At 44.6% G+C, this 288,197-nt stretch overlaps 1 protein-coding gene across 1 annotated transcript; it reads right to left on the minus strand.

Moving 5' to 3' along the window:
* Nucleotides 1-33,396: 33,396 nt before the first annotated feature.
* SLCO3A1 (solute carrier organic anion transporter family member 3A1) lies at nt 33,397-165,885 on the minus strand. Its single transcript, XM_030228372.2, has 10 exons — nt 165,551-165,885; nt 142,864-143,329; nt 64,662-64,760; nt 60,810-61,073; nt 50,983-51,147; nt 48,912-49,110; nt 47,921-48,059; nt 43,444-43,619; nt 40,559-40,623; nt 33,397-36,156 (listed from the first exon to the last, which is right to left on the minus strand). The coding sequence occupies exons 1-10, from the start codon at nt 165,722-165,724 to the stop codon at nt 35,777-35,779; spliced, it is 2,127 nt and encodes a 708-aa protein (XP_030084232.2). The 5' UTR covers nt 165,725-165,885; the 3' UTR covers nt 33,397-35,776.
* Nucleotides 165,886-288,197: the final 122,312 nt, after the last annotated feature.

Here is a 288,197-nt window from a genome sequence, read left to right on the forward strand (position 1 = left end):
CCATGTCCTTCTCCAACATCCTCTCTGATGTGCCAGCCTCACATGCCATGCCTTGCCCAGTGGTACCTCGTCATTCCCAATGCCTTCCCATGCCCATAATTAGAAGAAACAAAAAGCTCTCTTGTCTTTGTTTCTTCTGAGGAATAAGCTCAGCTGGCATAAAATGAAACCATTTGTCTAATGGTCTTGTATTTGGAAAAAATCCCTTCAAAGGGACTGTACTGGAACTGGCTATTCCTCCAAATACATGAAATGATTTAATTAAAGGTGACAAGTTAAACAGAAATTCTAGTGCATAGTGACCTCATTGTAAGTCTGGATTTTGCCTTTACAAAAAGTTAGCATCAGGTGAGGCTGCCCTGCCAAATCAAATGTCATAACCAAGGTCCCAACACAAAAACTGTTCCCTGAACTCTGAGGCTGGGGAAACTCCCTTTAGTTGCATATTTCAAGGAAAAAAAACCAAACCTACAAACAAGAATGAGAAATTGAAAGCAATCAGCTCACTTCAGGTGGAGAATTTGGATGCTGCCTCTTGCATCCATGCATAATCCTCAGCACAGCATTCATTAAGCCCTGATGATTCATGACTGGCTTCTCCAGCTGAGACACAGGATGGGTTCAGCCCTGAACTGCCCTCACTGTCTGAAGGCATTTAACTCCAGGGGTGACAACACAAACTGCTGTGAGTATTTTGAGGCTGGCTCTGCTCTGTGGCAAAGTAAGAGTTGACTTCAGCTGTGTTTCTGACAATACCAAAGCAGGCAAGCAGAAGTTCAATCCTGCACTATGTCTTACATGTGATTGTTTGGGGCAAAAAAACCTACCAGGGTCTTTGATTCTTCTTGGTATTGTACAGGAAGGAAATGTGGTGTCAACAATAGGCTGTGTGCTTGCAGAGTCCTACCAGGATGGATTCATTTTTAGAGTAAGCTGGAGGTTAGCTCAGAGCTGTCAGGGACTTGTGAAAATTAGGGGTTTTCAGAGCATCCAATTCCCATCTTGAGATGCTGTTTGCAGTCAATATCCAGCCCAAGTCCTCAAATATCAGCTGGGCCTTCAGCACAGCTTTAGTCACACTAATAGACATTCACAGCCCAGCCACCCCACTGAAAGGGTGACTCCTTGAACTGGAATGCTGTCCCACCTCAGATAGGCTGTAATCCAGGGAGGCACATCTGTGCCAGGTTCAGTGCACCCAGCACACCCAGCAATAGTGGAGGTGCCGTGGAACAGACAGCTGTGTAAGCTGCACAAGCTCACAGTCATTGACCCATGGCACCATCCACATCCCTCCCCTGTCACAGCCCACTGGGACCTGCACTAGGTACATGAAGCACTGCTAAATCAACCTGCTCACGTGACAGCACAGCTACACCAAAAAATCTGGGGAGAACTGGAGCTACAGCAAAGTGTGCCAGAGGGAAGGTGGGTAGGAAACAATTATTTGCTGTTCTTGCAGCAGAAGAACAAGGGATCATTATGTGAAACTCTGAAATTGCAGAGTCAAGCAAATGAGCATTTTGCACACATAGTTAAACTGAAATATACTGCCACAGGATAATGTGGGGGCTGAAAGTATTCATGGCCAGGAAAACCTGTCAAGAGTCATTAAAAAGAAGGACTTAAACATTGCCTGAAGAAGTGCATACAGTACTGCAGCCTGAAGGTGAAAGGACACAGAGAGATGTTTCCTCTCTTCCGCTACAAAAAGCTTCTGCTGCTGTTCACTGTTAGACAGAAACCAGAGCAAAGCTGATGTCTGCTTCAGATGAGTACAGCCATTTTTATATCCTTATAAAAAAATAAAAAGTTCTGTTCATGGATTTGTCCTTTCCAGGGAAGGTCAAGATCTGCAGATATCTTTTCTGACAAATTTTGGAAACTAATCAGATAATCAAATATGCCTTTGACTGATGCTGGACAAGGAGCATCTTCTTGGCTGATAGCAATTAATCCCAAGAGTCCCTCCAGAGCCTAATGGATTGCCAGGACTCCTAGAGGTCACCTCCTACCAGCAGAGCTCTCCCAGGATAGATGAGCCCCACGTTAGCAATGCCATCCATGTCCTGACAGGGCCAGGGTAGCAGTGCCTGCTTCTCCCCACCCTCAGGCTCCTGCTCCTGTCCCTGGCTGGAGCCAGCAGACTGAGAGGAGCCTGTCTGAGCCTCACAGCTGCCCAGGTCCTTGACATTTTACTGCTGTCACCGTGGCTGTGTCCAGGCACCATAATTCAGCAGAGCTGTGTCAGCCAGCTCCAGCCAGGCAGCATCTGCACTGTTGGCATCTGAGCTGCGGGCACGTGCAGCTCCCTGGCACTTCCCAACATTATTTCTACCCACAGGGCCACTTTGGTGTCTCTTGCACCTTTGCTTGATTTTAGTCTCACGGTGATGAGGCCTAACTTCCCCTTTCTCATCTCCAAAACTCACTAAGTGTCTCTTCTTACCAAGATTGAGACCACCTGGTGCCATTTAGCTTGGGACACCCAGTAGCACTTTTCTTAGGAAAGAGACTGGGAAGAGTTGAATATCTCGTCTCCACAACTTTTACTTAAAACATGGCTTTGCATCAGAACCTTTCTAGGGTTGGGCACTTTCATCTGGCAATAAAATTCTCTCAAAGCATTTAAAATAAAAACATCACAGAGTTACAAAACACCGAGGTTTTGATCTGAAATCATTACATTCCCACGTGCTTAGTAACGTACTCATATTTTTCTCGCTTGCTTCTTCCAGCTAATAGTATCTCCAGAGGGGTTCTTCCAACATCACCTACTTCTTGGCTTGCAAAGAAATGAAAAATCCTGATTGATGATCTGCAGGCAGACGTGATGAAAGCATTCCAATCAGAGGCACAGCACTGGTGCCTGAGCAATGGGTTTCCCACGCCCACGGGAGGCACAGCACGCACCAAGTGATGAGGTTGCTCTTCTAGCAGGCAAAATCCTGCACCATCACATCTACATAAACAGCCACAAGTTCACGTCACTGAGCTAAAGAAAGCAAATAGACAAACTCAAACCACCTCCCTGCACTTGTCTTTCCCCTTGTTAACATCCAGGCGTGAGCAGTAGCCTGTTGCAGGTCGTTTGTTTTAAGATTGTATTTGGCTTGACAGGGAGTCTAGACAGAAGAGTACTCAGTTAATCTGTCAAATTCCCATTGCTCTCCCATGCACTGAGCAAATCTTGGATGAGCTGGTGCCTCAAAGGTGAAGCAGGGAGGTGAGGCAGAGGCTTTGCTGCAGAGCAGCCCAGAGGAAAGGTCCTGGCAGACAACGCCAGACTCCTCTGGAAGCAGGGGAGGAAAGGGCTCATTTTCCTATGGAGCAGAGCTCCAGGGTGCCATAACCACAAAACCTTTCTCCAAACCATAAGTGGAAGGACTGGTGAAGTTAAAGCTGCTCAGGCTGGTGTGAATGGATAGGTTGCTTTTTAGGGCAGCAAGACCTTGCTTTACAAAAGTTATAAAGGATATGTCTGTGTAAGGCACTGGGTCACAGCCCAGTGGGACCCAAGCTGGGTCCCTTTAGTGCTTGCAAAAATCAGCAGTAGGAGAAAACAGCTGCAGTTTTATTGTAGTGCTCTCCATGATGCCATAATTCTCACTCCCAGGCTGATCTTTGCCACCCTCCTAGTGTGACGTTTTTTGGCACTTGTAGGTAACCTCTGCCATGAAGTGCTCACCACATGGCTGCTCTCTTTTAGAAACATCCATTGCCACAGTCCCAGACAGCTCTGACCAGCCAACACAAACCCTTTTGGGGGTCACCAGGGAATCTGGATGCCCATCCTGAATGCATGGATAAGAAACAGGCAGCCCACCAGGCAGAGTGGTTCCACTTTTATGTCAGGCTCCTAACACTGAATCTGTAGCTCTCAGAGCAGCAATAATCAGCCACAGAGCCTTGGAAAGACAGGCAGGCCAGGTTCATTTTAGATAAGGGAACTGTGAAAAATGACAGCGTGACAGACAACTGCACGAGGGAGAGCTCTTCACACAGCTGAGGCTTTACTGACAAAATGCTGCAACTTCCCAGCAAGAGCTGCTCAGTCACCCCCAGAGCTTCATCTGCTGGTGTTCCTCAGTTCACACCTTCCAGGTGGGATTCTTCTCCAAGCAAAAGGATACAGGGAGTGGAAGCCACGAGAGATGTGGCTATTTTGGGGTAGAGCTCTGGAGGTGCTGGAAGTAAGGATGAGCATGCCCATGGCACTGTGAAATCTGGTTAGGGGTTGTATTTTCTTTTGTTGGAAGATGCCAAGTGCACCTTCAGCGAGGTCAGGAACAGGGTGTTCATCTACAACCACCCATCCTCTGTATCCCCACTCCATTTCTCCCCACCATGCACAAAATTTTCTAAAAATTTTCGAAACCTGCTTCTGAGGGGCTATATGAAGTCCAAACCCCTGGAGGCTGGACAGGGCAGGGTGCAGCAATTTTTTCCTTTAGCTGCTCCAGCTAAAGGGCAGCCTGCAAAAACTGCTGAGCACTGGGTCAAGCCATGATGCTGGCTGAGAAGGCCACACCTCTGTCCTGCATGATCCTGGCCATCCCTTCTCTGTGTGGGATCCAGTGCTGCAGCACCCCTGAGGGAATGGGAGCAAAGGAGACCATGGAGGCAGCTCCAGTCAAAGATTTTTGGCTGCATCTCTGAACACTCCTCTGCCAATGAAATATTTATGATGACATGTTGCCTAGCAATGACCAGATTGCCCTGAACAGGCAGGAGATGAAATATACTATGGGATGTGGGAACTATGGGAGAGACTGTGAAAGGAGGGGGTGGGGAGGAAAGAATCAAAATAAAACCAGCTCCAAATGGGCACTGATTTTGCTGGGCTTAGAACCTTTTACTAGTAAGAGATGAAAAATAGGTATTGTTCAGTAAAGAATTGGATTGGCCAGACTGATTTCACCAGCTAGGTAGAAGCTTAGAAGGATAAAAGCAGGCAGTCAGGAAGCACTTAGCTGTTATGTAGCAAAATGGTTTATTTTTGTCACTGCTTGGCGATGTGTGTCCAGACAGCACTGTCCTGTGGTGTTTTCTTTCCTCCCCTTGTCAATGTGCCAAAGCTAATTAAAGTGAGCTGGGTCTATCTGTGAAGTGGGATTTACTGAAACAAACTAATCAGGGAGGCAAAAATAGCATGTATTTTTGTCATTTGGAGGGAATTGGTTGGCTGGGAAGGAGGATGGATGGGAGAGCCGAGAGCTACCGCATGTCGTCTGTTCTGCCATCTGATTCTCCTCATTCATCCCGGTGCATATGCACAGCACTCTCAGGTTGTTTTTCTCTCTTTTCACCTCCTAGATTTAACCCCATCTCCAGCAAGCTGGAGAGCCAACAGGTGAGCCAATGGTGTTTCTGAAAAACAACCACTTAAAAAAAGCTGGTGGTGCGTTTGCTATTTGGTGGTTCTCGATGTAAAGAGGGGGAAAAGGGAAAGACACGAGTTCTTTTCCTGTGAAAAGAGATCATCTTGCAACAACATTTGTTTGCTGGAGCCCTTGCAGAGGCCAGCTGTTAATAGATGGGCTGCATGAGCCTTCTCATTCGATTTATCACCAGTCTTGCACAGGAAGATTCTGCTGCTTTCACGAGGGCAGTCAATCCAACCATCTCCCATACCTACAGCAGCCCTGATTGCTTTACCATCCATTGCCTGGCAGCCTTTATTCTTCCCAGATCCCCGTGGGGAAGGGATGGTTGCTCGCTCCATTTTGCAGATTTGCAGAGGAGCAGTGCTTAAAGCCAGGCAGGAACTTTGCATCACCCAGCCCAACACAGACTGGGACATTTCACAATTCTCTGTGCATGACTGATATTGTCCTTTCTCATAGCACCCCATCCCACCACCAAGCTGTGGAGACTCTCTGGAGAGCTTCATGCTTTTGGTTAAACCTCCTGGAAAACTTTAATTTCAAATCAATGCATATCTGATTGAAAAAGTACAAAATAGAAAGGGCAAAGATGGAAGTTTCAGGTAGGTGCTTGGCAGTGTGGGCCCACTGGCAGAATAAACCTCTCAGCAGGGAAGTTGTGGTGTGCTGAGGAATGGTCTCCAGAGGGGTCAGAAGAGCCAACATGTGACCCTCACTGTAATAATCACTCTGGAAACACACCAGACAAATCCCCAAATAGGAGGGACTTCCCTGGCCAGATCAGCAAAGTGCTGTGGGTGGGACCAGTGTTTTCCTCCCCCAGGTTTTGGTGTGCTCATGGGCTCTGCTTCCAGCAGGCTCCTTCAAGCATTTGTCAACAGCTTGAATTTCTGCACTGTTCTGGCTTCGTGGAAGCTTTCTCAGCTTTGTCCTTTTGACATTTCTCCTTTGCTGGGTTTGCCAGGCAGAGATGACACAACAAGCTCTAGTCGAGCTCCCAGCCCTGTCTCTGCACAGAGCAGCCCCCAGGCACTCACCTGGGCTGCAGCACTGCCAAACTTGCAGGTTTTTCCCTCAGCTTTTATCCAAAGCAGATGTTTGCTGGGCCTTTGGGGGTGTTCACTCCACTGCTTGCACTTTGGGAAAAAATTCCCTTCCTCCAAGGTGGGTGATCACTGTGGAGCTGCACAAAGGCACTGGGGGCTTTGTGCCATCCTCCCACAGCAGTTTTGGGGACAGGGTTACCTCACTCCCTCTGTGGAGCTGTACAAAGGCACTGGGGGGTTTGTGCCATCCTCCCACAGCAGTTTTGGGGACAGGGTTACCTCACTCCCTCCCAGCTCTCACTAAGAGTCAGCGTGGGGGAACTAACTGCTGCCACTTCTAGTGGATAAACCAAGGGCTGTTAAACCTTTGGTGGCAGCAGATCTGGGAAATAAATGGAACAATATGAAGCACAACAAATTATATGGTCAAAAAGGAGCAGAATGTGATGGCAGCTCTGTTGAGCTGCTGAAATGGAAGGTGAGGGGCTGAACGTGACCCTCTCTCCTCCATCCAGATAAAAGAACAGGAGTTCAGGGGTGGGGCCATCCCAGATGGCACATCCATGTCAGGAACCAGGCTCATCAGCTGCCACTGATGGGCTGTCAGTGGTGAGATATTCCCCTGGACACAGAATCAGATAATGATGAGTCAAACCACAGCCTTCAGGAGACTTCCAAGGCCTCCACTCCTGCCCGATGTCAGGAGCAGCTGGAAGTGTGAGATGCAGTGAGAAAGCAGCAGCTCCCCTGGGTTCAGTGGCTGGCTTGGCCAGTGATTGCTGGATTGCCTTGGAAAAGCCAATTAAGTTTTGCTGCCTTGGATTTCTCAGTTGTGCAATCCAGAGCTGTACTCGAGCATAATTAACTCATGATCTGACCGCAGTTTCGGGCATGTGGTTTGTAAGAGGGAGGCATGGTGGTTAAAAAAAAAAATCAGGAATTGCAAGTATTAATAGATTTTTAGGGCCTGAAGCAATGACTCTGCTAATTTATTTAAACAGCATTTGTTAACCAGACCACAGAACCTCTTCCAGCAGTATCTACACTGCAGGCATGCCTGTGAGTCCCACGTGTGCATCCAAAGAGATGCTGAGTCTTGACTTAGACATCTCAAGTGACAGAGGCTTCATCACACCTGCTGAAAGGTTTATTTGCCTGCCTCTCTAACACACACCACATTGCCAGTCTGAGCATACCCAGGATGGGCTCCCACTGTGATGGGATTAAAGAGCTGTAAATGTGAGCAATCTCTACCCCAAGTGGAAGGCTGCAGCCAGCTCTTTGCATTCTGGTGGATAAACTGAATAGATTAGGGTTTAAGCCACTCACAATAAAGAAGGTTTTCAAGGTCTTAAATCATTCTGGGAACTCTCTCCAATTTTCCCAGCACCTTTCTTTCAGTTTTAGATGCCCAAACTGAAGAAAGAGCCAAACTCATCTCACTGACATTTCATTTAGATGTAACATCTCTGCACTATTTTTAATCTCCTTCTTTATTCATTCATGGCTCATATTTGTCCCTTTAGCTACAGCTTTGTGCTGAGGGTTTGTGTTTGAATGGTTCTTTACTGTGATGCCCTATTTCTATTCCAACAGAGTTTTTGAGCACTCTCAGAATACCTGTTTTACAACCTGAGCAATGTTTAGACATAAGGATAAGATGAATAACTTGGTATTTTGATCTAAAGTAATGTAGCAAGTGCCCCAAAGTCAGTCTGAGTTGGAGAGAGGGAGTCAAATTCACAGCTGGAGTTGTTCAACCCAGACTTGAAAGGATACCCTGGATGAAGACTGGAATTAAATTTCAAGGTGGGGTTTGCTGTTGGAGCACATCAAATCTGGCATTAATCTTATGAAATGTGCTTCTTTCTTTTTCCTTCACCGTGGCTTTGAGCAAGAGCCAGCTCAGGGAATTACAGGGGAAATGCTGCAGACATTTATTCTAAACTTTTATTGCTGAAATGGAAATGCAAGGAGGATCCCTGACCTGAGAGAGTAAACCAAACCATAGCCAGAGGCAGAGGAGTCTGGGATTCCCAGAGAGCAGAGAAGATGGGCAGGGAGAACTGAGCTTCACTGGTGTACATGCCCCATCTGGTCCTTGCTGGCACATTATTTAAATAAAAAGCCTTTGCAAGTTGCTGTGGGACCACAAGTGACCTCCTGTACCTCCAATAAGGACCCATCTCAAGTGCAAGGCTGTGGGGCCACAACATAAGAAATTACCAAAAGACCTCTGAGTCACCAGGCTTTAAAAGTAAGTTAGAAATAAAGTGTGCCCATTAAAAATTAATTTAAAAAGCCCAGCTGCTTCAACATGATAAAGAAGTTATGGCTCCAAGGAGCATCCATCAACAAAACTGTTGTCCATGGAGGAAGACAGAAATCTGGAGAAGGAATGAAAGAAAGATGCAGGACAGTGGAAGAACAGATGGAGGAATGGTATTTGGGAGAAAATTCTGTGCTAAGTGAAGGGTATTGGCAGGTAGAAAAAGGGGGTTTCACAAAATAGGATCTAAATGATAAAAACTAAAATGCCAGGACTTGTTCTACTTTAAAAAATGAAAGGCATGACAGAGTGGTAGAGATGCTTGCAGAGAAATCTGGAGCTGAAAACTGCTTGCTTACATGAATGGGTAATTCCAATTAATAAATGCAAGTTCAGATTCCATTTTCTTGTCAAATGGATCTATCAGGCTAAGTAGGATGGACAGTGAGGAAAGAGAGTGGGCAGAAAATAAAAGAAAGAAGACAGCATTCACTGAGTGTGAGGTGTCAGGTGGATAGACTAGGGGCTACACCACAAAAACAACACATTTGAGTGTTTGCTTTTGAAGGGAATAAATGGGAAACCGGGAAAATGGAGATGAGAATTGTCCAAACAAAATGATGGCTGGAACAAAATCAGGAACTGAAAGCAGTAGAAAGGGAAGCTGAGGGGAATAGGGACAAAATCCTATTTAACAAACAGGGAAAGAAAGAAAGAGTGCTGGCAGAGGTGGAAGGGAGAACTGCTGGCAGGGTGAAAAGGAAGTTCCTCTGCAAAGTTTTGTACTCAAAAATCATAATCAAAGATCTAATGAAATGTTTCAACCTCTTGGAAAGTCCCCGGGGAGCTTCGTACAGAGTTTCAGCTGCTGTGTTCAGATAAACAAACATCTCCTGGGAGGTTTGGTACTGTATATTTGTGTCAGCTGGGATGGAGCAGGACACAGGGCCATGATTTACTGTGTCATACATTAATAGTATCAAATTATGGCTCTGTGGTTATTAGGGTATACGGTGGAGTGTGTTTTACTCCTGGCAATAAATGTAGTGTTTGCCTTGGGATGTCAATCAATAAACTATCTGCCTTAATTGGTATCGATTCATTCATTCATTCATTGTAACACTGTACAATGAAAACCAGCACTCCTGGACTGCCACAGCCCCTGCAGCAACAGAGCACTTGCCAAATCCATTTTGCACAGCAAAACTCAGGGTCTCAGACGGGGACAAACCTCTGTGAAACTCCCAGTGACTCCAGCTCTCCCCTGGGACACCGAGGGGCTGCCCTCCATCACTTCTGATGGCCACGGACAGGGGACTCCTGTTCAGTTTTGCCTCTTCCATGACCTGCTGCTGAATGGGAAGAGAAAACCTCTCTCCTTTCTTCCTGCTTCAAATGAGCAGTGGAGAACAGAGCTTTCCCTAAGTGCAGGTGTAAACGTGGATACCCCATGGGTTCCCGGGTGCCTTTGATGCTCAGCAGCGCAGTGATTTCCTTAATAATGGTGACAAAAGCTGCTCATCCTGCCAAAGCAGCTCTAAAACCTGCCCTGCACACAGGGCAGGGTGGCAGGGGCACTGCTGGGGGGCTCAGGGTCTCTCCCAAAAGGACACCTGGAGGCTGCTGTGCTGTCTGCACAAGGCCAGCTGGTTTTAATGCTACTTTTGGCTCAGTGGCATGCTGCCACTGTAACAATATCCCCTCTCTTTTACCTGGGAGGAGGCAAAACACTCGAGTCAAAGGATTAACTCTGACAGGGCTCAGATGCTGCTCCAGAAGGGAAGAAGGGATGCAGCAGTGCATCCAGCCTGGAGAGCACAGGCTCAGGATGGGGTGAGGGCTGGTTGCTCCACTGATGGCTCGCTTTCTTTCAAGTTAAAAAATGATGACTGAAAAGCAGGAGCTGTAGAAATCAGTGGAAAGGTAACAGGGACAATACCCAGTATGAAAACAGTGAAGTAAAAGATGGCAGTGGGGGGAGGGAGAATGGTTTCCATAGGGTTTAGTTATAATGAATAAATAAATTAATCTGTTTTTTGCTAATTTCATACTTTAAACAGTGCTCATGATACCAGGCAGTCCCTGAACTGATGATACAGAAAGAGGAACCTCTTTTCCTGCCTCACTGGTACCCTCAGTCATGGCTTTGTGCTTTGTTCTGGAGATGCCTCTCCCAGACAGAAATTAGAGTTAGCACAGACAATTACACTTCTGGGGTTTCTGTCTCACCTCACCTCATCTGAGCAAGTCAATTAATCTCCCTGCATCTCAGCTTCCCTGCCTGTAAAACAGATAATCATCTGGGCACCACCCAGCATGGCTTAATCGAAGTGCTGGCATCCCCCCCTGGCCACAGAGGTGCCGTGGATCCTTTCTCTGAAGCCAGGTAAAACGCTGCTGTCTGACTGGCCATTACAGCTGCCAAACCCCAGCAGCCTCTGCCCACCCCTGGGATTTGCTGGGTCACCTCCCAGGACCTCCTGCCTGCTGTGGCTCTGAGCCACAGTGGGAGACCCTGCTGAAAATAGCAGTGCTGGCACTTCTGCTCTGGATGCTGCAGTTCATCTGTATTTCTTTTTTAAAGAGCTGATTTTACTGACATTTCTCTTAGGGGGAGAGAAGGAAACTGTTCAATTAGGGCTGAAAATAATGGCTCCATTAGGTGGTCACTGCTGGACCAGGCAGGAGGGAGGAGAACTGCAAAGTCCCCGTGTTGGGAGGGAGGGTGTGTGGGGTGTGAGGGGATCCCTTCCCAAAAGTGCCAGGGTGATGTGAGAGGAGCAAGGCCACAAAGGGAAACAGCCCAGAGAGATGATGGGGCTTGCCCAGGGTGTGCACCACAGGTAGGAGCAGTGTGCATCTCTGCTGGGAGGACACACCACCCCAGATCACAAAACCTCTCCAGTGTCTCCCCCACCCACAGTATCCTCACAGCACTACAGGGCATTCCTCTGACCCTCTCACACAGAGAGAAGAGACCCAGTTATGTCCCAGGATGAAAATTTACCAATGAAACAACTTTTCTGCAGAGGAAATTGTTGCAGATATGCCATATCTCTTCAGGAGGAGATGTCCCTTAGTGCTAAATGCTGGTGGCCCTGGCAATGGAGACACTGATCTGTTTGGAGTGGGGTGGACAAACTTCACCTGATTTCACTTTTACTACCAAACAAATAGTGGCTGTTAATTATTTTATCCACTAATTCTCTGTATCACAGTATAACCCACGACCCAGAGGGGACATGATTTCTACCCCATTACCATATCTCTTGCATCAACTAATGACACCAAAGATAAACATGTTTAAATTAATAGTAATTTGTATTTGTGCTTTGTGACAACTCTCTTTCCAGCATACAGTCCTTACACTCTCCCTATTTTTATGCAGAAAAGGTATTGTCCTAAAGCTTGGAGAGCTTTTTATTGGGTATTTTTGGTATGCAATGAGTGCTTTTCTGGCATTAGCCCATCTCATGCCCACCAGGATTTTAAGGAGAGACTAAGTGGCTCTGACATGAGTAGAGGAGGATGAGCAAATGGAAGAAAGCATAATTGGAGTAGATGAACTTTTGGAAAATCCTCACATTTCCCAACGACACTAAACAGCAAGAAAAATGCTTGGTCTGCAGCTAGTGATGGGTACACAAGCAGCACATGGCAGCTGTGTCAGGCTGAAGCCTTTCTCTGGAAAATCCTTTGTGTTCTCAGTAAACATCTCCTTCCACACAATACATCAGCCATCCTCCAAAATTTCCAGTTTTCATTGGAAAGCCACAATTTTGCTTATGGAAATGAATTTTTTCTCATAATTTGTGGTTTAGGTGTGGGGAAAGGTTGATTTACTCTAAAGAAATCATAAAAACCACCCAAATTCTACCTCTTCTCATTTTTTCATCCAGTTCCTGTTAGTCTGTGCTCATCCATATTAAAGCACAATAGGAAGGGTTATGTTGGGTGGGGTTTGGCTTTTTACAATGCACCCCTAAAACAGCAGTTGGAAATCAGGCACCGAGGGTCTGAATGGGTGTGCTGAGCCTTCAGAACAATTTCTGTAACAGGCAGACAGGTGAAAGGGAGAAATCACAAGAGGATTCACACGTCTCATAAAAGGGAAGAACCAACCTGAGAGCTCACATGGTGCTGAAACAGATGGCTTTCTGAGAGGTAATCTGTTTTCTCAATTTGGTGCTGTGGAAGGCACATAAACATTTCCTAAGGAGAAGATGACTCCTTGTCTTTTGATAAAAGGCACCTGCCCTCCATGCAGCCACTACCTGAACAAGGACAAAGAGAGAGAAAACTGGGAAAAAAAAATAAAAAATCATGTTGTGTTTTTCAAGTCTTTGTTGGGAAAAGGATGTAGAGAGGGTGAATATTCCTAATTATTATCTGAGCAGCATTCACAGACAGGAGCTTTGGGGAAGCCTGTGGCAGGTTAAGAGAGCACATCAGCCAGCGCACACAAATGAGGAGGGACCTGCTCAAAGGAAAACAATGCATAAAACATCCTGCTTATGCAAATGTATGATGATGACATTACCAGGTGCTGATTAGAAAATAAATCTGATTTGCTTAGGGCTCTTTTTATCAACAATCCACTGCTTTTTAAAAGGTGTCTGGTGGCTGTAACCTTGGCTCATTCCTCCGTGTTTGGCTGTCCCCCGAGGTGAGGTCCAGCCATTTGGAAATTAGCAGAGGGAGGAAGGCTCCTGCTCTCAGGGTGTCCTGCAAGTGAGGCTCCAGGTATGGCTGATGAACAGGCCAGGGTGGTTTTTGTGCTTGCCACAGGGGAAATGGCTCTTTATGCATCCTGTAATCTGTGTTCCTGCTCCTGAGGATGCTCACACATACATCAATTCCTCTCCAGCCTCCCCTCCGTGCACCTAGTCATGCAGCAGAGGGATAAATACTGAAACAGCTTATAGAGTAGGTTGGTTAAAAGTTCACTTCTTGCTGTGTTTACAAAGGTTAAAACTTTCCTGTTTTCACTGCAGGGGCTGAGGCATCAGGACATGGCAGGAACACTCCATCTGTATGGGCTGCTGTGCTCCCGGACACCAAAGAGCAGCACTGTCTCCTTTGATGGCAGTCATTGCTAGCAAGATTTTTCTGATAAACACTGGCCATTAGCACATCCTGCAAGTGCCTTTTCTAAGCCCATCTCTTCTTGGCATCCATCACCTGCAGAGACTGGTTCCTAGCTCCACAAATTGGCACAGGATCACATTAACAGATGGCCTCGAGCACACGCGTGCCAGGACTCATTATGCACCTCTTTTTTTTTCTTATTTTTTAAGAGCTGTGTATGGACTCAGTCCAAGTATGTGGCAACATCTCTCACATCTGGGGTCATGGTGATAGCTCCTTTCTTGTATAACAAAGGTGTGTCTTGTGTGTGATGTGCTCCACAGTCCTCACTCACACTCGAAGGGAGAGGAGCATCTGTCTGGTTGGAGTAAACAGCTGTGCATTCTTTTTGGGTAGCCTGGAGTGAGCTGCTGGCAGCCAACACAAAATGCAGCTGCTGGGATCCTTCCAGGCCTCAGTACACTCCCAGCCTCAGTAGATCTTCCCAGCCAAAGAAAACCTCAAATGCTCCCTCAGCTGATATTCCTGTGGCACAGGGAAAACAGGGCACGGGGTAGGAATTTCCTGGCAAACAGCAGAGGTGGCCAGCAAAGCCCAAGGAAAGGGCAAATGGAGCCTGGAGTCTCCTTCCTTGGTGACACTCAAAAGCTGTGTGGACACAACCCTGAGTGAAGTGCTCTTGGGGATCCTGCTTGAGCAGAGAGGTTGGACCAGGTGACCTCCAAGTCCCTTCCAGCCTTACCCATCCTGTGAATTTGTGATTTTACTGCTCGGGGCTCATTTCTGGGGCTGCCTCCATGGCAGAGCTGGTCAGGGAACTTCTTAGAGGTGACAGCTAAAGGACAGAGATACCACAGCCACATCCTGATCCAACAAACTCTGGTTTTGAAGCTTTTATCTTAATTTGCATAACTTCAGGTCTGTGTTATTTACCTGATGGAGAAAGACTCATCCCTTTGTCTTCCTGAAGATCACCACGACTCTGCTGACTCCCCTTTGTGTCAACCTCTTTTATTTTTTTTCCTTGGGAAAAATATGTTGTGCACTGATCTGTCAGTCACTTCTTCTTCAGGGATATGAAATCTATAAAAAAGAAAAGCCTGGTTTTAAATGACATGTCACACTAAACTGCCTCATTACATCCAAAGCGAGATGAAATGCATTCTCCCTATGTATTATCTTTCCCCCTACTTCTCAGTATTATTCTTCATTCATGGGAATGGTGTTTAGCCAGGAAGATTATAGACTGGTCATAACCAAAGAAAAGGAGAGAAAGATTTACTCCAGTCATGTCAAAGGGACCTCAGTGAGCATTACCTGATAAAGCATGCACAGGTCTCAGCGCCCCCTCACAGCCCGCCTGTGAATTTATCCACCTTGATAAATGGGAGCAGTTTACAGAGCAGGCAGGAATTGATACAGGAGAGGTTTCTATCTGGAATGTTCTGTATAAATTACTGGATGCTTATCTGTGAGTAATTCCCTTGCATATGCTAACTGTCCAGACACTTAGGGCCCATGGCAAAGACATTAGATAACCTTCGATTCACAATTGCTGGGGGCAATCTTCAAGCTAAATAAATAGTTCATCTCCTTCAGACCCAAATGATATATCTGTTTCCTAGCACCACAATTACTGGTCTAGAAATGGATACTTCAGCTACAATTTTTGAGCTGTCCTTCCTTTTTATTTTTGTGCCTGCAATTTGTGTCTGCACTTTATGTAATTTAGCAGCCTGCTACTCCTGCCTTGCCTATTTTATCCATCAGGTCTCTAATGCCCCCATCCAGGTGACTGTCAGGTAGATGGACAGTTAAAAATGTGATTTTTAATCTTTCTCTTTTTTGCCATATATGCTCTATTAAGGCCACAAACCACCCCAAACACCTTCCTTTATTTGCCTGTTTGGCAATTTTGCCCACAGCTCTTCCTTGCTACAGAGTTATGTGCTGAGCTGAAAAGGAAATATTTTTCTACTGAGCTTTGCAGTCTTAAGATCAGAATTCATCTGAGCAAAAAGTGAGGCCAGGATGCAAGCAGGGTGAAAATCAAGCAGTCAGTACACAAAGACAAGAGCATTTTCAGCACTCAGACAGGTGAGTGACAAATATCATCCCTTTCTGACAGAACTCCCCCACCCCACCTTAATACAGACATTGCATAGTGTTTGTTTGGCATCAGCCAAATTTATAGCTCTATTTTCTAGAAATAAAATCACTATCTCTGCCTGAAAGTCAGAGCAGATTTTTTTTTCCCCTAAAGGAATTGCACTGGCACTCTCAGCCCATCGTGCAGCCCAGTGCCAACCAAGTGCAAATGAACCAGGGGGAGGAAGTTCACGGCCCAGAGAGGAAACTTCAGGCTGCTGAGAGGCTGCAGGCAGTGTACAGCAGCAGATCTAAGCCAGATGGGTGAAAGCTGCTCTTCTCCATCAAGAGCAAAGCCAGGGATTCCCATCCTGTTGTGAGCCATGGAAACTTTCTGCCACGCTGTGAGGGTGAGCTGGAGCTGTGACCAGCATGTGGCAAACACCTCAGTGTGCTGGGAGATGAGAGACATGGAACTGCTGTCCCTGCCTGGAGAGACACAGCCCTCCAGGGAGGACAAGGACAAGGCTCAGGGGTTCCAGCTGCTGCCTTTGGTTTGAATCTGCTGCTACACTTCAGCCAAAACCTGCACCTTCAAGTTAAACAAGATGGTCTGCACAAGCCTCCTCACCACAGCCATGAAACCAACTGGAAACTATTAAAACCTTGAGGACACTCTTCACCCAGCAGTATTCCTTGCTCTAAGGTTTGCTGCCTATCAAGCTGTGCTGGGCAGTGCAGTTTCCCTTGGCATTTATCAGTGAAGCTGGCTCTGTCTGTGTGCTGGGTTTGTATTTCTCTGCTCTGGAAGAGGTGCTGGTCCCATGCCTCATTCTTGGCATTGCCAGGGTCCCTTGCAGAAAGCTGTGCACAGATCCTTCCACAGGGGAACACTTCATTAATCTAGGGCTGACAGTCCTTCTCACTGGTTTATTTTTCCCCCACATCATTTTTGCTCCTGAAAGACATTGCCTGCAATCCTGCAGGGCACAACAGCATCACACGGGCCCCAGCAGGGGCAGAGGGTCTGGAGCTCAGTCTGTACCTCTGGGGAGGGGAGCAGTGCTCCCTAACACCCAGCAGGGATCTCATACAGATGCAGAGCTTGTCTTTTGACAAGCTTCTTCCACCCTGTGTGTTTAACAGCTAGTGACAGCCCATGGCTGCTGGTCAGAGCCCCTGAGTGCTGTGAGCTGTGTCACCACCTCAGGCTTGGCTGTCCTCTCTCTCACACCCAAAGTTAACCCATCCTTTTCTCAGTTTTCCATGTGGAAGCAGAACTCAGCAGCTGTCCAGATCTGCAAGGCACAGCTAAAAACCTGGAGTCCACACCCCCAGCCAGGGGCATCCCACCCCCAGAATGGGGATATCCCAAGATTTTACATGGAGGCAAAACAACTCTCTCCTTTTCCATGGAATCCCTGGTATTTCACAAGCTTTTTTTTGGCTGCCACTGGCCACTGAGCAAATGATATTGGAGAAGTGTCAGAACTGAATCCAGCCATGCCCAGTCCAAGCTCAGCACGTGCAGAGATGGCTCAGATTGTTTCTCCCCACATTCCTTATGGCCAGTTACACTGCTGCTCACATTTACCTGTTCACACAGGTTTCTGAAATCCTTCAGAGGCTCCCTGCTGTTGTGATGGCATTGGACTGCCCAGAAGCCCTGAGCTCTTCCCCCTCACTCCAGCTGTGTTGGGAGCAAAGGCACAGCTGGAGGGATGCCCAGCTGGGATGGGCACTGGGGGAGCTCAGCCCTCTTGCCCACCACTTCTTGCTTCTAAGAACCTGAAGGCAGATTTTACACCACAATTGCTTTTTTCTTTTTCATAAAATGCTGACATCATCGATTATTAAAGGTCAGTGAGAGGAAGAAATATCTTTGCTGAAATCTGGGAGCTGCTGCCCATCTGCCAGGCTAGTGCTGGAGATAAGCCCAAACTCCAAACTCAGCAGCAAGCTGCAACTCCTCTAGATCTGGCCAGAGCAAATAACAGCTCCTGCCACTGCTACATGCCCCTGATTTGGGTCAAATAAACCTTTTGCTGCATGCTTGCAACAATTTGCACAAATCTCTTTAGATCCAGGTTCCAACAAGTGCTCTGTGCAGAAGGGAACTGGACACAAGTTTCTTTCTCTGCCTCAGCAGAAACACATTTCCATCTCACAGGAGAGAAACTAGATGCTATTTTTTCCTCCTCACGGCTTGTTGCAACAAGGACTCTCCCTACTACCTTTCCCAGAGGGGAGAAGAGTTGCCTTCATTTCTAAATTTAGATTTAATGAGTGCAAAATGAATAAGGCAGCAGGGGAACCTAATCTGGTTAGAAGAGCAGCAGCAGAAAGCACAAGATGCCTGAGTACAGGGTTGGGCTGTCATTTCCTGTGCTGAATCCACAGGAGCATTGCTTTTGTGGATAAACAGTTGGGTATGGATTCAGCAGGCAGTCCTTGCTGCTGGTGATGAGAGCAGAGCTGATTTTGGCCCTGGGCAAACACACCTTCCTGCTGATCTTGCTGCTTGGATGCTGTGGATGAAGGGAGGAATGGCACAGGCTGGAATAGATAAAGTTCTGTGTCAAGTCACCCCCTTGGCACAGCTTGCAGAGGTACTTGGCTCCTAACAGGCCCCTTCTGGCTGTCCCTGCCCTCCTCCTCTCTCAGGTCTGGGAGGGCCTGGGCTGCCTCTCTCCTCCACTCCTGGAGCTCTGGTCATTCCCTAATTCTAAGCAAAATTATTAGCTGCCTTCATTCAACTCCAAGATCCCCAAAAAAGCTCTATCAACACATCTTAGTTTTGCTCCAAACCTGACTCCCCAAGTCCCTGCTGATGCCCTTCTCTCCTGACTTGGATTATCCATTTTATCCTCCCCATCCCTCTGAGCCCAGAAGGAAAGTGCTGCTGAGCTCAGCTCCCCTGATCTGCAAAATATCTAAGAGGATAAGATGCCCTGATTCTTGCAGCTGAGATTCTCAGAAAATGTTTCCTCCAAAAACCCAAACATTACAATCCCAGATTTCTTCTTGAGGGTCATTCTTAGGGAGTGGTTCCATGGGGGAAAAGAAAAAAGAAATTGCCACCAATGTAACCAAAGTAGCTTCACTGCTCAAAAGTACAAAGAAGAACATGTACACAGAGATAAAATATTCAGATTTCACTGCAGGGCATTTTAAGGCAAAATTAGCACCTGGCATTTGTCAGAAATGGCAGAGGATGGCTCATGATGTTAAATGATCAAAGCACTTGCTTTGGTCTCATGTGAAAGCTGAAACTATCTTCAGAAACCATAAATTCTGCTAATCCTGTGCTGATGCTGCCACTTTCTGTGGTGTCCTGGGGCTTCCTTGGAGGTCTGTGGACCAGAGACACATAAAGGATGCACAGACTGAATTTCAAAAGCATCTCTGCTCCCACAATTTCTACTGAAGTCGTCTGAGGAGACTGCAGTGCTCCAGTCCTTTCCTAATTAGATCAGCAGTCTCATCACCCCCTGAGAGGCCTTGGTGAATCCTCTGGCTTTTAAAGGAATTCTGTATCAAAAGCAGAGATCCAACAAATTGGAGCCTCCTCAAACACAGAAAGAAATGTAAAGAAAATAAAGATCTTCCTCCATCACAATTTTGAATAATGACAGCTGGAGAAATAACACTTGTTTGTAAATAACCCATGACCCTTTTCATCCAAAGGGATCTTGGTAGCAAATTAATCAATGCTTTTCTCAAGACATAGAGGGCATTAATAACATGCTTGGCCAGTTTTCTCACTTGAATTTTAACTTTTTCAAGGCTGTGACCACACATTCCCAGAAGAAGAAACAGATAATGTTATCTTTAATTTATCACTAATTTACAATGGGCTTATTTTCAGGGGATGGAGCAGATAGAATTTATTTTTATTTCACTTTATTTCAGGGGATGAATGCAAACAGAGAGCACCATCAATTACTCAATCAAGCATGGAGGCAGCAAATCAGCTGGGTAGGAGCAACCAGGGTCAATTATGCCCCTGTAGAAGATATTTCTGCAGTGTATAAATTAATACAAAAGGCTGGATTTGTCTTTCAGTGCTCTCACATTGCCTGGTGTCACACAGATATTTAATGTTTATTTGTCATTGTTGGGACAAGGGTTCATTTGTAGAAATGGGTGCAAAGATGACCCTGGATCTGTGTCTTGTAGGACAAGGGATATTGGAAGAAAGGAATTGTTATTTCCCCATTTTATGGGTGAAGAGTGAAGGTGTGAGGAAGCAAGGCTCAGTGGAAGTGTGTAAAGGATTGAGAGGTGACTCCTGTGCTCCAGCCATAGTGTGTGTCTTCCCAGGAAGAACCACAGAAATTCTTCCCAGGAATATCTACACCTCAGAAATTCAGGGAGCAGCTGGGAAACTGCAGCTGTGTCCACCCCACCTCCCACAAAACAAAGGGGATTAGAGATGCTCAGAGATAACAGAGGTCACCAGGGAGCCCAACCCTCAAATCTCTGAACCCCATGGGGGAGATCTGCACAAGCCAAAATGAGCAAACAGTGAAGTATTTTTGAGGATTTATATAAATGGTGCTCGAGTGTTTTCCTTGGGGATATTCCTGCCCTTTGCCACCAATCTTCATACAAATGATACTTTTGTGTGCAGGACCAGTTGTACAAAGGAAAATGTTCAGAAATATGCATTTGAGTTTCACTACAAAGAAATCTTTGTGGTGTATAAAAGTTTCAGTCCCTCAAAGAGTGAATTGAAGAAATACCATCTAGGTAATACATTTTGCAAACCAGAAAATAGCAACAAAAGGCTGGCAAACAGCCAGGTGCCATAGAAATGAACTCGAGGACTGAGATACATTACAGACCATGTTTGAATAAGCAACATTGCCATAAAAAACAAGCCTGTTCAGTCATGAATAATACAGGACCCAGGGACGGGTCTGAATTTGTCATGTAAATTATTTACTGTAACTATGAAATGTCCACCTGTCTGGACTTGTTGCAGCATTTGAAACACAGCCCATTAAATAAAAATAGGAAAAGAAAGTTGATTAAGCTGAAGAGGAACTTTTTTGGTGCTGCAGAGTGAGATGGAGACCAGTCTGCCAAAGGCAGTCTGACCCAAAGCTGATGAGACAGATCTTAAAAACTCAGCTCCTTCACACCCAGCATTAGCAGTTGTTAAAGATGGAATAAAATCTGCACTGTAACAAGTCTAAAAGATATTTATTTGGGTTCTGGCTACAGCCTTCCACACCTGCCCCAGCCTGTTCCCACCACCTCACCTGAGGCAGCTCCTCCATGGTGACAGGCAGCTCTGTGCATCCTGAGCTCAGCTGCTCAGGATTCCAGTGAGGTCTTTTGTTTCTTGGTTTCATTATTTTTTCTTTTTTTTTTTTTTTTTTTTTTTTAACCTGTTGCTCTATAAAGTGCATCCAAAAAAATCCCAGCAGATCAATAATGAACAAGAGTTACTTCAGCAAGGCACTCGGCATTCTTGTTTAAATAACCTCTCTTACTCCTCAATTGCCTTGTTTTTCTCAGGGTTGTCATAGAGAGGAAGATATTGATGAGATGGTGGTGTGTGAGGCAGCATGGATGAGAGCAAAGTCATTTACTCTGCTCTCTAAAGCATTTATTTTTGACCTATTTATGTAGTGTGTGTAGCTACAAGTGTCCCTCTGCTCCCTGGTGTCAGTTTGGTCATTGGGAAGAGCATCCTGCAGCAGAGGCAGAGCACAGACATGGTTAATGCTGCACTGCCTGGCACTAGAGGAGTGCCTGTCATGTTTAATACATCCTGAGAAAGCAGACACCTTGCAGCAGGCAAGTCAATAGGTTGTTTAGTTATACAGAGCTTCCAGAAGGCAAAATCCTCATTTTCACCTCTCTAAAGAAGGAAAGGTCTCGGGTGTCTGTGCATCAGATCTTAAGAATGTCCCATCAAAACACAGGCTGCTGCAAAGGTTGTTACCTTTTAAGAGAAATGTCTTACAGAAATCAGCAAGGTCTCTGCTCTCTCCTATGAGAAAGGAGATGGATGAAAGCAGGCAGTAGGTTCTAAGACTTTTCCCCAGAAATAACCCAAAACTTTTCTTCCTGGTGCATTGCACTTGTTTGCACTTAACTAAAAAGCTGGAGAAGAACTAAAAGGTGCAGGATGGCAGGCCAGGCTGTCTCTGAGTTTTAACCATCAAAAGGCTCCTTCAGCAGCAGTAGCATTATGAAAAGTCCAAGACAGAATGTATGATGTGGATCAAGAGCTACTCACAAACTTCTGGAAGCTACATTCTTTGTTGAAGACTTTCCTCAGGGTATTTTTTCCTGCCCTTGCTGAAACACAGAGTTCTGTTTCCAGCCCCCCCAACACACTTGTCCTCTTCAGGTCCCACAGTTCCTCTGCTCACACTGGAAGGCAGCACTGCCAGCAGAACAGTTCTGACTGCAGCAGTTTATCAACCAAACATCCCAATTAACTGATTCACCCTTTTATTGTCTCACAACTCTGCTATCCCTGGGCCTGCTGTGCTCTAACCATGCTTTAGTAAATCTAACTTGTTTTTTGTCCCCTGGCTTTTAAACACCCTGGCATTCCCATCTGCAGCTTTGTATGGAGATATACATGCAAAAACAAAAAAACAAACAAACCAACCTGCTTCTTATGGACTCTTCACCTTCTCCTGCATGCAGCCCCCCCAGATGTGGCTGCCCTGGATGTTCCTAAAGCTTTAACCTAAGCTATGACCACATAAACACAGCTCCAGTGATAGCAGGTAGCAAACACCAGCAGTGGCAGCAAGAGAGCAGGGAAAGGAGGGAACCAGCTCCAATAATACTTTTTGAAAGACGTTCCCAAATGTCATTAACCTGATTCTCCTCTGCCACCAAAATGACACCAAGGGATCTCCGGTTCAGTGAGATTCAGACCAACAAAATCTTTTCCCTTAACAAGCCCATAAACTAATGGCACTTGAAAAACTCAGCACAGCAGGCTTTATGACCCGCAGTGAAACAGATTAGAAGTAATACAAAGGCAAAGAGAGCCCCCTAAAACCTTATCTTTAGCTACAAGGAGTGTTCTTGTGCTGAGCAGGTTCTGGTTTGCAGCTCAGCACCCTCTTCTGCATCTCCAGAGGTATTTATGGTCCAGCAGCATGTTTCCACAACACTGGGAAAAAAGTAAATAAAATCAGTCAAGCAGCTCTGTGCCATTTCAACAAAGGCTGGGTTATGTTCTGGCTTCACACAGGAATCTAGATGTTTCTCAAGCTGCTCTGCTCCTTTCCAGACACATTTGGAAGTTGTGTGGGTGTTGGCCCTGGATGAGTGCTGATTTCAGTGGGGAATTTGTAAATGTCCTGAATGGAGAAGATGCTTTGGACACAGGCAAGGCTTGCAGGAAAAGGTCTCCAGGATTTCAGGTGAAAGCATTCCTAATTAATCTAAGGGGAAGGGTAGCTCCAGCATGCTCTAAGAGTTGCCACAAAAACATCATCATATCAATCATTCATATTATTGGCTCAGCAGTCCCTTTCCTCCTGCACATGAAGGGAGGGTTGGAGAGGTAAGTTTAATTCCAGAAACCACCTGTAAGACAGAAAATCAGGAGGAGGGTTCACTCCATCCCAAGCATTTCTTAGACTCCTGGATTTCTGCACTCCTCTGCTGGCAGCAGCCCAAGGACTCCTGTTCACTTTGCCCTGCAGCCTTTGGGGCAGTTCACTCCACTGCCATCCTGAGAATAAGATAAAAATCTCCCTCCCCTTTGCTCTCCTGCCTCTCAGCAGAAATTTTCCTAACCTGCTGTATAATGAGACCATTTTTATTCTTTCTGGCCATCTCCTAAAGGTGAAAATGGGCCCTCTGCTGAGCATCACCTTCCCAGGCTCAAGACTTTTAATGAAAGCCTCAAATTCCTTTATTTAAGGCCAGTGAGGTGACTAATGGACTAAACAGCCTGAGAAGTGGAGGAAAGGCTCTGCAGAAGAGCAGAGGCAGCCACAAGGTCCTTGTGCTGAGCTAATGCTGCTGAGAGCCAGCCAGCCCCATGGACCTCAGGCAGGGAGCAAACTCCCCTGAGCTGCACTTTGTTCTCCTCAAGCAGCTCCTTCACACCTAACAAGGCCAGTAAAAACACCCTTCTGCCACAGCTGCCCTTCAGCTTTATGGATTTTCACTCCCACAAGAAGGAGTCTCCTACTGGGAACTCTGCATTTCAAAAAACACAGGCTGGGGCTCTGCAGGCTCAGCCCCTGAACGTGGAACTCCCAGGCTGAAGATGAACCCTGCCCAAGCACCTTCTCCTGCCAGGGAGGGAAGATGCAAATTTGCAAAAAGGCAGACAAAAAGCCAATTTTAAAATCAAGGCTGGCCTCAAGCTAACAGGAAAAAAAAAAAAAAAAAAAAAAAAAAAGCACCATTAGCTTTGATTTTTAAATAGTTATTCTCTCAAAGGCTGGATCAATGGAAAAAGGAAGCTGAGCCATGGAAAAACCTTTAATTGCTTAGGAGGAGGATTCATCCTCACACTGCCTGGCCAGAGCATGGTGGCTGTGTGCTCCTGCATTCCCTCACAGCAGCTGTGCCTGCTCCCATGTCCCAAACCACCACCAGGCACTCCAAGTATTTTTCTGGTGGGGTCTGGGTTGGCAAAAGGCATCTGTGAAAAGTTCCAGAAGGTTTATGTGCACTTGTGTCTCAAAATAGAACAAAACACTGAATTTCAGACTTTTCACAGAAGTGTAATGTTAAGCAGAAAATATTGCTTGAAGGCAATCAAAACATTTCATTTTGATAAAAGCCCAAATACTCCAATTTATTTTGTATGCTGAAAAAAACTCAAAGCTACAGTTTCCCAAAGAAAACTCTAAATGCTCCAATTTCAACAAGATACTGCGAGCTCATCAGCTTTTGTTTGAATGAAATAGCACTGAAACAGAGATATTCCCACAAAAAGTCATAATTTGGAGGAAATTACATTTTTTCCCCCCTCACAGGGAATATTCTGACTGGCTGTATGTAGCAGTTTGGTCTTGATTTTTGCCTGCAGAGCCAAAGGCATTTGTGTGGAAGGACACCTATTTGTCACAGGAGTGACAGGAAAACAGAAATGAGATAAACTCCTAAATTTGCCCTGCCATGAACATGGGATCTATCCCTCTTCTGTGGCTGGCTGAGAAAGGCTCTTCAAAGAAGGTTTGTGGCAGAGTCACAGTTCTAATGCTGTGTTTTATCCTTCATTTCAGAGCAGCAGACTGCTCTCTGCAGTCACACACACAGCCTGGGCTGCTGCCAGCACAGGGAGCAACACAAAACCAAGCCAGGTTCTCCCAAGCCCTCCAGAACACTCAGCCAGCTCAGCAGCACACAGATCACCTAAGGGATGCTTCAGGAGCTGAGCAAAGCTGGTGCAGACTGGAACACCACGACCTTCTCCCCTGGGAGCTCCCCAGACTTCACCACCCAGCTCAGGGTGCCTTAGGAAGGGTTCCAGCATCCCTGGGCTGGGCACCATAACATCAAGAGTTACCCAAGGAGGAGCAGGATCAGAGAAGGCTGAAAGGGGCAGGCAAACTGATGCTGTTGATGTGACCCAACCCTGAGTCCCTTCTAATTAAAGCAGGGCTCACAGCACAGCCACACACGGGCCCTGCTGCTAATTAAGGGAGGGCTGAGCACTGAGGGACACATTAACCTCCCAGTCTCAAAACATTAACTCCACCAGGTGTCATCTCTTCTGGGTGACATAAAGGTTAATAGTCTGCACCCACAACAGAATTCAGCTCGGTAAATACCCAATTAGCCAGATTCTGTCAGAGGCAGCAGCAAAAGGAAAGGTCTGGGCTGGCTAAAGGGAGGCCCTGGAATGCTGGGTGGGATGGGTGCTGGTGTGCCCACCCACTGTGGGGGACAGGGGACCTGCCAGGAATGGCCAGAGGAGCAAGCAGGAATGATGCCTTCAGAGGGAGCTTGCACAAACCCCAACACTACCAGGAGCTGGGCTGAGGAAAAGAAATTAGGTGAAATAAATAAAAAGATTCTTCACTGTCAACATTTAACAAAACATTTTTTCTCCCAGACTTCCTCCCTCATTCCTCCTGAACTATTCTCCAAAGCTTCTGTTGTTGGAAAGTGAATTCAAAGCAACTGTGGTTGGATTCAACTCCCGTGCAACAAAATTGGGGTTTTTTGTTTGTTTTCTGACTTTTAATCTTTGTTTTGCTCACTGCCTTTCAGAAGAGGGAACTGGAACAGGGGAAGATAAAAAATGGAACAAACAAGGAATAAGTGAATATTCAACTCAGTTGGAATGCAATTGCCTCATTTAGCATAATTTTGTAGAAGCTTCAGGAGAAAACTTTGATACACCAGATTTGAAGCATTTGAAAATAAAGGGTCAAAGAAGTGATTACTTTTTTTCTGACCAGTGCAGCAGCTGGAACAAGAGGAAGTGTGTGTCACTGAATCCTCAGGAACGTGTCACCCTCTGGGCCTGATCCCATCAATGGAGATGGAGAAGCTTCTGCAGCTGCAGGGGCTCAGGGTGCATGGCAGGGCTCAGCCACTTCACTCAGCTGTTGCTATTTCAGCTAAAAGCTCTTTTTTTTTTCCCTCCACAGCTGAACTGACACAAAGAGTGTGAGACATATTCATCACCACCAACATATCCAGCATTTTCCTGCTCAAATCGTGTTTCTTCTGAGCTCCTCCTCATTTTGGTGTCTTCCAGGTGTTCAAGTTCCTCTGTTATGCAAGAATTTAGGATGTCCTTGTTCTCTCTTTCCTTTCTCCATTCATTAAGCTTCATTTTGCCCTTCCTCAAAACCTGCTTTACCCTCTCTGCCACAACCACTGCTTCACTGGACCTCCCCTCTGAAGGCACTGCACATGCAGAGAACACATTCATTCCCCACTGTCACTTCTAGCAAACCTCCAACCTGAACTCTCAACCCTGCTTTTGCTGAGACTGAGAACCTTCTGGAACAGTCAGAGCACCAGCCCAGCCAGCCAACCTGGGAGAACCAAAGAGATCATCCAGTGAGACAGGACAAGAATGAAAATAGTGTTTTTAATATCATTTACAGCAAACTTACAGTATGTATTTCACATCACATATTTCTAAACTGCTCATCTGGAAAATATAAGCTGCAAAAATACAGAACACAGTACTCAAAATATATCGAGCATGTGGCTTCTCTTTTTTTTTTAAGTCAATTGTACAGTGAAACATTTCCTTTTCCAAACCAGGTTTTGGTTTATTTTGGAAGTGCTGCTAAACATCTGAAAAATTACCAGCTGTCAAATTACCAGCACAGTTCAGAGACCTTTCTGAGGACCACTTTCCCTTGGGCACTGCAGGAAAACAGTGATTCCCAGCCCGAGAAGGGGCAGTGGCACCTGGGCTCATCCAGGTGCCACAGTGCTGCAGACCATTTGTGGGGATGTTCTGTGCAGGAAGGACCTCCTCCAGAACCCACAAATGCTGCTCTGCCCGTGGCACCTGGGCTCATCCAGGTCCCACAGACCATTTGTGGGGATGTTCTGTGCAGGAAGGACCTCCTCCAGAACCCACAAATGCTGCTCTGCCCGTGGCACCTGGGCTCATCCAGGTCCTGCAGACCATTTGTGGGGATGTTCTGTGCAGGAAGGACAGACCTCCTCTTCTCCACCACCCACAAATGCTGCTCTGCCCAGGTGACTGTGAAGGACAGCAGTGGTTAGAGGGACAAACACCATGGGCCAGTCTGGTACAGAGGCAGGTAGATACTGCTCCAGTGCTGTGCACCCTGCACAGAGCTCTGCAGGTGAGTTTCAAGCACAGGTGTGACAAACTTCACGGGGTGGTCTTGTTCTCCAACAAGACAATCAGTGTGGAAGCACCCTCCATGCACTGATGGGAGATTGCACCCACACACCAGCTGCAAACACTTGTCAGAGAAGTCCTGAGCTTGTGAAGCCCAGAGAAACTCCCACCAACAACCCAATGAACAGATCATCAGGGTTTGGAGGGCACATGGCAGGCCTGCCTTGTGAAAATTTATTATTTCCTTTATTTACACTATGGAGAAAGAGAAGGATGGATAAGGGAGTTAGTTAAGGAACAAAGTAGGTTCCTAATACTCTTACTAGCCAAAACCCCAGGCCCCTCAATCTCTGTCAGAGACACAGAGGAGCCAACTGGTCAAGAACTTCTGTCCCAATATGCTCTGAATTTTCCGCTCTTGAGTTTGCTCATGTGTAGCTGCCACTAAGGGCTGTCAGGGGTGGGGAATCACCTGGTTACACAGGCAGGGCATGGGCTGCTGGTCAACCTCTGCAGCAGGAAAACAAGGAAAGAGAGATCAGCCACTGAAACCTGGCTGCTTCTCCACCATGAATGAGGCAAGAGCAAGGACTGGCTGGGCAGTCTCTTCTGCTCATGAACCACCTCAAGAGGTGCTCTCCTCCTGCCTGTGTAAGCTGCCCCCACTCCCTCCCCTCTGATTTCAGATGGTGCTCGTGTCTCACCTGCACGGGGCAAAAGGAATTTCAGAACAGCCCTACTGCAAACATGCCCCATCTAGTGCCATTTATGCATTGTTAGCTCCCATGACTCCAAATGTCCCCGTGCCTGGAATGTGATATAAGTACATACAGCAGGGAAAAAAAACCATTTCTGCAGACTGCATTTGACTTGTATCAAAATCCTAACGAACACCACATTTATTGTACTTTATTTACATGGTAGTCACGTGTAATATAATACAATACAGCGTTCCATTTGCAGTGGTAGGCACTATGGGTTTTAAAATGTCACAGCTCTTCCTCTGCTCCATCCCACCCCTCCTCCCTATGGATGTGAGCTCCCCGTTGTGCGGTCCCAGCGCTGCTCCAGTTTCCCCCTGAACCTGCTCTGGGATGGCTCTCCCCCAAAACCAGGTCAGGGAAGCTGCTTTCATGTGCTAACGTGGAGGCTCCAAAACTTTGGTGGTCACAGACCACTGGCAGCCTTGTCGGGGCACTCATGTGCAGCCTCCTCACCATGCTTTGCACCAGAGCACCGTGAAGGCAACGTGGGGCTGCAGCTGAGCTACAGACCCCGAGCACAGGGAATAGGCCACCCATGGTGATCACACAGCACCAGTTGGTCCTGCTGCAGTAAGACTTGAGGAAAACAGCTGTGAGCCTCCAAGAGGGATCCTCCTCCTCCTCCTCTGGTCACAGGTGAAGAGCAGGGGGCATTTCTTCCTTTCAAGTTCACAGTTAGAGTTGTGAGGCACCAAAAGCACAGCACTGCCTGCACTGAGGGGTAAATGCACTGCTGTTTGTGCGAGAGAAAACGGGTTTGGGGGCTCAGATATCCGTGGCAGAGAAAGATGAATTTGCTGTCCCACCCATGGGCGATTCACTTGGGAAGAACTAAGATATGTTAGGCCATATGCAACTCCCTTGATGCCCCAGAGGTTTCTGCTTCTGATCCAGGAGCTGTGAAAACATTGCAAATAAAATTTACACCACCTGCTTCACCTCAATACCAACTGGCTTTTGTCTTGGTTCATACCCTTCTGGTGTTTGCTCTCAGCAATCACTCAAATGAGTGCTTTAACCAGCAGGGATACTGGGAGAGGCTGAGAATTTCAAGCATCTGTGAGAGAATATTCCTGGGAAGTGGACTGTGAGCTGGAAGCTTTGGCTGTCCTGGAGCACGGTGTGTCCAGCGGTGCTCAGCCCACTGACACTGAGTAAGGATCCTCTTACTTAATCCCTAATCACAAACTTTTGAACTAAATATTCTTACTGATGAGAAAATTCCAGCTTAGGGAAAACTCAGGGAGCAGAAATATCCCCTGTGGGTTTTATGTCCATCCAGAACAAATCCCTGTGTATCAATTACAAGAAAGCTTTTCCAACTTCTCCAGACCACAGATGATATGCAGAAACGACCTTCCAAATACACTGGAGGCATTTTCTTGGTTTTTTCAGCAATTTGCAACGAAGAAATAAAAGGGAAAATTCATGTATGAAGTTGCTATAAATTATTTGCCAAGTTGCAGCTGACAAGTTTCTTATTGCTTCTTGCCATTTGCAGATACCAACTTTGTGCAGAGCAAGTCCAGCACTACAAACTGTTTCCTTTTTAGGGTTGGACACCCTGCTCTGCCACACTTAATCTGAATAAATGGGGGAAAGATCACAAACTCATCCCATCCCAAAGACCCCATCCCTGGGGTCACTCCATTCATCAAACAAACAGAGATTGGAGCAAAGCTTTGACAAGCAAAACAACATAAACACTACAAACATCCTGAAATCCTCCTCTGGCAGCCATATAAATGGATTGCTCTGTCCACAAGGCTTCTCCTGAATTCCCTGTGTCCTTTTGGGACCAAGAGATGCTCAGAGCCAAGCAGCCAAGGCAAGACTGAAGCTGAAAGAAAAGCAGCCCACGTTCACACTGCCCCAGGAAACACCAGTATTGCTGCTGGGCAGGCACAGCCTCCTTCTGCTCCCCTGAATTCAGGGAACAGACAATGGCCACAGATTTCACTTGGCATCACTAGTTAATAAAGAAGTACCTCATGTCTAAGAACTGCTGAAAGGCCATTTTTCAGCAAAGCAATTGTATTAAGACTCAGATTGGCTAGAAATGTCAATGGAATGATAGAGAACATCATTTGCAGCCTAGAGGTTACAGATTTAGGGGATATAAGCAGAAAAAACCTGTAACATTTTGAACATATGTAAAACTGAGTGAGACCTGCTGGTATGTCAGACAAATTTAAATGCCTCAGTAATATTTGCATGCCAGGCAAATTTAAATGCCTCTCTGGATACCTTGTATTGACTTGGTAGAGCCAAGCTGTGCTCTGACATCGGGGGAAGGAAGAACTGTGGCTAGAGAAAGGGAGCTGATGGTCAGTTTGGAAAACACCCCCAAACCATGGGTGAGGTGGAGGCAGGGCTATCCAGGAGCACAGAAAGGTGGATAATTCTTTCAGAGACACCGAGTGGCTCAGTTACTTTCCTCCTTGGATCAGTCTCAACCATCAGATAAGCACGGCTGAACCTGGCTCACACCAAAGGTTCCCATGTTAATAAACTGCTGCCTGTATCCCCACCAATTCTAAACTGGCTGCCAACAGAACAGGTGAGGCACAGCAGCAGTGTGGGGTGCTGGGAGAGGTGAACCCAGATTTAGTAAGAGAAGCCAGAAGCCCTATTGCAAACCAGAGCAGGTCAGTATTATTGCTTGTAATCAGGGGTGCTGTGCCCTATGCACAGGAGGCTTGTGAGCTTTGCACATATTAATCAGATCTAGAGAGAGAACAACAACAAACCTGCTGCTGTCTGCAAACACAGTTCACATGAAATTAGGGGGATAGATGAGCACAGCTGCATTTAAAGGCAGAGCAGGAGTAAGTCTGGAAACCCTTGTGAATGTAGAAACAAAGCTGTTATCACATCAGTCCAGTGAAGCATTTGCATGTGTCTTTAATACTGACAATTCCCCACATCACCTGCCAAGAATAAAGCAAACATCACACCAAGAATGCCAAAGTCTGAAGAAAATACCAAGCCAAGCACACCCAGCTGTGACAAACTCTCATATGGCAGCAACAGCTGTGGCTGGCTTGGGGGCTAAAGCTTCACAGTGCTGGTAGGCTTCAGGTTGTTGTGGGTTGGCTGAGGAGAGAAACTGCTGGTTTTGAGATGTAGTTGCCTTTCTGTGTCCCAAGACCTCATTTTCTGGGAAAAAATGTCAGTCTGTCTAAGACACAAAGGTGAACTTTAAGCACATTGCCTCCACTGCAATGTGATGAACATAAAACTCTGATGGGGATAGGAGGGGGCTCAAATCACATTCATTCCCTTAATTGTAATTTTTTTTTTTTTTTTGCAAGGCAAAAGAAGTAAATGCATCTCAGCCATCTGGAAATATTCCAATCACTTTCCAAATGTCTGCAGACCATCAGTTCAGTTTGGAAGCATTTTGAAGTGTAGCTAAGTCAGATGATGGAAGCTAATTCCTCTCTGCATCTTTCCCTTCTCACCTTCTGGGCAAGGTGAGACCCAACCACGATGAAGAGCAGAAGCACTGAGGAGTTCAGTGCACCTCAGAGGGCAATGGCAGAGGGAGGTCCCTGTAATTGAGCTGAATTGCCAAGAATGGAAGGTTTGTGATATTCAAGTGGTAATTCAAGTTCATGGACTTTTCAGTCCCACTCTACATCCAAGATGTGCTGGGTAAAGTCAGAAAAATGGACGATTTCCATTGGTATTAAAAGAAGATTCTGGAAATGCATCACCTTGTTAACAAGGATGCAATGAAAACAATTCCAGTGTCATCTGCACCAATTTTAGACTGGGGTCCCCTTTTGATTCCACTGGGGCTATTCCGAAGTGGGATCTGAGCAAGGGAAAGGAAACCCCAACCTGAAGTCATGCAAGGCAGCTGGTCAATCCCAGAGAGACTGCAGAATCTCAAGGAGTTTGTTTTTCCAAACATCCCATTCCTTAGCAGCCAGCCACATAGGGAACACAGTGCTTGGAAATGCCAAAAGAACATTTCTGCTGAGACTGAGGCCTCAACAAACCCCTGAATTTCAATGCCCTTGAACATGAAGAAACAATTTCCACCACTGGATCTGGACCACACAGCTCAGAGCATGCCCCTGTTCCTGTTCCTGGGTGTTTTTCTAACTCCATCCTTGTTTTTTGAGTTTCCTGCATGGTTAAGGCAGTTGCAGGATGGAGGTGAAGTGCTGACAGGTGAAGGCCCATAACACAGTTTGGGAAGAGGGGGGATGTCTGACACTCTTCCTTTGTTATTCTGTAACAAAAATTGGGTTGCAGGCAAAAATGGCTTGTGGTTCTGAAATCAGAAAAAACCCCAAAATGCCTGCTGGTATGGGTGAAGGGTTTGGTCTGTGTATTTTCTTTCAGCTAAAGATCTGTTCTTAAATCTGTACCAAAGCACTGACAAAGCCCTTCACAATGCAGGCATGAGACCTAACCCTGGGGGAAAAAAAAAAGAAAAGAAAAGAGTGGGATGGGGGAAAAGATTTTCAAGAGTTCCATTATCAAAAGGAATAAAAAACAATCATGCAGGCATTTCAAGTTACAGCTTAAAAATAACATAAGTAACCCCATTCAACTGCATCTCCCACACACACTAAGAGAAGAGATCAAATGAAAAAAGTAAAGAAAAACAAAAATGAAAATGTTATGTGCCCTGGAATCCTTTTTCTATAACTCGGGTCAAGGGAGACTTTTGACTGCAGCAACAAACCACAGCTCATGAACACTGGGAGTTTGTTTTACATCATATCAATCAGCATGCTATTCTCCTTCACCTTGGACTTTCAGAGGGGAAAATCATGAAATTGTGAAAGGGGTTATGAAATTTCAAGCAATCAGGCTTTTAGAAAGGTTCTATTGTGTGACATTTGTGTTGGAGTCTGAAAGTGTGTGTATAGTGTAAAATTATGAGCTAACATTTGGAAAGACAGCAGTCTAAGTAATAAATCTGCAGAATGAAGAGAACCGTACAGAATGATTTCAAAGGCTTATACTTGACAATTATATATATTTTATGAGACAGTTATGCACCCTGTGCCTTTTCTGAATTCATTGTTTTATGGATGCAGTATCTCTATTTTAGCAGATAGGATATACTAAACCAACATAATGGTCTAAAAAGCATCACTTACCACCCAACATAACAATGGCACTGCATAGCTTAATATTTTTTTTTCCTTAAACTCCTTCATCAATTGAGTGATTCTTAACATGGCTGAAACCCAAGAATTAAATATCTGCAATTACAATATTTGTTGAGTATTTGGCACAATGGAGTTTATTTGATACACCCTTTTTTCCTGCCCTTATTGTGGCTGAACATGTAATTCTGTGCATAAGCTGGAAGCACACATACAAATTCAATCACGTGGAAGCAGTTGGATACTCCACACCCATGTTGCAAAGCCTGGATAAGAGCAAAGTCTGCTAAAATGTGCTGAACATGAGTGACAAGTTATCAACCCTCTGTAATTGTGCCAGCTCTGGGGTGTCCACTGCAGCAATGGACAAGGACTTGGGGAAGATCAGCCCCTCTGCCCCCTGCATGGAAGTGACATCCAGCATTTCCCTCAACGTGCCAGGTTACTCCTCTAAACATCCTCAAGTTCACAACAGCTTCAAAATTCACACAGAAAAGGAACTTTTAATTATGATGCTAACCCTTAAAGCCCTTCTGACATTTAGTCCATCGGAAACAATTCTGGTTCCACGGAAAAAAACTCATCAAATGCCACCAAATTGCATTGCTTCCCAGCAGGAATGTTTTGGAAAACAAAAGTGTGCACACAAAATAAGCCTGACCCCCACGTTTCTTGTAATCAGATGAAAGTTTCCCCATGGTTTTTGCAGGTTTAGGTAAGACTGCACTGCAGGAGCCAAGCCAAATCTGGTCCTGCATGGATGCTTTGTGGGGAGCTGAATGGAAACTTGAGTTGCTCAATGCTGGCCAGCCTCTGCTCCCATAACCCAGCCTTCCAGAGGGACATTATTCCCACATGTACAAACAAAATGTGGCATCCAGGAGAGATTATTCCATCTTCCTCACACGGCTTCCACTGAAAGTCAGTGGAATCTCTCAGGTGAAAAATAAAACACCAGTTGTGAGGGCTGAAGGATTAAGGTCAGTATTCCTCTCATCTTGTACACACACACACAACCACACACACGCACACACACACTTTAAAGAAAACATCCACCACACAATTTCTAGATTGCAAATGATATATATATATATCTTTAAAAACTGGAGAGAACATCAACAGCCTCTCCACATATATATGTATTCACTGAGTCACATAGAATATGAAAAAACTATATTATGTAAATCATCATATTATCTATAATTCTCCAACAGACAATTGTTTTTATAGAGACACAGTGCATTCATTCTCTTCTTTAAAAACATATTATGTGTCTTCATTGGCTTGGTAGCATATTAGAATGAAGGCGTATGGATAAAAAATGCAGAGGATTAAACAAACCCCTTGAGTCACATTACGTTTGGGTGAATTAAACAGGATCCTGCCCCAAACTAGCATAAATAAATCATCCTCATGGAAAAGTGTCAGCGATTTAAGGGTTAACATATCCTTGAAAATAATTTCAAAAAAACCATCTTATTAGAGGACTACACAGATAAGTGTTTGGAACTCATCCCCGTTTAAAAACGACAGCACGTTTGGCAAGTGTGAGCAAACGTCTTGAACTCGACTGGGTTTGAGATCTGAGCGTGGTTATTCACAGACAGCCACTGAGCTGCAATCTGCGAATAAGCCTGGCCTGGAAGGACTTGGATACCCCTGACAGCATCACTGGCCACTGGGAAGGTTTCCAGCAGCTTTCAAGGAATTCATCCTGGGCTCGTGGCTGGTGACAGAGTGCGACTGGTGGAAGGACTCCAGCACCGCTCCCTCTTTGCCATCGCGGACGCAGCAGGTTGGAGCAGCACCCAGCCTGGCCAGCCCTGTAGGGCTCCACACACCCCATCTCAGCTGGGAAAGAACCTATTGCTGTTATCACCCTGCTGTTATCAGCTTGCTTTCTCTACACCTCGCACCAAACTCTCCGCTGAACCTCTGCAGGTGCCCTCCTTGGAAGCTCATACTGTCACCAAAGGGGCTGGTGCCCAGCCACAAGGGCTCCCTGCTTTCTCCATCACCCTGCAGGATGTCACAAGTGATCCCATTAAAAGACTCTGTTCTCAAGAATCCTGGCTGGGTCTGGCTTTGAGAAAAAGACAAAAGTTTCCTGTGTTGCCGTTGCTGTTTTGCAGTTGTTTCTTCTTTCATTCGTGCTCTCTCCTTGTTTTATTAAAAAGGACCCTTGTATTATTAATATAGTTCACTCCTCCACAGTCACTATAAAACAGACTCCATATTTTCACACCACTCATGATCTTCAAGGTTATAGATAAATTTTGTCCTATGTGGTTGATTTTGGGGCACCGAGTCCCGCCCCAGATTGTCTAGGGTGAGAGTAGAGGCAAAAAACTCACTAGTGCTGAGACCACCTTCGTGGTTCTTGATGTATCTTTTATAGTTTTTCCTCAAGCACTGCCAGGTGGTTGTGTATAGGATGAATGCAAAGGACTTGAGGGCGATGGCAATGCTGACATACAGGTATCTGTAGACCACGTTGTCATACAGGGCACAGGCTCCTTGCTCCCCACAGAACGTGCTCCAGAACAGACACGTGGAGTCAATGCCGGCCCCGAAAATCAGCGGAGGTGGGATAAAACCTGCCAAAATAAGAGAGGCAAATCATGCTTCTATGATCCCTGTGATAAAGAGAGAGGATTGCAGTGAGGGGAAAGAGAGTACTTTATCAAGGCTAATAGTCCCAGCTGCAGCCTGTGATTTTAATTTTAGAAGTTCTACATCAACCTGAATGAAGTTTGTGGATGAGCTTTTAGCTTGGACTTAATGTCTGTGGAAGGGATTCCTGCTGATACCAAAAGGCAGCAAGAATCTTATTCAAGTCTGAGTGGCTTTTGTTAAGCTTCTTGTTTGCCTAATGAGACTAAGTGGAGGGATAAACAAAAGAGGAGGACAGCCTTGCAGATCACCCTCTAGAAAGTGGCAATTCTGCACTTTAGAGTGTTGCCCTGAAGGATCTCATAGAATTCCAGTTCAGCGCCTAAAATCAGCCTCAGCACTGAGATGCTGTTTTGGACTGTACCCTGATATCAAAACATAGCAAAAGGTTTTCTCTGGATTGAAGGAAAAAAACCAATAGCCCCTAATAGATGTCAAAGATGCCATCAGAAAAGAAGGGAAAATTTCAGAGTGCCATTAAATGAAATATCACAGCAGGATTCTCCCACAGCCACTGCAGCTAACTACCGACGAGTGTTTCTCAATCATAGTTTGCAGAAGAGCTGCAATCTTCAAGCAAAGTAATCACTCCAATCTCATTTAACTAATAAAAGAAATGTTTTTCTTGTCTACTTTCCCTCATCCTGCAGGGACACTGCAGCAACCCCCCATTTCCCATTAGCCTGATGGTGATTAGGACATCCACGCTCCAGCTCTGCGCTCCCCGGCCACCATGTGCAGCACTGGGAAGAAAATGTGAACACTCCACATAATGTAACCATTTCTCTACCTTCTGCTGTATTTATGGGCAGAGGCTGGAAGCAGATAAACCCTGAAAAAAGCCCTGATGGATAAAGTCACTGCTGTGGGTTAAGGCAGTGAGCAAAGGAGAGCATTGCACCTACTGAAATCCAACAGCAGGCAGGCACAACACCCCCCTGACAGTATCAATGCATCCGTAGGTGCTGTGATGCCTGAGACTCTATAAATACCTGTGACAGCAGACACAAGGACTGCAGTTTTTAGACAGGAAAGTGTTTAATCTTGGATCCAGTTTCATCATTAACCTGGATTTCCAGGCTTAAAAAAGATACCTTCCTTCAGCTTGTCACGAGCAAAGTAGTGACATTCATGACATGTATCCTAAGACTACAAATAAATTGGTTGTCTTCCCTGTTCTCTGTGGTAACTGAGATCTATTTATCTTATTTTCTTGATCACTGGAGCTCTGCAGATTCTGTTTGATCTTCTTTATATGTTGGTAAATGCAGGAATTAAGAAAGGTTATATGGGCTTTTGGTACTCATTTGAACCAGTCATTAATAGCACAAATGTAGTAAGTAAAATCAGATGATAAAAACACAAGACAATATGTTTGTTAGAAATACTCATTCCAGTCATCATATCTAAAAACCCATCTATGTTCTGGAAAAAAAATATCAGCACCAGCTCTTTGTTCATCATTTCAATGACTGGAAAATCCAGGCTGGGCTGGTTCTGCTTCTAAGTTCAAAGACACTTTTTTAGTTGAAACCTGTGAACAACCACACACTCAACCTGGATTTTAAAAATTCAGTTGGGCTCCTGCCACAAAGAAGCAAGAGGCTGTGCTGCTGACTGCAGTTTGTGTGCCAGTGCTGCTGGATGGCACCTCAGGGGTAATATCCAGATCTGGCAGTGACTGAGGAGCCACATTCTTTCTGTAATAATAGAAAACCACATTTGGATCATAATTTTGAGGTCTGAGTCCTTGCTTGTTAGCATGCTGAGAGATGTTGACACAAAGCTTTGGAGATGTGCAGGCTGAACTTCAGGGAGAGCTGCCATCCCCACCTGCTGGCTTCAGCCTGGTGTCCACAACAATTTGGGCTGGACAATGCTCCTCATAAGTCTTGAGGAAGGACCTGTCTCCCTTGAACTCCAAAGCTACTCCCATGTGAATGCAGCCATGTGGAAAAACCTTTAGCAACCAGTGAATATTTCAGGTTGTTTTTAGCAGAGGAGAGGATGAGAGACTCACAGGAGCAAGTTGGTGCTCAGAACCCCTGAGAAAAGGGAGCTGAGCAGTTCCACTACACACCAGAAACTCCTCCTGAGAGTGGAACACTGTGGGGTTTTGTCATGTTAGAATAAGAGGCAAACAACATGAGCTTGGAGGAAAATAATCTAAGGTAGTGCCCTTGTAAGCAGAGGCTCTCCCAGGATGTATGGTGATCACCACCCAGAAAGGATGCATCCAGGATCTCAAAGGTCTGAAATTCTTTGCCATTCCAGACAAATCCATTCCAAACCTTTGGCTCCAATGGCAGTGCTTTACTCTCTTCTCTGGGAAACTGCAGTAATGCTTTTATATGAAGACACTGTTAGGCTGCCCTCTCACAGCAGAATTCCTATGAAATGAGACTATATATGCAGGAGGACACCAGGAGAATTCAGTCATGTTTCACGTTATTACAGTGAATATTAAAGAGAGTCAATCATGTCCTACCTCTTACTGCAAAGTGTTGCAAAAATTTCTGCTCTATATATATATATATTTTTCATAGCAGAAACTGTAGGGCTGCATAAAAAAAGGTGCTTCTGTCTTAGTGAAATCTATTAGCTACGATTGCACCTTCGGGTCTCATACCTCTTGCATTTAATTCTCTCCTTTGGTGTAAGAAGCAGCTATTATCTCTGTCTTCTTAAGTCAAAGCTTAAAGGTGAACTGAAAAGCTTTTAAAATAAATCAGTAAAGCTATTCTCAAACCTCAGGCTGACAGAGGCACAATTTGGATACCTTTGCTCATATAGAAAAATATCTTTCTCTTCATTTTCTGTGCGTTCCAGCTACATTGCTGATATGCTTCAGGATGTATTGTCTTATTTCATGGGAATCCCTTAGTGACAGAGCAACATAGAAAGATTTGAATTTAAATTCTCACTATGGCTTCTCTGCTGGAATGAAAAAAAGAAATCTGTTCAACTTAACCATACATGTCTGAGCCTGGTTTTAGAGGAATTCAGGATGCTGCCATCTCAGGAGGCTTCTCTCTTTTGAAAGGAAAAAAGGAAAGCTAAAAATCCCTCCCCTTAAGTATTTTTCCTTTGGAAACAACAGCCCACAGCCATCCTCCTTGCACACTTGCCTGCTGAGACTCCACAATCAGCCACTGACAGATGAAGTCAGGCCAAAACCCACGAGCAGCACCAGCAGCTAAAGAAAATGCTGTGTTTGCAAGGCTTGAACCAGAGCTGACCTGGGTCATGCCAGACACTTCCTTTTGAGTTATCTGAGCTCTGGGTAAGTTAACTTGAGGGAGCTTTTTGTGTGGCTGCAGTTACTTCACCAAAACCATTGGACATCTAATTGGCTTTGTTGTAAACGGGTCTGGGAGCACAATTTCCTGTTCAGCTTCAGGGGAACAAGGGGTTAAAAAAATAAGTTAAAAAATGAAGTCATGTATTCAAAATGATGTCTGGTACTGCTGGATTTTCAGTCCTCTACTTCCCAGTGTTTTGTTGTAGCCTAAAAAACGGCACTTTAGTCTCCAGCTCATTCCTTTGGGACCAAGGGAGCCATGGAGGGAAGGTGCTCTCTGTGACCTGCTAAAAAAATAATTTCCACTCCCACAACATGCAGAAACCCTGGGCATGAGATGGTCCCACACAACAATGGATCAGAGGATTTTGCCTTGAACCACTGAGACTAATGAGCTGAAATAGAAGAGCTTTAAAATAGGAGCTGCCTCTTCCAGAGGGGGAAAAAAACCAGAAACAAGCAGCAGCCTGGCATGTTCCCTTTAATTCGTACATGAGGAGAACATACTGGTCCAGAGGTGGAGCCAAAAGCAGTTTAATGGGATATTAAACCACAGGAGGAAACAAGGACTCAGCTTGTCTCATTTTCCTGGTTTCATTTCTGAGACACCCAAAGGAAGGGGCAAACTCACCTTGTAACGCAGGTCCTGTCCCTCAAAGGAGGGTGAAAATCCATATCCCTCCACTTCAGCAATGTGCAGTACAGCAGTAATTCTGCAAGCTGCTGACACGTTATTAACAGCTACAGAAGAGAAACTGGTTGTGTGGGACCATGGGAGAAACAGCCATTTCTCATGCAACACTGCATTTTCTTCCATTAGCACAACACAAATGGCAGGAAAAGTGCCTTCAGGAGCCTTGATGTGACATCCCTCACGGAGAGGGCTCGGACCCCAGTGTGTCAGACCCCTCTCAGGACAATGACAGCGCTACGGGGAGTAGAAATCAACTTCTGCATGTTAAAAATTGAGTGTTCCAAGAGGGAACAAAGGGTGGGAGAGAAGGAGACAGGACTTTTGTACCCACCTAGCAGCCGGAGCAGCAGGAAAAGCACCCCCAGAGCGTAAGACTTGAGTTCAGGGCTCACGGTCCTGCAGGGAGGAGGGAGAGGCAGAGAGAGAAATCAATTCCTGTTGTTGTGCTTTGATTAACACACCCTGTGGCCATTCCGTGCTGTCAGCCAGGATGCCACCAGCACCTCTTCAAAAAGTCATTAATGGGGCTTTTCTTCTGCCTTCTCCTGGACTGCCTACAGCCCCAAAAGTAATTGCATTGGCAATAGGTTCAGGAATTAGCCAAGTCATTAATAACAACAGCTAATGCTGACATTGGATGTTTATAAGCTCCCCATCAAGTTTTCAAGGCTCCAGATGTTGAGAACTGGAAGGAGAGAAAACTTTTGGTTCTGAAACTCCTCAGACTACTGGGTACAAGAGAGGGAGGGAGAATGGTGGACCAAAAGGTTCAGTCATGCTGGTGATTCAGTGAGGAAGTGCTCAACACTAGTTTTCATGCAGTTTGCAGTGCCTTCTGCTATGAACACAACCACTATTGCATTAAGAGTTATCCTTCAAAGGTGATTTAAAAAACACTCATGGCAGGGGTGGTTCTCTCTATAAATACACTGGAGGGGCATCAGCCAAAACTGAGAAAACAGAGACAGTTTTTAAGATAGCTTTTAAGTAAGGAGAAGATCCTTCTGATCACCTGCCTTCCTCTCACCCAGTCATGGGCCATGTAATACCATGACTTCTGCATGAAGCCTGTGACCTCAGGATCAATTTCAGCATTTTCCAGGCAGACCCCCACACTTTATATCTAAAGCCTTTATGCCGGGAATTATACGACCTTGGAAAAATGTTCCAATGGTTAATGGGTTGGCTCAAATAGGATTCTACAGTTGGGTGAGGAATGAAGGAAACAGAGCATTAAAAGTTTATTTTTATGAAAAAACAGATTATCACATGGAATATTCACAGTGGGCTTTTAACTGGTGGTGGTGTCCTTCCATCTACTTTTCTATATTTAAGACCAAAGTCAATCCCCATACCTTAGGCTGGAGTAAAAATTGCCACTTGGAGACATCTCCTTTTCTCACTGACTACAGCAGTGACCAAATGACTTGCTATGACAAGACATTTAATTTGTAGACACTGAGTCCATTTTTAAATAACCATGGGAGCTGCCAGTGTCACTTGTCACTGCTCTGGACACCAAGGACACATTCATATGCCACAACTTTCTTTAAGCAATGGAAGATGGCAGTTGCAAGACAGCACAAGGTGGTATCTGGCTCAGAGCTCTCTGCTGTACATTTGGTACATTTTGTCAGCTATCAGTGATTCTGAGTGAAGTTACAAATCTGGATGTGTGAATTGTTTATTTCCTACAGCTCTGAACTGAGTATGTTTAATCTTCCCTTTGCTTTTCTTATTCCCTGGTATTCTTCTTCCTGGCTTATCTCATTTGAAGGCAACACTAAGATGTCTCCATGCCGTATCCTAAAGGTGCTGGCAGCTTCCTTGAACAAAGAACTCTTCAAACTCCAAATTGCTTTTGTCACAATATTTATCATGAAGAAATTTGATTTCCCTTTAGCTACCGAAGATGCAAAGAGAGAAATGAACTAGAAGGTGGAATATCTCATTTTGTATCCTGCAGGGAGACATGCCCTCACAGAGCTGTTCTGTCCAAAATCCACTCAAGAGTGTGTTTCTAATACAGACCTTATTGATTGAATTTTATTGGAATTTTCCAGGCAGCAGAATGGATGTGCTATTTATGCCTCTGGTTATTAGTCTCAGTAAATGACAGCTTGGACAGCTAAGTAATTTTGGATAAATGTGGGCTTAGATATATATGTATATCATAAGGTGAAGCGTTCCATATGTCTGGAAATAACACAAAGGTCAGTTTTTTGAATAAGCTACTTTTGCCCACCTATTCACATTGGTTTAATTCAGACATGTCCTTCAGACTGCCAAGTTCCTTATGTTCTTGGACTTGGTCCAGGGTGAGAGAAGTTAAACTCCAGTCAGGGAGGTACTCACCAAAGCTAGCTTTAAATTTTTCTGTGGTTTCTGTGGTCTCCAGACTATCTCAAAAGGTGAACCTAAGCCTCTCTCTAAGTCATTACATGCTGAGAACATGGGCTGGTAATTCTGCCCCTCTCTCGATGCAGCTATAACCTCCTTATTAGCTGGATTGGAAACTGCATATCTGTATTTCCATGTTAATCCCAGAAGAACAACCCCTGCTACCATTCTCTGCAACATCCCTGCAGGAATCTTGTCTGTTTGGGGGCCCAGTTCCACCTCACTCCCTACACCAAAGGAGAGCTCGAGCAGTTCTTGTTTTCTCTCCAGCAGCTCCATACTGCAGGCTCTGAACTGGGGCCATGCCTGGCTAAACCAGGCACTAACAAGTGAAAAAAAGTGGCTTGGAGAGAAAATGGCTTAAATGAAGGTTCAGTTCAAAGTCATGGGTCTGGGGACAGTGAGCTTGGTGTAAAAGGCAGAGGCCAGGAGCTGTGTGGGACACACAGCTCTCCCCTGTACCCTAGGGCCCCTTCAGCCCTGATCCCATGCCAAGATCCCACCACCTGATGAGGATGGTGACTGATGGTCCTACTTGGTGAGAATGATGACTGATGGCCCACCTGATGAGGATGGTGACCGAAGCACAACCTGATGAGGACGGTGACCAAAGCCCCACCTGATGAGGATGATGACCGAAGCCCCACCTGATGAGGATGGTGACCAAAGCCCCACCTGATGAGGATGATGACCAAAGCCCCAACCTGATGAGGATGGTGACCAAAGCCCCATCTGATGAGGATGATGACCGAAGCCCCACCTGATGAGGACGGTGACCGAAGCCCCACCTGATGAGGATGATGACTGAAGCCCTACCTGATGAGGATGATGACGGACGGTGTCTGTGCCATGGCCCCGATCATGCTGCAGACACACATCACACACAGGAATGTCAGGAAGGCCTCTTCGCACCCAGGGCTGGGGCATTTGCCAGGAACGACGGTGGCGTTTTCGGCAGGGACCGAGGTGAGGCACGAGCAGCCACTGAGGTTCTGCAGAGGAGCACAAGGAGTCAGGAGAAGGGAGAGCTCTGATCCCCACCGCTGCCCTCTGCAACAGGGCTTGTCAGCAGCAACGCCTAATCCTCTAATGGTCAATTAAATAACTCCTAAGTGCTTGTTGGAGGGGGGTTTGGAAAGAGTTTCAGGAGCGTCAGAGCTGACACATGCTGCCAGCAAGGCAAAGCTGTCCCTTGGCTTGTTTCTTTTCTTCTGCTCCTTTCAAGTCTCTCCCATAAATGTCACGGTGACAAAATTATTACCGAGTTCTACCTCTTTGGAGGAGAATAAAGAAACAATCTGTGTCTCTGTGACAAGGAAGATTCCCCCCATTATGGTTCTAATTACTTTCTTATTTACCTCCGTCCTCTTGGCTGTTGCAATTAAACTGAAGTACATTAAATGCAGGTAAATTTGCAGCCCTGCTCTTGGCTGCAGGTTTGGGGCCTGTTTCCAGCACCTCAAACTCTGGGCAGGAGCCACCCAGGATGGGTGCTGCAGCTCACCCAGAGCTGAACCACACCACAGCCTGGCAGCACAGATGCTGCTGCACCTCAGTGCACTCCAGGGCTAATAAATGACATCTGGTTCAGAGGGATTTGTGTTGAGCTAAAAGCTCAAGTCAAGCAAGATAAACTTTATCAATATGTGATCAGAAGGAGGGTGGAATGACTGCATTTTGCTTTGATCTCTCCAGCAAGTGCAGGATGTGAAAAGAAGCTTTGTTTGCCAGTCACAGATTTAAGGATTTTTTTTTCCTTATTTTCCAACTCGCCCTCCTGATTTCTGAGTGGGGGATGTCAGTGCAATTAAGGCACACAATACTACCAAGAAATCCCTTAACGAATACAGAAAGAAACAGTCATTAATGATTCATGGCTTGTCTTCACAAGCCCGCTGGGTTTGCAGGTCACATGTTTGGATGAGGAGTAACGTCATAAAATATAACATATTGAAAAGCAGCTCAATCTCCTCCCCTTCTCCTCCACCATGTGCAAGCAGAAATTCCTTTGCTTTCCTGCCAAAGGGGTCCCCTTAGGACCATACAAAAGCACACTTTCTGGTTCACTGCCTCCACAGATAAGGATCAGCAGGGATACTATTCCAACCCTTCTGACACCAATCTCTTTCTTCTGCACAGGAGTCAAATCATTTTTTTCCAATTAAGTGCACAGAGGACAAGAGAGACTGTGGTGCAGAACTCTAGGAGAGCTGGAGCAGACATGCAGGTGCCTTTCTGCTGGCAAGCAGTAATTAAAATAACAAATTCCTGTGCTGTGAGTTAGAAGCTGACACCTGAAGGCTCCAGAATGGTGACAATTAGCACCACTGAGGTGGTATTTGCACAGAAAACAGGAATTTGTAGCTCCTGGCTCTTACTGCAGTGCATTGCTAGCCACCAGCCTGGACAAGGCCCTGTGGATCAAAACCCATGTAAGTCTGGAAAAGTTTACACCTGAACTGAATAACACTTGGACAAAATTCCCATCACAGCAAACACACAGAACTGGGTGTTTATTTCCCATGGGCTCTCATCAAGGGACAGAAAGAACCTGTTTTGGGCAGTGGTGAGGCAGGCTGTCCTCCCACTGGTGGGATTTTTTTACAAAGCACAAGGCAGATTCTACCTTCACTGCCGAAAAATTGTCCCTCAATCTGCTTTTCTGACCACTTTGCTTCAAGGTGCTGGCCCAAAGCAGTGTGAGTGGTTTGTACCAACCACCTCAGCTTGCTCAGCACTGCACCTCATCCTTACCTGGCAGATCTTTGATCTTTTATTACTGACACAGTAGGCAACTCACAGACATCAAACAAGGAAACATCAAAGATGGAGTTATAACTTTGTCCTGTGGAGAGGAAATTTTTTGCTACCTGTGCCAAACTTCTGTAGATCTCCTTGTCTGCAACCCCACTGCATTCAACCACTTGTTATCAAAACCTTCTGCTGCCCAGCAACCTGCACACCCAGATTTATGTGTGCCAGTGAAGCTACACAGATGCAGAGTTTACACCTTTAACAGCATCCTGACTTTGGTGTGATTATCCATGCAAATTACCCATGTTTTTAAGTACTCATTTTTTAAGCTCTGGCTTTGACAGGGAAGGGACAGGCTGGCATTTCAATGCAAAGCTGTGAGGTGCCAGCACAGTAACTCCAGGCTGGAATTCATGGGTTTCCAGACAAAATGCTGAGAGAGTCAGTGGCATCAAACAAACAAGATGCACAGTCCAACATGTGGCATGCAAGGGTCACTCCCAGGAATGGCTGGAAAGAAAAGTTCTTGGGAGTGCCAGAGCTCTGCCTACCAGCACTGATATTCCTATGGCTTTTTGGACAAGTGCACCTCTGGAATCAGCTCAGTAAGAGAGAAGGAATGAAAAAGAAAAAAATACCTGAGCTACACACTGCTTGTAGAAATTGTTCACAGAGGAAAAGTGAAGAGAAGCAGTCAGAAACGTAAAATGTAGTAAAGTTAAATAAAGCATTCAGAGAATTTTATGTCCCAGTAAAAAGCAACCCTTGCCTCATCACAAGCATATAACATTCACAAGACCCTCCAGACAGGTCATTACCTGGATTATGGGTTTAAAACTTGGTTTGGCAATTTGGCTTTGCCTCAAGGCCATTGCATGGCCAAACTGGTCCATAATTCTTGATAATGCCCTTCCCAGCAGATGCTATTGCTTCACCAATTTGTGTTCAAAATGTTACTGCAAAAAACCCCCACAAAACAAAGAGATGAGAAGAACCCCAAGGATGACAACAGAAAGGCAAAATGAGGAGTGAGTAAGAGAGAGCATGAGGGAAAGTGAGTTTTTTGCTGAGAGGTCTGCTCTTGCAGAGCAAAGGTCAGGCAGCTGCAGACTGAAGGGGCAGAGCTGAATTTTCATTACCATGCTCCTTCCAGAGGAGTCAGAGCTTTGCCCTGCACTGCACAGTTCTCTCCCAGCCACACACCACCACCAGCTGAACACTTGCTGAAGGCTTGGTGAACTGGTGAGACATGATTCTGTGTGCCTGAAACAAGCTGGTTTCCTCTTAAAATCATCCTGCTGCCATCTCAGGTGTTGACTTATTGAGAGGAGGAGGAGGAGGAAGAAGAGGGCAGGGACACCTTCACATGTCACACATTGATGTGGATCCCTGTAGAGCTGCTGAAAGCTCCAAACTGTGGTGTTTCAAAGGGATGCCTGCATCTCTGAGGCTGGAGAGGAATGGAGGAGACAAGCTGTTCAAGCAGGACAAGCTCACAGGTGATCTGGGGGGGGAGGCTGCACTGCCAGCAGTGTGCCTTGTCTCCAGGGCAGGAGGGGAGGTTTTGTATCTCCTCAGAGAGGAAGGATGAAGCCCTGGGGGGATAATTGCACGTGGTGAGCACTGATGTGTGGGCACAAACAGTGCCTGTGACCAGGCTGACCTCCCACAGACTCCACACAGCCTGGCACAGCCCCAGGCAGTGAGCAAGGATGTAGGAATCCCACCAGTCCCCACCCACAGGAGCAGCAGGCACTCATTTTCAGAATAACCCAGAAGACATTAACATTTCAGCAGCAAAAAATGAAAAAGCTGGCTTTTAAGATATTGTTAAAAATTCCCCACATCTTCTTTTTACGGAGATAGTTTGGTCTTTAAGAGTTTTCTAAGGGAAAAAAACTCTTAGAGGGAACTGAAAAACGCAGAATGTCTTTGGATGGAAACTCTGCTCCCCTGACAACTGCTCTTGCTGTTGCCTCAGAGCAAAGCAAGGAAAGAGAAATAAGCAAGTAGATTTAAAGGAAAGCTTAAACAAGGGTGAATAAAACCAGCAACTGCTCACAACTGTCTAGGAACCAGATTCAGGGAAAGAGCAAGAGGAAGGAGACTAAAAGGGTTGGGCAGGGCAAACATGGGCAGGTGGAGAAGAGGGGAGATGAGGAGCAACAGGATAAAAGAGGAGCAGGTTCCTCAGCTCTCCCTTTTGGGCTAGGGATCTCCTGCAGAGGATGTGTTCTGCCACTGGACACCTGTGCAGATCTCCCATCACATTCCTTGTTTCCCTGCTGAGGAGGAAGACCAGGGCAGGAGGTTGTGAGATCCCATCCTGCTCCATGGGTGACCCTGCACAGAGTGAGGTCATTTATGGAAAAGAGTGAAAAACAACAGGGGCTCAGGCCCACCAGAGCTGTCAGCTCAGCTTTTGGGGTGCAGCCACGGGCTGTGGGTGAGCTACCCTACCAGACATGCAGGAACCTCACTCACTTGAGCTGCCAGAAGTGCTCCTACAGGTGAGGGGTCCCCAGGAAAGGCCACTCACCGTGCTGCTGCAGCCAGCAAAGCAGGCAGATAAGTATGTGACCCCGTCTGCCCCACACACTGGAGTGAAGGAATCAGTTTGGCATTCACAGTTGTTATTGCACGGGGAATATGGGTCCAGAGATGAGGTTGGAGTTGAGCTGGAAGACAAAGAGAGAAAGAAATTAATGGACAGTGTGGTATCAGCCAGCTTCCCCAACTGCTGCCTCACAAAGATGCCTTTGAGGGGGACAGTTTAGGCAAACACATTAAAAAAGCAGAGGGCAGGCTGGCTGGGTTCCAGCTCTAAGAAATCCAGGCTACAGCCTCTCCTTGGAGACTGAAATGCCATGGCCACTATCTCCCTGCAAGAGAGAATCTAATGCAAGGCTTGGGCTTCCCTGTTACCTCAACAAGAAGCCTCAAGGAAACACAAAGAGAGGCTCTGGAGATGGCTCTGTGTTTTTCTGCAACACTGTAAGGAGCTGACAGGCTGATGTCATCTAAAGAGCTGCCACTGCATACAGGAGCAGTCAGGAAGAAAATGCCAGAAAACTCTCTCCAAGTCGTGTGAGCACAGGACATAACAGGGTTATGTGGGCCTCACTTCTCACATTAAAATGAGCCTGCAGCCAAAAACACTTTCTCTTCATCTAAAACCTGGTTCTACAGATTCCCTTCAGGCACTGAAATCAATGCACAGAGCAGTGCATGTCCCTTCCTGCCAGGACAAACCAGACCCAATGCTCCAGAGGTGCCTGTGGGTACAGACTCAGGTCTGGCACCTTTTGATTCAGTTTGATTGCATTTCAGATTTTAGTGAAACTCTGCTGTCATCTGCAGGTGCTCAGGTCTCTCAGTGGTGAGTGGCATGGAAACATCCCACACTGAGAGCCCACACAACACTGCCTTCTCTGCTTGCTCTGTGGCTGTCTGAAGGCCAGCGCTGCCTTTCAAGGACACCAACACGGATTGAGGCTGGTAGAGCTCCCTGAAACTCTCTGTGGACTCACTTGTTTCCATAGGGAACAGTCACCCCTGCCACAGGTCCTGTGTCACAGCCCAGGAACAGGAAGGACACGTAGCAAGCTGTGGACACCAGGTTCACCAGCATGGCCATCCTGATGGCTCCCAGAGCAGACAGGCTGAGCTTCTTCACCAGCAGACCACCCAGGAATATGCCCAGACATGCACACGGGATTGCTGTCATCCCTGCAAGAGGAAAAAGCAGTTAGCAAGGCCCAGTGAACTGCACTGGGACAGGGCTGAGCTCTCCAGCAGCCAGAGCTGTGCACTGGCACGAGGAAACCTTGCAATGCCCAACTGCTGGAGTAGCACCAAGCTGGGGTTGCCCAAAAAAAGGAACAGATGCAAACAGGCATGCTGCCTTGCATGGAGGAACCAGGATCTTCTGCCAGTTTTCATGCAGGCTGGAGGGAATGCCAGACTTGCTGAGCTTGGCCCAGCCTGACCTAAGCAGCAGCAAATAAAGTCAAGAATTTTCCAAGGTGTCTGGAGGCTTTGGATGAGCCCCAGTGGTGTGACTCTCAGGAGTCTGATCTTCAGAGACTAGGCAGGAGCAGCATTTGAAAACATGAAATCTCCCTAAAAGAATTTTCTTTAACTGTGAAATGCAAAATCACTGCCAGAAGAGACTCCCTTTCCAGCACAGACAGAAATTACCACACTATGCTTGTTTGGGATCACTTTTATCCCTTTGCTGCCAGTTACACTCCAGATCTCACTGCCTGAACTGTGCTTAGAAGAGAATCCCAGTCATTTCCAGACTCCCTTAAACACTATGTGAGAAATCTGATTCCAACTTTGTTTCAACAAGTTGCTGTGAGAAACAGGGAGGTATCCAAGTCTCCTTTGCCCCTGTCAGGTCAGAGGCAGGATGTGCTCCGGCTCATGGGTGATCCCCTCTTTGCTGGCCACCCAGCTGCACTCACATGCTGACTGTCCAGCCAGCTCCCACCAAACAGCTTTTTCCCTTCTCCCACTGGGTCAAGAGTGAAGTTACTTTCCTTTGCCAAGCCTTTGGTTTTCAGGAAAGATGGAATTGCCTAACAACTTTGAGGTCTCTGGCCCTCTGTCAAATTGTATTAAAATTCACTGGCAAATTCCTGGGTTGCTGGGGGAGGCAAGGCTGACTGCAGGGGATTGTTTCTTTTGGGAAACCAGGCCAAAAACAGACCATATCAATGAGTTTAACAGGGAAATAAACAACTGTCAGGAGAGCAGCTTGCAAACTCCTCGTTATGATATGAAGATCCACCCATGTCCTGATGTCCCAGTTTTTGACAGATCACTGCCAGCTGCCCATCTGGCAAGCTGTGGTCGCAGATCATCCAAGATCAACTTGCAGATATCTTAATTGGGTGCTGCTGAGAGAAGGGCTGTCATAAACAAATGGCTGGGCCTGCCTGGGATGAGAAGCAGCAGAAAATAAATGAATATTCTGCCGTCAGTGTCCTGACAGGGAACAAATGAACACTGAGAAATGTAGAACGTGAGATCACAGCAGCATGGAATGGTCAGAGAGAAGGGACATTTGAAAGACGACCAAGCTGCACTAACTCAGGTACTTGAAGTGCTAATTGCAATCTTGTCATTTCCAGACCAAGGGGAAAGAAAGCAGTGACTAACAGGAGACACTGGGCTTCCTAACCCAGACTGAGATGGGCTGAACCAGAACCAGGAGACAAGCAGTTCAATGGCCACACTATCACTTGGAGAGCAACTGCAGTCTCGGGCAACCAGATCCCATTTCCACTGCTTCCAAGGCTCTCACAGACTCTCCTATCCTGGCTGTCCCATACTGCTCCCTACACAATAGGCTGGGCCACAGGGGAAGGGATGGCAGCAGGATGCAGCGGAGAAGGGATGCTGGAGGTCTGCTCTGGGCCAGGCAGCCATGGCACAGCTGAAGGCCAACCCTCCCACTCACAGACACGTTCCCACATCTCAAACAAGTCACTTTTTGGGCAGCCTAACCAGCAGCAGTTACCAGCCATGCTGAACACTTCTAAATCCCTTTGGAGGCCAGAGGTTGGGAGGTTTGGTGTCCCCTTGGTAACTCACCCAGGAGCTGGTTGGCAGAGGAGGTGGTGAGGTTGAACTGCTGCTCCAGGTACTTGCCCAGGAAGGCGGCGAAGCCGGCCACCACCGCGATCTCCATGCAGGCTGCCAGGATGATGCAGGTGAACACGGGGTTGGAGAGCAGGTGCTTAGTCACTTTGGGGATCACTAGAAGAGAGGAAAAAGGGAGAGGTGTGTGGAATTTTTGGCGTGGTGTTCACAGGGGTCCCAGGACGAGGAAAGAGATGAGAATCTTGACTCCATGTTTCAGAAGGCTGATTTATTATTTTATGATATATATATTATATTAGAACTATACTAAAAAGAATAGAAGAAAGGATTTCATCAGGAGGCTAGCAAGGAATAGAAATGAAAATGGAATGATAACAAAAGCTCGTGACTCTCAGAGAGTCCGAGCCAGCTGACTGTGACTGGACATTAATCAGAAACAACCAACATGGACCAATCAAAGATGCACCTGTTGCATTCCACAGCAGCAGATAATTATTGTTTTTCTTTTCCTCTGAGGCTTCTCAGCTCCTCAGGAGAACAAATTCTAGCAAAAGGATTTTTCATAAAATATGTCCGTGACAGAGGTGTTTTTGTGTAGACTTGAGGTGCTGGTGGTGCCTTTCTCCTCTTCTGCAGGGTACATTCATTTCACATCAGGAGTAATTTCCTGTTCTGCACAGACAAGCTGCTTGAAATGTGGGAACGCCAGAACAAAGTGGAACTCCCAAACACTGCCACTTAAAGATTCAAGAACCAAGAGGTGCAAAAAGAAATCATCACTGATTATTTACTCTTATAGAAAACTGGAAGAATGAGAAAAATTTCCAACATTGCTTTTTGTTTCCCCCATAGGGAAGTCAATCAAAACCTGGTGCGCTCTTTCTTCCCCTTCTTCTTTGCATACCTGCTCCCCCTGAACAAAGCTGACAGGTGCCACCAGAGTCAGCATAAATCCTTGCAAGCTTTCAGACACAAACTAACCCAGCTCACATCTGGCTTTTCCTTCCCCTGCCATCCAGATTTGATTCACTTTCCTATTCCAAACTGGCTCACTCACTGATGGTCACCTTCTTGCAGCACATGTGGGTGTTTTCAGCAAGCTGAAACTCTCAGGCTTAGCCTGGCCCATGGATACCCATGGCACAAGGGTCCTCCTGCCTGGGACAGGCTTGTCAGTCTGTGTGTTCCCACAACCTAAAGCTTCTCCAGCCAACCAATGCATCCCATGTAGACCCTGCCATCCTTAAGAGGGTGGAAGAGGATGTGCTGAGCTGTTCACTGCGTAGGACACACACATGTAGCTCTGGTTTCATGATCCCCTGGTCAAATCATCAGTGTCTAGAGCCCTCTCTCTTCCAAGCCCATCTCAATTTCCTATAAGCAAACAAGAGTTACCCTACAAAGGGAAATCTGTCTAATGAATCAGATTGCACGTTTTCTACTCCAGCGAGCATTTTAATTATTGTAGAGATAACACAGCTTGAAGAGAGAGCATCCCAGTACAGAAGAGAGCCTTGCTTTGTCTCCACACCTGATGACTAATTTCTCCCTGAATTAAATGTGAAAATCATTAAGTTTGAAAATTACCTTGAAGTAGTGTAGTGAAGCCTCAATGGACCCCTATTTGCATTTTGAAAATCCATCCCCCAGATCCCCTGTGGAGTACCAGGGACTGGCAGATGATGTTTCTTTGGTGCTGGCTGATGTTTTCCCTTAGGGATTTTTTTGCACTGGCCTCAGCAGAGAATGCACATCTCTTTGTCAAGGCTCTGCTTGGGTGCCCTTGGCTCCTTCTTGGGGACAGTGGAAAAAAGGGTTATAATTAGGTTTGATCTAACCTTTTTGGAAGAGGTCACTTCATAGTTTCTGGTCTCTTTAAATCAGAAACATTTTTACGAGCTGTATAAAATTTCTGCTTCCTAAAGATTTACTGAACATAATTAAGGTGCAAGAGGCATAGCAATTTTTAGCAGAACGGGTGAAAAAAGAAAAGAAAAAAGGGGGAAAAATGCTGTGTGGGAGGAATGGGGATGGGGGAATTCAGACATGGATAAATTTCAGAAGCCACTTGCTGCTTCCTTCAGTTCTTTGGTGGCCACCTACAGAATTTCCCCTTCTTGCCAGGAAAAATATAGAAAATGAAAAGGTGGACTTGGCAGTACTGATCTTGAAAAGCCATATTTAAAGTATTAATGACTGTTGTGCCTCAGGAGTTCAGTTTGTTCAAGATTAATGGATTCCTTGAGATGTAGCTTTGTGCCAATTTAAATCCAAAGACACTAAGGTCTAGCTCTAACTTTATCCACCAAACAACAGTGATGACAGCCTGCCTTTTGCAGGAAGGAGCTAAAGATCACGGACATTTATTTCTGAAGTTGGCACCCAACCATCATGCGCACCAAGGTCAAAATCCATCTTCTGTGCTTGGGGTGGACAACAAAAAAATTGCAGAGTTATTGCAGCGTCTCTCACAGGAGAGGAACCCCTCACATGTGCCTTGTCTGGCAGTGCAGGGCTCCAAGTCACAGCACTTCATCACCTAAAGGGGCTACAGGAGAGCTGGAGGGGGACTTTTGACAGGGGTGTGTAGTGACAGAACAATGGGTAATGGCTTTACACTGAAAAAGGGAGGGATTACATTAGATATAAGAAAGATATTCTTTACAGAGAGGGTGTGAGACACTGGAAGAGGTTGCCCAGAGAAGCTGTGGATGCCATTGGAAGCATTCAAGGCCAGGCAGGATGGGGCTGTAAACAACCTGGTCTAGAGGAAGGTATCCCTGTTCATGGTGAGGTGTCTGGAACAAGATGATCTCTAAAGTCCTTTCCCACCCCAATCTTTCTGGGATTCCTTGATTCCACAATCATTGCTTCTCCTTCCTGTGAGTTTTCTGGGACACATCCTGTCCTCTGCTGAATGTCTGACCACTGTCTACTGCAACTCTGTACCATGAGGCGTGTGGGACACAAAACTCAGTGCAAAGAGTGCACAGACAACTCAAGCAGCCTCCACCATCTCCTCAGCCAGGGCCAACTCATTCTCTTTCATTTTCTAAGGGAAATAACATGGGGTTCCCTATTGAATTGAATATCCTTTCATCTTCCTACTGCCATTTGCTAAGATCAATCATTTGACATGGGCTGCTGCCTCATCTGTCTCAGTTCTTGGGGTGAAATACCTCAGGGAAAAAGGTAAAAAGTCAGCAGCAAAGTTTAAAAATCTCTCAATGGACTAGAGTGACATGGTTTCAGCTGCTTGGCATATGGTGCTGGGTATGGAGTAGGAATGGAAATGCCTGATGGGGGACAGTGAAGCCCTGGGGAACACAACTGCTATGGATGGCTTTTCTCCATTGGAGCCAACCCAAGAGGGTGTCATGGTGAAGGTTACCCTGCAGCTTTACCCAAAGGTTACCTGAACACTCTGGAGTGGCCCTTTGCAGCTACAAAGCTCAAATGAAGTCCTTTTACACAGTGAGAAAAGTCTTTAGGAGTCCAGAGAGTCTCAAAAATCTACCTGGAGAACCCACAAGGTGCAGCAGACACGGCATAGATAGACTCAGCCTCCCACTCCCAGAAGGATGAGCTCATTTCCCATCCTCATCCCGATGCACCCGCCACGCTCCAGAAACGGCGGCAGAAAAGCGATTCCCGCTGCCCTGGCAAGATGCACTGAGGAGAACACAACGCCTCTTCTCACTACTGAAAAGTAGTGAAAAGTGCTTTAATCCCAACTCCTCAGACCATCCAGGTGCAGTGCTGGTCACAGGATCATCCACAAGCTGGGAGGGATTTGGGTGGCTGTCCCAAAGCTCTCTAATATCCCCCACAATTCCCATGAATTCCCACCTTTTCACTCTCAAACAACACCGGTGCCAAGGCATCCAAACCCCCTGCCCGTCTCCCTCCGTGGGGCCTCTGTGGATGACAGGCCAGGGGCTTGACAAATGCACACACTTATGTACACCAAGTAGCTTTGATTTGTCACTGCACATCGGGGAGTAGCGGGGATAATTGGCAACCTCATTACACGAGGTTTAACTACTCTCCAGAAACGACAAACTATAATCATCACGTTGGTGCTTGAAATGAATTGTTTGGAACATTACAATCACCAAGGCCCCTGTTTCTGGTTGGAGCACCCTACAGAGACATGTTTTCAATTTGCAGTAAAGATGAAGAACACAGAAAGCAAAGTAATAAATTAGAGGGAGGTTTACAGCCCAGTCCACCCAGGACAGAGTGGTGAGGGAAAGGCAAAATGTAGTTGTGAGCCAAATATGACTTTCTACTACCCATGTCAGCAGCAAGCCTCAGGTCTGAAGAGAAAGCAAAAGGCAAAACCTCCACCTGGCTTGAGGAAAAATAGGATGAAGAAAACAGCACAGGCAGCAAGAATAAAACACGTTCTGGAAAGAGGTGGCTCCTGTAAAAGAGAATATGGAGTAAGGCAAGAGGCATTGAAGATATCTCAGGTGAGTTCAGTATGCTGAAGTTCCACGTGGCCTTGGCAAAATTATCACAATGGATATGAGGGAAAAGCATGACATATAAATAAAAAAAGCCTTCCAGACAAGATGCAAGCTTGAAGCAGCAGTTACATACTCAAGCATGGAAAGCAGGTCCTTCTAGTCTATCATCTTCCCTGCAGGAGCCACCTTTACTCAACTTGAGAGGAGGACACAAACCTCCCTCACCTGTGACACAGAAGTCATGGAAAAGCATTTTTTGGAGACAGGCTCTGCCTGCCTTCAGCTGCTGCTCAGCTTTGACCCTGAGGTGTGCAGGCTGAAAGCCTTTCTGAATTTTTTAAGGGTGCTGACAACAAGATGCTGGCTTGGAAACAGCCAAGAAAAACCTGACAACAGTATCTGCACCCTCATGATACCCAAGCCAAAGAAAACTCAAAGACTGACAGAACCTGATGACTTTTATGATCACCACCTTCTCACCTAAGACTTGGACTTCTCAGCAAGCCTTTAAAGTGTTTGCAGGGGACAAGACCCAAATCCAAAAAGGCATTGAAGTCTAAACCACCAGCCACAGCCTCACCTCTGCAGCTGAGAATGAAGGTATAGATGGAGCCCTCTCCAAAAGCTTGTCACTATCAGTCATGAGAAGTCAGGAGTTAAAACCTCCCCTTGTTAGCCTTTAATCCTGCCCAATCCCATGAACTCCCACTGAGGATTACAGGCTCCCCATGGTCCAGGTCCTCCCTGCACAGCTGGGAGTTTCTGGCCCAGCACTCTGCTCCCAGTGAGCACTTTCTGGGAGAGAAATCCCAGATTCAGAGCAGCTCCCTCTCTAGGAATTCAGCAGAATGGTACAGGGAGCAGGGCAGAACTAAACAGAAGACAAGGCAGCTGTCAGCTGTACGTCCCAGCTCTCCTACACTCTTGAAAATGAAGCTGGAAAGAAACCAAAATGTTTCCAAATCCAGGGAATTTGCAGTTCTGAAATACATTTAATTCCACAGTGAGTTTTCTTTTAATTCCTCATGAATGAGCTTCCCTTTCCAAACCTGGAGGATTCCGTATCAATTTCAATCCTTTTAGGGTTTTAATCTCTCTTGCTAGACAGAGCGGCAGAACATAACGAATTTCTGGTTTAAATCACTGCAAAACAGAATGCATTTAGGGCAGAATGCTTCAGAGGTGTTAAAGATCATGCAGAGGAAGCATTCTGAAATCAAATTTCATCAGAATTGGCCGCTCAATTCAATAGATGTGACATTTCTGCATGAAAAAAAGGGAAGGGTTTTAATGAACAATTCCCAAGCACATTCCAGAGCAGGTGGTGTGAGAGAGGCAGGGAGAGAGAGGGCAGATGTGGACAGACTCAAGCAGAAGGCATAGGTGCCCTGATAGAGCTGAGCATCTTCTCTGGCCTGAGGAGCAGAGAGGTCCCCAAGGCAGAGCAGAGGCAGGAAAGCAAAGCTGTGCCCCCCAGCAGAGCAGGGACTGCACACCCCATGCCTGAAGAGCTCTCACAGACCACATGGAGAGCACAGGGCTGGAACAACCCTGCCAGGAGGGAGCAAAGAGCAATGGCAGCATTTATTCAGACTTCCACTGCTGTTAATCCTTCACTTCTCTGCGCTCCCAAATGGATTTGCTTTGCTGAAATGAAATACTAATCAGGCAAAGCGGTGCAGCATCCATGTGCCAGTTTAGCCATGGGAAGCAGCTCCCAGGACTGTCCCAAAGCTTTCCTGCCTGAGCTGCCGTGCCCCTGTGCTGAGCCCCCTGCTGCCTCCACTGCCTTTGATTGCCTCTTCACCTCGTGCTCTTCAAAGGCACCACTTACATTTCAAGTTTAGAGCTCCTCTTAAGATTGCTTCTTTCCTGGCATGAAAATACCCCACAGGAAGAGATGCCAGGGCTTTCCAAAAGCTGGGCCCTCCCTCCTGCTTAGACTTTGACAGAGATGTAAAAGATCAATACTTTGAGCATGTTCCTTTTATATTAGTCCTGGCTTTTTTTTTTGCGTGCTAAGGCTGGAGAAAGCCAAGGAATCTCAGCCAGCCCTCCATCTCCCAGCAGATCTTGTGGTGTCTGGAGCATCCTCCCACTTGCCAGCCGTGCCACGTCTCTAGATGACAGCCATGACCCAGCTCAGAGTATGTCCCCAGCTGACACTGCCCTGCTCCCTCTCCTACCATGACCTTTCTCTTGTGACAGTCTTGTAAGGCTTGGAAAAAAAAATGTAAGAAAAAAAAAAAAAGCTCCTTCAGTAGCCAAAAAGGAGACGAAGTTCATCCTCTAAGGATGTGCCATTGATACAGAGGGTGTTTGCCTAATCAGTCCAGAGAAACAGCTCTTTCTCCCCACACTTGACAAGAGATGGACAATCCACACCTCCGTGCAGACATGGACACACAGCAGGAACAGCTCTGAACAGGACCAGCTGCAGAAAAATGCTTGCTAAAAATGAGTCAGAGTCGTGGCCATACAAACCCCAAGGAGCATCTCTGGTCCCAACCCTCTGTACAGGCAAATCCTCTGCTGTTCCCAGAGAAGCTGTGCTTGTCTCATCCCTGGAAGTGTTCAGGGCCAGAATGGATGGAGCTCTGAACAAGCTGGCCTAGTGAAAGGTGTCCCTGCCCATGGCAAGGGGGTTGGAACTAGATGACCTTTAAGGTTCCTTCCAACTCATGCCGTTTTATGATTCCATGGATTCTGTTCAGCACCACAAATTCATGCAAAATCCAAGGTCATACTAGGACAGAAGACACGACTGTGCATGCACATACATATTTTTAACCTCTGTATATAGCTAAGAGCCTTTTTTACCCCAGGAAAAAGCAGTCTTGACTTTCCCCAAGTGGTCTTAACTTTCTCCCTGAACAGTCTTAACTTTCTCCAAAGGAGAATCAACAAATAGATTAAGGAGACTTAAGATCTGCCACAAAAGAATGCCTGCAGATATTTCAGCTGCCACCAAAGCAATGTATACCCACAGAAAGATTAAACCATCACCTGAAACACTGCTCATCAGGAATGATGAGGTGTGTTTGCCTCACTTCAGCAACATGACTCCTGACCACATTCTGACCATGACAACAGTGGCAAGGGATTTGAAAGGAGATGTCAGCTGCCGTGTCATCTGTGATAGCCTCAAAGGAATAAACAAAAAGGTCATTCCTTGTCTTATTTGATGTCGTGTAAATTTTATTTCAAAGTCCATCTCAAAAGAGGCTCCTGGGATACTGAGTGATCCGAAATGGGGTTACCTGCAGTGAGAGGGCTAACGTGGAGGCCTGTGGTGCCTCCTGATGTAATCAATACTTGAAGCATCTGGATGTGGCAGTTTAATTTCTCTACTTCAATGAGCAACAGATGCTCAGTGAACCCCCCATGGCCTCCCTGTGTGCAAGATGCTCAGCACCATCCTCAGGCTGAACTGCTGCCCCTCCATGCAGCAGGGATACGTCATTTTCTTTTATTTATCTACATGAAAACCTGCAAACATTTCCAGTGCCCACTCCAAAAGCTCAGTGGCCAGAAGCAGGCACTATGATGTGTACACAACAAAAGCCACAGAACTATCCATATGGACATATCATGGGAAAAGCCCGTTCAAGAGAAAATCCTTGCAACAAGGATGAAAGGATGAAGAAATGAATTTTACTAACAGAGTTTCAAACAATTTATCCCTTTACCTTTCTTCTGCATTTCCTCATCAAGTCAAAATTTCACATCTTTGACCTTCCCTTAACGAACAACCACATCTAGTATTCAAGGCGGTTTTATATATTTGGACAACACTTTTTCCCCCAAAGTCTCTTTTTCCTTCCCACCCGCACTTCATTCAACTCCCAATTAAGGTGGCTGCACAGGGAGTAAGTGATTTTGTCCTCATTTATCCAAATGCATCAGGCAGTAATGAAACCTGCTCTGCCACGGCAACAGGGAGTGGGAAGCAGCCACCAGTGCTACAGAAACACCCTCTCAGATGAAGGATTTTCCAGTACAGCCTAGAGAAAGGATATGTGCCCACACTCTCCCACGAAATGCTGGGCCCTCAGCTGACTTTGATTAGAGTCACCTCCATTTCCATCACTGTAGGACATGATGTGAGGCTTTCTCTCTAATTTGCTACAAGTCATGCTCTGCCCTGCCATTTTGCTGCTATTCTAGGCTGGATCTCCCTCTTTCCATTTCAGTTTGAGCGCTGTGGTGATGCCCAGCACTCATTGCTTTGTATCTGGGATTGCACTAGGCTGAAGCTCAGGTGCTGGGAGCTCCCAATTTTTTTTTAAGTGCCCTTGCTGGCTCGCTCTCTGTTTTGGGAGGCAGAGGGGAGCAGGACAGTACACTGGAGAGAAATTCACAAACTGCTCTGGCAACTCTGCTCCCCTTCATAATTTTTTAGCAACCCTACAGGACTATCATGCATTTCTCACAGAATTCACAGAATCAAAGGGTTGGAAGACACCTTAAAGATCATGGAATCCAACCCAGGTCCTAACACATCAACTAAACTATGGCACCCAGTGCCACATCTAGTCTTTTTTAGAAGACCAGGGATCTGGTCTTTTAGTCACCAGGGATGCTGACTCTACAACAGCCCTGGGAAGGCCACTCCAGAACTTGATCACCCCTTCTGTAAAAAAACTTTTTCCTAATATATTAGGAAATATATTTTATATAAAAACTTATATTTTATATAAACATATAGCTGTAATATATAATAAAAATTATGTATTTAAATTATAAAAAATATAAATTTATATAAAGATAAAAGTATATATTTATAAAAATATTTTAGATAAAATATAGTTTAATATAAAATTATATCTTTTATTATATAAAATATATTAGAAATATATTTCTAACAATTGAATATAGATTTAATTATATATTTATATATATATTTATATTTTATTATATTATTATAGATATATTTTATTTTAGATATTTATATAATATATTAGAAATATATTTTTAATCAAAATATTTTTTTCCTAATATATTTCCAACCAATATTTCCCTTGACACAGCTTGAGACTGTGTCCTCTGGTTCTCTCAGCGCTGCCTGGAAAAAGAGACCAACCCCACCTGAATACAACCACATTTCAGGAAGCTGTAGAGAGTGATAAGGTCACCCTTGAGTCTCCTTTTCTCCAGGCTGAACAACTCCCAGCTTTGCAGTTTAAAAGAACCAAACCCACAGCCTTCAAGTGGAACGAAGCCTCTCTTTCAGACACAGACAGCGCCAGAGAGAATTAAAGAGAAGCTAAGGATGGAAACTTGGGCCAGGTGACTTCTTGGGTGGCTTTTGGCGGGACAGAGGAGCTGCTGCCGGGCTGGCCTCACCTCGCAGCTGCTGGAAGCAGGTGGTGCTGCTGTCCCCATCCAGAGGGTGCCGCAGGACGCCGTTGCTGGGCTTGTGGCGCTGGCAGTCCCTGTCGGGCAGCATGGCCTGCTCGCTGTCCCCGGCGCGCTCCGGCCGCGGCGGCAGCGCCTGCGGGAAGCCGAACATGGGCAGGGACGAGAAGAAGAGTAAGGCACCGCAGAGCAGGAAGCCTCCCCACCACGCTCCGATCCACCGAGGGTCGTCCGGGGTTATGTCCAGCTTGCCTGTGAGGGGAGCAAACACCGGTCAGGGGCTTGGCCGTGGGGAGCTGAGAGCAGCTCTGCCCGGTCACACAGAGCCACAGGTAACCTTCCCAGGCATTGTTCTGGGAAAAGTCTGCGAGAAGATCAGAGAAAAGAGTGAGAAACAATTCTTACCTCCACTTGCTACACCTGATGTTGTGGACATGTGAAACGCCTTACAGAGATTTGGTTACCAAAGGGTGTTTGAATGAAAAGACCAACCCAGATCAGAGAAAAGAATGAGAAACAATTCTTACCTGCACTTGCTACACCTGATGTTGTGGACATGCGGAATGTGTTACAGAGATTTGTTTAGCAAAGGGTGTTTTAATTAAAGACCAACCCAGATCAGAGAAATGAATGAGAAACAATTCTTACCTCCACTTGCTACACCTGATGTTGTGAACACGTGTTATGGAGATTTGTTTACCAAAGGGTGGTTTCCTAATAGCCAATGGTGATGGTGTTTTAATTAAAAGACCAATCAAGATCACAGAAAAGAATGAAAAAAAATTCTTACCTCCACTTGCTACACCTGGTACTGTGAACATGTGTTATGAAGATTTGTTTACCAAAGGGCTTCCTAATAGCCAATGGTGACAGTGTTTTAATTAAAAAACCAATCAAGTACACCTATACTGTAACTGTCTATAAAAGAGATTGGATGGATTTATTAATAAAGATTATTATTGATCAATAATTATTCTGTAATATATGGAGTCTGTGCTAATTATTACCAAGCCAGGAACCTGATAGCTGTGATAGGGAGGGGAAGACAATGGTGTGAAGGATCCTGTGGGCTGCAGGGTGGTTGCTGGGCCTTTGTTGGATGGTGAGGGTCACAAGGCACAAGGTGGGAGCCCACAGTGCACCCCACAGCTGTAGTGTGTGAGCCAGCAGTGCATGGTGTCCTCTGTATCCAAGAGATCCTTAGGACCAGCTCCCATCACCTCTTCTATCCAAATGGTACACCCAGCTTCTGTCATCACAGCCAAAAAAACACCTTGTGGTTTTGGCTCTGCCAGCTCTAGGAGGCTGCTGCACACCAGTGTCCCCTGGGCTGGCACTGAGGTTTTGGGCAGCTCTGTCCCAATGTGTCACACTCACCTGGCACCTACTGGCTCAGACCTGCACAGAGAAGGACACTGCACCTCCAACCCTGCTGTTTTCCCAGGAGCTCTATGCCCCCTCTGCTTTGAATTCTCTTTTCAGCCAAAGAGAGATGGGCAATTGGGCCTTAAGGGCATCTGTGACTGTGGAGGGTGAAACAGTCCTAAATATTGGAAAAGAAACCCACCCACAGCATCAAATGGACTCAGAAAAGTACAGAAATAATCAGAAAAGGAAGAAAAGCAAAATAAAAGGCTAGAGGATCAGGTAAGGCCCAAGAAAGGTCTGGAGTCAGTGTGAGGAAATACAAATAACCAGCAGGAGAGGAAAAACTGTTTTGGCCACCCCACAAGGGTGCCCAGTGCTGGAGCTGATTCCTGGGGGAGACCCAGGTCCACATGGCTGGAATAACAAGCTCCTCTGTTCATGGTGACTCTCTGGTTACTGCCACTCTGAAAAATCTGTCTCAAGTGAGGTAATCAAGTTGTCTCTCAAGCAGAGACAGAAGGAAACTCTTTTCTCCTTAGGGAAAATAACACGTACCTCTCAAATATAGATAAAGTTTGAAAAATAGTGTTGTGGAGGGACTGGATTCTTCTGCTGTCATTTCCTCCTGCCTGAAGTGCATTTTTTTCAGGTTCTTAGGAATACAGCAGCGAGAGGAGTCAGGCAAATCAGAGTTTTCTTCATATTCCCTTCCTAAAGAAGCTGCTGGGTGGTGGCAGTGCAGCAGCACGCCCTGGCATCCCACACCTGCCCAAAACAGGGGGCAGGACAAGGCTCAGCCCCCTGGAGCTGGTTCTCCTTGTGCCACCTCGAGCTCCAAGGTAGAGCCAGCTGCAAAGTGGAAATACAAAAACAAACAGAGGCCATGTGTGCCTCAGCTTTTGCACGACAGTGACTGACCGTGGCCAAAGCCAGTCAGTCAAACTCCAGGTTTGGAGTTTTAGAGCACTGCACCTCCCTGGAAAGTGGCTGAGCCACAGCCCTCCCAGGCTTCTCAGCACTCATGTTCTACAGCTCTTCTCTGTGGCTCAGTATTTGTCTGGGGCTTTTTGGGCTGCAAATACTGAGCAATGTCTTATGTTGAAAATGGCCAGAAGATACCAAATTAACTTTTCAGCTAGGTCAGCATCTTGTCTTTGATGGCAACCAACTGCTGCTGCCCAGAAAGCCTACAAAGAATAAAGTCAGCATATATTATTCTTGTGGCCTGGGGGCTTTCCAAGCTAGATTTGGTGTCATGTTCATTTTTTTCATATATATACACTTGTCCAATTGCTTTAAAATCCATTTGGAGATTTTTAGCACCTTATGGTGAGGAGTTCCACAGCTTCACCTACTGGGAGATAAAATATTTTCTTCTGTACATTCATATTTTAGTGTAAACTATACTAAATGGTAAAATATCTAACAGGTTTCAGACAGTTCCTCTGCCAAACAAGGCTTTGGTAAAGCCAAGGAATGAAAAAGGGCCATGTGGTGTTTGACCAAACTGCAGCCAAATGCCTCAGCCATCCCAAAAGATACTTCTTTCTCAGCTGATATTATTTACATTTCTTAGCTGCCATGTGCACGTGAGATCAAAAAAAGGCAGCAACAATTTTGCAGATTTGCACAATTCTGTTCTGAGTCCTGCAAGGTTCAACTCCATCCAAATGTGTTCTGTGACAATACATTTAAGGGACAAAACCCTTCATAAGGGTCTGTGGGATCCCATGGAGCTGAGAACTGTGGAAAAAGCACCTGAACAACTGAGGGAAAGGAATGAAGCATCAAGTTTGCCGTGGGTAGCAGAGGGCAGGGGAGCAGCAGAAAAAAGCCTGTTACATGTTGCCCTCTCATGGCGAAGAACACACAGTGCAGGCACCAAAAAAAGCAGAATTTGGTCAGATCGAACAAAAGGACAATTTGCAAAAGGACAATTTGCAAACAATCTGCTTTAACCCGAGTGAAGTCAAGATGAGCAATAATTATTTAATGTTTTGGAGAAAAAGCAACAACGCTGTGGGACTGATGCTGCCCATCCATCCCCTCCAGGGTCATGGGCAGAAGTGCTGGGCATGGATCCTCCTGGTGTGCCTCCATCAGAACCTGGCTGGCTCCCCCACACCCTGAGGGGGCAGCTCTCCAGATTTCACTGTGCTCTGGACACAGCTCCCCTGGCATGACAATGCCACAGTGCCATTTCAAGGTGTCCTTTAAGAGCTGGGATGAAACTCATCTCACAGAAAAAAAACACAGAAAGGAACAAAATTGAACCATTAAAATCTGTTATTTATCAGAACAGAGCTGAAACCTTTTGAATCCCAGTCTTAAATCCCTTCTAAATGTGACACTCATACATGCAAGAGGCACTGAAGATGGAATCACAGTTTCCTGCTTGTGAGAATCAACATTTTTGTCCTGATGATAAAACTTTAGTGTATTTGATTTGAAACCAAACCCAGTTCTCCTTACTTGTGTCAATGAAGACAGCATCCACATAGATTTTGGTACAGAAGGAGCCCAAGATAAATCCACAGGCTGGCCCAAATACCAGCATGGTAAACAGGATCCCTACAGGGAGAGAGAAAAGAGAAGATTAGCACCAGGCTCTGGTTATTCACTGCAAGTTGTTCTGCTTGTCTGCTGTAAGATGGTATTACCTCAGTGATGCCAAATAGACAGGAACAGACTCTGTGCTGAATGCTCCAAGCAAAAGAGCACCTTAAATGTGTTTTGCTTTTCCATATCTCTTCAGGAAAACGAACAGATGGAGGTGTGATAATGCTGAAGGATTTCTATTGAGCTGAGGAGACAGTGTGGACATATGCTGTGTTTTGGTCGGCTGGCTGCTCTCAAAGATGTCTTACTCAACAACACAAGGTAAAGCAGCCCTGCCTTCTCCTCATGGGCAGCTCTGTCTTTGCCACCTCCAGCTAAAATCCTGGTAGACAGAATTTTCAGACATTAGGGACAGCAAATCTGTGAAACTAGCGTTGTCACAGACTGCTGGATAAAGTCCCTTTGCAGAAGTAGGAGCACTTTTCCATGTCTGCGAAGCCCTTCTCCCCATCAGACACCCATGACAAATATTCATGCTGTGTGGATCTTCCAGCCCCTCACAACTGCTTGCTCCTTCTAAAAAACCTGCATGAAATTGCCAGTGTAACGCCAGGAGAAGAGCTATTATGAGTAAATTGCTTATTTGTTTCAATACAGTATTTAGAAGCATTTATTTTCACACCCATTTTGGCCCTGAAACAGGAATGCTACAGGCACAGAGCCAGCTCTCAATTATCCAGGGCAGAAAGGCAGGGGGACACAAGGATAATCCAGACAAAGAGGCAGCAAAGATAACACAAAACATTTGTAAATTAGACAATAAGAACATATTAGGTACTTTCATATTTGGGATAACAACAACATTTGGGAAAAGCAACAAAAAAAGTCCCCCAAGGACCCTTGTAAATGGTTTTCTGAAGGGAGCAGGGACAGACTGAGCTGTGTGGAGCAGAGCTGGTTCCCTCTGAGGGAAGGCATTGCTGATGGACCCTGTGCCTGGTGAGGGGGGCACCTCAGCAGGGACGTGCCAGCACCAGTCCTGGGGTCACTGCACTTCAGAGATGGCCCACAAAGGAGTTTATTTGCATCTGGGTGCTTTGCTCACTCTCCTGATCTCTCTGGGGGTGCTGCCTGGCGTCTCAGTGCATTTCTAATGCACTTCATCACAGCTATCTCAACCCTCAAGTTCCTTATCTGGAAACTTTTTAACTCCCAAGCTCCCTCTCTGTGCATTTCTCAGGAGCTGGAGAAATTATCAGAGCTGCAAAAAAAATCTCAGAGACCCCCATCCCCAGGCAAGGCAAACCACACCTGGCAACAACAGCTTAGCCAAGCAGAATAAACTGGTATGGTCAGAGGCAATTTCACCTTCATTTTTAAAATGCAGGGTGCAAACTAATTCCTCCAGGCTGCTGGCACTGGGACCTGGCTGGATTCATAACCAGGGACACAGCAGAGGTGCCCCCAGCCAGCTGCTCACACAGAAACCCAGGGCATTAAAGCCTTCAAGGCTCTCACCTAGAGCAGCACGAGGGCAAAGGAAGGTGGTGGGAGGAGAAGTGCCAGGCTGTGTGAGCTGCAGTGAGGGGTCACTGCTGTCAGGGCAGCAGCAGGAGCTGCCAGCCCCTGCCCAGTCTCTGCCAAGCTCAAAGCTGCAGGAATGACCACTCAGTCTGTGCTGCCAGCTTAAATTAATCCCCAGGGTCTCTGCCCGTGCTGTCCCATGTCACAGGAGGGACACAGCCACCTCCCCTCCTGCAGTCACCTTGTCCTGGGGTGCTGGGTTTGTGCTCCATGCTCCAGCAGTGCACTGGGAATTTGTGCTCCTCGAGCCACAGAGCTGCCCAGCAAGTCTGTGCCTTGCTCCTGTAAAGCCTCACAGGGGAGATCCCTGCTCAGCTGCAGGAGCATTCCATGGGATGTGAAATGAGGGAAGAGCCAGGCTGGGAGAGCAGAAAAAAAGGGATTTCTTTCCCCAGCACTCCTCAGCCCCATCTCCCCACCTTCCCAGCCCCACCTGTGGCTTCCACCAGGCGTTTATAAAATCTCCATGTCACATTTTGTGTGGTCACTAGATGGCATCAGTGTTTGTCATTCAGCCCACAAGTGCCACCTGGGTGACGGCGCTGCTCAGCCTTGCTCCCAGGACACGATGGTGTTCCTGGGCTCCTGCAGCCCATGGAGGGTGGCACTGGCACAGGGCACTGTCAGCACCCACACACCTGCCAGACACACACTCAGGCTGTGCCCCTTCCCTGTCTGCATGCTGAAAATCACAGCTTTCAGGACAAACTGCTCTAGAACTTCAGTTTTCAGGCACAGAGTTAGCATGAAGCAGAGATTTCCATGGCTGTGATGAATCAGACAGCATTCAAATACCTCTGAAAACTGAACATTAATTACTAATTTCTATGTAAATATGGTCAAGCACATAAGGACACGCTGGGCCCCATATCAGCTGGAGCAATGACAAATGGAGCTACTCAGGCAGAAGGACAAGGACCAGTTCTACCTTCTAGGCAGCACCTCTGGATGCATCAGTGCTGGGTTGAGGAGGGATGGAAGCTTGTCCTGTGATGATCTCCAAACCACAGAGCTGTCTGACCATGTGTGTACAGGGAAAACCACAGAACTGGTGTTTGCTTCAAGGAGCAAAGCCCAAGACAAAGAACACGGGAAAAGATCCTTCACCAAAAGCAAAAAGGAAATATTTTCCCCTTTTCCAAAAGCAGGGAGCTGTGCTTGGTGATCCAGCAGCAGCAGGGAGATGCTTGGAGAGAGAATTATCTCACAAAAAGGCAAACATTGAGGAAGCTGCAGCCAGTGCAGGCACAGGTGACAGATGAACACTGCCCCTCCTCACACTGCTGCATCTCAAAACCACTATGTCAGAAGCCAGCCCTGTCCTCAGTTATTCAAATACCTCATTTCATGTCCTGGTGGCTGCAGGAAGGCAGGGTTTGCTCTGCCATGTCCTCACTAGAGGGCAATGTGGGATAGAGCATCCACTGAAACACCTATCTAACATCTTAGCTATTAAATTATTATTCACCTCTAGGCCAGCTTTAAAAAACCATGTTAATTGTGTTTTCTCTTTTTCTCTAGTTTGTTCTAAAATCAAGAAGAAAACAACTGGTCCACCCCATGGCCTTTCTTATCTTTTTCTGAGACTCCAACAAAATCCTAGGGTTGCAATAATTGTATTTTACACTTTAATTCACAAATCAAGCAGATTGTGGAAAAACCCAAGGCATGGACTGTCACAATGGATAGTGCAGAGTCTGCTCAAGGATCAATGGAACATGCTGCTGGGCACAAAAACCAGGCTAGACCTGTGGTTGAACATCTATGCAGAATTGAGGACACAAGGGGAAATTAGGCAAGTTTGAATTAGCTGAAGACATCCTTCCTCTTTTGAGAAGTCCTGCACAAGTGCCACCACCCCTGCTATCAGGAGAACATTTCCACATCACCCACCCCACCACACAACCACAAAGCTGCTGCTCAGTAGAGAAGGAGGTCTTGCAAAAGCCTTTTCCCAGTGCTGGGGCTGCTGCTAAGAATTAAAATGTGCTAAATTTGTGGCTAGCTTTAATACCATTTGCTTGCTCTTTTCCTATGTTTTCCTCTAACTTTTAGATCAGTCTGATTTGATGGAGCCAGAGGACACTGATCAAACAGATCAAAGGTCCTATCCTGGCTGCACCAGGCTCCTGGGAAACTCCCACTGATGTCAATAAAACCAGAGATCAGTACAGGTACTGAAATTTGATGGTATTTTAATTTTTAATCTCTGAGTTATTTTTTTTAATTCTTACTAAATTATGGCACTTCTTAGAAATACTTCAGATGAGAGAATTTTAAAAAAAGGCAACTCTGTCTTGGGATAACTCAAACAATTTGTTTGGTAACTCTCAAACACTTCCTTCCACTTTGTGTCCTTTCAGAGCACAATTAGATCTTAACTTGCAAACAGCTAATAATTTTCAGTTTACCTGCTCTATTCCTTTCATCAGTCTTCCTGCCTCCCAAAAAGGCAGGAAAAAAAAAAAAAAGGCAGCAAAGCAGGCTACACTGAGAAATCAGAAATGTTTTCCTCCTCATTTTTTCAATAGGAGCAATTTGCCAAATCCTACTTTGTCCTGTCAAATAACATTTTCCCAGAGCTGAGGAAAGGACTGGGACGGAGCCCAGTATTAGATCTGACATTTTGTGATGAGACTTTATCACCAGTAAGGCCCAAGACTGACAATGCAGTTTTCCATTAGAGCCAAGGGAAGGAGCAGCAGCAGGTCCCACATCTGTGGAGGGACAGAGATGCTCTGAGTCACAGCAAGTGCACAGAAACCAAACTGCAAGGACAGGGATAAAGGCTGTCAGTATTTCAGCAATAAAGAGCTGACCCTTGGTGTTTCAAGCTGCTTTCCAGTAGCAACAGGATCCTGAAACACGAGCAAACCTGGGTGAAACAGGTGAAGCATGGACTCAATCCCTGTAATGAATTAACTGGGGACAGGAATTCCCAGGAGAAGCTTTCCTGGCTGGAAATAAGGCCTGGAGGGGACACTGCAAGGCTTGCCAGCCTCACCAAGGTGCAGCCAGAGGCACCTCAGGTACAGTTCAGTGAGCAATAAGAGCGGGTTCAGCACAGTCAAGGACTGAGGAAAAAGAACACGTGGGCAGCTAAAGAACACCAAGTCATTTCACTTCAAAGCCTCGGCCTCACCAGGGGCTGAAGACATGAGGAGATTTATTCTGGAGAGCTGCCAACATACTCCAGGCAAAGGTGAGCTGGGCAGGTGAGACAGGAGGAGGAAAAGCAGCATCTCCCACAGCAGGGCTGGCTATCAGAGCAGGAACCATCAGCAGTGACTCACACAGCACTTCCCAACCATGGGCAAACCCCTGGTGTAGCAGAGGATGCTGCTTTATTTAGCTATGGAGTTGTCACTGCTATCTGCTGGGTCCCCTGGAGCCAGGTTGCTCCTGCCTTGGCACTTCCATGAAATTAAAGAAGATCCACTGTGCTCCTAAGGAGCAGCACACCTTCAGCAAAGCACACGGCCAGAGAAACACCTCCTCCTTCTTGCTCCATCCCAAGAGACAGCTTTGGTGGGCAGAAAGCTGATCAGTTTGCAAGGTGTGGGAAATTGCTGCAGAACATTGTCCTTGCACCAAATAACCACATCCCTGAGGAGGAAGGGATCAAGGAGCTAAATGTGATCTCTGGGTGGTTCAGTGACCATCACAAACCAGAGGTTTTGGGGTGTGTGGGGTAGGGCACAGCACAGACCCCACCTGCCATGGTCCTGGGAGTGCTCTGTGGTCATGGGACAGCATCTGGCCAGGAACATCACCCTCAGCCCCCTGCCTGTGCAGGAGCAGGCTCTTTCTAAAAGCACAAAGGGAACTGGCTTTGCAAAGCACGAGATTATCTCAAAACCCTGCTTGTCCCACATTTCCTGCTGTGTGGAGGGCTGGGCAGGCCAGTGTAAAGGGATTACTGGAATATTGTAATTCAGGGGCTCTGTGACCTGCCTTTAAAGAGACACCAGCCCAGCACAGCCTGTGGGAACCAGAGGCATCCTGGTACAGATTGGGGATGCTGTATCCTCCTGCACACCAGGGAGTGGCTCTCAAGGGGATAAAGGGATAAAGGTTCCAGGCTCACACCCGGTGGGCAAAGCTCTTCACTTCAGTGGGTTTTCTCTGACTTCCAGCAGTTGATGTAACCTCAAAAACCCACAGTGAGGGCAGAAGGAGGCAGTTTTCAACCCAGATGGCTTCTTTGTACAGCAAAACCTGCTGGAGTCACCCAGCTCTGCCCATGCTCTCCAGGAGACAGCGTGTCTAAGAGCTGCCTGTGCCCACAGGAGCTGAGGGATGCCTGCATCCCTGCTCAGCCCTTGGTCTCTCATTCCCAGCTTTGCTCATTTACCATGGAAAGACACAATTTTCCCTGCCACTCAGCTCCCTGTCCATACAGCCAGCTGCCCTGCTCCTGCTCACTACACCAGCTGTAGGAAAGGTAAAGAAGTGGTGCTGGCCCCACGGCGTGTTTTGATTTGTTCTGCCTCCTCAGTGCACCCACCAAAGCAAAAGGAATGTTCAAACAGGCTGGACAGATGTTTCCAAGTGCCTGCAGCTGTTGATTAATGAGGAACAACTTTGGGACAATTCACTTTAATGTTTAGACTTTGTTCTGATGGGGATCAAAGCAGCTCCAGCCCTGTATTGGCATGAGGTGGGGAGGAGTGAAGAGGCTGGGGGTTCATCCCACTGTACAGTAGCACACACATTATTTATTACTTCTGCCTTCAGGAGCTCAACACCAGCAGACCCCTCAGACACCTCTTTAGGGTTGCTCAAGTGAGCCAAAGACAGGCACAGGTGTCCTGGCAGTCCCAAGGCAGTGAGAGGCTGAAACCCCTGCTCAGCCATGTCCTTCCCATGGACCACTCACTGCATCTCATTGCCTTCCCACCTTTTAACAGAAGCCAGTCCCTCCCTGTGATGTATTGCAAGATGCACAAATGCTATGCAGTGCTTTAGTAATCAGGAACACCAAATGTGTTAGAACAAACTGAGTTTTAGTTCTGAGCTCTTCTCATTGACTCCACTGTTACAGCTCACTGCCTGCCTCTGTGTGTGCAACACAACCCTTGGAGAAAGATCTGACAGCCCTGTCCCAAGACATCCTACCTCTCACTGACAGACTTGCAGCTGCTTTTGGGCCAGCAGAGCAGCTCCAGAAAGCCTGCAAAGCAAAGCATGGGATTGAATCCGACTTCTCCCATTTCCATGCAACCACTTGTGATGGGAAAGCCATATGGGGTTTAGTTCTTTCAGCCAGTGAAAGATCTTATTAGAGTTTGAAATCAGGCAGCCCTTGGACATCTACCATCCTCCCCTCTTCTCTGATCAAGCCTTTTATCAATATACCAAATCAGTTTCAGTAGCCTGTAAAATTTGCTTTTGCTTAATGAATATTTGTTTTTTTTTTTTATTTGGGTGAGCAATCTACTCACCACTGTATGCAAATGCTGCAGATTAACTTTTTTACCCCTGAGTTTAATAAGACTTAATAACTGTAGCTAAAGGTAGTTGGGGAGTTTCATTTACTTACTTAGAAGAGGCAATAAAAACATGCACCTATGCTACAGATGTAACAAACTTCCAATATGATTCTTCCAAGGCTGGAGAGAGCCCATGGCAGTGGCCTTCCCCCTGCCTGCTGGAAAAGACTATTTCACTACCCCAGTACAGTTTTTGTTCTAGCCTGTATTTAACATTCAGATGTTAATCCCTAAAGAGGTTGCTTGGACTTGAAAGTATCTTACATGGAGGCTTCTTCCCAGACTATCAGGGTTCCTTTAAACATTTATTTCCATCAGAATTCGGGATTTCCCTAAAGAAATGTCTGCTGACTTAGAGATGAAATCTATTTTCTATAAGCAGGCATTTTGCCTGGTGAACCACCCTGCATTTTCAATTATTACCAAGCCTTAGGTTTGTTTTATCAGCAAATCCCTGTCCTCAGCACTATCAAGGCTACATGTGAAAGGATCAATGTTATATCAACAATTGACAGTCCCAGGGGATCCTGATGCACACTCAGAATGTTTGTGGAGTGGCACAGGAGGGGATTTTTGCTTTAGGAGCACAAGCTCAGCATCCAGACCCAAATTTTCCATAATGACTAGGTGCACTTGCAGCAGCTCAAAACACATTCATTAACTGGTTTGTGCCCTCATTCTGATGAGCACAGAAAGAAGGAAAACCCAAGCCAAACAAAACCAATACCCGCCCCCCCCAAAAAAAAAAAAAAAAAAACAAACCCAAAATTTAACCCCAAATCAACCAAAAACCCAACCTAGAGTTGGGTTCTATGCATATTGGTTTTTAGGCTCCTCCTTTATCCAGCTGCTGAAGCAGGATCACCAAAAAGATGGCACAGAAACAAATCACACCATGGGAAAAGCTCCACAACCCTCAAAACTGTGTTTGCAAGCAGAACAAAAATTAAAGCAGCTGATGTATGAGCTCTGCAAGGTAAACTATGGGGATGTGCTTACTACAGAAGTCTTGGGATTTATTTGGTCACACCAGTTAACACTGGGAACAAACTGTTCCCACTCCAGTTTTCCTCCCTACCATCCCAGTCCCCTCCCAGGCAGTGAGGGACCTCTTGCTGCATTTCTCTCCTCACTGATGTGAAGCTGGAGAAGGAATTTGCTTATGCTAATCAATCCCTGGCACCAGCCACACGAGAGCTAATCCACTGGCAATCTCCATCAGTCTCTGCATATTTAACCAAAGCAGGGAACACTCACAGAGGATTATGAACGCAGTGGCATTGTTGTAGCAGTGTTTTCCTACTTGAGCTGCAATCACTCTGCTGCCCTGTCTCTTAATATTTACACACACTCTATGCACAAACAGCCTGCAGAAGCACATCTCTGCATGCAAGCAAGGTGCCTACACAAACACACATACCACACAGGGATTTAATACATCTCCCTGCACCTAGTGCTGTCTCCACCCTCCTCCAAAATGCTCATCTTCATGCTGGCTATGTCTATAAACCAGCACCTCTTAAGATAGGCAGATTGCTTAATCCTCACAAAGATTTGTCTCCTTCTGCAAAGGTTTTACAGGTAGCTGGATATGCATTGCAAGAGATTAGAGACTCAGGCTGAGTTAAAAGTCCATAAAAAGAAGCTCATAGTCAATTTTTCTGCCACTTTCTGCAGAAAGAAAACAAAGAAACAAAGTATGAACCCATGTCCTGTACAGTCAGGTGCATCACAAAAAGCCGATGCTGAGCGATCCCTGAAAAATAAGGACAAGCCACTTGTTGCACCTACCCTGCTGGCTGCCATTCCTGTCCCTGAAACTTGCTTGTTATCACTTCAGAAGGAGTCAGCTCAGTTTAAGAAGTGGGTACAAGCACGTTCCTAACTATAGTGTGCAAATCCAGGGCAGGCTATTTCCACCCTGACGCACGAGCCCACGAGCCACGGATTCCACACCTCCAACACAGGCTGCAAACACACCAGCCGTAGCCGTGGGCTCCAACCAGCAATTTCCACCTTGTAAGCAATTTTTCCCTTGTGCTAATTACCTTGGGAGGCAGCCACCAAAGAGGCTCTGGAAGAAAAGAAGCCACATGCTCCGACGCCAAGTAGGGTTTTTTTGAAGGGCTGAAGCCTTGCTCGTCTCCCCCCAGCCCTTAAACACAAACACCTGTTTCAGCAAACCCACCATGCCTCTGCAGCTACAGATGGGCAGATTTCCTTCTGCTGTTTCCCAGGAACTGTGCCAACTGTAGGTTTGTATGGAAATATACTTCCAGGGCACTTTTCTCTCTCTCTACAGGACTGCAACTTTGCTCTGAGTTTGCTGGCTGGTGTCCCCTTTAATATTGGGTGGCTTTGATCCTAAAGAGGAGTGTAGGGATACATTAAAGATCTGCACAAAATTCTTCCCAGTCCTCTCTCCCCTGCTTGGACGAGCTGTCCACCCCACCTGTGAGCACAGCCTGTTTTTGCTCAATAGAGAGACCCTTTTGAGGCTCTTGCACATTTTAACTTCCATCACTTGAATTCTGTGTAAGTCAAGCACGTCCTTATACTCTAAAATTCACTGGAAGAAAAGCCCCCAACAGCTCATGGAACCCAGAATACAATGAGCTATTCCCACATGGTTCTCACAGCCTGTAAAATGTGAGATTTGGCATTTGGAGTTTGCTGCAACATCACCTTCCCTTTTTTATTTATTTCTTTTCAGCTGTGTACCGAGTTCAAAACAGACACCACATTTTCTTTTGAGGAAAGTGCTGCCAGAACTCCCTCTCTCTCTAACCTCAGTCTTGGGGGTATCCCTTCCCAACCCACATGCCTTAAATGAGAACACGTTCAATTTCTAGCTGAGGTTTTATGTCAATACAGGCAGCTTGCTGCTTTTCTAAGCAGTGATTAGTCAAGAGGAAAAGTTCAGCTCTTTTCTCCCTACTGGACCTCTGACATGTCTGCCTCATCATTTGAAAAACTCTTCCCTGCAAAATTCCCCTCTGCTCCTTCCTGCTTCTCACCTGACTGCAGCAGAGGGCCACTGCTACATTTCCAGTCTTTTTCATGCCTCTAAAAGCATTTGCCATTTCTTTATTGAGCTGACAGCACCTGGGATTTCAAGACCTTTCCTCTAAGCATCATCCAGAGCAAGGATTTTCCAGGGCTGGATGACACTGACTCATCCAGTCAGGTCAGGCGTGGTGCTGGATACCCCAACAGCCCACAGCTCCCCAAATCCTGCTTCCCCCCCAGCTGATCAAGCTGTTACACACACACACATGAGTAATCCTCCATCCCAAACACAGCACCTGCTGCAGAATGTGACGTTCTGAACAATGGGTGAAAAGTTCATATTCCTGCTGTTCAGGCATTTCCGTGCTAAGGAAACCCTCCCACTGCCCCACATCACCCCTGCTCCAGTGCTTCCAGCTCAGCTGATGGCTCCCTGGGAACATAAGCAATTCTAATTTATTTTTCCCCTTTTGTTTTGGGTTTTCTCAAAAGGTCTTGGAGGAAAACCTCAGAACAATTAAAGACGCACTATATGGTTTGGTCATCTGTGAAGGAAAGCAGGAAGAAAAGAGCATCCAAAAAGCAACAATTCCCTCAGAACTGCCAGGGCAGCTCCTGCCCTCCCAAAAGCCATCAGCAAAACTCTCGCTTTTAGCAAGAGCAGTTTTCACACATTTTGAGATGTCTGCTCAAATCTCCTTTGCTTGGCTGCTGTGCAGTACAGACTGCTGCATGGTGGAGGATGACTCACAGGCAGCTGGCACTGGGTAAGCCCATCCTAAATTTCTGAGGCAAGGAGAGGCCTGGGAATCACCAGTGACGTCAGGCAAGCTGCTGGGAAGCCAGTGCTGATAACAGTTATCTGTAACCACCATTTAAGAAAGTGCCGTGCTTTCCTCTGCACAATAGATTAAATCTACTCTGGCAATGGCTGAGCTGTCAGGAAGGAAAGGAAATTGAAAACAAAACTTGTGTTGTTCTGCTTCCTCATATTGCAAACACCATCAGAAAAAGGCATTTGCTCTTGACAATAGTCATTCTGTGCCCTGACCCAAATCTCACTGAGGTTTAGGGGAACTCCTGCACTGATCTTAACAGGCTTTGGATCAAATCCACCGTTTGCTTCTTAGAGCAGATAAATATTTGTTCTTACAGACATTTAGGGTGCTGGCCTTGGCTGGACACAGGTATCTCACACCTCCTTGCCACCCATCTCCTCCCTTTGAGGCACCCCACTGCAGAGGCTGCCCAGCCCTTGGCATGCACAGCTTGCAGCTCCAGCTGCTTCCTCTGGACAGTGGCAGGAGTGTCTACCAAGGTGTCCCAAAGCATCTGTGGGGGTCACTGTAAGGTTGTGGGTCTACCTGTGCTTTGTTTCATGGCAATGCTACTTCTCAACAAGCTCTATGTAAACCTCTCAGTGAGAAAAAATTCCAAAGTCCAAATACATTTTGTTTATGGGTGGGACAAAAAGCCTTCCACAAAACCTTCCAGGCAGGCAAAAGGGGTGATCCAGTCTGACAACCCCCTCCAAATATCTCCCCCAATTACCCCATGTGGGGGAGTCTGAGGGATGCCAGATGCCAGTCTGTCCTGGGGGATGGGGAGACTGGCTGGATGCAGGATAATCCCCCAGTCTAAGATTACTTCCAACATAATTGTGCAGCACAAACCCTGCAGGTTGGATGCAGAGTTCTGTGCTCCTGAGAGAGTGTTATTCAGCATTTCATCCCTGGGGCACAGCCCTCCCTCCTCTTGCCAAAACTACGGGCCACATGGGTGTTCTCTTGAGGTTTCTTACAAAGTCTGTGGGGAGCTGCCAGCCTCTTCAGTGCTGCTATCACAAGAATATTTTCTTTTGTGCCAAGGAGGACCCTGTCCCTGAAGAGTCTCTTTCTGCCCAGGGGAGAGAACAGCTGCTGCTATCATTATGGGCTTGTCTCCCTCAATTAAACATCCACAGCCACAGCTGAAAGATGAAATAAAGTCTTTTTCCAGCCCTCCAGGAAAGGGGTTGGATGGAAGCTCTGGGAGAAGACAGCAATTCCCCCACAGTAGACCTGGAATTGTGTTTTAAGTTGAGAAGTGAGTTAAAAGCTGCTGAATATCCCATCTAAAATCAATCACATCAGAATGGCCTGGTTAAGGGTGTTTAGTGGGATGCTGCCCTTGCCTTAGGGAAGCAACCCTAGTTGGCCAATTGGGATGAACATAGCAAGGTCCATGATGGCCTCTTATTACTGAAACTGATTATTCAAAATTCTTTGTATTACTCCTCCTCAATGACCTTTCAGGAGCTAGTGACTCTGCATGGTCACTCTTCAGGGAATAATGGTTTTAATGATAAATACCTGATTTCCAATTTGTTCAGAGAGGTCCACCTCGGAATTTGCTACTTTTTGATGGGCTTTATGTTTTCAAAAGGGTGAAGGTGTGGATTTGTTCTGCCTTTTTTTATTTGTTGGCTTGTTAAAAAAAAAAAAAATACAAGCCTTTTAATGTCCAAATTTATGGCTTCTCTTTGCAAGCATCCCTTCATCCTGATTAGACAAAAATGGCGTTTCAACCAACCAAGTAACTGCAAATATCTCCAAATAGTATTTCTAAGAGTGTTTTTGGTGCTGTCACTCCTGCTCATCTCCAGTGAGGCTCTATTAATGAATTCATGTCGACTCTCTCATTTCTTTGTTTATTACCCCTCTTCCAGCATTCACCTCCTGGAAGAATATAAGACATAATTTCAGACAACCATGCTATTCTGGCTGGATCTGAGCTGGACTCAGAGGTTTATAGAACTTGTTAGCACCCACATGCTGCACATCCTGCCAGCTGTACTACCAGTGCTGCCATTTCCAAGCCCAATCCTGTGAAGCAATCCAAGTTAAGATACTCATAGTTTTAAAATAATCCAGCTAAAAAAACTGCAGCAAGGAATCCTAGAGAGTCTGTGACAGGAAGCTGGAGCCAGCAATTTCCAAACCAGCAAATAGAGCTGCCTCTTTTATCATCATTTCACAAGGTTTATCTCTGCTGCAAAGTCCTGGTACGTGAAATTGGTCAAAAAGCTTTTGATAGACCAGTGCACCATTGGAAAAATGCAGGGGAAGAAGTCAGCTTTATGAGACTGTGGCTGCTTATCCTTACTTCATTTTTTGTGATGGGAAAAAAAATAAGAAGAGGACAGGGCGTTGAAAATTCCCCCCATAAATTCAAAACAGATCACGCTATTTACTTCGGGGTCGAAAAACCAGTTACTTCTCCGAGTGCGTGATACAGAGCCAAATAAAAAAAAATAAATAAATAAAAAACCCAAAGAGTTAACAAAAACCACAGCTCTCTCAGACACTTTGTTCCCAAAATGCTCGGTGTGGGGAGTTCCAAAGCTTGCCCCTTTCCCTGCAGGCAGAGCAGGCAGAGCCGTTCTGGCGGAGCCGCCGCTGCCAAGCCCCGCGGGACGCGCTTGGCCGGCCCCCACAAACTGCCACATGTTTCAGCTGGTGTGGCTTTGGACCGTGATCTACTTTCATTATTTTTGGCAGAGTTCGTCGCATTCTTTTGGACAGTAATTACATTTTCCAGGGCAGGCTTCCTGCCAGAGCTCAGAATGATGACCAACAGGCCCTTTTTAACCACCTGCTACGCTTCCAGCCTTGATTGGTTATTAATGTGCTGTGGAAACCCATTGCAAGAACCACCCTTTCTGGGTAAGTTACCAGGCTGGCTTCAGGGAGAGGGAGGCTTGAAAGGGGAACAGGGAAATACCTTAAGCAACAAAGACAGAAATTTGGAAGGTTGTAGAGAAATCACAGAAATTTTTAGAGTGGTACATGAGTGGAACCAGTTTTTAAGTGGGGACTTGCTTTGTCCCCACTGTTCCCACATCAGCATTGGGATTGAGCAGCCCAATGCTAATGATACCTAAAAATAGAAACAAAATTTCTTGTAAAAATCAGGGGTCTTTTTCACCCAATAAATGTCTGGCTCCCATTTTCTTCTTGTATTTTAGCTGACTCTGGGGAATGGGGGGCTGGAAAGCATTGGGTTTCTGCAGGTGTTGGGCACCTTCTGACTGCCTCCACCCAACAAACATCAGCTTCATGAGATCATTCTTGCTTGACTGAGAGCAGGGGTCTTAAATACACTAAATTCTTATGATTGGCATGAATATGTTGTCCTGGAATAGGTCTGTGCAAGCTCCCAAGTAGCAACAGCCTGGCCACAAATGTTGTCTATATTTACAGATATTGAAGATGCTTATTATAGGGTATCACAGAGAGATCTCAAAGCACAGAAGTTCATCTGTGGGTTGGTAGGATATAGCAAGTTCACCCTGGCAGGAAAACCGGTCTTTCAGTCTAAAGAAAACCTCTAATTTCCTCCACCTTTTAATTTCTACAGTCTCATTTTTACCATCTCATTGTTTCCAAAAAAAAGAAATGATGGTTCAGTGGCACATGGGGATCAAGCCTTGCATGAGAACAAGTCACACTGTCCCTTGTTGAGGGGAAATAAGAGGCTCTTGTCACTGCATATCACACACCTCAGGTTTTCTTCATTAAACCACAGAGGACAGAGGAACCAAGAGGCTAATGCATATGACCAAGGATATTCCCAGGCTTCAGGGAATGAGGATCCTAATTATCCATCTCTTTTCCCCTGAGCTAATATTCAGAAATGCCCAGATTCCACATTAGATACTTTAAAATCTGCTGTGATGGATCCCTTGTCACAGTTTGTGCTGTCACCCATTGAAGTCTATGTCCTTCTCCTTTTAATAATCAAGTCTTAATTTTATTTTCACTGATTGAGCACAGAAACAAGTCAAGGGTTTGGCACACATCACAGGCACAAAGGACACAGGTGCCTGGCACCTTTTCAAAGCAGCAGCCCCAAAGTGAGTAATCACAATTACACTCAACAGGAATTTCTATTCTTTACAGGTACCGCATTTTAAAGGAAACGTGACCAACAACATTGCTGATGTCCTGCACAACATCTAAAACTCAAGAAAAATCCCCATTAATCCTGATTTAGGCCCACTTAAATAGCAGACTTCTTTGCAGACTTGGTCATGAGTATGTATTGTCCAGGGTGTATCAAGCTCTTTGACAACTCTCTCACTCCTTCAGAGCCATCAGGATTTCTCCAGCCAGGTTTTCCATGGCACCCCTCCCAGCCTCTCAGGCTGCAGATGCAGCCTGCCAGGGCTGGTTTGCAGCTTCCCTCTGAGCAGATCTCAATAAAGCTACCCACAGGATCCTGATAAAAATTAATGTGAAACTCTGCTGTATGCCACCAGATCTGCATCCTGCAGGGGCTACAGGAAAACTACTAACTTGGCTTTGTAATAAAGCCTCCCCAATGGAATGACCATCTCAGGGGAACATTGCACCTTCACTCTCTATTCTTTTATCATCTCCAGGAGGTTTTTAGCAACGAAGCCAGCACTATAAGGATACAGAGCAGACACACAGAAGGCACTTTGCATTTATTGTGATGATTTCTGCTGTGCAAAGCAGCCATATGTCAGAAAGCTCCCTGCTCTGCCCCTGCCACTGTAACCTGAACCGTGGGGAGGAGAAGGGGACTTAATTTTTCACATTATCCAGGTTTTGCTCCTTTTCTCAACTTTAAAAGCATTTAAAGTTAATTCTTCTCTCCAAATTTTTTTCCTTTACCTGGTGAAATCAATGATTTAATAAGGAGATGAACATCTACAGACACCTTGGAGGTTCATCAGTGCACGTGGAGTTGCCAAGAGAAGGAAAGCACACCACCCCTCCTCACAGATTTAGGGGCTTAGTTTCTTCTGTGGAAGGTTTGGCAAAGCAACACAGTAAAAATAAAAGATTTTTCCATCTCTGTGAAAATAATTCCTTTAGTCCAATGTCGAGACAAATCATCAGCCCTTGTGATTTATTTTGCCAAAAGAAACATTCCCAAGACACTTCACTGAAATTATTGAAACATTATGCGTCGATACAGGGGAAAAGTAACTACCAAGAGTTTGTTTCATCTCATTACTACATTATATAAAGAGATCTTTTGTCTCCACTCAAATACATTATGTTTACAATCTTCTGTTGAATACTTGGATAAATTTGATGCAAAACACTTTAATTTGAACGGATTTACCTTACAGAACACTTCCCACAGTGAGAAGTGTCCAGCAGACACAACCCAGCAATCCCCCTGCAAGGTTCCCTCTGCAAACCTGACGTGCCTTCTTTTCCCAGCAGTTAGGTGCAAGGATCACAAGGGGTTCTGATCTGGATGTGACCTTTACCAATGTCCTTAAATAGGGAGGTTGCAGCAGAAAGTTCTAATCACTGCATCTCGGCAAGACTATGCACAAGACTGTAGCAGGGCATTTCTTTAAAGGAAATTACCTGGGCACTGAAGTCATGGAGTGTTTTCATCTCCAGTGACTAACTGAAGCCTTCAGGCAAATTATTACACCTCCCCACTTAGGAAAGATAAAAGTTTTCTTTGACACTAAATGACCATTAAGCATGTAACACTAATAGGGGACAGTAGCCATTCAGAATGGTAATTGAAGTGTGTGCCACGAAGGACAGTTAGGAAACACGCAATTTTCACAGTCTAAATAGGTTAGAATCCATCTAGTTCATGACTTCAGTCAGTGTATCACTGCTCTGCAGTATTATGGCCAAGCTGTTGGGTCACATCTACTCTATCACCACAAGAGCAGTCAGTGTAGGACTGCTCTTCCTGGCTTTTGCAAGGGGATTATTTTCAGGTGTCCAGATGTACAATTTTGCATTTATGCTCATTGTTAATACTGGACTAGTGAACAAGGGGAGAAAATGAAGATAGGGAAAAAATGTTGCATGTGAAAACCACTATTCCTTTCAGCAGCAGCTGTAACACACAAAGAGGTGCTGGCTGACACAGTCTGAAATTCAAAAACCCTTCTGGGACACAGAGATCTGTGATGCTGTTTATAAAGGACCCTTCATCCATCCTGAAGTGACAACACTACACAGGCACTGCTGCAAACAGCGTGTTTAATCCTGCCTTTTGAGTGCTCTCTAGCACTGATCCTGCTTTCCACACACTGCTGGCTGAGAAATGTGCTGCAGCCTCCCCATCTGGCCATGGCAGGCAGGGAACAGAGCCCTGTCCCCCCAAACCACCACTGTGGGCCACTGCTCCTGCTCCACAGCTCTCAGAGGAAAGTGCTTTGTGGTCCTGTCACAGCCAGAAAAGATAATGTGGAGGAAACCAGGTCACCTCCTGGTACACAGAGGAGACAAGCCATTCAACAAACCTTTACAGCCCTTTAATACTGGCATTTGAAGTAACTCTGGGCTTGCTGGGCTGGAGCTGGAGAGAGGTTTTAATGTGTTTGAAAGGAGGAAAAGGAGCTTGATGAGAGGCATGCTGCACATCCCAGATACAGCACCTACAGATCTCCTCACTGCCCCTGAGATGGGCACAGAAAGTCCACCCCTTTGCATGGAGGAGCTTGCTTTTGTTTCACTGCTCTCACAGCTTTTGTCATGGGTGATTATGAGACCTGAAAAACTCTCCAGACTGAGCAACTCTACTTCCAAACCTCCTGGGTGCTGCTCACTCAGCACTTCCAGAAAAAACTGCCAGTGAGGACTACATTTTTATAACCTGCCAAAGAATGAAGAGGCGACTTTACCATTATTAGCCCAGGTATTAGAGTATTTCTCCCACATCTGCCTCCAGGAGACCACATCTCAATTGTTTCCCTTGCCAGGGAAGTACCTGCACCACTCTCTGTCTGATCCCAGATTTTATATTCCTGAATTGGAGCCAAGATAAAGGTTTCTCCCTAACTCATATGCTGGCTTAGGGTCTGAATTTTATTGCTCAGAAAGCAAACCAAGGTGGGGGAAAAAAAAAAGTGGCAGAAAAAAAAAAACAGTGAGAAAAATCACATTTGTTAGACACTAGAAATCCACCCTTTCACTAATGAGGGCTTCTCTCTCCACAGAGGTTCTCAGACACATCTACATAAGAGGCTTGACTGAGCTTAGCTCTCTGGAATATGTGTCGCACCAGACCCAAATCACAGTGCTGTGATGTCACGGCCAGCAGCAGCTCAATTCCCAAGACTTGCCTTTTTTGCACCAAAATAGCAGTTAAGCCTGAACAGGAAGTTCTGAAATATTCATAACGATGGAATTAGAGGTAACACTTAATCCTCATTACTCACTATTGGTATTTAGGCAGCATACTGTCTGCCTCGTGAATAATCCAGAGGCAGAAGGCAAAAGAAGTTATGTATGTGAACAGGGCACTGTCATTTCTGAAAAGTGACTCTGTGCTGCCTTTTGGCTCCGTGTAATCTTTGTGGGCAGAGGCAATGCAAATTCCTCTCCCTTTACCTGTCATTGTAAGAGAAATTAGAGCTGGCATGAATAAAGAAGGGAGCAGGCAGTTCCATCACATTCTGCTTGCAGCTGCCTGGGGCTGCATTTACAGTGGAGGAATTGCATCCCAACTGCCCGGGCTATTTAAGAACAGTTTGGTGGGGGGGTTCTCCATTCCTACACCCTCAGGTCTGCCCAACAGCAGCAACAAATGTTGCTCTAAGAGTTAAGCCACGGATAGATATTCCATCTCAAGTGCAGCCATGCTCTCTTTTTTACTTCTCATTATGTTTTTTGCTAGCAGTCAGGGCAGCTGGCCGGGACATCAGTGCAAAGGCATCCTACCTCCTTCCAGTCAAGAGGAGCCCCATTAGCAAAGACCTGCTCATATGCCCAGTCACCTGGCTCATTTTGGTTTAGGGATGGATCAGAGGAGCAACTCTGCCTGCTGGGATCAAGGGTCAGCATCTCTTAAATACCAGCTAGAGAAATAAACTGCAGCTGACACAGGAGAGGCTAGAAAGGTCACATCTCTCTGGCCTTGGTTTAGTAACAAGACTCATTTCAGGGACTGCACATTCCACGGTCCTTGATCTCAGATTATTTTGGGGAAAAAAAAAAGGTCAAAATATTTCCTTTCTCCCCTCTGAAGAGAGAACAAACTGAGAGCAAAATACCTGCACTGCTTTCCACTGCCGGCCAACAGCAGAGGAGACAACACAAGCCAAGATTTTTGGGGTCTTCCCAGCACTCCATCACCAAACATCTCACACACTTTGTGCTGGGTACCATCCTATGTCACGTTTATCCTCCTGTGGGGAAGCTGCTGTGCTTTATCTTCCCTCTACTTCTACAAGGACCTGAGAGCAGCAGCCAAGCTGAGGGTCCATCTGCCCCCATCACACAGATTCCTTACCCTTCAGCCATGCTTTTCTCTCTTTCTCTCCTGGATGAAAGCTCCTGTTTCATTCCACTACCAGGACCAAGGCATCTCACTTCCACTCAACTCATTAAAGCCCTTCAAGAATGGAGACTGCTGCATTCTCTGATAAAGCCAGCAAGAACCAGGGTTTTGAGCAGAAGCTTTGAGTTCACCATCTAAGGCATCAGCAGGGAGAGAGGGGCATGCACAGAGGCTCTGTACCAATATAAAAAGGCCTAAAAATGGACTGTCAGCTAGTAAAGCCCTTCAAAGAACTGCCAGGAAAGCACTTTTCCTTCTTATCCTCAGGAGTATAAAGATCCATGTTTCAGTGCTGCCACTGTAAATGAGGACACATTGGGTACCACCACATACTTCACAGGTTCTGCAAGTCATCTCAGTGAAGGGGTGACACAGGCACAAGTTCAGGATTGCCACCACAGACAGGGCTGTGACAAAGTTTTGACTAGAGCACAGTCACTCCAGCTGGCTTCCAGCCTGCCAGCACTCGTATCCCTGCACCTGCAGCCTGCCAAGGGTCAGAGAACTGATCTCCAAAGCAACCTAAGTGATGAAAGTAAAACCTGATTCTCAGCTTGTGAGTCCTGACTTGCATCAGGAAAGTTTAAAGGCAGTCCAGCTACCTGTCACATGGCAGAGCAGCCTCTGTCCTGAAATGACAGGTGACGTGGGTCAGTGCTCAGGTATCTCCATCTGGTTGTGAAATGCTCTACAGATGTGGGAGAGCAGGCAGTGTGACAGCCCTCTGGTTTGTGCAGAGGATGCTGCAAGGTAGCAGAGAAGAAAAGGAAAGGAGATTCACTCATCAGCATGCAAGAGTGTCAGACAGTCAGAGCCTGTCCTTCCCACCCCTGGATTCTGCCCTGTGGAGCCAGAGTTCTGTGAGTACAGAACAAAGCAGGAGTTTCACCTCTGACATTACAAAAAGAAAAAGAGCAAAAAGCCTGCTGCTTGCTCCCAGCTCTCTGGGCCATCCCTGGTGTGTGGGCAGCAAAAGCTGATTGCAGACTGCTAACAGTAGTCGCCACTGCCATCTCCAAAATTGCCATTTGCAAGGGATTAATTAATGCTGCCTGGGTACAGACTGCATTGGTAATTAAGCTAAGGGGGACTTTTCAAAAGCAATACTGGTGAGTGCTACACTGTGCTGGAAGGGCTGAACATGATTGTCCTTCCCTCCCAGAAACAGGGAAAACAAACAAACAAGTAAAGTATAGACCTGGACAAAACGGGTCCTAGTACATTTTTAAACAGATCACATTTGGTTAATTTCAAATAAATGCTCTGCAATTTAATTTCCAAGGCTAGAGACAAGAATAATACAGCCCTGCTGTGTTGTCTTCATCTGTCTTCTAATAAACTGATTAGAGCCCAACACGTTAAAAGCCCTGTGCACCATTATCTATTATTCAGGTCCCTAAAAGATGTTAATTAACCCTCATGTTCTGAGGAGCTCCATTGTAACACACACAATAGGGAGCCACATGGCACAGTCAAAGCACGTGTTGCTTACTCATTTCAACTTAATTACATGGGCACAATGCCAGGGTGGTACTGGAAGAAAAAATACAGTATGGCAGAGACAATGTCCAGACAAACACATCAGCTTACAATTCATTCTTTTACCAGAGAAATAGCCAAGTAAATTCACCTTTCTCTGTTCTTAGCAACAACAAAAAATAAAACCCCATGTAGCTTAGTCAGAACTAGGTTATGTTAGGAAAACCTGATGTTAAACAAGACAAGTTTGGGTTCAAAAGTCAGCACTCAAAAGAGTTGATCCTACCACAAAGAAGACCTGAAAGAAGAGTTCTTTTTAGGTCAAAATGCAAACCAGAAACTGGGAATTAAAGGAACTGTAGAAGGAGATGAGTGGGGTTTTGACTCAGCTCCTGGTCCCTAAGCCACTGAGAAAGGAGTGGAAGGACTGAGAACAAGAAATTTCTGCATTAGCTCCCTCAGCCATGGCATGTGCATGCCCATCACAGATGAAGCTTCTGGAGAAGATGCATTACTCACACCCCCACCAAGCATACAAAATATAGAATCTTTCAGAGGTTCATCAAGAAATAGTCTTTCAGACCATAAAGTTCAGCATACTTAAGTGATTCAATACTGCTCTTCTAAGGTGACCAAACTCTCTCTCTCCCCAGACTGCAAGGCTTGGGAGTACATGATAACTGAAAGAATTATATTTCTATTTGAACATGGTAAAATAACAATGTGTTCAACCAAAACCACTAAGCCACAGCTGTTTGCACTGAAAATTGAATTTCTTCCTAAAAATCTCACCCTGAGGTGGACACTCTGCATGGGAAACCTCGGGTCAAGCTCTGCAAGCTGGAAAAGCTGTAAGCACTAAAACCAACACAGTGCACAGGGACACAATCAGCTGTAATGCTGCTTGATCCACCTCCAGCACTGCAGAGCCAACATTTAACAGGACATCAGGTAGACACCCAACCTCCTGCAAAGCCTGAGGTACCTGAATGGTGTTTTTTTAAGCCCAGTCCTCAAACACAGAGATGATCAATGCCCATGGGGAAGGTGTCTGAACTGCTGGGGACTGGTTTCCCAGCGTGGATTCTTTGGTTTATGTGGTGGGCACTTGGTGCTGCACTGGTGAGACAAGCACTGTGCTGAACATCCATGCACTGCATGGTTAAAATACCCAGCCTGTGGAACTGAGGTGATGGGTATCCACACAAACCACTAACAGGTGTAAACTGCTGATGTGGGGCCAGCCCAACAACCAAGAGATAAAACTAACATCAGCCCTCACAACAGATCAGAGGGGAAGAAAGCCAGCACTGTGGGCATTAAGCTAACTCACCTCTGTCTTGCAAACCTCTCCCTTTGTCTTGTTTTACAGCACTTTCAAAAGAAAGTAAAAGGGAAAGAAAAAAGACTCAAAAAAACCACAGACTTTTTCTATAAGGCTTCAAGGGTCATGGGCAGGTGAGGCTGTGAGAGAAGCACTGCAACCCCTGGCAGGAATGGATCCTCCTGCTGGGATGCACCCCAGGTAACTCAGGTACCTCAGCAGGGACTGGGCAGCAGCACACCAAGCTCCTGTTGGAAGGGGTCACAAACAGCAGCTGGCCCCACATGAGCTCTCTGCAGCCCAGCACCTGGCTCAGGGCTTGCTGATAAGGGCAGGACTTTGCTCAGGGGCAGGAGCTGATGCTGTCCTCCAGGGCTTCCATGCTCTGTTTCCCTGCCATAAATCTCAGCCAGCTCCATAAATCTGCTAACATAAACTGCTGGTGGGAGCTGTGCAAACACAACACATGCAGTGGGGAGTTTAGAGGGAGCCTACCTTTTGTTCATCTCCTAGTGCTGCTGGTATGTTTTTTTAAAGCTGTTTCAGAGCTGCTCTATCTGCCAAGCACTTGTGATTTCAGCCAGCATAGCCACCCAGCCACTGGGAGCATATTACTTTGTGCCATACAAGACCTTTGTGATGGGAGTTTCAGATGTCTGTAGTGTTGGGATTTTGTCCTTAACTGCAGAAGTACAGTTTGTTCCTTGTTCTCAGGAAGATGGAACTTGAAGACATGACAAAATTGGTATTAGAATTTAATGTTAAATGAAAAATCTGCAAAGGATACTTAACTCACACTGTCCTCAAACCCTTGTGTGTTCTAGGGAACTAAGTATCAGGGTCAAGTTATCCCATGTGTATTTACCAAAGATCTCATTGCTTCCTGATATACATAAAAACCTGGAGAGGAACAGGCAATTTGAGGTTCTCTTTCTGCTGAATCAAAGATTTCTCTTTACCTGTTCAGCTCCTGCTTTCCCTAATACAAATGTCTCCCTGTGCTTTCTCTGAAGTCTGAGCAGTGGAGCCTTTAGAGATGGACCACTGGACTGATGATAGGTTTTACTCCTCCTTTTAAAAAACAAAAATTAAAAAAAAACCCCAAACAAACAGAACAACTCAGTATTTGCTAAAGCAGCTACTCAGCAACTCAGAAAGTTCCCATCCAAGGTTTATTCTGCTGGCAGAACTGTGCACATGCAGCAGGTCCCCTGGCAGGCAGGGAATGCACCAGCATCACCAGGATTTTGTTCTATCTTATGTTGATCCTTCTCCACATCCACCCAGCAATTCCTACTGCTGACAATGGCAGTATTTTTATGGTCACCCCCTATCAATGCAGATGCCATTAATATGTCTATCAGTGTAAGTAATAGCCCAGTGTTAATTGAATAGCTGAGTGCTCATTTCATCACGCATTAACACTGCTAAAAGTTATATAATTCAGTTCCCAGGGAACGTTTTACCATACACTATAAACCACCTCAAGAAAAAAGAAGGCCAAGACAAAGCAAACCAGCTCCTAACAGCTTTTCCCCTCTTGGAGGGCTGTTATTTAATCAGCTTTTATTTCCATTATTTATCATGTGGAAGCAACGGTGCCGTTTCAGTGGCTGTATCTTAAAATGTAATAAAATATGGTTGTGACACAACAATACCTGGATCCTTCAGCCAAACCCTGCATTTCAGTGTCAGGATGTACAAAATATTAATCATCTGATGCAGCTGCTGCTGTCTCTGTGAACAGAGCATATATTTCACTGCACCCTGGCACGTCTCTTCTCCTGAGGGCTTTTATTAAAAAGAGCCTGTGAGTTACTGAACCATTAAGGTTTCCAAGCCAGAAATCTGACCCAATATCCAGGTTTATAATGCTCTTGGAAAATATTTAAATCAACGAGCAGACCCAGACCCTTAAATCACAGCAAAAGAACACCTGACACACCATTACACAACAAATCTTTTTTAAGAAGAGGCGGCTGATAAAGCTTAGCTCCTGGCATCATTATTTGCAATGTTTTATAACCAAGGAGGCCAGGTTCCTACTTAGGGATTAGGTCACCAGACAGAGTCAGAAAACATTAGGGCTGACAAACTCCTTCTTAGACTTCATCTTTGAGTAGTCATGAGTTTCACAACGCTTTAATTAAGGAGAATGTTAGCACAAGGCAAGTGGGCAGTAGGAACAATGCTTTGCCTGGAGGGGAGCACTGAAGGGCCATCTCTGATGAGGATGATGATGATGATGATGATGATGATGATGATGATGACAATGACCATGCACTTGGGCTGCCAAGGCTGGGTCAAGGCTCTGCTCTTGCCTTGGCCAGGCACAGCAGCAGCAGCCCAAGAGAAGTGGCTCCAGCTCCTTGGAGCACTGCAGCTTTTGGACAACATTCACCTGTCTGTTCAGCACAGACTTTTAGAGAAAGGAATACAGAAACACAAAGGAGGATCAGAACATTTCTTTTGGTGTCAGTGTCACTCCTGATGAGAACTGGGTCATTGAAGAAGAGCTATTTCAGCTATTATACCCAATTACAAAAAGGAATCAGCATCTAAAAATAAAGCTCTGTGTGCCTGAACTATATTAAAGGCAGATAATTCACAATCAAATAGAAGAGGCCACCTTCCCCAACAAGTTGAGTCTGCATCTCTGCCGAGGTGTCACTGAAATGTATCCCTAATGTGGGAATTGCATGCAAAGGACAACAGCCACAGCTCCTGAGGGGTGACACCACTACACAGGAACCTCAGTCTTGGAGACTTTGGAAACAAAGAACTCCACAGCACTTCTGTAATTACTGCTGCTGAACAGAACTCATCTGCTCTGAATTCACTGGTATAACTAACCCAAGAATTGGTCAAATATCTGCTATCTCTCTCCAGCATCCCCTCTGTTTAGCCATGTAAACGATATATCCTTAGAAACTCCATCCTCCAAGGACCAAGAAATGTGCTCAGAGACAAATCAGTCCACCTGACACACAAACCACCCTCTGGCAATGCCTGAGTCGTCCCACAGGCTCCACACTCAGCCTTCCAGCTCTGAAAAAAGTGCCACTGTCCCTCCAGAGAAGGATGTCTCAAGGCCACCCTATACACCAATGTAAGTGGACACTGCCAAGCCAAACTTCCTGGTGGAAGTCAGGAGCAAAATACATTTGGAACAAGAAGGTGGGAAACTGGGTGCAAGACTGCACAGCCAGCAATGGGCAGAGCCTCAAAGCTGGTTTGATATATGCAAACATGCCAGAGATCAGATGTAGATTTGAAGCACTTGGAATTGCAAAGCTGGATTGAAGTCTCACAAAAATAATCTTCTTCATGGTACATCTTGTTCTTCCTATTTCTGAGTGTGATGGAAACACTGCAAGAACAGCTCTGCCATCACAGAGCAGCATATTGTATTCCCAGGCCGTGCCACAACGGAAAAGCAGAAGTGAATGGAGCAGAAAAAAGCATAACACTTTGGCATTATCACCCTCAGAAACACTCTTTTTTCTTTCCCTAGTATGCCATTTGAAAGTTTTTTATACCCATTTTATCCTCAGAGAACTTCTCTTGAGGACAATTTCACGGAGAGGACCTAAAAGTGAAACCAGATTTGAGAAATTCATCCATGTGGGGGTGGATAGCCCATCTCTCCTCCAGGAAAGCATGGAAGCGATTTATCTGTGCAAACCCAAGAGAAAGGGCAGGGAGGACAAGAGGGAGAGATCCAGTCCAGCTGAAGGACGGGCATCAAACACATTAGGAAGAGCAGAACAGCATCAACACTGATGGGGCACCATGGACTAATGGGGCAGTTCTTGCACATCTGAAGGAGTGCAAAATTAAAAGCTGCCTTTTCAGTATCATTATCTTACATCCCATCCCTCTCTTGCTTTTAGAGAAACTCTTCCTTCTCCACCTCCTTCTGACACACAGCTCTCACACACCCTGTTCTCCCACCCCTCCATCACACCCTGCTCTGGGCTCATCCCAACTCTTCAGATCCCCACACTACAAAGATGCTCATTACATCACACTTGCAGTGTTAGCCAGACTTTCAAGAGCTTACAAGTGGGATTCAATAGCACCCAGCAGATAGGGAGTTGTGGGAAATCAGTGAGTTCTTCACACAGGCCCAATTCAGGGTAATTACTGATCACACATTCATTACAGATGCAACCTTTTTTCTGACCCAGTTCTCAACAGGCAACATCTGTCTGCCTGCAAAAATGTGCAAAAAATTGTGCTATGAATCTTGTATGTGTAAAAAAGGAGTTATTATGAACAAAAAGCTCCCCTTTTGGTGAGAAATCCTTCTACAGCTTGGATGGGTTTTGCCAGTCTCTGCTTTCTCTCCTTTGCCAACAGCCAAGAACTCTCATCACTTGTCACTGCAACTCTTCATGCCCATGGGCTGTCCTGTCCCACGCCTCATTGCTCACCAAAACCCTGCCCTTATAATCTGTGGGATGCTCCTTCCTGGGCCTAAAAAGCAGAAGTGTCAGAGCTGCTTCTGAGGCTGAAAACTCTTGAAGGTGGGGAAGAAGCAGGGGAGGGCTGTGTGGGATCTCCTCCTTCCTACTCCTCTGCAAACATCTCACAGCTCCTGCCAGGCTGCTCTGTGCTAACTACCTGCTAATCCCAATTTGCTCACTGCTCACAGGTTGGCCACCTCCTCCAAGATCAGTACTAAGGGATATTAAAAGGAAGATGAAAGTAATAGCCAGTGTAGCCATTTTGTCAGTGGTTAACACAGAGCAATTACCACAAGGCTCGTGTTCCATAACAGGCAACAAGCTCTTAACAAAGTGATGCTGAGCAGAAGGCTCCTGCAGATCACAGCTGGGAGCAGGGCTGAGAGCTCAGAAACACTCCTGGTTAAAAATAGGACAGTGCATGCAAGAGGTAGGATTTTTAACTTCTAAAAATAGTCTTCCCTAAAAGGATGCTCTTTACCTTGCTCACACATCTCATGTGTATCAGACCTCGCAGCAAGTACCAGCTGTTCTATCAGGATTTTTGCCTGGTCCTAACTTATTACTTCAGAAACATGAAATTCTAACTCACAAATTAAAAAAAAAAAATGAAATATTTGCCATAATGACTCATTCTGAGAACTGCATTCACAAATGCTCCCTTCCCCCTAGCAGGAGACACATTCCAGGACCATGTGAGCAAGGAAACACAGTGGCAGTCTCCAAACAACACAGCCTCTGCTTATTTAACAATTCTGGCGAGGCTCTGTTTCCTGATTCAGTGCTTCAGATTTGCAACAACAGAAGTGAGAGATTACAGAGCAGGTTTGTGTGGAGGCTGGGATAAATGTAGGTCGACCAAACTGAATTTGCTACGAGGTGCAGGAGAGCAGTGCTGTCACACCATAATGGTCTCCAGCTGTTATGCCACCAAAATACACAGCTAACATTTAAAATACACACATATAGTGCTTAAAAGCATGTACAAAGCTGGCTCATCTGACAGCAGGTCTGCAGGGCAGAGCCACTAACACAGGACTGGGTATTTATGGAAAGCACAGATCACTGGGTGACACTGCTTACATGGGGCTGATTCTGCTGTGGAGTACCTCAGCTAAATCAGACTGGGATGAGCAGGATTAAAAGAAAATGATTCTCCCAATTCCTGCCTTTTTCTATTGCTCTGCCAGCATCCCTGCTAAAGTTGATGTTAATGCATAGCATCAGAGCTGTTATTCCACAGGAGCAAGGGAAGCCCAGGGAGAAGCTGGGCAGGGAGAAAGGGAAGGGAATGTGACCCAGCAGATACAGCATGGAATTAGCAATGGAGCTGCTGCTCCCAGCCCTGCCACCTGCCCATCCCTGTGCAAGGAAACCTGCCTTTTTGTGCCCTAATTTCCCAATCTCCAAAGCCAGGCTTCTCTGTTAAGATCTTTCAGATCCATGCATGATCAAGAGCTAGAGTGGTTTCTAAAATGAGGGCAGCAAAGCCTCAGGGCCAATAAAAATGCTGGGACCACCCAAGCAAAATGCATGAGTCAGTGGAATTCCTCCAGTTGTTCATTTGTCCACAGTACCCAACGAGCCATGATGCTGGCAGGCTGCCACAGGACTCTAACAGCATCCACTAAAAATTATGGGTTTGGTTTTTCCTTGGTTTGGGCATAATGAAATAAGAGCACTGAATGTATTGATCTATTTTAAAACCAGTGCAGTAACCAGCAACATCTGACAAAAGTGCTGGGCAGCACAGATTTCCAGAAGGAAAAGCTGCCTCAGTCTGGACTGCCCAAAGAAAATTGGCTTTCTCTCAATGGGTTCCACAGCCCTGACTACAAAACAGGTGGAACTCCAGAAAACACAGGGCATGAAGGATACCAGAATTAGTGTCTTTCAAAACACAGCTCTAAAGACTCTTTTTATAGGTGCTCTGACTTAGCCTTTGGCAGAACAGGAAGGAAAGACAAATATAAGCATTGCTTTCTCTCCTACCTACTGGGCTGGCTATATTTATACTGCCACGCAGCTTGCTGACAGGTTGGTTCAAATGTCTTCATAGGAATAACCTGAAAAAGCCTCAATTTTCTCAACAGCCGCCTTCAAGCGACAAATGAAGATAAATTCCACACAGTGACACAGCTGCTGTGTAACCAGGGCTCCAGGTTTGCACTCAGGGCACACAAGAGGTGCACTCCACTATTTGTTCCTCCCACATGAGCTCTAGGAGGTAGCTCAGCAAAAGTTCACCTGGTAGAAGTTGCCTCAAGGGTTTTCTTTTCAGCTTTAGCATTTTGCAGGGTGGAACAGCCTGGGAGCATCTTCAAACACAAGTCTGCCTACATGTTAAATGACAGAGCACTGAAAGGAAAAGCACTGGCAAAGCTGATGTATGATGAGCAGATTCCTTCTAGGCAATGTCCTGGCTCCCCAGTGACCAGTCTGGCAATGCACTTGCTAGCACTTCATCTTGCAATTTTCTCCAAGAGCTGAAAGATTGTTCAGGAGCAACAAACAATGGGGGTCTGAGGAAGACACCTGCAATTGAGCTTGCTTATTGTATTATGTTGGAAAAAAACCCCAGAGCTATCAGCTCCATGTGGGAGCAGACATTTAGCAATTCCTTTGTCCTGTATAATGAGCTGAAAGAATCAGAGGGAATTTTCATTGCCCAAAACAAGTAATTGCTTGTTCCTGGGATAGGGGTGTAACTGAGGGTTCATGTTTGTATTTTGAGACTGAAAAACAGGTGTACTGTACCTGTGGGCACAAACACCTACTGCACCTCATCAGATCCACCTCTGAGACACAGGTGACCATAAGGCACCCACACCCAGCAGAGTGCAAAAAGCAGCAAGAAGATTTCTGAATTTTATTTGCCTTAGTTACAGCAACAGGCAAGTGTCTGGGCAAGCAGCTCTGGTGCTGTGCAAATCTGTGGCCTCCCCATAAGTCCAAAGAAACTGAAAGAAAGGAATTCATTAAAGGATACAGTGACATGCCTTTGATGCCTCCAAAGCTACTCTGTCTGCCTCTGAACAACTGAGTCATAACCACAAAGGAAACTCTTCTGAAGTTTATTTCTCCTCTAATTTGCATCTTGTTTTCTTGTGCCTCTTTTGTAAGCTGTGCTTTGAAAGCACATTTCCCTGCCAGCAGCAGAGCAGAGCAGAGCTGAGAAAGCTCCCTCCCACCCCTGCAAGGATTCCTTGCTGGCTGCCCACGTGTCTCCCATCGCTGGGCTGACCCTGCCCATGGGTGGGCAGGGGGAGCTCCCTCTCAGAGCTCACCCACCACCCACCTGCCAGGGCTCTGCAGAGAGCTCCACTCCCTGTGCTGAGACACCACGTTTGGAGATGATTTGTGCTTCATCAGAAGGACAGAAGTACAGATGCTTGCTGCTGAGTGACACACGCCCCATGGCTGTGCTCCTGGGCTCTCCTTAGCCTGGTTCCCAGGATATTGGCTGGCCTAAAGCAAGCTCTGCAGCTGGCTGAGACTGCTACTCTGAGCTCACCTGTCTGACCATCACAGCATCACATCCTTGGGCCACAGTCCCTGCATTTGGTTGGAAAAAAACAGTAAGGGCAGTAATGGTCTGTGATAAAATGTTCCATTTATCTACGTCCTTTATAGAGTGTAATGTGCTTCCATCACAAATTCCAACATCTCTCTAAGCCACAAGTTTCACTTTTGCCCTTTCCAAGGGGCCATGCTGTAGCCCTGAGGGTCATAGGGTGGTCCCTCTCCACACCTCAACCCTTGGACTTGTGACTGTGGCCTGATAGGATGTGGTTCAAAACACATTTACTGTTTTCTGAAGGGATTTTAAATGCAACAGCATCTCATGCTGATGTATTCCAGGGTAAAAAAATGCAATGGACAGGTATCATTTTTAAATATCTCTACTACTGCAGGCCTCTGCTGGAACCTAGAACTCATTTTTATAGGAAGTCTATTAAAACAACCAGAAGACCATGACAGAAGGATATTTCTGTCCTACTGTCTGCTGAGCCAGTTATGCCCTGCAGGAATGACTACTCTGATCTTCAAACTCCTCTTTCAAGGGGCTGGACAGAGCTGTGCCCACCTCTCCAAGTTCAGGGGGACCCTAGAGCTCAGTAAAACTGACAGCTCCAAAATTATGTCAAGTTTTTTCCTGGGAAAGACAGCTTTATCCAGTTCCTCAACTCCCATTAATGGCTCCTTGACTACAGTCTATATATCTAACTCTAAATGCAGGAAGAAAAGAAAAGAAAAAGGAAAAAAAAGACTTAAAGAAAAAAAAAGATTTTAAGGTCAAAATGTTATGTTTAATTTTTCCATGAATAATGCAATGGCAGCAATATTACATTGTGCCTTCTGCCCCCATCATGGTTTCTCAATCATCAGAATTCTAAGGGTGTCCTTTCCATCTCTCTCCAACGTTCATAGGTAGATACTTGACAATTCAGTAAACTAAACTGAAATGAAGGCTCAGCAGAGCACAAAATTTGAGGCTAGTTGGAGCCTTTAAACCAGACCATTATGATATTTTGGGTCAGTGAGTAGGAAAACAAGTTGGGATAGTGAAATGTCAAAGAGTAAAACTGTCAGAAAAAAAAAGATGTCAGAAACAATATACTCTCATTCCTCCCTGAAGATGACTCTGTCTGTGATACAATACCAAAATTATTTTACACACCAGAGATCCATGAAGTCCTTTCAGCTGGAATGGCAGCAAGTGATATCTTGCTCTGGAGTGTGCACACTGAGCTTCGTCAGGCCTGATCTCGTATTTCATGAGCTGACTTTGACCATGAAATTTTATTGGTAGCACAAAAAAATTCTTCAATAAAACTAAGCTGATGGTTTTGCACTGCTGAGAAAAGGAGATGTGTTTATTTTGATCATTTTATCTCTGCAGAGAGAAAACTAAGACTTTAGAAAAAGATGCAAACATCAAATCACAGATCTTCTGTGTGCATAAAATGAAAGAGTATTTTCTTAGCTAGGAAAGACAGAAGTGCAACGAATTTGATGAGCACTCAAGACTTGCAACAGTCTATTTTATTTTTTTGAACCAAAATCCAATACAGAACCTACAGTGTCATTGCTAGAAATATTCTTCTAAAAAGGTAGCAAAGATACTTGTTAAACCCGTTAGGATAAATTGGCACTCACTCATGTGTTTGAATCAATGACAAGAGATAGAAACATCTGAAGTGATGCATGAGCACTGTGAAGTAAATTGGCTGAAGTTTCTCCAATTAGACAGTGCTGGGATTCAACAATTAACTTCAGCCATTGATTGTGTGAAGTGTCTGATGTAACCTCACTGTAAAAGAGCAAATAATCTGCAACTGGAGCAGGAATGTGTCCCTTGACAAACAATTATGAGTACGTAAAATATGAGGGGAAAAGACAGCTTGGAGACTCTTAGAGCCTCAGAAAATCACAGAAGATGGAGAGTTTTACATTTCAGAACCTGATCATAAATAAACACCAGGGATCATGATCATCCTAAGGCTATTCATGGATTTATGTAAAAATGCCTATGAAGGGCTTCTGCCGCAGCCCTGTGTGCCAATCCCACCATGGCTTAACTGGAGTCTTTGCTGAAAGCTTGGTGCCAATGCCAGAATAAATGTGAAGAAATGCAAAGTTTGAGTTTGCCCTGGGATGCCCACTGAAGGAGCACAGAGAGAAACACCAGCAGCTGCACGATGGAGAAGGACACTCTCCAGGTCAGACAACCTGGCACCCATGAGCATTAAACTAATTTCAAATAGTTTAAAATGACAGCTGTAAGTTAGCATCCATTTTCCTCTTCATTGACTACTAAAATGAGTAATCCCCTTCTTCAGCTCCCAGGAGAAAGCCAGGACAAATACACTTTGTCAATCACAATATATCATTCTGCAGCCCCAGCTTCCCTAGAGAACCTCAGCACTCGAGTCATTTACTGGACTGGATGGGCCCTGAGAATACATACTATTGAAAATCATCTTGCTTTCAACCCTGAGAGAATGGTTGTAATAAATATTTCCCAACTCTCATTCCTGTGGTTCCATTCCATGTACTTCTGTAAAGAAGATAAAAGGTAAGAGAACAAGTGGAGTTAAAATACCCACTTGCAGGCAATGCCTACATTATCCATCCAGGTCAAGGATCCTGGAACATAAATACAATGCAACAGAGGCTAGAGAATAATGGAATTGATTGTTTTCAAGTGTGTCTTTCTCTCCTAGGAGAGCTGCCTTTACATAAGGCCTGGAAATGCAGTGCCCTCAATTAGCAGAAGCAGCCTTTGAGTGAATCCCTTGAATTTAATCTCGGATCTACAAGTCTGCGCTTTTCTCATGCTTGTTCCCTCATCAGAGAAGTTATTCAGAAGGAAAGACCAGCAAAGACAATTGTCAAATGCTTTCATCTGCTGAAGTGATGCTTTGGAGATGACCTCCACCCCACCCATGATCACACAGCCTGCCACCCCCTCACGGTGCCAACCAAAGCGATGCCTTCCCAAGAACAGAAACACCAGGTATGTACCTGGCAATGTAATACAGGCCACTTAACAAAGAGGAAAACCAAAAACCAAGTAATCAAGCAGGGATGAGTCAGCTGCTGCTTGCAGATAGCTCAAAGGGAACAGTTCAACCAATCCTAATATTTATTGTATATATAATACTACTATATATTTCCAAAGAGCTTAAACAAGTGGAAGAAACTACCTTTTTGCCCCAATTAATTTTGAAGTTGGGGAACTCACTGTCAAGTAGTGAGTGCCAAAAGCTTAGATGGATTAAGAAGGCAATTGGACAAAATAAGAAATCTCTCTTCCTGCCAAGTAACACAGCAGACAGGAGAGAGCAGGGTTTCACTTCCCCCACTATCAGATGGGGCAAAAGGCAATCCAAGGAGGAGTTAACATCACATCAAACCACCAGCATTCAGAATCCCAGGCCTGGTCAGCACAGGAATTTGAAGAGACAAACACTCAGTTTATACAACCCAAGTGTACTCTGTTCCTTTATATTTGCTCAGCAGTTGGCCCATGGATTTTCCATCATGGAGAAGCCCTTGTGCAGCCACAGAAATGTGACAGCACACACAAGGTGTGCTTCTCTTGGTGACCAAGTTTGTATCGATGGCATTGAATCACAGGTTTGCTGACATTGATTCTGACAGGCACTAGAGAACCCCAGCAAGCTCCCAGACAGCTTTTGGGAATAAAGAAGCACTAGTAATTGTGCACAAACATATACAGGGTGAGCTACATGGTCACACACAAAGCAGCAGCACAACAACAACAACCTGGATCCCAGTCCAAGGATGCTCAACCCAGTAATTTAGACATATCAGCATGAAAGCCCTTGAAGTGGATTCTGGCTGCAGCCACTGTGCTTAGAAGCTCTTTTCTCTGTCATCCCCCTCTAATCAAATGTTTTACTTTGCAGAGACAAATTACATTCCTAGCTTTTATTTACTCAGGAACTGCTGTGACCAAGCAATCAACACTCTCCTGTCAGGTTTAAAATGCTGATGGTCAAATAACACAAGGGGTGATTCATCTTTCAGATACATCAAGCTCTTGCAATTGCCTGACTGCTTTCCACACACCAAGGAGTGGCTGGCTTAAGGGTCTGTTATTCACAACAAACAGGATTCCTCCAAGTGACTTTCCCATATGGTCCCAGTTGTCCCACACTGTTATATATAGGCTCTTCTTGACTTTCATTGCACAGGGGAAGGTATGGAAGTCATACATCAACTGGCAGCATGTCCATAAAGCAGTGGGCAGGTTCCAGGGACAGCTAGATCCAGACGCCTCTCCTGTCACCACCTGCACAAGATGCTGGAGCAGCCTCTTCTTGCTCCCAGCCACAGCCTCAGACACCACAACTGACAACAAAGTGGGTGACAAACCAGGCTACAAGTCGGCCAAAACTTTTCCATATTTTATTTTATTTAAAAGAAGTTTTCCTATAAAAGGGTAAAGAATAATTTCAACACTTTTTTTTTTCCTAATAAAAACTTTTTAAGAGACAAAAAGCAATTATCAGGAAATTCGAGAGGGGAAGGGGGACTGTCAAAAAGCTGTTTAAGTGGCAGAAAGAAAACTCAGATTATCCCCTTCCTACTGCCATTGTGGGAGCATAATGCAATTCCCTGGGAGGCCTCAGTCCCACAGGCTGGCTGCTCATAACCACTATTAAGAATGCCCAAGCTCAAGGTTCCTCTTTCTGTCCCAAGTGCTCCTTCCACCACAGAGGATAAAACTGATGCACAAAGATCTGGATAGATGTCTTTGTTCCAGCTGTGCAATGGACAAAGAAATCAGGGCAAGTAATTAATGCTGGCAGCTGGCACAAATGAAACCTTTCTTTTGAGATGTGGACTATATGAGACAGCTTGAATCTCCATCCCAAATTCAAACCACTGCAAAGGAGGCACATCAAAGGAGCTGTGGCTCAGCATATCATCTTAAAATTCTGCATGTGGAGAAAAATAAGAAAGAGAGTTCAGCACTAATTCTTTTCTTTATTAGAAGTCAGTGCAGACCATATGTGATCCAACTTTCTGGACTCAAGACAGCCACCTGGCACCAAAGCACGGCACTCAATTAGTGTGATGGATTGATTTCTCCAAGAGGCCAAATTAATGCAAAGCATTAGTGTTATCCAGCTTGTATCAGCATCTCACAGTTCACAGAGCAGGTGACACCAGCCTGGCAGCACTGTGAAGGCACAGGGGAAATGGGCATCCCTAATGCTGGCCAGCTGGGCAAGCCCACAGCCAGGATTTGAGGAAACCTCGTGAGGCTGTCACAGGACCTGTGCTCAGGCAGGAAACTTCACTCAGCTCTTGGGGTCATCAACCCTGACTGCAGCCTGCCAGCAAGCCTCTTCATTACCCTCTTTCTCTTTGCCCCATGCCTCACCTCACACTCCATCATCTTGACAAAAAGGACTTTTCTCCTCCTGCCATTTATGCACAGACAACACATTTCTCTGCTCTCATCCTTATTTTATGGAGCCTTGGGGTCCCATGTTTGGTTCACACAAGAAGTGCTTTCTGCAGACAAGGAAACTGGCTGAATTCATCTGCCAAACCTCCACAAGAGCAGGAGCATGGATCACACTCAGAGAGTCCCCTGGCAGGTCACAAAGTCCTTTCAAACTAGAAGCAGACAAAGAGCACTTCAGGAACTCTCACTCTAAGCAAAAATAGCTCTGGAGACCCAACTGGTGTAAGAGACTCAACAGCTACAGCTTCCAAAATTCGGCAGAATTTTACTTTTCCACAAACCTAAAAGAACATTTATTTTTTTTTCTTTGTGAAGTCAAAGGTGGGAGCAAACCAGACAAGAAGGAGTCAAGGCAGTGGAGTGGAGCTCTCAGCTCTGCTCAGGTTTGTAGGCATTGCTGCAGTAGACTCCACTGTATAACTACTGTGGAATTTTGGCTGCCACAGCCCCAGCTGGAGTGCAAACATGTACTGAAAGCCAAAGAAACAAAGAATAATGAAAATAAATAATTATTATTTAAAAGCTGAAAAAAAAAATCAATTTGAATATGGCATTTGTGTTTATTTTAATTTAAAGCTATGACAACTGCACCAGCAAACTTATTACAACCTCTTCACAAATGGACTTGGTTCAGAGCAACACCAAATGTTAAATTATGACCACAAACCTGCAAAACTGCAGCTGCTGAACACACACTCAGTGAGTCCAGTTCATGTTTAAGAGCAAAGCCCTCTGACATAGCTATAATTCAAAGGAATAATACAGATTTCCAAAGAACATTAATAAAAATATACTTGTTCTGGTTTTGATGGGTACACTTTGGGCCCAGTCAGCAGGTACAGGAACACTGAGTCTTTTACAATAACTGATGCTGCAAACTATGTAGCACAGAGACATTTTGCTCCCACTTCTGAGCTCCAGGCTCCCCAAAGTGGCTGCTCTGGGGTGATTTTGTAGTAGCACAGCATCAGAACACAGAGTGCAGGAACCAGCTTGGTCCTTTTGGAGGAAATTACTCAGTATCTTATTACAAGAATCAGTTCAGGGATAAATTAATATTTGTATCAAAAGCTGACAAATTGGTATTTTTTCCCATATTATCTTAAATGGCACAAGAAAAAGGAAGAAAAATAGGAACTAAATAAAATAGGATTTCACAAGTGGAATAATTTATTCAGATATTCAGAGACACCCCATGAACAGAATGGCTTAGCAAGACCAGCCAAGCAGTGACCACCAAGTCAAGCAGAACAACCCCTAACATGCACTGCATTGTCTGAGGAGATATGGCAGGGGAGGGGAATAACCACCACTTAGAAATGGAAGGGGGAAATGTATTGATGGTTTTGTAACTCAGAAAACCACAAGGAATGAAATATCTACAAATTTACACTTGGGTAAAGATCACCAAGGCTTCTAACTGCCAGGTTTCCTCCTTCCTTCTCCTCTCCCCTGAGATTCTTGCCAAAAAGGAATTTACAACCTCCTTGCAGGGCTTTGTTACAAAGTGGGTCCTTGGTCTCCTGTTTTTGGGTTCCCTCTGACAGCCTTGGCCTAGGGCACATTGGAGCAGTCCCTCACTGAGAGCTGCTGCTCTGGGTCCTTCTCAAGCTTGCCAAGAGACATTAACTGTATTAGCAAATGCAGATGGGAAGGGGTAACCCACAGCTATAACCTCCCTGGCATCCCTTTTAGAGGTAAAGATAATAAAATCAGCCTAGGTGCAGAGGTCCAGTCCCTGCCTTTTAATGTTCTGGTAACACCTGGCCACTTCTGCTAATCCTTTGTTCTCTGGCAAAACTGAAAACAGAAGCTTATCTACAGGGATCATAAACTAGAGGGCTTTCATCTCCTGGAAACTGTGCACACCAAGAACTGTCATGATGGAAAAATCACCAATGACTGCTTGCAGAGCACTGACAGGAAAAGCTCAGCCTTCCCCACAGCACCATCTGCAGAATCCCCTCTCTCAGATGCCAGCCCCTCACCTCTCAGCTTGACATCACCAATATCCCACCTCTGCTTTGCCCTAACAAGATGCCCACATTTTCCAAGCAGGGAATTCTTCACAGAGGAGCTGCCTGAGTCCCACCATCCCTGCCCAGAGCAGATGCCACCTTCAGAAACAGCCTGAGGGCACGGCAGTGACTGCCACCCTCAGATGGAAAGACTTTATAAAACTGGGCTTTGGAGGCAGCCCCTGAGCTAAGCTCTCAAAGCAGCTGGTGCCTGTCCATGGCACTGGGAGCATGCTGCTCAACAGCCAGCATCAGGAGCAGGACAAAGAGCAGCAACCACAAGCACTGAAGTGAAGACAGACGGACAGAAAGGCTGTGGAGAGCATCAGTGGGGACTGATGGGAGTGCCAGATGGTTACACAGCCAAGTTTTGCTTTCTGCTGTGGATAACAGCATTGCCCCCTGAGCAGCTCCAGTGTCAGTGCAAAATCCACTCTTGTTCAGGGTTTTGTTGATGAATATTTGCACCCTGGTCCTCCCACGCTGGGGCCAGGTAATGATGCACAAGCCCAGCTGCTGCAGTGGCCACAGGGAGGGGAGGCTCTCAGCCACCCACAAATAAAGTGTTTGCCTTGCAGTTTAGATCTAAATAAGCCATTTGGAAACTTTCCCTGGTGATTCTGGTACTCTATAGATCTGCCAAACGCCTCAGTGAGAAGCCAGGTGCCTGGTTCCTATGGATGGGGAAGGTTTCCCTCCATACATCTGTGAATACAAGCATGGCATGATCCAGGCAGCCTAAAATAACTGCCTTAAGCACTGGCAGTCAGAGGCAGATGTGTCTGATGACCTTCATACTGAATTTTCTGGAGGTCACAGTAAAACACCTGTTTGAGTCTTAAGTCACTGTGATCTGAGGAATAACTGCAGCAATGGTCCAGTCAGACCAAACTCACACAGCTGTACATCCAGGGTCACAACAACTCCCCCCACACAACAGGATCTGTGACACAAAAATACCATTACTTTCTCCTGCCCTATCACTCCCAAGGCCAAACTCTCAGCCTCTCGTACTGAGGACAGCAGAACAAGGGCTCTTGCCTTGATGCACACAAATTTGGGCTGCCATGAAAGTAAAAATCCCAGATTCAACCCACTGCACAACTTGTGTATCACTAAAAAATACTGCTGACTCAAAAAGCAAGTTCAGTATGTGAAGAAAAATGTTTGCAGCGAGTCAGTGGGGAATACATCACTGCTTCTCATGCACAGAGAAAATGTTATTCCCACCTTGCAATTCTCCAGCACAAGAATTCCCAAAGCTTCACCCCCTTCACTGGGCAGAAGTGAACAGCACATTAAAACGGGCTCCTGCTCACAAAAACCTCAGGCAGATCTTGCAGCTTTGTGTCCCCACTGATGCACTAGTGACACCAGAGTCCCTGGGATGTATAAAGTGACAGCTCTAAGATAACAGCACCAGTGATGATATAAATAGGTGCTGATGCTCAGATGACGACAAAGATGAAGGGTCAGGGATTTATGGTCTGCCAGGTGTTGCAGCAGCAGATGGTGGCCAAGAGCAGCAAAGAAGCCCACAAGCCATGCCAGACAGCTTTGATCCATTCATATCTCAAGCTCCACATCTGCTGTAAGAGTTTCCACTTCCTGAGCAGCTTCCCAGAATTGGCAGGGTGGTATTTCCTGTCCACACTATCCAGAGATGAAGCTGCTGCCTGAGCTCAGACACAACAGAAGGGACAGAAGGGATGTGTCCAGACCCCAGGACACGCTCTAAAGGCCAGTGCTGTGCATGACCTACATCAACCAGCCTAGCCACACAGGCAGGCTGCTGCTTACAGCTAAATGAAAGGCCTAAAACTTGAAGATTTGGAGGATTACAAGGGAGATGAGGCTGAGTCAGGTCCTAATCCTAAGTATTTGCCTGATTTTGTGTGCTAAAATGAGATCTTTGCGACACTATGTACTGCAAGTTTTCTAGTTTGAATTTGTTCCCAACCTTGTAGCATTTGCCACCTCAGCCTCTTCTCTTACCATAAATTTCAGCACTGGAAGATGACACATCACTGGAAGACTAAGCAGTATGAGTAGGACACCCTTTGGATTCAGTATTATCTTGAGATAAGAGACCCAAACACACAAATCCTCCCTTTCCCTACTGCTCTGACAACAGTGCTCCTTCATGCCAAAAGTCAAAGCAACAAAAATCCCCAGCTGCTGAGAAAGATATGAAAAAAAGTTGCTTCTTCACAACATCTTCTCCACTAGGAACATGTAGAAACATCTTCATGAGTTAAACAGGATCTTGAGCTGTATTCCAGAGGTGCTGGCAGAATACTGACTGCTCAAAGCATGTAGAAATGGATGGAGCACCACATGGTGTGATCAGTCCTGCCTGACACCAGGCAGTGATCAAACAGTCCTCAGACTAAGAAAATTTATTTAAACATCTTAATTAGGCACTCTGTCCCTCTGTTTAGTCCCACATATATAACAGGACATGCAAATACAAGTCAGCAGCATGGAAAGAGGAGGAGGAAGCTCAGGGGAGGAAGGAAGAGTACACTCAGCCATAAGCTGCCCAACTAAGGACAAGAAATTTAGAAGTGTGAACTTCAGTTTAAGCATCCTATTTCCATCACATTTTCATGGGAAAAGAAATATCCATGCTCTAAAGTTCAATTACTGTCAGGAGAGCATGAATGTGGAAAAAAACCCCTTCAGATTTCCAGAAAAGTCAGGAAACCTTAACTATGGTTTAAAAACTAATCCGCCTTGTTAAGACCCTGGTGAAACCTGTACAGGGCTTTAAGGCTTTCAAGGGAAATTTTAGACAGAGCACGAGCATTTCATGGCTCAGACAATCCAATTTAAGGGTTTGCCTGTGCTAGAAGTTCACTGCTCTCACTTGCCTGCGGTGGTTGGAGTGGCATCCTGCTCAGCCAGGCACATGCCTCAATATGGGAGCAGTTGTGCATGGAACAGTAATTGCATTTGTAGGGCTTATTTGCTTTTTTAGGCAAAATAAACCATTCTAAATAAGACAGTGTTCCCCTCAGCCCAGCACTGGGAAAACCACGGGTACAAAAATAAAATCCCATCTCTGACAACACGGTTTTTGATCGGTCTGTGTGTTCTAGCAGGCCAGTATCTGAAGACTTGCAAAGACAGGAGGTGAGCAGAGAACCAGAGAGAAGATAAAATACCTCTTTTCCAATTTGCATGGATTACTAGTGCCCCAGCAGTGATGCTTCATGGCATATTTCCCCCCAGGAAAGGAGGAAATGGGCTGTCATCCCACTATCTTTCCCACCCTGCGCTGTATCACCTCCAAATTAGCTCTAAATGGAAATAAACTCTCTCCTAAAGTGAATAAAACTTTTCCTCATAGCACAGTAAGTTTTCTTCTAGCTCAAGAGTCTGTAATTTTAACTACAAACTTGTTCCCATTACACCAATTTCTTAACATTGATGTTGTGACCCACAGGCACAAAAGAGGATTCCCAATAACACCAACTCTTCATGTAGCTTTGAACCTTGGTCAGGATGTCACATTAGCAGCAAATGATTTCTTTGAGCCATTTTCACATGAGAAAACTTGGTTTCTCATAGTGCAAACTGAAAGGGATGGTTTCAAGTCCTTTCTCTTTCCAAACATAGTTTGGAAATATTTTTTTAATTGCTCCTGTATTTTCTCCAAGATGCCTTCAAAACAAGCAATATCATCTTTTCCAGTCTGAAGCAATGTTCTGCTCAGAAATTTCAAACATAAAAAAAAATTAGAAAGCAAATAAACATTCAAAAATATAATCTTTGGTTTAGTATTAGGAACTTGTTTTTTTCATCTCATCTCCCACCAAGTCACAGATTCATTTCGGAGGATGAAAGCAAAGCAAGCCAGAAACACCATCCTCCTGCTGACTCTCTCCTTTATCCACTTGGCTGCAATATCTTCTGCAGCTTCAGTTTTTGTGGGATTGGTGTGTGTTTGAGTCCAGGCACCACCCAGCCTCCTTGCCCCTGTTCCCACTGCAGCACGAGGGTGCCAGTGCTCAAGGAGCAGGCAGAAATGCTGGATGGCACTGCCTAGCCAAATGCCTATCTAAAAAATATTTTATTAGCCAACATGGTTTCTGTGCTGGAGCTGTTTAGTTGATTATTCTTACAGTGCCCTTCTCTCTCCAAACACATCCACACTACTTCTTTTGCCTGCTCTGGCTTCTTGGATCCATGCAAACCACTCTCTCTTTTCCCCATGAAAACCCAGCCAGCAGGCAACACATGACCTAGGCAGTACCATCCTGCTTTGCTTTCTTTGTGGTTGAACTGCTCTGTGTGTTTGTGGGATCCAGAACACCCTGCTCATTAAATACATAATTAGCTGTTTGGATCTGCAGCACTATCATTAGTCTGCAGTGCAACAATGCAGATCAGGAACAGCCAGCGTTGGATGTGGGGACTCGGATCGTGGCTCAGCCTCAGGGCAAGCTCAAGAACTGCAAAAAGCATTCAAGTTTCCAGAGCACCCAAGTCTTGCCTGTGCCACAGAGCTGGACTCACACACTGCTGGCCAGGTAGAATTGCCATGTGGACCAACATGGGCTGGGACAAAGGAGAGCCCAGACCCCACAGCAGACCCTGGCACAGCTCAGACAATGGGCTAATTCAAAGTTTTCACAACTAGAGCTCTGTTCAAGCCTAAACTTCCTTTTGTGGCTTCTCCTTTCACCCCATCTGCTTTTGGGTAAGTGCAATTCTTCTTATCTAGACACCCATTTCTACATGGGGTTCCACCAGGCTGGTGGATGAGGTTTCCTCTTCCTCTGCAACTTGCTGGAGTGGGGAACAGAAGTGGCACATGAGTAACAGACACTCAGGAGAGGGGAAAAAACATCAGAAAACCAAGCCAAGGCTCACTTAGCCTGCTGGGGTTTTCTTTGTATTATTGAAGTAGGTTTTCATTAGCTGATAAACACTCTGACAGTGAGATTACTCCAAGAGAAATCATCATGCAGAACAAATCAGTACATCCACAAGGCTGTCTCCATTCTCCAGCCTCCACAGGGACCACTTCCCCCATCGACAAATGTAGAGGCAAAGGAGATGTTAATTCTTCCTGGTAGTACTTTGCCTTTCATCTGAGATTTTCAAAGCACTCAACATTGAGCATTTGTTTTGTTAATGTTTAGAGGACCCAGGAGAGTGGAGGCCTCATTAGGAAATTGATACAGACAAAGCAGCATCATCCCTGTGCTGAAGACTGTGGTCTGACCAGGCTGGACAGACCAGAGGCATCAGAGGAAATGAAGGCAAAGGAACCTGTATACAATTATCCACTGAGATGATTAGGAAGCCAATTCTGCTGCCCTGAGCCTCAGTCTTACTCACTGGATCAGACTGAACATCACAGCCAAGCTCCCCACACCAGAGGCAGAATATCCCCATAAAACACAGAGGAGAGGCAAAGGAACTCTGGTTTCCAGGAAGCATAGGAAGTCAAAGAACAGACATTTATTTCCCTGGCTCCTAAGGAAAGTGCCCAGGTATCTCCTGGATAAGCCAAGGCTCAGATACATGCACAGAGACAGCTCCACCATAAATGCCAGGAAGAAATGTGTGGAAAAGCATATATGTGAATAACAGCCACTTCTCTTTTCCATTTCAGTGTTTCCTCTCGAAGGAGAATGTCATGTATATTACTTGCATCTATAAATAATTTATATGTCTGAAAGAAAGAAGGCAAGGTCTTACAAATTTGGGTACCATATGCCTTCACACACATATTTATGTATAGAAATATATCTGCACGCACAACACTCTGCTATCCTGGCACTCGGATTTCCACAGACAGCTCATTTCTCTCCCCGCTCCTCTCCTCCTCTGCAGGATCACAGTAATGAAGTTAGGTCTGGCAACATTAGTGAAGCACTTATTTAATCCACCCTTTCAAATTCAACTGGTATCTGCCCAGATAATATCAAGAGAGCAGCTGAGGCCCCTTTGTCAGCGGCCTTGAAGGAGTCATAAGCAAGAAGATAATAAGAAATCTTATTACCAGCTTGGAGAGAAAGAGAAAATAGGGATTTGGAAGAGACATATAAGCCAAAATTGACCCTAGGCAAATGCATGTGAGTAAGGCTTTCAAAAGCAGTACGTCAGGAGAGCTGTAAAACAGGGTTTTAAATGTGTACAATGCACCCAACCAATTAAAATCAGATGCTGGGCAGCTCTGTCCCTATCAGGACACAGAAGCAAATTTTTATCCTCAGCTATAAAAAATAATTTACCTTTTTGTTTTACCTCCAGGACATGAATTTTCTTTTGTTCTCTCCCCTTCTTCAGTATGAATGAACATTCTTGGTTTATATATCTCCTCAGAAACACAGAAACTCCTCGCATATATCTGGAGATGCCACCTAAATCTTAAAATTCATCCCAGAAGTTGATTTCAGTTACAAGACGTTTTTGAAATATGCAATCTTGAAGAGCAGTAGCACTACATACTTGCCTGCAAAGTAACCAAAGTTACTTTATTTCTAGGAATTTCTTAAGAACCAGAGACATGGCATATTTTTATGAATTATTTATCTAGTATTTCTCACAGAATAGTGTTTTTTGACCAATTTTTATACTTGAAGCTGGATATCACTTTGAAAAATGCAAAAGCTTTGTCGCCCTGCAAAGAAGAGACAGCCACGTTAAGGAATCACTAACTGGTCACTGGATCTGATCAGCAGAATGACCTGCACAAACCCTTCTGGTGACTATTACACCTGAATTAGGGATTGCTCCACCTCTGTTGTCTTCCCTAAAAACAGGGCTGGCCCTCCAGGACCCATCTCCCCCCAGAGCTCCTGCACACCATGGTTTCACACATCCCAGAGGGGAGAGGAACCTCGGCTGGTGAAGGCACAGGGACTCCTCACCTCTGCATCCTCACAGCCAAGGCTCAGCTTTGAGGAAAACCTTTCACTGAGGTGAGCCTGAAGAGCCAAAGGAAGAAGCTGACGGGCTGTTATTAACAACAGATGGCTCTCAGTAGTGGATCTTCAGGGGAAATTGTATCATTTCCCAGTTTGGGGGCTTGGAAACCTGAGAAACCACGGAGGTGAGGTGGTTTGCCAAGGGGCACTCGCAGTGACTCTGCTCTTTCTGATTTATTAATAACTTCATCTACACTGACTCAGCTGGAAAATATGATGGCCTCTAAAGGCAGATGAAAGCTGGTTTATGGCCCAGAAAGGTAATGTCAGTTGAGCATATTTCCAAGCCTGTTTCTAACACTGAAGTTATATTTAAGCACTCATATGTTACAGCTGATCTCGACCCAGAAGATAAAATCTATTGTGCTTTGCAGGGTGTCCCACCAGAGGCAGAAACAATTGCTTCAGTTTGGTTTTTAAGCTCAAAAGGAGAATAAGCAGCATTTTAAGTTGACCCAAATACTTGGCTTCACATGACCTATTTCTGACTACGGTAACTGCGCAGACGTCGTTTACAGGTCACTGAAGTGTGATGTGCAGGGAGGAGCACAGCAGCTGCACAGCAGCCCAGAACCCAGCCAGAAGTATCCTCCCCTTGTGCCTGACCACTGACAATCTGAAGCCTCCTCATCACCACTGATTTTGGTGCAGAATGGACATTTCCAGCTGTGTCACTATTTGCAGATCAAACATACAGTTAGGACACGGATCCATCTGACCCACTGGCTTGGATCTGACAATTCTCCTTAAGCTTGGGACATACTCACTTGTAGAATTTCAGCCTAGCCTTATCAATTCTCCTTTTGGTTGAATCCAAGACAATATAAGATTAAGCAAAGTGGCTTCTTTTGCTGCTCTGACAAAGACCAGCTAGAAGCAGTAATGGCTGCAAGGAGCACAGCTCACTCCTGCACTTCCATCTGCCCATCCAGGGGAAGGAGAGGACTGCTGAAGGTGACGATGGATCTTCTCTGCATCAGGTTTGGCATTTAAACAACAAAGGGTCAAATCTGCAGAAGTATGGACTGAGACTGCAGACCTGCTAAGCACTGCAAACACAGCAGAGGCTCTTGCAATAGGGCCCTTATAGGGACTTGCTGTTCCAGCCCCTGCACCAGCTCTAGCCCTGTGGTCACATCTCTGCCCAAATACACTTGGGAGCTGTGCTGACAGTTCAGCTCTGTGCCTAATCAAAATTGAAAGCCTCTTAGAACCACTGCAGCCTGCCAAGACTTCAAAGGAAAGGTTAGTTAAATTGCAGGACTACCTGCAGACCCAGAGGAACGAGATTTTCTTTTACTGTCATAACTGAAAGTCAGTGCCTGCATGTCATGGCAGGAATATGTGCTAAGAGCTCTTTTACCTCCCCATGTTCTGCCCAGCACTGAAGATTTATCCCTCCCTCCAGATATACATCCCTAGCAGTTCTCTCCCACAGCTGCTGTGACAGCAAGGCACTTTTACAGCCCTGAGGATCTGCTTCTCCTCCTCAGCCTCTACAGCTCAGAAGCACCACTTCAACTGCTGGCAGTACTGGTGGATGTCTCCTCTCTCCACACACCCATCCCCAGCCCATGCCTCACCAGTCCCCAGTAAGGATCTCACAAGGTGCTCCCTGGGATCAGGAGGAATTGCAGAGCTGTGCAGCACTTCTCCAGCAGTCACATCTGTGTCCTGCAAGTGGATGTTTCTGAATAGTGTTTGAGAAGTTACTGCATTCACTGACACGTTCTGACATTCTTCTTTTGACATCTAAAGATGTAAATAGATGTAGCCTGGCTTTCATGGACATCCTGCCCAAAGGGAGGTGACATTTCAGCACAATTCAGTGCAGACAGCAGGTGCCACAAGCCTCCCTTATTCTTCTGGAAGCTTCATACCCTCCTGACTTTGCACATCCCTGCCTTCCACAGAAATTCACCACATGCCCATCCTAACTGCAGCCTTCCTGACCAACTCCAAATTAAACCTAATAACCAGCTCATGCCTAAATGTGATTATTGTCCGTGAGTTGCAGGAAACAGGGAACATTCTATAAAACTGAGATCAGGGCCAGGCTTGATAAAATTTATCTCTAGAAGAAAGTGTAGTGAAAACAGAGGCTCCATCACAGGGTAAAATAGCCTTTCCAGAGCTCAAAGCCTCTGTCCTACATTTGTCCAGCTGGTAAAAAGCCCTATGTACTACACTAGGAGTAGGACAACAGGTAGCAGCTTTTTCCAAAAAGCTGTAGATGGATGATAGAGCCAATGCAGGAGATAAAGACAGGAAAAAGAGACAAAGCATAGGGAAAAGTAACAGATTAGCCACCACATCCAAGGGGCAACCCAGCCATGCTTTTGAGACTAAGGATCCTCTGTCATGCACAGTGTTTCCAAAGTCATGGATTGCAAACCCATGCTGGTGCCACTGGAGCATCCAGGGCAGCCCAGTGAATATCTGATACCAAGGAAGACACTGAGCAGTTGCACATTTTGTCCCTGTCAATGGGAACAACATTTGGGAATTCCTGTCATGAAATTAGAAGTCACCACCTTCAATCTACACAGAAGGCACTCAGCCTTACTCTCACGCCTTCCAGAGCTTTACAGAGTTGTCCAGAGAAGAATGCAGTTGAAAAAAGGAAAATAAACATCAGCTTTTCTGTTCTGGAGTGTGGTTGCTTGCATAGTTGAAGTACTTTTGGCCATATATATAAAATTCAGCTAAGATGTTCCTCAAGTTTAGTTTTGACAATTAGAGAACTTACTTTTATATCCTGACTGACCATGTATTTTCAGGGAGGGTTATGTTAGTTTTGGCTATAAAATACTGGTTATCAGCTGTTTATTGCACAAGTGTGGACAACTATCCTAATTTATTCCCTAATTTATCACTAGATCCCTGGGAAAAGCAAGCTTTTACAGCAGGAAAGGAGACACACAGTTACACTCCAGTCCTGTCATGACACCAAGGAAACGTGGTCAGTTAAGCTGGCAGTCTCTCCAAAAGCTTGAGTACAGCAGAGGTGCTGGAAATGAAGCAAGGAGGGGCTGGTTTTTTCTGTGCAACAGCTGGGAAAATGCTACAAGCCTCTTTTCAAGGCCAGCCTTCATTTAACTGAAAATATTAGAACAAAATAAAATAGTAAGCCACTCTCAAACTGACAGAGCTGGAGGACAGCACATGCAAGCAAGCAGCCTGCATACAAAAATAAGACAGCTGAAGAAGCAACGGCCGTATTTTCCCCCTAGAAATCAGCCTGGGGAGTTAGACACAGCTTGGCTCTGCAGAACTTTGCAGAATATCATCTCCCACTTAATCAGCATCCTTTCCCACACCCTTCCACAGCAGACTTAAAGAGCAGCTTTCAGAGGATCACTGTGACACTACAGGGAGGCAGCTCCACAGGAAGGCTCCAGCCTGGATGGCAGAATCCCCCCCAGATCCCACCCCACAGCCCAGCTGGACCTCCTACGTGTGAAACCAAACTGGCTGGCAGCTCTGGGTAGAGTTGTAGGAAGCCAAGGAGAGAAAAAAGCCATTTATAAAACAGCCTGTTTGGGGAGAGCTACAGCATAGTATGCTGCTCCAATCTCATCCTCTGTGCCAGTGCTACAAAGACAGAATTAAAAGCAGTAAATTTGACTGCTCTGCCTCTTTGGCATGAAGGATGCCCAGTTGGAGGACTGTGCTACTAACTCATTAGGCACCAGGGAAGGTGACTCTTGGGCAGGGGACAGCAGGGAAGGAAGGCACTGACTGCTCCCTCCTCCTCAGGGCAGGGTTACAGCTGTAGGACCATGGACAGCCCAGCAGAAAGCAGAGCATCTCTCTTCTGCTTCCTCCATCAAATGAGCTGAAGAATCAGGTTTAAAACATGGACCTCAATAAGAACTTTTGGTACTCTCTCCCACTTTTGCAAGTCTTCCAAATCACATCAAGTGGCACACATATCTGGTTCCAAGGAAGTGCCACATGTTGAAGCACTTCAGCTTTTTTGCATTGATTGCAAAGTAGAAACCACATGGATAAAATGAATACCAGACATTGCCCATTAAAGCATCTGACAGTATCCTAAATGGGAGCATTTCACCACCACAAATAAAACCTTCACTGAACACAAGAGATGTCCAGCATAGCCCATGACAAACAATCAGTAGCTGTGGTTTGACAGACATTTCCATCCTAGTACCAACTCCTGCTTTTACCTCCTTGAAATATTACTCAAAACCTGGGACACCCTGTAAAGTTTCATAAAGAGGGGAAACCTAATTGAAATAATTCAGCCAGGGCTTTGGAGGAGCAGTGCATCAACTGGACTACAATCCAAGCAACTCTTCTCTAACCCTTCTCCCCAATCATGAGCTCATACTTGGTTGGTGAGGGTTCAATAACAATTAATTTTTGCACCACAAAAACCTAGCTGTCTTTGCTGACAGAGCTCCCATTCTGTACACTATATTATTGTGGTAGGAATGCAAAGGAAAATATCCAGTGAAAAATTAAACAGATTCTACCAAATGCCTTCAGCTCCGTACAAAGAGCAGATGTTAAAACCTTCAAGTGGTGTCAAAATATCTCTCTCAAAAGTGGCAGGTTTTGAATGGCTTGGTAATTAAAGACTCTGAAGATTGCTGGCTTTAGTTCAGCACACTTCACATTCACAGAAAGCCTTATTTCTTCCCTCCACAGTGCCAGATACCGATGCACCGAGATATTTAAAAAGCCAGTCAGCCACCAACTTCCATGAGAAAACAGCAAAACCCCAGCAGTGCTAAAATCCCCACATCTGCAAGTCTGTTCACAGATCATCAGCCTGCCTGGGTAATAAAGAGACAGAAATTGGAGAAATCACATAAACCCACAAGCAGCATTCACACCCTGCAGGCAAGGGGAGGGTTTCTCCCTGGGGCCACCAAAGCAAGAGCAGAGGGAGCCCAAGCAAGACATGGAAACAACCAAACCCCATCAGCTCAGGAGCCAGGTTGGGAACATACTGAATGGGAGCTGTCACACTTTGGCCAAACTCCATCACTATTTCAAGAGGAGATCTGTGTATATTCCTTGCAGGATATACAGAGCACACTGAAACATGCAAACTCCTCCATAAATATGCTATAGATCAAGGACAAAACCGAGTCCTTTTTCAACACCAAAAATGTTTTCCACACAAAAGCCATGTTATTAATTACAATTTTTTCCTTAAGTGGCTCACATGAAGGGTTAGTCATATACCTCCCATTGACTCTAATGAGAGCCTTATGGTTAGAACAGCAACAGCTTTTTCCAGAACATGGTGGGTGGAAGCAACTTCTATTTTAATAGGCCAAGAGTAGCGAGAAAGACAGAAAACCAGAAAAAAATTTTCCCCATGCATGTTTGGAAGGGGAAGAGATATGGCATATGTGTTCTCTGCCTCATTTCAGGGACCTGAAGTGCATCTTCAAATTAGTTCCTGAAGCATTGCAACAAGGCAATAAAGTAATTTTCAGAAGAGATGTTGACCTGCTCCTTCCTTTAGGATGAACAAATTCCACACTGAAAGGACCACACCAAGATAAAAGCATGGAAGCTGAAAACACATCTTAGGTTTGAGAAATATCTTACAGAAAATTACATACACTGCCAGTGGTTCAAGGCTGGCATATCTAGATTACCAGAGCTAGAGAGAAAAAACCAGAAAGGCTTCTCCAAAGAGCCACCACATTTGAAGCTAACTTGAATTCTGAAATGGAAACTCACCCCCTCGAACCTATACTTAGAAAGAAAATCCCTAAAAAGTACAGTCTGAGATTTCATTTAGGAAAACTGGAAACAATCTTGTAACTGAGGATTCTCAAAACACTTCTGAAGCTCCTTAAAATGCCTAAAGCTGAGCTGTTTGCAAGCTGACAAGCTGGGCAACAGACATGAGAACTGGGTTGTGAAGGGTTTTTTAAAGCACAGGAGCCTCTCATGGTGCACACCTTTGAACAGGAACATGGGAGCCCTACAAATCCCACCTCCAGAGCAGCACACACAGTGAGAACCTGGAAACCCAGACTGCTGGAAAGCATGAAGACAGCTCAACTTCAAACTCCTTTTCTTTTTTTTTTTTTTTTTTTTGACAGTTCTGTTATTCCACGTGGCCTATTAAGAGTAACCTTAATATTTGAATAAGGTTTCAAAACTCTGTCTGAACATCAGCTAATCCTCTTAGCAAATTTGTGAGGTAAGCAAATGAGTATTATCATTTCCATTTCATGGATGACAAAGCTAAAACAAGTAAAGGAAGTTAAAGCCACTATTTCCAAATGAGCAGGTGAACAGAATGAATGAATGAGTAAGTGAGTGAGTGAGTGAGTGAGTGAGTGAGTGAACAAGCATCCTGAAAGTACAAAAGGGATCCCTTCCTGCAAACAATCATATCACTTGCAAGTGTGGTTACCTATTTGTGTCCTTGAAGGAGCAGGGCATGCACACCTGCATGCAGAGGGTGGTACCTGACACTCATCTTCATGTGGGAGGTAAATTCTGCTTGGATTTGATGGCGTGAAGCAAGAAGCTGCTTGGTGAGTACAGCAAGAGGTGGGTCTTGCTTCCAGGAAATATTAAAAATTATTCCAACAAGCACCACCTCAAATCTCCTTGGGGAGGGTTCACCCCTCAAAACCCAAAGCTCCTCTCTGTTGATACACCAGTTTTGATTGGGCTGGAATGTGTGAATCTCACCCAGCAGAGCTCTTCAGGACAGACTCCAGTGGTTCCTTCTCCCTGAAGGCAGGGGTGCTCAACTGCCTGTTGCTGTACACAGTGGAGGTGGTCACCAGTCTTGTTTTCCTGTCTGGGTTGTTTTGAATATATCTGAAGTAATTGAGCTGGGCATTTTACTGTCTTGCTCTTATAAATCTAAATAAACACCACACCCCCTAGAAATTGGTTTCGTTATTAAAAAATACAAACAGGAGCAAACAAGAACTTACTTTTTTTTTTTTTTTTAAGACCTCAAAACATGTCCAAAAGTCCTTAATGCCTGAAAGGATAAAACCCCAAAATAAACAGTACCCCAGAGGCAGCACAGGCTAATTTCTATGAGCCAAAACCCTTTTGTGCAGAGTATACAGAGCTGTGAAACAGGTTTGATCATGGGCCAAATTGTGTTTCCTGGGCTGGTGTGTGATTATCCAGCATGACTTTGCATTACAGCACAAGGGCAAGGGTGTGAGCTACCAGAGGGTGCTGCAGAAAATCACAGGTGAAGGGCCAAAAGTTAAATATCTTCAACAGAGAAAAGAAACTGCATTTCAAGCACACAAAGCTTTGAGTTAGGCCAGAGCTTTATACCGTGGTGACAGGGAGGAGAAGAATAAATTAAATGTGGTTGATTTTTACTAAGCAAGAACCCAGCACCTTACATGCTTTTCCTGGTGAAATAGAGACAGATTAGATATATTAAATTGATGACAATGACATTTATCTTGAGAGTCAAGACACAAAGTAGCAAACACTGATTTGCTGTCAGAAGCACACAGAGCAAGACCTAGATTTTCATAAATCTCAGCTGTTGCTCAGGCAACAGCCACTTTTAAACAGCTACCACGCAGAGAGCATTTCCACAAACCCAGCCTGGGGCATCTCTGACTCAGTTTACTTGCTGCAAGCAGGGATGGGAACCTCAGGGTGAGAGAAAGCAGCAAGTGCTTCATAGTCCCTGTGCGAGGAAAGCCTCCCTGGGGCCACTGTAAAAGCTGATGGATGCCAGGGAAAAGGCTTTGGTGTTCAGTCTGTGAGCAAGAAAGACCTGGATGAGGTCTGCTCCCCTGCCCAGATGGAGGGATGATGTGGCAGGGCTGCAGGGGGCACCTGCCCTGTGGCTCCACACTTTCCTGCAGTTGTAAAAGCACCACAGACCAGCCCTGCCAGCTACAACACCTGACAGACAAGAGAAAGTTCTTCCTGAGCCCTGAGGCTACAGAGGCCCTAGAAAACAGCTACCAGGCAGGAGGAGAGCCTGCATTCCCAATTCCCTGCCTCTCCCTTTACTGGAGCGCAGCCTTTCTGTCCTCCAAACACATCAGCTTGGCTATTTAAATTTCCTCTCTCCAAATCTCACTGCCCATGGAGAAGCAGCTCCTTCCCTGGCAGCCTGTTCCCACTCACCTGATCCTTTTGTTTCAGCTCATTATGGCTGTCTGCGTGGGAAGCAGAGCTCAGTAAATGAGCACCAAGTGTGTTATTCTCAGGTTTTTCTTTACCTTTTGCAGCCAGGTGGCACATGTAGATCAGAACGTTTTCACTTTTCTTGCTGAGCAGTTTGGACAGAGCCTCAGAGCCCTTTGGGATGGAAAGCTGGCAGCAAAGCTCTGCTTCAGCCTGTTCTGCTCCCAGAGCATAAAGCTGAATTTCTTCCCATTTAAGTATTGTACCTGAAAAAAGGTATTTCTTGCAATAACCCTTAATGCTCCGTGTATACAGTGGCCTGCTTTGCTCTACTTACTGTAACAACAAAACCCTCCCATCTTTATTTCTTTCCTCTAATTAAATAGCAATGGAGGTTTCCAGACTTGGACATCACTAAAATCTGTATTCTCTACCAGTCAGTAAAAAATGCATTAAGAACTGAAAGGGCTAATAGGGCATAAATGATTTTTAGGTGGCAAGTCCCACTGGTGTGCACAAAACACAGACAAGATTGGAAACTGTGTGACCTTATGTAAGGGCTGTAATTTCAAAAACTGGAGCAAGATCTCTAAATAACATTTCCAGAAGAAAAAGGAATCATAATTAAAAAAGGACTTAGTGTCCCTCTTGCCACAGGTGAGACTGCAATAGGCTCACAAAGCAGCCTGAGGCTGAGGCCAGGAGACAGAAGGAGAAAGGGATTCAAAAGTGGAGCCAAAGCAAAAATACCCAACAAATGTTGCTTTGATTTGCCTGTGCAGCAACACTGCAGTTACCTGGAGTGACCCTACAGAAGGAGCCCAGCAGCAATGAAGGTTATGGGGAAATGCTGTGGCCAGATTGTCACAGAAATGCAGGGTATTTTAGCAGGTTAAAAAATGCTAAAGGCAGCACACAGCAAAGCAGCAGCCACCCTGCTGACCCCACAGAGGTAAAAAAGCAGAAAAGCACGAGGGTTTAGCTGAAATTAAATAGACAGTGGATTAGTATGGGATTTTTATCCTTGACCTGGCTTTCTCTTTTGCAGACAGCTTACACCCAAACACATGGGCTAAAGAGATAGCGGCAGACAAGTGATACATTTTTGCTCTGGCACAATCAGAGGAAGGAAGGAAGTTATCCATGCTTTACTGTACACAAGGTACACATTAGTTTCCTGCAGTTACAGAAAAGCCTTCATTCTTTCCCAGAAATGCCTAGCAGTACTCAGTGCAGCAATACCAAGTCTTGTACAAGTTTTCTTCCACTTCCTCAGGAATAAAGAGGAAACTAAAATTTCTCTTTTTTTCCTTTTGAAATTCACATCGTCCACAAATCCAAGATTTCAAATGCAAGCTCTACACTTGAAAACAAAGAGCTGCAGAGAGTGCCATGAAGAAGGATTCTCTTCTTCTCAGCCACTTCAGAAACACGCACATGAATCAGAAACGAACCCTAGGAAGTTTGCTGCCATCCTTTCATTCACAACAGGAGGCTTTCCCTTCCCCAGCCCCTTTTCAGAGACAGAAGCTGCATCAATACCCACTCCATCCTCCACTCCAGGATGAGACACTGTGGGCAGGAGCTGCCTTTCACTTAAAGCCCTGTCCAGAGCATTTATCCCGGCAGCAGAGCCTGCAGCCCACCCTGTGCTGGCAGCCTGCACCAGCAGAGCTTGCCCAAAATAGCTGTGGATCTTCTCAACTACAAACCAGTTTTGCTTCAAGTGCCTCAGAGACAGCAGCTACTTCAAAACTTCTTCAGAGTAGGTTAAACTTGCAAGGTCAAGTGATAACTTTGGGGTTTTTTTTTTAAGGCTGTGACATACAAGAAAGGCTCAGGCACCACTCCTTTTCCTTTCCCCATCCCAATCCCAGGCTGGCTCTGCATCCCAGCAGGGTAAGATTGGAGCAGTCCCAGTGCTGCTGTGCTCTGCAGTAAGTCACCTCAGCACCTGTTTGGAACCCCAGGCCCCAGGGAGACTTTGAGGTGCCCATCTCACCAAGCTCGTGCAGTCAGAGTAAGAGGCACTAGGGCAGCTTTGGAGGCAAAGCTCCCCAACTCCAGCACCACAGGGCTGGGAGATGGTGACATTTCTGCAGAGTCAAGGATGGTGCAGGTGAGAGGAACAGCAGGAGCAAGGCAGCCCCTCCATCCCTTGACTAAAGATACACCTCATTAACTGGTGTGCAGTGAATTGAGATTGTCCCTTTTCTTAGTATCTTTAATATTGAAACACACCCCAGAAAAACCCTTGCTGCTGCCTTGGAATGTTCCAAGCAAACAAAACTTTGACATACTTCCTTTTAAAGCTTTCTTCCTTCCCTTCTTTTTATAAACCCTTGAAATACTGGCTTTCTGCTCAGTAAGAATGCTTGATCTGGCACACATCCCCATCTACAGCCCTTCCTTATCCCCAGCCACTGTGCCCCCAATCAGTTTGAAACTCCACCAGTGTTTCTGGGATGTCCAAAGGAACAGTGTAAAACCAAGGTGTGACCTGAACCTCAGGACAGGGTGCTCTCTGAGCAAGCTACACCTGCTTCTCCTGAGAATATGAAAATAAGGATGACTTTGCTACTCTATCACAAATCCCTAGCCAGTATTTCATTTTAGTGGACTTAAACCGCTCTGGCACACAATGCAGCTGAAGGAAAAACGCTCCCCTGAGCAGCTGCAGTTGCTTGTTTAAAAGCAGAATAATCCTGTGTAGCTCCTCAGGATGGATCACTGGGAACTGTGATTCTGTGATGTTAATAACCCATCCCAAGATGACAGATGTAATCCTCTGGCTCTAAAACAAAAGGAAACTGAAGCACAAAGGGGACATCCTCCTTCAGGTTCCGCCAGCCCCTGCACACGCAGTCCAGGAAATGTTTCACTCACTTCTGCACTGCAAACACCTCTAAGAAATGAAGCAGCAGAGTAAAACCCCATCCTAGCGTGACTCTGAGGACAAAACACAGCTCTAACATTTCTGACAGGGGGGTAGCAGAGGAGGAGAACTGCACAAGTGCCCATCTCCAGGGCTGTCCCCGAAGCAATGGCTCAAGATGAGCTGACGCAAACTGCTGGAGCAGCTGAGCTTTCTGGGGTCAGGGAAGGAAATTTCAGTCCTTGAGCAGTTTTGCTTCTGTGAGTCAGATGCTCTTGAAGCAATCTGTGTACACATGTGCATTTTCACACGCAGCCCCTTGCTCACATATTGATTAGCAGCAGCATGTTCTGTCCTTCCTCCAGTTCCTTAATGCCAACACTGACTGCAATTCAGCCCTGGAAAACAGAGGAAGCTCTTACAAAGCAGGGGGGAATCAATACGTGACAACCATAATTCTCTGCTCAATAATTACACAGAATTTACGCTGCTGAGTAGGCTCCCTCCATTGATTTTTACAAAAAATATTTACTGCAGAAGGAATACAGGTGTAAGGCTAAGTTTTGAGGCTCTATCTCTTCAGTGCATTGATTTCAAAATAATAACCAATTTCATACTGTACAATGCTTTAATACCTTCATTCAGAGACACACCTCCACACAGACCAGCCCTCTGCCTACAGCATTCTTCTCCCTCTCCATTTCTCTTCCTTTCTCAGAAATCCCAGTTTAGCAACTCTGAAGTACTTATCACAGTCTCAGTAAGAAATGAGTCATGCTGTAGAAGGCCTTGGGTCCTAGAAGAAAGGACAACATCCCTGGAATCCTGTCAACCAACCCCACCCAATGACACAACTGAGGGGCTGTGAAGATGTGCCAGAATGTCTCAGCGCTAGACAATGCTCAGGCTGTTAATTACACTCTCACAGGAAAGAAATAAACAAACAAATCCATCCTGATACCAAAAAATTTCTCAGCATGTGTTCTGCAAAACTTGAGGGAGGAGGAGGGAAATTAAGAAGGGAAGAAGTCATCGTGATGTCACCGTCCCACTCCAGAGCAAACCTGTATCATATCAAATGTGAACATCTGGCCATCCAGCTTTAGAAGCAATAGAAAAGAACTAGAAAAGACAGACAATACAAGACAAGGGAATTAGAAATATGGAATGGAAATATGGAAGGAGAGGACTATTGCTTTTGGAACTTAATATGACTGAATTGTGTGGAAGAGATGAACAAAAGATTCCTAATCTGTGGGTACCCAGGCAGAAGCTGTCAAAGAGATCTAAAAAGAAGAATTCAGTTTGTGAAACTTGCTGCTGCAATACAAATCAGCCCACAGTCAGGTTAGATGAGTTTGGAAAGTACAGACTGACTTAATATGGCAATGGTCCAGATGGAGCCCCCAAAACCAAACCACTGACCAGCCAGAGCTGTTATACCAGGAAAGGATCATCCTTGTGTTTTTCCACACTTGAACATTTGCTGCTGGTTACTATGTGAGACAGGGTGCAGGCTAAGAGGGACTTTGGCCACAGGTGTCCCCACGTTTAATGCAGCACAGAAATCCCTGGACTATTGCCAGTACCAATGGCACAAACATCTGTGAGAGGAGGGGTAGTGCAGAATCACCAGAGAAAGATGGACACAAACTCCCCCCAATTTAAAGGAATAAAATCACCACTTAATTATTTCCTTGCTGCAGATGCTGTCCACATGGAAAAAACCAAGAATCTATGATTGCTTTTTGACAAAACACTGGTGTGCAGCAGCTTCTGTGGACTCAGCAAAAGATACTGCCCTTTCTCTTTAAACTTAGAAAGAAAAGTGTAAGCCCTCAAACCAAGAGCAGAGATCTGGACCCAAACTAATAAGTCCCACTGGTGTGCACAGATGAAGGGTAGGTAGCTATATGGCACTCTCTATTTTCCTTTTCATTGCAATCAATTTCATTTTCTAATTTTTCACGTGATGTAAAGAAACTGCATTTTAATTCCACAAAAAACCCCAAAAGACAGAAGGTCAATACTTCATAAAAAAATCTCACTTCTCTTGGTTTTCTCTCCTGAGAACACTGATGCTCCTAATGCACCATGAATTTCATAAGAATGACTCATTATCTAAGTAATGAAAGATGAAGTTTTTCTTCCCCCTCCTTAAACTTCTGCAAGAGAGGGTTTTTCAGGAGCGTGATCAGGGTGACTCATTGCAGAGGGCACAGGGGCCACAGCTGGACGTGCAGTGCTCCCATCTCAGAAACCCCTTCCAGGTGCTCTGCAGAGCTGTGCAGTGATAAATGGCAGATTAGCATCTGACATGCTAGAGGAGAGCTTGTAATTACCAGCAAAGCAGAAAGGCAGAGGCAAATAATTGCCTCTCTTCCAGGAGACAAACATTAGAAAGGTTTATTGAGCAATGCTTCTTGGGGCGGCAGTGGCCTCTTTCAACACCTCTTGTAAACCCTTCTTCAATTTTCCCCAAGCTGGGGCACTCCAAAGCCACAAGATAAACTGTCACAGGAGCAGGGGAAGAACAGTAAAGGGAATAAAACCTGGATCCAGGCTAGAGAGTAATAAATATTTATTGCCTTTCCTTTCTGCACATTGTGGAAACAGATGCAAAATGAAGTTCAGTGACTTGTGGGAAGCGAGCCAAACCCAGCTTTGCTGCTGCTGCAAGCAAGCAGAGTCACAGGAATGGCTCCTGGCTACCTTGCTGGTGGTGCAGAATTTGTCTGTCCATCCAGGACCTCCTAATCTCTGACATCCCTGTTCCACTCCCATGTACCAGTCCCCCCAGTTCCCTGTGCTCGGGGACAGCCACACTGACAAGTGGCCCTCTGAAGCACTGGGACATGGCTGCTTAGTCCTCAAGTACTGCAAAGACACAGGGGCTGATGCTGCTTTGTCAGGAAGCCAAAATTTTAATAGCTTCTTTTGTCCAAGGTCCAAACATCAGCTCCTCTTCTCATGTGATGAGAACCTCTCCTTGTACCTTCACTCAGCATTCTCAAGGAAGCTTGTTATGTTCTCTCAGACCCTTTTCTGCACAACTGTGTGCTAAGGAAACTGTTCTCTTGCAAATACTACAAAAAGCCACACAGAAGAAACCACAACTGCCTTTTGTTTGCTGGCTTTCACATTTTTTCCTGGATTAAAGGCAAGTCCCACCATCCAACATGCAGCTAGAAAAGGAAAGGCAACTACAATATATAGAGAAGTACCTAAGGACCAAATGATGTTACAAAGTTTAAATATAATAATCCCAAAATCAGACTTGTCTCATATTCAGTAACATGGCTTCAAAGGGATGGGTGGGAGTCTTAAATTCCATCCTTTCTTAGTGGATTTTGCTTCTTCTGTGTAGTCACTTCCACGACCACTTCCATCTAAGATCCTAAGTTCTCACAGGCTCCTACCTGACGGGGTGACACAGAGGCACAAATGGATATTTCCAATTATTTAACTGATGATGCATTAGGCAGAGACTGAATCTGGAAAGCTCTTTGTGAGCAGCTCAGGCTTTCAGCACCCCAATTATCAACAGCATGATGAAGTTTAGGCAAACCCCACAAAACAGACAGGGTGAGGGAGAAGGATCCTTCTCCTGAGTGGGCACTCTAAACAGCCTCACTAAAAGAACAAGCACTCATCAGGGAACAAGCACTTTGCTCCCAGGACATGATGTTTCTTCAAAGCAAGAACAGGTGGGGAGAAAAAACAGGCCATCTATAAATTGTTCAGGGTGCATTTCTTTCCGTAAATAAATGGCTGAAGCACACCACAGGTTACCAGAGGGCACCAGAGAAGCACGAAACGTGAAGCAGTTCAAGGAAAGAGAGAAAAAGCTGGGGCAGGGCTTGGCAGTGCAGACACCAAGCAGGACTCTGGGCTGGAGAGGAGGAAAAGCTGAACACACTGACTTATAAAAGTCTGCAGGTACCAGGAGAGAGGTCAGTGCAGTTTCACAAGAAACCTCTGCAAACAGCAGCACCTGCCAGACGGAGGGAGCCTCTGCTCTGTCCTCATGCACACTCTGCCCACTGTTTCCTAATGCAGTTTGGCTTTTTGTTTTCCCTCCTCCACGTCTGTAACATCTCTAGTTGACTTAAAAAGCTATTTTCTTTTTGTGGAAATATGAAAGCTCTCCATTATTCAGCACTTATTCCACATGGATGAAGGTTGACGGCCTCCTTCAAGAGCTTTCCTGCAGTGTGTAACATTAATAGCTGCACCAAGATGAAATTAATTTCATTTTCTGAGACCTTACTTTTGACACTGAACAAAGTGCGTGGGATGGGAAGGAACAGCAGTAACAGTTCCTTGCATGACTCAAGGGGAATCACACCTCAGGCACAAGGACCAAACCTTACAGAGCACTTCTGCCCTCTCCTCCAGGGCAGGCAGAGGGCTCTGGGGTGAACTGGTCCACACTGGTCAGCCCCAAATCCCAAACTCCTGAATACCTGTAAGCCACAGCCAGGAGCCTTCTGTGAGTGACATTCACAACATGTGAGGGGGTTGGCAGAAGGCTTGAGGAAGTCTTAAAAATGCTTAGGAACTTAATGAGGTTAATTACTAGGTTAAAAAGTACTTTAGTCATTAGAAATAAAATACAAGAAACAAACTGTCCGCTGAAAAGAGGGGAAAATGAGAATAAATTGTGATTGTATGAGATCCCTCTGCTCTCACTAAGTGATGTTGACATTTCCCATTACATGCCCAGTGTCAAGGGCTGGGCCCTAAAAGCTGCATCTCTGCTGACCATAAGCAAGAAAAAAAGAAAAAAGAGCTGACCATCACATCCCCCCAGTACAGGTCTCATTGCAAGGGTTACAGCATTCAGAGCCTGTGAGAGCCCTCTCCCAAACCAATCCATACCAACTTTAATCCTTTCAACAACTGATCTTCTGAATCTGGGTGTTTCTGACTGAATAAGACATGGTGACACCAGCAGGTCTGCTGGGAGTCCTGGTGGGATGGGACAGCCCCCATTAGCCACCCCCAGCCAGAAAAAAACAGAGCCAGATCTTTGCTCAGGAGCATCTCTCCAGGAAGGCAAAGACAAAGCCACCAAGCCTTTGTTTTGAACACAAAACACACTCAGGGTGAAAAAGGAGAGAGTTTGGAGCAGGGAGCTGCAAAGGAAAGAAGACTGAAGCAAAGCAATGTAAAGATTAACAGGAAGGTGGAGATTAAGCACTGCTGTGACCTGCCTGTTTTATTATAAATAAAGAAAGGGTACAAGGAAATACAACACCAGTGCCCTGCTTCGTGCTGTGCTGACCTGCCCCTGCTTAGGCCACCAGCATCAGATGGTATAAACAGCCCAAAGGAGATTTGCCATCATGGTGTAGAAATCATCTGCCATTTAGAAACCCTGGAATTAAACTGACTTTGCAATTCAACAGCAAGCACAGAAGGAAGATAAATAAAAATGCCAGTGGGTTAAAAGTCAGGATCTCCTTCAGTGCTGGGAACACAGCTTGATTTTGGCTGTGCTGCACAGCTCGAAGACTAAAGCTTAAGCTGTGATATTAAGGTTCACACAGCTGAGAAGATATTGGCATTTGGGCAGACGTCAGCAATTCTTTCAGCAATTCTTTCAAGCGAGTTACAGATACCAAGGGCTGGAAAGCCAGAAGCATTTCTGCGGTGTAAAATGTGACATGCCAAGCTATTTATTCTGTTGCAAATGATGCTCCACATGAACCTTGAAAGACTGAGCTGAAAAATAAGACACCCCATCCTCCACACACACACACACACACACACAGGTTTTGGCCCAGGTGTAATGATGCTCCTGCCGTCTGCTCCCCCAGTCTGTGCTCCCTCACAGAGCATTTGGGACTTGCACAGGATCCCAAATTCCTTACGCCACGTGACTCCAGGGAGAAAAATTATAGGAAAATGCCTCGGCATTAGTTATAATAAGGCTTGTGAGCACAGACTGGGTGATGAGAGCATTCTACCAGCGCTGAATACAAATCAGAGGCAACACACAACCAGGGATCGCCTGCTAAGTGATCAGCTCCTGCCTGCACTCCCTGCAAAGGGCTTCCTGCTTCTGGAGGGGCACGTGGAAGAAGAAGCAGGACGGGAGAAGGGCAGCCCAGGACACGCTGCCCACTGCAGAGCTCCCAGCAGGAACGCTGCCAGTTCCCACGGCTGGAACGGGGACCTGGGCACGCCAGGACCCCGGGGGCAGAGCTGCCCAACCAAGGGTCCTCTGAGCCCCACTGAAAATAACAGCCTCTGTAGCTCATGGCCAAATATTAAATGTCACTTTCATACTAATTTTCAAGCTTGGACACAAGTGTTTGTTTTTCAGGGAATGCTCCAGAAAGCCTTCGCCTTCTGCACAGATGGGTACAGCCAAGATCTAGAAAATAATCCACCAGAACTGATGAGACTTGATTTTCTTCCTAATGAAATTATTGTATCTGTGATTTTTCTCAATATAAAAGGTTACAGTTAAAACTTGGGACAATGAAAGCAGAAGTTAACTTTCATTTAAAAAAAAATTAACCCAGAATGTTGCAATTACTTCTGCCACACAAAAAGCCTACTGAAATTCAGAAATTATTATTCAAGTTAAATATTTGAGTAGTTAGATTCATTTTTTGCAAGGCTTGTTTTATTGAGTTTTCTCCTTTTTTAAACAAACTCCCTCCAATTTGCTGCTAGAAAACCCTGAAATGGTGGAAATAAAAGGCAGCCAGCATATCCTGTTAAGGTTTAGATCATGCCCAGCTGCATAAGAAGCACAGATAAACAGGAGGGAGCAACTCAGCCAACAGGATTTTGGGCCCATGGGATGGATGTCATATGTTTGAGAAACACTTTTTGCCTTCTTGCCATGATTCCAGATACCACAGAAGGCAGAAGATAAAGGCATAGCTCCTGCCCCACGTGCTCAGGCTGGCTGTGCAAGGACACAATCACTATTACCTCCACTGCACACTAAGCTCTGTTTCACCCTTGAAATTGGTCAGGATCAGAAGGCACTGATGAACCTTTGGTTTATTAATTATTTTTTCTGCTCCCTAGAGAAATTACACTAAAAATAAAAAAGAGCATTTTAATTTCCCTTGAAGAAACTTGGAAAATCATCATTCCAATATAACTTTGGCATTCTGATTTATTTTGTTTTAAGTAGTCTACAACTTCCACTGATGGGATAGTAAACTTCTTGCCTGTCAATGGAGATTTACTTGGTTAACAGTTGTATACAAGTGGAATTAGACCTTCATCACCATTTCTAGAGCATGCTGGGTACATGCACAGCATTGCACAAATTGAGAACTGCACCAGACAAATAACAGGTCGCCCATCCAAAAGGGCTTACATTAATTATGTTAATCCAGCAGAGACAGAGGAGTGTGATTAAACAGTCTCTACTGCCTGGGATTTGGCTGTTATCCAGCAGTAATCCTGCACAATCTGGGTTTGAAGTGTGTGTGTAAGGAGTACACTCTAACCACCTATCCTCAAAACCAAAGCCAGTGACGTGGGCAGTCGATGGCATCCCTAGATGCAGGAGCAGTTCCTGGAGAGCAGCATCTCCAGAGATGAGCCCCAAGCCCCCAAGCTCAGCTCCAGAGCAGCCAGCCTCTCCCCTGACTGCTGTGAACCTACAGGCACTGGGGACTTGAGCTAGGCAGTAGCTGTAATTAAACCCCAAAAGCCTCATTAAGGAAGAGCACAAAGAGACACCAGAAACAAACCTGGTGCCAAACCCTAACAGCAGCTGTCTCCTACCCTAACTTACAGCTGTTTCCTATGCACCTGATGGGGGAGGAAGACTCAGCTACGTGGACCCTCCATGCAGTCACTCAAGGTGAGATCTGAACTCTCCCAGAGAGAGCAATCTCTGTACAGGAGGTGCATCATCCTCCTGCTGCACAGAGGAGTCTGTTAAACAACAATTTAAGTGTCATCTCCAAAACTCTTTTTTCTTTCAGCTGTTGTGAACACAACTGGCTGAAAAAGGGATACTGATTCCCGTGCAGCAACACAGCCTGGAGCCACACGGAGCCACAACACACAGCCTCAGATCACAGGTTTGTGACCAGCAGAAAAGGACAGGTCCCTTCAGGCAACTGAAGCCACTTGGTGCTGAACAGCCAGGCTGTGACTAAGGTGCCCATAACCTGGGCTGCAGGCAGTAAGCCTCAGTGGTCAGTACTGGCCCTCCTGCTTCTCTTCCAGAGCCTTCCTGCCACAGGTTAGACAAGGAGCAGAAGGTGCAGACCCTGCAGAGGTGAGCCTGTGCCTGCTCTGTGCCAGCTCTGTGCCAGCTCCCCATGGCAGCAGCACACCAGCCTCACCCCAGTGATGCCACCCAGCACACTCACTGTCCCCAGAAGCACTGACAGTGGCACCTGGTGTGACACAGCCCTGACCCTGATCCTGCAGCAAAAGGTTATCTCAGCTTCTGGCCCAGCTGGCAGCACACCCTGGACCCTGCTGTGAGGACCCTGCTGATATCCTATCCACCTGCTGTAACCAGAGCACAGCTTATTTATTCACTGTCTCTGGCAGGCTGCCTCCCATCCAGAGGCATCTCCAGGGAAAAGAAGCAAAAGCCCCGGGTCACTGCTGGCAGGCATGGGGAGCTCTGCCTACCCACTGAGGAACCTCCTCCAGCCCTTTCACTCCTGGACACCACCTTTGGCAAGCAGGCAGCAGCTCTGTGCTACTCAGCACAGCTCCAGAGGGAAGCTGGCAGCAAAAACAATGAATCATCTGCTGAACCTTAACTTGTGACGGTGTGAGTGTGGACTCTGCTGTGCTGGATGCAGCTCTGGAGGCTGTGAGGAGCAGAACCACAGGCACAGCTTCTGGGGTGTGCAGTGGGAAAGGTCTGCTCCCAAACATCAAAACCCATTTCTACACTCACAGCTGACAGGGAAGCAAATCCTTAAATCTAAAGAAATCCACTTAAATTCATTCCTCTCTCCTGCATCCATCTGAGACAGAAAGTCTGCAGGATATTGTGGAAAGATCAAGACACTCTCAGAACAAAGGCTGAGGTCCCAACCCTTCTTTTCCCCATTTCACACATCAGAAAATGACAAATGAAAATGCAGGTCTGGAGAAATGCTCTGTTTCCAAGTCTCCTGGACAGAAAACTGAAGTAGTAACTTCAACATACACACTCACAGAAGATGATAAACATGTCTACAAGCTATTTCTAAATTCTCAGTCTCATTTGCCAACTGAGATGCTACAGACAGCAAGTAATTTCTCTGTCTCAGCAGGGGAGACAGGACAGAAATCTGTAGACAATGTGAAGAAATGTTGCTCAGGCAGGAATCAAAGAAAGAGTCAATCCTTGGGAAGTGCCTGGATAGCAAAGTGCAGATCACTGTTACACAAATCTGGTTTCCAATGCTTCTTTCATATTATAGTAGAAAAACCCACTCACACAAACGGGGAATAATGTCAACATGTACCTGTTCTACTACTGACTTTGTGGAGGATAAACCCACTGCAATCATAAAACCCAAACTCAGGGGTTTGCTGTCACTCCAACAGACTCAACTCAAAGTGCTCTTTGATGATCTGCTGACAACTCACTTGTTCAAGGTTTGCATTTAGTTTGAAAAGCTCAACATCCCCAGCATGAAAAACAACAATGTTTTCCTTGGGTCAGCAAAACAGGGCAAAGGCAGCTTTTATTTTTCACCCTAACCCTAGCTGGGAGAGGCATGGCTCACACTCAAAGGCACAAGTACTCTGGCACACGGCTGGGAGTGAGTTTTGCTCTGCAGCTCTGTAACATCATCCAATTCTCAGCTGGAGGTTTTCCAGTTAATAAAACGGCCATATGGGGCATTGAAAAACAAAACCAAAAAACCAAAAGCATTTCCTTCCTTTGCAACCTTCAGTCTCAAAAATCCCCTCAAAAAAAAAAAAAAGAAAAAAAGAAAGAAGAAGAAAAAGAGAAAAGAGAGGGGAAAAAAGAGAGGGGAAAAAAGAAAGTGGAAAAAAGAGAGGGGAAAAAAGAGAGGGGAAAGAAAAAGAAGGGAAAAAAAGAAAAGGGAGAAAAAGAAAAGGGAGAAAAAAAAAGGGAGAAAAAAAAAGGGAGAAAAAAAAAGGGAGAAAAAAAAAGGGAGAAAAAAAAAGGGAGAAAAAGAAAAGGGAGAAAAAAAAAGGGAGAAAAAGAAAAGGGAGAAAAAGAAAAGGGAGAAAAAGAAAGGGGAGAAAAAGAAAAGGGGAAAAAGAAGGGGAAAAAGAAAAGGGAAAAAGAGGGGAAAAAAGAGAGGGGAAAAAAGAAAAGGGGAAAAAAGAAAAGGGGAAAAAAGAAAAGGGGAAAAAAGAGAAGGGAAAAAAAGAGAAGGGAAAAAAAGAGAAGGGAAAAAAAGAGAAGGGAAAAAGAGAGAGGGAAAAAGAGAGAGGGAAAAAGAGAGAGGGAAAAGAGAGAGGGAAAAAGAGAGAGGGAAAAAGAGAGAGGGAAAAAGAGAGAGGGAAAAAGAGAGAGGGAAAAAGAGAGAGGGAAAAAGAGGAAAGAAAAAAAGAAAAAAAAATTAAAAGTAAAGCAGCAGCCAGTGGTACTCCTGAAAATCAAGAGCATCTATTTTCCTTCTTACAACCCTTTTACCCAGCAAAAGCACGATCAGCACCTTTGATGGGTGTGCTGCGGGCAGAAGACAAATAATGATGGGCTGGAGGCAGCAATTAGCATCTTCAGTAAACACTGGATCTCTCTGGGAACAAGGCTTCTGGCACACTCTCTTCCTGACACCACCCACAGTCCCCATCAAAACACGCTGTTTATTCACAAAACAAGCCTGCCTCGTGAGAGAAGGGAGATGTGAGCACCCTGTGGTCTAGGAGGAGGCACACCCCAACACCCTCCTGAGCCCTCTGAGCTGTGACCCTAAGGCCACGTTTGGCACAGATTCCACTGGGACACCTGACTCCCAGGTGGGTGCTGATTATTTGAAGAGCCTGAATTTTAATAAGAAATGGGAATCTTTGGATGTGAGGATCCAGGCTTCTGTAGGCTTCATGGAGATGGCCCACACCATGTTTCTGCTGTATTGGCTGGGCTCCTGTCTTAACTCTTGTTGCTTCAATACCTGACCCCCACCCTCAGCTTTAATTTGTTTAATATGCTGCTGCTCACATCAACACTCCACCTCCCTTTCACCACCATCCTCATTCTTGCCTCTGCTCAAGCAGATTTCCCAAATCCTTACCCATCCTAAGCCACCTCCAAGAGCTCCCCAGTGCACTGTAGATTCAATTTCCAATTGCCTTCCTGGGCTGCAGTAAGCAGCAAGGACTTTCTCGAGCAGATCCTTAGCCAGCCCTACACCTCCTCACTTGACTCTCATTCCTCTGCTCCTCTGGCTCAGCTCTAGAATTTACTGCCCCTCCAGGGCTAATAAAACCCAAACTTGCTGATTTTAAGGCACAGAGTGTCTCTTCTGTTTGCTCAGACTTGGAATACCGCAGGACAGCAAGGCTAATTTATTCAGAAAGCTTCACTCAGCTGCTCTCATCTCCACACTACCACAATTTTAGGGGGTGCAAAATGTGAGATGAACACATGGGAGCATTTTGCACAGCAATCTGGAGAGCAGCACAGCTGCATTTTCACTTCTCTTGTTTATCTGAAATTTTCACTTCAACAGGTCTTTTATGCATGGGCAAAACCCATGAAAGACTGCATTTTTCACCTGATGGGATTGCCTGTCCTGATTTTTGCCAGCTGTGCCAGCCTGTGCCTTATCTCCCCAGCCCCAGTGCACATTCTCACCAGCCCAAGGAATTCCATGTGCACTCCTATCTGTGGCAGGATGTTGCAAGACCAGGGCGATGGCACAACTGCCAACTCAGCAGATTTTTGATAGGCAGATGCCACTTCTAAGATATCTTTACTCCAAGAGAAGTTTTGTGCCCACCTTCACAGCCTTAAAGCCAAAATCCTAAACATCCACTTGAGAAAGCAACAATCTTGGGAAGAAAAATGCACAACCTAAGTAAGTCAGAGATGAGAAAAGCCACAGGGAACTGTGGAATTTGCTGCCATTTTTGTTGTGAGCTTCAGAGGTGACTGGACAAGTCTGGGATGTTCATCCCTGTGCTGCTGGCTCCTGGGAATGAGTTACAGGAGAGTGAGGTGTCTTGACTGTCCTCAAAATGCTTCTTACAGCTCACCAACCCCAATCACAGGATGGCTTGTGCTGGAAGGGACATTAAATTCCAACACCTCTGCCATGGGCAGGGACACCTTCTGCTAGAGCAGGCTGCTCAGAGCCCCATCCAGCCTGGCCCTCAAGACTTCCAGGGACTGGGCATCCACCAGTTCTCTGTGCAGCCTCTTCCAGTGACTCACCACCTTCACAATCAATTTTTTTCCTAATATCTAATCTAAACCTACCCTCAGTTTGAAGCCTGGTCCTGTCACTACACACTCTTGTAAACAGTCTCTCTCCACTATGCAAAGACAGCACTGGTCTCAGTTTAATCATCCAGCTCTTGGAGGCAAATAAAAATAAACATAGTTTGCAGAGGTGGAGCAGGCTAGTGCTAGCAGACAAAAAGCCAGGATCTGTAACCCCTCTGACACTGAAAAGAAAGGAATGTCTGCACCCATGGAAGATGCACTGCTTTGCAGGAATGTAGTGAAATGCTTTAGTTCTCAGAGCAATTACAGAGCACTGGAGTCAGAATTCCTGGGGTCTATTCTCACCCTCTTACTAACTTGTTTTATAACCCTTGAGACATTGCTGAGTAGGAGTATTTGCTTAACCTAAGCTTAATTTAAGTTTTGCTCCTACTTATAAATCAAGTATCTCCAGGACTCTAAGCTCTAATGAGGGGGGGTATACAATTACAGAAGAGAGTGTTTCCATTTCCTAGGGAAGTCTCACCAACACATGAAGTAAAGGAAGGTTTGAAGGGATAAGATGATATTTTACCAGATCAGGCGACAACTGAGAAACAAACTGTAAATATTCTTGAGCGTGATTAGTCACACTGATCAGAACAAGATCCACCAAGCATGAACATGTGTGTATTATATAGGTGTTATCTCTCCCTACAAACCTCTTACCCTCTGGCACTTGTGGGAAACTCTTCACAGAGCTCTCACCAAGAACCACTGCAAATAATTTTGTTTCCTGCAATGCTGCTTCCTGTAGTTTACAACACAGTGTGCTTGTCTCCCACCAGCTCCACAGCAGCACATTTACAGAGGAGGTGATAACACAAGTGGCAGTAAAACATCTGTATGCTTGCATTCCAGGAGTGTGAGTTTTTATATAAAATGAGGAGGGGGAATACTGAAAACACACACACACACACATCTCTACACCACAAAACCAACAAGTGCCCAGAATGAACAGAAAGCTCAGAGAGCACTGACAGCTCAGGCCAGTAAAGCATTAATCAGTGCTCAAGACACCTCAGAAACACAACCAGGGGACTTGGTAGCTCACTTCTCACATACTGCCACCCCTTCAGTCTCCAAGCCCAGCACACAGTTTGTAACTGTCTGCTGAGAAAAAGCTCTCTCTAACAAGTCTTATTCTTTTGATGCTCAGCCTGATTGGATTAGGACATCCATATGTTGTAGCTGATGGCTAACAAGATAGAGGTGGTTTTTCATCACATGGGTAATTGGTCTCTGCAGCAATTACTAACACAGCAAAGTTGTCCCAGTCGTCTTTTTCTCCCCCCTAATATTATTTCTTTCAAACTCTAATAAGCAGTATCACATCAATATGTCTTGTACAAACAGTCACAGTGGGACTGGGTTGTCTAGCACTGAGGGCAGGAATGTACAGAAAACCACAGGGGAAAAGTGAGGTAAGCAGAGGGACACAGAGAGGAAGGAACTGGTGCACAGAGCATCTTGCTCTTCTACCAGTTTGAACACTTGAATGTTCACTATTGCTTTGACCAGCTGCCTTTAGCCAGATCCTGCTCCTTGCCACAGATACAGCTTTGTTTGGCTGCACTCAAGAGCTCTGAGGTATTAAATCAAAGAGCAAAGTCACATGCTGTTAACTTCTATCCAAGAAACTAAATCTCACATTTTAACCGGTTAATAAAGGGCCAAATTTGGATAGTCTCCTCCATACAAAATCCCTATTACTGAAATCAAAAGGGGGCTTAGCAGGAGCAGGCCTCCCTCTTAGGAAAAGCCAAATACCTCATTAGCAGCATAGTTAATGGAATGGCCATACCCTGGCAAAAAGAAATCTGATAAAAGACTGAGTCCTTTCAAAAGAACAAAGTTTGAAGAAGCAATTTTGGGAGCAGATGCCAACTCTGAACTAAACAACCAAATTTATCATAAAAAAGCCAGAGAAAGCCAACGAGAAAGTGCTTAATAACCCCAGATTTATGCAAAACAAATTAATCCATAAAGTTATAAACTTTCAGCATTCACCAAACCAAGGAAAAGCTTCCACTCCACTGGCTGCTAAGATGACTACAAAGGATGCAGAGGAATTTTATTTTTGTTTTACAAGGTACCCATCACTTTTGGTCACATTTTTTCCTCCAGGCTGGTGCCTGAGGGGTAATCAGATACTTGCAGGTGGTGAGGCTGCACTGATGTCCCCAGAGCAGCTCTGCCCCAAGTCCCACACTGCTGGGCCATCACATACCCTCCCTATAGCAATAGGACAAGAGATTAAGATTTTAAACTACTACAGGGTCAATTCCAATCAGATATACAGAAGAAATGCATTATGAGGAGGGCCATCAAACAGTGGCACGTGTGACATTGACAGAGAGGTGGTGGAGTGCCCTGCACAATTCCCAGTGCCCAGCAAAGCCAGGATAAAACCACACTTTAACAGCCTTGGCACCTGAGTGCTGCCAGGCCCCGTGGGTCAGCAGAGCTGCATGTTTGTGCCATGGCACTGCCTGGGACTTTGCAAAAGCAAACACCTTTAGGAGGTTACTCAAATAGCACTCTTTTGGCACCCAAAGGGTGTGAGTGCCAGCTCAGCCAGAACCCAGCTCAGACCTGCAGCAAGTGCAAGAAAACTTGGTTGAGCACCTCACCCAGGCACAGGAGAGGCAGCTGTGAAAGAGGCAAAGCAGGAACCTGTGTGAAAGAGCTCAGCACTCTCCTGCACACATACAAGCACCTTGTCCTGCAGGTAAGTGAGTAACACGCAGCCAGAGCCCTGAATTGTGCTGGCAAAGGGGGAAATTCTGTGCCTTGTCCCACCATAGGAAACAGAGCCCCAGCTGTCCTCAGTGCCAGCCTGTAAACTGTGACCAAAACATTGGGACATCCTTTATGGGCACTAAGCTGGGGAGTCTCGGTCAAGTTCCCAGAGGAAGGGCCAAGATTGGCACACAGCACTCCTGCTTGTGCCATCAAGGAGGCACAATACAGCCTTCAGCTTTTGACATGGGCAACTCACCACCTTCCAATCTATTTAATTAATGTTATGAACCTTAGGACTCTGCATGCATGCCATTTAAATGACAAGGGCACTGCACCAGACAGGCTGCCCCAGGAATGATGTACCTCACTAGGCTCTCCCAGCTGATGGCTATTTAAAGTACACCACAGAAAAAACCCAACAAACTCAACAAATGGAGCGATTTTTACAAGACATCAGAGTCAGCAAATCCCAATTCAGGCAAAAATCAGCTGCAGAGTACACAGAGAGCACAGAGTAACATGGAAACAGCTCCCACCCTCAATATGCTTTCACACAAAGTCATTTGGTTGGGCCCAAGCTTTATTTACTCAGCTCATAACAACAGCAAAAAAAAAAAAAAAGCTTTTAGCAGAAGGTTAAGGTAACTGAAACAATTGCTGTAAAATGATGGAGCCCACAACAGTTACGACTTTGTGCATGTATTTATTTAATTGAATAAATACATCCATTCAGCCACTGCTTTTTGCAACAGCCTTCCTGCCTGCTGTGGGAAAGGTTATTCCCATTAATTGATTATTGTTACTGCTGTAATACACCCTACACAATTGTTTGTGTTTCCATTTAATTTTCCAGGGTATTACCACCAGCACTGTAAAAGGGGACGTGTGTAAGGGAGCCAGCCCTGCTGACACCCAGCAAATGAGAACAGCCATCCCTCCCCAGAGGGCTGTGATTATAAAAGGCTGCAGGCTACTGATGGATCAGTGGGTTAATACCAGGATATCTGTGTGAAGCAGTGTAATTTCACCTGATCACAGCCAGTCCACGGGGGAGACAGCCCAGAGAATCTTTCACACAGACACCTTCCAGTAATGAGCAGGCATCACAGCCCTGGCGCTGGCAGCAGCTCTCCTCGGAGCTCAGAGCTAATGCTGTGCCTTTCCCAGCCCATGGGAGGCTGTGACAGGAAGGAAAGGCTCTCCAAATCACCCGTAGGAGGATGCATTTACTGAACAAAAGCATTGCAGAATTCCGTCTTCGGGCTAAAAATATTGCACACCTATAAAGCTGCCTAGACCAGCAAGGAGGAAAAACAACTCTTGCTTCTGTGCCCACGTGGGGGTGGACAAAGTCACCAGGCAGCTGATGGGTATGGAGTGGGCACGGAGCAAATACAACAGATAGGAGTCAGCTACAATGCACTATGAAAGCCCTCATAAAACAGGCTTTAAAAGGAAAAAGGGTAAGGAATGCACAAGGCTGGCAGAGCCTTAGGTGGTGAGCTCAGAGAAGCATGTTACAGCAGGAAGGGCTAATGTGAATACAGTACCCACGTTGATTGCAGACCACAAATGAGCACAACAGGAAGGAGAGTGGGAAATGCTGTGAGGAGTGAAAGGATAAGCAGCCAGGATGGGCAGAGCTGTACAGACCTCTCAGGTGGCTCCTAAAGGCCTTCCCATCAATACACATCAATAGATGGCCTCAAAAGGCTGATGATATGACCTGTATGCTATAAACACACAATTATTCGACTTCCTGGGGTTTAGAAATGTAGGTTCAGACATACATGTCAAGAAATTTGAGAGCTTTGGAAAGGATAAGACTGATCAAAATGCTTTCATCCTCCTTGTAAGAGACTTTTCATCAGGGTAGAGACAAAACTAGCAAACCTCGAACATAAATATAAAATGTTGACTCAAACTCTGATTTCAGCAGCTTATGCTGATAACTTGCCACTACCTCACCAGCATAGATACTGACTCTCATTTGAGAGTCAGTATCTATGCTGGTGAGGTATAGAGTCATTCTTGTCATTTGGGAAAATGTTTCTCCTTCTCCAAAGCACAATGGCTGCTATCATTTTGACTGACGTAAGCTACCATAAATGATTTTTCAAAATGGACAAATTTATCCCTGGAGACAGCAAGATTCCAATTAGGGCACGTTTGTCTTCCTCTGCAGCAAATCTTGAGCTGGTGCTTAAAGCAAGACAGAAGGCACCAGAAGTGAGAGTGAGCTTTCTCTCTGCCATCACAAAACAAAAAGTGCTTCTACACATTTGATGCAAAATATCCCCACACTAATAAAAAGGTCAAAGCCAGCAGCTGCAATGCAGGGTCCCATCCCTCTTACAGGGTTAGTCAGGGCAGATATGGTAAGAACAGACCATTCTGCTCAGTTCTCCTCTCACACCAAGGGTAAGAGCCAGAACAACCATATGATAAAACCAAAATACACACAGAAAAGGCCAAATAGGTAAGACAGAAGAAAGCAGCTAAGCAGACACATCCAGCAGAGCTGAGTATCCACTTTTGCATTCCTGTGCCCTGTCATGAAACAGGCCAAGGACAGCTCTGTGCCCCAGAGGATGCTGTGCTCAGATACACCCTTGCACATCAATAACTCAGGAGCACTCATCACTCCACAGCACAAACTTCTTGACTCAAGACTTGTCCCTTCTGGGGTTTCCTTTAAGCCATTCCTCACATTACTGCAGTTCAGTGAGTAGCCCCAGATCATGGGGCCTGAACATGTGGGGTGTGTGCCCACGATGCCAAACACAGAGACAGCTTCAACAAATGCAAAGAGACACTGAAATGCACTAAAAGATCAGCACAGCATTCTTCTGAATGAGTCTCACAGTCTGGCAGGGCTCCTTCCAACATCAATATCAATTTCCTCCATCAACTGGAGACAGAATAATAGCAACTTCCTCTGTTTAATACAGCCCTTAATTGTCCCAGATCAAATACTGGCTCCCAGAGACTATTCATTCTCCTCCATAGGTAACTGTGTCCCAGACAAGATGCAAGGACTTTTATCAGCAAATGTGAAATGCAGCAGGAAGGCCAGAAGGTGTGTCTCAGGCTGCTAAAAACATTAACCAAGCACATCAGTGCACTGGCTCTAATGGCACTCACAAAGCTCTGCTGGGAGCAGCAGTGACCAGAAAACACTTGCAAGCTCCTGCTTATCTGAGAGGCAGCAAATCCATACAACCACTGTCAGGTCAGGGCTTTTTTCCCCTTTTTGTATCAGCTCTGATTCCCTTCCTAATGACAAAGTCCTCACTGATTTCAAGAGAGCTCAGCAAGAGTGAGCAGAAAAAGAACTAAAAAAGGAAATGCCAAGTGAGTCATTAGTGGGTGGAGAAAAGAACTGTATAGTAAGTAGTCTTTACTCCTTTAAAAAAAATAGTGCCACAAATTGAAGGAATCCTTTGACACTAGTGAAGATGGAGCAGTAACAAGCCCTACATGGTCTGTAGGAATGATGAATTCCTCCACTCAAAGGGGAGAGTGCCAATGCCAGATGCCAATAAGCACACAGGTAAAATTAATCTGCTTGTTTGGAAACCTCTAGATGGGAGTTCCAATATTAAATACAAGATCAGACTCAGAGAGAAGCAAGCAAACCAGCACCAAACCAGAACATTTTCCCCAATTTCAAACTGCTAAGAAAATTCCTTTATTTTTTCCATCTTCTGGCTGCTACTGCCAGCATTATGACCTTTGAGGCAGATGCTAAAAACAGGAGGAAAGTTTCTTCCTGACCAGCAACCTGTTCCAGTGAAAGGTGTCCCTATCCATGGCAGGGGTAGGAGCTGGATCATCTCTGAGATCCCTTCCAACCCAAACTGTTCAATGGCTCCATGATTAACCAGAGCAGGCATGGTGCCATGATCTTTCTAACCCTGCTACAGCTCAAACATGCTTCCTTTGGAACATGCTTTGGTGTGTACTTTCACACACTCATCTCTTTGGTTGACTGTGCCCTGGGTTACCAAAACAGCCCCTTTTTCCTAGGCCTGGTTACTACAGCAACAGAACCTTTTTGAGTTTGGTAGCAACACACTGCAGGCAGCAAAAAATAAATCTGCCATTAGTGCAAGAAACATGAAGCTGCAAGTCATCAGCCCATGAAGAGAAATATTCCTGTAGTAGCTCACCCCTGCCTCTCTAATTAAGAAACTCTAAGAATCTCCACCTCCTTGGCACAGCACAAGCCCGAGCAACCCCTGACTTCAAAGGATGCACTGCCCACAGCCTCCTGTGTGCCTGTCACTGCAGAGAAACCACAGGAGAAATCTGATGGGCTCCACAGCCACGAGAATATTACACTCCACAGATGCTATTAGTTCCACTAATGATTAAAGCCAAAGCATCACTTTAAACTCCATATGGTATCACATCTGCATTCTTCTGCATACACATGATTATTAACACACAAAAAAGAAGGTTTGGGGGGGTTCTTTGGGTTTGGACTTTTTTTAAAATAACCAGAGAAGCTGTCCTGTATTGTTATTTCACTGCAAAGTGACTGTATTAGATATTATATTATTACTCCACTTAACTTTCATACAACTCAGAGAGAGGAAAAACAAACCCTCTCAGTGCACACAGTTATTTCTATCTAGTTCACTGCCTTGGGACATGAGGATTTTTATTGCAGAGGTGAACAATGACTAGTGCTTAGCTGTCAGGTTGAGAGACTGCTTCTAACCCTCAGCTCCAGTGCAGCCCACACAGACTCAACATGAGCAGTACACTAAGGGCAGCACAAACTGGTCAATCTGATCATTTCTCAGCAGCAGCCAGTCATTCTACAAAGTTCAGCCAGACTATTCTCACTGTTATTAATTAGTTCCTATCCTGAGAGAGCAATCTATGCCAGATTTGCCCCTAATTTCAACTAAGGGAATTTACCCAAAAACATTTCATCTGGTCACACACAGCCCCCACTGAGTGAGTGTGCTATTATGAGAAAGCAAACAGATATAAATATAGCACAGTGACAGTATCCACTCTGCAGTTATTTCCTCTGTGAAACAGAGCAGAATAAAGTGGGTAAGCTGCTCAGCCAGCTTTCTTCTAAGGCCACTGAAAACTGCATTGATGACATCAACAAAAATAATCAGTTAAAGACAAATCTGAGCAAATAATTCTCAACATTTAAACCGAGCAATCTGACTCCCTCTCAAGTATCCACCAATGTAAGATGACACTTCCACTTGTTACTTCTCCATTTATATTCATTCATGGAATGGATTTTTTTTCCTGGTAGCTTTTATTTTCACTAGCAAAATTGATTGCAAGCTGATAGATGAATTAATCATCCAATATCTGAAACCCTACTTGTGATGGATAGGCTAGGACAGGGCAGAAATTAAACTTCCTTGCTGGTTGAGTGTGCATACACAGGCACTCCTCTGTAATCCACAATTCAGATGTAGAAATTCAGGTTATGATTTCCATAGCCAAAGCCAGAAAGCAAACAACCCCAAAATGCTTGGGGTTTTGTGGTGAGTGTTTTTTGGTGTGGCTTTTCTTCTTTGTTTGTTTTTAAACTCCACATGTAGTAACAAATACGGTTAGACAACATCCTTATCTCTGCAGAAAAAATAAAAAAGCACCACATAGTAAGCAGAAATAATTTTCTGGAAGCATTTTCCCAGCTACAGTTGAGCTGCCAACTTTAAACACGTTATTTTAGCATACAAGATGAATGTAGTTCAGGAAGAAGAAGAAGAATCACTCTTCCTAATCCTCCTCTCATGCACCCTCCTCCAGCCTGTTCTCAAGATATGAAGCATTGCTTAAAAAATGCCCACGGAACAGACTGAAAGAAGTTGCTGCTCCTCCATAGAGTTATTTATAATAGATAATCTTAGAATCACTCTTAATTCCAGCTCATCATTTATGGTGTTGGCACAGTTGCTCCAGTGAATTCAGTCTCATTATTCACCTTTGGGTTGTACATTATCTTGTATTTTATACATCATCCTTCCTTGTCCAGTGGATCCCTCACAAACACAGGACCAAGTGAGGATGAATAATGACCCAAGGACAAAGCTAAATGCTGAAATACTATGATTTTATGGCCAGCCACAGAAAAGCAGGGACATGTTTTGAATACACAGACGAAGCTCTGAGTTAAGCAGCAACACCTCCATGAATGCCACACTATGCAGTGACCTTCCACCAGGCTTCTGCACTACCCAAGACATTAAAAAGCACTCTGAAAGTCAGCAGGACTGCTCAGCTCTGCTGTCAGTCGCCACACTCAGCTTGGAAACCTGATAAAAATGTCTTTGGGAAAAGAAAACTTAAAGGGGAACAGGATCACCCATTCAGCTGAATGTCACACCAAGGTGGGAATGATGGGATAAGAGCCCACTTTTGGTTACCAGGATTATACTAACAATGGCAGCACACACTCCAATGATTTATTCCATTGGAGCAGCTCACCTAGTGACAAATCCTGCAGAAAGAGGAATGTGCCATGCTGGTACATTTCTTCAAAGAAAACTTTGCCAACGACATCCTCTTTAAACCTGCTGGGAGGAGGAGCTACTGCTGAAACCCATAAGCACTTTGCCCCAATAACTGAGATGTTTCGCTGGGGAATCAAAGGCAAATTTCACAGCGCAACCATACGAAAGAATTTTGCAACATGATCACCAGAACCATGAGTTCTACTTCAGGCTCACTGAATCTCAAAATAGACCTCACCAGTTTCCACATCCCATTCCGTTACAGGGATCACATTATCAAGGGTCCTGCCACAGCATCCTGGGTCACAGCACCTACTCTGTAACTGGCACTTCCTTGCTAAAATGTGAAAGTGGTAGTGACAACACGTGTCTCCTCTCAGTCTCCTCAGACTGCAGTGATCACTCAGACACATGCTTTGGAACAGGAGGAGAACTAGGGTATCACGTGGGGGGAAAAAAAAAACCAAAATGAAAAAGTCAATCATCATCACACACACCACTTGAAAATTCTTCAGCTAAAAGTGAGGCATAAGCCACCAATATGAGAACTTAAAGCAATCTGGGCAAACACAAGAGAAGGAATGAGCATCTGCCCAATCATCACAGCTGTCAACCTTTACCACTGCTACAATATAAGCAAGCACTACTGTGCTTCCCTGCTGCTTGATGGAGAGACCCATGCCAACTTACTTTCACAAGCACAGCAGCGCATGGAGAAGAGGCCTTGAGGCATCCCTTCCACTGGCATCAAAGAGGCAACAGGAGCCAGATGCCAGCCCACAAGGAAAGCCTTCCAGGAGGAGAGGTTCAGAGAGCCTTACCTATGTACAGGGAGGAATCTTTCCGCCTCACGTGGTCATCGATGTAGGAAACTCCCAGGGGCTGGACAGGGGTAGCACCAATGCCCAGGAGGACCTGTGCCCCGATGAGCAGCAAGTACATCATGTTGGTAGCAGTCCTATTCCTGCAGATAAGGTCTGGGTCTGGTCCCTCATCACTGCTGGACCCGTTGACAGCACACACATCCCTCCCTTCAGCTCCCCAGCGTATTTCTCCCGACTCGTATTCGTACTGGTGGGTCAGAAACTCAGGCAAGGCAGAAAGGAGGGCACCCAAGGCCATGACTATCCCTCCACATCCTATCAAGCGTGGCCGGTGCCCGCGGGCTCCGAAGTAGCTGACGAAGAGGATGAGGGCCAGGTTGCCAATCTCGAAGCTGCTGGCAATGACGCCCACGTCAGCGCTCTGGAGGTTGAACCGCCGCTCCAGGGTGGTTAAAACACTCACCTACAACAGAGAAACCCAGAGAAAATTACATTCCATGCCTTCCATTCTTCCCCATATGTACTGCTAAAATGCAAATTTCCCTGACTTTTCCTTGGAGCTGAAACCATACCCATCAAGGACATCCAAATCACAGTACAGTAGCTGAGCTCCAAGCATGACCTGACTGTTCAAATACAGCCATGCCAGAAGGTCCTAATACCAAGTGACATTTCACAGCCTACCACCTGTCTGAGCACATGTCACTTCCGAATTCCTGTGCCCATCAGTGTGTATTTTGGATGCCTGCAGACACCCATGATTCCATGATTCTATCTCTGGGCTCCCTTTCTATTTGAAGGCACAACCTTCACGGTGCACTGTCCCACGGAACCAAGGCACAAACCACACTCAGCTTCACACCCTGCCAGGCACCCAGCCTTTCCCTTGGAATGAAATGCAGCTAGGGAGCAGCAGAAAACCCTGCAGGTTCTTTGCTTGCACACCAGCACAAGGCTATCAGGACTCTCAGAGACAGTGATGTACAAACAGGCAGTTTAGCTGGCATTGAATGCTTTTACTCAAATATATAAATAAAATGCTGATCAAAGGGTTTAAACTGTTTGTGGATTAGTTAATGACTGGGATTGTCACAGACTATTTTTGAGAAGACAGGCCAATTAAGGTTTACATAGAAGATTTAAATCCACCATGAAGAAGGGATGATTTAACAAATTGTGGGTATTTAACACTAGGAAGAGAGAAGCACATGAATAGTCTTCAAATATTTAACACTGCTGCAAAAAGGAATGACCTGTTCTTTGAATTCAAAATGGACAGGACAAGAAGTGACAAGTTTAAACTGCAGCAGAGATGATTCAGGTTGAATACAAGGTGGGGAGAAAACAGATTTTACTGGTAGGGATTGTGAGGCACTGAAATATGTTGCCTGGAAAGCCTGCAGAGGTCTTTAACAGGCCAGCCTCTGTCAGGAAAGACACAGGAATGATTGATCTTGCCATGGGGCAGGAAAATGAACAAGATCATCTCTTGAGAGCTCTTCCAATCTTGGTTACATGGTGCAGTGAAACACAATGTGGATTTTCTGCAACAGTCAAGCACTGATCAGAGCATGAAGGATGAACCATTAAGTACCTCACTTGCTGTCAGCTCTGCTCAATGGAGAAAATAGAGTATTCTCATGTCTATGGCAGTGTCCCTCTTCTACAGTAAAAAAGCAACAAAGGAAATCTTGAATGTGTCACAGAAATGCCAATAACTTTTACCTTGAATAAAAAACTATCTAGTTTTTTGGACTGCAAAAGAGGAAGGTATTTAAGGTTGTCCTAAAGGACGCAGGTTTCTCTATTCCAAAAAAAATGTGATAAAGACCTCAGAGCAGAAGGTAGCCCCTGGATAGAATAAAAATAGCCTCCCACTGGAGGCACTGAAAATCTTTGCTGATAAACCTCACGAAGCAGGAGCCAGCCTGACCGACTTTAAAGTATTCTGACAGCAGTTCTTCTCCAGGGCCAGTTTGCCTCTGCCAGGGCACAGTTGGACAAAGACAGCCCCACTGGCAACAAAATGGAAAATGGAAACAACCCACTTCTGCTGCTTTGCATAAGCAAAAGCACCCAAACCTGACTGTGATGTCCATGTCAGATCTCCAGTTAACGTTTTCTGAAAATCCATCTCTCTTCTCATACAGGCAGCTCTCATTTCATACTACCACCAGTGTAATCCTCCCCGACTAAAGAGCTGAGGAAGGCAAGGAGAAAGAAACCTAAAAATCAAATTCTATGAATAAAGGCAGTGCAAGAGCAGTAATTGCTCCCATGCCAAAGCCAGGTGTGTGTGTCAGAGGGAGAGGAGGTCACCACTCTGCCTGCAACACCAGGTGCAGGTCCCTGTTGGGATGAAACAGCCCCATGACTCACGAGGGACAAGGGTGTCCTCTGAGAGAGGGCACAGCACAGCCTGTCCCTGCCCCAGCACAGACACTGCTATAAAACATTGTGCTGGTGTTTCCAGAGCCAGGCATGCCAAGGAGGGGGTACAAACATCCCATAGCCACAGGCAGATCCACCAGGCACCCATGGCAGAGAGAACCATGGAATGGTTTGGACTGGAAAGACCTTAAAGACCATCTATAGTTCCAAACCTTTCACCATGGATAAGGATTTATCATCCATGGTTTTATTGCAAGGTGTGGTCTAACAGGGCTGGTGCTGGGGTCCCGTGAGCACCAATTCTGACAGACTGGGGAATCTCTCCAAGATCAATATGCAGCTCTGAGCATGCAAAATTATGTCTGTGGTGCTCATTTCTGAGCTGTACCTGGATGGGAAACTCATGATTACTCATTACAGCTGTGTAAACTGAGGTAGAGAGCCAACTATTAATGAGACAAGTACAGTCAACAAAATTAAATTCTGATGGAATAATTTAGGCTGGAAGATTGAAAGCCAACCAAAGTGATTTCCCAAGGCCAGCTGGTATTAACTAGTTTTGGAAGCCTCCCACACTTCGACCTGGCTGCCTCATTTTAGGCTTTTATCATACATATATATAAATGCCTAGAAAACAGGATGGTGTTTAGACACGTGTGGGTGCCAGATCTCAAAAGGGTCAGATTTTGGACAGCTGGATTTCAGATCTAGAAAACTGCACCCTTTCCAGGTGCAATTCACAGTGACAGAGGCAGCAGACTGGTGACAAACCAGGGAACTAAAACCAGAGTCCCAATTCTCATTCCACTCTTATTTCTGTGGGACTTCAGCCATTCTTTTCCTTTTTACAAACACTAACCCACTCACAGCAGGGAAAAAGAGTCTCACCATCCCCTAATACTTTGCTGGTTTACTTTGGGGAAAAGACTGAAACAAAAGCAGGAGGAGGACAACAACACAGGGCAAATTCCAACTCTCTTGATAAAAGCTGGCAGTTCTCCTTATTCCTCTGGCCAGACCACACTGCATTTCCCTGTCTGCTCCTTCTGGCTGTAGCACTGCTACCCAGTGCTACCAGCTCTGCCTTTGCTAAGTGGGTTATGAGGAGCAGGGGGTATGGTGAAAGAACAAATCCATCACACCAGCCTTGAGCATCCAGAAGAAAATAGCATCCAAGTACAAAATGCTGAGACCAGCATCAGCAGAGTAGCCTCCAAAACTGACAGTCACAGTGAGAGGGAAAAAAAAAAAAACCCAAAATAAAAATAGGACTGAGAAATAAACTGTCAACATGCAGATTCTTAGCCAGAGAACAACAGGAACACAAGTGCATTTTATCCAGGGTGGCTGCAGCCTGGACAGCACAGCCCAAACTCTCACTGTGACATTGGCTGTGACCTTACAAAGACCAACTACAAAATCAGCAATAGCATAGCACAGATGTTACCTGCATTAATGCAAAATACACCCCTGCCCATGGCTAAAATCATCTCCCCAGCCTTCATGCTCCACTTTTATGGGACTTTCTGTATGTAAGGCTTAACCTGACTAAACTTGTCATTTCTGTGTGGGATGTTTCCAGTGCCCTTGTCACTGAGGGATAAAAACAGTGTATTGCCCACATTTCCTCTCACAATCCTGTTCCCAGCAGCCCAGCCATTACCACTCACAGACACTAACTCTGTTTATCCAGAGTTACATAAAATGTTGTAAAAGACACCACAGGTCCCTGTAAAATACTGATGTCATGTGGAAAGGCTGTGAGGATTATAAAAAGTCCCTGTGTGCTGATGCCAGGTCAATCACTCCAGAGCACAGCCCACGTGGAGATGCTGTTTAAGAGCAGGGATGTGGCCATGGGATGGTGCAGCCTCACAGCAGCTTCAGATGGACAACCTCCTGCTAAAACACGGCAGGGAAACACCAGGAGCCCACAGCTGTGAGGCTGCTGCTTCCTGACTCCTGTCAACTCACACAGCTGCTCAGTCAGGGATGGGAAGAATTGACTAAGAGGGTATTTGGTGAAAAAAAAGCCTCTAACACAAGATCAAAACAGTTTCCAGGAAGCAAAGACAGCACCCAGCAAAACTCATGCAGACAAGGTAGAGCAGATGATGCAGTCTGAGGCCAAGAAGTCACTGGTGTGAAACCACCCACAGGAGCAGACAGGTCCAGAGCAGGCACAAGGACAGAGGCAGGGCCAGTGGTCTACCCATGGCACATGCCAGTGCCCAGGAAAATGGGAACAGCACTGGAACTACAGCTGCCCGTGGCAGTGTGCCTGCCTGCCCTCCTTATCTCACATCTGTGCACATCTGTGCTGACATCTGCCCCTGAGCAGGTCACTGGGGCTCTGACCAGCCAGTCCTTTACCTGCAGCACTGGACTCAGCCTTCTGCTGTGGCAGCTTTGCTGCCTCTTGCATGACTCCTGTTTCACTGACTCCAGACATCTCCCTCTCTGTTTCTGACAGCAGCTCCACTAAGATGCGGCTCTGAGACAGATCAGCTGTGTGGCTGCTGTCACTCCACAGGTCCAGAACAGTCAACTGGACCACTAAAAACTACACCACTTTGGCACCTGCAGACCTTGCTCATGCAGAAAGCAGGCTGGGCATCTAGAAAGGACCATGTAACCCAGCCCTCTGGCTTTCTGTGATCACACTGCAACACACAGGAACTAGAAGTGATTAAAACTTGTAGCACGCTTGCACTGTCTCCCCTTACTGAGCCACAGCAGGCTGCATACACACATTTGGATCAGGTGACTGACATCAAACAGGCCTGGGCTAAAGGGGCCTCCTAACAGCACTCTAAAACACTCTTCAATGATTGAAAAAGGAAAATGTCTCACGTAACTCACACGGTGATAAATGACCCACATCAAAAAAAGAAAAAAAAAAAAAATCAATCACCTCCGTAAAATTTTCCAGCCAAAGCAATTTGTATTGCAACTTTTGTAACTAAATCCAGGGAAGCTTATGCCATGCCATTCTGGACTTATTTCAGTAATACATATTCACATTCATCATCCCTGTCTGTCCCGAATCTACAGACCTCAGCCTTTCTGAACCAAAGTAAATTTGTTTTCTCTATAGGCTGTTTATTTTATATTAGTGCTCAGCAAAACCACAATCCACAGACCTGCTTCACCCTATTGCCCCACTTTATCACTAAGAAATGAACTGAAGGCTGGAAGCACCATTATGGAGGCAGAGCCACAGTACATTGAAAATGAATATCACATTGTTCACATATCCAATGATCAAGTCACTCACGCACAGAGTCTCCAGTTAAGTTCATTGTATTAATAATACTGGGTTATATATAGAAAACACATTGACTTTATGCCTGAAGGGCCTTTTCAAAAGGCTTCTTTTTAATGTAAAATACATTTTCTCAGTTATGTGGTAAGAGATTGGACTTGAAGAGACATGTCTGCAGTGCTACAGGGTGTAAAATAATTGCCTGGCAACTACATTCCCAAAGGAAAACAAATGCAGTCTCCATTACAGAGCTGGGAAACACAAGGTTCCTTGCAGAGTCAAAGGGACCATGCCAGAAGTGCCACTCCTTCCAGGTGCCTCCACCCACTTCTTCAGGTGTCACCCCATCCTCTCTTCCAGCAGCTGTGCAGGATGGGGCAAATGTGATCCCATCAGTGGGAGACTCTTACCAGCTCTCCTCCTGTGGAGCTGGTCCCCAGGGGCTTGGTCACCCTTCCTCCCACTGTCACCAGGCTCAGGCTTCAAAACCCAAGGGAATGATGCTGATCCTCTGCTCTGACATCTTCCTGCTCCACAATTCCAGTGCTGAGATGGATCACTTGTGGTCGAGCCAAACTTTTAAAAAGGCAGCCACGTCCTTGGCATTTTGCACACTCCTTCCCCATTGGATGGCTGGGAAGAGGACAACCACCTAAATACCCTTTGCCCAAACCCAGCCAACAGTTCTTCTTGCTGCTCCTCACCCCACCAAAGTAGTGAGGGCATCAGGACTGCCTGTCTCAGGCTGCTGATCACTTGTTTTAACACCTTCCCTGGTCCAGCAGAGTCATTCAAAACTTGAAATACATTTTCACTGCAGATGCCAACACCTGTGCTGGCTTTGGGCACATGTACATAAGGGAAAGCAAAAAAAGGTGGTGATATGGACACACCCAAGCTGGCTCTGCTCAAGGTCTGGAAATCATCTCTGCACAGAAATTGGCATTCACATGACAGGGATAATAGATGCCACAGCTGAACCCCTGCTGAAAGTAGGGTGTTATTAGCTTGGCTCTTGCTGCATGTGCCTGTGCTGTTTCTAGGCCAGCACTCGAAAAATCTGCAAGTTACTGTACTGGTGCCATGAGGAGCTTGCAGATTGGATCTGTGCCTCACTGGTGTGAAAAACTGATTTTATATTCTAGTGACCAACTCTGAGGTTACTGACACAGTCCAAATTAAGCACACGTTCAAGGTCAGGATTTTCAGGGCCTGAGAAAAGAGAGGGTATTGCACCATGCAGGAAGACAAACAGCACATCACACTCCCAGCTGAGGCAAGGCACACATTTTTGGCAACCTTCTTCTCTCTGGCATCAAACAGAAAAGTTTCCTGTCATCTCCTGTAGCCCACTGTGCATCTCCTCACCACATTTCAGCAGCCACAGCATCCTGTGCCCCTGGCCCTTGGCCAACACACAAGGCACAAAACAAGTGTACCTGAGCACCTCTTGCAGGGTTTCACAGCTGTGCCACAAACACAGAGATGCTCCAGGCTGTTGCACACTGCAAACAGAGCACTCAGCACCCATGGAAGATATCCTGTTTGGTCAGAAGCTGATACATCAGTGCAAAGCCACAGTTTGTTCCAAAATAGATTAAACCAGAACAAAGCCACGTGCCTCTCAAAGGTAAACGTGCACTTTCCACCACTCTAGTGAAACTGGGATCCAAATAGGCTGTATAAAAACCTCACCTCCAACCCAGGCACTCACTGCAGCCAACAGCAAGGCAGGCAGGGCTGTCAGTACCTCCCTCCTTTGCTTCCTGCAGATCCTGCACGGGACACAGCGGGCTGACCCCCTTTCCCAGCTCCCTGAGGAAGGGAAGGTGCAGTGCCCCACTTACAGCACTGTGAACAAAACCATCACTGGGGTGTTGTTTGCAGCTCCCCCCTCACATTCACCATGGAAAGTCAGCCTGAGTCACCAAGAGCTCAAAGCAGACCCAGGTACAGAGCCAGGCCACACAAACTGCCTGAGCAGAACCTGAGAGGCTTTTTCTGATGCTCTGAAACAGATGCACACCACAGCCAAAATCCAGTTTTTTAACCTTTTGAGGTCCCAACCTACAGTGATATAATCACAACCACAGACTTAGTGTCCACAGAAGCCTTCTGCCTCCAAGTCTAATGCTCAATACTGACCTCACTGAGTGAAAGCAGGTGGTATTTTAGTCCCTGACAAGGTATCTACATAAAATCACCCAGTGCCAGAATCCATTTTTAGCACAAACTTTCCTTGAGTAGCACACTTACAACAAAGCCAGTAGGTATTCGAATCCTTACTTATTTTTAAATGTTATGTCATCTTCACTGGCAGCCAAATAACACATCATAAACATGCAAAGAGGCACAAACCTCAAGCCTGTAGCTGCATTTCTGCATGCTTTAAAAACTGTAGCACAGAACAGTGCTGCCGGCACAATTTAGACCTGGAGGATGAAGAATTCCATGTGGAATAAGTGCACAGCAGCAGGGGCTGGTGAGCAGGGGCAGCCAATCTCTCTGTCAAAGTAAACAGCCAAGGGAAAGCTGCTGGAACATCTTTGACACGTTCAGAGATGGATGTTTTTTTTTCCTCCATGGGCAGCAAGTAGGTGTAGAAAGCCAGGTGAAGAGGAATTCAAAGTGTGTAATTTAAATGCAGGTTCCTGCAGCACTCCTGGCCACATACAGAACTGGTAGCAAGATGCACCCATGGGTCTGGGACTCTGAAAACTGGGCACCATCATGCTGGGTTCCAGCTGAGAGGAGGAGATGAAATTCATGTCCCTGGAAGATTCTTTACAGGAAAAAAGCCCTTCCTCTATACTATCCCATGGAATATGCACTACCACTGGAGAGGCACAATCCCAAGCTGTCACACTGCAACGCCCTCCCTTCTCCACCCCTACAAAGGAATGCAGGTTTGCTTGTTCACCCCATAAAACACTTCCTAACACACCACTTCCCTGCCTGCAGAGAAGGCTCCTGCTATAACACAGAAACCATAATGCCAGCCTGCCCAGGAAGCCTGTCACATTCAGGTTAGCTTAATTTATGGTCAGGAGCTGAACTTGGGACTAAGGGTGCACCCAAGTTATGCCACAGTGCAGATGAAGAAGCTGTGGAGCTGGCTGCTGAAACATTGCCAGCTGCCAGGCATGAACCAGGGCAGAAGTGACACAGGCAGGACACTCTGAGGCAGCATTAGTAAAAGCTTTGAAGGAAGCTGAATTCAGTTTTCACGGTTGGAGGAGAGCAGTGATTATATAAAGGCTTTATACTGGGAGAGGAGCTCTTCTGACAAGTCCTACTCCTTTTCTCTTCTGCTCTGGCTCTGCTGATATCTCTCCTGCTCTACTCCCTATCCAGCTGCCTGGCTGCAGCTAATGGGAACTCACCTTAGGGAGAAGTTTGAGGCTTTTCCCATCAACCAGTGCCTCAAATGCTTTAATTTATTAAGCCTTGGGACACAGGAAGCCATTTAAAAGGGAAACAACAAAATGACCAGATTGGAATGTGCCATTCCACAGCACTTGTGGGCAACTCAAAAGAAATACTGAATTACACTTCTGCATGTGGAATTGAGGTCTCTAACCAGCAACACCCCAAGCTTGCCCCAGAGCCACATGTGCTGCTTGCTTATCCCCACCTCACACCCTGCAGCCCACACAAGCACTGTCCGTGTCATCCTCCTTGTTTGCTAAGTCACACCCTCCTCCCAAGCTGTTCACAAGCCACTCATTTCTCCTTCCACCTTGTCTCTGTGCAGTGCCAAGGGTACAAACAGGAGCCACGTGCTGGCTGCTGCCAAACTCCCCACTAAAGGGAGAGGCAGGCTGGGAGGTGAGCAAGGAGGGCCATGGTGTAAGCAGGAGAGTCATGGCTTTAGGATGATCTTAAATCTATGCAAGGGAGAATCACCAGACCCTGAAAAACTTTAATGAGCACACACGAGGAAAACAGAAGTTCCCACCTCTTCTATTTACCTGTCAGAGTCTGACATGAGCCAAAGCACAACAGGAGAGGGTTCCCATAGAGGATCACTGCTCCTAGGAACATGGCAAATTCTGGGAGGAATCCATCATTCAGGCACTGGAGAGTGGGAATGGTTTTGGATTCAGCATTCAACACAAAGCCAGAGACATCCACTAACTTATGGTTACTGCAGCCTACACGAGCACTCTCTTTTCTCTGCTTGAACTTTTCCAGTCTGGGTTCTCTCAACCTCCACAGCCATTTCAAATCACATGTTTTCATCTCCTTCCAGTTCTTCACTCATCCTTTGCAGACAGCTTCTACATGAAGTTAATTCTCTTTATACTCACCTTCTCCCAGGTTCCTGCCTCCCCAAGGTACTAATTACAATACAGTTTATTAGCCAGGCACATAACACTTAGACTCTAATTTTGCCCTGCTTTAAAGGAGACAGTCCATTGCAGTCAGTAACAGGGAAGGATATTTTTCAAAAGCACTTCAGTGGCTTTGGAACAGGAGTTCCATTTTCAAAGAGACACTTGGAGTAAGTCACTTCTGTCAATGACAGTATGGCTCAGAAAACATCCTTGAAAATAATACCCTCAGGCTCTTTTAAAATCCATCACTTACCAAAGAGTGAGTAAAGCAGCCCCAAGCAGCCTTTTCCAGTGAAGCCTCAAAGAGCAAAAGACGAAACATTTCAGCCCTGACATTTCAGGCAGGTGTGAAGGAAACAGGGATGCCATTCAGCAACAAGGCTGTATCATCACAGGTAGGATAGCACAAAATGACTACCCCAATAATTGAATTAGTTCAGCCTGTTATGATAACTGCTAGAGACCTGGTTCAGGGCACAAGCACAGGGCACTCTCATCCCAGTTCCCATCACTGGAGCAGCTCAGTGCCCATCATCCAACACCACAAGATGACCACAGAACCTGACAATAACACAGCTAGCACATTTGCTGATGAGAGAGAAAGCCCAAAGAAGGCCTGGAGATGTCCATGACAAAGCCAGGAAATGAGCCCAAGCATGCCTGGTCTGCACCTTCACCACAAAATACAAATAGCAGCTGTTCCTCAGCCAACAAGAGTTACCCCATGGGCTAAACTGTCCTCTCCTCCCAAGTCTGCCACATGTCACGCTGTCCAAATGTGAATAAATCCAGATTTCTCTGGGCACAAATATTAGTCTTGACTGATGAAGGGAGTCAGTTTGGACATGACAGGTCAGGACAGCCAGCTGAACAGGAAGAGCTTGGCTTGAAAACATTATCCACATGTGGTAGGAATGTTCCTCTGTTCCTGCCAAGATGCCACCATGACCAGAATCTACCTCGCCAGTACTGGTTTGGAGGAATCAAGTTGCTGTTCCTCCACCATTTAATCTCTCACTTGCCTGAATTGTGGGGGTGAGGAGGAGCTCAGGGAAATACAGAGTGACAGGACTCCTGGAAACACTCCATGAACCTAATATTTTGTGACACTGTCTGGATACCAAGAGTTCTGAACACAATCAGGATGCTGAGAATCAAATTGAAAGTGTCTGAATCTATGCACTATGAAGTACAGGAGGAAGATAAAAACCAAATGTCATTTTAGTTTCATTTGCACTTCCAGTGTAGCAAAGTTCTGTGCTCTTAAAGATCCCATTCCTTGAAGCCTCAGTGTGATGTCTAACAGGAATCCAAAAAGACTTGATCAACAGAAACTTGAGTACAAATATTGGAGTAACCAGACACAATTCCATTAATGTCAAAAGGCCTGGTTAGCTAAACCAGAAGACAACACTTTGTCAGAAGCTATGTGCAGAACATTTTTGTCCATTTTGGCCAACTACTCCCCCAAACTGTAATGCCAACTCAGAGTAAGTCAGTTTGAACATAGAAATACAGAAGTACTGAGCTGGAAACATTGTAGGATAAAAAACTTCCATGCATGAGACCAAACAACCTTATACCAAATCCCAGAAAGAACTCTGCATCCAGATTTACCTCCCAGTTTTTACCCTGCTAACCAACTGCTCACTGGATACCTGCCCACAGATACCAGAGGTGCAGTCTATTAATGTGGGAATATCTGGAAAACTGAGATAACAACAAGGGACCCTGGGCACTGCTCAGGGATAGACTTCAAAAGTTTGCAATCTGAAAACACACAGATCTGATTCTAGAGACTGCATCCAGTATTTCCCAAGAGTCATTATACAGAACTACAGTAATTCACTAGGGATCTTACAGCTACAGTAATTCATTAGGGACCTATTTAAATAAGAAGGCAAAATAAAAATTCTGGCAAAAAGCTTGTCCAGAATAGAATTAAGCTGAATAATTCAAATCAATAAATGCCATCTAAAATAAAGGAGGCTACACCATAAGGCTCAAATGCTTCCAAAAGAAACAGCAAGAAGAGATTTGAAACTTCTTCCTTCTTGCTCTTTCAGAGCAAGAACTGAGATTAAGTGCAACACAGCAGCCTTCATGCATCCTAATCCATGGAAAACCCTGAACTTCTGTACAGGGCCAGCATCTGAGAAAGCTTGTGCAGCTGTGCCAAATGACACAGCAAACCCACAAAACTGCCTCTAGCACATGGCTTGCTAGTGTGGCTTAACTTCAATAGCCATCAAATAACTCCCAAGCTGATTTTGGAATCCATTCATTCACACAGTGATCTGTCAATGCAGAAGAGGCCTCAATTAAGTGAATTAACTCATGGAAGTGCATGGTTTATCCAGCTCCATGGAACACCTGAATGCTTTCAGCCTTTGCTCTCAAGCTCTCTGAAGCTGGTAGGTTTGAATCCCAAAGACTAAGGGAAAGCTTTCCAGTAACCCTAAGCAGCTCCCTTGAGTTACAATTTTTAATAGCATTAAATATCACAGATCATAGAATAACAACTAACAGAACCCAAAACACAACCTAGACTAGCATCTTGTGACCCAAGGGCTCGAGCAGCCATGTGGTTTTAGCATCACATTCTGATATCAAAAATAGAAACTTGTGGTCCAAGCACCCCCCTTTGGAGCAAAGCTGGAGAGCAGAAGACAAGGCAGGTTCCTGTAGGAGCCCAGCTGAGCTCAGTGGGCACTCCTTGCACTGAGCACCTTGGATGACACCATCTATCCACAGGATCACCCAAACAGCCATCACAAACAAACAAGCACCCCTAGACAAGGCATCCCTTCAGCTGAAGCTCCTGTCCCCCAGCCAGCAGCTGCACTGACTTCAGACATAAGGACCTGCATTATAACTAGCTATAGGCAGCAGGAAACAAAGTGTGCATCTCATGCAGAGGCTGAAAGGCCCATTGTAATTAACCACTCTCAGCCCTGTATGCTGGACAAGACAAAAACAAAACCCACAGTTTTCCTTTGCTGGTAAGCCCTAGAAACACTGCCCACTATTTCTCATAAAGGGCCTGTATGCCCAGCACTTTCTCTGTCACAAGCTAGAGCATTTGGCAAAGGCTATGGGAAGGTTAATTCCCACAAAAATCACATTTTACAGACAATGCCTGCAGGACACAAAGAACACCACCATGTTTTAGTCACACAGACGTGCTTCTCCTTGGGCTGAACCTTGCTGCCCAGTGGGACAGCATAAGGGACCCAAGCATAAGGGAAACAAACCATTTACCCAGTGGCAGACAACATTTCTGCAAAGAGCACATCAGTGCTCAGACATGATTAATGGTTTACTTTAGCTCATGGTGATGCTGTCCCAGCAGAGCACAGTGAGCATCTGACAGAGAATACTCCCAGAGAGCTTAGGGGGGAGAAAAAGGGGTGGGATGGGGGGGAATATGGTGTTTTGATTTTTGGCTTTGTTTTAAACATCAAAATCTATTTTAATGGGCGATGAAAATTAATTTTCCCAGGTCAAATCTGTTTTATTCCTGACAGTAAAGTGCTTTATCTCAACCCACAAGCTTTTTCACCTCATTTTCTGCCCCCACTGTGTTGATGAGGGTGTGAGAGAGAAGCTGGGTGGTGATCTGGCTGCAGACCAAGGATAACACACCAAAACATCTCACCAAGCAAGGTGGACACCCTTTAACAAGAAAAGAGTAAAACAAGAACAAGAGTAACAAGAAAAGAGTTAAAGCTTGAAGAATAACTTGCAGAAAATAGCTTTCCTAAATCACAACAATTACAGCTCTTCCTGCAGCTCAGTGAGATGATGAGAAGCAAGGTGTAGGTTTGAAAAACTGAAAGTCTTAAGCTTCTCCTCTTTAAAAATCAAACCTCACTTATATACTGTTATTTTCCTGTTTTTTCCAAATTACTGGGTAACAAAGGATCCATCCCTAATATGTCAACTCAATGCATTATCATCTAACACTCAGACCATGTCAGGATGAGAAGGGAGCATGTTTCCAGCAGATGAAACTCATTAGCAGGGCACAAGAAGCAGCAGGACATTACTGGGGGCACTCCCCTTTCATGTTTTTCCAAACAATTTTCTTCCAGTCAGTATTTCAGCTTCTCTCTTGGAAAGTTTTAAATGCTTGCCCTCTCCTCTCTCGGCATTTCTCAGTGTAGACAGGCACATGTGGTGTTTTTCAGAGGTACAGGAACTTGCCTTGCTACTGTCCCAAGCAAGGCACATGCCAGTCCTCCTGCATCTTCCTTCAGAGATTCCTTCAATTTAAAATGTGAGGTTTAGTCCATCCCAGCACCAAAACACTCCCAAACAAATCTCTGGTCTCCTGCTAATGAAGTGCCAAACCGCGTTTGCATGCAGCTGAGAAGTGGAAAGAGGTAGCAACTATTTCATCTCCTCCTTTTCAGAAGTGAAAAACAAGAACTCCAGACAATCTTTCTGCAGCCCTTCCTGGTAAAGTTCCACCAGAGAAAGCAAATACCATTCATTGTTTAACAGGACAGCCTGCAAAACTATTAAGTTATGATGCTTTCTCACTCCCTGGTATTCCTTTGGAGAATTAAAGGGATGAAATAAATCTGAAACTACAGAACACTCAGAACTCTGTCCCGCCATGGCAAACACTTTTTATCTATCACAAACATTGCTATCCTCTGGCTCTGCTGTGTTTGAACATAGGTGCTCCATCTAATACATGTTCCAAGAAGACTCCAGGAAAAATACTTCCTTTTCACCTTAAACATAAATCATAGAGTAATTCCTCTGTTTTAGGAATGCAGAGGGCACCACTACCCATCACTTTCCACTGTAAAGCAATTTCACATTATTTCATACAGCTCTCCAGGTATTAAAATGCTAGGTATCATCCTAAAATACACACATGTAACAGACATTTCAAGGCTGTTTCTTGTGTAGTGACCCAAACTCAACGCTGATTTCAATTCAGCCAGAATTCTTTCAGTGGGAGACAAAAAAAAAAAAAAAAAAGTATGCCACAAATATACCACTATTCATCTCTGAAAATGAAAGGTGAAATGAAAAGTGAAACATTTCTGAAAGGTTTCTGTATTCTTCCACACCACACATCAACAGCCAAACTTTCTTTCAGTTTCCTTGTAACAGGAATTTGTAACTGCCTTAAAAAACCCAAACAACTAAAGACAATGTTGGATTTGGATGCAAACATCAGAGCACCAAAAAACAAACCTGCTAGAGTTGCTTCAGAAACTGGGTGAGTCATGAAGACCTCAATGCAACTGAATTATCCAGGTTCTGTCAAAAACTTCACTGTCATTTGATGGATCACCACAGAACTAAATTTTAAGTCTTCTTCCATTTTCAGTAAACTAAAAAATTATGAATTATACCAGTGAACAGCATGGTAAGTGTTTTAAAAGGACACTTAAATATTAAAAATAAGCCAATTCCAGCAATTCTTGCCCAGGAAACAGATGTAGCATGAAATAACAACTCCTGTGCCCCCACACCAGCTCTCACAGCCACTTATCTAAGAGCCACTGTGCCTGCAAACATGCAGAAACCATCCAAGTGATAGCTGCAGACACCAAGATGGTGTTAAAAAATACAGAGAAATCAGCTGGCTGCTTGGTGAGGTTTGGAAAGCTACTATGAAGGGAGAGGCAACAGAGGGGAAAAACAGAAACCAAAGCACATTCCTTTTCTTCTTGAAAATAACAATGATGATAAACATTCCAGCAAACCAGAAATAAATATTTTGCTTTCACACTCCAGTCATCTAAAATAACTGACTGGGTTCAGGCACTGCTGCAACAGAAGCTCAGTAAAAGTCCTTCAATTTCAATACAGTGGGCACTGTGCAAGAGCAGGAGGGGCTGCCTGCCTCTCTTCAGCAAGGAATACTCAGGTGGCAAAATCAAATTTGATGGCTGAAGCACATCAAATCAAGAATTAGGCTGGGAGAAAAAAGTTGCTAACAGGAGAGCTCAGAAAATCTGATTTTAGCACTGAGGTGTCTCCTAGTTTGTTGAGTGAGGAGAGGCAGATCCAGACCTGGATGCTCTAAGTCTTCACCTCTGTATGATTATGACTGCATACCTGCTCAGCATCTGGGAAAAGGGAACATTCAGGATCACCTCTCTGAACACTACAGAATGCTTCCCATAACAGGGCAGAGCCCTCCCAGCATGGATGGGAGGAGTGAGACACTCCAGGAGCTTCCCCAACAGCCTGCAATCACTATTGATCCCATTGACAGCACATGGAGCAGGGCAGTGAGAAATCTCTGCTCCACTGTTTGCTTTGCACTGTCTGTCTACAGAGAGACCCAGCTCCGTGTGCCTGTGCCAAGGTGACCTGGAGACAGCACGCTTGGGGTTCTAGTCCTGGTTTTGCTGTAGAGCTATAATGAAGCCTTGTAAATCAAAATCAGTGGCCCATTTTTCTGTACAGTAGGAAAAATTAAGTCTTCCAAACTTCACTGGAGCACTTAAAGGAGTTACTACACAAAGTACTATCTTATTTAAACTATTCTGGATGATGCTTAAAATACAACACTTGTAGTTTCATCTGGTGTTGATCAGGAGACAAAGCCACAGTAATTCATCCAAGGTGCAAGCTCACCCACTAAACAGCTTGCCATTGTTTGATCCTCCTGTGAAGGAATAGCAGGAGACCAAGCAGGCTACAAGTAAGGATTATAATACACAGAGGACAAATTCTTCTTGATGAATTGCAGAATAACCCCTCTGAAGCAATAAAAGTGCACTGCTGTAGCACAGAAGCTGGCTTTTGGTCCTTTACAACATCCTGAAAGTAAGGGACAAAAAAACCCATGCAAACCTGACAGACACCCCTTTCTGGGAAGCAGGGAGCATCTCTGGGACAGGGGCTACAAGACCACTAAAGGGGTCCCACTGCATGAAATTCCCAAGCACAAATGGCACAGCCCTTCAGACCAGAGCATTCTCTGCTCTGATTCAAGATCCCTCTAAACCCCAGCTGCAGGAACACTGCAGGCCATTAAACCACACAGAGCCTGTCACACAGGCACCTTGCAAGACCTACAGGGATTCTGGAAGTGAAGGCTGGCCAGAAGAAATGGGACATTGGTTTTACAGTGGACCACAGCATTTCTAAGTGTTCTTTCTTTCAGAGCCAACAATCACCACTTGGCCCTTACAGAGAAACTGAAGAACTGCCAAACTTTCTGCTAAAAAACAAGAAAAACACTAAAATTCCACATTTAGACATCAAGTGCATTTTGCCTTTAAATGGATTTAACCAAGTTACAACCATCAGGTTGTAAATTACACATAATGCATAATGTAAGAGATAAGCAAGTTACCTCTACACTGTTTCATCTATTAGTAGCAGATAAAAAAAAAAAAAACCACCTTTCTCCTAATCAACACATATATGCCAGTTACAAGTTTTCTTGATACTTAGAAATCCACAGTTGGATTGGAATTTGTTTCTATATCTTAAATAAAGTTTTTATGTTAATGTGTCCATGCCACACTCCCAACTCACACCCCACAGGAGCCTGAAAGCATCAGGACCCAGAGCTGGATCTGGTTTCTGCTCCACCCTGCAGAGACCCCCCAAAAAATATCAGAAGGCTTCTTTGAGAAGAAATATGAATGTAGTCAAAAGAGCTAGTTTAGAATAACTTTCTGTGCAACTCAGCTGCAGAACAGACAATATTCTCTAATGGGAAAGGCACACCAGAAACAACTTTCCAGAAATAACATTGCCAGCAAAGATATATCAAGGGAAAATGAACGGTAAGCAATAACCAGCCAATGCTTGGCAATACTCATCCCCACTAAAACATTTATTTTCACTCCATGGGTTTCTTCCCCTTTAACTACCCCAGTGACAAATAAATTATGAACATTACAGCTGATTTATTACTCAGCACGGCTGAGGATGGAGAGAAAAAAAAAGGCAGCAATATTTTCTAGCTGGTTCTTATTCTAGAAAAACAAATACTTTACTAAAAACAATAATAAATTAAAAAGGAAAAACTACTTTTGTAGTTAAGTCTGCCCATGCCTAAGCCATTCAGGCTCTGCTGCTGCCAACCAATCAAATTCTTTATCAAAAGCTTCAGAAACAGAATCAAGCTCTTAATCTCTGCCTCAGTTTCCCCACCTGTGACACTTCTCCCACTCCATCCATTCAGACTGCAAATACACAGAGGCAAATTCTACTGTGCAGCACCAAGGACAACAGAAAGCTCTGAAGCACTGCAGTACTCCCAAAACTGACTTTAATGACATCCTCCATGCAGTTGTTGCCAGATTTCAAGGAGGGTTTGATCAGGTCTGTACCACAGAACACAGTATTCTATTTGTTATATTTAACATGAGAGAGGAAGGGGTTGCACAGCAAAACAACTTAAAAAATCCAAAGGCCAAATTTTGCTGTTAACCCCTCAGTTCCCAGCTGTCCATCACACAGGGCCCCTACTTCTATTTGTTCCACCAGAAACCCTTTGGTCATGAACTTCTGTATTTATCTTTGATACTTATCTTTCTCCTGAAGATGGAATTTCAAGATTTTCATTGATATCTCAAACCCCAAGAGCAATAAACCCACACAGAAGGAGCCTGTCTTAGAGACCACATACATACACACACTCTCACCTGGAGTCACACAGCGCTAATTTTACTGCAGACACTTAGTTAAGAGTTTTCACAGGCTGCAGTCAAACACTGCTGCATGGGCAAAGCTCTCCCTAGGAAGTTAAGCACAGCTCAAAAGTTTTCATTCAGCAAAGCAAGAAACAATTTGGCATTCATTCCCACGCAAACACCAATGCACCCTCCTTGGGAGGGACCAATTATTTTCCTTTCCATCCCATGCTCAGGCCAGTCATCCTCTATCACTTGATAAAACACATGAATAGCTGCATTCAAAGCTGCAGCAAACAGAGACAGCTCAGTAAAGCTCTGTAAAAACAGCTCCCCAGAGCACACCACAGAACTGGTCCCCAACGTGCTTCCCATATGCACACCCTTTATCTAAAGGAGCCCATGACTTTGGCAGATGTTGGATGCTTGCAACTAGGTCAGTTTGAACCAGAGTGAGTCGAGGCTAAAGGCCAGGGAGAGAAATTAAACTGCACTCCTGCTCCACAAACTGTGGCTGTCAAAGAGAGAGCTCCTTGCCTTCTGCTCAAGCAGTGATTTCACCACTGGCTAGGCACAAGATCTGACTGGCAGGGTGCTGAAATGCCTCACAGATGAACCATCAGGAGCACTTGGAACGTTATTACCAGCAAAAATATTCCAAAATATAGAGCATGTAGGAATTCATGGGGAGGGAGGGAGGTAGACAGGCAGGAAAGTGTTGCCAAGGTATGTGAATCAGCCTTATCGAAATCCTCATCGCTGCACGGCTGGCATGACTGATCACACTGCTGCATCCACCCGAGAGGCACAAGGCTCCAGCTGGAGAACAGAGGCTGCAGCCCTTCCCTCCTGGTTCCATCTGCACCAGTCACCCTCAGCTCTTTAATCCACTGCCCAACGCTGCAGGAGAGCAACTGCAGGTGGAAATCAGCTGGGCTGCTAAAAGTTGCTGCAAAAATCCTGAGTAACTTCTGCAGCAGGGATGCCTGCAGACTGCAAGCAGCATTTTCCCCACTGCTACTGCAGTTGCTGGGAAATTCAAGTTTCCAAAAGCACGCAGGAGTAATTAGATGAAGCCAAATAAATGTGTACACAAAACCTTACACGAATATGCAAATAATAGGGTGTATTCAGCAGCCCCAGAAATTAAAGCAGCAGTGCAGGCTGTATTTGCATAAACTATGCAGGATATGGCACCGAGTAATTTTGGAACATGTGCATTTTGCAAACAGCAAGCATAATAATAGACAAATATTTTGGAACGTGACATTGATCAAATACTCCCTAAAACTTGACAAGAAGAACCTCAGAGACACTGCACTATTTAAACACAGATCTCTACTGCTGGCATCCTGGGGTATTTTCACTGCTGAGTTCTGTGGGAAAAGAATTGGACTTTATATAGATTTTTATCAGCATTTATTATTTATAAAGCCCTGTTGGCAAGCAGAATGTTTTACGAACAAATAAAAGTGAATGATCCTTGCTTAAAAACCACATAATGAATGAAAGTATACTTTGTATATATATGCAAGAGGTTGCTGCTAGTCTGTTGCACAGTGAACATGGAAAAGGGGAGGATTTTTACATCTCTAAAAAGAAATAACAATAGCCACTTCTAAATGTACTGACATGAAAGCCAAGCCAAATCCAAACTGAGCTCTTCAATCACTCCTGAAAAGCCAAGCCCCTGGCTTGTTTCCTTGACAAGCCGAGTTTCTGCCCTCATGGTCTCCCTGCACCGAACAAGACAAAATCTGAGGAAACCAACTTGTCGCCGTATAAGGCAAAAAAAGGTTTCTCTTCCTGAGTTACAAATAACTAGGGAAAGTCACACATGTGGCCAAGGAAAGCAGAACTACAATACAGAACTCCCTCACTGCTGACAGGCTAAAATTAGTAGTTTATTCAACTGCCCAGAACTACACACTGTGCCTGTCCTACGCAGCATCTCCCTATTTGCCTGTCTTGCTGTTTGCTCTCCACTTTGTCTCGCCTGCTAATTTGTCCCTCGGGGAGCAGCCCAGCAGCCACCACCGAGCCCCACTCATCCCAGGAGCCCCAGCAAATGAATATCCACTCGCAGCTACACCTGGGCAACTGTGCAGTGCCTCCGCTGATTCCACCCCATGGCAGCACCTGAGAACAGCACTTGGCCCCCACCATGGGAAACTCGGTCTGCAAAAACGATTAAGTGCTCAATGCTTTCCAGCAAGCATCTTTGCTGCTCCTGCTCTCGCTACCCTGCAGCACCTGTAAGCACAGTGCTGGGCAGATCTGAAGCACAGATTCACCCTGCAACGACAATTCCACATTTGCATCTGCTCATTGTATGAAGAGCTTCGTGGTATTTGCAGTGACGGCAGAGAAATTATACAGGGAACAGAGGAACACTTGCCCAGTGCAGCTGGGCCACTGCTTATGCATGCTAGGGATTGTTCTGAGTTTAGTTTGCTTTTTTTTTTCCTTTCCCCCCACTGCCCAGGTGTCTGTTACTGCCTGTGGATCCCACTGGCCGTGGAGCTTAGGACACAGCCCTGGAGAAAAGCAGAGAGAGCAGCACTTCAGCTGAGCTCAGTCCTTGGAGGAGGGAGGGAATAGCAGTGCTCCTTTCCCGGCGGTGGGGCTGGGGTGTGTGAAACACTCCACAGGAGCAGCAACACTACGCCCCAGGAGTTGGGGAAAACAGGAAAAGAAATGCGAAACTGGCGAGGAGTGAGCAATGCAAAGGAGTTTGAGGGAAGTGCCACACTAGGGACTAATGCTGCTGATCCTACGCTCCAACACCCCAGCGAAGCGTGCTGATGTACAGCCCCCTAGCAGATCCACGCATTCCTGGCACACCGGTGCCCACCGGGTGACATCACCCGTGGGCTCTTCCTTGGCTATTACTTTGAGGAAGGATTATCCTACACTCATTCACACTGACAGCTCATTTTGCAAGTAGCTCATCGGAAACAATATATTTACTTACTAAGGTGTTACTCACATAAAACAGGCGTGCTCCTGTCAGGCTCCTACAAATTAAGTTATATCCACATATACTCACCTAGGGTATAGAGCTGCTGAATTTATCTCATGAGATATGATGCAGTTTCCTTTGGAATCACAACTATGTTTCAAACTAAACTTATGCTTTATTATATGGAGATGAATTCTAATTTCCATTTCATATTAAGAGGGAATATTAAGCATGGTTAGTTTAGTCACATACCTTGAAAAATCATAGATCACGTTCAGTACAAATTTGCATAAATAGTTTGAGCATGTGAAAGAAGCAATGCTAAATGCTGAATGCAAGTACCAAATGCAGAGTTCTTACATTTACTGTAGAATATATTATGTGTATGGCCTCAAAAAGCCTCAGAGATTACGAATACATTTCTTTTCCATGGAAACTATAATTCTCAAATCCAGCAACCTATTTTAAGAAATTGAAATCAACTATACACTTACATCTGCTGGAAGCAGAACATTTCCACAGGCTGTACACTTCAAGGCACAAGCACAGCCGTATGGACATCTTCCCAACTCTTCTACTACACTTCTGCCTCTGACACCACATCTCACCATGCAGATTTAGTGCTAAAGTCTCATTTGGATTGTTCTGTACCTAACACCGAGACTTTCGGGGCTGCTGCGCTTTGCACCGCCGCATCACTTAAGAGGATGAGGAAAAGCGGTAACGCGGGAGGCACGAAATATATGCCCCACTAGCTTTTGCAGGTATTTATTCAGTGTCAAGCGGGAAGGCTGGCGCTGGAGCCGAGCGCTCGGCCAGCCGGAGACCCGCGATGGTGCCAGCCCGCCCCGGGCACGGCCGCGCTCCGGGCGCTCGGGAGTCCCGCGGAGCGGCCGCACAACTTGGGCGGCAGCGGGTGGGTGACCCCTCGGCACTGCTGAGTCATTTCAGCCGCCCAACGCCGGGCTGCCCTGACCCCTCCGGGCTGGGGGGCTGCCCGCAGAGCCGCCCCGACACCGGGGAAACTTCCCCTGCACTCCGCCGCGCACCCCCGCCCGCGCCTCAGCCCCGCCGGCGCGGGGGGCTGCGGGCCGGCCGCACTCACCAGGTAGGCTCCCACCGTGCCCTGGGCCAGCATCAGGGCGCACTCGGACACCAGGAAGAGCTGGATGCTGGAGAAGCAGGAGACCTTCCTCCGCCGCCTGCGCTGCCGCGGCGCGCCGGCCCCCGGGAGCTCGCTGCCGCCGCCGCCGCCCGCCGAGCCCCGCTTCCCCGGCATCCTCCCGGGCACCGCCGCTCCGCCGCCGCGGGATGGCGGGCCCCGCGGCTGCTCCGCGCCTTCCTCCTCCTCCGCCTCCTCCTCCTCCTCGGGGTGCCAATCACAGCGGCAACCCGCGGCTGCCTCTCCGCCCGCGGGCTGCTGCCATGACCAGCTCGCCGCCGCCTCCGCCGCCGCCTCCTCGCTTCTCCCCTCCCCTCGCCCGGCCGCGCTCCCTCTCTCCGCCGGCTCCGCGCAGGCCGAATCCGCGTCCCCGCCGGCGAGGGGCGGGGAACGCGAGGGGCTGGGGCTGGGGCCGGGGCTGGCGGCGGCTCCGCGGCGGGCGGGGCGGCCCCGTCCCGGGCTGCGGGCACGGCGGGGGCAGCGGCGGCAGTGCCCGGGCCGAGCTGCCTGCCCCGCGCCCCCGCCATCGCAGCGAGCGGCGATGCTCCCGCCCGGCTCCGGCAGCGCGGGCTCTCCCCGCAGGTGGAGGGCAGGATGCCCCCTCATCCGCCCGGCCGGCTCCCTGCCGGTGTGTATCCCCCGTTCCATTCGGTTGTAGGGGCCCCTTTGTAAAGGGGAAAGGAGGCGCCACAAGAATTAAACGTAAGAAGAAATGAGCGGCTGGAGGTGACTTGCGTCGCACTGCCGCTGCCATGTGCGCCAGGCTTGGCCGTGCTTCGTGCACCTGGCACCTGCCTTCGTGGTGCCCTTTGTGATCAGCCCCTCCTCGAGTTCTAATTTCAGGAGATATCTTCTCTTAAAAACCACTAATCTTCACTTCTACTATTACAGATCACATTCCTTGTTGGCGTAATTGCAAAACCTAATCTGTTTCACTCTTGAGATGCACTTTTCTTGTTCATTTCTGGATCAACACTGAGGGCTGCTGGCATACTTGCTTGTGTTATTAAACTTCAAGTTGTATGGAACTTTAAATCCATACTTTGTTTAGTACTTGGATGCCCATGGCCTTTGAGAGGAAGAATTTTTTGTGCAAACACAGGTTACATTTTTCAGAAATACCCCATGATTTGCCTCCTAAATTTCATTTTCGGAGGTAGTTGAGGCCTTGAAGCTCCTGAACACCTCAGAAGATATCTTTGAAAATGGAACTTAGGACTGTTCTAATCTTCAGAGCATAAACCAGTCAGCCCTAGGAAGTCAAGAGAACTGATATTTTGAATGAGCCCTTTTTTCTTCCTGTACCCTTTTTTAAATTTCTTCTCCCAAAATATTATCACCTCTTGGGGGCTTTGTATTTTGGCGTATTTTTACGGTGCCTCTACCCAGGCTGATGAATCTTTACTCAGACCAGCTGGTGCACGTTGCAGAACTGCAAACCTTTGCTGGAGAGAAACTGGAGAGACCTGCCACACTCAGTCGCTGCCCTTCGCTCATCAGCTGCCAACGGGTCCCTCCCATGCTGAACTTTGTCTTGCCACAGCTTTTCCAGCAGGTCTGTGCCACATCAACAGGAGCCAGTAGTCCGCTCCACCTCAGGGGCACAGCCTCCAATATTAATGGCCTGAGGCATCATTATCAAATAATTAGTGAGGAGAACAGCCTGGTGCTTGAAGATGAGTGGTCTTAATTTTAACGAGATAGAGATCAGTCCTCCAGACACTGCAAGTCTCACAAGATGCACTTTAGAAGCTACCTGAGGCCTCAACTGCCAAGGTTTTTGCATGAGCCCATGAGAAACTGGCTCTTCCATGCAGGTTTCTGCCAGCTCATAAGGTGTTTGTTTTCCATCCTGAAAAAAACTGGTTCTTCCACCAGAGAACCCCCTAAAAAGCAAGTGTTCTGGAAATCTCTTTAGACAACAAAAGTGCTCATCTCCTTCCTAAAAGTGTTTATTTAGGCACCTCCTCTGTAAAAATCCTGGAGTTGGGAAGCTAGCAAGGTCTCTATCTCTAGATGGGTGAATTCACAGACTAATTCAATTAGTGTGGCTAGACAGATGCTTTGCTCCAGGTGGATGCTGTAGTGCGTGATAAACAGGATGGACAAGCTCACAGACTTTTAAATATGTGAAACCAGAGTGGTGGCTCGTAAAATACTTGAACATACAGAGTTATGCTAGGAGAAGTCTTTAAATTTCCTGAAAAAACCCCCACCCAACAGAACCAACACACATTTTTGGGGCATGCTGGTCTTTCCAGTCATCTTTTGCCTGCCCTAGGTTAGATGATAAAGACAGCAAAGCTCTAAAATCTCATCTAACTCACCAAGTATATATCTGGAGGCAGAAGCAAACTTTTGCATGTGCTACTGCAGTTACCAAAATTCAAGTTGATGCATTAAAGCTCTTCAGAATATATATATATATAATATATGCCATAATGTGTCTCGATCACATCTTAGACATCCTCTTGGAAGAGTTTGTTCAGGCTGATACATTGCTTGTCTTTCACAAGGAAAACAGCTGCTAGAAAATTTTGACTCTAATACTAATTATCTGAAACATCTGGTTGCTTGGTTTATTGCAGCAGAATACAATTTCCAGTTCAGTTGCTGTCCAGAAGAGAGAGAATGCCTGGATTTTTTTTTCTTTTATTTATGTTGTATTCTCACACTTATTTCCTCTAGAGAAATTCCTCCTGGGTTGCTCTGCTGAAAGAAAGAGTGAGGGTCTTGCATCTCCACTTGAGGTACATTGGTAGACCTGAGTTTTCTTTTTGCCACCTCTAAACAGACCACATTCCTGAGAGATCTCAGTAGAATGCTTCAGGGATGGACAAGTGACCTGGTTGGATTTAATAGTTAATTATTGCTATAGCCAAACAGCTTTTCTGGCCTAAATTGACTCAACTTTAACTACTAATGTGTGGAATACTAATGTTCTTGGATTATCATTAGCCTAGAATAAAAAATGACTCTACAGCTAGAATAGTCCCTTCTCCTCAGGGCTCAGCAGTTTTGCCAACACAGTTCTCAGCTCTTTCCACATCCAAAGCGAGCATTTCCCTCACAGTAATTTCTACTAAAGCATCTTGCACAGTAATTTCTTCTAAACCTGTCAGGTTTTCATAAACACTCTGACATTCATGGCTGGCAGGCAGCATGCTGCCCTAGATAAGGGTGGGCACTCCAATCTTAAACAAGCCTGCTCTCCTGAGACCATCTCATCACACCTTGTCTCTGGACATCTCCTTGCTCCTGGGCTTGTGTCAACAGTCACCTCTGGGTAACCTTAGCAGGTAGAGTTTTCTTAGCCTATCACCATGCTGAAACAATTTCTGCTTTAGTTCACTTTTCCCCCTTCCTGTTCATAGTTAATATTATTCCAAATTAGCAGGGTAATCTTGATAATACTACACAATGTTTTTGATCCATTGCTTGTGGTATATGGAGTGTGTGGCACTGAAGAACAGAGAGAGCTGTGCAGGGTGAGGACCTCAGTGGTCCTCACCCTGCACAGCTTGGATACTTGACTGGTATCTTACACCTCAAGGGGCAAAAGTGCAAACTGAAAATCTAAACTTGACCATCAGCAGTGTGGGTAACAGGAGAAGGAACAGGAGAGGATGGATGATTTCCCTTCAGCAGAGCTGGTGGAAACCACTCCTGTGAAATGTGCCAAAGCAAGCAGCTGAGCTGTGTCATTAGGCATCTCTACAACTGCCATTGGAATCGTATTCCCAAACCTTCCAGACATATTTTACAGTCCAGAGAGCCAATGTGTGCCTCACCCAGTACAGCCCCACTGCAGCACTGTACCTGTTCCTGCTGAGGATGTTGCAGGGAAAACCAAGAACAGGTGCTAAGAGAAAATGATGGTCTTACAGAAGAACTGTGATATATATTAAAAAAAAACCAAACAACCCAACCAAAGAAGTGCTGCAACCATAACTGTTGACTTCTGCCACCAAAACTTCTCTGGATGTTCCCTGCAAGGTGACTGCACTTCATTGCTCTCCTTTCCACTGCTGTAGGTCAGGAGCAGCTGTTTCAGCCTGACACTCACCCGAGTGCCTGCATCCTCACCCCTCCCCACAGCTATGCTTTCAGACAGGTGTTTGTGCCCTGTTGGGGCTGCTCTCCTGCCCGGTGGCCCTGGGTGCCAGCCCGGCTGTAAATCGCTGCTAATCCGAGATAATTGCAAGGGTGAGTGAGGAACATCATCGTGAGAGCCGCCCTGGGGCCATGCTTGCCTCAGTTCTGACACTGGTTCTGCCCCTTCTCTGGCAGAGGAGATGCTCTCACCTGGCTGCAAGGATGTCACTCCCCTGCATTAGGTACAGGAAAACAGTGTCCCTGAGAGGTTTGCATTCTGCTCCATTCAAAATCCCACCAGAAAAGTTAAAAATCAGGCACAGCTGTCTCAGATACCAGTGTCAGACTACACCCATTTGGGTTTCTTTCCAGGACAGTGTATCCATGTTCGGGCCAGTTTTCATTTGCTTTAAGCCATTTGGATGAAAGGAGAGCTCATGTGCTGCCAAAACAGATTTGCATGTAATGTAAATCAAATCCCCTTGGCACCAGATCTGCACCCCTGACTGGTCCTGCCCCGTGCATTTGTCTGGGGGAAGGCTTACATAGCAAGACAATAAGGAATAACTTCAGGTATGTTCAAAGTACAAGGAAGAAAATGTAAATAAATATGAGATCCTAGAGCTTTGGCCAAGAGGCTTTTCCTTGGGATGGCTTTGAAATGATGTTTTGTGATTCTCCAGGGCAAAACCCTGTGGACCAGCTGGCACAGGAGGGAGGAGACAGGAAGGGATTTTAATCACCTACCAGACTAGAATGGGGGTGTAAGTGTGCCCAGCAGCCCAGGGTGTGAGGCAGTAAGGAGAACTGAGACTGGGGCAGCTTGTGGATGTATCAGCAGCTGTCATTTCCAAGATACCATGACACTAACAGTTTTAAAGCAATTTCTTTCTATAAACACTTCTGGCTTTACTGCCTTGCTATTTTGAGTCCTGCTGGAGACTTGGACTCATTAAAAAGGCATTTCCTTCCGACAAGCAGATTAGATAGCTTTTCCTTCCCCCACATGATGAAAGGATGGAGAACACCTCACTGAAGCTGAAAAATGCAAAAAATTAGGACATATTAGTTTAACCAGAGGTCAAGGCTCACCTTGAAATCTCCACCTATACAAAGAGTTAACAAAGAGAGGAGATTCCTAAAGGCAAGAATTGGGCGTCTTGTCTACAATCTACATTGCATAAACCTGGCTCCTAAACTCTAATTACGGCTTCCCAAAGAAATGAGACTTGGATCTGAAGGCATCTGAGTAATCTCCAGTGCCACTGACTCCATGCAATACTTTTACAGCAGAGCTAAGCACCCAGCAGGATCATGGTCTAAATGGAAATCCGAATGACTTTTGAATTAAAGCAATGTCATTTAGCAAACACAGTATAATTGTGGAGTACCTGCAAATATTGACATCAGCCTAACACCTCATTTAGTAGGAAAGTTAATTTGCAGAATCAGAAAATGAAAAGTAAATTACTGGACAATAGACTGCTGCTTTCCTGACTATTAATTAGCATCCCATAAAGCAATGCTTGTCCAAACTGTAAGTCAATATACAATAAAACTATTTAATTTCCTTTTGTAAGGATGAGACCTTGAAACTCTAATTCTAGAAGATAATTCTATTTAGTCAAAAGAAGGAATGTAATCTGTATTTTATACACTGATGTGCATTTGTGAAACAACTAAGATACTCGCTGTAGTAACACACTATTACAAATGTTCTGCTTTCCTGTCACTGTCACACTCTGAAAACCATTCTTGGCCAGACCAGTCCATGGCTGATGATGCAGCAGAAGGCAATGTTCCCTGGAGTCTGCAAGAATTCATCTTCCAGGTGGTGGGGTAACAGGAGGAGTGATGGTGACATTTTTGTGTGGGAAGTCACACCAAGCTCTCACACAGTCGCAGTTGCTGGTGGCACACAGACACTTCTGCCCAGTTCTGGGCATTAATATTTGTGGGTCAGCCCAAAGTTCATTGCTGTGATTTCATTTTGACCCCCCTTGCTTTGGGTTTTTTTTAGTGTTAGGTGTACACAATTTGCTCCTCCTATGTGTCCATCTTGTGAGTAACTTCCTTTAATAGCAAAATGTAGCAGAGCTTTTGTATGAAAGTTTGTGAAGCACTTTGGACCAAGGGAGCTATAAACACTTTGTAAGCAAGTGCAGTTCCACCCAGACACGGAACAGTTGTGCCCTGACACTTCTTGCTAGATAATGACTTGATGGACCCAGCACTTGTAAATCAGACTGTCCCCTTAGTAAAGAAGTTGTTTATGGTGATGCTCAGTGGCATCTTGAAATCCAGCCATGGGGGCATGTGCTGACTTCCCCTAGAGCCTTTTATTTACTGTCCATGACCACATTCTCAGTGGATCTTGCAGTGTGAACATTTTCAATCAAACACTGCTTGCTTTCAGCCCAGTCATATTTTTTTTCTCTAGACATAATGTACAGCATTGTATTTGTCTCACTGTACTAGTTCCTGGGTTTATTGAAATGACTGTTGTATCTCTTTGCAGAATAGATTTCATTAACATCTCAAAACCTGGCTTAGGGCTTTTCTGGATTAGCTGTTTCTTGCCAATGGAAGAGAGTTTCCTGTGTGATTTTGTGGTGAATCTGTAGTAACAGGGTCTCTGACACACACTGTAGTCACAGGTAAAGTGAGCCACTGTGAAGGGGTGTTCCATCTCTCAGGCTGAGGAAAAGATGTTCATGAGAGAGTAGGAAGCTGAATAATTACAGATGATAATTAAAATAGTGGCCTATGCTGTCCATGAAAGAATCAAGGCAATCAGCCTTGAAGTAGGGCAGTACAGACAGAAAAGGGAGGAACTTCACTGATGGCATTGTGATGTTGTGGAACAGCTCCTCAAAACAAAACCAGCTCCCATAAACCAGCCTTTTATTGCCTCTTCTTTTTTCTTTCTTTTGACCAGAACTGAGTTCTCTCACCCCCTCAACTGATGCATGACCCCAGTTCAATTCAACAGGTTCATCTTAGGAGCAGCTAACAGAGTGGTTGGGTGTTACTTTATATACTTATGTAATTTCAGTTGGGTGAGCTTGATGTAAAAGAACACCCTTTTGTCACCTTAGCTGTCCCAATGCCTCTGGGTACCATAAGGTCAGTCACAATCTGTTTTGGCTGGACACAAAACCCTGAGTTGATCTGTAATCTTTTAGGTTCATGTAGATAACTAACAGTGTACCTTTGAAAAATGGCAGCAATATGAATATATAGTCAGCATTTTGGCCAAAATAAATGTTTTTCTTTTGTCTTGGACTGTACTGTAATAGCCTGCTGTAATTGAGTTTCAGCATTCTTGACAACATTTGGTCCTCAAAGGTTTGCACACAGAATAATGGAAGCAAGTTGGAACTTCAAGAATGGAATTGAATTCTTTTTTTAAACTTATTTTATTGGGAGTTTGGTGGTTTATTGTGCTTTATTGGTTCAAGCTTTTAGAATTAAGAGAATCCCTACATTATTTAATGTCTTTGAAAACGAAATGTCTATAACAGCCTGATGTCTGAGTAAACAAACTGATATTTAAGGCAATGGTCATCTGATATAAAGACTCAGCTGTGAGGGGAGCCTTTACTGAAGTCACTGCAGAAGACCCTGCAGAGCATTCCTGAGGTCTGCAGGCAAACTTTATCCAAAGAGCACCAGAGTCTTGCTGCATCTTTTCATCCCCGTGGTCCTAGAGGCTGAACTTCCCCTTATGAAGGATCCTTGAAGTGTTTGGTATGAAGGAGTGCAATATCTCTGAAGCAATGATAGAAATGCAGGACCCAAGAATGCAGGGGAGAGAGTGGAGTTGTTGACCTCACTGGAACTTAGCTAAGTCAGTGGAAGATAAAGGGAATTCACTTGCTCTTGGCCTGACATCCAACATGAAAACAGGGCAGTGCAATGGGCAGTCAAAGAATAAAACCAAGTTATTTGAGAGTGTTTCAGTAAGACAGCAAAGAGTTGCTCTACTTGAAATAAGCAAGGCCCTCAAGGAAAAAAATGTCCAGTTCATTTGCTTACTGTGAAGCAAACAGAGCCCATAGTTTGGCTGGCATAACAGAACAAGTCTCCTGTAAAAAAAAGTCAGGGAAAAGAAGGTGTCATTAGGGGAGATTTGTGAGCTTGGTGTCTTGAGGCTTGGTGCTAATTCTAGAATGCTCAATAAGCATGGAGAAAATAGAGCAACAAGGAGAGGCAAAGCCTGACAGGTTCTTAACAGCGTTACATTCCTGCTCCACTTTTCATTGCTATTTTAAAAAGAAAATAATTGGGTTACAGGAAATATCCTGAAAACTCTCACATGAATGTTTGCTGTTTGGGTAGAGTGGCCTGCAGGTGAGCCCTCAGCAAGTATTTTTCATTGAGTAAAAGACAGAGTTTCTATCTCCTACATTTTTGTGGTGTGAAGGGCTGTCCACAAGCCAAGAATGGCATTCTGCTAATGCTGAGGGTGCAGTAGTGAGGTTTGGATGCTAATTATTATCTCACATCAGAGCATGGGAGGGCTTGTTCAAATGGATTAAAAAATAAATAATCTCTTGCTGCTTATTTAAATGTCTTTCCCCTCTAGAACAAGAAACGAGCTCCAGCCTTTTATACTTACTGTGAGACAGCAAGAGATGGGATTCACTCTGCCACTTACATTGTTCATCTTCCCAGAGGAGACCATATGCACATACCCAGGAAAGTTACAGACAGGATCTAATCTAGAGAAAGAAGTGACCTTGAGATGTTGTTTCAGGGATATTCCCTAGAGCTCACTGGGATCTGGTGCCATAAAGACTCCACAACCCACACTGACACCACAAGGATGGGAGCTAATTCCCCCTGCCCAACAACAAACATTGAAATTCTCATTCAGGATCCAGCTTTGCACCTCCACCTTAGCTCCCCTTCTGACTTTCAAAGTCTCTTTTCTGAGAGAAACATCCTCACTGTCAATTATGAAGGATATGTTAGGCTGCATAATTAGGATGAAGGACAGTTGTTCAGAAGGCAAATATTATTTTTATTTTTCTATGGTAATATAAAACTCTCCTCTGAATCAATCATAAATGTCTCTCCAGTGATTTATGGCCAGTGTGTGAAAGCTAAGAGGTGGCTTGAATGCAGATTTTTTTATAAATTATTTCCTTGAGTTTTTGTCCCAAATGCAATAATTTACTATTATTAATAGTCTGTGCACATCACATTGAGGCAAAATGGAGTATGGCACTTTAAGACAACCACTGTACTCAACAAAACTTCCTCCATGTGGACATGTATCATTAATCTTTTGACAAGAAGGATCCTGATTATTTCCTTTTGTACAAAATTAAAAATGCCTTTCTGGAACAGAGAACTGAAGTAGCACATCTACTGAGAGCATGGGAATCAAGGTCTTTACAAAAGATAATGGCTTTTTAAATATTCAGCTTTGTTGACTGACATAAATGGCAGCAGTGCCCACCTGGTCTGTTGAGGGCTGAAGTTCTGAGTTGCTGCTTTCTGCTGAGCAAAGGCTCAGTCTCAGCCTCCTCTACATGGAGATTGCTTTACCACCTGGACAAGACAATATGATAATGATTATTCAAGAGAGTGATTGTCACTCCAGTCATTCCATTGTATCAACATGCCTTTTCTCAATCAAGCTGAACAGACCTTCCATGAACTATTGCTGTTGTTTGCTTGAAAAAAGCTCATTACCAGAGCTGATCAAGAGAGATGCTTCAACCGTAATAAATACATGTATTTCTGTGAAATTCAGCTTTTTATGTCATTTTTTATTAAAAGCAGTATGTTTTGATTACTGGATTTGCTATTAGAATTCTCCTATCAGTAAGTAAAAATTACAATGACAATTTTAATACCTTTTTTTATAATTTTTTCTGTTTTTCTGGGAAAGTCAATAAAAGTGTAAAAATGTGTCCATTTTACATTTCAAAAGGAAAACAGACTTCAGGATAGCTGTCAAATTGCTTTCTCTATCTTGATTATTTAGCCATCAGAATGTATCTTACATCTTCTCCTCCTGTGCTATGAATTAGTCTGATACCACCGACATACCCACAGTTTTCACATCCTTCTGAGCTTTTTGTGGGTTTAGTTTTCCTAAAAGAAGCATTAGAGGGACACATTTACATGCTGTCTGTGATTTATGAGTGGGTCTTATTTGTGGGGAGATTAAATTGTGGTAGGTTGGGTCTGTTTGGGTTTCCATGATAGCCTCTGATTAGTTTTAATACAGGTAACCCTCACAGTAAATCAAGTGTCTCAGCTGATCTACAACAGAGTGAAGCTGTGACTCATTACCTGGTAGAGCAGCCTTTCCTCAGACTCTAACTCATTAAACTGAGGGAGTTATTTATGATCCTCCTTGCTCTCACCCTAGCTGATGGTGTCATTTAGGAAACCTGGATGATCCATATGGAATGTGAAATATTTGATGGTTTGTGGATAACTCATTAAGGTCTGAATAAATTCAAAGTATGCTTTCCTGGGGAAAGCTCATCTGGGTGATGAATGTGGCCATCACAGGGCTCCAGGGGTCTCCTGGAAGCACAAAGAATGTCCCCTGCCTTTGCCCAAGGTTGATGTACATAAGGTTTTCTTGGAAACTTGTAAACTCTGTGACCTGCAGAGTGTAATGAAGAAAGGATTTTTTTTTTCCAAATCAAGCATGTGAGTCCTGCAGAAACAGCACAAGAACAGACTTCAAGCTGGAGTTGTCAGGAGCATTGTTGAAAGAGAAAAAGTTCTTGAGCTTGGAAGCATGGCTAATGCAAGCCTGAGGGCATGCAAGGCTTAGACACTGCCCAGAGCTTGCAGAGCATCTGAGCCCAGGCCTCAGCACTGGATTTACAGCAGCACTTGGGTGAGTTTATCATCTCCCTGTTATTCAGCATCTGCAATATATTTCTTTATACTTCTTTCTTTCTGTCACTCCTTGGGGGTCTATGCTAGTGAAGTATCAGTGCTCACAATCACTCCTTGAATTCGTTCACCATTGTGCCATTCTGGAAAACTCATGGCTGCACCATCATATTTACACTTCAGCAGCAGCTCCAATCCCCAAATCCCTCTGTGTCCACCAGCCAGCTGGCCCCCCTCTCCTGAGCAGCCATTCCAGGAGGATCCTGGCCATCCTCTCTGAAATATGCTTTATTGTCCCTTGGACACCAGTCTGTCACTTGGATGGAGCAGTGTGAGACAAGGGCTGCACTCATCTTTCTGTTAAGTGGCTAATGCACGGGGGAGGCAGAGGGGGATATTAAATAATAATGACAATAATAATACATCTGATAGAGTTCTGTTCCACTTTAGCACTAAATGGAAAGCTGAAAGCCTCCCTGTGGATCTTTTCCATCTCCTGCACCAATGGTTGTAACAGATGCATCAGTTTAAATTTATGACTTGCATGACAAATAAGACTGATACATGTGTTTAGAAAATCTGTGCCCTACTGGCATGATTTGATTAGCTGCAAATGATGACACTGCCATGTCTTTAATGCAACTTATAAAAGGCATAGATGTGGTCCACAACATAGATCTGTTAATGTGATGTCCCTCCTTTACCTCCATCTTTATGAAAACCTTGTGAAATAGAAATAAAAGCAATAAACTTTCTTCTCTGATTTTAAAAGTACCTACAATCAACAAAGAATTAGTAAAACCCAAAAGAGGAATGAGGAAACACTGAGGATGAAAACCACTGATCCATTTAAGCACAGATGAAATGATTTGACAATGTACTGGAAAGGAATATTAAACAGATACAAGCTATTAATTTTCACTGGGGGTCAGCCTGGGAGCTTGAGTAGCCCCTGAGATTCAGGTTAACTCTTCACAGTGGAGAGGACCTCACCATCAATCAAAGCTTCTTACTCTTCTTGGAGGATGTTCATATTGCTCATGTCATAACTGCAAAATGTTCTGGACAGGTGATTATGTTTATAGAAGGGAAAGATAATTTGGAAGGTGGACAAAGCTCAAAGATTACAAGGAAAGCTAGCAAAGGGCAAAATTAGCATGGAAACATATTGATCCCTTTCATTTATTTCTTACAGTGAGAGGACATTGAGGGGTGAGACTGGTCTGAATGAAAAATACTTTCTACTATTAGGACCTCTCATGGGAGCAGAGACCTTCCAGCTCATAAATCAGCTGTTAATACTGCAAACTCCCTGTGGGCTGGGCTCTCCTGGCCGTTTTTAATGTCTGTGTGCTCCCACAGTATTTGGGATCTTCCATCTTCAGCATAACAAATATGCAGCCTTTATAGGACTTCACAATGTCACTGGCTCATCCCTCATTTTGAGGTTCAAGCTCTGCTCAGTGCTTTTGGAGGGGAATGAGGTTGCTGGGAAAAGCTGTGCAAGCAGTTAATGTGAGGAATTTCAGCCTTGATACCTCTGTTCTGAGCACTCCTTCACCTAAAACTGAGCATTTACCTCCTCTCAGCTGCCTATGCAGCCAACTTTTTGTCCTTGTCCTTAAAAAAACCCCAACATTAAACTGTACAACAAATCACTACACTTGTCCACAGGGAACAGTAAATGCTACTCTTCTCATACCTTACTCCTTCAACAATCCTATTTCCAGTGCTAGAAATAATGATGTGAATACCTCTATATCAGCATTTTCTGTCATGATTAAGGCTATGCCAGTCACCATAAAGGTCACCACATGATAGACTACAGACCACAGGCCCCCACCAAGCCAGTGTGATGAACACATTAAATATTGGATTGCAGTTTGGTCAAGTGACTGGTGTAGTGTGAGAAGTGAAATCAATACTCACCCTGGTGAGAAATGATAGAAATGAGCATCAGCCACGTTCAGATGGCTGTGAGTCTGGAGTGCCACATTTTCATGTTTATAACCTAGATGTTGCTTTAAAAATTGCCCTGAAAGTCAGTAGTAGTGGCAAGACTGAGCACTTATTCCTTCAAGCCCTTCTTCAACTTCATCAGTGTCCTTGATTTTTGAAGCAGTTATCTCTGTGGGGGTCTTGACTTGTCCTGCCCCAGCCATGGGGGAGGGACCTCTTCTACCAATTCCAACAGAACAAACTATACTGGGGAGGATTCAGCTTGTTCTGCCTGGGAGAAAATACACCCAACAGGGCTGTTGTAGCTGTTTAGAGGGGATTGTATTCTGTCCCTCACAAGAGAAATATTCCAGGTACAGCGAGATGCATTTTAATGATTTGCACATCCTGTGGAACAAAAGCCTTTATTCCCCAGCCTTTTTCCTTTCCCAGTCTTCCCCATTTTTAACCTGTTCATTACAATTATTATTGTTGTTATTGTGGATAATTAGTATTATTAGGATATTTTATTTTCTTTCACTTATTAAACTGTTCTTTTCTTAACCCACAAGCTTTACCTTTTTTCAATCTTCCTCCCAGTCCTGATGGGGCTAGACCACGATATGTTGCATTTTGTTGAATTGGAATTAAACAGAGATGTTTCTAGAGGAAAGGTTGATGTCTCAGTATTTTCTCTATTTGGTCTTCAAAGAAAGTTCAATTTTATTCTTCTACTTTTTATTTTTGTTTCAAAGGTGCACCAGTTGAGCATACAAAGAGGGTTTCAGATTGATCTTATTATCTGTTTACAACAGGCTGGTCTTGAGTTCAGAATCATCGCTGTTTAAAAAGCATTGAAGTTGTAGTAATGAGTATTGGAATGTGTTTTATGTGCAACCTTCTGGTCTCAAAAGCAAAACAAAGTGCTTCACCTCTTTTAGCTTGTCTGCTCCTTGAATATCTATTTTCCAGGTCAGTCTTAAAAGCAGCCTGTTTCTCACAAGAGTAAATCCAATATTGAAGCTGTTAAGTCCGGGCAGCTGCTTAAAACTTGGCCCTGTCTGAAAAATAATTAATAATAAGAAATGAAACTGTGTTTGTGTAACCTTTCTGTAGAAGAAGCCACTAATTGATACAGATGTCAGTGCAGAGAAGCACTCGGAAGAAGCATTGATTACAAATCCCATTGGGATATGGCTCTCTAAAGGTCAATCACTCCTTCTATTAATTGCTTTAAAAATAAGGCCTGGAGAAAGTTGCATATGAAATAATGGTGGGATTTTGGCAATCCTTGTTGTAAACTGTGGCAGTGTTTCCATTGGTTTCAGGAGGAGAAAGTTGTGCCATGGCTTGGATGGGCCCTTTTATTCCTCCTGGGTTTGCCTGTAATGGAATTGGCTGGTGAGGAAGGGAGCATGGCAGAGAAGTGCCAAAACCACAGGTCTCATTACTGACTGCTGTACTGAAAACACATTCATTTCAAATACCTCCAAAAGCGCAGGAGAGAAGATTAAGTCTGGGTATGTTTCATTTCTCCAGGCAATTTTTCTTCCTGGGTTACACAAATCTATTCTTTTCGGTTGTTTAATAAAAAAAGTCACAGAGTGTAATTGTTAAAACGAGCGGTGGGAAATGCAACAGCCTGACAAGAAATTACATGTCTTATTTATCTCCACTGACATAACTCCTGCAGGAGCTGGTGGAATGTATTGCACTGGAACGTGTCCCTCTGATGCTGGGCAGGGGTACTTCCCCCAGCTCTGCAGGTTCCTCCCCACTGGAAGTCCTAAAGGTAAATGCAAACCCAGGTCTGAATTGACCTGTGATTCTTGCCAGAGACTGATGCCCCTCTGTGCCCTTGCTGTTAATGCTGGGGAAGAAATGAAGCAGGTCAGGCAGAACTGGAGCTCTGTGGGTGGCCTCCTGACTGTAGGAAAAATTAAATCAAAGCTCAAGGAATAGTTATCCCTGGGGAAGAGGGTTGGTGCTTGCAAGTTTTCTCTGTGGATGTCTGAAAAACTGCCCAAGCACAGTGCACAGCACACAGCCCCAGCACAACGAGCTTTGGCTGAAATAGAGATGGAAATAGATAAGACCAGAAAAAAAAAAATAGTTTTAGTACATTTATTTCATAGAAGTGGCAGTATAAAATCAGATCCTGTTTAACCAGATTGGAAATCTTCTGTGCAATGTTTTAACAGCATGCTGATGTGCTGATAGCATTTGCTACCAGCTTAGTTAAATGCTGGTACATGGTGCTCCAGTCCTACAAAAATTCACTCGTTTTCACAGATAGCTATCCAAGGGCATCAAGGCTCTTCTGAGATGGATGGCTTCTTCTTTTGAAGACCCTAGCTACTATTTTGATCAGCACAGTGTAAAAAACCTGAAGGGAATTTAAATTAGATTTAAATTATTTCTTCCTTTTGCTGTCATTATGTATATTGGGAGGAAGGGGAATGAGCAAATAATGAACAATATTGCAATTATACCTTCAGAGGGTTTGGCTTATGTAGGGCAACTGGGCCAACAGATGGTGAAAGCAATTTGATGTACAAAAGTATGAAATAACTGATCTGGACAGAAGGATTAAAGTGGGGTGTGGGTATAAATTGAACATGGATCATGAAAAGTATATTGGACTATTAGGGGAAATCACTGCAGCCTGAGCACAGATGCTGCAAAAGAGCAAATCAAAGTGCACTGGCACAGCAATAGAAACAAAGACAAAAGGTGAAAACCTTATTGTTTTAGTCCTTTGTCAGTGCTGCAGGTTTTGATCTGCTGGAAGAAGAGAGCTGCCTCGAGGGAGAGGTGCTGGAGGATCTGGTGGGGAGCAGACAGTTCACAGGGGCTGGGCCAATCTGCATGGCAAACCAGAGGGTGATGTGCTGATTTTAGAGAAACACCTGTAAGGAAGGGCTCCAGCAGGGCATTGTGTGCCCTAAACTGGCACTGAACAAGACAGAACACTTATTAGTGTTGGCAAAAGGGCCTGGACGAGGCAAAAAGGCCAGGCTGCCTCCTCTGAAGCATAATGCAAGCACAAAATAAGTAAAATGAGGACACACATTTGAGAGCACTTAATGGGAAGCACCAAGTTTTTAGTTGATAATAGCCACTTAATCAAACAGCCTTATGTAAAGTCCTTCTAATCCTAGCATCAGCATCACTGGGGTATTCCCAGGACAGAAGCTCAGTTTTGCTGACAAAGAAGACTAAAAGCAGAAAATCCATGCAGTGCTCCTGTCTGTGCTGCTCACATCTAAGGGAATGTGTGCCCAGACAGGGGTGCCTTGGTTGGGATCCCCAAGGAAGGGGATCCCAACCAGCTGTCCAAGCTGGTTCCCAGGGAGGGCTGGGCATGGCACGCACCAAAGTGATTGCACAAATTCAGGAGTCACATCCTGCATCCCTGCTCTGCTCTGCCTTCTGTGCAGCAGGACAGTCCAGCCTGGATGTGCCTCTGGGAGGGCCACAGCAACGCAGCTAACACATCTCTGATAAAAAAGAAAGCTGTTTACCTGCTTGAGGTGGGTGTTGTGAGGCAGCTGAGAAGGATGGCAATACAATCCCTCCCTGTTTTTAGGAAAGAATGCCTCCTGGTGTCCCCTTACCTGTGCACTGCAGAGCTGACAGTAAAATACACTCTGGGCATCTTTTGCTGTGATCCAGGGGGAGGATTTGGGGGCCTGCTACTGGATGGTCCATACAGAAGGATCCCTGAAGAATTCCCCAGAAAGGAAAGGGAAAGTCTGTGGGATACCCAGCTGCTGAAGTAGTTTACTGTTGCTCTGTGTTCAACAAATGATTAATTGAATATGCTGCCCCAGAAAGCCATGACCAACCCATCTGTCTAAACCCAGAAACACTCTTGTGTTCACTGTAAAGCTCTTCTAGCACAAGTGTGGTGCCATGGAGTCCCCCTGATCTGAACTTTCCTGGCATTGCCTTCCTGCCTGGGGAGGATAAGCAGCATATGACTGCCCTGGACCAGCAGCACATCCCAGTTTTCCTTATTTCCTAGCTGGCTAAATTGCTTCTGGCTGGACATGTGGTGGATGCAGGATTGCTTCAGTTCATTTCCCACCCATAACTGAGCAAATCAGCCCATTTACTCTTAGAGCTCCCATTAGCAGAACTGATGGAGAGGCATGAGGAAGTTCTTGTTTGCCTTTTCATCCACTTAGTCACACAGTCCAGAACCAAATTAAACCTTCACCCTAGAAATGTGTCCTATTGTGAGAGACACTTAATTCCTGCAAGGCTCCTGGAGTGCTGAGGAGTCAGAACAGCACAGCCTGAAGGGCTGAAGCACAGCAAAAACCTGACTTTGGGATTTATTGGCAGAAACAGAAAATAAGAGTATTGGATAAAATCAGTTTAGAGGAAGTAAAAATGGATATTTCAAAAAAATTTTTTTTCTTCAGCTTTGGATTATTCACCATTATAAACTTTTTTCACTGTTAAAAAATCACTTCTAGGTCAATTTTTCAGTAAAAATTCCTGTCTCAGTGTGAAGGGACCAGTCTTTTCAGCTTGAAAACATACCCCTGCAACTGGCATGCCTGCACTGAAATATATTGTTTTAACAATAAATACATGAAAGTTAATACATAAAAACTGCTGCACTCACTTTTTCCAGTCTGTAATGTTAGCCTAAGTCAGCTCAAGGGCATTGTCTCACTCCATCTGAATTGCCATATTTTAGGGAAATTTTCTTGCAGAAAATAAATCAGCTGAATCCTTCTCTGGAGCCCCTAAATCCCAAGATTCCAATTTTGTTTTGTTTTCATTTTTATTCCCTTGTTTTGGACATTTTGGGGTGGGGAGACTGGAGAAATTTTCTAACTTGTTTGACCATTTCTTGCTCCTCCTCCTCTCCCCCTGCCTCAGAAATGATCCCAGAACCTGCCCCATCTGGAAAGAATGCATCAGTCTGGAACACAGGCCAGCAATATATAAGCCAGGAGTAGGAGTAAAGTTATAGTAATTAAGGTGGAGTCCTGAAGGGATAGGTTAGTGTTAGTTAGCTTTAAAGAAATTGCAGGAGTATGCTCAGACCTTATTAGCAGACAGTCCCTGGGTAGAGAATATATAAAATACCTGAGGAGTTAAACTGAAAAATAAAAGCTTCAGCAAGGGCTACTCAGGTCTTAGGAAGGACAGAGAATTATTTGATTTAGATTTAGTCCAATGAGGATTTTCTGTTGGAGAGATTCTTCCTGCTCTCTTTGCTCTCAGGGCAGGATTCACCAGCCTGCCAGCTCCCCATCCCTGTCTGTAGGTGGTACATACAGACCATGGCAAGTGCAAGCCAGGCAATGATGTGTGGGACAGAAATCCCACCCTTGTCACTGAACTGAGGCTGAGGTGCCTACACCAACAGAGAAAACCTGCTGCATGGTGCCAAAGGAAGGAATTTAAATGGCTTACATAAAGCATCTGAAATGAAGCAGCAGGGAAAGGCTGGTGGCCCAATGTCCAGCAGACCAGAACATGTAGCAGAAAAAAAGAAATACTGACAATTGCTCCATTGGACATGCAATATCTTCTGGCTCTCACTTAATTTCTGCCTCTTCATCCTGAATTTGGAAGACAAAATAGGATGTACCCCAGCAAAGGTGTGCAGTTCTTGATCCAATGTCTTCCTCACCCTAGGGAGATGCTGAGGAGGGTTCAGTGGCAGCAAAGCCATGTGGATATGCTGCAGACCCTGAGCAAACAGCCAGTCCCTCCCTCCCCAGCCCCAGGGAAGGACTGTGGTGTCCTGAGCTGGCCTTGCTGCCTGGGCACAGCTCAAGCCTCTCAGCATGCACAGTGTGGATGCTTCTTTAGCTCTCTTTCTGTCCTGGGATTGACAGTGTCCTTGTCCCCAGTGTAAGTGCCACTCTGTCACAACAATATCATATGTCCCAGTCCTGGAGGAGAGGCTGGGCACGTGCTGGGAGCTTATGGGGTAAGAACAATGAGTGTTCATCTCCAAAACGCAGAGGCGGGGGGAGCAGAGGAGAAGATGTGACCTCAGCAGATGCTCGAGAAGGAGAGGGGGAGGATGTGCACTGCAAGGAACCAAAGTTAGCACAAAAGAGAAAGTGTTAGCCTCGTCACAGTAACAAATGCATTCAGATCTCAGTGGGGGCTGACAGCAGCTCTGCTCTCCCAAACGCCTCAGCACGCTGCCCTTGAGCTCTTCCTTCTGTTCCCCACCCCTCAGCACTGCCTCCTGTGCCAGCACGCTGACCTTCCCTCCTCCCTGAGCTCTGGGATGCTTCCCCACCTGCTCTGGTGCTCCTTCAGAGCAGCAGCGCTCCTGAAGCATCCTGCATCTTCACAGCATCTCACAGGCACCAACATACATCACCTCTCCAGGCCAGCAAATGCTCTTGGACAGACATTTGTGTCTTGCAATTTTAGTAGGAAAGGTTGAAATGAAATGGTGTTGGCCCAGTGCTCTTGCTGGCAGAAAGCCAAATCAAGCATGGAAAATCTAAACTGGGTGTATTGAGAGAAGATTTTGTGCCCTCTTGCACTGTTGGTGCAAGAGTTCTGGTTAATTGTTAAGAGTTGCTTATGCAGTGTTTCTTTTTATCCATAGAAAATGTCTTGCAACATGTGACTGTTTAAAAACTACAATAAAAAATCCCACAATTTTTTGCATGTATTCAGTATCAATAAAATAGTCTACACAATCTTACATGGCCATACTCCCTGATGTCAACACAGATGAAGCATCTGTCTCCCAGAAGAAACAAAATGTTGTCAAATCTGTCACCTTTAGCAAACAGAGCAGCTTTTTTTTCCCCTGCTGTCTCATCTCTGAACTACCTCTTGCCTGAATGACTCCAGTTTTGATGATTAACCAGCCCATTTTCAAACACCTAGAAAATGCCTTTCCCAAACAGGGAAGGATTTGGATATTAACTCCAGCAGCATTGTGCTCAAACACAGACCCATTACTGCTGTTTGTTAATCATCTGGGGAGACAGTGTCTACAAACAATTGTGCAGGGACTCTCGACAGGGTTTATAGAAGTGTTTGTAGCTTCTTCTGTACCTTCAGTGAAAGGCAAAATCAGTGCTCATTGATACATGAATTCTTCAGGCTTCATTTTGGAGTTTTCTGCTGCAGCATAACAAGATGTACTGAAATCACTTTTGTGTGCTCTGCTGTACCTCCTCAAACTCCTCTTCTCTGGCAGATCAGATGGATGGGGGGCTGCAGCCATTTGCATTTTTAAATAAAGTCAAACACTGTAAAGTGGAGCTTGGCTTTCTGCAACAGTGTACTGAGCAGTTGGATTAGGTTGTATTTTGAGAGGCTTGAACTCTGCTCCAGTCTATTGCTGTCTCTTTTCTGAGCACACTCCTTAGTGCTCTAATAAATATTAAAACCATGGTTGTGCATTTTCTTCATCTGAAACTTGGATTTAGCTGACATCTGGCAGAACATGACCCAAAGGTTTGACAGAACCATAGACTGGTCATTAGAAGGGACCTGAAAGGTCTGGTTGTAACCCCCATGCCATGGGCAGGGACCTTCCACCAGGCCAGCTGGCTCAGAGCCCCATCAAGCCTGGAGATAGTTTGGGATCAGGTTAGGGGGAGAGATGTAGGTATAAAGATATGTAGACAAAATGATCTCAAGAATCTTCAGAAGCTCTGCAAGAAGCAAACAGAAAATCATGATAAATAAATAAATGCCAGCAAACAAGTGCTAAATTCAAAGAAATCAGAATAAATGTATCCTCAGGGGTCAGCTTAGGGAAAAGCCACATAACTGAAGTGATGTTCCTGCCCTTCTCCTTTCACCCCTTATTGTTTAGCAGCTACAACCAGGAATGATCCTCCCCCTTCCCCAGGCTGAATTCAATCTCCCACCATGTCAGCAGCTGGCACCTCCTCAGCACTCACAGAGACATTTTGGGCACTGCCAAGACTATTCACATTGCCAGAGGAAGGATTGTTATCCACTGAATTAATGAAACCTGTGTCAAACTCAGCTGTCCTTCCAATATTCTGAGCACTTCACCTCTGCCTGGGTGTGAGGAAATGGGAACTATTTAGTGGAAATGTGGCACAACCTCTACACCACTGCTGCAGGCTTTGTGTGCTCTAGGTTGAAGCCACCTGAATGGGAACCTGAAAGAGATGCAATAGATGTTTGAACTTCTTGATGCATGAATTTTGAGCTGGTGAAGTACAGGAAAACACCCTCCCTTGTCACAAAGGTTAAAAATTCTATGGTGACGACATTTGGGCTCGAGTTACAGAACAACTACTGTGCTAGAGGTGTGTGTGGAAATTTTTTCAGGTAAGCTCAGGGAAGTTTGCATAAATTCCCTTTCCAGTAATGTTTTATCCAAGCACATCCTCACACATGCTGCACAAATCCTGGCAGTTGGGCTGCTGAGTGGAGAGGGCTGAACACATGGCAGGCACCATGTGTGTGCAGTATACTTTGCCCCAAGCTGCTTGAAATCCCCAAGATTTCCAGAGACTTGCAAATGTTACACTAGGTTGGCCATTTCCACCCATTTCCACCCTACACAGTAATCTGAGTTTTCCCTCCAACTTCTGCCAGTATTTTTAAACAGAGCTGGAGCAGTCTTTTTCTATAAATACTCCAACTTCTACACCAATATTTGAGATTCCAGCTGATCAGATTCTGTCTGTTATGCCACTGTTTTGTTTATTATGTACTAATGCTTTTCACCACCCATTTAATCTCTTTTCCTTCTTGCTATTGCTAAGACACACTCAGACTTTGGAGATTTACAGAAGAAACCTGTGTTTTTCCCAAACCAAGAGTCCTGCAGCTCACAGCCTGCAGTGTTTCCAGGATATAACACAGTCAGCAGGACAGCATGTCAGTCACTAGCACAGGCCAAAAATAGCATGTGTAAGGCCAAACTCAAAGGGCTAAAATGGAGCTCTTAGAGCAGATGTTTAAAAGCTTGTGCACAAGCTCTAGGCTTGTTAGCCAAAGGCCTCTGGGAAGGATTAAGACTCTTGGCTAGAACACACACTTCTCTGTTGGAGGCACTGAAGATATGTTTTACTTAAAAATGAAAGTGGTAACCTGGGCTGAAGGCTTGCTCAGAGATCTCCTGAGCCAGAGGTCCTGGCACCATTCCTGATTTGGGCCAGGAACTCATTAATTGCAACAGGAGTTTGACCTCAGAAAGAGCTAAGCAGGGGCATTTATGAGCTAAGCAGGGGCATTTATGGCTCAAGATAATCTTAAGAAGGATGGGGTAGAAAAAACTACTTGAGAAATGGAGAAATTCTATAAGTAAGAATAATAGATGGGAGGTTTTACAAGTGTAAAAGAAAATATATTGGAAAAACATCTGAAGGAAGAAGACTTTAAGATTCCTGGTCGAGATAGCCCCAGTGGCAGCACTCAGCTATCCCAGCCTCACTTTGCATCCACTCCAACATCTAGGGAAGCACCAGGTCCTGACACATTCTCTGCAGTGGACAGGCAATATCAATGACTTTGTGTCTTTTTTCCTATCACCCCTACCTGGTTTTCTAAAAACATCCTGATGAACATCCCATCCACCTTTGCTGTTTCTGCCACGCTTTTACTTCTGTGCACTCTCTGGCTACAACACTGTGTTTTTGGCTTGTTACCATGGCACAGAGGTGCCCTTCTGTGTCATTCACAGTGAGAAGCCAGAGGCCCTAATTCTCCACATAACAATTTTACAGCCTAATGTGTGAAAGCATGAGCTCATTGGGAAGCAGAAAGCCAACATTCACCCTGAGCTACGGATGATTTCCTCAGTCATGAAACCTTTGGCCAAGCAGCAACACTTTTTTTTTTTCCTTTTTTTCATCATCACAAGAAAAAATACCATTGAAGATTTTCCCAAGTGCCACATTCTAAAAGTAACAGGCTGGGAGTTATTATGAGTCTCATTAGTCTCCATGCCCTCCTTCCCACACCTATGAAGACCAGCACGTTATAAAACATGTTAGTTGGACTCAACTGTGAATGAACAATTTAGCTGGGTAAAGAACAGAAAAGAAATAGATTGGGATAATATGGTGCAGGAAAGCAAAATGAATTTATTTCCCTCAGCCTTAGCTGAAATTTAGATGAGTGCTTGGGTTGGTTATACACTAAGGGAAACCCATGGTGGTGTTTCATTTGGTGCCATGAAGAACAAGGGTTTTTTTCTGATAAAAACAACCACTGTAGTATTGGAAATTCCACCCAAATATATAAAATTATTTTTGTTCTCTCTGACATAGCTGTGTGAGAGCTCTACCAAGAGTAGGTCAGAGAAGGCAGGGTATTGTGGAGCTATTTTCTTGCAGAATAAGGCAGGAAGTGAGAAATGATCACTGTTGTGTCTGAAAAGATCAGGTTAAGTGTTGGAACAGAAATCCACCGAGGAATTAATTTGTAGACTTTGCAGAGAGTAAGGAAATTAAATCTAGCTAAACGAGTTATTAGTATTTTTTCCCATAACAGTAGTAAGCATTAAATCTTGATTTGGGAGTAGAGTGAGGCACTGACCCACCATCAATGTGTTAACTGGCTCATTCATGCTGGAGCAAAGCTGTGGGTAACAAGGAGCTTTCATCAACAGCTGATCTTAAAAGGAAGCAGTTTTGGGGATTTTTTACCTTTTCTAGGCACTCCAGGGGCTGTAGCTTGTTTGATCTGGGGAGGCATGTCCTGGGTGGATACAGGCAGGCCAGGAGGTCCCTCTCCTGATGGTGTCGATTCTAGGAATGCTGTCTATGGATTTTACTCTGCCCAATATATTGGCTCTGGGTTCCTGTCATCCCCTGAGCTACCTACATTGTTCTGATTGGTTTGGCACCTGGGAAAAAGCTGCTTTCAGGAATGAGGAACCAGCAGTACAATGTGGTGCAGCTGGTGTCATCCTAGGAGTGAGAAAGAAGGCTGGCAGAAAACAAAATTTTGACCTATATAGAGCAATCCATCTGTCCAGGGAAATATTTCTATGCTTCCTAGAGTCAGCTTCTTCCCCTGCTTTACCTGTTGGGGTTCTGACAGAAATTTTCAGTGTTTTTACCAAAAGGATATTTTTGCCCCCCACTAGAACCCTTTTCCCCAAGATTATTTCTCAAAACATGGTGCTAGGGAAGGCTTAGCCACCCAAACCTGCCATTCTCATGTGGTTTTCAGCAGCTCCCTGGGAACTCCCTTAAGGCTGTCCTGCTCAGTCATTGCATTGCCTTCCTAGCTGTTTTTTTCCCCTTCTTTTTTATTTTCCTTTTTCCATTCAGCTGCTTGCCATTCACATGAGCTATTGCATTAATAAACAGACCTTTCCCTTCACCAATGAAACATATGGGATATGAAGCAGCCCCACATCTTTCATACAGCCCTCGTGTCTTGCAGGAGGGGAATTTCATCCAGCTGGTTTCATCGTGCTTGAGTGATCTTTAGTATTAAATGCAGGGCAAAAGCTAAAGATCATGGCACCAGCTTCCTTTGTATGTAATGTTACAAATGACTCTCCTGCAAATGGAATGAAATGTCAGAAGGTGATATCAAATAAATGAAGATATCACCACAACTACTCATGTGGAGCATAATGTCCCAGACCTTCTCTCTGTTATTTCAAAAGCACTCACATTTCAAAAGAGTGGGGATTTCTTTTCCCTTCCTCATAGGGGAAATGATGCCGTGGAAATGCAAACACGATTGTGGTGCATGCTGCGTGAGAAGCAGTCACTTGCTGCCTTGGAAACCCTGAAAAGGCCATGTCTCTGATGCTAGTTTCTCTTTCTCCCACCCTCTAATTATGTAAGCCCCACTCATTTAGGTTTGGACTCAGGCTGCTTTTCTTCCTGGTATCCATTACACCATCAGGCTGTTGCAGTGACAGAGTGACCCGACGGAAGGGTGAAAATACCCCGTGGGTTAGTGGAGGCAGCAGGATGTTTTCCCTGGATGAGCTTGCTGTAAGTGGGACACCATGGAAGACAGGCTCCCCTGTCAGTGGTGGTGCCTATGCTACAGCAACAACCACCCCTCCCTTTCCCTTCCCTTCCAACATCATGGGGGCTGAACTGGTAATTTAGATGTAATTGGGCACCTCTGATTCTGTTTAATGGGGCTCCTGATAAATGGCTCTCCTGTCTAATTGGTACAGTTACCATAGGAGGGCCTGGCCCAAAGTGTGAAGCAATGCAGGCCCCTAACTCCCACTGAAATCAATTACACTGAAATCAATGAGAGTTAAACAGCTGAACAGCTTTTAAAATCTGGCCCTCAGTGCCCCCCAGGGCTGTAATTTATCAAAGCACCAAATAAATGGCATGCCTGGTTGATTTCAATGGGTGTGATTGGTTTATAGGAGTTATTACTGGAAAACCCCCAGCTTTTAATACATGTCCCCTGTTATTTTTCCAAAATTTCAGTCTGTTGATGCACAAGTGCAAAGCAAATGTACTTGAGTTTGACTGTGTTCCAGGAAGACTATCAGGTGGAGTCCAGCATATATTTTGGTTTTGACCATGATGAAGAAGGGGACAGAGGATTAGACAGACATCTTCTTTCATCCCATGCAGCCATCTGTGCAAGTTCTTATCAGGGCAATTGATTTAAGGAAAAAAACTCTGCAGTCTTTGCCCGTCAAAACTCTCCTGAACATCACTGGGCATAAAATCAGCATTGACCTTGAGGATGGAGCCTTTTCTGCACACTGCAGTGCTGTGAAACTCTCTGCACACAAAACCAGGAGACTGCCACAAGTGCTTCATTCTTTAAGAGATAATTCAATTAGAGTGTTCTGGTGCTTGCTGGCATGGTCTTATTGCTCTGTTACTGCTTCTAAGCAGGGTACCTTATCTCTAATGACTGTTGTGAAGTGCTTCACTGTTCTGCATTTTGCAGTAGTACCAGATACTAAACTGTGTCTCAGTCCCTACATCCCTGAGAAATGGAGAGTTGCACCAGGACTGCTGTTGAAAGGACATTTTCTTCTGCAGCTATCAGTATTTCAGAGCATCCTGCAGTGAGTGGGATGTTAATGAATGTCTGATTTATGTCCCAACATTGTAACACACAACCATTGTGTTTGATAGGTTAATCATGGGTCATTTCAGTCAATTTTCTGTCTACCCTTGTATTTCCTATGTGTGTTGATCCTTTGGCTTTAGGGTCTTCTCAGAGGTGTGAGTTGAGAGGCAATTAGCAATTCTCTTTCTTCATGTGAAGGGAGGAGAACAGCATGCCAGGTGGCCTTGGAGGGTGACTGTCCAAATTCACCTTTTAGAATCCCAGAACGCCTAGGATGATGGAAGTGCTATTTATAGGCTCTGATGAAAGAACTGAATTTCTTCATTTACAAGGGTGCCTTGTAACCTGTCAAACCAGATGTCAAATGTCAGTCTTCCTGAGTGTGACAAATAATTTCCATTCTGAGATGGCTTTATGTTGCTGATTAGACTGTTGATGGGCCATCAAAGAAATCAAAGACATCAGATTCTGGCATCTATTCTTGATGACAATATGTAAACTCTTCAGTGATCTACATATTGGCTCAGGGACTGACTTTGTTCTTCCCTGCTCAGAATAGCAGTATTTCCTCACCCCTCCAGAGAATATGTTTCTCACTTTTTTTTTGTTTTTTTTGTGGTGCAGCTTGGACAAAAGGCTTGAAGGTGTGAAGGAGAAGTAGCAACAAGAAGCTGCATCACTCATTCCCAACATAACTCGTGTTGGCAGTGTTTGTGTTGTCCTGGTGCACTTAAGTTTGTCACAGCGTGTGGCACGACCTGCTCACAGCTGTCCTGCCAGGGGGAATCCAGGCTTTTTCTCCTCTTGTGATACCCCAGATTGTTTTAACTTGTGCCAGCCACGTAGTTTGCTCCAGCCTAGAGCAAGGCACTAAGGAGACAGTGTGGTTAATGCTGAGGGCTGGCTCAAATGCCAAGTGAAGCCCCAGGTGTGAAGGCTGAGTCTTACATTCCCCAAAAGACTTGTTGGATGGAAGGCAGATAAAGGTACAAGTAGACTCTAGGTGTAGTGCTTGAAAAATCAGAACACTTCATTCCATGTGAGAGGAGATACGGGTCCTCGGAAAAGAGACTCCAGCCTCCTTGGAAATCACACTTTGACTTCCTACTGAAATGCTCTGTGTGGCTGGGACTGAGCTGCTGCCAAGAGCTGAGATCACAGTTCACCTGGCTTTATTTTCTCAGAGGTGCCTGGAAGTGGCTTGAGTTAAACAAAAGCAGTGTATGTTTGGACTCACATGGTTTTCTTTCTTTCCTTTTCCACTCTAAATTTCTTCATGTTTCCTTGAGACAGCAGGCATGGCCTTCCATGTACTTTGATCTGCTATTCCACAAACTGATCTAGGTCACACTCCTCCAGTGCCAGCAACTGAGAGGTATCCCTCAGTATCGTGTCTATTAATGATATTACACTTCCATGAATTTCCTTCAGATCCTCCCTACCTGTTCCTCTAACAGACCCCATGAGGTGCCTTCTCTCATCTCTTTTTCTTTGCTCCTAAACTGATGCATTTCTGACACTGGGAAATGTGTTGGTGAATTTCTGTATTTCCTAGAATGACAATGTTGGCATTTTGACCACAGTACGTGAAAGACCTGAAATGCTTGCAACCTTGTCAAAATGAGGTTAACAGATATGTAAATTAATCTATGTTTATTTTTACCTTGGCAGAACTCAAACACCCAGGTTCCAGCCAAAAACTGTGCTATCTATGGTTCCAAATGGCTTAACACTAGAATTTCAAAAACCAGGAGGAGGTGGACACGTTCAAGAAGGACATTGTTTGGTTTTTTTTAAACAACTGAATTATCCATAATTTCCTCTCTTTAATTTCTTTACTCACATGTTTACAAGGCATTGAGCAGCACACTATTAATTGCACAGAGGTCACTCAATAGAAGATGATGAATCTCCATTCCTCTCCATGGCAGCTCACAGAAGCTCCACTCAGGTGGGAGTGGAGCCCATGTTAAAGGTGCTGCCATGAGGGCACTATGTAGGTATAATTTATTTAATTCTTCATTATAATGTATGCCTGGATCCAAGGATTACTCCAAGGAGTGAAATCGAATCAGCTTAAAAAAGGGAAAAGTAAGAAGTCTCAAAATAAATGCCCTTTCAGATGCTGTTTATTTACTTTTTGTTTGTGGGTGGTATTTCCTTCATTCCCCATCAATCATGCCAGCTATTGATATTTTTCTGTCAGACACTAAGAGTATCAGACTGACTGACACTGTCTGTCTATTGACTGCCTCGGTTTTCAACCTTTTTGGATTTGCAGCCCCCCTGAGCATTTTCCAGCTGAGGAATTTAAGCCAACTGACATGGATCATTAGCTTGAGTTACTCTTCATGAACCTGTCAGAAGTAAACTAGAATCCTCAGAAGCCTTAGGTAGATAACACTGATTATACAGGATAGATATTTACATAACACCATTGATGTCTCAGGTATAATCAGTCTCTAGCTGGATGAAATAATCGATAGGAAAGCTGGCAGAAAATGCAGAATGAGATTGATTGCTCTAGGCATTAGGAAGCCAGACCCATAGGTGGATCCACTTTCTGTCTCTCTGGGCTGAGACAGAGTTTCTGAGGGGGCCTTCACCCACTCAGGAAGACAGCTGTGATCCAGGCATTGTTTGCATGCTGGGTGGATGGATGAGGATTTAGGACAGCCCCTACAACCTCTTGCAGGCTTGGGAGATATAGGATCCTCTAGCTCAGGTGGATTCAGTCTCTATATTGAGTACTTACCTCTTGGGCTTTATTACACTTTATTTAGCACCTGAAATCACGTTGGAGACATATTCTCTTGGGTCCCTCACTGGAAACTAATTATACTCTCATAAGCCTGCTAATTTAGTGTGTGCTTCCAGCTACTCCAGGCAGGCACCACCTGATGTGCAAGTTATGACTTGCATAATGCTTGGGGACTTAATCTTCAGAGGTTCCTTTGTGCCATGGAAATCAGCAGGACACCTCATACTGCTCTTTTTTGTCTTCACATCATTGCTCAAATAAATACAAGAAAACTATGTAGTAATGTGTAGAGACTCAGTTTCTCAAATGTCAGTCAGATTTTTACCTCTGCTACACTGAAGAGCTCTTTCCTAGCCAAAACCTGCAAGTTAAAACTTCAAGGGAGATCACATCCAGCAATTTGATATGGGTTCTTCACAGGCAAGAAGTTCAAGGGCACGTGGATATATGAAATTGTGTTGGTTTAATTGATAGTTTAACCTAGTTTTGTCAAACTAATTATGGTTTCTGTGAAGGTTTACTTTTCCTCTATTTCATTTAAGATTAAATTGCTAAGTAGCTGATTTAGGCTGGAATATGGTAAAACAATTTCTAAGCAGAAAAGCTATCTTGATATGGTAGGAAAGAGCACTGCAAGTTCTATCAGGCTGGGTCACACTATAGTAATTTGTGTGTAGACTAATCCTGGGAAGTTTAAAATCCATTCCTTTGTGGATACCATGCCCCAGTGATGAAAGAGGAAACTTGCTGTCCACTCATGTTCCAAATGTTCTTACGAGGTGTTAATGAAGCGTTTCATCCTTTAATGGGACCACTGGGATTGCAGTTATCTATATTTTATTTTAAGGGTTTTTCATTTTCCAAGGATCAATACCTAGTTCCTAGAAAAGATACAAAAAATTCCAGTAATATAAAGGAGAGAATTACTGCGTACCTTGAGGGTTGATATGTTGGTAATGAAATCTCCTCTGCTGTGTGAGCCCATTTTAAATTCTCCACAACACTGAACTTCCTTTTCAAGATGCAGAGCAGAAAGAAAATATCATGTCATGTAATAAATATCAAGACAGAAGGGGCGCCCAGTAACTTATCACACACGTGTTTGGGACTCAGTCATTTAATAACTCAGCTTCAATGGTGCTCTGGCAAGTGAGACAAAAAATCCAGTGCACAAGGCAATGCAAGAGGCCACTAATATCTGAGAAGGTGATGCCAGGATTTGCTGCCACTTACTCTGCTTGATCTTCTCCAGAACGGACTTTGTATTTAATAAAAGCAGCAAATGTACTAGACAAAAGATTTTTTGGCAAGATTTTGCTTTGGTCAGTTGGAATCCAGTTTCCATTACTTCAGGGCTTGGCATGAACAAAAGCTGCAGAACTTCAATGGTTTACAACCCACTTGTTGCATTTTTTAAAAAAAGCTTATATATTTTCTGTGCTGTAGTAGTCTGGTTTTAATTGGATATTTTTTGGTACAACAGACTCACATGGAAAGTTTTTATCCAACAGAGACAGATATAAGAACAGATCCAGAAAGTGCTGTGGGAAAAGCCATGTTTTCCATGTACCATTGCTGAGTCCTGTCCCCAAACCAGGTTCATGTCTGTCATCTGGCTCTGTGAACTTTCCAGTGTCATATAGCAAATGTGCTTTTCTTTTCCTACCTCAAACCATCTGGAAAAGCTGTTCCCAGCTGCTGTGTAAAACATTGTAGGAGAGGCTGTGAATTTTCAGAAATACTTTTTTCCCTATGCTACTTTTGGCTGGAGCAAAATTTGTTTTCTTCACAGTAGCCAGTGTAAGGCTGCTTTGGATTTGTTCTGTTGGTTAACTCAGGGATGTTTTTTTCTTGCTGAATGGTGCTTACACACAGCCAAGGCCTTTTCTTCTTCTTACCCCACCAGTGAGCAGGATTGGGGCACAAGGAATTAGGAGGGGACAAAGCCAGGACAGCTGTCCCCAACTGACCCAAGGGATATCCCAGACTGTGTGGAGTCATGGTCAGTGTATAGAGCTGGGGAAAGAGGGAGGAAGGAGGGCACATTCAAAGTGATGCTGTTTGTCTTCCCACATCATCATTACATGTGATGGAGCCCTGCATTCCTGGGGATGGCTGAACACCAGCCAGCCCTTGGGAAGTGGCAAGTGAATTCCTTGTTTTGCTTTTTATTTGCATGCACAGCTTCTGATTTACCTAATTCCCTGTCTTCATCTCAATCCACAAGTTTCCTCACTTTTGATTCTCTCCTCCATCCCACTGGGTGGAAGCAAGAGGCTGTGTGGGGTTTAGTTGCTATTTGGGGTTAAACCACAGCATTCCACATTAAATATTTTCCAATTCAGCAAAAAAGAAGCACCTCAATCTGCTGTAATTCCCATGCAAATCCACAAACTATCCAAATAAACCTTCCTTACCAGCCATGTCCAAACAGTGCCTGGTTTTGTGTAGGGCTGGCTCCTCAGAAGGCCTTCTGGCAGCCCTGGTAATGCTTTGCTTGGCAGCAGCTCTATTTTAGATTTGTTTTTATTAAAAATTATGGCACATACCCCAGAACGAGAATTTCAGCCTCTAAATTATGGTTCTGCACTGATGTGGTGGCTGCTTTTTTTTCTAACTCCAGTAACAGGATCCTTGTACGTGTGGTTGGTAACATTTTTTGTAAAGATTTTCCCCAATCACTTGAGATTTCAGAACTGGATACAAGATTTTCCTGCATCACTTTTTTTGTTGTTGTTTTTGGGGTATTTTTGTGGTTTTGTTGAGTTTTTTTTTCTGTATTCTTAAGTGCCTGATTGTAGTTGACAATATCCTGGATACTGCTCCACAGATAGCAAGACAGGAGAGCTTGTAAGGGATGAAATGAAACTACATGGGCATGGAAATACAGCAGAGATATGGTCTGCTCCTCTCTGCTGGAATTAGAAATAACGTGGGTATGATAACCTGAAAGGAATCCTGTTCCCCTTTTTTTCTGGATGACAAATGAAATAATGGTGTTCTCTGGAGTGTTCTAAAAGAATCAGCTTTGATCCTACCAAACTGAGCTCATGGTGACAACCTGTCATTCAGGAGAGAAAGGTGGGGCTGTGAGCTGTGATCATGAGGGCACATGGGTTTTGATGCAGTCCAGGGTGTAAAAGGTGGAAGTGAGAAAATCTAAGGCAGGTTCAGTAAGATCTCATCCCTGCCTTCTCCAAAAAAGGCAGAGTCCCACTGCAGGTCACTGCTCTGCTTCACAGAAGCAAGGTGAGCTCTGTTCCTGCTTCCCCGCAGGAGGAGATGCATTATAGAATCTCTTTTAGGCCCGGAGATGGTTTCTCATTGTTGTCTGTGAAAATCAGATGATTTGTGCCCCATTGTTATGGAAATAGCAGAGCTCGAAGTGCTCCAGCAGCCATCCAAGCCCAAGAGGAGAGCTGGCAACTTCCCCCTGACATTTCCCAAACAACTTGCTGTATTCTCACTGCTAAATGGTGCAATGGACAGAAGCCCTGAGACCATTCTTCCTGTCAGTTCCAGGGACGGGCAATTAATCACCAGTGATTACAGGTTTTTTCCTAGCCAATAATTGCAAGGCAATTAAGTTTGGGGAAAGGAGAGCAGGGTGGCAGCATGGATGGCTGTGCAGAAGGGGACTGTCAGCCCCTGGCAGTGTTAAACTGTCCCACATCACCTAGGAATTTCAGTTACCAAAGCATATTTTAATATGCAGTAATTATGCTTCCACCTCAGTTTTCATCCCTTTCATTTGTTTCTTCCATTGAACGTCAGGAATTATGTGTCATGGTTCAGAAAGACTTGAGAAATCCATTAAAAGCTTCCACAAAGAGAACAAATTTTCAGACAAATGTATGCTGAAGAAACTGGTCTCCTATGATGATTAATTCCAGTAACTATTCATCAAGTCAGGTGCCAGGCTTTGCAGTAGGCTAGGAGCATTAAGAGCTGTGATGAGTAAGGTCTTCTAGCCCTGAACCTGTGAACTAAGTACATCAGCAAACTCCCAGGCAGCAGCTAGCAGAAATACAACATTAGTTTTAGTCACTATACTGTTAAAACATGTATTTTCACTGGCAGGCTGCAATTGCCAACCCTTCATAAATCTTTCCACACAGCCAGGGCCATAAGCACCACTGGTTTAGCTCTAATCCCTTGGAGTGTTGTAATCTGTCATCCTCAGGGGGATTCCAGTGACCCCCCACCCAGACTGTGCCTGGCTGATGTCAGTGGGAGTTCTGGGCAAAACCACTGCAGAGGTTTAGTCAACCAGATATGCAGCCATGCTGTGATAACTTCAAGCTATATTAGGTACTGGTGGGGAGTGTTTAATCCACTGGGTGATACACAGCACAGAGATCAGGGCTTTGTTGCCGTCACTCTTGTTTTGGTTTTTTTAAAGTTTTTTTTAAAGTTTTTTGATGTGTACATTTTTGTAATGGAGTTTTTTACTCAGTTTTTATGTAAGTAATGATTGTTTTCCAGATGTCCTAATAGGATATGAAATGAACAACACACACACACATGTTGAAATGTTTAAGGCAAAAAAAACTAGTTTATTTCTGACTCTGGTGTTTACAGGTTTTCAAAAGTGACCGTGGACTGGAGGATGAAGTTGCTACCTCTGCAGCCACAATGGTCAAACCAACAGTCCATCAAATTTCTCCTCCTCCAGAAAGGAATGCAAAACAATCATTACTAACATGAAAACTGCGTGAGAAACTCCATTACAAAAATGTAAACATCAAAAGGCTTGGAAGAACTTGGAAGAACAGGGTGACACACTCTTGAGCAGAGCTGGTTCAGCAGCTCAGGCTGTGCTTTGCACTGGAGAGCAGCACTGGTTCCATGCTTTGTGTGTCATCAGCAGCACCAGCAGCAGCTTTGTGTGACCCCCAGCATCCAGAAATGCTCCTCCTTAAATGCCACTTCTTGTCTCTCTCTACTGGACTTAATTTTGTACCACAGAAAGGGGTGCCCCATATTTTCAGCTCAGAGTACCCCTTCAGTCAGGGCTCTGTGTATTTATCATAGGAGTTGGAGAATGGACTTTTTGACTCTGCCTGGGTGAGTGAAATGTTTTGCTGAAATGTTTTGAGTACATGTGCTGTAGGGTTTTCTTCCTTTCACTCTCCTTCCAAGAAAAAGGAGCCACGGGGAATGAGGAATCCTGCCAGCCTCTACTCCTGAGCCTCCTGCCCTCATCCCACATAAGCCAAATTCCCCTTGAAGTTAAACTTGGGTAATTCCATTGAACTGATTAAGGTTTTTACAATGTGATCAAGAAGAAAACTTGTGATACATTTTTTTTTTTAAATATATACTTACTTTGTTCTCTTTTTTGCTGGCAAAAGTTGTATTTAGAATATTCTCCTTCCTTCTTGCTCTCTTGTGGGTGTACCTCTTGTGAAACTTTCCATTGTTGGAAATGTCTGTAAAGAAAAGACAAAAAGAGATAAGCTGAATTACTTTTTTTTTTTTCCCTTAAAATTTTCCTCCACAGAAGAGCTTGCAAGAATTGAAGAGAGAACATGAGATTTTAGTGCTGCCTTTAGCCACATGCAATTATAAAGTCAAGGTCTGGGTGCCTTTAGGGTATCAGCCTAAAAATGAATTGCATTTCTAGCAGAGTAGCAAAAGGAATGTTAACTGTTCCCTAGTGATAGAGACCCAAGATAGAGAGAAATTAAATGATGTGCTCCTCATTTCACAGACATGAACACACACACAGTCACAGAGAGCTCTGGTCACTGCACCATGGATTAGAACCTGACAAGACTTAACTTATGGTTAGCCAGCTGCTAGAGGGAATAAGCCAAAATACCCATTTCCATCCAGAAAACTATAGGGAGACAGTGTTAATCTTGAGCTAAACTGCTGTATTTGATCTCTAACTGCAAAGAAAGGTTTGGACATCCTGCTGTTCCAAACCATCTCACCAGCAGAAGGCACCTTGTACAGGGACTGTGTCGACATCAGAGCCCAGCAGAGCCAAAGCCCCAGCAATTTCTGGGTGCTGGTTGTAACAACAGCATCCAAATTCTCTCATGGGATCCTGCATGGCTGTGCTGAAGGCTGCAGTGTGGCAATCACACTGTTATCAGAACCTAAGATAACCAGGCATGGCAGAGGGAAGAAGAAAGCGATGACTCATGAAACAAACCAGCAAGGACAGAGAAGATGCACACCCCTGTTACATTCCCACACTTGTCAGATAACTTCTCTTTTCAACTGTTAATTTTACCTCAGAGCTTTAAAACTAAGTGCACAATTCTGAAAATAGTTCAGTTAATTTAGAATAAAATTTTTAATTCACTGGCCTGCCACCAAGTCTTGGAACTATAACCATGCAGCAAAGTCAATCTTTCTTTGCTGTCTAAAGTTTGAGAACTATAAACCAGAGGTAATCATCAGCCTTCTTGATGGTTATTCTTAATTGAAAAAAGGAAGACAGTGCTTTCAGGAAAAGCCAACTCCATCTCCTTTCTTAAAATTTTGTGCCAGTGTCTTTCTTCTATGTCTCAATATTAATCTGAGTGATTGCTCTAAAAAGCAAGATTATTAATTTCTGAGGATCTAAGGATGTTTTCTCCACAGTCTGACCTGAATTTGGCACTGCATTTAATAGCTCAAGCTCAATACAGAGCAAAACCAGCTCATTTCTCATAGAAGTTTATCATTTCTTCTCAGCACAGCAGACATATCTTTTGCAGCTGAATGGTGTCAGGCTTTATCCTGAGGCTTCTCTCACTAAGAAAGTTTGCCTCTGGCTGCCTCGTTTGCTTTCTTGCTGACTTGCTCTTTGTTCTTCTGTGAACACAACTCTTCATACTCCTTGTTCTTCATCTGTGAAATTGTCTTTAAAGAAACAGCATGAAGAGGACATTAATACAATCCAGTCAAGTGCACCACATGTAAGGGATGCCCATGTTAAGCTTGCCTAAGCAATCCTAATTGAGTCCCTTACACACGTGTTCCTTTTTCTGCAACCTATAACCCTCTGTTCAATATTTCATTGGCTCTCCAGGGAGGGCCCCATCTCAGGCTGAGACTGGGAATCTGTGCCAGCAGAGCAGCACTAATTGGAAGATGACAAATGTTTGCTGATGGACCTCTGATGATGGTTGTGCTCCTGGATCCCTGCCGTCTCCTAGGATGACCAATTTATTTAGGCTGACTCAGGTAATTAAATGCATGAGTAAATTTTTTCCTCACTCAGCCTCTATTCTTTCCTGCAGACCTGTGAACTTTCCTTGCATTGAGTTGTCCCAGCATTACCTATTTTCTTTGCTCGGGAAGCACCAAGTTCAGTCAGTGGAATATTTGGTCTCTTTAAAAGGTCACAAAGGGAATCTGTCCTTCACAATATCAGTAGATATTCCCTACCAGTGATGGAAAATGTGCTGCCATACCTTGTGTAGAGACACTGCATGAGCAGATCAAAAGATCAGTATTTGATGTGAGGAGGACAGTCAGTGAGCCCATGCCAAATGCTTTTGGCAGATTAGCTCTTGCTTTGAGGAACACAGCCTGAACACTTTCCTGTAAGATCAGGGAAGTAGTGCCATGATCATAAAACATAACCTCACTGTTTCTCTGTTTGACAGCTCTCTTTCCACCTGAGGCACACTGCCTTCATTTCAAAGATGGTCAATCAACAGGGATATGGCCTCAGTTCCAGCAAGTGGATATTGCTGGGATGGCATCCTCAAAACAGTCCAGAGCTGGAAGAATTTCCTCAGGGAAGAGGAGAAATATTCCACCTTCAGCCTTTCCAGAGCATTAGTGACACAGTAGTGTGCACACCTGTGGGGCTTGGGTACATCTCTCTGCCAAGAACTGCTCAACCCTTCCTTTCCTTACTGGGCAGAACTCACAGAACTTTGCCCACTGCTTTTAAGCAAGCTGAAGAGAGAGGCAAAGAGAAGCTCCCCATACCTGCCAACACACCAGCAGCCCCTTGCTCTGCCTCCCACCAGCCATGCACACACCAAGGGTATTCCTTAGGCATTCCTGGGTGAATCAGAGAAGGAAGATGCTTGACAAGACCCTGTAAATGGTTTACAGGGATAAAAGAAGGGAACTCAGCTCTTCAAATAAAATAGCCACCTAAGAGAATAAAATTGTTCATTAATTTATTTCAGGTTGAACCTCTATACAAGTTTATGCACTTATTTTGCCTCACAGAATCATTTCAAGCATCATCAGTTCTTAACTAACAGGAGGTACATTTCTAGCTGTGCTGGGGAATTCCTCCTGCACCAAAGGGTTCACAAACCATCACTGATCTTACACTGCAGTCCCTGCTCACATCCAGGACTTCTGCTACTCATCAGCTCCTGATAATTTTCCTTTTCTGCTGCTGTTGTGCTCTTCTCCAGAGGCAGCAGGTGGTGGGTGGTCTGAGTTGAAGTGCTCTGGAGAGACCAGCTGAGGTGATTGGCAGCAGTCAGGGTGTGAGGTTCCCAGCCTGGAGGAAGCTCCTCTCAAATCCCCTGTGCTCACTCACTGTGAGCACCCTGCAGACTCCCTTGCTTCTTGGTGACAAGAAAAACTGATGAGAACAGTGCTCAGCTCCTTCCTTCTTCCTTGGAAAGTCACTGCCTTATTCTTAAAACCACATGGACTTCAACATCCTGACACTTCCCTTCCAGCAAAGAAAAATATACAAAATCCCTGCACCAGCATTTTAAAAATATTTTCCAAGAAAATAAATCAAAAATAGAGGGAAATTTCCAGCTGATAAAATTAGCCAAGCCTGTCAGTGCTGCTGCCCTAAAACAATCAGTCATACCTGGGAGCTAAGCTCCCATGAAAAGCAATTGCATCTCTGTGTTAGTAATGCTTTTTGTCACTGCAGTATGTCTTTGAGGTACCTCCAGCCCCACCATGGCTGGTTTAACATAATCTCTTCTGATAGCAAATAGGAATTTTAGCTGTAGCCAAAAAGGCTTGACAGTGTTGCTTTCATCTTGGTACCATCCATGCTAAGGATATAAGCAGGAAAATATCACTAACAATACATCAGCTGGGCTTATATTGTCACAAAAAATTCAAAAAAGACACTACCACTTTCTGATGACACCATTATTAAACCCAGCTACCCTGGAGCATGATTACTGCACACACAGACAAGGCAACACCAAGGAGAACAAAATGAACTTGCAATGGCTACTCTTTGAGTAATTCTGAGTCATCACTGATTATCTGGTGCCTGATCAAGGAAGTAAACAAGCAAAGCCACGTTGATTTTTGCTCCAGATGCCACAAACTCTGCCAGGCTCAGGCTAGTGTGGCTGTGTTGTCATCAGAACTGACTTACAACGGCCACACATCAAGAAAGAATTTGGATTAGCACACTGAGGAATTAGTGCTTGCAAAAAGGAAACAAAGTAAAAAATTGGAAAGGCACCATTTTGATCCATTTTGTGATGTGACATTTTATAAGTTCTCTCAGAAAGAGTTTGGTGTTTGACATCTGATGCTTTCTAAATATGTCGCTGTTTGTGGCACGTTCAGAGAAAACCTGTAATCATCACAACCTCTTTAATGCAGCACAATGAGATCTGACTGTAGCAATAAATCATAACTCATCCTATTCTATTCTCATTGATTTTGGTGGAATAAAGGTTTTGCCCAAAGGAATAAAACCACATGAATACTTTGTTAGCTTCTCATCATCTCTTTCTCAATTCATTACTCCTTTGCTTTCTCCTTTGATAACTGGTCATGGAAAGTAATTCAGTAAATAATTCTGGTGGAGGATTTATGTTGTTCTTATTATATGTGAGAAAACTATTTGTGATGCATCTGCAAGGAGATCAACACGGGTTTTAAATCTTACCAGATTTGTAGGCAACAGGATACTGGCTTTATCTCTCAATTGGCTGAGAAATATGTATATTTTTTTTACTTTCAGATAGAAACATTTCCATCTGCATCAAAATTTACTTGCTGGGAGGCTCCATGTGCTCCAGGGATATAGACCATGGAATAGCATAGCTTCTTATATTAACTCTTTCTGGTTATCTTAGCTTGACCCTGCCATCCCTGTCACAGTTCTATTCACATATATTTCAGGGAACTGTTGAGGAAATATCAGGGTGCAATTACAGAACTTTGCTTCCAAAATTGATTTCACAGCAGTGAGGAGTGACACAGCTGGCTGAGCTAGAAGTGATGGCTGCCACAGTAAACCAACTTTAATTTCCTCCACAATTTCTTTTTTCACTTTACCAGACTTAATACTGTGGCAGAGAAAGACAGATTATTAGGAAATAGGTTCAGGTGACCATTGAGAATGTGGAATGTGTTTGATTAGGTTTCTATTTAAGGAGGGATATTATTTAGGAAATTGAGTCTCACTCCTTGTTAGAGGCTGATTCTAGCTTATCAGTTGAAGAGGTTTAGGTGAATTTCAACTACATAGCTGGAAGTGGTACAATAACCCTTGATTTTAAAGAACTAATTATTGCATCCAGCTTACACTTAAAAATAGAGAAAAACAGACTTACAGGGCAGCAAAGGAAATCTCATTTTGTTTTTAATTTGAAAGCAGCAAGGAGAAAACATGTTGTCATGTAGCTGTCAGTGGGATCTTGACACCTGAATCAGAAAGACTTCAAACACTGGCATGAGTCAACAGCACCAGTTCTGTGCAAGCTTGTGTCTCCTGGATGGGGAAGGGAAGAAGAGGCATCTGGTCCTTCCCTCTCCCCATTTCCTGCAGCCTGCCACAAACCCCCTTCTCTCCTGGTCAAGATAGAGTCCCTGCAGTTCAAAGAAAAGTAATAGGAGAGCATTGCATCTTTGCTTATCAGTTGTCACCCCAGATCTGGACCATGAGGATTTCTCCATCAGGCTGAAATCTGTCTCTCAGAGCCTGTGACTCCCCAGGGAATACACTGACATAAGCTATACCCTAAAAGTATCCCATTTAGCCCAGGTATGAAGCTGCAGGCAAGAGGTTAAGAGGAACAGAGCAAAAGACTTAGTGATGGAACTTTTGTTGACATTGAGTCCCACACACTGCTTTGAGCTAAGAGCTACCTTAAATCTATAATGCAGTAATGGTATTAAACGAGGCAGGGACGTTAAAGCACTGGCTTAAATCTTGGATTTCCATAATGCTCTGAAATGGGACAATAGCAAATCTAATGCTTGGTCTTGATTAATTATGTGAGAGGAATGTGCTGAACTGGCCAGCACTGTCATAGGCAAACTGCTTATAAAAGAGGTTATGATCTTTTCTCATCTGATCATTCCTAAATGTTCCATCAGCTGCACCTTGGTAGGTAGAAGATAACTCAGGGAGGTCACTTGCAGGGAAGTGTTCCCAGGAAAAGCAGGACCAATCTGTCTTATACCCACAGGAATCAAATGCTGTTTTCATAAAGTAGAGAAGACCTGCTAAATTCTTTCAATTCTTTAGGAAAAGTTGTATTCTTTTTCCCTGAGAAATGCAGTTAAGATTGGTTTGAAGCTTCTAAGAAGCTTAATGAACCGTGGTTATGCCTGTAGCTTTTTAACATTTGGAAACTTTTGTTGCTAATTAACTTCATTAATAGTACTTAGAGGCACAGTGGCCAATATTTACTGAGCACTGGTGTTACTGCAAAGCACCAGTGGAGCCAGTTTTCTGTAGGGAATAGATTCCTTACAGAAAACTACAGAGCTGAACTCGTGGTCAGTTTCTCTTCTGAGTAAAAAAAAGGAAAACCTCATTGATGCTGTTGTTAAAAAAAAAAAAAACCACATTGGTGTTAAACGAATTGATGGAACTTCCTAATCCTGCTGGGGCTGGTACTGAGAGCTGCATTCCCACATGGAATTCACAGTGTGCACAGGGAGCTGGCTGCAGCATCGCGGCCTCGAGCTGGACAGAGCAATCCTGCCTCCACAGGGTCCCTCAGTACCCAGAGGAAGATGCTGAAGAAACCTCCTTTTCCAAGTAAATCCCCAGACAGGAGCTTGGTGGCACTGAGGGACGTGGCTCTCGATGTCTGGATGACTTCAGCATCCATCCAGCAAAACTGTTGACGTTGTGGTGTCCATGAGAAGTCACTGAGTACATCCCTGGTGCACACTTAGATGGGGTTTTAATGAGACCACCCTGACCAAAACCTTTGCTTCCCTGCTCAGCTGAGAAGGGAGGTGCACAAGACTCGCTTAGCCATGACAGAAATGCCCTCTGAAAAGGCAGAAAGGTTTCTTGGGCACAGCTATCTGAAGTCCACCTAATTAGACATCACTGCAGCTACAAAGTGGTCTGGAAAACTCCAGAATTGTGTAGATGTTACGAGAAAAGAAGCTGGAATTATTTCTTGGAAAGGTTTTCACAAACTTCTCCCTATTCTTTTCCTCTCTCTCTCTCTCTCCCTCTTTCTTTTTTCTTTCATAACCTCTTTTATTTACAGTGCATCCTTCAGGGGACACTGTTGAGCTATTCACCATAAACCTAAAATATATACATCTAGGTTGGTATATATATGGAAATAGATTAGTCTCTTTGACTTATATTTCTAGTCAGTCTGCCCAGATTACTGTGTTTGTTTTACCAAGGGAAATCTCCTGGCCTGAAAAATGTTTAAACTATGTTTTGTTTCTTTAATATCACAAGAACGTTTCTATTGGTGTGATGGTTCCTCGATGTTTCTCTACAGCATTTTGGCTTTTACTGCACTGGCAGGATTTGAGTAGATTCTGAAAGCTGCTGGGAAAAAATTTGCTGAAGATCCCAGGAATATAATCCTCTCTTTCTGGTTTTCCTACAGCTCTTCTCTCTCTTTTTTTTTTTTTTTTTTTTTTTTTTTCCTTCTTTTTTTTAAATTTTTTTTGGCATGAGAACCCAAATTCCAGGGGATTGCTGAGATGGTGAGAGCAACTGGAAAAGGAGGAAGACCTTATCAGGCAATGGCTGCACAAGAAGGTTTTAAACCTTTTTCCTATCTCCATGCTCTCATCTACAACACCAGATCCTCTTAGTTTTTATACCAAAAGGGGTCTCTCTCAGGAATTCATCCCCTGGTGTATTATATTGTAGATGGCTGAGTTCCCCTTAAGAAATTTAGTTTTTCATTCTCATTGCCCATGAGGATGGGCTGTAGGAGAAAGCTGGAGAGACAGGGAAAAACATTCTGTTGGATGACATGGCTCTGGGCATTGCTAAGGGTCCCTGGGTGCTGATCTGTGGGAGTTTGGCTCAGTCCCTCAGTCTCATGTGTCCTCTGCAGATGATAATCTGTGCCTGCAAGGCCATGTCAGCATTTCCCAAGGTCCCTTAACACTCCCTGGCACTGTAGTTGGGATCATATTCCACTCTGCATGAAAAGCAGAATAGGCCTGAGCATAACTGGAAGGTTGGATCTCTGGAGAGCAATAAACCTCCAAGGTTTGCAATGGGTATAAACACACTATTTTTTTTATTCCTTGCTATTGTGAAAAGTTGGAAGGGTTTCATATTTTTCTTTTCTTCTGCCTGTGAGAAATACATTAACTAATAAATTAAACCCCAGGGTGCCTGCTGGTACTTTCTTATACAAGAAGGGAAGGATCAGTATTAAATACAGTTTAAAATAATCTAAGAGGTATGTGGAAGGAAGACAGGATCAGAGCAAATGGCAGTAAAGCATTGAAATGGGCATCAAAAAGAACTAGAGAAGAATCCTTATGCAAAAACCAAAAGGAGGAAACATTTGAGCTGTCACCTTGGGGCCTGATTCTGCTCCTGCCTGGTTATCACCAGCCAAATTGCCAAAGTGATTCTGCAATGCTCTGCACAAGGCACCTCTTTTTCTCTGTGCCCAGTGGGGCTGCAGGCTCTGCTGTGAGCAGGGTGGGACCAGAGCTGCCAATGGGAAATGAAAAAGAGATGAGTTGCTGCAACCACAGGGTTTGAAAGTGTGCCTGATGTAAATATCAGTGAGACATTTGGTGCACTCCTGAGGCTTTTCTGTCACTGGTGTGCTGTGAACAGGTCTAAGTCTTTGGAATGGTTTAGCCACCTCTAAAGGGCTGTAGGGGTTTTATCCACTTCAGCTCTCTAAGCCTTTAGTGCCAAATCCTTGTCCCTTGTAAGTCTCCAGCAAAATCACCAGTAGTTTCAATGGGTGCAGGATCGGGTCCCTGGAGCACTTTAAGTAATTTAAACCACTCTAAATCCTCGAAGCAGCTTAACTGATAAGCTACTTGTTCCAGAGTTTTCATCTTGCAGACCCAGCTTGTAAAATACTCCAGGCAGCTCCTGGTGCACTTGGCTGGGAGCACACACAGATGCATTGCTTTGGAACACAGAGATAACGTGGTGAGACCTTGCTATCAAACTCTCAAAGTGTTTTACTTTTAGAGAAAGTGGGATTTTTGTTATTTTTCAAACATAGTAAATAACTTCCAGCAGCTACCAGATGAGATGCTGTTCCCTGTGCTCAGGCAGGAGAGATAGTGCCAAAAGCTCTGGATTCAGACCCTACTGGTGATGCCATTTGTGCTACATTCCCAACCAGTCTTTGTGATATCAGGAGCACCAGAGGCTCTTTAATGTACCCTGCTTTTGAATGATGATTGGAAAATAGGATAAACCTGGGAAACACTTCACAAAAACTCTTCTGTAAAAAGTCACTTGGAGAAGTCCTAGCAGCCACTATTGGAAGTCCTAGCAGATCATCAAGCAGCATTTGGACAGGCCTGCTGCAATCAGGAAAGTGTCTCTGAAGGGAAAGGGAGGTAGAGAAGCCAGACAAAAATTTCACTGCATTTCCATCCTTTCATTTGCATGACAGCACCTGGTTCACATTTGTCTTTTCATCTGTTTTTTTGCAGATCTGTAAATCAAGGCAATTGTGGCCAGGCCTGGTCAAGGGGATATTATAGGGAACTTATTAGGTCTTGCTGAAATCACAGAAGTTTGCTACTTAGGGCATAATGAAAGGGACTAAGATGTTGTCTGAGGCTTTAGCCAAGCTGTCTCCTTGGAGATGGATATTTTGCTTCCATGCAGAAGAGTCAATGTTCCTGCAGTAATGTGGGAGGCTCTGATGGTGCCCAGCTCACATCTTAGCTCCAGGAGCAGATACAAAGGCTGCAGCTCTCCACTGGCTACCACAGCACGAAGTCTTTGCTAGCTCTGCTGCACAGCACCATTCCTACACATTATCTCAGTAGTTCTTCTGTCTTCTATCCCATCTCTCCTCCACTGCTGGTCCAACCTCCTTTCTTCCTCTGACTCCTACTATCAAAGACATGGGAAAACTACCTTCCAGTCTTGCACACTCCTCTGCTGCCCCTCTTTTCTTCTTTCCTTCCCATCATACTCATCACCCTTTGACTTCCTGTTTACATCAGCTTCTCCCAGTCAAACCCTCTTGGGTGTCTAGATAAATACCATATATTGAATTACAGCTGCAGACCAGAGCCCAAGACACCTGTGTCTGATTCCTGCCAGTGTTCATGAGCTTTTGTGACTCAGCCCCTTTCTGATGCTCCTTCCTCATCTGTGTGCTATAGCTGGAAAAAATACCAATAGGGGCCATGTCTTCCTTGGGTTCAGGGCACGATATAAATCCAGGGTGTGATTGTTGTTAACCTCTTCTAGGAGAAGTTGAACTGGCCAAATTTTTTGGTGGAGTGCCCTTCTTGGCTGTAACATGCCATTTTTCCTGAATTTATTTCCCCCTTTTCCCTCTCAGGGAATATGATGTGCTTGGCACAGGAGCTGCAATCTATGCAATATTATTATTAGGCAATAAACAGTGTCCATGAATGATTTAAACACAGGCAGAGCTGCTGATATCGATTTATTTTAAGCTCTATAAAGAATTGCATGGAGTTTTTTTAATGGGAATTATTAGGTCATCCATGGGGGAATCTTGAAAAGTACCCCTCTTCAAAAGGCAAATAGTGAAGCTTTTGTTTTGCAGAGGCTCTTATGGGGCTCCGTGCCCTGGGCTGCCTCTGCCAGCAGCACTGGGAGGGACAAGGCACTGGCTCTGGGGGTGTAATTTCTCTGATTTCCCCCATAATGAAAACAAAACCTCTGCCTTGCTGGAAGGAGCAGAGAGGAAAGCCTGGGAGGGGATGAGGAGCAGACTGTGCAGACACTGATGGATGCTGCAATATTGTCTGTTCTTCTCCCTAGAGTTTCATGTGCTGAACAGCTTCTGGCAGAGCCCTTCCTCCTCTCCTGCCTGCTTTCCAGGCCCAGTGATCTCTCTTCTTTCCTTTCTCACTTTCTACCTGTCCTCTTAAATCTTCCCTGCTGGCCTGATATTTCCAGCCCTCCACTTTCTGATTCTCACATCCTATCTCCACATCTCATTAGTCCTTCAGGACAGAGAACATCCACCAGACCTTCCTTAACGAGCCAACCTACACTGGTGGACTTTGCTCTGGGTGAGGAATACTCACAGCTCTTCAACTCTTGCTTTACACCAGGTGCCCTCCCCCCTTCAAACTCACAACCTTTCAGGGGGTGGAAAACCTCCACCAAAAACTGGTAGCAAGCAGGCTGGTTAGGGAGGGCTCTTTAACCACCACTGTTATCTCTACAGCACTTGACTTAGTGCTTAGGGTGCCTCTTACCCTCTGACTCTTGTCCCTAAAGTCTCATAAAATAACAAGAAATCCACTCTGCATTCAGATGTTCTCTGTTCAGATTAATTTACATGTGTTTTGGTTTTTTTTTTTTTCTGTCCTGAGAGATAAAGAAACATTGCAGGGAAATGCCTAAGGTATATATGGGAATTGGATCCCCAACCCTTATTAAAAGTCTGGAAAACTGGTGCCTAGGAGTGGTTCATGTCTTTGAAACTCTCTCCTTTTGATTTTAGGAGAAGGCAAAAGTGAGTGTGTCCTCCTGCACTGAAATGTCTTGGTGAAGACAGAAGACTTTCAACACATCTTTGTGACCTAGAAGCAGTGAACATAGAGATTTAGTAACCAAATCCCATTTTAACAGTCATCCACACACCTCCAGGTCCAGCTTGGAAAGCTGCTCAGAAGGTGCCTCTGCACGTGCAAGCCTCTCATCCTGCATGGATTTTGAAACTGGGAATTTAATGCACTGGAAAGCAGAGATCCTCTGGGTGTTGGATGTAATCTCTTGGATGCTGTCCTCTGCTCCAATGAATGGCAAAAAATTAAAAATAAGCTCCTTTGCAGGGCAAGATATCTGAAAAGCAGGCCTAAACTCCAGACTGTGAGCAAAGCTGGTGAGAATTTGAGTTATCCACGTGTGGAGAGAGGTGCAAGAACATGGGAGCAGGAAACAGGAACAGCAGAAGCCCCTGGCACCACACCAAAGAGGAGAGACCTGACCCTCTGTGGCCAGAGACACTTTCAGTTCCCAGGGGTCACTTGAAATGAAGCCTTTTGTAATATGAAGTTAATTTAATTAATCCTGAAACAATCCAAAGAAAAATCACTGCCAGCTATGTTGCTTTTAAATAAGGATTTCAATGGGCCAAGATTTAGCATCCTTTATAGACCCATCTGCCTAAAGGCCTGTATCTTATCTGATCATTTCCATGGCAACAGCTCTGGGATTAGAAAAGGATGAATGTTTAGGAATAGTTGCTGGAATTTCATGGAAGATGATGAATTGAGGATTACTTCGTTACCTACGTGTTACCATGGAAACACACATTTACAAATTGCACTGGATTTAAACCCCAGCATTGTTAGTGTAAATTTGTGCTGCTTTCTGAAGGAGCTCCAGGAGCAGAAGGTGCCTCTCAACTCTCCAGCTCCACTGAGCACAGGAATGACTTTGGTGGCTGAGAAAGGAAAGGGAGACAAGTGGCAGGTCTTGGGCCCAATTTCTCATATCAGAACCTCTTAAATGAAACCCAGGCAGTCAAAAGGGTTAAAATTTTTTTAAAAAGTGTATTTCAGATAGAGAAAAGCCACCAATTAAAATCACCCCCCCTTTCAACTTATATATAATGGATTTGATAAATGGATGAAGAGATTTTTGGAATTACCACCGTGACTTCTTGACTTAGGAGACTTTCAGTCTTGCAAACCTAAGGTTATTTTTAAGACTGTTTTTATTGTTTTTGTGAAATTCTTATTTTAATTGTGAAACAAATCTACACAGTCTGTTTTGTAAACTATTCATAACATATTCCATATTTTAGTAACCTGCTCTGCTCTCTACCACTGGGACTGAAGTAAGACTTGAGACTAACTCTTACTAAAGTCCTGGAAAACACAGTTCCCATCTTTGAAGCCCAGAGCAAAAACAGAAATATTCCCCATCCATACATAAACCATGAAAATCCAGAGGGTCAGATAAATAACTGCTGGAAATTCTTTTATCACAGGCACACCTGTTTTTTGTAGGGCCTGAGGAACCATCTTACCATGCAACAACAAATATCAAAATAAAGAATGGCATAATAACTCCAAGAAGGCTGCTGCAGCTGATCCATGAATTTAATCTAAAGGGGCCAGAGCATCTTCAAAGCAAAACTGAAGATTTGCAGCAGCTTGAGAAGGAAGTGTTATTAATTTTATTTTGTATATCAGGAAAGTGAGTCCAGAAAAGCTACCCTGAGGGTCAGCAGCCTGGCTGAGGAAATTTTTGTGGCATTACAAGAATTCACTGGTGTTTGCTGGTTATAAGGGTACCTTCAGTGAGGGATGGGTGTCATAATGATGGCTGGGGCAGTGATGCTGCTTCTTGGGGGAGAAGCAAAGGTGTCCTCTGAGGAACTATGTGGCTGAGACTGCTCCAAAACAAATTCATCTGCTCTGACAGTGCTGCCAGCAACAAATCTATTCAGACTGACATCCCCACTGCCTCAAACTGGGCAGAAACACCCAGGGCAAGGTGTTCCCAAGTGAAGCCAGCTTCTGTTCATGCAGCCACCACCTGGCACTCTGTTATTCCTGGTGGCATTTCACAGATCCTGGGCTTGCTGCAAATACACCATGGTGGTCCAATAAGCTGTGCTGGCTGAATCAGCGACCTGGGAATGAGATGAAGGAAGAACACCTTCCCCATGGGTGGTAGAAGAGGCACATCAGCTCACACCCTCTGCAGACATGCCTGTGTTGCATTTTTGGTACTGAGAGTGAGTCAAAACCCAAGAACACAGAGGCTCTGCAGTCACACTCCCCACCTGACCTTCTCCTGACAGGGTGAAGCACTCAGTGGTGACCCAGGCTTTGTGTCAGCTGTCATTTTTGGAAAATATCATGGTGTGGATCTCATCTGTCCTTTGCACTGAGGAGGTCACTGCTAATGCAGCACCTTTGCAGAGCTCAGCATCCTCCCAAACCCATGGATATGTGGAGGGGAGACCCTTGTCCCTGGGTTTAGTGACACATTTGGCTGTTGACATTGCATTACACTTAGTAACAATTTATGATGGGATTTTTCCATGTTCTCACTTCCTATCTCTTTCTTGCAATCTTTTTTTCTTTCTTAAGTTACTTTTTTTTTTCCTTTCATTTGATTGTGTGGGGTTTTTTTGTTGGTTTTTTGGTTGTTTTGGGTGTTTTTTTGTTTGGTGGGTTTTTTTTTTTTGGGGTTTTTTTTGTGTATGTGAGACAAATTACTTTTGGGCTCTGCCTCTTGGGGAAAAACAGGGAGCAGATCTCCCCAGCTGCCTGGGAGTTCTGCTCCCACCACTGCCACATCCAACCTCCTGCAGACTTTCTCACGAGCAATTAGGAAATTGCTGGAGCAGTCAGAGCTGCAAAGAGGCAGTAAGGATGCATGGCATCTTCCCAAGGGTGAGAAAATAAGAAGTGGATCAGCTGTTTAGAAAACCTCCACCCTTTCCTCTAAGATAAGCCTCACAGCTGGACACAGAGCCAGACACAATGAAGGAAAGCCTGGCTGAGGTGGGGCTTCCGCCTGCCCTCGGTCCTGACTTTTGGGAATGGCATTTCCCAAGGGAGCAAAGCCCTGGCTGGCTCCACTGCCCCACTTGGACATGCCCAGACACCCCCAGTGCCCTGGAGCCAGTGCATTAGCCCAGAGTGATTCCAGAATCCAGGCACCAGCACACTGAACCCACTCCCTGCTGCAATGCCACTGCACACAGCTCACACTGGGAAAGCTGTACAAGATTTTAAGTGTCCAGGGGGACAGATATCCTTCCAGCAATGAGGTTTTGCCTGTGGAAATGGGTGGTTGCTGGGCACCCCACACCCTGCCAGGGGGGAAAGGGAGTGAGCAGCAAGACAAGTTCCTTGCAGGCTTCTCAATTGCCAGCTCTATTTTTGGCTGCTACAAGCTGGAGTGTCACAGGGAAAAAAAAAAAGCCTTGTTAAAACTCTAGCAGTGAAATTCTTCTGATTTTCTTAGCAGCTTGATGACAGTTTCTAGCTGCTAAAATTTCAATATTGCAGGGCAATAAAAAGGATATTTTGAGGATGGGCAACAGTCAACAACTGGAGGGGCCTTTTCCTCCTGTCCTGCACAGATAAAACTTTTTAACTTTCCTCCCACCAGGAACCAAACTGATTTCAGTTACTGACACATTGGCTTTGAAATCAATGTCACCAAACCAGGAGGCAGACTGTCTTTGGGATGAGGGGGCTCCTCTGCTCATAGCAGGGCTTTGGGACCAGCCTGAAACCAACCATTGTCATAGTAGGTTCTTAGTTGGGTAATAATTAGTATTGACTTTGTGATTTACAGAAGGTTGACGAACTTTTTTATTCTATTATATTATTATTAAGAAACTCATTGCTTTTATAGATAGTTATGATACACCTGGACCTAATGGGTCCTCTAATCCAAACACCATCACTATTGGCTAATTAAGAAACCACCTGTTGGTAAACAAATCTCCATAACACATTCCACATGTTCACAATAACAGGTGCAGCAAGTGAAAATAAGAATTATTTATCATTCCTTTCTCTGATCTTCTCACAGCCTTTCCCAGAAAGGCCTGGGAAAGTTGTGGCCAGAGAGCTGCTGCCACAGACCATGACATCTGCCAAAGACTTCTTGGAGTTTTGGGCAAGGTTCATCTCAGTGTGCCACACAGCTGCTTGTAGCACAGGGACAGTGACTGCTTTGCACCTGCCTTCTGCAGTGTGACCTCAGTGTCACACACACCCCATAGGACAGCCAGTCCTCCCTTAGTTACACGCAGATAAATAAGCAAACCTCTTTTTTTTCCTCTGAGTTGCTTTGTGCAAAAAAGATCTGGGCTGAAAATACACATTTTTTCATGAAGAGTTGATCAAATGCCTCTAAGATGTTTAACCTTGGAAGATGAAAGAGTTCCCTAGTTGTTGCCACCTTCCCTAAGTCGTTATCAGAGCAATTATGTGTGATTTAGTAGTTTGCTCTGTTGCAACACAATTTTCTATATTGTCTGGAATGATAAATGGAACTGCAGACCTGGCCCCTGTATGACTTCTTTGGATCTGCTGCATGGGACAGGTGAGAAATATTGCAGCAGGGTAAAAACCAGTGCTGGATGATCCATGGGAATGAGCTGACTCCTGCAGTTTTCCCTACCTGTCCTCAGCAGGTCAGGAAATTATCAAGAGGGCAAGAAGTTATCCACAGGTAAAATGGGAAAGCTGTCTCTGCCACTGTGGAACAGATGGGATCAGGGTGCTGCTTGGGCACAGCATTTCTCCTTATGTGCCCTGTGTTTCTGAGGCAGTTTCAGGGATTTGTTCCCTTTTCCAGTTCTCACCAATTTGGAATTTAAAAATAATTCAACTCCCAAGTTCTGTTTGTTCCTTTGGAGTCCTCAGGAGATCACTTTCCCCCTAGCCAAAAGGGCTCAAAATATACTTTTTTGGTTTTTTTTTTTTTTTTTTTTTTCTCTTTATGTATCATAACTCCAGGAGCTGGATCTCACTACAAATTCAAATGCTCAGGGTAAAAAATGTGGATTTCCAGTTCTGGTAATCTCAATCAAAGAGAAAGCCCTCACTAAATGACCTAGAGACACGCAGCAATGCAGAGCAGACAGGGTTTGGTTATGGAAATTACAAGGAGACACTTGGCAGGAAAGAACAACCACCTTGAGATTTACAACTGCAAATTTTCTTCCTTTCAAACACAGACCTCGTGCATCCCACTGCAGGTTTCCTGTACTAGTAACACTCCTACAGATTTTGGATTACTACTGCAAAACACTCACACCACCACAGGAGTGACTCTACAATATTTTGAGGTCCTTTACATCCATGCAGAGAATCTCTCACATTTAGACAGTGTCATTTTGTTCCTACACAAGACTGGGGATACAGAGGCCAGGGACTGCAGGGAGTTTCCCTATTCACTAATGCAGTAAAAATACAGCTTATAACTCATATCTGAAAAGTCCCTGTTCAGTTCTTGGGGAGAACAACAGCAAAAGAGGATGTGGGGTTGAACACTCCCCCCAGGAAAGCCAAAACACACTGCAGGTTGCCTTGCAGTGCTGGAGACAAATTGGAGAAATGAAAGGCAGTGATAAGGGCTCCCACTGAAATGAATTGCAAAGCTCCTGGTGACATAAGGCTTGCTCAATCAGGAAAAAAAAATCAACCTAAGCCTTGCTTTTTTTGTTTTGTTTCCTTCTTTCTGTATAATTCCAAAATAGCCCTAGGAAGTAGAAGAAACATGACTCAAAAACAGACTTTTCCTCTTAAGACCCAACTTCCTTCCTTGAACAGTTTGGAGAAATTTCAGCCACACATCTCTCTGAGCAAGGGCTTTATTTGAGGCTGCCCTATTGTCAGGAAAACCCCATCAAAAGGCCTGTGGCCTCTACAACAGACATCCTGAGTCAGGCAGGTCAGGCACAGAGTTCAGGATTTTGTTCTTTTAGGATGCTATTGTATCCAAGATAGCAGGATGTGAGATTTACCCTGGCCTCTTAAGCAAGAGGCAGGGACTCTGCAAGGTGATATTCTGCACAGGCAGCGGGCTCAGACACAAAACCCAGCTCAGGCAGTGTCTGCTGGCACAGCCTGGGTCCCTTGGGCTGCCAGGCAGGGCAGAGCCTTGCTGGGTGAGGGCAGTCTCACCCAGCCTCCACCTGAAATGAGGGAGGGCAGGAGAACAGTGCAGACATCCCCAGCTGGGGGTGAGCATTCTCCAGGGGTGCATAAACAGCTTCAGTCAGAGCCACTGAATAAAAAAGCCCCGAGCATAGGATTTTGAAATAGAATTTGGGATTTCAAGGTTGAATGAGTTCAAGAGTTTCTAATAGACCTGGTTTAGGGTGAGGAGTTTTTTTGGCAGGAAGGCTTAAGCCATTTCTGAATTATTACCAGAATATCTTCTACTGCTAATGATGACATTTGAGATTTAAATGATGTAGAACTGTTGGAAGCCCTTAGTGCCTTGGAGCTCAAGAAGAGATGAAGACAAGGATAGCATTTCAGCAGGGCTTCAGAGATCACAGGGGTTTCCCATTCCTCTTCCAGACTTCCACTTTTTTCTCTATTTATTACTTCTGGCATCAATTCATCCTCCTAGTCAGGCCAGAAGGCACATGACAGGAGAGCTGGAGCTCTGAAGGAGTGGCTGCTGGGGGCCATGGCTGACTCATCTCTGCACAGGGAATCCCCAGCATTTCCATCTCTGAGACTGAGCAAATGTTAATTTCCACAGGCAGGTTAAATTCCCCATAAGTTAAAAAGACAAGTAATATTCTGTCTCAAGGGCTCTAATTCACCTGGAAGTGTGAGACCAAGCAGAATTACACCAGTGTAATTCAAAGTGCTGTTCAAATACAAAGTGCTGTTTCCATTCCTGCCCAGCAATTCTGGTCCTTTTCTCACTTTATCTCTGTTCTCATGGGCTTCTCAACTCCACCAAATGGCAAAATTTTATCCTTTAAAGAATAAAACCTAGTGTTTGTAGGAATAGCAAAATTAAAGTCAGGTAAGCAATACTTCCTGAAAAGGTACAGAAATCAGGAAAACCTCACATTTTTCAAGTCATAGCTTACTCCAGTTTGCTAGGTTATGTGTCCCTCCACTCAAGATCATAGCCAAGCATGAGGATGCTGTAAATAAAATGTCACATTGTTCAAGCTAAAAAAGCCTCTTGATGCCATTCCCTGCCAGCAATGGTCATTACAAGCTCTGAGAAAAGCTGGATCATCATAAAAAGTGCCCAAAAGATGCAATAAAAGGCTTAGCAAAGGACACCAGAGAGAACCTTAAGTCATACTCTCCTGAAGTTGAGAAATCCCTAGGAGAATCTGCAGCGATGCTGTTACCCAAAACAATCCCAAATCACTTGCCTAATGTGGGTAATTACTGTGCCTTTTGATTTATAAGGTATCTCACAGGCTGTGACAGGTCAAGGTCACTTTGGAGTGAAAACGTGCTTCTAATTGCAGCAGTGTTTTTTGAGGAGGAGCAGAGGTGAGCTCAGGATAAGGAAGCATCACCAAATTCAGGTGTTTGTGCCTCTTGAAGGTGCCATCTGCCTGTCAGCAGAGCTGTGTGCAGCCACTGCACTTCTCCTGCAGGCATCCCTCTCCAGCAGCACCAAGGTCTCTGTGCTGCCAGCAGCTCCTGGGATGCTCAGTGTCCCAGGGGCACCTGCACAGGGTGTCACTTTGATGGGAACAGACATTGTGCAGTGCTGAATCTCCAGAGGCCACCTCTGCCACTCTCACTTTTCTTTAACATAACATCTCTGCCTCTTTTCGTGTCCCTTGGTAGAAGGAGTTGGAAATTAGGAGTCAGATCCAGGTGTGTACCACACGTTTTTCCTGCACAGCCCAGACTGGATAGCAGTTCTAAGAAAAACAACTCAGGCAGGGTCTTTGGTCCTGGAGTCAGGGTCCCTCCTGCCCTGGAGAGTTTGGAGGTTGTGAGTAATCAGTTAAAGGAACAAAGAGCTTTAAGACCAGGGCTCCAGCCAGGGCTGAATTTAATTTTTTGTCATCAAGGGCATAGCTTAAGGTGAAATCAGGGAAATATGGAGATATTACTGCAATGCATCTATCAGTCCTTCCCTAGATCTGTACAGGGAGAATACAGATCTCCTTGCTTCTCCTCCCTTCTCCTTGATGTGGAAGAGAGTCACAGATCCAGAACAACTCAGGGACTCCAAGAACAGCTCCAAAAGGTTAAAAAAGCTTTGGTACAAAGGTAAAGTCATCGTGATATTGCTGAGGTACTGAGCAAGCACACTGTGAGACTTTTCCTTTTCACATCACTTTTCTAATGCCTTTTTTTTCCTTCCTAGAAACACTTTGCAAAAGAGAACAAACATCATTCTCACAGCTGAGGTGCCAGTCCTCAGTTCTGAGGCCTCAGAATTACTTTGAGTTAATTTGGTTTCGTTTCTGTAAAATTTGATGAAAGGTGCTTGGAGCTTTGGATAAGAAGTATTTGGAAAAAAAGCATTTATTTTTCAGTTCACAGCAATTTCTTTTCCAAACACTCACTTCTGTTTTGCAGTTGTACTGGTGTCGTTCTGAAGAAACATGAACACTGATTGCAAAGAACAATTATCTGAGCTTTCCACAGCAAGGCAAACCTAAAGCTGAGTGTAGGATTTTGTACAATGTTCACTTACATTAAACCATATCTCCTTCTAATGCTGTACTGAGTGCTCAAAAACTTCCTTCTGGGTGGGTAGAGAAACTGAGTCATGCAAAATAATTGCTATTTAACTCTGTATTCAGCAAGGCATTTAATGAGAAGCTTAAGCCATTCTATTTCATAAAGCATTTAAGATGTCCTGTATGGGATAAGCCTTCAAATTGTCAGTTGGGGAATGTATTTTCCAAAGCACTGAGCACTTGGGAAGCTCCCATTGAAGTCAAGTGTGGCCTTTAAGATAAATGTCATCTTTTTATTTCCAGCCTTGTATTTCCACTGTAGTGAAGGGAATAGGTGAAAGCAGGGTAAGCCTAGCAGGGTTTACCCAAAGTTTGAGGGCAGGGAAGAGCACCAAGAGAGTTCCAAATCAAGCTGTTCAAAGTCTGCTATCCATGTGAGTACAAAGGGCTTTTTCTGATCTGAATGGTGACATGAACCTTGAATCACAGAATATCCTGAGTTGGAAGGGACCCACAAGCATCAAAGTACAACTCCTGCTCCTGCACAGGAAAGAAAAAGGAAAAGCAAAACTCCTTTTTACCAGACTTTAAACCTGGAAAGTTCACTCCAGCTTTTCCTTTTCCTGTCAAGGCTGGCAGAGCCTAATTCAGAAGTTACATCTTTCAGCAATTTCATATTTCCTTAATAAACATCACAGGGTGATGGACCTGTATAAGGTAATATTATTTTCCTCAAGATGATAACTCTGCAACTAAGCACAGCCTATAGCCTCTGCAAATATCAGGTGGGTAAAATACCCCCCAAATTATATTTGTCACTATCAAACAAGACAGGGTTTGCACACTTGGGAATAAAGTGAAGGCAATTAACTTCTCCTATACTTGAAAAGATGTTCCACTGCCACCTGATTACTTTATCTTCATTATTTTTAGCTGTAGAATTATGTAAATAGCAATTTAGAGAGCCCAGAGGATTCTGAAGATTCAGTTTAATGACTTATAATTGTTTAATTGGACTGTAAACCGGCCCCTGAGGGGAGTTGAGCAGAGGTACAACTGTTACTTCATGTCCCTACCAAAATTTGCTAATTGCCAGCTTTTGTGTAAGCAACAGCTTCTAAGCCCTCCCAGCAGCACAGCAGCTCAGCACTGCTGAGGATTGAACCTGCATGAAGTTCAGCTGGGGAATGGATTGCAGAGCCTGTAGCATCAGACAGGATGTGCAGCAATTCACAGAATCCAACCACAGGCTGCATTCTATGAGCAGAGGGCAGCATGAGAAAATGCTGTTAGTGAGAAAGGAAGAGGTTTAGCTCAATTATGTCACAACCTCCATCATAAAGAAACATCCCACAGGTGTTTAAGGAGGGAGGAGCTTGCTAAAGCAGTTTCTGGGGGATGTACCCAGTACTTTGGAGATGTGCTGTGACAAATCCAGACACACAGAACTGGAGATATTTCCTAGATGCTGGCCAAGAACCCCCTAAAAGAGAAATCTTTAGGTTCCTCACAGAAGCAGCAAGGGTCTCAAACCACAATCCAAACATGGGCAGATCTTGGTTCTGAGCTTGCACAAGAGGCAAGCCCAAACAATCTTCTCTGCCCTCCCAGAAAAGAGGAATGGGGCAAGCAGATAAATCACTGCAAAAGGGCAGCAGATGTCCAGAGGAAAAAAGGCAGAGAACCTGAGATTATTCCTGCAGCAAGACTAACTGGCTTGACAAATGAAACATAATGGAAAGTGCCCACTCTGCTCCACTCTGTCCATCTCTCCCCTGGTCAATTCATTTCCCTTCTTCCTCTCAACAAAATAAAATGAAATGCATATTTTACTGTAAGCTTCTTTACAGTGCAGGCTGCAAGAGGCTTGAGGACCTCCCTAGGGGGAACGAGCTAACCAGAGATTGCTTCATCCTTTAATTCCAAAGGCCAGACACTCTCATTTTCAATTTCCTTTTATCCAGGGCTTCTTATTATGTTCAAGGTTGCTCCTCCACACCCTTTCCTGAGTGACAAGCATGCACTGGAAGGTGACAGACAGATGCCACATGTGTGGCCAGTGGCAGAATGAAACATCTCAAAACCTGCTTTGCAAATCTTGTTGAGTTTCTGGATTGTCTGATGAAGTTTGTGGGTTTTGAGCCATACAGCTGGGCATCTCACTGTCAAATGTGATTAAAAATATCACTCAAAAGCATCAAGGGTAGCTAGAGGTCAGGTGAGGGGTTATGAGTACCCTGTAACCAGGTTTTATTAAACAGAAAACAGAGTTAAGCAGAAGTCAGCATCATGTGCTGTCTCCAGAAGCTCACAAGCATGGAACAAGTATGCAGAGGGGAGTTCTTATTGAATGCTCTTTCCAGAATTAATTCTCCAAAAATTTTTGTTGCCTGATTATCATGCAATTATTTGTAAAACAAAAAAGGGAGTTACAATCAAATTATATTTCCATGACTTTAGGATATATTGCTCTATTAGTTTATGTTTAAACAATAACTGAATATGTGAAGAATTAATCATTGTGATACTGAAAACATGTGCAACCCAAAAACTGAAATCCTTTTTGGTTTAGTTCAGAGAAACTTGGATTTTGCCTATTTATGGGAAGTGTCTTTTAAATTCCTTTTGGTTCCCCCTTTAAAAACACGGAAATAATAAACATATTGGCTTGTTGTGAGTTTTAAGGAAATGACAATTTAGGGAAGTCCAGAAGATTTTGCTTCAGGTTTTCAGGTCTTTAAATATGTCAGTTAGAATATTGGAAAGCCCATGAAAACCCTGAGCTTTTTCCAGCCTTCACTAACACACTCCAGCCTAACTCTCAGTGTAACTGCAGAGACTTTAAGCAGCAAGGGCAAAGGAAGGACACCAGCCAGTAAATATGCAGAAAAGTGTTCTGCCTTCCAGCTCTGCTCTCTCCCATGGCTCTGGATCTGTTAGATACAGCTGAAGAGCCAAACTTAGTTGAAGCCCACCTGGCTCAGCCTGGATTAAAGCCACAATCAAGCCAGGAACATTTTCCCCCCATATTCTTTTCAAGACAGTGAAAACATGGTGCAAATAAAGAGACCAGAAGTGAAGCTGTTTAGTGGCCAAGCTCACTCCATTTGCTTTCAGCTCTCAATTACAAGCATCACATCCAAGAGCCAAGTAGCAGCAAAACAAAAGCAGCCAGCCAAACCCTGCCACTAGTTTTCAGCGTACAAATCCTAAATGAGCCAATATATTTATACCAGTATAACCCCTTTGTGAATGATCAAAATAGAAATAAAAGGCTGAAATCTTCCATCCATTTCCCCACTAAATCAGAAACAACTTGGGTGCTCATCAAAATGATGCTCCCCATTAACACAGCAGAGGATCTGCTCCACTTTCAGAGTCTCAAGCTCTGTGACACCCCTGAGGTCACCACTGCCTGTGCTGAGCTGAGCCTGCCAGGGTCACTGGCAGGACTCACAGAGAAGCCATTTAAATGAAATTATTCTGGTTTCTAAGTCAAGGAGGAAGAAATGGACAGAATGTGCAGTCATGCCCTGCCTCACCTGTGCAAGCCTTTCAGTTTTTAGCACCATTTCCTGATCTGTTCCTGAGCTCCTGACCCAGCAGAAGGTGCACTACAGCAGGAAAACACTGCCCCAGGAGCATTAGCATTAAGTACTACAGGGACTAAATCACCAAGAGTCCCACTCATCAGCAGTGGACTGTAACTGATAATTCCTCAAGGTTTTGTGGCTGCACACATACTCTGATTTTTTATAATATGCCAGCAGAGCTGCATTTCAGAGAGCAGTAGGCTGAGAAGTAATGAGGCTTATTCTATTTTTCCATCTCAGATCAAACCCTTGATCATTCTAGCTTAGGACAAAACTGGCTCACTGATGCAGGCTCTTGATATTTTTGGTCAAACACCCATAATGCACCATCTTGCAGTGTTTACACAGAAGCAGGCCTGCATGGCAAGGCAGTTCCCTGAAGCATAAGATTTGATTAACCTCGTTAGCTTGCCTTGCAGAGCTGCAAATGTTGTTAGACATCATGAAATTATCCAGCCCTATTTAAAACCCAACCAGAGTATTTGGCCTGCTGACCTCCCCCAGCAACAAATTCCACAAGTAAAATTAACCACAGCTTTCACTGCCCAGAGTGGCTCAGTCCCTGATCCAGCCAGGAGCATCTCTTTAAGCTTCACCTATGGGAGCTCAGGGTTTCTCAGACCACTTTACCTTCCCCAACTGAGTCCCCAGACTCCCTTTCAGTCCTTAAAAGCTAAGCCAGTCCAGACTATCATTAAAATTATTAAAGACCATAAGCAGCATCATTAAAATGATCACAAACTGCACGTGCTTGAAAGCAGAATTCTGGTAAAACCAGAATAATTAAAAGCACTATTCTCCAAACCCCCTCTCAAGGGTTATCCAGCATTATTTGGGCTGATGTAAAATATTTGATCTGCACTGACATCTAGGGAAATACAAATAAGACCAGGCACCCTGGTAATACAAGAAGTCATATGTGTATTGACTTAACTGATCCATAATGAAAAATTCACCCCTGACAAACTTCAGTTCTGCTCTAGATGGAGAGCCAACTAGGTGCTTCACAAGGCAGAGCAGAGCAGACCTTGCCTGAGAGCTGGAGAATTTCTAACCTGAAGAACAATCCTAGAAGTCCTAGGAAGTTCACAGCTGGGCTTGATCTTAAGGGTCTTTTTGAAGCTAAATAATTGTATACAAACAGTGATAGGGGATTGCAGACACTAAAAACACTCACAGCTGGACACTTCCACATAACTTGGAGCCAGCTTCTCCCCATCTCACTGATTTTCACTCCACAGCTTCCCCTCTGATTTCCCCTGGATGTCCCTTTGGGCTCTTTCAGAGCTGCCTGTTGCTTTCCCTGCCTCACAACAACAATAAAGCATTCAAAGCCCTTCTGCTGGAGGAACACACAGTGTCAATTACAGCAACATCATCCTTCTTAATCAAGGTTAATTTCAGAGGGTAACATTTTTCTCTGTTGGAATATTGTCAGGTGTTTTTAGATCTCCAATTTTATATAAATTTAGCCTCTAAATTCTCAAGGAGAGAGTTGCTAAGGTAACCAGAGCCAGCCATATTGCTGTGTGTTCTCCCCATGGAGCTTCATTAGGGCCAATCAGTCACTTCCAGGGTAATAGAATATGTTCCTTTCTGAGATAAGGATACAGCTTTTTATAGTGTCAAGGTATTTTTATTAAGCATGTTAACCCCTTGCCCTCTGAAGGATCAGGCACTGGCCCTTTCCTTAGAACTGTAATACCCAAGAAATGAGATTCAGGGAGACTAATTGCTGACAGTTGAGCACCTAGGGCCAGATCAGAGGAAGTCAGCATGCCTGGAGTGTGTTGCCTTGTGATAAGAAAGCCAGGGGTGGTTGGGGATTGTTTTCTGCTGGCAGGGAGCCAAATCAGCTTTATATCCCAGTAGCCAGGCACAAAGCCTGCTTCTGAAATAGATCTGACCTGCATGAACCAAGGGGTTGGTATTTATCTTTCTTGTTCCAGTCTAGACATATGGGCTACCTGCTAAGTTTGGTCTCTCATGTGAGCATCATCATCTTTCACATCTAAGAGCTACTTTACACCTGCTCATAGAATTTATTAGCAGCACTTTGGAAGACTGCTGAGAAAAAACTCACTGGTATCAGATCAATTCCTAGAGATGAGACTTAGATCTACTTCCCCAGGACCTAGAAACTTTCCAAATTTCATCTAGCTGAAAACAGCACAGCCAAGATCTGCAGCTTCTTTAGTCAAAAAGACTCTGCCTGTTGTTCTAATTGTCCCTGTACCACTCACTAACTATTAAGATAAAATTCAGAACACTCATATTCCCATTTCATATACATACTGGCCTCAAAAATTCATTTTCTCCAAGACTTTCCAGTCAGTACTGAGGAAACCCCACTGTACAGAGCAGCTGATGTTTGTGAGTCTCACTTGCTGATCCATCTCCTCCAGCTGAACCTTCAGCATGGAGCTGCTCCAAGGTTATTTCCTCAGCTCTAACAACACATTTATCCCTGTGCCTCTTGCTCATCCACAGAACCAAGAACACCTGAAGTGAACATGACTTGAACTCACCTTTGCAGAAAAATTTTGAAAAAATAGTACTAAGAAAGAAAACATATTTGCTGCCAAAGTCATAAAAAAATCCCTCAAAACCAACACAACTCACAAGCAGATTTCTGTATCTCAGTCTTCATCCAGTAGGACTCCCCCAGAGTTCTGCTGCAGACCAAAAGCTGCAGTCATAAGACACCAGAAACCCAAAGGTAAAAATCTTCCCCTCCTTCCTTCCTCCTCCATTAATCTCTTTGTAGGTTCCTCCTGGTGCAGAAAGATACAGTTACACCTCATTGCTCCTGCTCTCCTGAACATCATGTCCATCTTATTGAATAATGGATATAACACTGCAGTCAGGAAGGACAGCATCTGTCAGCTGATACCATGTTTATTGTTTTCCCTTGAAAGAATCCATTATTGTAGTCCTGTAGCAGGTTCACTTACAGACAAACAGAAGCTTTACTTAAAAGAGGCAGGATCTTTTGTGCTGGAGAAGTAGAGACAGCTGGGTACTGACATTTTTTTTGTCATCTCATGATTTTTTTCTTGCTGTTATATATTCACTAATAGGATAGGAAGAGGTAATTATGTGGAATTTGAATAAAATTAATGAGATAGTGGCAATAATTTTAAAAAGATGCCTGGAAAAAACCCAGCATTTGCAGAACAGAGGTATTTAATAATCATTTGAGTAAAAAATCCACTTGTCCCAACATGAATTCACAGTTGAAACAAGTACATAGAAAAAAAATGAAATTCAGAGCAACAGCCATACTCACAGCTGGTTTGAATTTGTTACTTTGAAATAGAAGTGTAGGGCATGAACACACATTTGAATACAAGAACAGCAGCCGTGATGGTGACACCCAGACAAAAAAGCAAAATGGGCAAGGTTTTTTATTTTGGTAATTCTTTCCCTTTTTTTTTTCATTCTTCCTTATGACAATGTCTCACTTTCCTCCTAAAAATGGAACCTGCCCCTGTCACAGAATACAAAGAGCCTACAAGGGTGAACACAAAGCATCATTCCAAGGGTCTTAGGAGTCCATTTACCTGTGCAGGGTTGTCACTGGACGGGACAGGAGCTATGTGTCCATTTGCAAGTGGAGGATCAGTTCCTCACCCCTCTTCTGCCTCCCCTGGAGGTGGGTCCTGCAGCCTGCATGGGATGTGCAGTGAAGAGGGTGAAGATGAGCACCTTTCACATGCTGCATCCCACCACAGGGGGTGAGACAGAGCTGGCAAGATGTGGATGCAAGCTCAGCACCATCCCTCTTTCAGTTTTCCAGAGAAGAAACTCACAAGCAATGTAGAGCTGAGGCATCTTCCTCATCAAAATTACCCCCACTAATGAGAATGTTCAGCTTGCAAAGCTTGACTGCAGCTGCAGTAACAGAGCTCAACTCAAACAGAAAAAACCCAGCAAGCTGCAGGGAAGATGCTCCCAGCCCAGGCTCCAAGGGAAAACCTCTCCATCAGTAATCATTAAGCACTGAAGGGGGAAATCAGAAACAGAACTCATTCTGCTTTAATCATCTATGCTTAACTACCTGATACAATGGCTACCCAGATTCTCTTCAGCTTCTTTTCATCCCTACTCCCCTAATCTCCAGGCAGGCATGGAAATCCCAGGCAGGCTGCAGCTGCTCGTGGGGAGCAGTTTTGTGAAGCCTGCACTCCCTAGGACTGTCCCCTTCAAAAGCAGGTGATGGCTTTTCAGCTTTGCAAAGCAAAACACCTTTCTAGCAGAGTAAAAAATAAAGCAATAAGAAGGCAAATTAACCCCCTGCAGGAAAAATCTGTGTTCATGGGCCTGAACATCTGCCTTGGATGCTTTGTGAAGCAGCCAAGTACTATTATGAGCATAATCAGCCTCAGAAGCTTTGTAGGGTGAATCTCCTTGACTTGAACCCTCCATGAAACCCCCATGGCTCACATTTGAACCCTTTTTGAACTTGTTACTGTCTCTTCCCATCTTGCTCCCCATCCACCAGCACTTCCCATTTGTCTTTTCCCAAGGGCTCAGTTCAGTGCCCACCTGACCCTACTTCACCTCCAGGACTGTTGCCTCCCACCTGAGGCACCCTTAGACATCCCACACCACCTGTTAAAGCCCCTTTGAAACAAGGATCCCAGGCAGAGCTCCCTTCCCTGCCCAGCCACCTCACCTCTAGGCTGCCTGCTGCTAAACTGCGTTTCTGCAGATCTTCCCAGCTATAATAACTGTTCTTCATGAGAAAAGAATCCAGGATAAATATAAACTAAAAAGTACAACTTCAATGCAAAATGCAGCACATCCCTCCCCTCATTGCTACTCAACTAATCCATCACAAAACCCCTTGGGAAAATAGGATGTTCTGCTACGAACAGTAGCAAAGCCACAGTAATGATGTGATTGACATTAGTTATCTTGGAGAGAGTACCCATTAAAAGAGGTTTTTTCAACCCCTGGTTCAGCACAAAACCAAGTAATCTCTAATTGCAGCTATGCCTGTTCCAGCTCAGAGAAGTGTACAAAATCTCACTGTTCTGCCATGTGATGATGATTTGTTTCATGAGGCCTGAAAAGTATGGTAACAAAGATAATAAACAAATACAGGCAGAGAAGACAGAAGTGTTTTGAGGAAGTTTAATTCATTGGAAACAAAGAAGAGAAAGTAAGCTACTCTATTATGCTTCCTCTTTTCCAGATGTGGAAGTAATAAAAAAACATGCCACTTTCTGGAGCTCTGCATATCACAAATGCAGCTTCTTAGGCACTGTTTCTCAGCTGGAGGTTAAGAAAAACTCAACAGCTGTTTAGGATTTTGGGCATCCTTCATTCCTGCTGGAGTTTACATCATGCTGATAAGCACCAAGAAAGTTTGAAAGCTTATGCAAAACTTGCCCAAGAAAACTATTTAAACTCCTTTGATCTGCAAGCCACAGCAGGAAAATCACAGTGAAATCAGTTTTTCTTCTATTCCAGCACTTGTGCTTCTGGCTGGAATTAGAAAAATGCACATAAACAGAGCTTTTTGTATGCTCAAAACATGATACTTGTCAGAATAAGTGCCACCTTAGGCCACCCTCTTGTGGCCAGGGAAAATTTCGCAGCCAGCTTGTCCTGCTTTTCTCTCTCCATCACCTTGATGGTCCCCACTCCCCCAGCATGGGGGTGTCCTGATTTAGGGCAAATTTGGGAGAAAACCTCCAAAAAGGGGCTCCTCCAGAAAGCAAACTCACACAGCCTCTCCCCGCAACCGGTTCAGAAGGATCCATCAGAGAGAAGTGGAAAGAACCTGTTTATTTAACAGGCACAGCACCCCCAGCACACAAAATGAACAATACAGGATGACAACACTTTCACCACTCTGAAAAAGATGACAAATTCAGAAAGTCTCCCCTGGGGGTGGTTGCTCTGTTATCAGCCCCTCCAGCCCTGCGGATGGCTGGTGCCCAGAGCAGGCCCCTCTAGGCCGCAGGGTGCAAACTCTCCGTGTTTGCCAGGCCCCAGTCCGGGGCAGGCTTGAGTGGCTCCGAAAAAGGGAAAGGAAAAACAGTCCAGGAAAAATTTGGATTGCTTAGGTAAACTAACTAATGAGCAGAAGCAAAAAGCAAGAACAAAGCAGGAGCAAAGCAGAAGCAAGAGCAAAGGGAAAAGCCAAGCAAAAAGCAAAAGCAGCACCATGTACTGCCCCGTCTCTGTGTCCCACCAGCTGTGGGGGAGCAGGCTAAGAAACCAAAACAAAGCTTTCACTCTTCAGAGCCAGTCTTGAAGGCACAGAACATAAAATCCAGCATAAACAGAACACACAAATGGGGATACAAGCATCCTAATGTCTCCCTAGGACAGGGGGTTACTGAGCCCATGCTTTGAGCTCCTTCATGGGTTCTACCCTGCTGCAAAATGAGGCTCCCGAGGAGGTGCATCAGTTCCAGCAAGGAATTGTACATTAATGATGCCCATGCTTAGGACATCAGATCCCCTGGTGAATGTTGGCAGCAAGGGGAATCTGTGCTTCCCTCCCTGCACATCTCTGCACCCTGATCCAAGCCTCACCACGCTGTCCCTGTTAGCTCCAGAGAAGCTGCTGGTGCAGCTCCTGCCTTGGCTGGTGCTCATTTGTGAGTAACCTGCTCCAGCTCAGGATGTTCCAGGGCTCTCAGCACACATTGCACCTGCAGCAGGGCTGTGAGAGGCTGAGCTGTTTTAGGCTCTTCAGCACTGCAGGACCTGCAGCCCCTGAGTCAGAGTCAGTTCAGTGAGCTGAGCTGACACAAGGAGGAAGAAAAAATGAAAGAAATCTTACAGAGGGTCCATTTCTTGATCTAATTTGCACTGAGTGGATGAAGGAGAAGCAGGGAGAGGGTGGTAGGGCTGCACTTTTGATGGCTGCACTTTTCTGTAGCAGGGTCCTGGTTAGATGCAGCATCAATTCACATCCTAAACCTCTGCCAATGTCTGTTTTCATGTCTGTATAGCACACCCAATGCACACCCACTCTGTCACCACACCATTAATATGTGCCTTTAGCCAAAGCAAATTAGAGTTTAGGATAAACAGCCCTTATTTTTACTTAAGCCTGTTTATGTACTTTTGTAGAGCAATAGCAACACTTCAATCCTCTGCACAAAATTCTTATTAATGGCAGCAAAACCAAGTAAATAAGGCAGGAGAAACAACCAGGGTATTTTTATTGCATCTAATCCTCCTTTTGCATCATTCATATTTTTACAGGCCAGGGACTGATTTTCTTGGTCTGCCAAGCATGGCTGATGGATGCAAACACAGAACAGAGCCTTGCTCACAGCCAGGTTTTTCTGTGTCTCACTAGAGTGCTTTTGTTTTATCTCTCTGCACACCTTTGCAGTAAGACAAAAGATTACAGCTCAGATGGGTGGGCAATTGTTAAAGGAAGGAGAACAAAATGAGCAGCCAGGCCAATCTGAGAGGGATGTAGGCAGGGCTAAGGCAGAGAGACATCTCTACTGGGTTTAGGCACCAAGGACCAGGTAAAGCATTTAGGCACTAGAAGCCACAGGGAATTAATGCCCAACTCCCTTCAAAAAATATTAAACCTTTGCCAAAATAAAGGGGGAGAGAAAGGAAGAACTTTGTGCTGGTGGTAAAAGGTGATGTTGCATGATTAAAGGTGATCAAGGCATTGCTTTTTGCTCCCTAGTCCTCTTTGCACCTGAGGGGGCCTCTGGACCATGGCCTTGCAAGTGGCCAGAACTGCACAAGAGCCACCCCCATCAGAAATGGTACATCAGTGTGGTAGCTCATCAGCTGGGACCTCCTCTAGTCCATTCAGCAGCAAGATCTGAACTTGTATCTAAATTCAAACTGCCTTTTTCTCAGTTTGCAGTTGCTCACTCAGCTGAGATGCTCTCCCAGAAAGCCTTATGGTGGTTTTTTCCCCATAGAAGCAGTAATCCTACCCTCATTCCACCTTTTACTGCATATCTTTATGTGCTCAAAGCTCACACAGCATTTAAATACTTAGTCCTTAGGAATATGAGCAGTAAAAAGGTAAACTCTCTTCAGAGATGTGTAACTCAAGATGCTCTCAGTCTCATTTTGCTCTGTGTTTGATTTAAGCCCCTCACCAGACAACAGAAAGTGAGCTGCCTGGTGCTGCAGAGATGGATAGATCTGTTTGTACAAGACTTGGACAATTGGTCAGATAAAATCTTTGTCAGTACTCTCTATTGTCACATCCACATTGCATGCACAAATAAAGCCTCTCATGCTGGTCCATCTTTCCTTTTGCTCTTATACCTGGTGTAAGGATAGAGCAATATGTGCTTTAAAAGAGTCTACTGCCACAAATTTACACTGCCAAAACCTCATTTTGGCATTTACACTGCCAAAAACTCTCAGAAAGGACAAGAAAGTACAAGTGACAGTCAAAATAGCTTCACAAAAAATCTGCCCCAATAGCATGACAGCCCAGAGAGGCAGAAATCTCCTTCCCAATCCTTGGCTCTCCACTCTAAAAAATATCCATTCTCTGGAGCTGTTTTGGTGTAATTTGCCAGGGGCAAGCTGCCCCCAGCATCATCAGGGGGGACTGAGCACACCACTCAGCCTGTCCTGGGCTTGTTAACACAGACAGGCAGCACACACAAATCAATAGCCAGGGTCTGAAGTTTCACAGCAGGTCATCATTTGATCTGGTAATAAATCTTCTATGGTTTATTACTGGGGACAACAGAAGTAGAGGGAAAGCATAGTTTTCAGCTGGGCCGTGACCAATGGGTTATAGGGAAGGAATGTCCTGGGTGATGGTCTGAGTTATTTCATTAGGGAACACATTAAACACTGATTTTGTTCTCTGCAGGAGGGATGATGTCCAATGAAAATGTCAAAACACAGTAAAATGAGTTCCAGAAATAAAATAGCCTGGAAATAGGGAAAAGGATCCTAACTGGCATTGCTCAAACAGTTTTGGGGATTGGTACCATCCCTGTCCCTCTTTAATGTCCCATTTGAGTTGCAGAGAGAAGTAAGCTGTCTGACCCTCTAACCTTGCAGCTTCAGTAGAATGAAAGGGTTTGTAGCCACCCCATTTTCCATGCTGCCACTGCAGCACCTTTACTTGCATTAAATTGGAGCCACTGCTGTGCAGCTTTTACTGGGAGACACTTAACAACCTAGTTTGGATAAGAAACAATATTGTGACCAGGCAGCTGGGCAAGTACTTTACCTTAGGAAACCCAGCTGGCATTTCCTGCCTCCTTGCTCCCAATAAGCAGGAAGTTTTCACAGGCTGGTTCTCCATCTCCAAAGCTGCCTCCAGCCTTGCACTGCTCCCACAGAGCTGCAGCCCCTTGTGCACTGCAGGTTTAACCAGAAGCCAGGCTGTAAAAGCAATTCCAGCCCTCACTAATCCCATCCACTGAGCTGTGAGTCTGTTCCCAAGGTTTCCCAGCACAGCTCATTGCTGCATGTGCCTTTATATTACAGCAGAGCACTTTATCTTCAGGCTGAATTTTTGTAGGGCTGGTAAATATAGTGATGTTTCAAGCTGCTCTGTCCAGATAAAGGACTGGGGCTGGACTTCTTGGAAAGGCAGGATTTGTGTCACCAATCAGAGTGTTTTTCCTTCTGGCATGTGCTCAAAATGCCTGTAACCATGGAGAGAAAAAATAAGATTCCAGTGTAGGATGCCCTAGATTTTATCATCACAGCTTGATCTATGTGGAGGCCTTTCTGCTGCTGACACCAATATTGTCTCAGCTACTTAGAAATGGTCCTTTCTCTTCTGAGTTCATCCTCTGGGACTTCTCTGGCTCTCAGTTCTCTTGGAATCTCCCTGACTCGTGTGCTTTCTGGACATCTCCTCTGCTTGTCACTATGGGAGCTGCCTTGGGATAGGTGTCCTCTGGCAAACTTGTACTGGTGCACCTGGAATAACCATGCTGAGGATGCTGATGGTCAGACTCTGATCTGCAACTGGGACATACTGAAGGACCCAGGAAAAAGCAGAGGCGGATGACTGTCTCTCACCCAGCTGATCTGGATGCTGAGGACCCAGATTGACTCTGAAAGCTCCCAAAACCCCTTTTCCATCTTCTTATTCCCATACACATGACTGCATTTTAGTCATGGCTGTAAACGCTGGCTTTCTTTCCTCCCCAAATATTCCATTTACTCTAACAAGACATGGATTGCACTTAATTGTTTATCTGAACTGAGGCTGTAAACTGTTAAATGATTCATCTATTAATATTCAAGGTGGCTGCTGCTTTCACACGTGGCACTGTGCAGAAAAACAAGAGACACGTCTTATTGTGATGAATCAATAATTACTGCTCATGAAATGTTATGAAGATAGGGCATACCACTATTTATTAGATACCTTTTTTAGGTTGTTTCACTTGGTTTGGTGATAAATGCTGGAGTTTATCTGTGAAAGGAAGGTGCTTCTCCCCAGACCATTGTGAATTTGTTTCTGGTACCTACACAGGGAGTGAGGTACTGGAGCATGGTTAGGAGAGGCAGGATGCCAGTCCCTCCAGGAGTGATATGCAGACCAGCATTTTGCCAACCCAGCCTGCAAATAATTTTGTTCCGACCCAGTAGTTTCTGAAAAAATCCAAAACCAAAACCAAACAAAAAAACCACCAAAAAAAAACCAAAAAGGGAAACTAACCCTGATTGCTTGCTCAGGCAGAGTGCAGGGCAGCTGGACAGAAACCATCTCTCTTGGCACAGCATGTTGTCTTGTTTCAGCCCTGCTCACCCCTTCACTCCACACACTTGGCAAGGGACCCTCTGTGTCCTGAACAAGGATCAATTCATCATGTGGAGTAGAAAGGAGTCAAGCCCACTCTCAGGAGTAATTGTTGGGGACATGGGCATTGAATGACTAAAGTGACAGGATCTCTGCCTTGCATTTCACTGTGGCCAGGATTTACTTGTAAGAAAAGAGGGGAAAGTTCTTAAGATTTCATTCAATTTGGATAAGTACTGACAGTTTGTTTGGTTATCCCAGAGCCTTTTATCTGCAGTAAATACAAAAAGAAAAGGCCTTTGAGAAGACAGATTGAGAGGGTGTTAAATAAGTTGTTACCCTTTTCTTGTTCTGAGTGCAAGCAGCCAGTTTTCATGGATAGGGGCTCTAAAAGACAGCCTACATATGATCAAGAGGTAAATTGTATTTAAGACATTAATGATGGAAATTTAACTTGCTGCTGTGGGCTTACCCTAGCCAAGCCAGTGGATCAATGCACGAGGGTCATGCATTATTTCAGCTCAAGTACTGTTGATAAATGGTGATGAGTTTGCAGAGAATTATTCAAGAGACATAAGCAGCTACAGGCAAGGAGTGTTTTTCCTTTATCAGAACTTGCCAAAATGTGATTCTGAAAAGCCTGTGCTTCAGTGAAACTTTGTCTCCTGATTTCTCACCTCCAAAAGTGTCCAGTTTTTGCCCAGAGTGGAATTTTAGTGATGCAGACAGAGGTCTGGTTTCAGTGTAATTCTTCCCTGCTCTGGTGCCAGGCAGGTTTGGAGACTCAATCAATATTTGCAACAATTACAAAGGAGCCTTCTGAGTTCAGTTGGCTTTTAAACTTGTCAGAAATAATTCTCCACCATCTCCTTGCAGGTTTTAGCAGTAGACCTGAACATACAGTCATTCTGAATAGGCAGATGGTCCAATCCCAGCTACCTAGGCAAAGGTGACTCTGGATTTGCATGATACCACTTTAAAGAAGCAGCAAAGGACTTCTGAGAAGCTGAAATGCATCTACACAATATCATTTCAGTCAGCTGCTCTGAGCAACAAATATTTTCATGCAGCTAATTTATTCTCCTTAAAAATGTCCCATGGGAAGAAATATCCTATGGTTGATTGTTCATGAACATTTAAAGGGTTTCCTATCTGGCAATTCTTTATCCTCCTGACAGAATATCAATCCAGCCATTCTGTCATCTCCTGTGCTTTAGTTTAGTTACTACCACAGTTACTGCTACAGCAGTAAAATTTATTGATCAGACATTCTTGCTTTACAAGGTAGAAATGGAGGGCTGTGACTGCTCATTCCCCTACAGAATGCAGTAACTGCTCATTCCCCTACAGAAGGCAGTAACTGTCTTTGGAGGTGAAGAGCCTTGAACCTTTATGAAGCTGCAGACTCTATTTTCCAGACTGGGTGTTAGGAATGAGAACCAAAACAAGAATCAGTGAGCAAGCAGGAAAGGAAAAAAATAATCTTTGGGCTCTCAGTAAACTCTGTTCACTTCGGGCTGTAGATGCCATTGTCCGCCCCTGACTAGTGCAGAACTAGCAGTGAGCTTCATGGCATTCTCCTTTCCCTCCCTGCTCATTCTCTCACAGGAAAGTGCTGCACTGTCACTGACATATTTTCTGAAAAATCCTTTTGCTAGGATTTTTCTCCTGAGAAGCTGAGAAGCCTCAGAAAAGAAATGCAAACAAAAACTATCTGATGGCTGTGGAATATGGTCTGGAGATTGTTTACCAACAGGTGCATCTTTGATTGGTTCCATGTGGATTGTTTTTACTTGATAACCAATCGTGGTCCAGCTGTGTCAGACTCTCTGGTCAGTCACAAGATTTTATGATTCATTTCTTTGCTGGCCTTCTGATGTCTCCTTTCTCTTTCTTTAGTGTAGTTTTAATATATCATTTTCATATAACATAACATAACATATCATATCAGCCTTCTGAAACATGGAGTCAAGATTCTCATCTCTTCCCTCGTCCTGGGGACCCTCAAACACCACCACAGGGCACTGCTGGCTCTTGGCAGCTGTTGTCTCATTAGTTCTCCATTAACTAGCAGGAACAACATGTGATGCATTTCTACACCCCTCTAGCTGTCAAAGGCATTAAAATGCCCACTGCCATCTGACTGGGAATGTGAAAGGCAGTGGTGGAAAGACACACACATTAAGCAACTCAGAAACAGGGGCCAGCTGGTATCTTAAGAGGGTGTCATTTGTAAGGCACAAATGGGCCTAAGTGAGCACAAGGGAGGCTCTGACCCTGGGCACTGAAGCACATACTTCTCTTTAAGGAGTTAGTAATTCCACTAAATTCATTGGCAACAATATTTTGACCAACTCTTTTCTGTGTCTAATGTTCCCTAGAGAGAAAATAGAAGTGATAATATCAGTTTGCCAGTTGTTGAGGCTTAGAGGCTAAATGTGTGCAGAGTGCTTTGAGATAGGAACCTAGGAAACAGGCCCAAAGGGGACTCCAAGGGTACCAAATCCCATAGGCACATCCACCACTTAATACCTCTGATAAATTTAGCAAGCTCCATCCTGCAACCTGTTGAATTTCTCACCCAAAGTATTTTGGCTAGCAAGCTATTAACAAATGTTACCTTTCTGAGGATTAGAAGCAGGGCTCTTAGCGTGGGCAAATGATGAAAAGAAAATGCATTTAGGAAAAGATTATCAGCTGCATTATGAGCCAAAATGAACAAGTGTGCTCTGAACAGTCCATTTGCTTCCTGCCTGCTCTGGGCACTGTTCCCCTTTCTTCTTCAATGGTTTATGTCACTGTTCTCCTCCAGCCATTATTGCCCCATTACTCATTTCTGTTGTCTGCAGACACTGCTCCCTCCCCACCTTCTTCCTACTGATTTTTGGATCCTCTCCTCCTCCACCACTTGATTTTGAACATCAGAAATCCAGTCTCCCCTCACAATCCAAGAGCATGGACATTTACCCCTTTGCACTGAGCTCCTGAAACCCTGTCAGCATTCAGCCACATCGCAGGCTGGGGTCAGGAAAGCCTCTGGCTGCAGAGAAGATCCCCTGTATTCCAGGAGACAGCATTTCTTCCCTTCATGCTGGCTGGTGGAATGATCTGTGTGGGGAGAATTGAGAGCCTGATGGAGGAGTGTGGGAAGAGTGGCTGTAGCAGCACCCCCAGGCTGTCAATAACCATCAGCATGATGGTGACTGAGCCACTGCTGGGAGCCACAAAAGCAGGAAGGAGCCAAACATGCAGCCACAGAACATTATTTTTCTTCTCTTTTCAGTAATTATTTCCTAGGATGAGGATTTGCTTTTGCTCAGCACTTTAAAATTGAGGCCACTCTTTGTGCAGCAGTCACAATCTGCCCAACATTCACATCTGATGGGGGGACAGGACCTGGTTTTGGATATCATCCATCAATGACAGATCCACACCACTGTGGGACGAAGGGCAAGGCAGGGAGGAAGGAGGGGGGGGAATGGGAGGTGCAGAGGGCTGATAAACAGCACACAGAAATCTCATTTGCAGTTGCCAGCTCAAAAACAACCCCAGCTTGCTGTGGCCCAAAGCCATTTCCTGTTGAGTGTAATGACTTTGGTACTTGCTCTGCACTTATTAGACAGGCAACCAAAAGAAAACAACAGCAAAAAGCTGTCTTTGAAAATGAAGCAGGCACTGCTAACAGCAGCTATCTGTCTTAGTCTCCATTTCCCCCTGGAAACAGATCCCAGCAATTAGCAGGACACCCTCTTCTTTCATGGAAATACAAAAAAATGTTAAATGAACTCCAAATCTGCTTCTGTCTCTCTGTGAACATCAACAGAGGGTGTGAAGGGACCCTTCAAACCTATGTAACCCAGCCCCTCTGCAGTGAGCAGACATCTTCAGCTTGATCAAGTTGCTCAGAGCCCCTGGCTTTGAATGTTCATTATTTTTCTTCTCTTTTCAGTAATTATTTCCTAGGATGAGAATTTGCTTTTACTCAATATTTATTTTTAAATTGAGGCCACTCAGTTTTAGAAGGATGGAGCATTGGGAGCCTGTGTCAGTGTTTCACTACCCTCATTGAAAAAAACTTCTTCCTTGCCTTTGATCTAGATTGACCCCCTTTCAGTGCAAAACCATTTCCCCTTGTCCTATCATAACAGGTCGTGTAAGAAGCTTTTCCCCACAAATACAAGTTTGTGCCCAGATCTGAGTTCCCAACAAACCCACTGGCACCCCAAAGAGACAATTTCTCCTTGGCAAAACCACCGTGAGCCCCCTGGTGTGGAGCCCTCTGGAGCAGCAAGAGCCACCCTGCAGAGCTGTCAGGAGAGCTGCAGTCCCCCTGCCCTCCCCTTCCTGCCTGAGCTTGGGTCAGGGCAGTGAACCAAACACCTGAATCCTGACCTGGCAGTGTTGGAAGGAGTCACTATGCATCTGTGCTCTTTTGCACACAACACCTCTACTTTTTCTCCACCAGACTGGCAGCCAAGAGTGACAGAGGATCCCTTCGTCACCCAACAGCTGTGCTGGCAGTGCTGATGAATGTTTCAGGATAACTAACATCCTCCTCATCTCAGATTCCTCTGCACCTCTTAGCCTGTTCATGTGGAAATGGCTTAGCCCTGGATTTAAACAGCACTTCCTCCACAGACTCATTTTCCCTGATATTTGTCCACGTTATGGCATGTATCCATGTGAAAGAAAAAGTATGTTGAGGGTAATGGAGCAGAAGGACAGAGGGTCATCATTATTTTTTTAAGCTGCTTCAAGGATTCCAAAGAAACTACTTCCAACAGACAATTATGTAGGGATTCTGATGTGGCTGCCCTGCAGGACGAAGTTTGGCTCCACCACACCTTCCCCCCCCCCCCCCCAGATTGCTTTCACCTGAATTTTAATCACCTGAAAGACTCTTCAGACTTGAGAAAGATAAAATCAATAAAATGTTTAATGGGGAGAGATGGGACAGGGTGACCCTGAGTGCTGTTCTTTGGGGATGAAAAATGCCTCATTTAAAGTTTTTCACTTTGTGGATCTCTCCCAGCAATAAATTTGATTTCCTGCCTTTTGCATTCACTTTTGATTTCAGTAGAAATTGGCTCCCACAATCAGGGGAGGGCAGGGAGATGGAGCTGGACTGAGTTTGTGCTCAGACACGTCACAATCACCCAAGAGAGGTGTAGCTGGTGGAGCTTTCCAGCAGCACAGACTGGCTTCTCCATGAATAGGAGAGCTGGCATGATGAACACTGAAGCTTTCATCGCTACCAATACATCCACAATAGTTGTTAATTCCTTCCTAGCTGAAGAGGTGGTGTGTAAAGGACTGGAGCTCTTCAAGAGATGAAAAGATATTTTGTCCCCAACAGAAAGCAGCTGATAATGAAATAGAGAAGCACAGCCCACACCATGCTGAACATCTGCATTTGGATTTTAATTCTCCACCCCCTTAGAATCCTGTTTTAGTGTTGTCCAAAAGGAGATAAAAAAATTATGCCTTCTTTTACTATGTCTGTGAGTTTTGGGCAGTAAGATGAGCTTGTGTCTTGCAAACTGATGTTCCCTCTGATATGAGGAGTTTGGCTGCTTTGGCCTCTTGTAACTGCATCTGCTTTTGGTCCAGAAGAGGCAAGAGCAAGAGGAAAGAGCTCACCTTGCTGTTTCAGGTAATTGGGAGCCAACCAAACAGGCTGGGACCCTGCCCAGAGCTTTCCATGGGGGCTCTGCCCACACAGGGCTTGGTGCTGTCCTGTTCACTCAGTGGCATCATCTCTATCACAGGATTCCAAACCTGAAATAACCCATCTGGATCTCTTACAACAAAGATCTTTTTGTTAAATTACCATTACATTAAAATACCATGGAATAGTACTGCAAAATCTGCATCCTGGAGGAAAATGATGGAAATAGAGGTGTTTCTTCACAGCCAGAGTGAAACTCACTGGCTCTTATGATATGTCATGTTTTTCCCAGCACTGAATCTCCTGCAGATGCGTGGTTAGATAGAAATCTCAGCTACAGGATTCCACAGAAAAGCTTGAATTCAATGCCAGGTCTTAGGAAGCAGAAGGTGCACTAAAAAAATGTTAAAATCTCATCCTTTCTTGGAATGTGACTCATGCGTTGGGATGGTAGATTCTGGAAATGGTTAATTAGTAAAGACACTTGGGATATTCTCAGCTAGAAAATCTTCTGTGCCAGGATCACAAAGGGCTGGGGTTTAATCTATTCCACAGCAGCAGTGGGAATTATGCTCTCTGCTGTATTTCAATATCCAGTGAGCCATTGCTTGGGTGTGTTTGGATACCTCCATAGCCTTGCACTCATGGGGCACAAGGGGATTCACCTTCCTCTAAACCAAATTAATCAGCACTTGTTGAAGGCACAATGGATTTCAATACATTTTATAAATATAATAAAGGTTGGGTTTGGGTTTCTTTTTTTTTTTTAATTAGCAAATGTATACCTTTAATACTCACTGAATTTAGTTAACTGTGCTTCCTGCCTACAGAGGAATCACCCTGGTGGAGAGCACTGGGCCAACAGTTCTTGGGTATTCCTGCACCAGAATGTCCCTCCTCACCAAATTATTGCCCATCTGTTGCTGAGAGTGATGGTAAAGGTCAAAAGATGTGCACTAATTTCTATTTTTTCAGAAGAAGTTCTGTGTGAATAATCAGCAATCTGCAAATGCAAGAGATTCATATAAGAGACTGAGTCACTCCCAAAACTTTGGATTAATTAAATATGTAACCAAACCTATAGAGAATAGGTAAAAAAAGTCTACTCTTTTCTATGTAATATCAGTTTAAAACTGAACTGCAGCAACTGAAATAGGAAACAAAATCCTTGACAGTTCATTCCAGAGTTACCCTTATGAAACACCAATCCTGTCATTTATTTGCCTTGTCCTTGATAAATACACACAAAAGAAGGGAAGATTTTACAGCAGAAAATATCAATAATGTCTTAAGGGAGTCAGGAAAAATTGGTTTGTCTATTTACAAATCAATACATAAAACCCTCCATAAAGCTGGGACTCATTTGACTTTGATGCCTGAGCATTACTGAGGGTGTCAAGGACTGTTCTCTGTGCTGTCTAATGGCACAGAGAGGCAAAGCTGTTGTGCTGTGTTGAATTTCTGGTTCCCCACATGTGTCCTTGTGCCAGCACAAGTCAAGAGGCTCCGTGGGGTCATGGGTTGTGGAGGTGTGCTGAGCACCACTCCTGATGGGATCCCACAGGGATGTTCCTCTGCCCTCCCTGCCCTCCATGCTGCCCTGATCACTGCATGAGAAGTGAAACAGAAGAGCTCAGCCCTCCTGGCATCAGCATTTCCTGGAATATCAGCAGGATTTTGTAGAATGCTGTTTTCTCCTCTGTTGTGTTCCCTAGGGCCTGGAAAATAAGTGGGAAAGGTGATGCAGACTCCACTGGGACAAGTGAGGTGGGTCAGGACATTTACATCAAAACACAGGGAAGATATTAGTTGTAAATTCTGCTTCCACTTTCCTGGGAAGGCCCAGATCTGACCCTGGACAAGGGATGCTTTTCTATCTGTGCAAGACTTTAACTGGGAAAAAGATGCCCAGAAAGCCCAAGAGCATCCCTCCTGCAGGTACCAGGACTTGGAAATGTTTCCCAGCAAAGGAGTGAGTGAAGATGCAGAGGGAGAGATGTTACCTTTCATTAAATCAGTGGAGCAGAGCAGTTGTGGAGCAGCAGAGCAAGAGCAAAAGGCAGGCAGCCCCTCTGCAGGGCTGAGCCAGGGATGACAAACCACATAAACACAGTCACTAAACACAGCCAAGCATCAATCTAAATGCTACAATTGCAAAAATATTGCCCTTAACAATTTGAAAACGTCACTTGTAGGATGTACAATTAACCCTAAGAAATCAGCGAGAGAAAAACTGATTGGGTAGAAATTCCATAAAATGGGGGTCAACACCTGTTCTGTTTTCTCCATCAGGATTTAAAAAGACATAAAATCAGGGATATAAAGGCCAGCAGCAAGAAATAAGGTTGTTTGTTTTTTTTTCTCAGCCAGCAGTAAACAACCCACATCTTTCAGAAAACAAGACATGTCCCAAGGAATTTGAAATGGATCATTGCTTTTTATGAAACATTAGATATGTCTGGAAGTTAACACTGAAAATTAGAATGCAGAGAATAGACAGACCACAGAAAAACATCATTAAGTGCAACGTATTTACTATCCTTTCACAGTGGGGATAAGAGCATTATTGTTTAGGTAAGTGAATGGGAATTCAAATGGAAGACCAGACCAAATCTACCTAGTTTTGGTTTGGTTGTTTTAACAAGATGAAATTTCCTGCAGTGTCCTCTATTACTGTATTATGCATTACTGCCTGGAGGAAAGTTTCTTTCTAAACAAATAGATGAAAATATTTTGAGAGAGATCACAAAAGAGCTTAGAGCAATGAGCAAAAACCAAATAGGCAGTGTAAGCATGATTAATTTGTTTCTGCCTGCTCCTCCATTCAGAGAGGGATGAGCTGGGGAAAACATGGTTTATTTGCAAAAGGAACAGATTCCTATCACGAAGAGAACGAGGGCAAAACTGCTTTGAATTATTTTTGTTGTCTTTTGGGCAACAAATTCTCTGACACAAAGATGTAAAACTTAAATCTCCCACATGCTGGAATGCTCTCACGTTGCTGTTTCCAGCAGTGGGCTGTGCCCAGACTCCTTTGTTCTCCATATCTCCCTTCCCCTCTTTGTGTCCTCTTTATTTATGGTCTTCTACCTGTTGGATAACAAATTACTGTGCTACATGAATGGGAAAGACTGGATCTCTGATAAAGGGCTCAGATGAGCAGAGATAGTGCTGGTGGCTTGTTCTATGAGGTGCTTCCTAAACATTTTGTGCTACCACAGGAGCAGCCTCAGGTTAACAGCCTTTTTTTGAGTCTGTGACATTGCTGTGAATGGTGCAAAATTTAGGGAGAGAGGAGTTTGGAAGGTGAAGGCTCTCAGGACTCTACCCTGCTGGCAGAGCTGAGCATGTGGTGGGTGGTGCTGAGGGGTCAGGGACCCAGTGCCATGGTTCAGTTTCTCAGCCTGGTTTTGCTGCTGAACTGGAGGTGTAAGAACCATGCCCTGAATGCAGGAGCAGGAGTTCAGTGGTTCCAGGTGATCTACTTTCCACCCACCCCTGTCCTCATGAAGAAGAAGCTGTGCTGCCTGACTTGGACACACCTTGTGTAAGGCCTGGCTGGTGCAGGAATTTTCCTGAATCCAACCCTCGGTTTTGCAGTGCTGCTGTTCCTGGGGGAACAGTGGAGATGCTGCTGCCCCTGTGGCCTTCCAGGGCAGCAGCAGCCCCATCTCCCTGTTCCTCAGGGGGGACCCAACCTCAGCTCTGTCCCAGCTCAGGTCTTCCCATCTGTCACCATCTCCTGTGTGCTTTTCTATCCAGGTTTGTGATAACCTGGCATTTGTACTGACAGTGAGCACTGAAAATTTATGTGTGCTTTGGATTTCATAGGGATTTGGTGTCATTTTGGTCTTTTTTAGAGCTTTGCTACTCTGTTTTGTCCATGAGAATAAATCCTGATTGTGTTGATGATAAGTCCAGCAAGGGCAGCTCCCAGATGAGTGGGAAAACATGTAAACACCAAAGATTTGGAGGAAGGCAATAGATTTTTTTTTCTCAAGGTTTGTGTGCTTTTATGAAGTGCAGAACAGCAGTAAAAAATTTATTTTAAACTATAGTTAACCTGTGTGGGGTGAGATGAGAAGAGGTTGCATGCACCAGCCACAGGACTCTAGGTTATGGCATTTCTGTTCTTCAAATCACAATATAACCAGCTCTAAAGAAAACAGAAACACTGAAAACAGTTTTCTGGGGACAAAGTGAATTGCCTATTGCTCAGCTGTGGTTTAGAGGTTTGCTCCCTTTTTCTTCCCCCAATCATTGCTAAGTTATGTCTTCCCTCCTGGTAATTCACAATAAACACCTCAGGGATGGAGGGAATGATTGAAAAAACATGAAAACATTTGAAAGCCTTGACTCACTGCCAGCAAACCACCTTCCACTGCAGTTAAATATCTGTTTGCATTTGAATATTTGATGGAATCTGGTCGAACTCAAATGAAACTGTTACTGGGAGAGAGATAATGCTCTGGCAATCTATAGTAATGATCTGAAGTGGTGCCATTTACAGAAATGGCCCTGCTATGGCTGCTGTATTTTAATGAGACCACAGAAACACACAGAGCCCATTAATGATGGTGAAAAGCCTGCAGGGAGCTGGGCACCCGCAGCTCCAGGGGGCCCTCAGCTCCCATCTCTGTGCCAGATATGGAAATTTCCACTCAGCCCCTGACACAGGGATTGCCACCCACTCACACCTCCCAGCTGGGGAGCTCATGGCAGCATCCCTAACCCGTTCCCCTGGGCAAAGGCTGGGATTACTGAAAGCCTGGTCCTTCTGCAAGGGGCACAGCAAGGAAGAAGTTGAAAGGCAGGATTTCCTGTCTCCTCTGATGGCTTCTGAAATGAGTTTGCCTGCAAACCACTAATCCCCCTGCTACTAAACAGTTTCCCTCTCCAATACTGTGACAATTTTCCCTCCTGCTTCCCTCAAACAGCTACCACAGCCAAGGATGGATCAGTTATAGATTCCCTCACAGAATATAAAACCCTAAACAAAATGAAAAACTCACTTGACTTAGTGGAAGATTCTAAGATTAAACCTGGAACTAAAGCTGACCCAGAGGTCATCTCTGAACTCCTGCAATGGCTAAAGATGTGCCTCAGTCACTTCTAAGCTGGGTGAAATGCTAGAGGTCACTGAACTGGGGAAAGCACTACTGGTGAGGAGACAAATGGGGCCAAAATTCTTCCACAAAGAAAAGAGGATCCAAAGGAGAAGGGTAATCACATCTTTTGAGCAGCTGGCTTCAGGCCAAGGGAAAAAGAGATGTTAGGCTGTCACCACTTCCTGCAGCACTGCTGAAGGGGTATTGGCCGGGAGAAGAAAGCAGCCATTGCCTCACAAGCTCACCTTGATCTTCTGAGTAATTGCATTTCCATGAAGTGTCACTTCTTGCAGGCTCACAGGTGTTCCCAGCTGTGTTTGCTTCAAAGGGGATGGCTGTGGAGGCTCTTTTATTGAGCTGCTGCTGGGAATTGAACGGGACAATTCTCATTTTCCCCATATTTTCTCCCTGGCTCCATTCCATGTCCAGCACCTCCAGTTAAATTGCTGGGAAAAGCTGGGACAGGGGGCTCTGCCCATTGGGTTTTTGTTATTGGCACTGTAAACAGATGGGGGGAGTTTTCACTCCAGCTTTCCCTGGAGTGGGGAAACTCCCTTTTCTCCTGCAGGAAAGGATTTAACCAGCACAGGAACTGCCCAAAGGGAGATGCTCTTACTTCACATGGCAAAGAGCTGATGCTGTACCTGGAGAGAGAGTCCATGAGTAGGTTACTTACAGATCTGCTCCTTGAGAGGCTTCCCTGTGCCTTCTTCTGAAATATCAGGCTCTGCCCCTCATCTGGCAGGGAATCTGAGATGGGACAGGTCCTGCTCTAAGCTGATCTGGCTATGTGGGCACTGGTTTCCAACAGCTGACACCTGCCATCAGAACCAAAGAATGACATGTCTTTAGCAGTGACCATTTTAATCCAAATTATTTATTCAGGGAATTCATTAATTTAAAGAAGAAATCGTTAGTTGATCAGATTCTGAGAAATAAGCATTCCCTCAGGACTTGCAATACTGATCTCAGCCTTGTGCTGGCATGTGGGGTGTTTATTCAAGCTTGGCCCTTGAAAAGGGTCACCAAGCCCCTGTCCCAGGGTATTTCTGTTTGCTTTCAATTGCAAATGAACATTGGATAAGGACTTAATCTCCAGTTTGCCTTGTAGAAATTGATTTATCACTTAATAAAACCCTTGCTGTGATGGGGAGAGAGCAGGCAGAGCCTGAGCAATAGCTCTATTGTGCTGTCAGTATAAATTAGAGCTAAAGATGTTACTCTTTAACTACAAGCTTTGGGGTTTCTGTGTTTTTTTACAAGTGCAATTTTCAGCTGACAAAAGGCATCTTGCACAACAGATTCTTTCCTGTTTAGGTCTTCATCCCACACAGTTTTCACAGCCTTGCTGCCCTCTGAATCTCCTGCAGGCAGCAGCATGCAGAGGAGAGGGGATCAAACTACAGGGAAGGCAGAGTCTGCTTTCTGGGCTGGAAATTGTAGTGTACAGCTATTGATGATAATTATAGGGAAAAGGCTCATTGATTTACACTCTACTTTCTGAAAACCTGAGGTTTCAATAGAACCAGGGAAAAGAAAAAGTAATAAATTAAGACATCTCTCCTTTTTTATCTGTTATTAGAGAGGATAGAGCAGGCTTCAGGTGTCTGAGAGAGTGATGTTAAGCCCAAGACAGTTAAGTCTGATGAAAGAGCTTTACTTCTGAAGAACAGACCAGCTTATTTTTCCTAGGATCTCACCCCAGGCTGAGTAGCTGAAATCTGGAATAAGAGTGCATCAGCTCTGTAGAGATGGCCTTGTCCTGAAACAAAGGTTCAGAGCCAGGAGTAAGAGCAGGGGACACATCTGGGTTTCATCATCTGGGAATGGCCTGAACGTGCTGTCAATCTCCTCCTCTGGAAGGAGACCAAAAAGATGACACAGTGAGCAATGCTCAGTCAGTAACACTGAAATGCCAGATATGGGTAGAGGGAGTGGTATCAGCTCTATCTAAAGCTGAGAGCTCTTGGTCTCCTGCCTGACTGCAGATGGAAGGATCCTGTTGGAGCAGGTGGGACATCCAAGGGAACAGGGAGTGTCGCAGTGGCAGCCTGCTGGTTTTATGCAGAGGAGCTGAATTAATATCAGTGGTGGCTATCAATCAAGGAGGCCAAGTCTAGCTCAGGGGTTTCCATGTTTCTTTTTAATCCTGCAGCTTGTGAACACCAGTTTTGTCTTTTGCAATCAGTTCTGAGAAGCTCCCATGAATTGCATAATTCCTGATTTCCCAGCCCAGGACTCAGGGGTGGCATCAGCCAGCCTGTAATTCCCTTGGCATAAACAGAAATTCTATAAAATAATATTAACCAGGGCTTATGGGGTTAACTTACTATGGCATAAAAACTCAGAGAGGAGAGGAAGATTTATTTATAACTTAACATTTATATATATACACATGCATATATATATATTCATTAACTTGCTAGAACGTATATTGGGAGCATTTAATACATTCTTCAACAGCTGAGAAATTTCTGTTCAGCTCACAAATTCATCACCACAGTGAGTGATAATGAGCCTTTTGCTGTAGGATGCAAATCCTACAGCATCCCTGCACCCTGGTGAAGCAGGGACTTGGAATCCAGGCTCTCCTTGATATTTAGTCTAGACTGAGAATGGAAAAAATAAATTAACCCTTGTCATTTTTGCTAAGTGTGTCTGTAATGAACCATATTCTATTTGAAAGGTAAAAGTATTTTAAACAGAAACTAAGATGTGGACCTGATGTACTTAATTACTGTTAATTAAAGAAGAATTAGGACTCATCCAAAGTTTTCTAACATTTTGTTAAATCTTTCATACAATCTCTTTGCTCTGGCAGGACAGAGAACAAAATCTTCCAAGTCAACTTCTTCTAGAAAAGAAATAATTGAATTTGCAGATTTATTTGCCATTATTTCACAGTACTTTTGGGACACCTTATTTCACTCCTTAGTTCATTTGTAACAACATCTTTTCTTTATTCTTATAATGATTCACATCACATCCAAGTGATCTTGGAAATATTTTTCAAAATCACTTTGGTTATCTTAGTCATGACTTACCAAAACTTTTGCATATTCTAATGTACAAATTAACATTTAACAAGCATTCAAGGTGTTTTATACATAGAAAAAGATAAATATGTGAGGGTGGGGGGTTTGTGTGTAAAAGTGACTTGCTTTTTATGGAAGAAAGAGGGGGCAGAGAGAAGCAGCCTGTCAGCAGCACCATGTTGTGCTGTTATGACCACTAGTGACCAAGATCCTCCAAAATCTCACCTCTCCTCCTGTCTTATAGTTCAAACAAAATGGAAATCTATTTTTTTAAAGATGGCTTTACTGGTCCCTATGATTGTTCCCTCCTCTTCCATTTCTTTTGAAAGGAAAACACCATTTCTTAATAATAATAAAAGCATTAATTATACTGGAGAGAGAGATTTATGTGCCAAGAATACTTTGATATTCTGCATAAGGAAACACTGACCATATTCAATTTTTTTTGTCCTGAAGGTGAAAGAGATCTTTTCTTTTTTGAAGTTCCCCATTGCCTTAAGAACACTTAACAGAAAATTTCCCTCCTTGCACTAATAGGACAGACATTTCAAATCCATCAAGCTGAAGGGAAGGCTGCAATCTTTCATTAGCTGCTGAAGAATGCACCACACTATCCAACTTCAAACATTCTGTCAAAAATATAATTAAGCCATCTTCTAAGTAATAATGATAATAATAATGATATCTTGTATTTTCCCAGATGCTTTTATCCCTGCAAAGAATATATTTCAGAATTCACAGACCTCCTCCTGTCTTCCTTTATTAAAATAAATGTTGAAAAAACACCATAGTTACTTGGATTATACATTTATTTATTTATTTATCTATCTATTTGTTTTTGTGCCCAGCCCACACACCTGTGGCATATGTTCATCTCTCATCCCAGCTCCTTTCTCCCTGCAGTCCCTGGGAGAATGATGCAGGCAGAGCAGGAAAATCAATATAAAGTATGCCCTCTTCTACTTTGTTTATTTATTTGCTTATATCTTTTTTAAGGGAAGTTAAAAAAACACCAACTCTGTCTCTTGCTTGGTTGTCCCTTATGAGGGATTTTAAGGTAATCTTTCATCAGCTTTCCTTACCACCACAGGAAAAAATCTCCCTCTCTTGCATTCTTACTTCAGGCAACTGAAGCATGAAATGGGAAATCTCATCTGCAGTGGAGAGCAAATGTGTCACTTTATTTATTAATTTCATCATCAGCTGAAGACTTTGATTTATTGGACAAGCCCAGCCAGAGTGTTTTTGAATAGAAGCAAGAATAAACATTAGCTGTGGAGAAGGTTGCTAAATATTTTCTTTTGATTATTTACACAGAGATGCACTGAGAAATGTCATTTAAAAATAAAGCCAGTACAAACCCAGAATCCCTTATGTCTTTTTCCATCCTCTGGGAAGTTTTTCTCCCTTTTTCTTTGCCAAGTCTCTCATCATGGCCTTGGTGACATCACATTCCAGGCCATGCCTCTACCTGCAGGTTGTGGAGTGCTGTACCTTGGATCTGTTTGATTTAGCTAAACTTGGCTGCCAGCATGATGGGTTGAGACCCTGGAGTCCTGGCTTCAAGGTGCCATTGGCAAAATGAGCAGAATTTAAAATATTTACAAAGTGCTCAAACAGTGCTCTGAGCTCTCAGGCACTCTGGAAGTGCCTGGTATTTTCTTTGCAAATGGGATTTGCATGTATCTGAACATTTAAAATCTTGCAAGAGAAGGTGAAGTCACCACAGCCAGGCAGGAGACAGACTGAGAATATTCATTTCACTGCATTTGGGAAACAGAACCCATAAGCACTGTATTTCAAAAATCTACATTTTCCTCTTTTCTACAGCAAACATACACTGAACCAGTTTCATATCAATTACTTTAAGCTTGCAGTAATAGCAATATATCCAGGAGAATGGTGAAGGAGTTCCCTGTGCACTACTGGAGCCTGAGGTCCCAGGTATAAAATCAGGGGAACAGTAAAGCACAGAGGTGGACCAGGCATGGATGTTGGCTCGGGTGGTGCATGTCCCAGAATGATGCTCCTACTTCATTTCCCCAGGGCTGCTAGTGGATTATCTACTGATGGATAGGTTTTAATTACCAGTGGACATGTTTTCCAACATCTGATCTTCATCCAGATGCTAATTCAGAGAAATATTCTGGTCTGGTTTCTGCAGGGGAGTTGGCTAAGATCATCTTGACAGTCCCTTGTGGCACTGTCATCCATAAACCTTGCTAATAAATCACACCGTTGCTCCAGTCCCCTCTATGGAATCACACATGCAAAGGGTGTGATGAAAAGGATCAAATCCAGCCCTGATCTGTGTTCAAAGTTCCCTTTTAAGAGGAAATGCATGTAATGAGTGATTCACCCACCCCACTTGACCCAGGATTTAATCAATTAGTGGGGAAGTACAGACTGTCCTTTCGGATGTGCACGTATGCAAATCTCCTCTTTTATCCCTGTAAGGCAATTAAGCTCACAGGTATAAAACAATTATGCTTTAAAGTTTCCTTTTTCCTTAAGGGGAAGCCTGTGGCATTTAAAAACCATATATTTAGAATTTTAAAGCCATTGGTTTTGGTGATGTTTAAGAAATATGGGGCTAGAGAGTTAACTGAGCTAGATGGCATCAAAAAGAGCAGGAATGAGTCCCTGTTTGACAGCTTGGAGAAAAACTGTAAATGTGAGACATAATTTATATGTATTTTAAAAATTCAACAACAACAGCAAATAATTCAAGGGACTCTAGCCAGCTGGTCTTCCTTCTAAAACTGGATACAGCAAGCAGGAAGTCTTTGCACAGCAATGATGACATGCAGGAGCCTCCTATATAAATTTACACATTCATCAAGCCTTTGTGGAATAATGAGCTACAATCTAGCCAGCCTGGGGCAGTCTGCTGTAATTGTTATGATTTGTTTTCAAGATACAGTACAAATTCCTTGGTAATCTTTCCTGAATTTTAATAAGGGGAAGGGAAGACTTAATTAAAGAATCCTTTGTACCTTCTATGGCAACTGCCATCTGTGAGTGCTTCATCCTGAGTCTTATCTCCATCGTGCAGCCCCCAGCTCTGCCTTTGAGCAGGGTGCTGGTAACAGACTCAAGGAGTGAAATCCCCCTGCTGAGAGGTTTTTGGGAAGCATGAACCACTTTGGCATCTTCAGTGGAGAGGCAAGGACCAGAGCCCTTTGATCAGCCCCGGTGCATTAGAGCATTTATTAAAGACAAATGGCATTTATCTCAAGACGAATTAATGTCATTTATTTCAAGATAAATTAGGGAATACTCAGTTTACATATGAAAGAATCACAAAACTTTTTTTTTTTTTTAAGAGGTATGTATAACATAATAGACTTATACCAAGAGTGGTCTCTGGTGTCAATAGGGCCTTTTGTATATTGCTATAAATGGGCTTTTATTTTTACAATGAAATAAGGAAATGTATCTACCAATAGAAGCTGTCAGTAAAGAGGTGAGCTTCTCAGATGCAGCTCTGTACAGGCTAAATTGATAATTTATTTGGAAATAAATCCTCCCCACCCACAGTTTCAAGAATAAGCAACTTTAATAATAGGAGTTTGTAGTTAAGGCAGGGTGCTCCAGCTAACAAGGGCCTGAAAATCCATCCAAATAATAGGATGGATTTCTTTGCAAGTATAACCCAGCAAATGGCTGGGATTTCAGACCAGGATGTGTCTGAACACAGGCAAAAATAATTCTAAAACTAACTCTCCTTGACTTAATGCAGAAGGAGCAAACACCAGAGGCATCTTATGGAGCCCTTGCTCCCTCCTGGCAAGTATAGATATTCTTATCTACCTTTTGCTGTAAGAAATTAAAAGTTTGGCCAACATCTTGGTCTTTCTGTTCTGTTAAATGATGCCTGGTATAGCTGTGAAAGATCTCCTAATTTCCTCTCTTTGTTACATTCCTCCTCCCTTCTTTCCTATCCATCTATCCTGCATGCCTGTGGGCTGAGAAGCTGCTTTGGTGTGGAAATCCTCAACACTGAGTTCTTTCCTGCCCTGTTAATCCCCCTTAGGAGCAGCCAGGATGTGATTATTTATCACTCACTGGAGAGTCAGGAATGTAATCTCTAGATAAAATCCATCCAACCTAAGCCTGCCCTTAATGCCAGTTTCTGGAGAAATGTCTTGGGACTTTGTGTCTTCTGTTACACCTTGATATGATCACACAGGAATCCTCATGGGGGTGGAGAAAAACACTGGCAGAGCTGATAGCCAGGCTTGCATTTCTTCCTGTCTGACTGCACACGTGGTGTGATGCCATTGCTTCAGCTGATGGGTGTGAGAGCCTGAGCTGTGGACAGAGGGGTTAATTTGTGGAAAGAAAAATTAATGCCCTTTGTCTCTTTCCTCTCCTCTTTTTATCCATTTGCATCAAAACTCTATCAAGCAAATTGTTTTCCTCTACATCTGGAAGTATTCATTTGTATTTTACTTCTATTGCACTTTGTGTCCTTCCAGCTCTGTTAGCAGAGATCAAAACAATCTAGGAGCATATGCTCCTATCAGATTTAATGTGTAGGCTTTCTTAAATCTCTCAAAAGACCTTTCAGATCTAAGCCTACATTTAAGTAAGCAATTAATTATTGCATAGCTCTTCCAATGAAAACACAACTTGTTTTCAATTTAAAGGGCAATTCTGGCTCTTTTGAAGTTTCCTTTCTGTTCATTCCAAGCTAGGGATTGTGCAAATTTGATCTCAGACAGTACCTGTCAAATCATCAAAAGGCACTGGGGAGCCTCCACGTGTCAGAAGGAGTTCCAGTTCTTCCCTCACCCCCATGGAGTTCAGGGACCAGCAAATACAGCCACACACATCAGTGTGTGCAAAGCACTGAACTAAAACCTTTCTCTAAAACACTTAAAACACAGTATCTTGTCCAAAAGGACACAGCCTTCCTATAAAAACAGGGGGAGAGCATTTAATTAATCCTCTGACACTGAGAAATGTCAGGCAGGAGGGAGTCCCTGGGGAGGGAGAGGATTTGGGAGTGAAGTGTTTCTTGTCCTGGTTTGTGAGTCAGGGACAAAAGCTGGGAGAGATTTTCTGAAGAGAGGAGCTGTCTGTGATTCAGCTGTCATGTTCTCTGCTCTTGGCCAACCAGTGCCCTGACAGGGCAGGGAAATATCTCCCAGCAGAGCTGGGGTGAACTCTCTCTTTGTACTGGAAAACTCCAGGCAGTTCCACAGCTTGTCATGCAGTAAATGGAGCTCACCATGCAGAGCATCACCTGCTGCCAAGCCAACAGAAGGCACCAGAGCAAAGCACAGGAAGCCCCATAAATACACAGAAAGAGCAGAGGATGAACATGGGGCTTGTTGTGTTGGTTTTTGAAGGACAGGGTATAATTCATCACTTGGGGGCAATCACAAGAGGGATGCTGTTTAAATTCCTCAGAGAGCACTGAGCTTATAAATAATAATGAACAGAATAAAATGCAAATGGCTTGGAAGGAATCAATAGTCATGAATGAAATCAGCCCTCAGTTCCTAATTGAAATGAAAACGAGATGCATATTCAATATGTGCTTAATAGAATATACATGATATGAGCATCCTGAGCTAATGAACAAGATCTTTCCATCATGCAGATGCACACACAGGCAGGCCCCCCTCCTAGGAAGAGAATGCCAATAGATGCACCCAGCCTCACCATACCTCTGTGAATTGCTGTGTATATATACATATATATTGAGGATAATGGAAACAATGAACTTTTAACCTCTGTTAGGTCTCAACAACAAACAGCCACGAAAAGAGCAGCTGTTGTTTCTGAATATCCATGAAACTGTGATAGGTATTTTGCATATTGCTCCAAAATTAATTGAAGCTTTTGTTTGTGTCACGAATAGCATATGCAAAGGCTTTATTCTCCTTTGTATTTCAGGCCATTTTGCAGTAGCTGATTAGGTGCCCACATGCTAATTGCTCTGGTTCCTTGGTAGCCCTTCCTAGGACCTCACTGACCCACACAGAGGAGTGGGAGCTGCTGCTCTTTGAGTCTAATTACAAACAATTGAATTATTTCCTGCAGGAGGCTGAGCTGGGGATCTCATGTTATCTCAGCAGAAAGCAGATGTGCACTTCTGTGGGGATGGCTTGTCCTGATAAACACTGGCACACTCCCTTGCAGTAAGAAAAGAGATCCCTGCTCAAAACCAGATTTTTCGTGTTTGTGACTTGGAAGGACGAGCAGCAGAGACAGGAACATCAGTGTCCTGTGCAGGAGGGTCTTGGCTAGGGCTGCAAACATCAGCTGTCATGCACAGCACTGCTGAGACAGGATGGTCCACAGCCCTGGGACCCACAGAATCCTGACAGTGTGAGGCACCATGGCTCATGTGGGATCACCTCCCTGATGTCCCACTCCTCTTGTGCTGGAGAATACAAGTTAAAAGATGCCCAGTTCACGGCTGAAATGCTGATTGCCCTTTGCCATGCTGGGTGCCTCACCCAGCAAAACTGAATTAGACATCCTGCTCTTGGGATAAAAACCCAAAAGCCAAGAGTCCTAATTGGAATTCTGCCACAATTCAACCTCTCTGCCTCCAATTCCTCATCTCCACCCCACATCTGTCCTGAGTGTTGAGTGTTTAACATTGCAGTGTTTTGAAAATGTTCTAAATGTTTTGTGCTAAATCCTATCTGAAAGTACTTAACTGTTAAACAGATGGAGCTTTTTTTATTGCTTTGCAAAGCAAATGTCATCTGTATTGAATTTCTTGCCTTGTCTGCTAACAGAATTCTTCTCTCTGATTTTATTTTTCCATTCCTGTGGAGATGGGGTTGCTGGGGAGGGAGCTGAACACAACAATTTAAGGGCCAAAAATCTATTTCTTGCTTTTGTATCCAGCATTAATGTTACTGCCTCATCACTGCTGAGCCAGAATCCCAATCGGATGTCAGACTGATGAGGTCTTTATCCCAGACCCATTATTGGATGGAAACACATTCTTCTGAATCTACACTCTATGACTGGATGGGGGCACTCACTGACAGGGAAAAAAACGTGTTCTGAGTGTAGGAGAAAGCTGAAGTAAAATCTTCCCTCCCTTAACAGAGCCCAGCAGCTCTTCTGACACAGTGGAGGCTTTGCCAAGGGCCACTCAGCTAAGCTAAGGGCCATTAAGCTGCCATAGAAATCCCTGTGGGCTTTCCTCATGGGAAAAACTGCTGAAAATGCTCATTGGTGTGAACTGCAAGGGTGCAGCTTGTGCTCCTGCCCCTTGCTGAGAGCTGAGCACAGGAGAATGCCTGCAGGGAGCAGGGCAGAGCTCCTGGCTGTGCTGCCAGCAGGGATTGCTCTCACCCACCACTCTCTGCCCTGTCTGAGCAGCTCCATCCTCAGACATGAACCCAGCACTTTGGGGGGGCCTGTGACCTACAGCTATTCTCACAGACAGCTGAGTAATTCTTCCTGTTGTATTCCTTTCTCTTCCAGCAGATGGTTGTCTGTAGCTGTTCCTTTGTAATTTTCCTCCTTATTTACTGGCTCCAGGCAGTGGAAAGCCAAGAAAAGGGAGAACATCACGATGATGGACCTGTCTTCATCACCTGGCCTGCATCCTGTCACCCTGCTTCCCAGACCTGGTGCACTGGGCTCCAATCCTTCCTCCCTGAGACCCTACAGCCTCTGCTCCTTCAGGAGTGTGGCTCTGAGTCATGAGCAATCAGCCTGGGAGGACCTGAATCTATTCTAGGCTGCTGCTGCCAGGTTCAGCAGATGCTATCTGTTAGATTTTACTTTCCCAGAAATTCTTCTGGTTCAGAAAACATTCAGGATTGTGGACCCCTCTTTTGTCAAGTCTTTCCTTCCTGCTGTGAAGCTTTTGGCAGTGGAAATGTGTATGAATGACTACAGAGCTGGTCTTCTTTGCTAATATCTTGGTTGGCCAGAGCCTTGCTGGATAAGCCATGGATAGTCCTGGGGAGTCTGCAAGGCATCAGGAAGTGATTTTCCAAATGAGAAGTAGAAAGAAAGAAAGAAAGAAGGAAAAATCTGTTTTGAGCTATATACACAAATTTCCATGGATGCAAACAAACAAAATGGAGAAGAATTAATTCAATTAAAGAACATTCAAACTTAAGCCTTGTTTTAGGAGTTTTTATGTGATAACTCATGAAGCTACACTGCATGGAGTTTCCTTGGATTTTTTTTTTTTTTTTTATTTCTTTTCCCCAAGTAAGACAATCCCTCAGTTAAAAGGATCAGAACACTTTGAAATAATTGTTGAGAAGTAATTCCTCTTGCTGTTCTCCCTGGGGAGCAGCACTTCAGGGTGGATGCTGGTCCCAAAGCAGCTGGAGACATCTCAGCTCTCAGGATGTGGCTCTCAGCACATGCCTTAGTGCTGGGATGAAGGAGAGAACTACACACATTGGTGTGGAGCATGTGTTGCTGGTGCTGACCCTGGCAGGGGCAAATGTGAGCCCAGGCTGAGTGCTGGCAGAGTCACAGCTTGCAGGGAAATTCCACATTCCTGACACCCCTGTCTGGAGGGGACACATGGCAGTGCAGCTGAGCCAGCCTGACAACCTGACCCCACAGCTCCCCTGCCAAAGGGCCACTGCTGCCACTGCTGGAGGGTACCAAGAGCAAACTGAGGGGTGTGAGAATGGCTTTGCATGAAATACAGTCTCTACTCAGCTGAAATTCCCCTCCTTTTTGCCATATTGAATATTCACATGGGATACACACTAATAAGATACATCTATTTCTAAATCCACCTCATGCTGCTTAGAATAGGGGCAGGAGTCATTCACCTTATACACAGAGGTTGATGGGAAGAGGATTCTGTGAGTTTCAGGGAAAATTCTTACAATAAAACCTGATCTGGAGCCAGTAAAACATCCATCCTTGTCAGCCCTGCCCCACTACTGGCCCTCTTCTTCTATTTCTACACTTTGGGTGAGGATTATCAACTTTCCCCTCATCTTTTGGAAGACTTTTGTTGCAGTGACAGTATTAAGATCAGTTTAGCATTTGTTATGCTGGTTTCAGATTTTTTTTTTAAGCACAAAAGAAATTTATTTTAAACAGTAAAATTACCAGATGGGAAGCTAATTTAATAAGTTGATCGTATCTTTTCATTTTAATTAGAAGACTGCACATAGAGCTGTCTTCTTGAAATACAACCTGACACAATTGCAATAATCCTAAACTGCCAGATCTGCTTTGTTTTCCAAGTAGGAACTAAAGAGTACTTTAATTTCTTTAAAAGTACATTGGAGAGGATAAAATTACATTGACAAGGGCATTCTTTAAGGAAGACTGACACAGGCTCTATGAGACATGGAAAATGAAAAAGTTAAAACCAACTGAGTTGATAAACAGTTATGACCACCAAATGAAATAAATAAAAACTGCAAAGGAACAGCCCAGTTTTGCCACCTAAACCTTTCTTATTTTTCTACAAGCCATGGGTAGAATGCTACTGCAATTCACAATACAGAGCTTATTTTAATATTCTGCTCTGTCTACACATATTCCATGGGCTGGAGGAACTGGGCTTTATCTCAATATTAGCAAGGTATTTCCATCTTAAATATAGTGTACAAAAACCAGGCTGACTGGAACTGAGTACAGTATTCATGGAGAGAACAAACACCCACAAAATTTCACCAATATCTGATTAAAATCAAGATGTAGCCTCTGGAGAGAAGATTATGTAGACCCACCCCCAACCATAAGTGAATATTCTATTTTTACATATACCTGCTTCCTAACTCTGTTTCCAGTGAAGGAAATATTAAATTATTTTTTAAATTCCATTTTTATCCATGAGAACCATCTCAGAAACTTATTAATGGACAGGAAATGTTGGCTGATAGTAATGTGGTTAAGAAGCACATTACATTATAATCATTTTACCTGGGTTCAGATTAAGATTTTTAAGCCACAGAAGAAACTATTTCTCACTCTTTTCTTGTCAGAGATTGAGTACCCAGAACAATTCAGAGGGGAGATAATATTTGCTGAGTTTAACATAGGGAAAAGGTTGTGATAGAACATTTCACAGAGAAGTTTTGGGTAAAGTTGCATCTATTTTTTTCTGTGGTGGAAAGAAAGGTCCCCACCTCCAGATAAAGGGACAACAGTGACTTTATCAAGAGGAAATGGGAGCTAGGGAAATATTCCTTGTTTCTAAATAAAAACCATCCATTTTTCTCCCACCTCCTAATGCATGGGACGTAGTCAATATGAAATATTGTTCTTCAGCTGCCTCAGCATGCATGTCTGCTACACAAGCACTTTCTTGGCTTGATTTCATTTCAAAGCCCATTCAGACTCCATTTCCCTGTGCTATAGTTCTGTAACTGATTCAGGTTTCAAGTCATATTTTGCTGTTTTCCCTCAAGAGTAAAAATCAGAGCTGGCTCCTGGGCAGTAGCAGATTTTCACATGAGCTAGAGGCAAACCTCAGGGTTCATTCCCTGCACACACTCTTTTGTAAGAGTGTCTAGCTTGATTGAAACATGCAAAAAAGCATCACCTACACCTGTCATCAGCACAGCACTTATCTAGGAAAAAAGGCTTGCAGATGAAAATGATCCTGGGAATAATTGCAAATCCAAGATGAAAAAAATCAAGTGACCTCCTTTTAAATACCACAGAAACATATTGGCAAACCTTTACCATTAGACTGGAAAATAAATATCCATCCACTCATGGTCAAATTTCAAATGAACATGATCTAACTAATCAATTTTTGTTTATTTAGCATGCTCTAACTACTCAAGTAAATCTAAATTAATGGCATGAGTAATTGGATTCATTTAAGACCTTGCATTTCCTTTCCTTATGCTCTGCTGCTCACTGCTGCTTAAATGGGAGCAGCCAAACCATTTTCTTCTGTGGGCAACACAGACAACACACTGATCACCAGAATTTGGGTCCCAGGTGCTTTTTGCAGAATTATCCTCTCACATATGGCACAGCCAATGATTAAATGTGCCAGATAGCTTAGAGCTGCAGAACAATTCAAACCTGAGATTTCCAGCAAAGAAAAAATCATGGATACAAAAATCATGGATACCAGTGCTATTCCCACTAGTGGGAGAGGGAGGAGGTTAGTCTGAGGTTAGCAACAAGACTTTGGAGGCCTTGGCATGTGGTATAAATGTCTTCTGGCACACAACTGAGCCTTTGGGCTGTACCTCAGCCTAAGTGGGATGTGATGTGTGCTCCTGCCTCTGCTGGAACTCATGGAGGGAGACATTGCTTACTAGGGATTGCACTGGAGCCCAGGTATGCACAGGATGGATTTTACAGAGGCTGGAGTTTGTACCTCATAGTGAAACCACTACCTGATAGTTGTTTGTACCTCAGAGCCTGTGATCCCTTCTTTAATAATCAAGTCTGCTCTCCTGCAGGCCTCCTTCCTCCTCCCAACACATAAAACTCCCCATGTCTGTCCTGTCCCATGAATCCACATGCTGTGATGGATCTACACATGCACAGTTCATATCTGCTCCACTCTTTTCTGGGAATATGGTTCTGCAACTCAGGGTGACTACAGCACCTTTCTCTGCTGTATAGGTGCTGTGTCAGCCTTTGTCTTAAGAGCCTGGAGCTTTACATGCTCAAAGCAGTTTTACCTGGCAGGAATTTAAAACATTTCTTATGTCTTGGAGGAGTTTTTCCACTTGCAGGTTGTTAAAGTGGGGTTTAAGGAAAGAATCACTCATTTTGACTACTCTTGTTTAAATTCAGTCCATTCCTGTCAATCCACACTGATGGATGAGATCCTAAAGCCCACCTTCCACCAGTGGCCTCCTCCTCTCCTCACACACCCTGCAGCCCCTGACACTCCTCTCATCCAGCAGCTTCTTCAAACAGCAAGAGGAGAGGCAAAGGGAGAGGAGAGCTCCTCCACAGACCCGGGCACCATTTAACCCATATCTGGGGTTTCTGGCACCCCTGTAATTCAGTTATTAGTAACCAAGAACTGCATTCTTCTTTCATCCCATGGTAAAAGAAGGCTGGTGCTGCCTGTTGTAACTTTATATCTTCCCTACACCTCCCTGCTTTCCCTCACAGGCAAACCAAGGAACAAGCTGGAGGTTGCTGCATGGAGAAAGAGAATTCTTCAGGCAGGTGCTGGGATGTGGGGTTCTGATAATACTGTCTCACTCCCTGAGAATATCTCTTAGAGCCTGTCTTTTCTCTCTCAAGAAGCTTTTTTTGATAGACTAGGCCTTTTTATAGAAAGAGAACACTTTTTACCTAAAATGTTGAAGGTTTTGCGAGGCAAAGGTGGATCCAAAAGGGAAAGGAAAAAAAAAATGTTACTTCCACCAGAGTATTCCTGGGAGAGAATAATCTTCTGGGTGCTCTCAGCAGTTCTGTCCTCTCTGTGTTTTGGTTAAAGTTGCTCAGCAGTGAGGCAGATTCCTGGGGCCTGGAGCCCTTAGTCCATCTGAAAATGGTGTGAAGGATGTGAGGATGAGCAGGCAGAAGAGCAAGAAAAGGCAAAGGGCTTTTGGACCAGAAGCAAACAGAGCTGTTAAAATGGCATCTTTTCTAACTAGCAGCAGAACTGCTGACTCTGGTTTAGATTATTGTTCCTTGCCTTCCACGAGCACTAATAGGCTATAAATAAACCCACAAAACCTTACTGCCAGGGAAAGCTAATTTCTGGTGCATTTGCTGATGTTTAGGGCTTTCTTTTCACAGCAGATGAAATCACTGGAGTGTTTGCTGTGATTTGGTGTGTAGTAGCTTAAATCAGAGCTTTGCTTGGACCAGCTCCCAGCCTTCCCTTTGTTGTTGGATCAGTGATCTTAGCATGAATTTGCAAGGGGCCAAAAAAATTAAGTGCCCACACTGACTTATTTTGGTCATCAGAATGCCTTACAAATGCCATTTGCCTTACAAATGCAAACTTTTAAAAAGTTTCATCTCACAGGGTGAGATGAAACACCCTGTTATCAACAAGCAACCTACTGAACAGACTTCTAAACCAGGGAGATTTTTTTTTCTATGGTATCTTACTTGAATTCTTCTTTTGGATTTTGGTCAGTGCAGCAGAGGAGAGGTGCCAGTGCTGAGAACACCTGAAAAGCAATTAAAGGCAGCAGCTGCTGAGGGACTGCTTCTTTATTGCCCTCCACTGAAAAGGTTCATGGAAAACTATTTACTTTCCCTGAGCTGCTGAAGAAAATGTTAGACAAGTTGTAGCTCTGTGCAGAGGTTTGTGCTTGCTCTAACCTCTCTCATCCATTTGATATCTGAAAATCTATTGACAAATTATTTCCTATCTGCTTTTCACACTTGCTAGATTCCTGGGATGAGAGAGTCTTTATTTCTTTGCAGGGCTGCACTACACCCAGCTAGATTAGAAAATGTTACTTGCTGATAGATTTTTTTCCCTTTTAGCTGCCTACAGAATGCTATACCGAGGTGCAGCGAAAAAAATAAATTCCACACCAGAGATATGATTTTTCTATTAACCTTCTCACCCCAAACTTCTTCAGAGACACTCATTTTTCCCCCTGCATTTCTATAGAATTTTTCCATAAAAGCTGAAGAAGTTTGCAGAAATCAGCCATTCTTAAAAGAATTTCTTCATGCTCATATATTTATACATTGCTTTTAAAATCAGATTCCTTGTAAATATACAATTTACTATAGATGAGGCTTTGTGAGGCTCAGTTGATACATTACAGAGCCCTTCATTACCAGGCTTTGGTGAAAGCCAGCTCTGCTGTGTTACTGGTACAAGCTGCAGGAAAATGCTTCCAGGAGCTGGTATCTCAGGTGGTTCTCTGTAGAAATCTGGTGTTTAACAAGAACTGGAATGGTAAAGAAAATGGTATTTTGGGGACTGGGGATTCACCAGCCCATATGGAGTGAGTCTGCAGCACTTCTTGGCCAAGTTCACCAGCAAACCAGCCTGTGAAACACCATGATGGTATGAGCAGGGATGTGAATTAACAATTAACCAAACTTTCTGAAGTATGGAAAAAATCCTTTTCATATGCAGCTGAAGACAGCTCTGCAGAAGAGTTCATCCCCATTCCAAAGGAAGAGCTCCCACATTTTGATTGCATGAGTGCTTGAGGAACAATATGCAGAGTGCTGCCATCAGAGAGGTGTTTGCAATCAAACACAGCCTAATGCAACCCTGTCTCTAGGGGTTTTTGGGTTTTTTTCCTTCCCTGTTCTTTCTCCCACTCTTCTTTGTGGTTTATTGTGTCCTTTCAAGCATTAATTTCACAACAGATAAATAAAATTTCCTACTGACTGGGGTGCAATGGCAGTCAGACCAGGATTTACACTTCCAGTTTAATAAAACCAGTGAGAATGATTTGTTAAACCAATGCAAGAAAAATGCAGGAGGATAATTTCAAGGATCTCTCAGTTCATGGGCATGATTGCATGAGATGGAAGTAACAGCAATGCTCTCATGACCCTCACACAGTTACAGTGGTCCTACATTCCTTCTTTATAATGGATTGATGTTTATTGCCTAGGATTTGGGATTTTTATCCTGAAATCTGGAGATTAATTTCAAGATAACTTATGGCTACACAAAAATCTAATTATGCATGACAGCTTTCAGTAAAGGGCCAATGTGGTAATGACTCCCTTGAATTCTGGCTGTGAATTTGAGCAGGCTGACTTTTTTCTGTTCTGCAGGCAACCAACAAACTTATTAATCTTACTGCAACAGTAAGGTGTCAATGCTTTGTGCTATTAACTATTATATTAGAAAATTTGGGGTTAAAAAATCTCCTATTATTAGTGGTTGCTGTGGAGAATGGACTAGACCATGATTTTTACCAAGGTAGATGTTTTTGACTTCACACCACTTTCCTTCTCCCTGGTGTGTTATTGATGGTGCTCTGTTGCACTCATTCTTTGGAGAAAAAAGTAACTCACCAAATAGAGCAGTTTTCACTGATGCCCACATTTCATTGTGTTGTAATGCTGTTATTTTTCCCCTAAATTTTATCCATCCTAGTCTAGTATATGTGGGCTTTTGAGGACAAGCACAGGAAAAAAAATACTCTGGAGACTCTTCAGTTATAACTTCAGACTCTTCCTTAGTTATAACAAAGAGCAGAATTGCATGTAAGGGCTGTAAGGAGGTGTGTAAAAGGGATCACGATTTGGCAGACAGATGTCTGGATAGGTTTTCTTATTCCTGTGCTTTTAAAACACTTATTTCCTTTAAATCTATCCCACACCCCATCCCATGGCAGCTCAGGATACATGGGCAGACAAACACAGACACTGTTACCAAGGCAGCAGCAGCACACAGACACCCTGCTGCTACCATGACAGCAAATCCTATATGGTTTAAATATATATATTTGTTTGTGTGCACACATCTGTCCTGGCTTTAGGCCTAAATCCCACAAGTCAATGCCAGAAGCTGCAGTGATTTAATAGTGTGGAGTTGGGCTGAATGTAGTGAAAGCTTAGCACGTGCTTAAGCTTGCTTCTTGATGAGAACCTTCTTATCCAATTAAAACTGGGGGGACAAGGACAGTCAGAAAGCCAGGAGATCAGTCAGATCACCCAGGGAAAATGAGTGCAGGTTGTCATCCTCCATCACAGCTTCCCAGGCAAACAGGGCCAAATCCTTGGGGCTGCTGTATCCTACTGGGAGTCTCCCAAGTCAGGGTTCTCCTTGGCCATCTCCAAGTAATACCCAACAGACAGAATAAATAATTTTAAATTTTTCCCACAATCCAGAAAGCTTGGTGCGTGTTATGTTTTTGTCCAAACAGATACAAATATTGCCCCTCATTATCCATAACCCCTGAAATATTGTGGGGTTTGATTTTTTCCCTTCAAATAATTAAGCCTGTTTTCTGTTGGCAGCCATCACATTTGCCTGTGTGAAGCCAAGTCTTTCCAAGTTTTTTAGATTTACTACTTCCAAGAAATAGCTTTCATAACCAGAGGTGCCCATTAGTTCTCCAGCTATTTCCTGTCTTATCCCCAGGTTGTTGCCCATGCCAGATTCCCATGCAAGGGTGGTCTCATGTTACAGAAAAAGCCTCCTTCTCTCTGGAGAACACCAACTTCTCTGACCCCACACAGATATAATGATGACTTTAAAACACAGAGTACAGCAATTACCCATGCACGTGTCACAAATCAGGTCCACAGGATTATTTACTGTCCCTCTGCTTTTAATTTTGTCCTTGTTCTGCATCTTATAAAGGTCCCTGTCATGCTGCCAGCATTTTGGTGCCTGTTATTTATTTTATTTACTGCGGAAAAATGAAAATATGTGTAAATCCATAAATAGCTAATACAAGAAATATTGCTTCTGTGACATAAGCCTGAGTCTTTCATGGCTCTTGCATCAAATGAATGGTCCAATGGGTCAGGCAGCTTCAGCCAATCTCCCAGCACCCCATGACATTTAAATATAATTTAGCTTTCAGGGTTAGGGGGGAAGAGGGGAGGGGAAACTGAATGAGTTATGAAAATACAAATTAAACTGCATTACTATTGCTTTACAACAGCCTGTGCCATATAAATAGCTGACATGTCTTTTCCAAGACCTTGTCTTGTTACTTTTACATTTATGTAAACTTACTTTGGTAAAAAAGCGAGCAGGAAAAGAAAAATCAATTGAAACAGAAGACAGAGATTTAATTTAGCTGGGGGAAAATCAGATTAAGGAAGGCAAATGATGAAGATAAAAGTAACCCCATCCCAATGTTGAGAGAGAGTGGCTGTCTGATGTTCATTGGAATTAATTAACAGCATTCTGCTCCTCTGGGACTTGGGGGGCTGAGGAGGGTGGGATTTGCTGCTATTCCAAGGATGAATTGGAAGCAGACCAAAGGAAAAGGGAGCCAGGGGTTCTCATCCTTTAGGATTACAGTGGGTTGGTGGATCTAGATGTGGATAGACAGAAGTGAGGTGGTTTAAGCACAGCCCTTCCTCACCACAGCTGTGGTGGAAAAAGGCAGTGACTGCTGAGGTATTGTGCTGACAGTGTACCTGAGAAAATGAGGTTTATGTGTTCCACACTGTGCATACAACTGTCTGCCTCTGCAAAAATCATAATGTCACTGGGTGATTTGAATGAGACACCTGAATAATCTGAAAGATTTTGAGTTCCCAGAAGGAAATAGGCCAGCAGGTAGAAAGGTGTCTGTGTCTATGTTCAGGCTGATACTAGGAATGGACTCACATTCCTTATGAGACACTAGAGAACCAGCACTAGACAGCTATCATTCACATCCCAGCAGTGCCAAGCCCACCACTAACCTGTGTCCTTATATGCCACATCTACACATCTTCTCAATGCCTGCAGGGTTGGTGACTTCACCATGGCTCTGGGCAGCCTGTTCCAGTGCTTGACAGCTTTTGTTGAAGAACTTTTTCCTGATAGCCAATGTAAACCTCTCCTGGCACATCATGAAGCTATTTCTTCTTGTCCTGTCCCTTGCTAGGTGGGAGGAGAGCCTGACCCCCACATGGTTACACCCTCCATTCTGGGAGTTGTGACACCAAAAATGTTGTCTTAGATAGCACAAGTTCTAAAATCATTATAGTGCAAGGATTTCATATCACTATAGCTTCATACCTTCAGCTACCAGGGGCAGGTGCTCACTTGTCACTGGGGCTGGAGAGGGAATGGATTGAAGATGAACAGCTCAGGTTTGGTAAGCAACTCCTCTAAGCACTGACTGTTCCTGGTCCTTGCAGCAGCAATCTGACTCCAGAGCCCACCAATCCACTCTTTTATACCCCTTGTCCTTATTGCCTACAGGTGTGGCCTGTTAGGATCAGGCCTGCTTCTAATCTTCAGTAATTGGTCCAGCTGCAACTCATTGGGGGATAAGATCACCTTCTATGCCACCTTCATTTATCCATTCTGTATCCCCCTACACAAAAATGTCACTCCAGAGCCTCCAACCCCTCCAGGTCCCTCAGCTGCTCCTTATCAGACTCATGCTCCAGTTCCATTTTCTCTGGAGACTCTCCAGGCCCTCAATGTCCTTCCTGTAGTGAGGGGCCCAGAACCAACCCCAGGATTTGGGGTGCAGCCTCACCAGTGCCAAGGACAGAGGGACAATCACTGCTCTTGTCCTGCTGGCCACACTGCTGCTCACACAAGCCAGGATGCTGTCAGCCTTTTTTGGCCACCTGGGCACACTGCCAGCTCACATTCAACTCCAATCCAGAAAATTAAACCCAGGATAATCCAAATACCAGACACAACATGGCAGGAAAGAGGTTTTGTGAATTCACGTGGGTTTTTCCCCACATCTCTCCCCAAGAAGTCCTGCCAGGAAGGCTGTTCATGCCAGCCTGAAGAGCCAGTGCCCACACCTGGTGTGTGCCAGAGGAGGAGAGGCAGCCAGGCCAGGAGGGTGAGCAAACCAACAGACCTGCTTCCAAGAACACGGGAGGCAGCTGAGTGTGGAAGGACACAAACTTTGTTTGTTTGGTTTGGATTGAAAAGGAAGGCTCATTTTAAGCTTCATAGGGGTTTTTTTGAGGGGTGGAAGAAATCAGACTTTACCAAATGCAGGGAAAAACTGGCTTTTCAAAACCTGGAGAGGATCAGGGCCTAAACAAACAGAGCCTCTGAAATTAAATCATGCAAATGCACTTGACAGATTCCCTGTTCAGAAAATGGTGCCCAAGAACAAATAGTTCCTTGGCTGTTGAAATGTTACAGGATATTGACAGTCTAGAGAAGTGAAAATAACCCCCTGAACCAAGACATTTCTGCATCCCCTGAGCTGCTGTGCTCCTGCCCTGTGCTCAGGGGATGTGAGCACTCTCAGGATGGTGATGACTGAATGATTTATGAAGTCCCTTTTTCAAAAGATGTCTTGAAAGGTGCATCTGTGTAGCTGATCCCAGCCAGCCATGGCATCAGTCTCTGAAGACTGTTCCATGTTTTGTCTGTTCATTACATAAAAGCAGAGTGTGGGCCACTGGAGTCTTTGTTTGCTGCCTCTCCCAGCACTTTAGAGAGGGGAAAAATGTGAGCAAGGTACAAGGACTGCTTAGTTCACCATTCAATAATAAAGCAAAGACAAAGAGGATGGGCACAAACCAGAATATCACATTGATGACCTGCTTAGATCTGTCTCTCCAAACCTGCTGCAACCTCAAGCCTCCAGAGCTGATCCCTCCAGGTGAGCAAGTTGGTTCCATCAGATTAGGAAGATATAATGCTGTTGGGAAAAAAAGGCCTCTTCATTAGGATCATTTGGCCATGGAACAACATGCATAAGAAGTTCCTTAGCTGGGCACTGACTTGAAAATCAGGAAAAGGAGGGGGAAGGAGCAAGAAGCCTCTTGGACTGCACTCTGACAATCTGAAAATTCACCAGGCATTTCAACTATCAAGCTACCCCAAAACACATGAGCAGTGTGAAGCATGAAAGTAGAGCTAGATCTGAATTTGATGGGTCAGTATCTTCAGTGATTTGATTGCACTAAATTCAATCTTTAGTTCAGAGAGGTGACACAGAGCTGAAAATTGAAGCTCAGCTACTGAAATTGAGTCTCAGGAAGGCAAGAAAGCAGCAAGGCATAAAGGGAAAAGAAAATAATTTCTTAAATAACTTCCCTTTAGATTCCTGTAGCTAAAGCCAGTGTTTGCCAAGAGATAATCCATGCATAGCTCTGCCTCCTTTGCTTTGGAAAGGGAGTCACTGGGGGCCAGACTTTGAAACCCCAGCACCCAGCAGCCAAGTATGAACTACATTGCTGAGGAATTTCTTTCATGACTAATCCTGCTGGCTGTTCTGGTAGCAGGGCAAACCCTTCCCTCCTTGGGGGAAAGGAAACCCAGCCTGGGCCATGATTTGCACACAGCAAAGGTTCTGAGAGCAATGGTCAGTGCATGGCAGTGATGCCACAGAGATGTTCAGCTACCAGGGGCAGGTGCTCCCTTGTCACTGGGGCTGGAGAGGGAATGGATTGAAGATGAACAGCTCAGGTTTGGCACAGACCCCAGCCAAACTGGGGATTGTCTACAGGCTGCTTTAATTTCCAGGGCTGTCACCAATCTTGGAACAGCTGTTGCTCTCCAGGAGCCAAGGCCATGGCCCTGTGTGGTCCTTGGAGCCAGTTCATATCTCAGTATGAAGAGTCCTGTTTTGTCCTATGAAGATGTAAAAATTTGGTCTTTCCTGCACTCAAAAATACTCAAACAAGAGAAACTCCGAGCTCAGCCCTCAGCAGGAGCTTTGGGATTTCCTCCCTTCACTGAGAAAGCTCTTGGAGGCATGGTAGAGATTATCAGTGGTAGTTACAACAGTATTTATGCATTGTATTTTAAAACATTTTGCTTTGAGCATTCTGCAAAGAACCAATATTACGATAATAAGCAACAATTTAGAAATGATCATCAAAGTGGAAAACCAAGATAGATATAATATAAAGAGCCAAAGGGCATCATTAGAAGGAGGGGGAGGCTTCCCTTTGGAATGCAGCCATGATGCAGAAAATGCCTATTCAGAGCTAACTTTCACCTGATTCTTCTTCCCTTCCAGAAAAATGTGCATTAGAATTTAATGTTGCAATTTCTATGTTAGAATTCAGAAAGCAAACACAGCCATGAGCTTCTGCTTGTTCTGAGGTTTCGTTTGCCCTGCTTCTCTCCTCTTAGGTCTTGTTCATCTTTAACAGGTTGTAAAGGAAAACACAGCTCTCTTGACTACACCAGGGGTCAACAATATTTTCTGCTCTTGTTAAAGATCAGATTTTCATGGACTTGGGCCACAGCTGTACTGTGTATGACCACATGGTCCAATAACAGTGACACAAGCATAGAAGAGGAATAGCTCTAAAGTATTATAGAGACAATTTACCATGCTTCTTATGTTACTGTGATTGTACAGATTCTTACACCATTCAACGCTTTTCATTAAAGCCCATTTTTAAGAGAACATTCATTTTCACTGGAGGGAAAAATGTCAAAGACATATCTGTTTTCCTTAAAGTCTGGGCATATTATAAAAAATAGTTGGAGTCCTAAAGGAGAATATTTTAATTTTCAGCAGGAAAATACTGGCTGAAGCGCCAAAATCTCAGCTTCATACAGAATAGGAAAAAGAAATTAAAATGTTTGGTGAAGTCTTTTCCTCTGGGTCATCTTTACCAGGTCACTGCTACAAGCTACATTCTTTTTCTTTCCTTCCTTGACTGCTCTAGGACATCCCTTCAAAATTCTGCTCTTTCCCTGGAATTTCCCACCTCTGCAGTTTTAACTCCACTGTCCCTGGATGCAGCAGGAGCCTGGCAAAGCCCCAGAGGCTGCTGATTTGGGGCAGCATCTCTGTTGTGCTGTCAGCTGAGAGTCCTCCCACCAGTGCTGATCTCTTTCTAAGGCAGATTTTACATCAGTTTGAAGGTGAAGGTGTCCTTCACTCTGCTATTTACAGACTTCAAGGATAAAACATTTCATATTCTCGTCAAATTTCTCATTTCAGACTTCTCTAAGCTTCATCCAGTTAAGCTGAACTGGGCATACAAACCATTCAGCTTATGTGAAACTTCTGATAGAACATACAGGCTTTTTTTTAAAGAACATGGAAGCTGGGACAATCGTGACAATAATTATTTTGCTGCTTAAGCATTCTTCTTGTTTTAATGTTTTTGTCTTGCATTCAAATTGAATTTTTTATTATTTTGATATTTATTTTTAAAGTATTTTCCCCAGAACCACACACAAGTATAGTGGCATCTGTATTGTAAGTCTTCTTTTTGGTCCTAATATATTTTAAAATTTCTGAGTTCTGACAGCTGTGGTTTTCCCCTTTGGTTTTTTCATTCTCAAGAAGTTTTTCACCATTCTTGATGGGATGGTTGATTACACCTCTTATTTATCACACGTAACACTCTGTGTGTGTATATATAACATGCATATATACATTCTATATGTTTAGTTTTGGGCAGCTGGCTGCCAGTGAGATGCCCTTAGCCAAGGCTGTTGAGTGGTGGCTCTAGCCTCATCTCTTTGAGACAGCAGGAGCTCCTCAATTTTAGGACTCTATTTACCTCTGCTGAACTGTGTCTGGTACTACTGAATTGTGCTGATCATTGAGTAAATGCTGTAGATAATTTCAAAATCATTGGCAAAATATCTTCTTGAGGCACCAAGATTGATCCTTTGTGAGGCAGCAAAGGCATCTCTGAGTGCATCAAGGACTCTTTCTCCTGATCCAAGTGGCTGAGCACATCTCTGCCTTTAGGAGCTCGATGTGGGAGGCAGCTGGGCTGGCAGGCAGAGCCAGCCCTGTCACAGGGGCTGGGGAAGGCTGACCAAGAAGCCACAGGTTCCCCTGTGCCACATTGTCAAAGGCAATGTTCCCATTTAGTCACTCGCACTCACTGTCTTTCAAGCCTCATTGAACTCCAGCAGGGGTAAAAAAGTCTCAGCAATGAACGTGATCCTCCTCTGCAGGACAGAGACGTTTAGAGGATGTCACTGCCATCACTCTGGCTGGGGGTAAGGCTGAAATAGCCCCTGTCAAGCCCACGATGAAACCAGGATGGAGGAACGCTGCTGACAACAGGCAGCCGTCAACACTTCCAAAGCTCTCCTCTGAAATGAGGCCACTGGGCTGCCTCTAAATCCTGCTAAATGTGGGGGTGTGTGGTGCTGTGAGCTGCATGTCTCTGGGTATCAGGGGCTGTCTGGAGCAGCGAGGGGCCCTGCAGCTGCCAGAGCCCAGCTGAGGTGACAGCTGTAGAGGCACCCTTGCTGCCCACCTCCCGCTGCTCCTGCTCCCAGCTCCAGCCGCCCCGGCTCCGTTCAGTTTATGTGTGACATAATTTCCCCATAAAGGAGGGCTGATTGTAAATCCAGATGGAAATTGAATTGCATGAAATGCACTTTAATTAATTAGCTAAATGTTTGCAAAGTGCTTTGAAGATGTAAAACTCCATAGAAGTGTTCAACGTTTCTAATAATAAAATAACAATAATTAATTTCCCCAGGAAGCGTGTGTACAGCATGTGCTCAGAATATTCCTATCCAAGAACATAAAAAAAAATAACCCCACTTTACCTCTGACATTTTATTGAGGACTGAGTACTGCAATAAAATAAATTAATTCATTTATTCGTCCATGGAGACTTCAGTTTGGCTCTAGTTTAAAAAAGAAAATAGCAGCCACAGTGCCCATTAGTCAAAGTGACAGAACAGAAGTATAATTTAGAGCAGTTAAGCAAGACAGGGCTGTTTAGCAACGAGGCATCTGATAAGGGAAACAACTATCTCTGCTTTCAGTTTTCCCCTAAAAGCAGTAGGGCCCTACAATAAGGTGGTCTGCAGTGACTCAAAATCTGGATGTTCTTCTGAGCACATTTAGTATGAAGAAGCAGGGGCTGTTACAGATGCTTTTACACATTGCTCCTGGATGGGGTCTGGGAAATTCTGCTCCCTTCCCTTGGAAGAAGTGTTTATTTTGTTGCTTGCATGCCTTTGGATTTGATTTCTGCAAACACTTGGCCAGATTGCTGCACACAAGAAGTTAGTGATATTAAAAAAACATTGCAAAAGCTCATGCAAATATGCATTTACCAGAGGATTTGCTTCTCCAGACAAGGCTTCCAGCATTTCAAGGTCTTTACAGCAAACCTTCAACTCAAGAGTCAACCTTCAACAACCTTCCTTCTTTGTGCTGCATAGCCAGGACTGTGTTCTCTAAGGGAAACTGGGCTAGATCATCCTCACTCTGAAAGAAGAGTTGACAATGCAGTGCTCCTCCTTCAGCTTCCTGACAGCTTTTCCCTTGAAATCACTCAGACTTGTTAATTTACCCCTTGACATCCCACCAAATGCATCTGCTGGAGCAGGTCACCACAGAGACTCAAGGGCAGGGCAGAGAAGATCTGTGGATGGGCTGATTTCCCCCTGCATTTTTCATGCTTTACACAAGTGCAGGGATGAGTGGTGAAAGTTTGTGTCATTAATCAGTAGCTTATACCCAGAGCATTAGGCATTTTAAAGCTGAGGAGATAATGTGACAAATGAAAAAATTGATGTGAATTAGCAGAAAACTGACTTTTCCCCTTGATATTAATTCATTTCTATGGCAAGGGTGCACTTTCAGAGTGCAATCAAATTCATGAAGAGGTTTTGATGGATATGGAGAGACAGGAAAACACCATTTATCACTTGGAAAAGCTTCACAAAGCACAAGAAGGGCCCCTTTATGGAGTCATAACTGCAGGAGATGTCATCTGTCAGGGAGCCTGCACGATGGCTCTCCCTCCCCAAGTGGGGATGTGCAGATTGCAAGTGAGGCTTCAAACTTCTCTCCAGAGCCTGAGTTCAGGAGTTTGTTTTTAGTGTATTTTGGAAATAAAATCAGAGAAGAAAAGTGGAAGAATTGTGCTGCTTTCTTCAGAGGGACCCTGCCACCCAATTCAGCAAGGAATTGTGTGAGATTCACCTGATTCATCTGTCTCAGAGCAGAATTTTATGACAGAAACCATCTGTTTTGTTCCCTGTAGTTATTATTATATAACAAGAAGCACTAGAATGAGACACTCAAACAGAAACAAACCTTTCCTTTATCTCCACACATTTAAGCAGACTGAGAGCAAATGATTTTAGATGTATCTCTAACCTCCTTACCAAAGCAGAGGAGATATTAATGCTCCACCAGAAGTGAAAAGAAACATTCAGAAGAATAGCTGAGGCCAGCCATTTCCCCCAAATACTGAGCTGTTTGCCAAAACCTGGAAGATTATTTGACAGTCATCAGCATGAATTTTCTTGAAGAGGATGCCTGGAGTAAGTAGAAAGACCTGAAGGTTTTGAGCATGCAAAACTAACATAACTTTACCCTGACCCTGAATTCATCCTGCTTCTGGAGAGAAGCTGTGGGGAATTTGTAATCTCCAGAGAATCTCAACACCCTGACTGAATAAAAAGAACACTATTGACCTGCTGCATTTGACCATTATGTTATTGAAAAATTCCCACCTATGAACTAAGGGATTTAACCCTTGGAAAACCTACTTGTATTTGCAGAGCTGTTTCCTGACCTTTTCTGTAAGCCAACATAGTCATGAGCAGTAAGATCAAAGGCCTGATGAATGTCTGATGTGAAGAGAAAAGAAAAGGCTTCAGGCTCTTTCCCTTAGAGACTGATGAACACTCATTTCCAGTTAATTTAATAGGGTATATGCTGAAAAAGGAACTCCTGTATACAGTACATTGAACACAATCTCTTATATTTTCTCTGCTTAAGTGGAGGGTCTGTTCTAGTGAGCCTCTGTCTTAGCAGACACTAAATATTCTGTTTGTCAGATGAATGTACCTCTTCAGGAGCTCAGCTTGCAGGCACTGAGTGCACTTCAGAGGGCAGATGTCGATTCAGAATGCATACAGACACCCTGTCTGTTTTGGGACAAATGGAAGAGGTGACCTGAGGCTCCAGTGAGGTAAACCAGCCAAATTTAATTTATTTTGGTGCAGCAGCAGTGACTGTGGTCCCTGGTGATCCAGTCTGGATGCTCCAGATCAGATGACTGTGGAGCAATTAAAGAAAGGGATGAAGAAGGAGTGTGTTTTAAGGCAGCAACAATAGCATCAGGCTTAAAAGCTGACAACTGAAATTTAATAATGCATTTCATGACATGTGAGCATTTTGTTCCTGAGCCATCATTGAGGACTGGATTTTTGGCATAATAACTGAGCCACACACCTGGAAGGTGCAGGAATGATCCTGGGGGGAAACAGCCCCCCTGTCTGAGACAGAACTCAGTGGGAGCAGCTCTGCCTGTCAGCCCCTCATCTCTGACTCCTGCACATTTCACAGGAGAGAGGAGCACACAGATATGTGTCCTCACTGGTAGTTCCTAGCCCAAACCTCTCTATACAAAACCAAAATTCAGCTAAATTTGCCAAAGACATCTTCTAAAAGCTTTTTGGCTGGTTCCTACCTGGGGAATAATAATCTGTCTCTGCAGACAATGACTTTGGGAGGGACATAATGAAAGGAAGGAGGGAAAGAGTTGACATTATTTAAAGAAATCCTTTTAGTGAGGCTAAGCATGTCATCTAGATCTTCATTTTGCAGGTGTCAGGTAAATATAAGAAGATTGTATGTGCAGTAGCCAGGAGCCCCTGCTCAAGCCCAGGTATCCACATTTATGTTACCAACTGCTTTAGGGTTTTCTTCACTGGGACATTCTCACAATCTAACCCTTTCAGCTTGTCATTTCCTGTGCTTTGCAGGATGGTGAGCAAGGTACAGGGAAGGGAGGAAGTTCTTAGAGGGGAATGGGGCATTTTACTGCATTTTACTGCAGTAAGTAATCACCAGTTTAATTATTTCATATACTCTCTGCCTTTGATGGTTATCATCAACATACAAATTCTCTGCAACAGCATAATTTCTCTGGCAGCAGCAAATAAAAAATCAGATGGTGATTGGAGCCATCAAGTTTGTCATCTGTGTCCCAGTTTCTTTTGTTAGGTTCCTTTGTGGAGCTCAAGTTTGTGTGGATCTCTCCCCTAGATCCACTGAGCAGAGTCAGGGCCACAAAGCAGACTGTTCTCTGTTCTTTTTGGAGTTTAAATGAAGGTTGGAAGAATAATAGAATGTCCTGCATTGGAAGGGATTCACAAGGAGCATTGTTAATCTATTTCATTGTAGCTGGGGTGGTCAGGGCTGTAAAATGGTCCAGTGCTTAACTGCACTTTTATAACCCTGTGCAGGACACAGAGTGATGCCAGAAAGCCTCTGCATTTACCACTGCAGAGAGGTGGAAGGAGACATGCACCTAAAAGTGCAGTTTACCAGGGGAAGCTGCAGCAGCTGTATCTGTGCTAGCAACAAGCTCTTCCTTCAAGTTCAGCCTAGGATTCACCCTCCCTTTTTCCTGAAACTCTGACAATTCCACGTGGGATCAAACACATGTGAGATGCCACCAGGCTGGTCTCTGACAGCTGGAACAGCTCCAAGGATACTATAGACTGCTTCTGTTGTAGCAGATCTGAATTGCATGAGGAGGAACCGAGAGCTTGACATCATTACCCTCTGCAAATCAGGACTGAGAGGCTGCTCTGCAGATGTCCCTGCCTGTCCTGTTCCCTGCTATCACCTCAATGTTTACTTATCCTCCATTCTGTTTTCTCTTGCTTTAGTCTCCAGTCATGAGCATATTCTTCCACCTTTCTTCTCTTTGGATGAGGGTAGAATGTGGCCCCTGGCTTAAATAGCCACCCTACCCTGCAGGATACCTGCTGTGCCTCACAGGCACTGTCCTTGTTAACCACCTGGGACAGAACTTTGCCTCCAACCTGGAAAATGGAGGTGCCAGCAAAATGAGGAGCCACAATTCTTCTTCTCTCTAAGTCCCATTCTTGGTCTCAGTGGTAATAAATCAGTGTTTAAAACACTTTAGCTTTTCATCATCCATTAAACATCCGCTGCTCCTCTGTTTTCCTTCTGCAGTATCATTGTCTTCACCAGTTGGAATTAATTGATTTCTTTGTGTTGGGGTGGGTTTCATAAGAAGACTAAATATTCCCAAGAGATGAAAACATGAACTGAGTGGTGTATGTGTGTGTGTGTGTGTGTGTGTGCAAAATAGATTTCCATCTAGATAAGGGCAAAGGGAGAGTTCAATACAGAGCTACTGTTTTAGTCCTGGAGACACAGGAAAACCACAAGATTGCCCTATGTGCAACATGGGAACAAGTTGCTCAGAGAAGCTGTGGCTGCCTGACCTTTGGAGGAATTGTTCAAAGTCAGGCTGGATGTCCCTGCCCGCGGCAGAAGGTTTGGACTAGATAATCTTAGAATGTCCTCTCCAACCCAAACCAATCTAGGATTATATTGGGCCTCTTAAGCAGGTACAGAAATATCTATTTTATAAATAAAGTAGAAATCCATGATGGAAGTTAAATTGTTTGAGAGAGATCAGACAACAGACAAACTACATAATCCTTAAGAAAACTGAGGAGTTCTGGATGTCACTCATGCTCTCCCTTCCCAACCATGTTATCATCTGAATGTGTAAGAACACAAAATCTACAATAAAATATGCTTCAATCCTAAGTCAGTGACGCTGAGGGGTCAGCAGGTCTCTCAGTTCCTCTCATAATCAAAACCCAAAAAGACAAGGAAAGTTCCATTTCTGTCCAGTAAAGTGCCATTATTGTGTCTGACAATGACAGGTTTTTGCATACACAGGCGCACAATGTACACGCACACGCATACAAAGCTGTTCCATAATAACAGGTTTTCTGGCTTGGTCTCAAAGCTGACATAAATGAGAAAACCAAGAGCTTCTCTTCTGGTTTTTTTGGTTTGTTTTTTTTTTTTTTTTTTTTTTTAATATGAATAAGATTGCACTTTTCCTGATGATCCTTCCATTTGGCCATCATTCCTCACCAGCAGACAGAGTGCCCCTCACAAAGGAAGGACACATCCACACCCAGGGCTCTATCAGACAGAGTCAACACGTCGCTCTAAACATACCCACAGTGAACACATATTTTTCTCCCTTCTTTAATTTACTATAGTTTTTCTCTTTCCCTTCCATTTTCACCTGCTCCCTGGATGGAAATTGCACTGCTGGGAAAGCAGGGACACCAGCTGCTCTGTAGCTCTCTCCATTCATCTCTCTTAGGTCCTGAATCACTCAGGTGCTTTTTTGATGCTTATTGTGATAAGCACCTGCTTGAATCTATCCTTGTTCAGTGAAACATTTAAAACTCATTGTAAGCCCCACTGACACCAAGCAGAGTTAAACACAGTAAATGCCATACTTAAAATTCAGCCCAGTTGTGTAGTGCTCTGCCAAATCATTATTTGGCACTGGGTAGCAATGCAGGCCTAAGTGACCTCCAAAAGGCTGCTCATTATAGCTGTTTATAACAGCTAGAGGCAAATACTTTAAGGTGCAGTTAAGGAAATGTACCCAGCTTCAGATCTTTGCCACTCACAAGCAAAAGCCCAAGGAAGCTGAGAGGAGAATGTTCCATTTATTTTTCAAATGTGACATAAACTCTGAGGAATAAATGCACAGAAATGCTGCTTTTAAAATTTTGAGGTTAACAGTCATTCACAGCTGCCATAAAAGCCAGAAAATTTCCATATACTTCATTTTAGCTGCCTAAAAACTAAATTCACATGTTACAAAATCTGAAGGTAACTTAGGGATGTTTGCTTGTAGCTGCCTACCTACAATTTCCAACACTTGAAAATTCACCATCTAATAAAATGATTTGAGTGGAAACCATTCAGCGTCTTGGTTATGTTCCTGACTTTTCATGACCAACTGAGATAACTCATCACTAACACAAACAGTGCATGTGCACATCAACATCAGCAGAAACAGCCCCCTGGAGGGTGTGCAGTGGGCTGGTGATGAGAGTGTTTATGCCAGAGAGCAGGGAGTGAGGAGTCCAAAGCTGCACCTACACCATCCATGTGCTCAGGAACATAAAGGCACTGAAACTGCCTGACTCTGCTCTACAGGAAATCTGCCTGAGCCATCTGCTCTCCAAGAGTTTGTTGACCAGCGCACAACTGGAGTGGCAATGCCTAATGGGAGGTGTCTAATGGGCAGATGAAGTGAGCAAGCTAAACAGCTCAGTCTCTGACTATTAAAAACTGGCTTTGGTTGGGCTGCCTGGCTGAACTGCCAAAGGTTCAGCTATTAGAGGGCTCAAGATGCTTATCTAAAAAGAGGTTTAGGGCTTTTTGTCAAATTTTAACACTTTGGTTCTTTCTAACCCACCATAAAATCTGCCTGATCTTTGGATCTGCCTGGAGCTCTGTGAAGATCAAATTAAGGCAATGAGAACCACAGAAAAACAACAGATTTAGTGGTGGGAAGTATTTAAGCCTATCTTTAATTTTCTCTGAGATACAGCCCCTAGTACTGATCTCACCAGAAACATCCAGAAGTTCTTTCAAAGTGCAAGGAATCTCTCAGGTCAGGTATTCATTGGAAGAAGCAAGACCTCAGCACCAGCCATGCTGTCTGCAGGCAGAACCCCTCAGGTCCTACTGCTTCCTGCTCTTGAAGGAATTTATGCCTTGACAGAGCTCCTCTGCCTAGCAGAACACTCACCATGAGCTCAGCAGAGGTGACTCCACCATTTCCCTTGTTCAAAATATCTGCTGAGATGTTTATATTTGGCTCTGCCTGGGTGTGGAACCTCTCCTCAGCCAGAACCCTGTGAAGAGCTTTGCTGCAAAGCATCGGTGAAGCTCCAAACTGCTGAAATGAGTGGTGAGACAGGAGGCACAACCTCCACAGGAGGGAAGTCATGACAACACAGCTTGTGAAGAGTAGCAGACGCCACCATGTTCACCCAGAGCTTGCCAAAGAGCTCGTTTGTTTGAGTTCCCTCCATTGCCTTTTTCTACGTACCTGATTGCTCATGCACACAAAGCCAAGGAGTGACTGCACGGGGATAAACACACACATGCTCAAACCCAACCACTCTCTGCTCCTTCTGCCAGCTGGAAAAGGAGGGCTGGAGTGTTTCTTGATTTCCCTGTTTCTTACCCCCACAGAAAAATCTGGGATACCAAACAACAACCTGTGTAGAGAAGATAGAGAGGTTTAAAATGGACAAAAATACTGAAACAATCTCATCTGCTTTGCCCAGGAGGAGCTGCTATTTCACTTGGATGCCTGCTGAAGCTGTGGATGTCTCCCTTAGTCTCAGCAGTGATTTTCGTTCCTTAATTAATCAATTACACATGTAACTGTGGTCCATTAGCAAGGCAGAAGACTGTCTTCAGATGCTGATTACTGGTTTTGGAAGAGCCCAAAAATATTTCAGTAGGATGAATAAATTTCCTCTATGAGGTTTTAATGAGACCATTCAGCTTTTTTTCTTTTTTTAAAAAACGAGAACTGAAATGGGTGTAATAAACCAACTCCACCTACATGATGCACAGGGGAAAAACAACAGGCCCCAGGTTTAGACCCTGTCTGCACTTAATTGTACTTGGAAGAGTATATAATGGAGGACTAATGGTACCTATGTGTTTAGCTCACTTAGCAGTGCAGAGGGGATGATTTTCTACACACAGTACAGCACTTTGATTGGCTGTTTTATAAGATAATGATCAGGACACATACATTAGTAATAGACTGCCATGGCTAGTATGTCCTGAGTTATAAACCCCAGCTGTTCATGGTCATAATTATTAATAATAACAGTAATCTGCATTTCTAAATCATATCTGACCCTAAGAGCTACTGGAATCTGTTTATGTAATATATACATTGCAGTAAGTCTAAGTTCATCTGTGTATAAATATAGGGGCATTATTTTTTCAGTATGGGGAGACATTTTCAAAGAAAGAATTTAATTCTTAGAGCAACTCAGTCACACAAAAAACCAGCCAGCATTTCAGTACTTAATTTTGACATCTTCCCATAGTATGCACATGGTGTCTGTTCATTTCATTAATCTGTTATTGACAAGAAGAGCTCAGGACTTTGATTTTAAATCTCATCTGAGAGTCTGAAAGCCTCTCCTCTCCAGCAGCTGCTGGCCCCTGGGTCACTGCTACCATTATATGATGATTTATATTTACATATTCTGCTTGGAGGTTGCATTGTATTTGCTTGCTCCTGTTTTTCTTCCTGACACTGAGGATGAAAACAGCAATCAACATGGGACATCAGCAAGGGCTCACAGCTGGCCCCATCCCCATTACCTTCAGCCTTTCCTCATGTTTCACTGATTATTTTCCAAAACGAGAGGCTTAAGCTGTGAAATTCCTGAAAAATTAGTTCTGAGCTCAGCCGCTAAAAATACACATTTCATGTAATGCTGGAAAGGAGACAGGGTGATCCCCACTCTATGTTTGCCAAAGCATCTCTGAAATCCAAATAAATTAAACTTCTTATTCAATCAGTGTTGCCAAGTGGATGGGTACAAGCAGCTCCAGTGGTGAGCAAGAAAATTGGCTGTTTTCTGGGATCTATTCTGGTAGGCTTTTTACTCATAAGGGAGGCATCACAGTCTTTTATTCATGCTGGACCAGTGTCCTACATCCCCCCTGGACACATCTCCAGAACTTCTGGTGCTGTCCAAAGCTTTGGAGTCAACTGGGCTTTGACTCCTCTTTCTTTTAAGGATATTTAGATTCGACTCAAGAGTCAGAAGTCAGGAATACATGGATAAAAGATCCCCAAAGCTGGGATAAAGACAGTAAGAAGCAATTTGCATTGTAAAGAAGTTTTATAAGTAATGCAGCCTATTAATAACAGCCTCCACTTGTGACAAATGTCACTGGGCTGATTTGAGCTGCTTTGGAGGCGGCACAGATACAATTATCTATCAACCCGGAAGATACTCTCCAGAAATTATTCACATTTGAAGGGTGTTGGGATGGTGATTTCTTTTGTTTTGTTTACCTGGTGAGCAATTTCAACCCAAAGGTCCTGCTTTTTGAAGGCTTCAGTCTCAGGGTCACTTCTGCAGGGCATTTACATCTCCCCAACCCATCAGCTCTGTTGTGCTTTGTGTTGCACAATCTTGAAAGCAAAACATGAAAATAATTAGAAATTAGTGGAGAAGATTTGGGCATTTACATAGCCTCAGAGCTGTGATGAAATGAATGAAAAGGTTGCTGTGGCACCTGGAAAGATAGGAATCTGTGAACCTTCTTCAGAGGAAAGTTTTGCAGTTAGCTGGCCCTCATCATAGTTTGACACTTCTGAGCTATCTTCTACAGAAGAAGTGCTCTTTCTGAACCCAAGGCATTTGGAGGAGAAAACAAACTCCCACACAGGCAGAAAAATCACTGTAATTCACCTGGTGAAGTCACTCTCAGCAAAAAGCCCATGAAACAGGTCCCATTACCCCGTCCTTGAGTTGGGAACAAGGGGAACAGAACTGGTCACATCTCTGGATGTGACTGCATGTGGGAGCTGTCAGTCCTCAAGACTGCATGAATCATGAAAATCAGGCAGCAAAGTCCACAGTGAACACTGCAGCTCCCTCCATCTGTCCCTGCAGATGCACTGGAGAGCTCCATCTCCTGCCACCTCCCAGGGGCTGACTCTGCTCATCCCCAGTCATGTCCTGCAGCAAGCTGGGATCTTGCTGAAATCAATGAAGTTGGTTCTTTGCAGGACTTGGCTTCCAGCAGAAACAGTCACTCGAGGTGTTGTGACAAGTGACCTCACAGCTGTCCCAGCCCAAGCAGGCTCTGGCTGCAGCCTGAGGCCAGGGGAATGGTTTTGTGCCCAGTGACAAAGGCACTGGTTCCTCACTGTCACCCAGCCCTCCACACCTCTCAGCAGTTCAAGAGACAGTAATGGCACAGTTACCAGCACCTTCACATTTTCTGTTGTGTTGCCTCCAGTACAAATATCAATTACACAGTCTGACAAGGAGGAAATGAAATTGCAAAGTGTAAGGCTGCAGGTATTTAGTCCAATGATTGGGGCTGTCTTTAAAACACTGTAATGACACCATCCTGGATGGATAAGAGAGAGATGGGGTATTGTGTGCATTCCCACACTGTGAATTTAAATTAAAATTTGCTGTGATTTAAGATGTTATCTCCTTTGAAGGTCTATACTTTCCTTGGAGAGAATAATTATTCTCAGCTGATAATGTGAGTTGCTAGGCTAGTGATTAGTATATTTGCAACAGGGTAAATTTGCTTCCTATTGATGAAGACTCAGGTGTGTTATTTACTGTCTGATAATTTCAATCTGGAATTAATCTTTGGCTTGAAAGGACACCTATTCTTTAAAGCTCATCATCCCCTTGCCCTGCTTTTGCTTATGTCTTCAGTTTTGAAGGTACATTTTTCTTCATGATCTGCAGAAGTCATTACCAAATGCTTGGAAGTCCACCAGGCAGGTTACCTTGATAATTACTTTTATGAATAGTAATAACAACAATGTCAATAAATAAAGCTAAATCATGCCCAGAGGAAAACAAAGTCGTCACTTGTGGGTTGTGTTTGCAAAGATTGGTAGTAAGAAGGTAGCAAGGACATAAAATAAGCAGGCAGCATTATCCCCCATGTCCCATTTTGAAACCAAATTAATCAGGCCACCACCCAAGGACTTTACTCATAAATGTAATGCCACACAACACATTTTTGCTACAGAGTCAAAGGGGAACACAAGAACTAATAGTTCAGGGCTATCACCACTGAGCAGCTCAGGACAGAAAATTTTAGTGCTTTATTCCTCAATCAGCACAAGGGCAGACAGCAAACTAGACCTGCATCCCTATGTGGCAAAGAGAAAGATGGAGATTGTCCTCCACACCGGCTTTAGTGACTTGCGCAGTTATTCAAAGGCCCATTGAGAGCAGGGTCATTGCACTGGACATGACTGTGGAACTAGCATTTCACCTTTTCTCATTCCTTGTCATGTAGGGGGAAGCCCTGGCTGAGTAATGCCTGGTGATCAGCTCAGCCCTCACTCCTTCCCTGCCATCATCTCACAGACTGGGGGAACTCATTCCCAATGATTATGTTGCTGATAAGGGAATCCCCAGGACTACAGTGGCTGAACATATTGGATGTGCACAATCTTGCTTAAAAATCAGCATTTCATTTGCATCACGTCACCAGATTCCAACTGCATCAAGCAAGGGAGGGTGCTTGGGGAAGTCATACCTGAAAGGAAAAAAGAAAACCCAGAGAGAAAGGGAGACAGAAGGCAATTTTCCCAGATTTTGCTGTGCTGTGAGACACCTCAGAGATCTAGTTCAGAAAGTCTTCTCCTAAAGTGAGAAGGATCTGTCAGCTTTCCAGTGAGCCACACTACCACCCTAATTTTCATTCAGAGAACTTGCCACCCACAGTTCCACCAGCCTGGGGCTTTCACACACAGCAGAGATCTGGGCTGAAGCCTTTGCACCCTGACCAGTGTGGTGCTGGGAGAGGGCTGGATGGGGCTTTGAACAACCTACTCCAGTGGGAGGTACCCCTGTTCAACACAAGATAATGGGCAGAAAAGGGCTTGGATTTGGGGCATTTTGTTTGGTTGGATGTTAACATTCCCCTGCTGAGTTTTCCCATCTAGATTTCTTCTTCTTTATGAAATCCTGTCTCTAAAGCCTATCAAGGCAATATTTCATCCCCAGTGGACACTGGAAGGTTGCAATAATCATGTTCATGATTAGGGATACACTTAACTTCAGCCTTGAACTCTTCTGTGGTTGATGTGGCATTTACCTAGGGGCACCTCTTTTTTTCTCTTTAATGAGATTTTCTTCCCACAAGTTTTCTACTGACCCTTGACCTGAGGAGACAGGGAAAGAGGTCATTTGGGAGCCAATGTGTAGCATTTCCAAGGAAAAGCTGCTTTAACTGACCTGGAGGAAGGGCATTCTGCAATACCAGAGATAAATGTCAGCAAGGACATGGGATAACAACTGGCACTCCAAACCCAAACCCACTCAAAACCTCAGGAAATCTGTCTGAGAAGGTCTCTCAAGCCCCCAAAGTAGGGCTCATCCTACACAGAGCAAGAGATCTGTCCCAGAGACCAGCACAAAGGTGACACTGTTCCTGTCCTCTTCCAAGTGGGATGCAAAAGGGGACAAAGTAGCTTAGCAGGGTCCCACAGCTGTGCCAAGCCAGGGCTGCTCAGAACTCCTCGTGGCCTGTTAGGATAGGGTCAAAAGAGGGCTGTAAATAGTTGTTCTGAAATATTTATAGGCCTAAGACTGGTTTCTTCAGAGCAGTTGGTTGTTCAGGGGTCTAAGGGAAGGAACAGGGTTCCTGGGAAGATTTCAAAGCTCTTCTCCTAAATAAGAAAGGATGAAAGAGCTGAGTTTAGCATTCAAAGATGTGTTTTCAAGGGCTGACTACAACATTCTTTTCCTATTCTGAAGCTGAAGATTTCAAGGCTAAGAAAGGGCTCCCTCTGGAGAAATCTTACCAACTTCTTCTGACACCCTGCTCCTCTGCTGTCCATGCTGCCCATGGCTCCCCACTCCTGTTCAGGCTGCAGCCCTGGGAAGTCACATCCTCCCTGGAGTGTCCCTTTACTGTTCCAGGGTAACAAAAGCAAGGAGTGAAGCCACTTGAGATCTGGCTTTGGTTCTCTTGCTCTGTTTTAGTTACTGAGTAGATCTTTTGTTTATTTTCTGTAGCGAAGGAAAAACTTTGCAGGGAATTCTAAACTTGTGGTTCTCAGAGAGAAAACATCAACACAGAATTCATGGTGGACCTCAGCTGTATCCAGGTGTGGTGGGAGTGAGCTGCCAAGGCTGGGGTAAAGCCCTGCTGAAGAGGATCACAAGCCTCAGGCTGGGCTCTGTGGGTTCTGGAGGCTGTGGGCAGGACAGCTGCAATGCTGATTTTAGTTGGTTAATTCCCAGCAGGATTAGAATTCTGATCTGAGTCATCCATATGAGGGTTTGTGGCCTCAGGTTATTTTGAGGTGATAAGCAAAGCACTTAGAAATACCTGTGTTGTCCCCTGCCTTACATTCCTCATACAGGGATATGGGAGGGGTTCACAAACCACTCTGTGGTGAAAATTCTGCTTTCAATAGCCCAGATTCTAACTGCAGAAGGTTCTGCCTTCTGGAGAAGGAAGGAGGAACTTATGAGACAATGTTGGTGCCATCTTGCCATGGTTAGCTGGGCTGGAGACCTTGTGTACAAAGCCCATCCATCCCCACAGCATCTCAGCTGGCTGCCCCAGGAGGCACCACTGGTGCAGCCCTGCTCAGAGCCCTGCAGGTAGGGCACTGCCCAGTCCACAGCTTTTCTCCTCTAACTGCAGTCCCTCCACATTACTGCAAGGAATCCACATCTCCCCTGGAGAACACTCAGGGTGTGGAGGCTGAGAAAGCTTGAAAACCATTGCACTAGCCCACTGAAGCAGAAATCCTTATTTTTTCCCCCATAATTACATTTGCTTTGCTTCAGCTTTGCACAACTTGCATTCCAAAAGCTTTGGCATCAGTCAGTGCTGTTTGTTCCCTAAACTTTTGAGTCTCTGCTTTTTTTTTGTCACCTCCTTTTCCCTGGTTTCGCTGAGGGTCAGAGCCCTGTGAGCTGTATCTGATGGCACTGCTGCAGCACCTTGTCTGTCTGATGGGGGTCCCGGGGCACAGCCTCCAGCAGTTACTGGTGAGCAGAGACCAGTCAATGTTTGGGCAACTGCTGCCATCTCCTGGTCTTTCAATCCCCCCAAAAAGCTAGGGCATCACCACTAAGGTCAAGTGCAATAATTTAATTTTCCATAAAAGTGCATACGTGTGCATGTATGTGAATACACACATATTTTTACAGGTGAAAAAAGAAGTGCTGAACAATAAATTTAAATCTGACTTTTAGTATTTTCAAATAGCACTGTGTGGGTTAGTGCAGCAATAACTCTGTACACTTAAAATGTTAAAAAATGTGTATAATCCCCCTAACTGTTTGCATTGGCCATGGCAGCTGAAAGTTCTTCAGCTAATTCTCCTTGTTCACTGAGGATGGTGAAAAAAAATATTTTAATAGGTTTTTTTTCTGTTTTTTAATCACCTGCTCACAAAAAAGCAACTTGTCTGAGAAGGACAGACTCACTTAGTATCAGCCCCAAAATCCTACCAGGGTGTGTATACTGGCAGGGTGCTCAGTCTCCAGCAATTTCTTACCCAAGCTGGAAAAAAAAGGGCTCCATTTCCCATCCACAAGGACCTGGCCAAGTTTTGCCCTTCCCTTGTCTTTTCAGCAAATGTGAACTCAGATTGTCAAATTTGGTCTCGATTTTTGAAGTCCCCAAATTAGGATCTGAGATACAGATTTGCCATCTTGGACCACTGATTTGCCATCTTACCATAACCTGACTCAAATCACATTCCTAATATGAAGTCACTTCACAATTCAGGAGCATCACTCAGACCTCTTGCTGGATTAATTTTGTGGCTGCTAGGAATGCCATCATCCCCAGCCTTCTTCCTCCACCAGGTAACCTTCTGTGACAGCTTGGATGAACTTGCACATCCAGGGAATCTGGGTCATTTATTAGTAGCAACGAGAATCTGTGCCAGAAAATCCACATGCTGATGGTCAGGGCAGGAACATCAATATGGAAAAGCAGGAGCACAGATTTGCAAAGGTTTTCTTACCAACCAGTCCATCCTGTGTGATCTCAGGCAGATGTGTCATGTAATCCTGCTTTTAAATTCCCTGTGCCCTACTTTAAAATTAGTCAGGGTTTTTTATGCACTGTTTTTGCCAGCAACCCTCTCTGAACATTCAAATAGGGGATTTTTCTGCTTCCTGAGACTTCAGCCTTATGCAGAATGTCAACTAGCCTGGAGTAAGAACCACTCAAAAACACCTGCAAGGCTTTCAGTGCAGATCTCTGACCTTTATCTAAGAGCTCACTTTGTAGAAAATGCTTTCTGATGGTGTTTGCTGATGCACGTTTTCCTAAGGCTGAACACACAGAAGGGCTTAGGGAAGGTTGACTCCATAGCTCTGCACTCTGCAGTTGGACAGGAGCATTGTAAAATTCACAGCTGGCAGCTCCCACCTGAGCCCAGCCCTTACTGATTCCCAGCTGAAACCAGTCCTTACAGATTCCCAGCTGAAACCAGTCCTTACTGATTCCCACCTGAGCCCAGCCCTTACAGATTCCCAGCTGAAACCAGTCCTTACTGATTCCCACCTGAGCCCAGCCCTTACTGATTCCCAGCTGAAACCAGTCCTTACTGATCCCCACCTGAAACCAGTCCTTACTGATTCCCACCTGAGCCCAGTCCTTACCGACCCCAGACTGCTGCTGGCTCTGATTCACTCAGTGAAACCCAAGCCCAGACAGGTCCTACCAGCTGAACCCAAACTGAGAGAAAAGGCTGGTTTAGTGCCCTGATGATGGAAATACCTTCAGGGTTTCTTTATTACATTTTCAATCTCTCTGGCTCTTTCTTTCTCACTTTAATATTACCTTTAGCGTGTTGGAGTGATGTGATGTGTAATCAATTTACCCAACAGCTTTTCAGCACTTAAATTTCTTAACAACAAGCCCGAGCTGACTCAAATCAAAACCCTTCAGTGGACTTAGGACAAGTGAGATTACTGCATTTAATGTTTTACATACAGAAATTCTTGCATAAGCCCCATAGTCTGGCAGCCAGCCTCCACTGCTTGTGCCATGAGCTCTTCTCCTGTGCAGTTGCTGCTGCCTGAATCATTGCTCTGGAAGCATGGCCTGGACAGTGAGATCTATACAAAGAGCTGCAAACAGAAAGAAAGAGCTCACATGCCTAGAAATGCATCTGAGAAGGGAGTGTGCTGTGGTCAAAGGGTGTGCCAAGCCTCAAAAGCAGTGCTTCTTTGGGGAGGCATTCCTGTTACAAAGCAGAGTTTAGCTTTTTGGTCATGCACAGCATTTGAAGATATTTTGTGCTTCCTCCTACCAGAAAATTTCTCAGGGTAAAGATTTTCTCGTGTCCTGTGTTTGGTAGTACATGGTGTGAAAGGATTGTGATAGAAGGCAGACTTAATTGAGTTGGGATGGTATGAAAGAAGGAGGATGAACAAGTAGCAAACATCAAAGAAAGCCCCTACAGTGTCAGGGTACAAAGTTACCCAGTAGAGCCCTTGTGAAAAGGCTCGAAATGTTCATTAAACACAAACACTACAAGAGCCATTCTTTTTCTTCCAGCCTTTTAATGTGACAGAGAGAACAAAAACAAATCCATTGGAACAGCTGCAATTTCCAGTGACGACCAGACACAGATCAAATAAAAAAATAAAAGAAGGTTTTAAATGAAGAAAAGGAACCAAGGGACTGGAATTGGCTATTTCACACACAGAGTTGACAGAACATCTAAATGAAACTTTCCATTAAAGCACGACACCAGGTGTTATTTACAGTGGGATTTCCAGTGTGTGTACATTTATACAGCACTAGCATTACGTACAGCAAAGAAATTAATTTCATTTTGTTTCCTTCACTGTTCCCAGGCTTGATTCTTCCTAAAAGCAGCATTTGCTAGTATAAGGGTGAGAAACTGAGGGAGAAACTTAATGCAAAATAAAATACATAGGGCTCAAATCTACATAAACCTAAAAATATCCTCTCAGGATTTGTGACTCCTTTGGAAAGTCAAAGGACATAAGCAGGGAATATAAAAGAACCTAGGGCCTCCTTAAGAGCATCAGAGAATACTCTGCTGCTGGAGGTCTCAAAGCAGGACCTGAAAGGGACCTGGAATCTGCAGAAAGCTCAGCTCCATGCAGTCCTGCTCTGTGCCCTTGTGTGAAGGCAGCCTTGGGGCTGGACCACTCCCAGGCTTGGGGAGCATCCCTCAGTGCCTCTCCAGCATCAGGATGCCTGAGCACTTCCCAG

The sequence above is a fragment of the Serinus canaria genome, chromosome 10, assembly GCF_022539315.1.
Source record: "Serinus canaria isolate serCan28SL12 chromosome 10, serCan2020, whole genome shotgun sequence".
In the NCBI taxonomy this organism is placed as follows: Eukaryota; Metazoa; Chordata; class Aves; order Passeriformes; family Fringillidae; genus Serinus; species Serinus canaria.

Coding starts and splice junctions, on each gene's coding strand:
- SLCO3A1 (XM_030228372.2), bottom strand. CDS start 165,724: ATGCCGGGGAAGCGGGGCTCGGCGGGCGGCGGCGGCGGCAGCGAGCTC. Junction 49,111..50,982: donor CTCTGCCAACCAGCTCCTGG/GTGAGTTACCAA, acceptor TTCCTCTTGCAG/GGATGACAGCAATCCCGTGT. Junction 48,060..48,911: donor ACTGTTCCCTATGGAAACAA/GTGAGTCCACAG, acceptor TTTGTCTTCCAG/CTCAACTCCAACCTCATCTC.